General features: G+C 39.7%; 3 protein-coding genes across 4 annotated transcripts; all 3 read left to right on the top strand.

The window, feature by feature from the left end:
* Positions 1–5,494: 5,494 nt before the first annotated feature.
* LOC140725497 (cilia- and flagella-associated protein 337-like) lies at positions 5,495–60,227 on the top strand. 2 transcript variants are annotated; one of them, XM_073041024.1, is made up of 20 exons: positions 5,495–5,568; positions 7,791–7,985; positions 11,110–11,550; positions 15,931–16,107; positions 16,996–17,170; positions 19,258–19,425; positions 20,943–21,091; positions 27,140–27,373; positions 29,329–29,493; positions 34,446–34,561; positions 35,938–36,068; positions 36,999–37,097; positions 37,670–37,822; positions 38,890–39,077; positions 40,317–40,514; positions 42,560–42,723; positions 48,450–48,559; positions 51,984–52,130; positions 57,449–57,590; positions 59,043–60,227. In XM_073041024.1, the coding sequence occupies exons 2-20, from the start codon at positions 7,821–7,823 to the stop codon at positions 59,086–59,088; spliced, it is 3,168 nt and encodes a 1,055-aa protein (XP_072897125.1). In that variant the 5' UTR covers positions 5,495–5,568; positions 7,791–7,820; the 3' UTR covers positions 59,089–60,227. The 2 variants fall into 2 exon arrangements, with proteins under 2 accessions (XP_072897125.1, XP_072897126.1); XM_073041025.1 differs by lacking the exon at positions 5,495–5,568 and having other exon boundaries at positions 7,777–7,985.
* Positions 60,228–61,505: 1,278 nt separating this feature from the next.
* Positions 61,506–85,359, top strand: LOC140725498 (serpin I2-like). Its single transcript, XM_073041026.1, has 9 exons — positions 61,506–61,642; positions 61,988–62,248; positions 62,700–62,930; positions 67,647–67,841; positions 69,321–69,513; positions 72,981–73,078; positions 76,703–76,789; positions 82,366–82,452; positions 85,100–85,359. The coding sequence occupies exons 1-9, from the start codon at positions 61,630–61,632 to the stop codon at positions 85,174–85,176; spliced, it is 1,242 nt and encodes a 413-aa protein (XP_072897127.1). The 5' UTR covers positions 61,506–61,629; the 3' UTR covers positions 85,177–85,359.
* Positions 85,360–88,259: 2,900 nt separating this feature from the next.
* On the top strand, positions 88,260–228,554 carry zbbx (zinc finger, B-box domain containing). Its single transcript, XM_073041022.1, has 20 exons — positions 88,260–88,305; positions 96,400–96,544; positions 103,701–103,814; positions 108,146–108,242; positions 112,690–112,738; positions 112,816–112,919; positions 120,347–120,442; positions 130,346–130,504; positions 148,204–148,387; positions 158,762–158,882; positions 159,967–160,076; positions 162,684–162,793; positions 164,511–164,590; positions 166,636–166,823; positions 187,156–187,496; positions 200,069–200,231; positions 208,636–208,800; positions 219,831–220,100; positions 225,535–225,625; positions 226,589–228,554. The coding sequence occupies exons 2-20, from the start codon at positions 96,429–96,431 to the stop codon at positions 226,704–226,706; spliced, it is 2,676 nt and encodes an 891-aa protein (XP_072897123.1). The 5' UTR covers positions 88,260–88,305; positions 96,400–96,428; the 3' UTR covers positions 226,707–228,554.
* Positions 228,555–237,488: the final 8,934 nt, after the last annotated feature.

Genomic DNA, 237,488 nt, shown 5'->3' with positions numbered 1-237,488 from the left:
CTGTAGTCCGGAATCTACGGTAAGCCTCTGTTTTACCAGCTTCTTCACTTTTTTGGCTGTAAAAGGAGTACATTTTAATTAATGTCCTTTATCGGGGGGGGGGGGGGGGGGGGAATACAATTGACAATTATAGTCCATGGCAACACATGCAATCTGTGAAAACGAATAAGCTGTTGACATTTCAGACTGAGACCCTTCAGGACTGGAAAGGAGGGGGGAAGACACCAGAATAAAAAGGAGGGAGGGAAAGGTGGACAAGATAGAAAGTGATGGGTGAAGCTAGGCTGGTTGGAAAGGTAAAGGTCTGGGGGAGGAGGAATCTGATAGGAGAGTGGACCATGGGAGAAAAGGGAGGAGGAACATCAGGGGAGGTGATAAGCACCTGAGAAGAGTTAAGAGGCCAGAGTGAGGAGTGGAAGGGAAAAAGAAGAAAAAATCCAGAAGCATAAATCAGTATTAATGCCATCAGGGTGGAGGCTATCCAGATGGAATATCCACCCTTGAAAAAGCACTTTGAGCCTCCGCATCAGCACATCATTTCTGCTGCTTTGCCATCTTCAATGGGATCCTACCACCAACACATCGTTACATTTTCCTCCTGCACTTTCCTCTCTGCAGGGATTGCTCTTTTCATGATTCCCTTGTCCATTTTCCCTCCTCACTAATCGCTCTCTTGGCACGTATCCCTGCAAGCAACGGAAATGCTACATCTGCCTATTTACCACCTCCCTTCACCTCTATTCAAGAGCCCTAAACAGTCCTTCCAACTGAGACAACACTTCACTTGCAAATTTGTTAGGATCATCCATTATATCCTGTGCTCCTGATGCACTGGTGCCACCCAGTGTAAATCGAAGGAGCGCGTTGTTGAGTACCTTCACTCCATTAGCCAAAAGCGCAATTTCTAAGTGGCCAACTATTTTCATTCCTATCCCTGTTCCCATTTCAACAGGTGATCCATGGCCTCTTCCTCTGCCACAATGAGGACATTCTCAGGATGGAGGAGCAAAACGTCATATTCAGTCTGGGCAGCTTCCAACCTGTTGGCATGAACATCAATTTATTTTTCTGGTATTTTTTTCTCTTCCTTTTTCTTTTCCTTTCCCTCTTCTATTACCCACTCTGGCCTCTTTCCTCTTATTTGCCTATCACCTCCCCCTGGTGCCCCTCCCCTTCCCTTTCACCTGCGGTTGACTCCTGTTGGGTTCTTCCTTCTCCAGCCCTTTACCTTTTCCACCCACATAGCTTTGCCTATCACATTCTAGCTTGTCCTATTTAAAAATAAAAAATTCTGGTGTCTTCCCCCTTTCAGTCCTGAAGAAGGATCTCAGCCCGAAACATGCCTGTTTATTCATTTCCGTAGATGCTGCCTGACCTACTGAGTTCCTCCAGCATTTTGTGTGTGTTGCTCTAGATTTCCAGCAGCTGCAGAATCTCTTGTATTTAGTCTTTGGCAGGGTTTCTCAACTGGGGTTCCATGAGAGATCATGATTGAAATAGTAAACATTTATTGAACTCCATGTGATGCGTGGTCACAGTGGGAGCATGTTTATTCCTCAGTTTCTGACACAAAATAGAGGAAGCTGTTGATAATTAGTAAGCACTGTATTGCACAGAGAGGAGGACAGTAAACTGATGAGCATGAAGTGCATTTTTATAATGAATGCTACTTACCAATGGGTTTTATGTGGACTGGTAATCCAAGTTGTCCTGTTCCATTGTGCCTAGTCTGTGGCAAATAACATCCAAATACAGCAATGGCTCCAACAAAATTGAAGAGACGTTTAACTACAAATCACAGCAATATGATATGTAAAAGTGCTGATTATTTTAAACAGTTATTGGAATCTCAAAACACAGTAAAGCTTTTGTTAAAGTCACAGTCAATAAAAGGTCTAAGGAACCAAGTTATTTTGTAGAACTCAGTACCCAGAAAAGGAAAAGACACACAGTTGGTGAGACCCTAATAATGCCAGCATATAAAATTCTTGTGGGTAAAATGTTAGGACAGGATGTACGAGAATTTGAAAAGGTTTCACTCTCAAATCAGCATATTGATTATGTGTCACGTGACGCTGAAGAAGTTTCGTGTGATAAACTGGAGAAAAAAAACAGCTTCTCGCTGTTTGACGAGTCAGCAGATTTGACCAATAAATGTCATGTTTTAGCATTTGTAAGATTTGTAAATGATTGTAAAATTCAAGAAAACTTTCTGTTGTAAAGAGCCATCCAAAACAGGTGAAGGCCAAGATATATTTAATATTTTGTCTTCATATCTGGAAATAAAAGGTCTGTTTTGGAAGAAGTGAACTGATGGTGCTCCATCAATGGTTGTCTCCATGACAGGCTTTTGTTTCTCTGTCACAACACTTCACAGAGAGGTACTGATGTCAAAAACTCTTGGAGATACAATGAAAAAAAAACTTACAGATGATGCTACAGAAATGGTTAACTTTATTAAACAAGACCAGTTCACTTGGAGAATGTTTAAAGAACTGTGTGAAAACCTGGACAAAGCACACCAATCTCCTGCTACATACAGACAAGTTGAAAGGTGAATTCAAGAAAATGCAGGCCAGATTTTACAGAGTGTTTTGAAGATGAGCTGTAGATATAATAATTCTACGCAGGAGTTCGCTGAGACCTGAAAATTATTGCAAGGTTTTCTCCAGGTCAAAAAGGTTGAGAAAGGATGGTCTATGGCTTTCAGTGTTCATAATGCCATCATCTTAACACTGGGTAATTGCTTTTCAGAGCACTTGCATTCAATCCACAGGAGAGACTGAGCCATTTAATTGCTCAAAACATAATACGATTACTTGCCATTTAATTTTCCATCCTACTCCCCTGACCAGTCAAGGCCCAAGACAAGTGAAAGGAACAACTCACCACGGCAGGCATTGACGTCCTCAGACCGCGATTTCTGTTGCCGACCTCAACGGTTCTAACAATCCCGAGCAGATTCCGAACCCGGATTCCACCGCCATCAATGCGGATTCCATCAACCCGGACACTTTCGAAGTGCATATCGCGCTTCCGCCAACTCCGACTCCACCCTAGACCTTGACCGACAGCCCCTCCAGGCCGGGGCTTTTCTCGCCGTCGGTTTCCATTTTCTCCACCACCACTCTACAATCCCATGTCACTCTGGTCTCACCGTCAGCTCTTGGGTCCTCGGTCCCCCCCCCCCCCCCCCATTCCAGCTCTCATCCGCGCCGGGTTCCCTCCGGCCTTCCTCTCTGAGGCAGGACGTTCTGTTCTCAGTAAGGGTTCTCACCTCTGTACCCGTGTGCCCACACCTTAGCGAGTTACGCGCCCGCCACGATGCTGAGCTCTTCCTCCACCGCCTCCGTGCCGACTTCTTATTCAAGGACTCTCCCGCCTACACGAACAACCGTTCGCCCGTCTTCAACCCTCCTCTTCTTGTACACCCACTCTGGTCTTTACATTGCTAATTGTCGACAGCAACCACTTGGCTTTACCACTCCTCCAATTCTAACCTCACTCCTTCCGAACGCACTGCTCTCTCCTCTCTCCGCACTGATCCTAAACTCACCATCAAAACTGCAGATAGTGTGGTGCTGTAGTAGTCTGGCGGACTGTTCTGTGCCTTGATGAGGCCCAGCGCCAACTCTCAGACACCTCCTCTTACTTACCCCTCGAACAGGACCCCAGAAGGAGCACCCTTTGTCACCCGCACCATCACGGACCTTATTAACTCTGTAGATCTCCCATCCACTGCCTGCAACCTCATAGTTCCCTTACCCCTCACGTCCCGTTTCTACCTTCTACTCAAGATCCACAAGCCTACCTGTCCAGGTAGACCCATCGTTTCTGCTTGTTCCTGCTCGCCAAATTTATATCTACATACCTCGACTCTATTTTATTCGCCCCTCCCAACACCGTCAGTCCCTTCCTACATCCGTGACACTTCATATGCTCTGGATCTTTCCAATGACCTCAAGTTCCCCGGCCCCAGTCATCTCATTTACACAATTGTCATCATGCCTCTATCCCACAGCAGGAGGCCTTTAAAACTCTCCACTTCTCTCCAGATATCAGACTCAACCTACTCCCCTACTCTGTCTGGTGAAACTGGTCCTCACTCGCAAAAAATTATCTTTCAGCTCCTTCCATTTCCTCCAAACCAAAGGTGAAGCCATGGGCACCTGCATGGGCCCTAGCTTTGCCTGGCTTTTTTATTGGCTACATGGAAAAGTCTGTTCCAAGCCTACAGCGGTATCAGTTCTCAACCTTTCCTACGCTACATCGACGACTGCATTGGGGCTGCTTCCTGCACCTGTCTCAGCCTGTTATAAACTCTGGACTCCACACTCTGATGGAGAGAGCATGCTTTGTCTGCTCCAACTCATCATTCTGTTACTGCTGCCGGTTTTTCTCTCTCCATTAGTGCAGCCTGATCTGCTGGGCGTCTCAGTCCTCTGCTATTTGCAATAAAGTATAGACAAAAGAGCCTATTGCAAATATTCTCTTCCCCTTTCTCATCCCTCATTCCAATATGTAAATAACTTCTCTGTTCTTTCAAATTGCCATTGACCTGAAGAGTTAACTGGATTATCCTTCCACGGGCACTGCCTGACCTACTCAGACTTTCAGGATTTGTTTTTATTTCGGGTCTACAGTGTTTGCGTTTGATATCTCCTTAGCCAGCAATTAGAGAGTGGGTAACCTAATAACTGAAGTATCCCAGTTCTCGTGTAGGTCCTCCCACATGCGGTTAAACAAGGATCTCCAGGATTATGACCTGGTGATGAAGGACTAGCAAGCTCAGGAGTGTTGTTCGTGGAGGATCTTTCTTCAGGCACTTGCTGTGCTTGCCTTTCCAAGTATGAGATGCTGATGTGGTGCAGAAGCCTGACTTCCTGCAAATGTGTTCTCTGGAGATGTTAATCTTTGTACCAGTGATTGCAGTCCTAGATATGTGAAGCTTCTGAAGAGTAACAACTACTTAAACTACATTGTTTTCAGTATGTATACTAGAATGTAGGGTATACTGGAATGTAGGGTATACTGTAGGTGCCGCACAGATCAGCTGTCCACAGTCCTGATGTAGGCTTTCAATCCGTCCACAGTTCCTATTCTCCTGCAGACGCTGCTCAACCGCTGAGTTCTATTTTGCTGCTCCAGATTCCAGCCTCTCTTGTGTTTCCATCTGAAGTCATTTTCCATACTTAATTTCTCATTGCGCCATCATACTATGCATTCTATTGTGTGGTGGATCCGAACGTGCTAAATTGGCTACAGACCTTCTCGATTACTGTAACTAGTAATTACTGAAACACCTCCTCTGACTTCAGCAGGTGGGGAGGGGGGAGGTGGATAAACACTAGGATGGAGCTGGGAGCTATGTATGCACAGCTCTTATTTCAGACAAACGAATTTTTTCCGCCCCGCTCTGTGATTGACGGAGCCCGTGGCTGAAACGACGGTCTGTTGCTCGGTTACTGTGGACACAAAAGGTAAAGTTAATAAGAGCCGAACGCAGTGCGCGTCTGACTGGTTTCCAACTTCCTGATTGCGGTGTTTTAACTGGACGAAAAGGCTCTGGTAAGTATATTTTTAATGTTTATAGATTTGTTGCTAATCTATGATTGGGGCGTGATTCAACTCCTCTTTTCAAACAATATTCATAAATGTTTTTTTAAGCTTGGGTAAATGAGAGTTTTTTCCTGCGCATTTGCAGGTATTATGGGGTCGACCCAAAACTTGGCTTTTTGTTCGTAGTTTAGTGGTTCATTCTTCACATAGTGCTTCAAATGATTTATGTAAACCTTAGCCTTGCATTTGGGAATGAGGATCTATTGGAATTATTTGGTGGGTCGAATATGTCGGGTGGGCCTGCGACTAGAGATTAGAAACAGACTTAATTGTTACGTGATGAGTAGGAGGCTTGCTTAACTAGACTTTCTAAACTAGGGTGTATGAGGTGCCCAGGGAGGGGTAACACCGCTGCTGAGGGAGGGTTATCCTGTCCGTTATGAGCCAGCTTACTCACATTTGGTCCCCATCGGACGCTCAGCCCTCACCTGTGGCTCCAAGTAGCTGTTTGCATGCGATAGCAGCCACATCCCGGTACACCGCTTCGACAGGCGGGCTAAACCAGGCGAGATAAGGGAATTCCTGTCCTATCATGCGTAGCCTGCTCCGGTGGACCGTGCAGCTGAGATCTGCAGGGAGATCCGACCGCCAGGAAGGTGGTACTGCAGCGCTTCGTGGAGAGCGAAGAGCACGACAAGGCACAGAGGACGTACAACCAAGGGAGACCCCAGTTTGTTACGCTTGTTCGTGCCATAGGATCCGGACTTCTGAGCTTGAGAGAATTGAACTGCCCCACTGCAATGGCTTTAAAGACTCACCGCACAGGTTTTCTGTCATCGTCGGACACGATATTCAACCGCCAAACTAGACCATTTGTTTAAGTAATCCATGAAAGTAATGGTTTGTTGAGTTCTGAAAATCACATTTTATAGCTGTATTTCTGTTGTTCCTTAAAGTCATCATAGCGTTAAAATTATATAATTTCCTCAAAAGAAGGTCTTTGTTTTCTTCAGTAGGATGTAGTGTAGTATTAATGCATTTACTATATTTTTGTTTAATTTCTTTTTTTCTGAGGTCAGACAAGAGCGAGCATGAACATATGTGGGCGTAGTGAAGTATAAACTTACTTTGTTTCCTGCTTTTGGATATTAATGTAGGGGGTGACAGTAAAATAGATTTCCATGTGTAAACTGTAGTTGCAGACTGCTTCCAGTTGGATTATATTCAGCAGTATATTCCAACGTGCGACCATGCAGTAATGTGCACATTTGAAAGTAGGGAAAGGTGATGATTGATACAATCCTCAAGGAGGGTGGGGGCAGAGAGCCAAGTCCACCCCCCGAGCAGGAGCACAGTGTTTGTAACTGCCGGCAACATCGGTATGTATTCAAGTTTATTTCAAATGATTTCTGTGTGTTATGATCTTAATTCCAGTATAACAATAACAAAACTTTCATTTTGATAATCAGCAATAATCCCTAGCTGCTCATTTTAAGGAGACGGAACGTTCTGGATAGTTGCTCAGAATTGAAAGGCAGGAACAAAAATAGCTAAGTGAATCCCATTTTCTACCATCTCATTCAGAATGACTGTCAGTTAATATAGGTCATATTTCTGCCTTTGCCCCTGAGAAGCAAACTGTAAAATCTCAAGGAATGGACACAGGTGATAGTATATGGACTTGAAATACCATAATTTGGAACTCAGCAAGACCTCAGATAAACCAAATGGATGTTTGCAAGTAGAAATTGAAGTGCTTCTTCACCTTGCTAAAGGTAAGTCCATTGTTGATGTGTTTAAATCAGAAAGTGCAGGTTGTTCACTGGTGGCAGCAATGATCATCCGTGCATAGGTTCCAGTTATTCATATTCATTCTAGGCTTTAATCAAGAGGTCAGAGAGATTTTACTAGATCTCACATGCCCACTGATGGCTGGTCCTCTTACAACACAGCCTGAATAACTAATTGCTAGCTTCAAGAAATTATATTTGCACACTACTGTAAACATCACAATAAAAGCTTATGAATACATATCCAATTTGAACTGGGTGTTGTATGGAAACTGCCTACAGGCCACAAATTTAAATATTACATGTCAAAACTGAAACTCTACGCCAAAACTGTTTTTATGTACTCTTAAGTAAAATCTGGCAAAATTTTATAATGAATCTTCAGTCAATGTCACAAAATGTATTTCATGAGGGTAAACTGCTGGCTGCTTTATTTGTTAGATTGTTGACAGGCCTTAGAGCATTTGAAGAATGTCAATTCAGTCACTGGTAGAGCCTGAAAAAGAGGAAAATGTACATGAATTCAGAACACTTGAATCAAATCCCAGTGAAACGGAAATGTCAAAAAAAGCTCCAGATAAACTAGAAAACCAGCTCACCGTCGAAGATATAATGAAGTTGCAGGATGTATTCATGGTAAGTTTTTATGATTATGCAAGCTCTTTATCAACTGAGATAAACAATCATGTTGATAACAAGGCCGAATTGAATATTTTATGGTTATATTCTTGCAAAAAAAGTACGCTATACTCAGTCATTTATATTTGCACGTTGCAAACTGAATAAAAGAGGTGTTAGAGTGAGAAAGAGATTGGAGAGGGTGTTTCAATCAAACTTAATGGGAGGTATGTGGAATATCAGAGGTTCAGTCACTGATGTTTAGAGAGTAGAAGAAAATGATGCAGAAGACCAGAATCAGAGGATGAGGCATTTGAAGATTGAAGAGCTGTAAAGACAATGGGAGTTAGGTGAAAATAAACTTTAATCCTTCCTGAGTGAAGTATCACATTTGATCCACTGTAATGGAGAGCCAATCACAGAAACATAATCCTTTAAATATATTTCTCAAATCTGAGTTTTGTTTTAGGAGAATTCTACCTCCATCGGTGGTTCTGATGATGAATTCTTCACAAAGACTAAACCCTGAGCTGAAAAAATAGGTCGCTTTAAGTCTCCTCTAAATTTTCCAGCAATTGCCTACAATTTATTGACTTCCCTATTTAGGGGAATTGTTTCATTGCCACTATCTTTATATGCTTTCACGAGGAAGTTAGCTTATGCAGTACATCATTTTGAATATTGAATGGATGGAACGTAAATGACATGAAGCTAGTAAGAACATTGTTAGCATAATTAAGGCAGGAGGTAAAAGTTGCCCAATGAAGTACATAGTAGCAGTGGGATAAGAGTGACGTGAAAATCAGAAATGATAGAGAATGCATGTGATGTGTAACTCTTGACAGGTCAGATTGGACACCAAGGTGTGTTCAGCCTGAAACGATGGTTAGAGAACTTCATTAGGAGGACTACAGACATTAGCTGATGGAAGTAATAATTTATTCTGTGCAAATTCAAAGGAGCACTCTGACAGCTTGAAGGGAGTTAAGGTTTGGTAGACTGGTAAAGTCTAGTGGTAAAGTTACTATTATGCATTGAGTGGAAGATAAGGTTTCAAATGGGTCTGGTAATGGAAAACAGAACAGGAACGAGGATTGACCCTTGTGAGGGCAGACGTTTTTAAAAGAAGAGACTGGAAGAGGATGATTTCAATGCTGTAGAAAAGGCTGAGGATGGGTATTGCAACACAGTCACAGGGTTGTCATTCATAAATTTAACTTTGTGGGTTGGAAATTGATTGGATTTTAATTATAGCGTCTTTATTTTCACAATGTCTTTTACTATGTGGCCTTGATATATTTTTCTATTGTTCTTTGTCTCCAGGTAGTGCCCAAATGTAGAAGAAATTGTTAGTATGTTCATAGGTCAAAAACTTCAATTTGTTACTTCTATTCCAAAGAAAAGCTACTTTAAAACCAGTCTTAGAACCAAACTATTTTAGACTCATCTTAATATTGAATATCTATTACATATATGTGTTCTATTCTGTTACATTATATATTGAAATACCTGGATAGAGTGGACATGGAGAGGATGCTTCAAGTAGTGGGAGTGTCTAGGACCAGAGGGGACAGCCTCCGAATAGATGGATGTCCCTTCAGAACAGAAATGAGAGGAATCTCTTTAGCCTGAGGGTTGGTAAACCTTTGGAAATCATTCCCCAGATAGCAGTCATTTGGGAATTTCAAAGCAGAGGTTGAAAGGTTCCAGATTAGTAAGAGTGTCAAAAGTTACAGGGAGGAGATAGGAGAATAGTAAATTCACCACGATTGAATGGCAGAACACACTTATTGGTCTGAACGGCCTAATTCTGCTCCTATGTCTTATGGATTCAAGAGATTAAACTCCATTCAAGCCAGATTTTTACAATTTAAATATTAATTTGATTAATATACAGACTTTAGAAATTAATGCAAAAATCCCTGAAACATTTGTTGTATACTGTTAAATATTGCAACCAACCTGTAGCTGTAGTCAGTATGCACAATTGATAGGAAAGTCATTTTATTTGTGGTGAATGAGATAGAACCAGATCTTCCTATTTTCCTTGAAATCTATTGTTGGCCAGGTCTGGAGGACCTGAGTTATAAGGAGATATTAGATAGGTTGTGACTTTATTCCTAACAACATGGAAGACTGAGAGAAGGTTTGATAGATGTATACAAAATTATAAGAGGTAATTTTAAAAGCAGGCTTTTTCCACTGAGGTTGGGTTGGACTACAACCAGAGGACAGGGGTTAAGGGTGAAAGGTGAAAAGTTTAAGGGGAACATGAAGGGTAACTTCTTCTCTCAAACTGTTGTGAGAGTGTGGAATGAGCTGCCAGCACAAATGGTGCATGTGAGCTTGATTTTATTGTTTAGCAGAAGTTTGGATATGACCATAGATGGTAGGGGTACGGTGTGCTATGGTCCAGGTGCAGATCAATGGGAGAAGGCAGCTTAAATGGTTTTGGCATGGACCAGATTGGCTTCTGTGCTGTACTTCTCCATGACTCTATCTATGACTTTATAGATCACATTTTCAGGTAAATGGGAATTATGGTTATCATCTTACTGGATGAATGGGCATCCAATAATTAAGGCTTTGGTTATTAGCAGAGTTAGATCTTGAATAATTGGCATAAATAAAATCTGTCACTAATATCTACCAATCTCCAGGGAGACCAGGTTATATCAAGCTGGCACAGTTGCTCATAAAACCCCCAAACTGAAAGAAAGGATCAAGCACAGTGAGATAAAATGTTGTTTAAGATAAATTATTGGGAGCAAATCGATTTCTAGTGATGTGTTAAGTAAAATTGTTTCTGTCATTTTATTAAATTTAGTTCTTGTCATTTGAAACTAAATGTTGTACCTATTTATCAGCATGTTAATAAAATGATTTCTTACACAAATCTATTTTTCTACTTTGGTTGTGGTATTACAGAATATAAATTATTTGCTAAGGTCAAATAATGGAAATATTAAAATTGTAACACACCTTCAGCTCAGCCCGCATTACAGATCTAATTTATTAACAGCCCATTACTTTAAAATTGCTTTGTAATACTTAATGCAAAGTACATTTCAGGATTGATTGTAATTAATCATAATATAATTTTATTATAAAACCAGCATTTATATGCTCTTTCTGCTTATAGCCACCAAATTTTAAAGAACTTGTGCCAGTTAATAGAAAGACCTTTATCGACAATATGTTCACTGCCCTTGGATATGGTGTTGAAGAAGAATATGGAGATTTGTTTGACCGAATTGATGTTACAGGAGATGGTTTTGTTGATTGGGACAAAGTCACAACATTCATGCTTTTAGGTCATTATGAAAAAGAAGAGCGTGTGAAGTCTTCACTTGTTCCTCAGTGGAGAGAGATTATATTGCTTCCATCACATCAAAAGGAACCTATTCAAAGTATAGTCTACCTGGAGAATTCACACCATTACCTTAGTCTGAGTAAAGATGGTTGGATGAGCGTTTGGAGTGAGAACTTAAAGTTGGAGAAAACTTTACGAGTTGCCACTGATTCTGTGAGATTGCGAGACCTTTGGGTAACAAGTATGGTCTTCTTAGCAAATGTGAACAAGGTAGGATTACACTTCTAAAATACTGGCTACTTCTGAATTTGTGGGGAGAAAAGGCATTATAAAATATGTTCTAATCAGCTTGCATAATAAGATGTAATTGATTCCATTTTAGTCTGGGACTCCGGGATATAATCTGTATTAAAATAAAGCAATAGTTTCTTAATTATTTTCTAAAAAATTCATCAGAATGGAAATCAGATCTTTAGCTTATCTTCTCTGCAGCCTTTCATGCAATGAACAATGAACAGCCCATCTTTCTTCAATGTCCCTCCTCCTTTGAGCAGCTGAATGGGACCTGCCATTCCCAGTTTTATTCTACTTCATCTAGACATTGCCAAAACAGTTCTTACACTGACTTCTCTTCCCAACTCTCTACAGTTAAATTTTGGCATCTTATTCCTTGTTGTTGTTTTCATCTTTGTTCTCTCTGAAAGACTTGATCTAAAGACAGCCAAAGAGGGCTGAATATATGGAATGACTATTAGATTGGAAGGCCGTGACTTGTGATGACACTTAAAGCTCCAATAGATTTTGGAATACAAAGCTGCATTTCCGTAAGACCATATGACATAGGAACAGAATTAGGCCATTTGGCACATTGAGTCTACTCCACCATTCAATCATGGCTGATCCTTTTGTCCCCTCCTCAGCCCCACTCCCCGTCCTTCTCCCTGTAAGCTTTGATGCCATGTTCAATCAAGAACCTACCAAGCTCTGCCTTAAATACACCCAATGACCTGACCTCCACAGCTGCCTGAGGTAACAAATTTCACAAATTCACCACCCTCTGGCTAAAGAAATTTCTCTCCATATATGTTTTAAAACGATAGCTCTCAATCCTAAGGCTGCACCCTCTTGTCCTAGACTCCTCCACCATGGGAAAGATCCTTTCTTTGTCTAGGTCTTTTAACATTTGAAAGATTTCAGTGAGAACCCCCCCTCATCCTTCTAAATTCCAGCGGTACAGGCCAAGAGCCATCAAGTGTTACTCATATGAAAACTCTTTAATTTCTGGAATTATCCCTGTGAACCTCCTCTGAACCCTCTCCAATGCCAGGACATCTTTTCTCAGATAAAATCCCCAAAACTGTTCACAATACTCAAGGTGAGGTCTCACCAGTACCTTATAAAGCATCAGCATCACATCCCTGCTCTAATATTCTAGACATCTTGAAATTAATGCTAACATTGCATTTGCCTTCCTCAACAGTGACTTTACCTGCAAGTTAACCTTTAGGGTGTTCTGCACAAGGACTCCCAAATCCCTTTGCATCTCAGAATTTTGGATTTTCTCCCCATTTGGAAAATAGTCTGAACATTTATTTCTTCTACCAAAATACATGACCATGCATTTTCCCATGTTGTATTTCATTTGCCACTTTCTTGCCCATTCTCATAATCTGTCTAAGTCCTTATGAAGTCTTCCTGTTTCCTGAACACTACTTGCCCCTCCACCAATCTTCGTATCATATGCAAACTTGGCAACAACATCATCTATTCCATCATCTAAATTATTGATATACAACACAAAAGAAGCAGTCCCAACACCAACCCTTGTGGAACACCACCAGTCACTGACAACCAACCAGAAAAGCATCTGTTTATTCCCACTCATTGCCTCCTACCAATCAGCTAATGATTCAACCATGCTAGTAACTTCTCTGTAATACCATGGGCACTTAACTTGGTATGCAGCGTCATGTGTGGCACCTGGTCAATGGCCTTCAGAAAATCCAAATATACAACATCCACTGCATCCATCCTAGTTGTAATCTCCACAAAGGATTCCTGCAGGTTTGTGAGGCAAGCTTTTCTCTTAAGGACACCATGCTGACTTTGTCCTATCTTGTCCTGTGTCATCAAGTACTCCATACCTCATCCTTAACAATAACATCTTCCCATCTGGCATTGACCTGAGGTCAGACTAACTAGTCTATAATTTCCTTTCTGTTGCTTTCCTCCTTTCTTAAAGAGTGGAGTGAAATTTGCAATTTTCCAGTCCTCCAGAGAGATTCTGAGACTAATTATTCTTGAAAGATCATTACTAGTGCCTCCACAATCCCTGCTGCTACCTCTTTCAGAACCCTAGGGCACACTTCATCTAGTCTAGGTGACTTACATACCTTTAGGTGTTTCAACTTTTTGAGCACCTTCTCCTTTGTAATAGTAACTGAACTCACTTCTCTTTCCTTACACCCCTCAACACTTGGCACACTGCTAGTGTCCTCCATGGTGAAGACTGATGCAAAATACTCATTTAGTTCATCTACCATCTCCTTATCCGCTGTTATTATTTCTTTGGCCTCATTTTCTAGCGGTCCTATATCCACTCTCATATCGCTTTTATTTTTTATCCAGCCCAATACCGTTTGCTAGCTTGCTTTCATATGTCATCTTTTCCCTCCTAATGCCCCTTTAGTTGCTTTCTGTAAATTTTTAAAAGCTTCCCAATCCTCCATCTTCCCACTAATTTTTGTTTTGTTGTATGCCCTCTCTTTTGCTTTGACATTAGCTTTGACTTCCCTTGTCAGCTACAGTTGTACTATTTTGACATTTGAGTATTTCTTTGCTTTTAGAATAGATCTATCCTGCACCTTCCTTATTTTTCCCAGAAATTCAAGCCATTGCTGCTCTGCTGTCATCCCTGCCAGCAGCTCCTTCCAGTTTACTTTGGCCAACTCCTCTCTCATACCACTGTAATTTCCTCTACTCCACTGAAATGTCAGACTTTACTTTCTCCCTATCAAATTTAAAGTTGAACTCAATCATATTGTGATCCCTGCCTCTTAAGGGTTCCTTTACCTTAAGCTCCATAATCACCTCCAGTCCATCACATAACATCCAATGACTCAATGACAAACTGCTCTTAAAAGACAACTCGCAGACTTTCCACAATTTTACTCTCTTGAGGTCCATTACCAACCTGATTTTCGCAATTTACCTGCATGTTAAAATCTCCCATGGCTATCATAACATTGCCCTTTTAACATGCCTTTTCTATTTCCCTAGTAGTCCACATGTTTGGAGCCTGTATATATCTGTCATCAGAGTCCCTTTACCCCTGCAGTGTCTTAATGCAATCCACAAGGATACAGCATCTTTCAATCCTCTGTCACATCTTTCTAAAGATTTGATGCCATTCTTTACCAGCAGAGCCACACCACCCCCTCTGCATACCTTCTTATCCCTCTGGTACAATGGGTAACCTTGGCCATTCAACTCCCAACTACATCCATCCTTCAGCTACATTTACTAATGTTTCTAAGTTTACTAATGAAGCAATGATATTATATACATTTAAGCAGCACCATGAACAAAAATTGAGCTATCGGCTAAAATGTAGCAATTAATTTTAGTTTGCTGACTGTGTTACCCTTTTAGACCAGAAAGTAGTTGGATTATAGCAATAAGTTAGATATATCAGTGTAGACATTTGGGGTTCTTTGTACATAGTTCATTAAAATATCTGGGGGGTGGGGGTACAGTTGCAGATATGAACAATTCTAAAAGGTTAATGTAATTTCAGCCTTTGTATCTCAAGGACCAGAATACAAATGATCAACTTTAAATTACTGCTAAGCAAATCATTGTCTAGAGCACTAAAATGCATTGCAACTTATTTTTGACACATTGGCTTTGGAGGGAATGTAACTTTACCAGGCTGTTATCAATTAACTTTAATATTAGATTACAAAGAGAGAATATACAAACTAGGTTTGTCCTGAATGATAGCAATTTTTTTTTGTTAACCAAGGTAATAAGGAGTATCCTGGAAAAGATTTTAGGTTAAATGTCCTACTGTTCCAATGTCCCTTTGTATTTAGAATCAAAAGTTGTTGTGGTGAGGTAACTTGATTTTTCTGGTAACTAACAGACATAAAAAAAGACCAAGAAGCATAGTTCAGGGGTTGGGAATGAAGTTGAGGAATATTTCCTCAAGCACAGTAAATATTTGGATCTCTTTCACAAATGGCAAGATCTGGGAAGTTTGTTTCAAATTTTAAATATGGTACTGACAAGTAACCACTGGTTTTGAGGGAGTATGGGGGAAATGCAGGATTATGTTATTGGGTCAGGCATAATTTTATTAATAGTGCAACAGATCTGAATGGTTAAGTGTTTTTTAGTATGTCATATGAACACTGTTGATCCATTGTGTTTGCAGAAATGCTAATAGTAACTGTGTGTCAGAAGTTTAGTATCAATTAAGAAATATTTGGGTACTGTGCACGTTCTGTTCTTCAATTGACATCAAGTTTGGTTTAGTTTCAGCGGTGACCTAATTATTTATTGTTAACGAGGCACAATATTGATCTCTATGTTTTGTTTAAAAACAATTTCACAAGCTACAAATAGAATCATTTCACGTACTTTTTAAAGGTAGCTGTTGCCTTTACCAGTAAGGAGATTTGCTTGTATGATCTTAATTCCAAAGAAGAATTTTCTTGCCAATACAAACTTTATGGGTTATGGAACATTCTGATCTGCATGCATTATTGGTATAACCCAGAAGATGAAAATGAAGCAATTCTCACCTTTGGTGATGTTTGTGGAGAGGTAAGTTGCTGTAATCACTAATTACATTTGTTCTAATGCCATTAGTTTAAGATTTTTGCTGTCTATTCATATGATTGTTTGCCAAAGATCATTTATTTAACTATCCACCAATTTTATTTTTTGTAGCCAAGATGAGCCAAAAATACCATATCTCAGATTTCAACAGAAAAGTTGAAAGAAAAATATTTGGTAAAAAAATCTGATAACAGCTTAAGATATACCTTCGTTGAATCCAGGCTTAGTTTTGAGGCAATTTTCAGGAGAGTATTAAACACATGGTCAGAGGAAGTAGTGGAAGCAGAAATGATAGCAATGTTTAAAAGACATTTAGTTGGGGCTGTGAACAGGAAGGGAATGGAGGAATATAGCATGTGTGTTGGCAGATGGAATTAGTTTGGGCTGGCATCATGGTCAGCACAGGCAATGTGGGCCGGAAGTTCTATAGCAAATTTAACAAATCCATATAATTGCCTATGAATGATTACATTTCATTTAGTGTTACCTAACAGTCAGTTGCTTTCCTATTCTTATTAATGTTCTGTATAGATAGAGATCAGAGAGAAAAGTGTATTTCTGTTTATGTTCTGAAATCTACTTTACTCAACAATGACTGGATACAATGCCTGCACAATGATCTGGATGAACTGTGCTGCAATGTTTTGAACAGCTACCTTCTCAAATCCTGTGATATTACAATATTGCAGCAGTACATCAGCAACAGTTAAGTGCAAGGTTATGAATATTTTTGTGTTCAATAAAGTTCCTTTAGAGTTGGGCGAACTTACTGCAAAGCCATTGTGTTCTTTATGTATCATAAATTTGCCGTAGTCATCTCCTTTAGTAGTATTTTCTTCAATTTATTATTGACTTTTTGTTTTTCTCTTGCAGGTTAATGCTATCTGTTTTACTACAGCTTTAATTTCACTTTTTGAGAGACCAGCCAGTTCAACAAACGAGCAGGAGATGACCATTGCCATTAGCTGGCAGGAGCTGGTCAAAGGAAGTCACAAGTGCTGCTTCATCTTAAATCACAAGGGGCATAGTAAAGAATGGGTCAGGCAAGGTACATGGACTAGATTATCTGCTTTGATGTATTGGATATGTCGTATCAGTTTCCTGGAGTAAGGGTGTGGCTTTTGCTCATAATGTAAAACCTTCTGTGAAATGACAGAATAAGCAGCCTTTTAGAATATGGCAACACAAGTGAATCTGCAGATGCTGGAGATAAATAAAAAACACAAAATGCTGGCAGAACTCAGCAGGCCAGACAGCATCTATGGGAGGAGGTAGTGACGACGTTTCGAGCCGAAACCCTTCATCAGGACTCCTGCTGTCTGGCCTGCTGAGTTCTGCCAGCATTTTGTGTTTTTTTCTTTTTTCTTTTAGAATATGATTGTTTAGTATTTTCTGCAACCATTTAAAAATCCATACTCTGTGTAAAAGTGGTAGCATTTTCCATTTTTATTAGGACACCTGAAATGATTATTATTCTGAAGTAAATAATTTTGATGGAAGGGCCAGATCTACCCAACGTGTTCAGGAAACAATTCCCTTCCCTGAGCTACAATGAGGAACAATGTACAAGACATAAGTGTTTCAATAAGGAAGGCTTAAGTTAAAACTGATACCTGCAGCAGCCAAACCTCAACTTGTGTGTAGAATAAGGACTGTGCTGTTAAAATCTATCAAGGTAATGAAGACCATGTTTATGTGCATTCAGATTGGAGCTGAAATATTTGCAACATTTCATAAATTTCCACCTATTTCCAGATAAGTCAAAGTGAGAGGTTTACATTTTATTCCTTTTCTGGAGATGAGCGGGTAGTGAGAACCAAGGATTTGCCTGGATTGCAAGGTGCTGCAGGATGTCTTTAACTTCACGCATTATTTTGCATGTATTAGAATGCAGCTTTCTCAGCCTGCAGGAGGGGGTGGTGCTCCATGATGTCAAATTCTATTCCGTTTCAGCAAATGATTAAGCCCCTGCCTGCATGCAGCAAGACGAAACCAACATTCAGGCTCGGGTTCATAAGAGGGAAGTAATATTTGTGCCACAAAACTACTGGACAATGATCATTTCCAGCATGAGACAACCAAACTATCTTTTTTTAATGTTATGTGGTATAATAGTATTGTCTCTCCTACCATCAATACCCACTGAATTAAAATCCACCAGTACCAGCCACATAAACACACCATGGTTGCAAGGATAGGTCAAAGGGTGGGTACCTCTGCCAGTGGCCTACCTTCTCACATTCCAGTGTCTTTCTACCATTTATGTTGCACATATCAGGAGCTTGGTGGAATAATCTCCACTTAAGAGGATGAGTGCAGAGCTAACAGATCTCAAGAAGCCCAAAACTATCCAAGACAATGTCTTGTCTATCCAAATCCAAGTCCATTTGATTGACATCCCATAGTCTATGATAGGGGGCATTTATCCCGTCCACTACTGGTGTACAACGCTATAACGTGACAAGGTACAAAATGCATAGCAGTTCCTCACCTAGGCTACTGCGTCAGCAAATCTCAACCCATGGTGTTTGCACCAAAAAGGAACACCCCCATCTGCTAATTCCCTTTTTGATTTGTGCATCTTCTTAACTTCTAAATATATTAGGGGTCCTTGTATATCAATGAGCTTCAATCTGTAACTCCTGCCCTAACACCTCAGGGCGGGAGTACCTTCACCAGGACTGCAGCCATTCAAGAAGGTGGCTCATTAAATTAAAGATTGGCAATAACTGCTACACCACTTGAAAATAAATAGTAAGATTCTGAACGCCCTCTAACCCATCCTATCTCACTTCAACATCACCTTTGTATCCATTTTGGGCAGGCACAGGTTTAACTCTAAACAATCATCATCCAGTCCATCATTCCTGTTCTCCAGGTTTTTCCAATTCCATTGCAACCTTAAAGGAGAACCTCAAAGATCCCTGGAGATTGTAATTAATTCCTGCCTCCCCCCCCCCCCCCCCCCAATCTCCATATCTCGGGAGAAATGACAAAGTAACTTTCCCTTTGATTCTTCAAATTAAAGGAATCATTATGTGGTTGGCATCAGGCAGCACCTAATTCCAAGCAAAGGACATTCTCACTTGTATTGAGTGCATGCATTACTAATGTTTGACTGCTTTTGTTCTCCAGTGAGTTATTGCTCTCACTTGGAGATTTTCATTTCTTGTGCTACTACTGACTTGAACACAATAGTCCTGGGCTGGAGAGAAAAAGGAACAACCACACTTAAAGTCACTGCTTTCCATGTTACTGAAGGTGTAAATGCGTTTGATTACCACCCTGGACTCAACTTAATTGGTAAGTGAGTTTGTGTTTTTCTGTCTTCAAAACTGAACATGAAGCTCTGTAAGCTCATGATTCGTAATAAAATAGAAAAGAATTTTGGGAGTAATTTTAACTGTTCTTTTATGCCATCTTATAATATCATCAAATACATATTAAATTAATTTTAAATATCCTTAAAAGCATGAACAATTTCTTGAGTTCAGCTGTTTTTCAGAAGACCAATTTTACCTCAAATTTTCAGCAATTTTACAGCAAAATTAAGATTAGTTAGACTTGCACTGCGCCATCATAGGAGTCTGCTTAGAGAGGGATAGGATAGGATTGGCAGTTGTGTTTGCCAAATCTATGGAAGCATGGAACATGGAATAATTATATAGTTTTCCAATAAGGTTTGTATGGAAGTTTGCATCCAAGAGAGTTTATATCTCCAGCCTATGGAAGCTCAAATACAGATGACAATTTTTAGATTCAGATACACTTATTTATCATAGGTACATTGAAATATACAGTGAAATGTATCACTTACATTAACAGCCAAGATAACCTAACAATGTGCTGGAGGCAGCCTGCACATGTCTCCACACATTCCTGCACCAACATAGCACCTTCCATAATGCTCAGCAGTAAGAGCAAAATAAAACCAGCAAAGCAAGCCAAATTCCATACACTGACAGGCTTCCAAACCCAGGACAGGCTGCCTTTGGGTGTCCAACCTCAAATCCTTGGCCACAGACTCAGAGGTTCACTGACATCGGGCCTCTGGTTTCCAGATGGGCAAACCCAGGGGCTTTAACCTTCAGGCCTCGACCTCCAGACTCACCAGCTTTGGTAGTTAAACTTTAGGTTTGAACCTGCAGCATTTACTTCACGACGTGCTTATCGCTCCACCTTGCTCTGCGGGCCATGACCTCTGGACTCGGACGGATTTCTGTCCCTGGGGGTCAGCAGCCCTTGTCCTCAGGGCCCGCTGACCATATTCCTTGACCATGGGGATCATGGTCTTTATCCTCATCACTTGCCAACTCGGTTCACCTTCGACTGCCAACCTGGATTAGGCCCACTGACTCCTCCCTTTGACTCTTCATTTACTGTCCCTGATCTCTAGCTCCCCCCCATCCCTGTCCCTACATTCTGACTTGACCCCTAACTCTCCAGGCTGTCTCCAAAACCATCCCCACAAATCTAAAGTACAACTAACTCTGAGGCGCAACCTCAACACCATCTATTGCATCTCAGTGCCACGATGGATCATGGAACAATTATTGTTTTTTAAATGAATTATGGTATCTGGGGGATAAAATACCCAGGAATGTTATCACTTAACATGAAACTGCATCACATAATATGTAATATTGCAAAAGATTTAACATGATTAGGCTGGGTTTCTATATATTTGCATTTGTTTTATTGAATATATCCCTTTTAAAAACACTATTAGCTTTAAAAGTTTGTATTAATGTGTGCTGTCATTTTTATCAGCATTATAGATAATAGCTCATATGATAAAACTGCAATTCTTTTCCAACTAGCTTCAGCTGCTGTAGATCATCACGTTTACCTCTGGAACCCTTATGTAATGTCTAAACCTAATGGAGTTTTACAAGGTCACCTAGCTAGTGTAATAGCTGTACAATTTAATGTGTCACGAAAGCAACTCTTGAGTTTTTCAAAGGACAAGGTGAGAATAATTTTCTTTTGACATACTCACATATTAAATAACAAGGAACATACAGTTCAAAAGTAAAATGTTATGATGATAAAAACAGAAAATGTTGGATCTTCTCAAATGGTAGGCAGAATCTGTGAAGAGTGAACAAGTGTTAACATTTCACGTCAATGGCTTTTTGAGGATTAATTGCTTTAAAAGATTTTCTAACATTTTCTAAAGATTTTCTAAAATTTACATTGGAAAAAATTAAGTAAATATCTCTACAGTGATGAAACCAAAATCTAACCTTAAGTAGAATGGTATGAAAGCATCAGTATATTTACCAAGTTATACAGCACCTAAACAGGCCCTCAGGCTCATCAACTACAAGCTGATCTTCAACTGCTCACTTACGTTAATCCTCCATTTTCTCATTCTCCCTATAGCTCAGATTCAGGTTTATTATCAGTGATATGTCATACAATGTGTTGTTTAGCAGCAGCTGTACTGTGCCAGGCATAAAAATTACTATAAATTACAAAAATAAATAGTGCAAAAGATAAAGAACTTCCTACCCGATGTAGTAATGCGAAGAGGGCATGTCCTGGATGGAGACAGGACACTCTTTTGGAAATATCCTTAATTGTGAAGAGGCTTGTGCCCATGATGTAATGCAGAGTCTAGAACCCTTTGTGGACCCTTGTGATCCTGTGACTTGGAGACTCCATACTAGGCTGTGATACAACCAATCAAAATGCTGTCCACAGTGGAAATTTGCAAGACTCTTTGGTGCCATACCAAGTCTCCTCAAATTCCTAACGAAGCAGAGCATAGTGATATCTTCTTTGTGATTGCATCAATGTGTTGGGCCCAGTGTAGATCCTCTGAGATACTGATGCGCAGCAACTGGAAATTGTTTACTCTTTCTATAGTTGATGCCTCAATGAGGACTAGTGTATGTTCTCCTGACTTCCTCTTCCTGAAGCCCTCAATCAATTTCTTGGTCTTGCTGACATTGAATGCAAGGTTATTGTTGTGACACTACTCAACCAGCTGATCTCCCTCACTTCTCTCAGATATCATCTCTCACTGTATACACAAGCCAGTGGCCAATTATCTTACCAACCTGCACATGTCTAGGATGGAAACCAGAACACAAGAGACAATAGACAATAATAGTAGGTGCAGGAGTAGGCCATTTGGCCCTTCTAGCCAGCACCGCCATTCACTGTGATGATGGCTGATCATACACAATCAGTACCCCGTTCCTGCCCTTTCCCTATATCCCTTGACCCCGCTATCTATAAGAGCTCTATCTAACTCTCTCTTGAATGCATCCAGAGACTTGGCCTCCACTGCCTTCTGGGGCAGAGCATTCCACATATCCACCACTCTCTGGGTGAAAAAGTTTTTCCGCATCTCTGTTCTAAATGGCCTACCCCTTATTCTTAAACTGTGGCCTCTAGTTCTGGACTCACCCATCAGTGGGAACATGCTTCCTGCCTCCAGCGTGTCCAATCCCTTAATAATCTTATATGTTTCAATCAGATCCCCTCTCATCCTTCTAAATTCCAGTGTATACAAGCCCAGTTGCTCCAATCTTTCAACATATGACAGTCCCGCCATTCCAGGAATTAACCTTGTGAACCTATGCTGCACTCCCTCAATAGTAAGAATGTCCTTCCTCAAATTTGGAGACCAAATCTGCACACAATACTCCAGGTGGGGTCTCACCAGGGCCCTGTACAGCTGCAGAAGGACCTCTTTACTCCTATACTCAATTCCTCTTGTTATAAAGGCCAGCATGCCATTAGCTTTCTTCACTGCCTGCTGTACCTGCATGCTTACTTTCATTGACTGATGTACAAGAACACCTAGATCTCGTTGTACTTCCCCTTTTCCTAACTTGACTCCATTTGGATAGTAATCTGCCTTCCTGTTCTTGCCACCAAAGTGGATAACCTTACACTTATCCACATTAAACTGCATCTGCCATACATTTGCCCACTCACCCAACCTGTCCAAGTCACCCTGCATTCTCATAACATCCTCCTGACATTTCACACTGCCACCCAGCTTTGTGTCATCAGCAAATTTGCTAATGTTACTTTTAATCCCTTCATCTAAATCATTAATGTATATTGTGAACAGCTGCGGTCCCAGCACTGAACCTTGTGGTACCCCACTGGTCACAGCCTGCCATTCCGAAAGGGACCCGTTAATCGCTACTCTTTGTTTCCTGTCAGCCAGCCAATTTTCAATCCATGTCAGTATTCTGCCCCCAATACCATGTGCCCTAATTTTGCCCACTAATCTCCTATGTGGGACTTTATCAAAAGCTTTCTGGAAGTCCAGGTACACTACATCCACTGGCTCTCCCTTGTCCATTTTCATAGTTACATCCTCAAAAAACTCCAGAAGATTAGTCAAGCATTATTTTCCCTTCATAAATCCATGCTGACTCGGACTGATCCTTCTACTGCTATCCAAATGTGTCGTAATTTCCTCTTTTATAATTGACTCCAGCATCTTTCCCACCACTGACATCAGGCTAACCGGTCTATAATTCCCTGTTTTCTCTCTCCCTCCTTTCTTGAAAAGTGGGACAACATTAGCCACCCTCCAATCAGCAGGAACTGTTCCTGAATCTATAGAACATTGGAAAATGATTACCAATGCGTCCACGATTTCTAGAGCCACCTCTTTAAGTACCCTGGGATGCAGACCATCAGGTCCCGGGGACTTATCAGCCTTCAGACTCAACAGTCTATCCAACACCGTTTCTTGCCTAATATAAATTTCCTTCAGTTCATCCTCTACCCTAGTTCCTTTGGCCACTATTACATCTGGGAGATTGTTTGTGTCTTCCCTAGTGAAGACAGATCCAAAGTACCTGTTCAACTCGTCTGCCATTTCCTTGTTCCCCATAATAAATTCACCCATTTCTGTCTTCAATGGCCCAATTTTGGTCTTAACTATTTTTTTGCTATTCACGTACCTAAAGAAGCTTTTACTATACCTCCTTTATATTCTTGGCTAGTTTACCTTCGTACCTCATTTTTCCTTGGAGTATTTCCTTTTCTGTTATCTATGTTGCTCTTTAAAAGCTTCCCAGTCCTCTGGTTTCCCGCTCATCTTTGCTATGTTATACGTCTTCTCTTTTATTTTTATACTGCCCTTTACTTCCCTCATCAGCCACGGCTGCCCCTTACTGCCCTTAGGATCTTTCTTCCTCTTTGGAATGAACTGATCCTGCACCTTCTGCATTATTCCCAGAAATACTTGCCATTGTTGTTCCACTGTCTTCCCTGCTAGGGTATTGTTCCATTGAACTTTGGCCAGCTCCTCCCTCATAGCTCCATAGTTCCCTTTGTTCAACTGTAATATTGACACATCCGATTTTCCCTTCTCCTTCTCAAATTGTAGGTTAATACATATCATATTATGGTCACTACCTCCTAATGGTTCCTTTACCTCGAGGTCCCTGATCAAATCTGGTTCATTGCACAACACTAAATCTAGAATTGCCTTCTCCCTGGTAGGCTCCAGTACAAGCTGTTCTAAGAATCCATCTCGGAGGCACTCCACAAACTCCCTTTCTTGGGGTCCAGTACCATTCTGATTCTCCCAGTCTACCTGCATGTTGAAATGCCCCATGACAACTGTGTCATTACCTTTGTGACATGCCAATTTTAACTCTTCATTCAACTTACACCCTACATCCAGACTGCTGTTTGAGGGCCTGTAGATAACTCCCATTAGGGTCTTTCTGCACTGAGAATTTCTCAGTTCTATCCATACTGACTCTACATCCCCTGATTCTATGTCCCCCCTCGCAAGGGACTGAATATCATTCCTCACCAACAGAGCCACCCCACCCCCTCTGCCAGTCAGTCTGTCCTTTCGATAAGATGTATATCCTTGAATATTCATTTCCCAGGCCCTGTCCGCTTGAAGCCATGTCTCTGTTATTCCCACAACATCGTACTTGCCAATTTCCAACTGAGCCTCAAGCTCATCTACTTTATTCCTTATACTTCGTGCATTCATATATAATACTTTTAATTCGTTACTCCCCTCTCCTTTCATATCAATTCCTATTTCACTTGGCCATACTGTATGATCTCTTCTTGAGCTTTCTACTCTATTGATTCTGTTGTCCTTTTTGACTTTTCTTATTTTCACTTTCCCTTTAACTCCATCCTTATATTTCCAGTTCATCCCCTCCCCCCCACTACTTAGTTTAAATACATCCGTGTTGCAGTGGCAAACCTGTCTGCCAGAATGCTTGTCCCCCGCCTATTAAGGTGCAACCCGTCCCTTCTTCTGAGTTCTCTGAAGTCCCGCTGCAGAATGTCCTTCCTCTTCTTCCCGATGTCATGTGTGCCAACATGCACTACCACTTCCGGCTGTTCACCTTCACCCTTGAGGATTCCCAGCAATCGGTCCGTGATGTCCTGGATCCTAGCACCAGGGAGGCAACACACCATCCTTAAATCTCGCCTGTTGCCGCAGAAACCCCTTTCCGTACCTCTTACTATGGAGTCCCCTACTACCACGGCTCTTCCTGATGTCTGACTCCTTGGCTCTGCTTCTGCACCAATTTTCGGCTCGCAGACCTGTCCGCCTCTCAGACCGGCAGTATCTTCTGTCCTGACAGCTTCCAAGAAGGTGAACCTGTTTATGAGTGGTACATCCCCTGGGGTCTCCTGTACTTCAAGCATCCTTTCCTTCCTCATCATCGCCCCCTTTCTCTCTTCCGGTATCCTTGGTGTAATGACCTCACTGTAGGTCCTGTCCAGAAAACTCTCGTTTTTGCGGATAAACCTGAGGTCATCCAGTTCTTTCTTCAGTGCTGCAACATGCTCCTTCAGAAGCTGAATCTGGACACACTTTCCACAGCTGTAGCAGCCGGGGGCACCATTAGTGTCCCTGACCTCCCACATCATGCACGTAGCACACTGAATCAGCTTAGCGGTCATGTCTTCACCCTCTCCAATTGTGCCTGGCGTAGTCTCCTCCCTCAGCCTCCTCGCCGAAGATTCTCGAGCCAAAGACTGGCACTTTTCACACCAGGCACTTACCTCGACCGGGCCACTTCCCGACAGGCCAGAAGAACACCCAGAAGAACACATGCAGTTAAAGAGAAAATGTGCAATTTAAACATAGACAGCACCTAAGCTTGAGTCAAAGTTTCTGGTATTGTGAGGCAATGATTCTGCTAGATGTGCTACTGTGTTACCTATCTATGAAGTACTCTTAAAGCCAAAACCTTTAACTGTGTTGATGTGCAGTGGCATCTGAAGATTAAAGTCCACTGCTTCCTGGGACTGGCTACACAGGGAATGGGGTGGTAAAGAAGACATTTGTCATGCTTGCCTTTATTAGTCGAGAAACTGAATTCAGGAATTGAGAAGCTAAGTTTCAACTTTATAAAACTTAAGTTCGGCCATATCTGGAGTGCTGCATTCAGACCTGGTCGTGCCATTATAGGAAGAATGTCAAGGTTCTGGACAGGGTGCAGAAGAGGCTTACCAGGATGCGGCTAGATTAGAGGACATGTGCTATAAGAAGAAGTTGGGCAAACTTTGGTTACTTTTCTTTGGAGCAATAGTGGCTGAGGGGAGATCTGAGAGAGTTTGTAAGATTATAATGGACATATATAGAGTAGTCAATGGGTAACCTTTTCGCAGAATTGATAATGTCTAATACCGGGGGTATATATTTAAGGTGAGAATGGATAAGTTCAAAGGAGATGTGTGGTTAAAATTGTTTTACACAGGGAGTGCCGGGTACCTGCAATGTACTTCCTGAGGTGCTAATGGAGGCAAATATGATGGAGATGTTAAAGTGGCACGTAGAGAGACATATGAATGTGCAGGGAATGAAAGGTAGGTATTGACACTGTGTAGGCAGAGGGGTTCGTTTCGTCAGTCATTTGATTACTAGTTTAATTAATTAGATAAAACATTGTGGGCCAGAAGGCCTGCTACTATACTGTTCTAAGTTATATAAGAAACATTAAACACTGTTATGAATTTATCCCTCAGTCAGAATAATCATTTGAAACCGTTGCAGGTTTTGAGAATTTGGGACATGCACCATCAACTCTGTATCCAGCGGCTTGCCGGTATATTTCCAAAGTCTCTGGAATTTCAAACAATTATGTATTTTAATGAACCCTTTGGTCATCTGTTCACCACTTTCAACAATCAGCTGACATTGTTAGAAATGAAACAAGAAGCTGCCAATTCTATAACAAGTCATGAAAAACCAGTTACCTGTGTGCTTTATAATTCTCACTTCAAACAGGTGAGTGAAAGTAGGAATAGAGCAATACTCTTGATAACATTTAAGGTTGCTAATACTACAAGCTTTCTTAATAGTGATATGATTAAATATGTGAAATCAATATTGCCAACTGCTTAAGTTGTACATGCACTTACAAATATTAAACTTCTTTTGTTTAAAGAAAATTTGATCACTTAATATTTCAGAAATAGAAGGATGCAATGTGACTTTCAGCACCTTGTATCCTTCTATTTCTGAAATACTAAATTTAATTCAATTAGGGAGTTTAAGGCAAATGAACCCTTAGGAGAATAGAAGGACTTAGGAACCCTCAACTATCATGCTCTTAAACCAGAGGGGATAACTTCACTCCCCCCATCATGCGTCTGTTCCCAGAAACTATGGACTCACTTTCAGAACTCCTCATCCATCTCATGTTCCTGATATTTATTGCTTTTTAATTATTATTATTATTAATTATTTTTTCTCTTTGTATTTGCATTGATTGTTGTCTTTTGCACATTGGTTCTTTGGTCATCGTTGTTGTTTGTAGTTTTTCATTGATTCTATTGTGGTTCTTTGTATTTACAGTGAACGTCCACAAGAAAATGTAGTATATATGTACTTTGATAATAAATTTACTTTGAACTTCCTGCTTTCACTTAGGTCTAGATTAATTTTATTTTTTTGTATTGGATCTTAAAGGGTGATGACTACATCACTGACAGGAAGCAAATCATTAAAAATTAAAAACAAACCTCATAACTTTTCCATCCATTATTGATGGAAGTTGAATTACTACCAATGATTTTGAGGTAATTTTCACTTTCGGAGGACTTCTTTGAAATATCTCCCATAAGCAAAAAGGAACTATAATCTATTTTTTGTTGAGAGTTTTCACCCAAGAAATGAAGTAATATTTTTGCATTAATAATCTGAATATAATAGAGAAACACATTTTTGGTGCATTTTGATTTGTTGTTGTAAAGTTCCATTGATTTTTGTGATAAAGCATAGGAAATTGAGACTGGATTTTATTTCTCAAAATCATTGAAAGTTGTTATTTCCACCTTGCGACACGAAAATTCACTTTGCAGGCATTTGAATAATAGCTCAGTTTGTTGACTTTTGAAAACTGGTTGTCTGTCCATTCTGCTGGGAGTTGTCTTTCATTGATACCATTGTGTTTCTTGTAGTATTATGAATGACCACAAGAAAATGTACCTCAGGGTTGTATACGGTGACATATATGCACTTTGATAATAAACTTACTTTCAACTTTGAATAATATGATAGAATTTGTCCTATAGTTTGAGAGGGACAAACTAAAATTAGATATATCAGTATTACAGTTGATAAAGGTAACTACAGAAGCATGAGCTGGCAAAAGTTGATTGGAAGGGGACTCTTAACAGGAAAGACAGCAGAGCAAAAGCGGTAGGAGTTTCTGGGAGTAATTTGCAAGATGTAGGTTAATTTTTTCCTAAGGGAAAGCGGTATTCCGAAGTAACAAACATAAGATACTGGAGGAACTCAGCAAGTCAGACAGCATCTATGGAAAGGAATAAACAGTCGATATTTTTGAGACATATCATCAGAACTGGAAAGGAATAGGGCAGAAGCCAGAATGGAAAATGGAACTCTGCCCGAAGCACCAGGCAGAGTGGAACAAGTGTGGCTCAAATCTGGGCTCACATTATGCCATGAACGTTTTTGATAAGGTCAGAAAATGTATACAATACTTCAGCATTACTTTGTGAAAGCATCCATTGAATTTGTCAAAAATAAATATTGGATGTTTTAAAAATATTGAATTTCTAATTGAGTGAAGTATTTCTATTTGAGTAAAGTATTCGCTTTCTAAATTACCTTATTTCCTCTTTTATCATTTTTAACTGAAATGATATCCTGTTTTAGAACTTCATCTCTGATCGTCTATTTAAATAGGAAATGAGAATGATGTTCTTTCCTTGCAGGTAATCAGTTCAGATGTTGGGTCTACAGTCACCATTTGGATGATTGAAACTGGACAAAAAGTAAAACAGTTTACTGGGTGTCATGGCAATTCTGAGATTACAACAATGGCACTAAATGAGACTGGGACTAGGTTATTCACTGCAGGTGTTGATGGAACAGTGAAGGTAAGGTTATGATACAAATACAGCTAGAAATCACATGTATTACGCTTGAGATTATATTGTAAGGAATTTGCAATATTTACTTTTAATTTTGTGCAAATTGATTCCTGGTCCAATGATCAAAATTGAGGGTAGTAAAATCACGATATCTGCCACCTGTCAGATTTGCAGCATTTTTGGCTTTTTTACTTTCGCCGGTTGACAGGCTTGGAAAATATCTTTCAGCACCGCACTGCAAACAAGTGAAAACACACCATCATTTGTTCCACTGTAAATGGTGATTCTCTGCTCTTCTCAGCCCAGCCTCACCCAATCTATCATGATTTCTCTGTTGGTTTTGAATTATTAAATTACTCGCTCATCTGTATGTCACACATTGCTCCAGCCCCTTCCTCCATCCATTTAAGGTAAACTCTGTACTTACTTCAGCCCTATTTTCATACCTGCTTTCCTAGGTGCTTCCATCTTTCTGTGTCTATTCTCATTATATTCTACACATGATGTTCTCAAGTGATCTTCAATCACCTTTCTAAGCTCTCTTCAACCACTCATTGCTTTAATAAGTTTTATTCAGAATGTTTTGAGATGTACTTCCATGTGCCATTTGAATGCAAATGTTATCCTTGGGTTTCATTAGCTTTGTGTTTTCAATATGTAATTTTCATCAGAATGCTGCATATTGATAAAGAGTGCACAGGCAGTATCACCCATCATTTCTATTTGCCGTCCTTAACTGAAACCCTGGGATATTCACAGCACTTTCTGATCATAGTTCAGATCAGCGTGATCTGACTGGATTCAGGTTCCTGGTCATTTGACTTTAATTGCCCATGTCTTAATTCGCAAAAAATAACGTTCAGTTATCATTTCTGTGCTTGACAGAGCTACTGAAATTTATTTTAAAAATTTCTATTCCTGTTTTCAAATCATCTTGTGGTTTTATTTCTCCCCCTCTAGTAATCCCCCACACTTCTCTTCCTGATAGGCTGAATATCTTTTACACTCAGTTTGATGCACAGAACAATGTGCTGGTGAGGAAAGCCCCACCCCCAACTGCGGAGCAGGCACTCTGTGTAATTGCAGCTGATGTGAGGAAGACTCTCGCCAGGGTCAACTCACGTAAAGCTGCGGGGCCTGATAACGTACCTGCTCGGGTGCTGACCGACCGGGCAGCCCAGTTAACTGAGGTTCTAACAGACATCTTCAACATCTCTCTGCAACAGTCCCTGTCCCCTTGGGCTTCAAAGCGGCCACCATCATCTCGGTGCCCAAGAGTGCGACGGTAACCTGCCTCAACAACAAAGAAGTTCTTTGAGTGGCTGCTTATGGATCACATTAAATTCCTTTTTCCTGCTACATTGGACCCATTCCGCTTCGCTTATTGCTCAAGTCAGTCCACTGAGGATGCCATACCCTCTGAACTCCACTCTGTCCTGTCCCACTTGGAAAATGGTGCCTCATATGCCAGGATGCTGTTTATTAACTTCAGCTTGTTATAATCATCCCACAGAAGCTGGTAGGTGAACCGTCCTCATTAGGGCTCAACACGTCTCTCTGTAACTGGATTCTGGACTTCTTGACAGAAAGGCCACAGTCAGTCCATGTAGGCAGAAACATCTTTAGTTCCATCACGCTGAACACTGGTGCTCCCCAGGCCTGCGTGCTCAGCCTGCTGCTGACGCATGACTGTATTGCTAGATCCAGTTCAAACCAAATCATCAAATTCACTGATCACACAAGTAGTTGGCCTCATCAACAACGACTATTGAGACAGTATACAGATCGGATGTAGAGCAGCTGATGGAATGCTGTGAGCACAACAGCTTGTGTCTCAATGTTGGCAGGAACGAATAAATGATTTTGGATTTTAGGAAAGTGAGAACTGACTATTCCTCACAACATGTACAGGCCATTCCATGGAGAGAGTTAGGAGCACTAAGTTAATGGGAGTGCACATAATGCTGGATCTCACCTGGTCCCTCAACATCACCTCGTTGGTCAAGAAAGCACATTAGCATCTCCACTTCCTGAGGAGATTGATGAAAGTGAATGTCCCTACCAGTTGCATCACCATCTTTTACGAGAATTGCAAGGTACTGACCACAAGTCTCTACAAAGGACTGCGAGGACTACTGAGAGAGTCATTGGGGTCTTTCTTCCACCCATTAGAGATATTTATCAGGGGTGTTACATATGCAGGATTCTTAGCACTGTCAATGGTTCCTGTGTTCCATCTAACAATTTCTTTGATCCCGTACTACTAGGCAGGAGGTTCCATAGCATTAGGACAAGAATTAACAGGATGGGGAACAGTTTCTTCCCCCAAGCTATAAGACTACTGAGCTCCCAGTCACCACGCAGGTCTCATCACGTATGATGTGCCAGTAGCATTACACAGTTTACTTTTTAACTAGTATCATGTATGCACCTTAATATTTGTTAGTTTATTTGGGGTAATATTACTTTATGTGTATGAGTTACATGCACTGTGTCTGGTGAAACATTGTCTTGTTTGGTGGTATACATGTGTACAGTTGAATGACAATAGACTTACATTTGAACTAACTTACTGCTTTAGGTCAATAACCTTTTATAAGAACTAGGAAACCTTTCTATCATGTTTTACATGTACAGAGTAAAATAAGTGTCTCAGATCAGGTAGAGTGCAAAAAGAACTGAATGACAGAAATGTGATATTGACCGAGAGAGACAGACGACAATTTATTAATCACAAATAATCTGTCTGTGGAGGTGAATGGGGATAAGAGAGAAAAGTGTTGAAATTATGGGATGTTGAACAGTGCAGAACACATCTTCCTCTTTCCTTCAACATTCCAAAGGGACCATTCCCTCTGTGTCTTAATGGTGTGCTCTTTCATCTTCACCAACATCCAGCCCCTTTCTCATTTCACCTTTGCATGCAGCCACAGAAGATATGACATCTGCCCTTTAAATTCTCCCTTTGTGTCATCCAGGGATCTAAATGCTCTTTCAAATTGAAGGACTTGGCTGTGCTTTTGAATATGGACACCACAGCAGTGGTGCCTCCTCTATAGTGGATAAACCAAATGAAATTTGGCGATCACAGAACATCTCCATTCAATCTCTAAGGGAGACTTTGAGCTTCAGTTTTGCTGCCATCTTGATTCTTCATCATACCCTCAATCAGGTCTAAATTTTGCTTCTTACACTGTTCCAACAAAGTCATAATTAAGGTCAAAGAACAACTTCTCACTTAGAACCATAGAACATTACAGCACAGAAACAGGCCTTTTGGCCCTTGTTGGCTGTGCTGATCCATTTTTCTACCTAGTCCCACTGGCCTGCACCTGGACCATATCCCTCCATACACCTCTCATCATGTACCTGTTCAGTTTTTCTTAAGTGTTAAAAGTGAGCCCGATTTACCACTTCATCTGGCAGCTCATTCCACACTCTCACCACTCTCTGTGTGAAGAAGCCCCCCCCCCCCCCCCATGTTCCTTTTAAACTTTTTCCCCCTTCACCCTTAACACATGTCCTCTGGTTTTTTTCTCCCCTAGCCTCAGTGGAAAAAGCCTGCTTGCATTCACTCTATCTATACCCATCGTAATTTTATATACCTCTATCAAATCACCCCTCATTCTTCTATGCTCCAGGGAATGAAGTCCTAACCTATTCAACCTCTCTCTGTAACTCAGTTTCTCAAGTTCCGGCAACATCCTTGTAAACCTTCTCTGCACTTTTTCAACCTTATTAATATCCTTCCTGTAATTTGGTGACCAAAACTAAACAAAATACTCCAAATTCAGCCTCACCAATGCCTTATACAACCTCCCCATAACATTCCAACACTTATACTCAATACTTTGATTTATAAAGGCCAATGTACCAAAAGCTCTCTTTACGACCCTATCTACCTGTGACGCCACTTTTAGGGAATTATGTATCTGTACTCTCAGATCCCTCTGTTCTACTGCACTCCTCAGTGCCCTACCATTTACCTTGCATGTTCTACCTTGGTTAATCCTTCCAAAGTGCAATACCTCACACTTGTCTGATCATATTACCACACTTAGGACTTAACTTCAGAAATACCATCCTTTTCAGTTTGGTAGAACAGGCCAGTTTGATCAACTTGAGTTTTCTTTCTCCACAACTACTGCTTGCCATGCTTCACATTTCATGATTTGTAATGTTCTGCATGATTTTTTTCTCTCTCCCATTTTTTGATCTCATTCATCCCCTCTGTCTGCACCTCCTCCAGAAAGTTGTTATTAACCAATTTTTATCAGCCACTCTTAACTGGCACCAGCACAGGTTGTGTCATAAACCTCCCTCAGTCTCTACTGTTGTAAACTTCAAGCATGTTCAGTTTCTAACTTGACCTTGTTCTGATGAACAGTCATCAACCTGAAACATAAACAGTTTTTGGTCCATGTTTATTACGTAATCTAGCTTGTTTTGTGTTTAATATTTGCCAAAAGTCTTCCTCTTTTGACTTCTGAGATATACTCATATATGACCTTTTTACCAAGATGATGTTTCCTGTGAAATGCCTTTGGATGCTTTTGCTAAAGTGACTAAATAAATAAGTTGTTGTATTTAAGGCAGCTAAGCTGTTAATGAGCATAAAAAAACCCTCTACATGCATGGCATGACCTCTTCCATTCGGGGCGAGGTACAGGAGCCATCTGCTATCTGAATGGTCCAAGAATCCATGAATTTTACTTCACTCTTCCTCTTTTGCACCTGTTTTTATTGTCACATAGTAATTTGTTATGCCCTACAGTAATTTATTACTACCACAAAACAACTAATTTCATGACTATTGTCAGTAATAATAAACCTAATTCTGAATAGTATCAGTTCTCTCCTAGAAGCCAATGGAATAAGAAACAACTGTGTCATTATCTTTCAAAACTTCAGCTAATAATTTCATAGAATTTGAAATATTTTATTCTATATTGTATCAGATTTGGGACTTCAATGGGCATTGTCATCACAAACTGAATGCAGGACGGGACCAAGCAGTTGAGATCTCCCAAATCCTGGTACTGAAGAGGAGTATTTTGATTCTTGGTTGGGAAAGGTATGTTGTTATCAAATAATAAAGCCAATGATTATATAAAAAAATGATGTTCTGGAGATCAAAATGTGTTTACAGCTTTTCTTTGTTGCTTTTGAGTTTAAGATTACAAATATTTCTGTACCTCAGTCAGCTTTAATCAGTTGACATCAGTGAGTTGTTACAGTGCTGAACTGCCATGCGACTGTTGTTCTTGCAACTTCCAGCATAACTCAGGTTGCTGTCTTCCTTGAGTAACCTGGCTCCCAGTGCAGAGCCTCTCCCAGTGCAAATGGCTGGCTGAGCTGACAAGCTGCTTTGATAGTTCATGATGGTCCATCCCCAGGCTCACCCCTATCAGTAATATTACTATAATTCAATGTCTTTGACATTTACAAACTTTCAAAATCATCCAGGAACGGCTTTATGGAAAAAAGATACAACACACACACTAAATTGAAACCATCTAGCAGGACTGAAAGAAGCTGCTGAGGGTCGTAAATTTAGTCGGCTCCATCTAGGTACTAGCCTACAAAATACCCAGGACATCTTCAAGGAGCAGTGTCTCAGAAAGGCAGTGTCTATTATTAAGGCCCTCCAGAACCCAGGGCATGCTCTTTGATCACTGTTACCATCAGGTAAGAAGTACAGAAGCCTGAAGGCACACACTCAGCAATTCAGGAACAGCTTCTTCCCCTCTGTCATCCAATTCCTAAATGGACACTGAACCCTTGAATACCATCTCACATTTTTAATATATATAATTTCTGTTTTTTAACACTATTTTTAATCTATTCAATATACATATACAGTAATTGATTTATTATTATTATTATTTTCTTCTATATTATGTATTGCATTGAACTACTGTTGCTAACAAATTTCATGACACATGCCAGTGATAAACCTGATTCTGAAACATATAAGAAAGGCCTGCTTAACTTTGTCAGCGGTTGATTTCTCCTATTCATTTTAATATGACCATCGTACCTGCACCCATCATTCTAGCATGGCCTCTGCTGTCAGAATTGCTAACCGGACAGCATCTGTAGTTGAAGCTGTGCTAGTGAACTCATTTGGTGCTCGCAGGAACAAGGGGGAGATGTCTAAGAAATCCTGTTCAGGGGTGGGGAATGTTTAGAGAGGTGTGATCAGTAGTGTCCCGAACGGGATGAAGAGACCAGCCCTGCAGCACAGGCCTGACGCGTGCTTCAGTTTATGCCTAGAAATAGTAGTTACCGCCTTATCCACCGGCATATTCTGCCGGATTCAGGCAAACTTTGGGTAGCAATATACATTTATGGATATTCAAAAAATACAGGTGTCCATATTCTATAATTGTTAGAAGCAGAATCATAGAGTGTACAGGACTGCTCTATTTTAATATTTTTCTCTTCCAGCACAATTACTGTATTCAGAATGGACACCCTCACCGAGTTCCTTGTTCAGCCTTCAGAATGGAAGGGGAAAGCACAACACCACAATGACATACTTTGTGCAGCATTTTTACCACCTCAAACACTTGCCACAGGTTTACTCTTTCTTTCTATTTTACATATCAGAGTAATGATGATCATTCAGTTCCTCCAACTTACGGTATTAGTCAGATTGCAAATCAAATTAGTGCTGTCAATAATTATAGTGGCTATTTGTATCAAAGCTGCAAAGTTAATTTAAATTATTACTTTTTATCATAACTTCTAATACATGTATTATGTAAACGTTAATTTCTCTATAGATTCCCTGTGTTCAGTTTTCTGAATTTCTGTAAATGTGGATGGACAGATCACATCAGAATAAAAGTAATTTGAGATATATATTGTTTCTACTCAATACGATTCAAAATAAGGAGGTGTAACCAGTAAAAATAATGACAATCCACACACATACTGTATATATAAACTTAAATGTTATGGCGTACTCCCCATTGTTGGTAGTATTAGACCCTTTTAGATCTTGTGCTGCATTAAGAGTGAGACCTTAAGCAAAATCTTTGGTGGATTTGGGACTTCAAATGGCAATGCCATCATAATTTTTGAAGGAGATTGTAGTTGGTGGGTAGAGTAGTGGGTATTGGGATGGAAATATAGGAGTTTACTAAGTTGGGGGAACTATTCCTGCTCTTCTGGTATATCAGGAAAGCCAAGGAGGTGCTTACCTCATGGATTAAGCTCTCTTTACCTGCTTCTGTCTGCCGGTTACCTGAGTGCTGGTATAGCTGGGCACCTCAGATTGAAAACAGACTTGCGGTTAAAATGAAGGCAGGCAAATACCTTGCATTCACAGCTTTGTTAAAGTTAAAGGTGTGGTCAAGTCACATTCCTTTCCTGTTCTAGATTGTTATTTCTTCAAGATTTTCCTTCTGTCTAGATACAGGACAACAGTAATGTTGTTTTTATATTTCATGAATGGAAACAGAATTTAATTAATTAGGAATAATAATCAAATGTGATCTCTGCAGGTAGTTATGATGGGGAGATTGTAATATGGAATAATATTTCTGAAAATGCATCATGTAGATTTCATCCATGTTCCAATCAAGCATTACAGCACAAACCAGGTAAATTAAATTCACCTTTTGTGGTAAGTTATTTTTTTAATGGTAGATGTCACTTGGAAAGATATTCCTATTTTTTGACAGATTAAAATCTTTAAAAGAATCGTATGGTCTCAGTACTGGCTTTCCCACTAAGTGAGTGGTGATGCAGTGTAAATCTATCAGTCTAAATTACCTCAATTTTTTACTATCTTTGTTAATGATATAGGTCAGCTAATATTTTGAGCACACCCTTCATATTTGGAGCCATTATTATTTAATTTCTACCTTCACCTGGTAGAAAATCTCACAAAATAACAGTTGTCTAGCTGATATTTTCCACATTGATTATCATTAAACCTCACAGTAGAATTATTCACACTCTAAAACTAAAAAAAGCCTAAAAGTTGATGATTAGTGAACAGATAAAACAAGCAGACCGTCACAACATTCAAATTCTATGATTTTACATTACAGAAAAAAATATTTGTTTAATTTAACTTGAATAACTTTTCTCAAGCTTTAACTTCTATCCCATATTTAGTTTTTACTTGTTTGTGATGCTAATAAATGCATTTCTGATTTACCCATCACAGGTATTCAAGAGCAAGAAAGTCAAACACCAGGTAACTTTTCCACGACTTCAAATGGACATCCTTTGCATAGTCCCGACAGTGAAGATGATGAATATTGCTATGTCATTACAAGAATGTTCTTTTTAGAGAGCAGAAGAAATGGTTCAAATATGGGTAAGAAAGAACATTTAATTTTGTGTGCTAACTAATGTGATGCTTGTACTTTTGTTATTTCTTTTGATCAATCCTGTTTCAAGTCATACACAGGTTTGTAAATATTTATTTTAGTTTATTAAATTTTAAATTATTAAATTAATAATACCAGCACATTTAAGGGAAAATAATGTTACTACTAGTTATGTATGTGAGATAACATAGACACTAAATATTATATGAAGATCTTTAACTTCTAGACCCTACTGTATTATGATTTGTAGGATAATTTTTTAAATAATGCATGTTTGCAATTCTAATTTTCCCTTACTCCAAAAATAAAGAAAAACAGGATGGGTACAATCCTACAGCACATAATATCAACAGTAAGATAAGATGTGAAAATGTGCATGTTAATTAATTGGATCCAACCAATTTTAGCAATGAAAATACTGAAAAGTATTTTCAGATGATTTTGACTGATTTATGGACTACTTTGGTGTTTTGCCATCTGTATCTCATGATAGCTGTTAGTTATGTCTAGGGGACAAAGTTATTAGTTGAGAATTTGCTTTAATGTCTTCAGGATCCATTGAATTCGTGATGCAGCTATTACTTAGATGTATTTACCAGAGTAAATGGTACTCTATGTAATAAATACTGTCAGTGACAATAATATTACCAAACTGCAAAACTTAGATTTAATGATCTGCAATACTTTTATGGGCATAGTCAATATATGAAGTATCATATAAATAAGTATCTTTTAAATAAGATACTGATTATTACACAATCTGTTTCTCCATATAATTGTAATATTTTATCTGTATAAATCATTGAAAAAATACAGAAACATTAAATTTAAAATTATAATCTCTGTATTTCAACACAAATTGTGAAGATGACTCCATTAATGTCATTATTTTAGTTGTCCAGAATTTTCTAAAATGTAACTTCAAAATGCATCACACAAGTTTTAATTTCTAATAACAGCGTTCACTGAAAATGTATAAAGCACATAGCATGATACAGAGTGTTTTAAATTTTTCTTACAAAGTGATATTGTTCCAATGTGTTTTACATTTTAGATGGAGCAAACCTAGTGTCCTGTGGTGTTTCTGGAATTGTTCGCCTTTGGAACACCTTTAAGTGCCTGCTTGTAGCTGAGTTTGAGGCACATGCTGATGCATTGTCCATCATTATGACAGTTGATAAGAAAAATAACTACCTTATTACAGGGAATGTAAATGGCTGTCTTAAGATTTGGAATATACAGGTAAAGAATTATCGCTTGTTTGAGTTTATGTGCAATATAAGCAAGTATTCTGCAATTATCAGTTTCCAAATTAATGCAAATTCAGTTGGATCATGCTGACTTGCAGTTGGTGTTTCTGCAGAGAATACCCATCTATGGCCGATTCATTAAAAATCAGGGATAAAACACTGCACCTGTTGAAAATTCAAAATAGAAATAGAGAATGTTACAAAATGCAGGTCAATCAATGCGTGGAAAGAAAAGCAGTTACTTTCAGGTCTGGGTCTCCTCAACAGAGCAGCGAAAATGGAAAGCAAGTTTGTCTAGCTAGCAGAGAGTGGGGATGAGGTGGAGCTGTCACCTGCTACACTAGACCATCTAGTCTTACACTATCAACAATATTGCCTTTGTTGCACAACTCATATTCTCAATATTTATTGTTCATTTATTTATCATTGTTTTGCTTTTTTTCTTTGTTGTATTTTCACAATTTGTTATCTCTTACACATTGGTTGTTTGTTCATAAGCATGAGACAATCAGTAGATACTGGAAATCCAAAGCAACAGACACAAAATGCCTGAGGAACTCTGCTGGTCAGGCAGCATCTCTGGAAAAGAGTAAAAAGCTGACGTTTTGGGCTGAGACTCTTCTTCTGGGTCTGCCTTTTCCGTAGATGCTGCCTGACCTGCAGTGTTCCTCCAGCATTTTGTGTGGGTTATTTATCTGTGTTGTGTGTAGATTTTCATTGATTCTGCTGCATTTCTTTGTGTTTACTGTAAATGCCCATGGGAAAATGTATCTCAGGGTAACATATATGGTGACATACATGTATTGTGATAATAAATTAACTTTGAAACTCCTGCTTTCCCTTATGTCTAGATTAACTGTATTTTATTGTAGTGGATTTAAAAGGGTGATCCTCCATCACTGACAGGAAGCAAATGATTAAAAATTGAAAATAAACCTAACAATTTTCCATCCATTATTGATGGAAGATCAATTATTACCAATCATTTTCTAAGATCTTTTTCTCTTTATGAAGAATACTTCAAAACAACTAACAATCAATATTGATACTAACTCAAAGTCTGATTTCTTTCTAAACTACCTTATAAGGGTAAAAGAAACCTATTATTTAATGCATAACTTCATTTTCATAATCTGCTATTTCTTTATGATGTTCCTTTCTGCCAGAAGTAGTTGATAAAGTGTTGTTTTTCATTAAGCTGCATGTCATGCTTCTGTTTGTTTCCAATTAGGACTACTGCTTGAATTACAGTGACGTTATCATTACTCAACTTCCACCAATGGTAGCAGCAACAAAACTTCATTCAGACTGTATAAATCATCTTGAAACTTTTGTTCAAGACAGTCGCTTACTAATTCTCTCTGCTTCAGCTGACTGCACTATTGTTTTAAGTGACATTTCTGGATTAGTGATTGGTGTTTTTGGCCAGGTACAGATTTTGGTTTTCATTTCTTAATGAAATTCTCAGGTTAATTGTAGATTAAAAATAAATTTTATTGCAACCTTAATTGTAGTAGTTAAATAAGCAGAGAATACTGCAGGTATTTATGGTCACAGTCATCTCCAGACTGGTGGTCTTGTATTGTTTAGCTTTAACACAGTGCAAGTTTTCTCAGTTTATTTCCCCTTTATTTTAAAACATTCAAAGTGAAACAGTTCAGCAGTTTGCTTTTCCCAATTGTTGTGAACCTTCCTGAGTTTTGGCAGCAGTAGCCTCCGTCCACTGATCTGTATGTGCTTTCTCCTGACCTGCTTCACTGCCAAATCACCTCAGTAGGGAAGCAAAGTCTAAATTTCTTGGTTGACTGCAATTAAATTCCCATCAAAGTCCTAAACACTGGCACATTTCCATTATTTTTGCAGAAACCACTTCCTATATATTGCTTTAGTTAATTAATATTATGAATTAAAACAGTAAAATGTAGTTTAAGAATTGTGCTAGCTTACTTGTACTATGTAACATTCGCTTTGTTTTAAACATTAGCAAAGCTCTAAGGTTATAAAGGATTCAATTTTAAGTACGTCATGTTAGTAATAGAAACACTGTTAGTAATAGACTAAGACAATTGCGCTGTTCTGAAGAGAGCTATATGAGACCATTTTTACCCTCGGCCAGTAGGCTCTATAATGAATCAACCTATAGCCGGAGAGGTGATGACCCCCTTCTGTTAGATTGCTTGCAGTAACTTATTTTTTATTCTTCCTTACTTCTCTTCTAATATTTGTATATCTGTGCACTTGTAATCCTACTGTGACAATGTAATTTCCTTTGGGATCAATAAAGTTTCTATCTATCTTTTGTTCTATTGATTAGGTATTAGCCACTGTGTTTGTGAAATAAAGACAAGTGCATAAGAGGGCAGTGGTAACTTAGAGTTCTTGGTTGAATAGTTTGGTAAGAAATACACTTTGAGAGATTCAGAGACTGATAATAAGGCCATTCCTTTACCAGTCATATATACATTACCATAAGATGGCGTAGGGTAGTTGGATTTCATAGTCTGTGCTCAGCGCAGAAGTTGGCAATGTAATAGTGAGGAGGATAATAGCAGAACTGAGGATAATTTACTGTGAGTGCATGATGCACCATCAATAACTCTGAGATGTGGGTTAAAGTAGGCTTTTATTGGCTGGAAGAAAGCACAAGCAGCAAGTGACCATCACACGACATCCTGGAGACTGAGGAAGGGTCTGTGGCTCCAATCGCCTTTATACTGGGGTCTGTGGGAGGAGCCACAGGAGCAGTCAGCGGGGGGGCGTGTCCAGACAGGTATATGTAGTTCACCACAGTGCACTATTGCAATGGGCATACACCTGGCTGATATATTAATGTGGAAAAGGGAGTGGTTAGTGGATAGCATTGGATAGCACTTGTAAAGAACAGGAGCATTCAGAGAAACTGACCTCTCCTGTGCTTTTGGCTATTGAGGACTGCAGTCGGTTGTGTAGCGGTGACTCGGGTTCATTTCTACCACTGTCCGGAAGTAGTTTGTACGTCCTCCTCATAACCACATGGGTTTCTTCTGGGTGCTGTGGTTTCCTCCCACATTCCCAAAAAAAGTACAAGTTAGGTTAGTAAATGGTGGGCATGCTGTTTTGGTGCCTGAAGCACGGTGACTCTTGTGTGCTGCCGAAAGCACGTTCTCAGACTGTGTCAGTCATTGACAAAACAATGCGTTTCACTGTATGTTTTGATATTTTGATGGACATGACAAATAAAGCTAATCTTTTTTCATCGTTGATCAGTTATTTTACTTCTTTAAAACTGTTTCCATTATAGATGTTAACTCATATTATTAAATTGTACTTAAAATATTTTTACCGTGATGGGCGAAATTCTAATAGTTACTTAAGTACCAAGGAAATTTAAATGAATTATATCATATCTGAACATAGATTGGTTAAATCCTAAATCACTTAAACTTCCTTAAACAACATTTATGAAACATATCTAATTTGAAGCTTTGAATTTAGGATGAACATTGGCGAATTGGTAAGAGTTCAACTCCTTCCATGATAAAGATAACCCCCAAAGAAGAGAAGACTCCAAGTCAGAAATCTGTGAAAAATAAAGATTATCTGCCAATTCCTAAACACAGTGTCCCTATTATTGAAGCGAAAATTGATCCAAACAGCAGGTGAGTTACTAGCTGGAGAGAGAATTGATGCAGAAAAAGTAATTTGTCAGCTGTCTGCCAGTCTATGTTTGCTTGCTTCTATGGTTAGTAATGTTACTTTGGTTTGCACACTTTTATCTTAGCTAATATTGAAAATTCAGTACTATCTTTGAGCTGTCATGTTTTCATATCTTAAATAGTTCTGAAGTTTTTGTATTTAAATCTGTATATTTGATATTTAGATATCAAATGAAGCTGGAAATTAGATTGCATAGAATTGAAATGTACTGATTCCAGACAAAGTTATACACTATCAGTTACGTGAATAATCAGCATTTCATGATGGGGTGTATAACAGCATAGGAACAGAATGGGAGAGGGTTGTTCAGTTTCTGCTGTTTGTTTCACCAGTTAGTGGGGTGATTGGTGTTCTAACTTCATCCATCTGCCTTGGTCCCAGTGCCTCGCAAAACAAAAAAACAGGACTATTTCCATTTTGAAGAAGGCAGGAAAGGAGAGAAAAAGTGGGGAACTACAGATGTCTTAGCTTACTATCAGTGGTGGGAAAAATATACTGGAATCTATAATAAAAGATTTAAACAAAACACCTGGACAAAAAGAAAAAAAATCAATTAAGGTTGAGTAAATATAGATTTGTGAAGTAAAAATAATATTCTTTGAAGATTTGACCAGCAGAATAGTTAAGGAGAGAAGGAGCCAGTAATTGTATTTCTGGAAGATTTTCAATAATGTCCTGCAAAGGAAGTTGATTGGGAAGGTTAGTGCACGTGGAATTGGTGTTAATGTATGGACATGGATTGAGAATTAGTTATTGGCAGAAAGCAAAGAGTGGGAAGAGGTGGATAGTTGACAGGTTAGCAGGCTGGGATATGCGGGTACTGAAGGCATTGGTGCGTGGGTCTCAGCTTTCCAAAATCATGTGGGGGAGTCTAAGACCAGAGGACACGGTCTCAGAATAGAAGGATGTCCATTTAGAACCGATATGAGAAGGAATTTCTTTAGCCAGAGAGTGGCGAGTCTGTGAAATTCATTGCCACAGGTGGTGAGGAGTCCAAAGTCTTTATGTATATTTAAGGCGGAGGTTGATAGCTTCTTGATTAATCAGGACATGAAGGGATATGGGGAGAAGGCAAGAGATTGGGCTTCAGAGGAAATTGGATCAGCCAAGATGAAAACACGGACCAGACTTGATGGGCTGAATGGCATATTTCTGCTTCTATATCCTATGGTCTTATGATCTCTATCAACGGTTTGGCTGAGAGAGCAAAAAGTGATATTTACAAGTTTGCTCATAGAACAGTATTGCACAAGATCAGGCCTTTCAACCTACAATGTTGTGCCAAACCAATTAAATGGCTGGCTAAATTCATTTCTTCTGCCTGCACAATGTCCATATCTTTCCATTTTCTTCACATTCATGTGCCTATCTAAAGATCTCTTAAAAGTCTCAAATGTTTCTGCCTCTACCACCACCCAGGCAGCACTTTCCAGGCACCCACCCCTTATCCCTCACACCTCCTTTGAAATCACCCCCCTCACCTTTTAAATGCTTGCCCTTATGCAGCACATAATCTTATAAACCTCTATCAGATCTCCCTTCAGCCTCCATACTCCAGGGAAAATAGCCCAAATTTGTCCAACCTCTCATTATAGCACATGCCATCTAATCCAGGCAAAATCCATGAAAAACTCTTCTGCATCCTTTCCATAGCGTTCAGATAATGGACCAATCAGAACTGTGCAAAATACTCCAGGTGTGGCTGAATTAGAGCTTTATGAAGCTCCAACATTGCTTGTTGACTTTTGAACTTAATGCCTTGACATCAAATGCCTTCTTAACCATCCTATCAACCTGAGTAGCCACCTTCAGGAAGCTATGATCTTGGACCCTAAGATCCCTCTACTCATCAACTTTGTTAAGTATGCTTCCATTAACTGTGTACTGTCTCTTTACATTTGACCTACTGAAGAGCAACGCCTCGCATAAGGCTGGGTTAAACCCATCTGTCATTTCTCCGCCCATATCTGCAACTGATCTATATCCTGCTGTATTCTTTGCCAGTCTTCTGCACTATCCACAACACCACTGTGGTGAACTAGATATACCTGTCTGACTGCTCCTGTGGCTCCTCCCACAGACACTGCTGACTGCTCCTGTGGCTCCTCCCACAGACCCCTGTATAAAGGCGACTGTGGGCTGCTGCTCTCCCTCATTTTCCCCAGGATGTAGTGTTGTTTATTCTTCCAGTCAATAAAAGCCGATATCTCGCTTCCTAAGTCTCAGCGTGAGTTATTGATGGTGCATCAACCACCAATCTTTCTATCATCTGCACACTTACTAATCTACCCGTGTACATTTTCATCCAGGTCATTTATGCATGTCATAAACAGGAAAGGTCCCATTACAGATTCCTGTGGAACGCCTTGTCAAACCCTTTACAAAAATTGATGTAGACAAACATCTAAAGCTCCACCTTCATCAATTACCCTCATCACCTTGTGAAAAAACTCAATTCAGTTAGTAAGTTATGACTTGCCCTGCACAAAGCCATGCTGGTTCTCCCTCATTAGGCTGTGGTTTTCCAAATGCTCATGAATCCTTTCCCAAGAATTCTCTGTAGTAATATCCCTACCACTGATGTGAGACTCACTGGTCTATAGTTTCCAAGATTATCCCTGTTCACTTCCTGAATAGTAGAACAATATTAGCTACTCACCTGTTCTCCAGGACCTCACCTGAGGTCCTTGCCACTCTGAATAACCTGGAGTAGGTCCCATCTGGCCCTGGGGACTTATCTAGCTTAATATTTTTTTAAGAGATCTGACTCTACCTCCTCCTTTACTTAAAGCTGCCCCAGCATGTCAATACACTTGGCACTGATCTCCTTATCTATCATGTCCTTCTCCTTCATAAGTACTGATGTAAAGTATTCATTAAGGACTTGAGTGGCCTTACCCCTAGTTATTCATTTGCTCTTGATGTATGTATAAAATGCCTTGGGATTCTCTTTAATCCTACTTAGCAAGGAATTTTCATGGCTGCTCCTGGCTTTCCTAGATCTTTTCTGGAGCTCTTTTCTGGCTTCTTTATAATCTTCAAGGACTCTGTTTGATTCCAGCTTCCTAAGCTTTACATACTTTTCCTTTCTTCTTTGACTAGTTCAACATCTCTCCCAACATCCATGATTCCCTTGCCTTACACTCTGGTAAGAAGGAAGGAGAAGAATAGCATTTGTCCTGTACCCTGTGCAGTTGATCTTTAAACACCTTCCACATATTGGATGTCGATATGCACGATAACAGCTGCCCCAATTAACTCTCCCTAGTTCCTGCCTAATGCTAACATAACTTGCCCTGCTCCAGTTTAATTATTCCCCTGTAAAGTCCATTCTTATCCTTATCTGTTTGTATTTTAAAACTTAAGGAGTTGTGGTCACTTTACCCTAACTGTTCAGCCGCTGAGAGGTCAGCTACCTGGCCAAGCCCATTACCCGACACCAGGTCTAGTACAACCCCTTCTCTTTTTGGACTATTTCCAAATTGATTTTAGAAATTCTCCTGGTTGCACCTATCAAATTCTGCCCCATCTAAAGCTCTTGTAGTCAGTTTTCAGTTTATACTAGGAAAATTGAAGACCCCCATGACAACAACCGACTGAATTTACATTTTTCTTTAATCTGCCTATATAGCTGTTCCTCAATGACCTGGTGGCTGTTGGGCGGTCTGTAGGACGATCCCATCAGAATGATTGAACCCTTCCTATTTTTGAGCTCTACTATATGGGGTAGAGCTCAGTGGACGAGTCCTCCATAACGTCCTCTCTGAGTGTATATGTGATATTGTCCCTGGTTAGTAGTGCAACTCACCAATTTTTTTATCTTCCACTCTTTTCTGAAACATCAATACCCTTGGATATTAAGCACCATTCCTGCTCCTCTCTCAACCAACTCTCTTGGAACCCTTGCTCTAAGTTCATCACCTTTACCCATAATATTCATAGCATTAAAATGCATACACTTCAAACTGTCTGTCTCATTGTATCTATTATTTTGCTCCAGTATGTTTTTACTGGCCTTGACATCTATACTCATCTCCATTCCTCCACTTTCTGACATGCTGCTCTGGTTCCCATCCCCGTCAAACTAGTTTCAACCCTCCTAAGTAGCACTAGTGAACCTCCCGAACAGCATATTGGTTCCCCTCCAATTTAGGTGCAACCCAGCCCTTCTGTACGAGTCATTCCCACCGAGTTATGGTTCCAATGATCCAAGAACCTGAAACCCTGCCTTCTGTCTCAGTTCTTCAGCCACTAATTCATCTGAACGATCATCCTCTTCCTGTCCTGACTAGCATGTGGAACTGGGAGTAATCCAGAGGTTACTCCCTTGGAATCCTGCTCTTCATCCTCTTTCCTAACTCACTCCCTATGCTCACTCACTGTGCAGGACCTCTTCATGACCTCTAGCTGCTCACCCTCCCCCTTGAGAATGTTTTTAGCTGCTCTGAGACTCCTGGAGCCTAGCACCTAGGAGGTAACACACCATCCTGGTGACTCATTCATGACCGCATAGCATGAGTCTCCTATCACGGTCGCTCTGTCTAACTTAGCCCTTCCCTGCTGAGCATCAGAGCTAGTCACAGTGCCACTGGCCTGGCTGCTTTTGCTGTGCCCTGAGAGGCCAACTCCACCACCCCACCCGTCTCCAACGGGGTATTTTGTTGCTGAGGGGAATGGCCACAGGGGAACCCTGCACTGACTTCTTACTCCCATAACTTCTGACGGTCATCCACCTACTATTTGAAGCCTGAACTTTGGGTGTGACCACCTCAGTCAAAGTTTAATCTATAAGGTTTTCAGCCTCCTGGATGGTGCTGAGTACATCCAGCTCCATTTCCTTGATCTTGTCAGTCAGGAGCTGAAGTTAGGAGCACATCCTAGAGATATAGTCATAAAGGAGACCATTAAGTACACTGAAATCCCACAGCTTACAGGAGGAACATTCCATCAACTTAACTACCATCCTGCCTACACTCGTTATACCTTTGGCTTTAACTTCTCATGCTTAATTTCTACAATGAAATGAATGATTCCAAATGATCCAGCACCATTGTCTCTGCCTGTTCTCACTAAAGCCTGTTGAGCCAAAGCCTCCCACTCTAATCCTGGCCCACTCCCACAAGAGCTGCTCCGCTTAAACCTAATTTCTTTTTATTGGCTCTTGCTGAAGTTACTAATAACGGAGGCAATCTCCTGCTCTGTAGTAATGTCCCAACCTGCCCTGCTCTTTTTTTAAACTGGCATGTACAGTCCACAAGGAACTGTCTCCAACTTTCTCTGGATCTCCCGCTCCACAGACCATGCTCATGATGCTAAATTAGGTGGGATTGCACAAACGAGGATATAAAAGGCTTTAAGGTAAGGTCTCTATCAGAGAGAATTTAACGTGGAGGTCATCCAGTTTAGTTAAATGGTGGGAGATTGGTAATGCTGCTGCTCTGAGTGACCGAGGTGAACCTGTACACAATCACTGAAGGCCAGCATACAGCTACAAACAAGCAAGTAATTAGGAGGGTAAACACGTTGACAGTACAACTTTCTGCTACTTCTTTTTCTGTTGTTATCCTGTATAGATATTTATATGAATAGAATTTTGATGATTTATTAAACAAACTACTTGTTGTATTCTTAATTTGCTTCTTAGTATTTTTACAATTGTATTTTTCAGGGTGAACATATGGGAAACTACAGTATTAGGCAAAAAATTTAGAGAAAGCAGAATCCAAAGAAGACCAAGACCTCACCTCAGTACCTGTGTCAAAGTACAGAACCCTATTGGTACAGGCAATTTGCTGACAGTCTTTTGCTATCATACCTTGCATTCTACTTGTGCTGATCCATAAGGATATATTTAAACACTTTTTTTAAAGAAAAAATTCTCTTAATTCACCGTCAAAATAATTTTGAGCAAATAAACTCTTTTGATGTCATTTCCACAAATTCAAATTGTAATTTTGTGTTTGAACATGTGCCAAATGTGGCTCATTCACTACTGCAACATTAAATTTAGCAGTGTTAAAGGAAGTTAAGATAATATGTGTCTCAAACATTATTTGTGAGTAATTAGATCAAATTTTATGTTTTAAATCTCTGAGCAAGAAATGTTGAGATATCATACATTACTGCAAGAAAACACTCATCCAAGGGGTCATATGATCTGGAAAATGAATTTACCCATATTTAAGCTAATGCCTTTACCCAAAAGTGCTAATAAGTGTTCATTTATTTATTTATTTTTACCATGGTGTGTGTGTGGGGAGGGGGGGGGGTCTCTAGTTTGAATCTGCTTACCTGCAAGTTAGTTTCAAAATAGGAACAAAGTTTTTTCTTTTTCAATCTTTTTATTATTATTATTATTATTATTATTATTATTATTATTATTATTATTATTATTATTATTATTATTATTATTAATATCAACATGATAAGATTAGTACATAAATAGTGGGATTACAAACTTACAAAGTTAAACTGAACATAAAAGGATACACAAGCAATAGTTACAATATAGTTAAGTCTTCCCAAATCATGAATGATACAAATATCATATAAACAAAACAAAACTAGGTATATCATATATATATATATATATAAAAAATTTAACCATAAGAAAAAGTAATCTAACAACCTAACACTAACTATTAAAGAGAAAAAAAGAAAAAAGAAAAAAAATTGAATAATGGGCTGTTTATAGTGTATATAAAAAAAAGTACAAAATCATCAGTGTCGCCAATTCCGATCCTCTCAACATATATATAATCAAAATTGGAAAAACGAATAGGCTTGGAACAGGGTCAAATTACATCATATGAAAATATTGAATAAATGGTCTCCATGTCTTTTCAAATTTAATAGAAGGGTCAAATACAACACTTCTAATTTTCTCCAAATTTAGACATAACATAGTTTGAGAAAGCCAATGAAATACGGTAGGGGGATTAATTTCTTTCCAATTCAACAAAATAGAACTTCTAGACATTAATGTAAGAAATGCAATCATTCGACAAGCAGAAGAAGATAAATGGATTGAATCCATCATTGGTAAACCAAAAATTGCAGTAATAGGATGAGGTTGTAAATCAATGTTCAGTACCATGGAAATAATATCGAAAATGTCTTTCCAATATTTTTTCAAAAGTCGGCATGACCAAAACATATGAGTTAAAGACGCTATCTCAGAATGATATCTGTCACATATAGGATTTATAGGGGAATAAAAACGAGCCAATTTATCTTTGGACATATGAGCCCTGTGCACAATTTTAAACTGTATTAATGAATGTTTAGCACATATAGATGATAAGTTAACTAATTGAAGAACTTTTTCCCAATTCTCAATAGGGATAGTAAGGTTAAGTTCTCTTTCCCAATCATTTTTAATCTTATAAAAGGCCTCTGAACATTATTTTCCTAATTATATTATAAAGTTTTGATATTACACCTCTCTGAGAAGGATTTAGTTCTAACAAATTCTCCAAAATACCTGAAGACTCAAGACTGCCACAATCTTTTTATAGAGCTTCCATTTCTTTAATATTGAAAAAAGATAAAGACCCCACTGACTGTGCATCCTATAGACCAATATCCTTATTGAATGTAGATTCCAAGATCTTTTCCAAGTTACTGGCATCCAGGCTGGAGAAGGTATTACCTCAAATTATCTTGGAAGACCAAACTGGTTTTATTAAAAATCGCTATTCTTTTTTCAATATTAGATTATTGAATATTGTTTATACTCCTTCATCTAACACCTTGGAATGTGTCATTTCATTAGATGCGGAGAAAGCATTTGATAGAGTTGAATGGCCATACTTATTTACGGTGCTTAAGAAGTTTAATTTTAGTTCAACATTCATATCCTAGATTAAACTGATATATCATACTCCAGTAGCATTGGTTTTTACTAACAATCAAAGATCTCCCTTTTTTCGTTTATTTCGAGGTACCAGGCAAGGCTGTCCTCTTAGTCCATTATTATTTGATATTGCTTTAGAACCTTTGGCAATTGCTATTAGAGACTCACCAAACAGTTTTGGCATTACTCGTGGGATGGATACACATAAGTTATCATTATACGCAGATGACTTGTTATTATATATTTCTGATCCTGAGAAATCCATTCCTGTAGTTATATCATTGTTGGCTCAATTTAGTAATTTTTCTGGGTATAAATTAAATCTTAATAAGAGTGAATTGTTTCCCTTAAATAGACAGGTTCCAATTTATGGAAATTTACCTTTTAAATTAGTTAATGATTCTTTTATATACCTAGGGATTAAAATTACAAAAAATCATAAGGAGTTATTTAAGGTTAATTTTTTACCCTTAATTGATCAGATTAAATGTTTGTTCACTAAATGGTCACTATTATCTTTATCTCTGATAGGTTGGATTAATGCTATTAAGATGATTATTTTACCCAAGTTTTTATATATATTTCAAGCGGTACCAATTTTTATTCCGAAATCTTTTTTTGACAATGTTGATTCAAAAATTTCCTCATATATATGGCAGAATAAAAATCCTAGATTAGCTAAAAGATATTTACAGAAGGCAAGGAGCAAAGGTGGATTGGCATTGCCTAATTTTAGATTTTATTATTGGGCAATTAATATCCGATATTTGATATGTTGGTTAAAGGATTGGGATTGGGATTTATCTTTTAGCCCTCATTGGGTAAACCTGTAAAAGGATTTTCATTGGCTTCTATTTTAGGAACTTCTCTTCCCTTCGCTCTTTCTAAATTGCAGAAACAAATTGACAATCCGATAGTTAAACATACTTTATGTATATGGTTTCAATTTCGGAAATTTTTTGGGTTGAATCAATTTGTTTTAACTATTCCTATTGTATCCAATTTCTTTTTTCACACTTCTATTATAGACCAAGCTTATTCAGCTTGGAAGACTGAAGGATTACTACGATTTTCTGACTTATTTTTGGATAATTGTTTTATGGCTTTTGAACAATTATCTAATAAATATAATTTGCCTAGATTTCATTTTTTTTAGATATTTACAGATTAGGAACAAGGCTATCACTAATTTTAAATCTGAGTGGATTTCAATATATAGTATATGGATGAATTCCTACTTGTTTCTCAAACATACTTTCTTTTAATGCTGCAGTAACAGAATGATAGTGTTTAAAGAAAAATATTAAAATGATTTTGTAAAATGCTTACTTTTGCATTGCTTTACAGGAACATTTAGTTCTCTGCATATGGAAGATTTGGAGAAAATTATTGATGTGCCAAAGCCAGACTTTCTGCAAAACACCCATAAATACTTTAATGGAAAGACAGAGGAGGCTTGTAGTGACAAACTGACGAATCCTACATTGCCTGAAAGTAAGTTGTGGATTCCAATTTAGATCTTAATCATTTCAAACGCAATTGAAATGTCTGAGTTTTACCAAATCCAGAAGTTCATTACTGTATCTTAAGTGGCAATATTTTAAATTTCAGAAATAAGACCAACAAAGCAAGACAATAATCCAATTAGAACTTTTAATTTATTAAGCTTATGTTGATGTAAATCTTACTGAGTAATATATTAAAGTTGTGTGCAGGTGTGTAAATATGCATTGATTGCAAATGTGTTATAGAGTATATATTCCTTAATGAATATATATAATAAACCATGATTTATTTCTCATACCTAGTTTGAGTGATGATTAATCATTTTAGTAATCATTGCACAAGAGGCAAGTAAAAGAGCTACAAGAAAAGAAAAGATGAAATATAAGGGCAAAATATAAAGCAGGATACTAAAAGTTATAAAGAGTAAAAGAGGTGAAAGCTGATATTGGGCCATTGGAAAATGATGCTGGTGAGGTAGTAGTGTGGGACCAAAAAAAGGCAGATGAACTTAATAGGTACTTTGCATCAGTCTTCACTGTGGAAGACACTAACAGTGTGCCAGAAGTCCTTGAGTGTTAGGGAGCAGGAGTGAGCACCATTGCTATTGCAAAGGAAAAAGTGCCAGGCAAACTCAAAGGTCTGAAGGTGGATAAGTCACCTGGACCAGATGAACTACATCCCAGAGTCCTGAGAGAGGTTGCTGAAGAGATAATGGATACATTGGTCATGATCTTTCAAGAATCACTTGATTCTGGCATGGTCCCAGAGGACTGGAAATTTGCAAATGTCACTCCACTCTTTAAGAAGGGACGAAGGCAAAAGAAATGAAATTATAGGCCAGTTAGCCTAACCTCAGCAGTTAAGGAAGTGTTGGAGTCTATTATTAAGGATACGGTTTTAATTTAAGGATAAATTAAGTCAATTTATCATTGACTTAATGATAAATTAAGTCAAAGCCAGCATAGCTTCTGTAAAGGGAAATCTTGCCAGACAAACAGTGTGTCAAAGGAGAGGCAGTGGATGTCATTTATTTGGATTTTCAGAAGGCATTTGATAAGGTGCCACACATGAGACTGCTTAACAAGATAAAATCCTATGCATTACAGTAAAAATACTGGTGTGGATAGAGGAATGGCTGACAGACAGGAGGCAGAGAGCAGGAATGAAGGGGTCCTTTACTGGTTGGCTGCCAGTGACTAGTGGTGTTCCGCAGGGGTTAGTATTGGGATTGCTACTATTTACCTTGTTTGTCAATGATTTGGATAAAGGAATTGATGGCCCTATGGCAAAGTTTACGGATGTTACAAAGATTGGTGGAGGGGTAGGTAGTGCTGAGGAAGCAATGCGATTGCAGCAGGACTTAGACAAATTGGAAGAATGTGTTTAAAAAATGGCTGATGGAATACAGTGCTGGGAAATGTATGATAATGAATTTGTAAAAGGAACAACAGTGTGGACTATTCTCTAAATGGGGAGAAGGTTCAAACATCAGAGGTGCAGAGGGACTTAGGAATCATCGTGCAAGACTCCCAGAATGTTAATTTACAGGTTGAGTCTGTGGTAAGGAAGGCAAATATATGTTGGCATTTATTTCAAGGGGAATAGAATATCAAAGCAAGGAGATAATGCTGAGCCTTTATAAGACACTCGTCATCCCACACTTGGAATACTATAAACAGTTTTGGGTACCGTCTCCCAGAAAGGATGTGTTATCATTGGAGAGAGTCCAGAGAAGGTTCACGAGGATGATTTTGGGAATGAAAGGGTTGACGTATGAGGAGCATTTGGCAGCTTTTGGCCTGTACCCACTGGAATTTAGAAGAATGCAGGGGTATCTTATTGAAACCAACCAAATGTTGAAAGGACCAGATAGGATGGATGTGGAGAGGATGTTTCCTATGGTGGGGGTATCCAGAACTAGAGGGCGCAGCCTCAGAATTGAGGGATGACCATTTAGAACAGAGTTAAGGAGGAATTTTTTTAGCCAGAGATTAGTGAATCTGTGGAATGCTCTGGCACAGATTGCGGTGGAGGTGAAGTTTGTGAGTATATTTAAGGTGGAAGTTGATAGTTTTCTTATCAGTCAGGGCATCAACATATATGGCAAGAAGGCAGGGGTTGAATGGGATCTGGGATCAGCCATGATAAAATGGTGGAGCAGACTCGATGTGATGAATGGCCTAATTCTGCTTCTATGTCTTATGGTCTCAAAGTGGCTCTCTCCATTTTGTATTTCCTCTAGGAGTGCTGATAGAAGATTAAACTACTGAAACAAAATGGTTAACTTTACAGAAGCTGTATTTTAAAAGTCAATTGACAAGGTGCTGCACAGAATGCTGCTAAATAAGATAAGAGCCCATGGTATTATAGGAAAGATACTAGCATGGATAGAAGATTGGCTGACTGACAGGAGGCAAAGAGTGGGAATAAAGGCGTCCTTTCCTGGTTGGCTGTCGGTGACAGGTTGGTCACCGGGTTGGTGTTGGGACAGCTTCCTTTCATGCTTTATGTCAATGATTTGGATGATGGAATTTATGGTGTTGTGGCCAGCTTTGTGGCTGATACAAAGATAGGTGGAGGGGCAGGTAGTGTTGAAGAAGCAGGGAGTCTGCAGATTAACATATTCAGATTAGGAAATGGGCAAAGAAGTGGCAGAAGGTATAAGTGGAAGTGTATGGTCATGCACTTTGGTAGAAGGAATAAAGGCACAGACTATTTTCTAAACAGAGTAAAGTCAGGAATCAGAGTTGCAAAGGAACTTGGGAGTTCTTGTACAGGATTCCCTAAAGGTTAATTTGCAGGTTGAGTCAGTGGTAAGGAGGGCAAATGCAATGTTATCAATCATTTTGATGGGACTAGAATATAAAAGCAAGGACATAATGCTGAAGCTTTATAAGGTATTGGTCAGACTGCAGTTGGAGTATTGTAAGCAGTTTTGGGTCCCTTATCAAAGAAAAGATGTGCTGGCATTGGAAAGTGTCCAGAGGAAGTTCACAATAACGATCCCATGAATGAAGGGTTAATCTATGAGGAGCATTTGATGGCTCTGGAACTGTACTCGCTGGAGTTTAGAAGAATGGGGAGGGGAATCTCAGAGCAACCTATTGAAACTCATTGATCAGCCATACTGGAATGGTGGAACAGATTTGATGGGCTGAATGGTCTAATTCTCCTATGTCTTATGGAGAACTGACATCCTGAGATAGATGTTTAGATGCACAAAAGAAGCCATAGGTTTTCAATAAATCAGGACCTTAAAGCACACGTCTTTGAAGCTAGAATAAATTGGAACAGGACAGCATCTGTGGTCTCATGAGCTTGTGTGGCCATTCAAAATACTTCCTGGTTCTAGGTTCTCCCAAAATCCTCTCAGCATCTACCCTGGCAAGCTCCCTCAGGATAATATGTTTTTATTTTTTTATTTTATTTCAAGGTACGTCATGGTAACAGGCCATTCCTGCCCAACAAGACTGCACCACTCAATAACTCCCAAGTGACCAATTAACCTACTGACCCATACATCTTTGGGAGGTGGGAGGAAACCCACACAGTCACAGCGAAAACATATAAACTCCTTACAGACCGTGGCAGAATTGAACCTGGGTTGCTGGCACTGGAATAGCATTACTCTAATTGCTACGCTACTGTGTCACCCAGATGTCTTAATAGGTTTCAATATACTGTATGTTTCAATAAGATCACTTCAGGCTACGTCCACACTAGACCAGATAAATCCGTAACCGAAGCTTTTACTCTTCTTTTTGACCCTCTGTCCACACTGAAACAGCGTTTTCCTCCCCCAAAAACTGAGCTTTTCTAAAGCACCCTACAGAGTGTGTAAATTTGAAAACGCTGATTGAGCAGAGTAGTGTGGATGGGGTAACCGGAGAGTTTTAAAAACACTGTCATGACGTGCTGGAACAGATAGATGGTGGCGGCAGTGCGACATTTCATTATTTTCTTTAACGCAACCCCCCACACCACCTAACAATTTCAGGACAGATGAAAACGAGACCGAAGCCAGAAGAGTTAGAAATATACTCACTAAATACTTTGACCTATAACTTACTGAATAAAGAAGTATACTCACTTTGCCCTGTTTTCTGTCCTTGCTTGTATGAAGGTGGTTTACCTATTTATGCAAGTACTTCTCTGACAATAGATGTGTAACAGCCTAATGTAACATTGTATGGAAATACAAGATAACGCTGATGCAGTCATGTTTTATACATTTAACAAGGTGCTTTATTAATGCAACAGCCGGGTCATACTGTCCGTGAAATCCCTGTCAGCTGCCTCCATACGCTCCAGTATTTTTTCTTTTAGTTTTAAGTCCTCCTGCATGAGAGCCAACAGCTGTCCGTTGTTTGGCAATTCCTTTTTAAGATTTTCTAGTCTGTAACTGCACAAATGCACACTTTCACAGCAAGATTCAACACCAAACATGTCACTTGTTTTCTGTAGATGTGTCCTGCACTTGTCCAGTAGGAGAAGATTTTAATGTGGATGGAGGTATTTTCAAAAACGCTTGGTGTGGACACCTATCGTTTTTACGTGAAACTGGCGTTTTCAAAATTATCCAGTCTAGTGTGGATGTAGCCTCAGTCAATATATACCCAAACTGCCCAATTACAAACTCATGAACCTCTGAACTAACTTTGGTGCAGATATAACTTAAATAGTATGACCAGAACCTTGCACAGTACTGCAAGTGCAGCCTCACCTGAGATGATAATAAGATTTCTGTAGTTGATTTCCAATAAAATAGAAATGAACTTTCCATTTGACTCATTAATTACATGCTATACTTGCAGATGAAATCGTACAGTAGGTACCACAGGTAGTTGCTCTATTCTGGCAATGTATTTATATGTTTAGATGCATATGTTGATTTCCTTTAAGACATAAAAGGACGGGTTAGGCTAAAATTTTGGTTCTAATCTAAACCTAAAGTTGATGAACTGTTTTTTTCCAAAATCTAATTAAATATTTCTCATTAATCTTATTCTTGGCATGTCCCTGCTCTTCACTGTGGTTGCGTTCAACAGTGTTTGACAATGGAATATTAATGGACAATTTATATTCAAATAAAATATCACACAATTTAAGGTTATAAAGACAAACTGGCAATTGATCTTAATAAAAAAAGTTGCTAAACTGCTTACCGCACTAAAAGTATTATGTTAGTGATTTTTAAAATTTAGATCTAGTTTTGTGAATGGAAACTGAGAATTATATAATTTATTAATAATGGAACTTTGCATTATTTCATTGAGGATAATCTGCCATTTTCACTTCATTAATAGAATTAACAGTATGTTTTGATGAGAATAGCCTGTTTCCTAAAGAGATGCTGGATTGTGAACACAAAATAAAGCTCTCGCATGAGGAGGATTTAAATCTGAGAAAAGTAGCAGTAAATGGGAAAGCTTCCAGAGTGAAACCAAGGTTGGTAACCTTTGCACTGTAGTAGGAATTAATTCACCAAGGTCATATCAGTTGGGCTGAAAATTAATATTCAAATAGCTTGATATGCACTTGGACATCTGAGTGACAGTCAGTTACAGAATACAGGAACTGTAAAACTGTTGTGAACATAGTACTAATATGAACAGTTTATTAAGTCTTTCCAACTTAGACGTCTGTACATCCACATTGAAATCATTTCTGTGATAATTTGTATATTACAGATTTTTACAGAGAGCTTTGTCAATTATGAAACGTGAATTGCTTTTTTTTCAAACAAATAGAACTTGCAATTCTGTATCCCAAATACTAAACATTGGATAAATGTAATTTTAATCAGTCTGCCTTAGTATTCTACCTTCTATGGGGAGGAAGGTAGTTGGGATTCAGTATTAAATGTGGGTGGTGATGGATAATGGGCAAAATAGAATAAGTTGATCGCAATATGATTTTCCTCGCTGTTTAAGTTAATAGATGAAATATTTTCACAGGACACAATAAGCTAACTGGTTCAAATTGCTCATTTTGCTCTCATCTAAAACAAAATTACTTTCAGAGAGTTAAGATATACACCAAACTTCACGTAGAACATGATTGCCGTGTGGAGGAGTAATCCTTTTTAGGTGGTCGCATTGATTTTTAAAAGTATCTGAATGACGGGTAAATTCAAATACATTCAGAATCCTTGACAGCAATTTACCCAGATATGAGATTTATCCTTCTGTTTTCATAGTTACGGATTGTTTCTTCTGCTATCTCCAATATCATGCTGCAGAAGGGCCTACCATCGCACATTGTCTTGTCATTTCAGATCAGAACAGCTTCAGACATCATGTCAGCTCCAGCACACCATAAAAGGATAAATCTATGGTTAACATGTAGGTCAGTAATGAACGTAGCTGACTTGTCACTGTCAGCATGTTCATCCCTGTCATTTTAAATGCTTATTTATAGTAATTAACCAATTTCAGCAGTAATAATGAATATTAGCAAATTGGTAATCTAAATCCTGACAGGAGTTATATTTTAAAGATTCTTTCTTCTAAAAAATCTATTTTCATTGCTGAGACAATTTGCAAAGGAATTTCTGCAGAACCTCAGGTTAGAAAGCTGCCTTCTACAATGAGCAACAACACAAAATGCTGGAGAAACTCAGCAGGCCAGGCAGCACCTATGGATAAAAGTACAGCTGACGTTTCTGGTTGAAACCCTTCTACAATGAGCACTACTTTGAACACAATTTGCATTAGAAACACTACTTGCCCACAAAATAGAAATATTGTTCTAATGCTCTGCATTGTCATTAATGTATCAAAAAAGTTAATAATTTGTAGAATATAAACTTTAAATATGTGAATAATAGTAAAATAGATAAATTCATACCACTCATGCGGCCCCTATCAAATTAAACTGTAACTTTATTTTTCCTAACAGGTGTCCACATGAAACCACTTTGAGGAACAAACTTGGAAAACTGTGAAATTTATCTCCAGAAAAATATAATGCAAAAGAATTTAAAGATGTCAGTTTCTTAAATTACACAACATTGAACAAAACTACTGAAAAATAAATTAATTCAAATATGCTGCATTGAGCGATACATAGAAAATCAAATATTGTTATTTTCTCTTTTGCTTTCATGCAAAACCAGCAATAAATGGTGATAATCCAATTATCAGGAACATCAAGATAAAAATTAACTGTGAAAGGAAAATGAAATTTAGAATATTGTACTGCTTTCCATTTGCATGTATATAATGTTAAGATAAAATCTGGGCTATGATTAATCTATAAAACAAATGGTTTTTCATTTGAAGAATATCTGCTCTGAAATACCGAATGCCTTATTTGTTTAATTTTATTATACCTTTCTCAATGAAAAATTAAATCAGCTTTTTGTAGGCCATGCAGAAATTAAAATTCAATCTTGATGATTTTCAAATGTTATTTCAATAAAAATGTTCATTAATACAGAACCCTGGCAAATATCTTATGCAAAACCTGGGAATTAATGCCACTGATTTGCAGGCTGGGCTTCTGTAAGGAAAGAATTTAATATGATTCCTCCTTGCTGTGTACTAAAAGAAAATGGAAGTCTATAACAAAACGTTGTCAGCGTGGATTGGGATTGTTTTGAGAAAGTACAGGAGAACCAGTCCACAGCAACGTTTCGAGAAACTGAACCAAGTACAAGGCTGCAGCTGTAATAGTGGAAAATGATGAAAAATGTTAACCTGGCTGAAGGTCCCAGGAGATAAGTGGATGTTGCTGGTATCAGCAAGGGATGGAAAAGTACTAGTGTAAGGAGTTTTGAAGGGTATAAAAAGGGGCACTTTCTTTCAGCAACTGGGAGAGTTTTGTCTTAGGCTTGGTCAAGATTGGCGCTAGTGCTAGGAAGATTGGGGGGGGGGGGGAGAGAGAGATCTTAAGAGAAAGAGAAACCAGGTAGTGTGTAGGATTATTGGATTTCTAGCTCCCCTCTGACATTGCAGAGATTGGCTTGGTTAGTGGATGATAAATATTATTTCGATTTCTGTACTGCAACTATTGTAGACTTTTGTTTTCCTTTCTGTATGCATTTGGCCTAGTTCTAATAAAGTGCTTTCTTGTGTCCTTGAATACATGTGCATTGTCTCCTTTGTTTGTAAATGTACATCTGAATCCCTTCAGCTGATTGAGAAGAGCACACAACGAATTTTAAAACAATTTTTGTTAGAGTTCCACGTTGGATTCCTCCCCCCACCACTGTGAAGGAGAGAACCTGAGCTCAATGCCTTACACTTTCAGAAACACAAAGGATGCAACAAAGAACGTGTCCATTCAGTTTTTCAGGTCTGTGTTAGCCGGTATAAGAATAAATCACCGAGCTCCATTATTTTATTCTCTCCCAGTGATTTGTACAACATGACCCTCTGTGCAAGATTGTGGGCCAAAAGATCAAACTGAGAATGGGCCCAAAAATTAACTGGGGTCATTTACATAAAGTGTTGCTCGAAGTGATCACACATCCAGCATTCAGTGTCTTAAGTGACGAGGAGAGCGCATCCTGAACAGCAAAATAGTGTGGTAAATTGTAAGAGAAATATGCCAGTTACTACATGGGGATAAAGAACTGGTTCCATGGACCATATTCTTTCCCATAGATGCTGCCTAGGCCTGCTGAGCTCCCCCAGCATTTTGTGTGTGTTGGCTGGTTCCCTGTAGGTAAGAGGTTAAGTAATGCAGTTGCAGACAGTGGCAGCTAATGACATTGAAACACAGCCTCACCGACTGTCAACAGCGCTCTGTGAATACAGGCAGATGTCTGCAGCGAGATAGCCCCCATGGTGTACTAATGACTTACAGCGTCACAACGCATTGCACACCAAGTTGCCAGCTGATGCCTGCAACACTAGGTTATACTGAAAGGAAAAAGCTGTTTAGGGGTAGAAGGACAGCTCAGATTCAGATTAAGACTTCATTATCACATGTACAATAAAGCATATAGTAAAATGTGTCAACCAGCACCCCCAAGGATGTGCTGAGAGCAACAAGTAAGTGTTGCCATACATTCCGGTGTTAACTTAGCATGCTCACAATGTTCCACAGAACAGCACAAACAGCGGGAGCAACAACAGCAAAACAAGCTCCTTTCACATCCCATCTTCCCACCCACCCACTCACTCACTGACAGCCGATCCCAGTGATAACAGATTAATGTTCATGGATTTGCTGAAAAAGGGCGAAGATTATCCCTGAAACATACATTCTGAGGCATAAAAGCCAAAGGTAATGATTCCGACTGGGTACTATTCAACACCAGTTAGTTCTTCATAATTAAATCTACAATAAAATGTTCCTGTTTTCCAACCATTTATTTGTAAGCCACCTGTTATTGACGTAATAAAGTCAGCTGCTGTGTCTATGTCCTTGGTGACCTCTGCATCAGTTACTCGGGATTTAATACATTACTAGCATTAGGCATTGCTGACAACATTGTCAAAATCCGCACGGTGGATCATATTATCGAAACAAGTACAGTATGCTAGTGAAAGGTAGAGTAAAAGTATTTGTATGTGTATTCATCCTCTTTGGGTAATTTTTGTTGTGCTTACTATACACATTATAAAATTAATGACCACTTAATCTTGGCTGCAAAACTATTCTTCTTCAAAAGATAGTGCTGTTAAAATCCATCTGGTTCATATGTACTTTTATCTTGATCAGGATATATAAATGTGAAATATACTACCGTTAATAGCAACTAGTATTTTTGTAGAGTAGTTTTATGAAAATACTGGTTTTTATAATACTCTTCTGTTAGATGAAGCTCTTCGTTGTAGCAATAAACAATTTTTAGAAGTACACCTTTAAATATTCTTTTTGTATTTCTCCCACAGTAATGAGAGTATTGTTGTTTGGCAGTCTCCTCTTCCTCCATGCAGAGATGACAAATTGTGCCTCTGATGCATCTCATAATGATATTACAACTGAACTTACAGTTGATCTGTACCATGCTATACGCTCTGTACAGCAGGACAAGAATCTTATTTGTTCACCCATGTCTATCAGTCTTAGCCTTGGGATGATCGCACTGGGCGCCAGAGGGACGACTTTGCAGCAGCTAAAGAAAGGTTTACATTTCAATGAAGCACAAGAAGGTAAGGAAAATAAGCAACAAAGAACTGTCAATTAGAAGTGAAAAAGAAAATGCTGGACATAAGAGAAAATCATGTTTCAAATCACTGATAGTCAGTATCCAATCTGCAGATCAAAATGTAATCTATATTAAAATTGATTTGCAAATGCATGATATATTTGTTTTTCCTTTTTGCCTATAGTGTGTGTGTGTGTGTGTGAGAGTGTGTGAGTGTGTGTGAGTGTGTGTGCGTGTGTGTGTGTGTGTGAGAGAGTGTGTGTGTGAGTGTGTGTGCGAGTATGCGTGTGTGTGTGTGTGAGTGTGTGTGTGTGAGTGTGAGTGTGTGAGTGTGTGTGTGTGTGTGAGTGTGTGTGTGTGTGTGTGTGTGTGTGTGTGTGTGTGTGTGTGTGTGTGTGTGTGTGTGTGTATGTATAAAGAATTTGTATTCTAAAAGATTATGATTCCAATTTTAGGTGAAGAATTTTCTATGTTGAAAAAGCAATCCAAAATCATCTCCACTAGTAGTGAGAAATACAAGCTAAAACTTGCCAATGCAATTTACATTCAGAATGGATACCCTATTTCTCAACAATATCTCCATGACATCCAGGAATTCTTTGATACTACTGTAAGGACAGTAAATTTTCAAGATTTCACATCTGCTGCTAACATTATTAATACATGGGTAGCTAATGAAACCAATGGTAAGTACAATCATTTCCTGATATTATATTATTTTTCTTAACATAATTAAGCTGTAATGGAAGCATTCCTGCTTAGGATAGAGAAGATGCTTTAATATACACTCTGGAAAGTGTGTCCTGTTCTCATTCAAACACGTGAAAATAAACTTTCAGACCTATATGCAAACATTACATGTCTCCACAATTGTTTAGGGAGTGTCCACCAATACAGTGAAGAACGTGGACAACATTACAAGCCCCAATTAACTCCTTGAGGCTTCAAAACACAGGGCTCCGCACACAGTTGCAAAAATAGAGTTATTAAGTCTCTAACCACGAGAAGCTGAAATACAGCTCGAACCATATTGATCTGCAAGGAGTCGGCATTGATACAGCTGATACACTGGAGGATGGTAGAACCCCTGCTTTTGTGAATCCTCTCCAGTAACTTCCCCTTGACAGAGCCTCAAACATTGGCTTAGACTCCTTTAGCATTGGAAACAAGGCAATGGTCAGACCACTTTCGGCATATTGTGAGCAGTTTGGGGCCCCTTATCTACGAAAGGATGTACTGGCAATGGAGAAGGTCTAGAGGTCGTTCATGAAAATGATCCTAGGGATGGAATGGTTAATGGCTCTGGGCCTTTACTCACAGGAGCTTTTAGAAGAATGGGAGTGGAAGGGAACAAATTGAAACCTATTGAATATTGAAAGGTTAGATAGAGTAGATATGGAGAGAATATTTCCAATAGTGGGGGAGTCTAGGAGTAAAGGGCTCAGCTTCAGAATATAAGGACTCTCAATCATTTTGAACCTCTCTAGTTTCAGCACATCCTTTCTAAGATAAGGGGCCCAAACCTGCTCACAATACTCCAAGTGAGGCTTCACTAGCGATTTATAAAATCTCAATGTTAGTTTTGCTTTTATATTGTAGTCCTCTTGAAATTAATGCTACTTTGCATTTGACTTCCACTCCACAGGCTAAACCTGAAAATTAACTTTTCAGGAATCCTGCACAAGGACTCCTAAGACCCTTTGCATCTCAGTTTTTTTTGTATTTTCTCTCCATTTAGAAAATAGTCTACCCTTTCATTTCTTCTACCAAAGTGCATGACCATGTACTTTCTGACACTGTATTCCATCTGCCATTTCTTTACCCATTCTCCTAATCTAAGTCTTTCTGTAGCCTCTCTACTTCCTCAAAACTACCTGCCCCTCCAGCTCTCTCCATATCAGCTCCAATCTTAGTAACATAGCCATTAATTCCATCATCCAAATCACTGATATATACGTAAAAAGAATTGGTCCCAACACAGACCCTTGTGGAACACTATTAGTCATCGGCAGCCAGTCAGAAAAAGCTCCCTTTATTCCCACTCTTTGCCTCCTGCCAATCAGCCACTGCTTTGTCCATGCCAGAACTTTCCCTGTAATCTTCCTGCAGCCTCACATGTGGCACCTTGTCAAAGGCCTTCTGAAAATCCAGTTACACAATATCAACCAATTCCTCTTTGTCTATCCTGCTTGTTACCTCTTCAAAGAATTCCAGCAGATTTGTCAGGCAGGATTTTCCCTTGAGGAAACCATGCTGACTATGGCCTATTTTATCATGTACCTCCCAAGTACCATGAGACCTCCTTCTTATTAATTGACTCCAACATCTTCCCAACCACTGACATCAAACTAACTGGCCTATTGTTTCCTTTCTTCTGCCTCTCTCCCTTCTTGAAGAATGGAGTGACATTTGCACTCTGCAATAAGCATAGAAAATTGGTGCAACTCCTCATCAAGTAAGCAGTTGGAGCTAGAACTATATTGTACATTGCCTTAACCCTTATCCACAGGGTCCTGTGTTGTGAGTGCTTAGCACTGGCTGAAGCTGACTAGCACTGAGTGAACATTTGTTTCTCAAGCAGTCATGTCACTTGACTGCAGTCCTGGTGGAAGTCATTGTAAAACTTTAGGAAGCTTTTTGGAAGTCCTTACTGAGCTCTGGCAAGACTGTACAAGTTATATGATCAGTGACTAGAAGATCTTTGAAGGTGAAAATGTCAGTTATATCTGATTCAACTTCTCACACTTCACCTTCCCCTTGTTCAAAATCCTCTTTAGATTTACAAATTGACAACTGTGTAAAAGCATGCCTCTTTCTTGCCACCTCCCCCTCATCACACATGGCTTCCTGGTTTCAGACTCTACACGGCAAAAACAAAGAGAGAATTCTGGAAACGCTCAGTGGATCAGGCAGCCTCTGCAGAGTGATAACCAGAGTTAATGATTCAAGTGATGAGCTTGCTAATGTGGACTAACTTGTTGAGTATTTCCAGTATCTTACTGCACATGAGTATAGAAGGCCACAGTGTCTGAGTCTAGGTGGGTTTTAGCCTGATTCCTGACTGGAATTTCTGTCCTTTATAGCACTGCTTCTGTCCTTGTTCTTTCTCTGTTTCCTCCTTCTGACTCCACAACTGAAGCTCAGCCACACCACACAACTAATGATCTTTCCAGCAGCTCCAGCAGCCATCGATGAAATGACTTAACTTATACACGGGGAGACATGGCTTTCTGGAGGATCTGAAAAAGTTCCAGAAAAGGGCTTGCAGGAAAATGTCAGCATATCTTTTGTGAAGGACTTGACACTGTAAGAACATACCTTGTTCAGTTAGTTATCCCAAATCAAGTAATTCAAACTGATTTATATGAAGTACATTTGGTTGTTTTTTAAAATCCAGGATTAGCTGTAACTTAACTATGTTTTTGTTTTTTATTTAAGCACTTCTGTTTTTATTTCTGTATGTTTGATATTGATTTTTAGTCCATCAGCTGAAAAGCTCAACCAGTTTAAGATTATGTTAACCCATGTAGTCTCAAAGAGATGCATTTGTCGTGACACAGAAAAATAATTTGGAAAAAATAAATAAGAGTAACTTTTAAGGACCTAGTAGCATCTGCGTATTTCCCACAGGCAGAATAAATGAGTAATAGTGAGTTGTATAAATACTGTTATCTTATGGCAATAAGAACACTTACTTGGTTCACATGGAACGTCAGAGACTTTGCCAAACATTCAAACTGATGGCCTGTTAAGTCTAAGCTCATGATTTAGCCGGTTGTTAAAGACATTCTATGGCTAAGCCTTTGCTGGACTTACGACTGGATGCCATTTATATCCAGAGGTCTGATGCAGCACAAAGCCTCATCGATGGTAATTGATCAGGCGGTTACAGTTTGAGGAGCCTCTCAAGGTAACAGCAGACCTAAGTAGGTGAGGTGGCAATGAACTCAGCCAGCTCAATACTGCTAGGAACTCTCAGACTATAATTCATTTAACATTGCTCCTGTGATGTGATTACTACATTAAAGAGAGTATTAAAAACAATTGCTTTTTGCTGCATTTTAAATGCAGGAGGTTCTGTAAGGTCTCCACCTTTTTCCATCTAACTTCTTCTGACCACCTTAATATGTTGTACTGTTTGGGACAAAACCACTGAGTAGGTGGTTTGTACTTACATTAGTGCATTTCTCTCTCTGGTTCATGATTTCAGTGTTTTCAGTCCAAAGGTGAATTTTCTACAAGCATCATATTTTAGACATTAAGAATTTTAGGCAGAAGTGCACATTGAACCACATTGAATAAATTATGAATTTACGGTGTGAGGTGTATAAGATGATGAGAGACATTGATCGTACGGATAGTCAGAGGCTTTTTCCCAGGGCTGAAATGGCTAACACAAGTGGGCACAGTTTGAAGGTGCTTGGAAGCAGGTACAGAGGAGATCTCCGTCAGGGGACAGCAGATATGGTTCATCAGGAGTTTGAGGAGAATTGGTATGTCACCAAAGACACTTGCAAATTTCTACAGATGAACCATGGAGAGCATTCTAACTGGTTGCATTACTGTCTCGTATGGAGGGGCCACTGCACAGGATTTTAAAAAATCTGCAGAAAGTTGTAAACTCAGTGAGCTCCATCATGGGCCCAAACCTCCCCAGTACTGAGGGCACCTTCAAAGGCAATGCCTCAAAAAGGTGGCATCCAACATTAAGGACTCCTGTCACCCAGGCCATTGTTATCATCGTGGAGGAGGTACAGGAGCTTGAAGACATACACTCAACATTTCAGGAACAACTTCTTCCCCTCCACTATCAGATACCTGAATGGACAATGAACCCATGAACGCTGCCTTAGTATTTATCCCCTTTCTTTTGCACTAATTATTGAAATATAAATATATACTTATTGTAATTTATAGTTTTTCATTATGCACTGCCACCATAAAACATCAAATTTTACAACATATGCCCATGATATAACTTGATTTTGATTCAGATGGCTTGCTACTGTGGTTGAGACAATGCTGGGTGTATGAAAAGAAACTGTAGATGTGGTTAGGAATAAAGTTATTGAAAAAATAATATGATATTGGAGGGAATGGTGGAGAACTGTGCAGGGAACACTGGTAATAACAGTGCAGATGGAGGCAGAAAAGCCATCATGGGTTGCTTGTAAATAGATATACAGGAAGGGCACCAGCCAGATGTGTTTGCATCAACTTGGGCAAAGTGATTTACCATACAAGCATCTACCAATTGGGCTAAATATCCAAGAAGGAAGATACAGAGGAGGTTGAAGATGATGGGTTGATCTTCATGTTTACTGGCTATTACCTTTTAAAACATGTCATAATTGGAGTTAAGATCTTAAATTATTTTTAAACAAACATATCTTTTTTTTCAGGCAAAATCAAAAACTTGTTCTCAAGTCATTCTTTCAGCTCACTTACAAAACTAGTTTTAGTGAATGCCATTTACTTCAAGGGGACATGGAAACATAAATTTCATTCAGAGAACACAAGCCTAATGGATTTTATCAAGGAAGATGGCTCTGTTGTTGAGGTACCAATGATGCATCAACAGGTGACATGCAAATTTGGTAAATATTAACAAAAGGAATCATTTTAATGTAATTTTTATACTGAACTAAAGAGATGACTTCTGGTGAGAATTATTTTTGGTGTATTGAGGGTGTTTTATGCATTATTATTGCCACATACAAATATAGCATAACAAAGAGCTATACAGCTAATTCTCCATTTTGTGCACTCCTCTCCCATCATTAGCCATACTAGAACATATTTACCCAAATTGAACCTCACTTGCTGGGACAATTTCAGCATCATACACCCAGACTGAATTAATTTATTTTGTCATGAAGGGCACAAAGCTTCGAGTCATCTGTGCAACTGCAGATAGTTCCAATTGATTTATTCTAGGAATACAAAATATTAGTGGCCACATATTCTGTTCAGCATCAAAAATCAGTTCCAGGTTCTGAAGCAGTCAAGTCTGGGTCAGACTAGAACTTGCCAGTGCTACTATACAGTGATGTTAGTGTCCTTGAAGGGGTGAATTTGTGGCCAATTCTGGTACCCTGAGATTTTGAAGCAGTCAAACACCAAAAACACCTTGAACACACATCTTTTGTATATCTGTGCTTCAGTATTTTAACAACAAATAAAATGGAAACAAATATTATATACACAATGGATTATGATTAATTGGGGAAGCTGCTTATTTGGGACAACTCTTTAAAAAAAAAGACAAATCAGGAAAATAGCTGGGATTCCCTTTGTTTATCTGGGGCACTAAGCTGCTTAATTGGGACAGAATGGTTACAGCACAGATTCTCACGAGCGTCAGTCGTGTTTGCTTTTGTGGCCATTACATATTGTTAATATGAGTGTTAATGGATCCCTGAGTAATCAATGTCAGCTCAGTTTATGTTTTCTTATTTTCATTTACATCTGAACTCTTTAAAATCCTGCTGTAGCCACTGCCAATAAAATTGAAATATTTATGGTGATGCACATTATCTTCTTTGTTGAGTTACTTGTAAAGAATGCAATAATGTAAACACGGGGAGGATTTGACCATGCCTTGTGGAGGTAACAATGGCTGGTCAATACCAGTGAGGCTGTTACATGGATGACTGGATACACATATCTACAATACACTGTTTTTGTAGCAATGTATACTCGATGAAGCATCTCATTATGTCTTCAATGATAAAATTTTATGTATTCATTAAGCATTAAAGAGACCATTTACCTGCAGCAAACAGACCCATCATGACCATACATTCCTATTTGTTTACAGCTCAAGTAAAACTTCTTTTAAGGATAATTTAGCGGTGATATTGATGTTCTAAAATATATGACAGAATTCTTCATCTTGTTGCATACATTTTACCACTTTTATTTATGTTCTTCATTGATTTTGGGTATTAGTTCAACATAATGATGTTGAAATTTATCCATACTGTAATTCCAGTTGGGCTTTTGAATATCAAATTAAGGCAAAATTCTTGCAATTGTCAATTATATTAAATGCTTCATACTTTATCCAATTGCAGGCTATTTTACGGCTGGTGAGATGAGATACCAGGTTTTAGAATTACCTTACAGTGGAGATGAAGCCAGCATAATCATTGCACTTCCACCAAAAGGAACTGATTTAGCAGCGTTTGAAGAACTTATTACACCACAAGCTATACAAGAGTGGCACTCCACAATGGTAGAGGACGAGATTGAGGTTAATCTTCCAAGGTTGGTTGTCAATATTTACCATTCTAGAAAGACTTTTGTGTTATTACAGCAGTGGATGACTATCCAAAGGGTCAAAGGTTCATTTATGATCAAAGTATACAACTCTGAAAGTCTTCTTCTCCAGTCAGCCATGAAACCAAGAAAAAAAAGGCAGCACGATCATCAACCCTCTAATTCCACCCCCACACACACACACACACACACACACACACACACACACACACACACACACACACACACACACACACACACACACACACACACACACACACACACACACACACACACACACACACACAAAATGGAACAGGCATATTGACCCTCCAAATCCCTCTCCCCTGCACAAAAAAAACTAAGAAAGATCAGGCAAAAAACTCTGAATATAAAAGCCTATAAGACTGATAAATGTCTATGGTCCAAGCCCATATCCAAAATGCAGAACACGTGGGTAACATTCTCCGGGCACAAGTGGCAGGCTCTCCCCTCTCTGGTAGTGACTGATGCCACCAGTGATGAAAAGGAAGGCAGCTAACCCTCAGCTTCTGCATTCGCCTCAATGTTTCAATCTCCCTCGCCACTCTAATCGGTGTACAATGGGAGCTTCAATCGGTGAAATAGAGTCAAACATCGGCTTGTGCCCCATCCTGCAACCTTCTCGCAATCACTCTGCCTCTCCCTCCCAGAATCCTCTTGGAGATTGCAGAGTGTTAGAACACCCAAATGATTTATCCAGAAGATGTCAACTGAAGGAGCGTGGTATATGGGCACCATCTTGACTGGACTATTAACTCTGGTGGAATTTTCCTAGTTTTATAAGGAAGCGGATACAGTGGATTTTGGATAATTCGAACACATCAAGACTAGTATATTTTGGCCCAATAAAACGGCTGCCCCAATTAGCCAAAATTTCATGGAAAGAGTAAAAAGATATAAAGAAGACAAACTATCTCTTCAACTGTGACAAATTATCCATTTAAAAGAAATACAGAACAAATTAGAACTCTATCAGTATTACTACAGTACTATAAAACTGTGTGATGCACCATCAATAACTCACTCTGAGACATAAGAAGTGAGATATCGGCTTTTATTGACTGGAAGAATGAACAACACTACATCCTGGAGAATGAGGCCGGGCTCAGGCCTGAATCGCCTTTATACAGGGGTCTGTGGGAGGAGCCACAGGAGCAGTCCAGACAGGTATATGTAGTTCACCACACTGTGTATTAGTTCTTAGGAGTTATTAATGGAGAAATTCATCCAGTGTACACTGCTGTGTTCTGTTGATTGACCGTAAATGAACAAAATCAGTGCAGACACCTAGTGCATATAATGGACTGCCTTCATACAAAGCTTTTGATGATTGCATCCTCCAGATCTTCACTTTCATTGTGGCATTCAAGATGATTGTTGATAACTTAAAATTCTTTGTAGTTCCTAACCTGTTGAAGTTGTGAAATCATTTCATTTTCTCTCCTAACTATTTCTGGCATTTCAAAGACTGAATGCTTGAAAATGCAGTGAGCAAAACAGTTCTGAAATGTCTTACTGCTTATTTCTCGCCAACTGTCAGTGATAAAAATCACTACTTATTGAACACAAACACACATTATTTAAAAACTGTTCACTCTAATCAATGGTGTAGTGTCTAATAGCCACGCAAGTGTACACGACTGACTCTAATTAGAAACTGTTCGACAACAGTCTCCTGTCCCAGTTAAGCAGCACGGGGTCCCAAATAAACGACAGGATTCCCAGCTATTTTCTTGATTATTTATTTACTGTTCTTGAAGAGTTGTCCCAAATAAGCGGCTGTTCTGATTAACCAATGGCTCAATTATCTAGGCCTTTAAATCCACAGTATTTTTTAAAAAACTACAAAATGCAGAAAAGGATTCATAAAGTATATAATGTATATATTTCTATGTCTCCCATCATAAACAACCAGAATATATTTGGAGAATTAAAAAAGACTGCAGGCTCTATTTTAGTGAGCCTAACAATGCTGGCAGCCATTTTGCTTTACAGGACAGCAGAGGTGGGGCTGGACAGGCTGGTGGCTGCACTGGATACAGAGGATCAGACTGGCTGGTTTTCTATACAAATGGGACAGTGCGAGTTGACATCACAGTCACTGATCTGAATTGCTTGAGCTTGATTATATTCCAAAATTGTCAGAATGCTCAATGAGTGGAAGGAAAGAGAAAATAAAACCATAAACATGAGAAAATCTGCAGATGCTGGAAATCCAAAGCAACATGCACAAAATGCTGGAGGAACTCAGCAGGTCAGGCAGCATCTATGGAAATAAATGGACAGTCGACATTTCGGGCTGAGACCCTTCTTCAGGACCGGGAAGGATGGGGAAGTTGGCAGAATTAAAAGGTTGGGGAGGGAGGGGAAGGAGGATAGATAGAGTGATGTGTGAAGATAAGTGAGTAGGAAAAGTAAAGGGCTGGATAGAAAGAAATCTGATAGAAGAGAATGGACCATGGGAGAAAGGGAAGGAGAAGGGGACACGGGGGAGGTGATAGCCAAGTGAGAAGAAGGGAGGGGGCAGGGAAATTTGTTTACTGGAAGGAGAAATTGATATTCATGCCATAAGGTTGAAAGCTACTCAGATGGAATGTAAGGTGTTCCTCCTCCACCCTGAGGACGGCCTCATTGTGGCACGTGGCGGCCACGGACCAACATATCAGAACAGGAGTGGGAATTGGAATTGAAATGCTTGGCCACCGGGAAGTTTTGCTTTTGGGGGATGGAGCGGAGATGCTCTACAAAGCAGTTTCCCAGTATATGATGGGTCTCACCAGTATAGATGAGGCTACATCGGAAGCATTGGAAACAATAGATGAGCCCAGCAGATTCGCAGGTAAAGTGTTGCTTCACCTGGAAGGACTGTTTGTGGCCCTGAATGGAGATGAAGGAGGAGGTGAATGTGTAGGTGTAGGACTTCGGCTAGCCTTGATATAATTTATGATGATACCTGTATAATTTTAAAGCTATTTAACAACATTTGCTATAAAACTTCCCGATACATGTGGAAGTTAACTAGGAAATGATTTTGCACTGAATCCCATGGTTTGAATAGGGAACCTGGTTTCAAATGTTTGGAGATAAAAATACAATATCATAGTCCTACATCTGAGTATGAAAGGGCATGATAATGGAATAAGATTCAATATAAACTGATTTTCACCAATGCTCAGCTCTTCAGGAGCAGTGATAATGGAATACAGACGAATTGAAAGCTAGAGTTGGCCATTTGGCTCACTGTGCTTGCTCTGCCATTCATTAAAATCATGACAGATCTTTTGCCTTTTTCCATGTTCTAGCACTAACCAATATTATTATTTTTAAATATATGAAATAATTAATATTCATCTTGAATATAGTTAGCAATATTGTGAATGTTTGGCTTAAGACCAAGATGTTTACTATCTACTTTCTCACGGTAATATTTATAGATTTACAATCCAACAGAAGCTTGATCTGAAGAAGCCATTTGAAGCTCTCAATATTACAGAAATACTTGGAAATGATAGTAATCTTTCTGGGATTACAGGTATGATTTTTATGGTTGTTCTTCTATTCATTACTGAAAGGTCTTCAAGACTGGATTTACAGTTTAATGAGCATATCAGCCCAGCATGGAGCTTGGCTCACCATACTTGGCAACCCCTATTTCTGAAGTATCATTTGGAAAAGCTCTGTGTTATTTGTGTGGTTCTATGCAAAAAGTAAATAAGTGTACAGGCATTTAAGGAAACCTTTGTGGTGAAATGGTTAGGAGGCTCTTGATGGATCAAACCTATTAGAGATGGATATCTGAAAGATGTCCTTACTTTTTTCCCCAAGACCCAGTGACCCCATCACTGATAATGTGTCCTAGCACATCATAGGATGCATCTCAGTATCATAATTTCAATCACCTCAACTCTGAACAGATTCCACAAATTATAGACTCATTTTCAAGCACTCTACGACTCATGTTCTCAGCATTATTTATCGAGTTATTTATTATTTACCTTTATTTGCCGAGTTTGTCTTCTTTTAGACCATAAGACAGAGGAGCAGCATTAGGCCATTCAACCCATTGAGAATGCTCTGCCATTCAATCGTGGCTGATTTATTATCCCTCTCAACACCATTCTTCTGCCTTCTCCCCATAACTTCTGACATCCTTCCTATTCAAGAACCGATCAACCTTCGCTTTAAATATACCTAATGACTTGTCCTCAACTGTGGTAATCAATTCTGCCGATTCACTACTCTCTGGCTAAAGAAATTCATCCTCATCTCTGTTCCAAAGAGAAGATCTTCTATTTTTGAGGCTGTGTCTACTGTTCCTAGATTACCCTACTATTAGAGACATCCTCTCAATATCGATTTTAATGAGATTCCCCCCTCATTTGTACATTGTTTTTGTCAATCTTTGTTTGTGTAGTTTTTCATTGATTCTGTTGTATTTCTCTGTTCTACAGTAAGTGCCTGTAGGAAAATGTATCTTAAGGTTCTATATGGTGACATATATATATACTTTGATAATAAATTTATTTAAAATCTTTAAACTTTGAATGAATGGAAAATTGAATGGAAATTTCTAGGGAACATGTATGAGGTTTCCTTCTGTATATACCTCATGGTGAGGTGTTACACTGGGAACATGATGCATACGTGCTAATTTAGCAACAACTTGGTTATCTGGTCCTTCAATAGCCCTGTACGCTTAAAGTGATCAGCCTGGCTGACAGAGGGACAGCATCGAGAGAACACCCAGGGTGCACCCAGAATAACATCAGGTTAACCTCCAGAATGGCTCAACCACCTCCTGTCAAGTCTATAACGTGCTAGATTATTGAGCTTTTAGTGTATTGTCTAATTGTATGTATTGTTGTTACACTGGAAAACTGACAGCACATTTGGTATCTGGATATACATAGATAATTGCAGAAATCCAGAGGATGCAAGCAGAAAATCTGCCTACTGCCACAATAGGTCCATAGCAGACACAATCTCAATTGCTCCATGTGACTTTGGCTCACCTGGACAATGGAAATACCTATGCCAGGATGCTGTTTATTGACTATAGCTCAGCATTTAACACCATCATTCCTACAGTCCTGACTGAAAAGCTACAAAACTTAGGCCTCTGTACTGTACCTCCCTCTGCAACTGGATCCTTGATTTCTGAATCAGAAGACCACAATCTGTACGGATAGAAAACAACAACTCCACCTTGCTGACAATCAACACTGGCACACCACAGGGGTGTGTGCTTTGCCCACTGCTCTGCTCTCTATACACCCACGACTGTGTGGCTACGCACAGCAGAAATGCTGTCTAGAAATTTGCTGATGATACAATCATTGTTGGCAGAATTTCCGATGGTGCTGACAGGGAGTAGTGGAGCGAGATATACCAGTTAGTTGAGTGGTGTAGCAGAAACAGCCTTGCACTCAATGTCAGCAAGACCACAGAGCTGATTGTGAAACTTCAGAAAGGATAAGATGAGAGAACACACACCAATCCTCATAGAGGGAGCAGAAGTGGAGAGAGAGAGAGCAATTTTAAGTTCCTAGGTGAGGATCTAACCTGGTTGCAACATACTGATGTATCTATAAAGAAGGAATGACAGCGGCAGTATTTCATCAGGAGTTTGAGGTGATTTGGTTTGTCAACTAAAACACTCAAAAACGTCTATAAATGTACCGTAGAAAGCATTCTCACTGTCTGGTATGGAGGGGGGGGGGGGGGGGGGGAGGGGCTACCACACAGGACCGAAATAAGTTGCAGGAAGGTATAAAATCAGTCAGCTCCATCATGGGTGCCATCTGTAGTGTCTAAGACATCTTCAAGGAGTGGTGCCTTAGGAAAGCGGTGTCCATCATTAAGGATTTCCATCACCCAAGACATGCCCTCTTCTCATTGTTACTATCAGGAAGGAGGTACAGAAGCCTGAAGGCACACGTTCAGTGATTCAGGAACAGCTTCTTCCCCTCTGCCAACCGATTTCTGAATGGACATTGAACCCAAGACCACTGCCTCAGTACTTTGTTAAAATATTTGTTTTTATTGCACTAATTTTAACTCAACTATTTTATTGACATATATACCTACTGTAATTCAGTTTTTTTGTATGTTCATTTATCACGTATCTCATTGTACTGCTGCCGTAAAGTTAACAAATTTCACAACGTGCTGGTGATATTAAATCTAATTCTGATTCAAAAATTATGCACCTCCACAATGTACGAGGGGTGATTGATAAGTTTGTAGCCTAAGGTAGAAGGAGTCAGTTTTAGAAAACCTAGCACATTTACTTTTCAACATGGTCCCCTCCTACATTTACACTCTTAGTCCAGCAGTCATGGAACATACGGATCTTGGACCTCCAGAAAGTGTCCACAGCAAGGGTGATTGATAAGACTGTGGCCTAAGATAGACGGAGTTGAGTTATTAACTTCAAACTTTCTGCATAATCACTCGAAGAGTTGACCTGCTGTATGAGAGCTGTATAACTCATCTCCTTCTACCTTAGGCCACGAACTTATCAATCACCCATCTGTGGACACTGTCTGGAGGTCCAAGATCCGTATGCTCCACGACCACTGGACTAAGTGTGTAAATGTAGGAGTGGACTATGTTGAAAAATAAATGTGGTAGGTTTTCTAAAATTGACTCTTTCTACCTTAGGCCACTAACTTATCAATCACCCCTCGTATAGTATTCTAGCCTTCATACAGTCAACAACTAGTCAATAATTTCACATGAATTTAAACTTATTGAATATCTTTATAAAACTAATTGCAAAGATAATTTTTATCAAATGAGATTAGCTACATTTGTAACAATGTACTGAGGTATAATTAAAGTTGAATAACCTCTCTAATCCAGAAAATGTGGTATGGACATCATATATGTGACCAGAGATAATACTCTTCAAATGATGCTGTCATGAGGCACTTAAATGAGAAATGTGGTGAGCCCCAAATAGATTCTTGGAATACCAGAGGTAGTGGTTTGCGGGGTGGAGGGAATGAGTAATACCAATTGTAAATGATTGAGAAACCTATAAATGATAAGTAACATAAACATAGCCAGCAACAAGAGAATTATTAGCTAAAATACAAGAACTGGAATATTTTTGTCAAATGCAATCACATTTTATATTTGTTTATTTCTACAGGTTCATTTGACCTGCACATTTCCCAAGCAATTCATCAAGTGTTTATTGAGATCAATGAAGAAGGGAGTGAAGCAGCAGGTTCAACAGGTAATCCACAGGATTGCTTCCATCAATTTCATCGCCTGTGCATGCTTCAGTTGGTTTCTAAGCTGTGCTTTTTAACAACATAAAAACTACTCTTTTGGCAGTGATGTAACATGTAGACCTGTGAAATTGTCTGTATAGATGGCATGCGAAACAAAGTTTGGGATCTTTAGAACCAGATCTGTCAGGCACTACAACACGAGCCTGCTCTGGCCAACACACCTGACAATCCCAAGTACTTGCTGGTGGCCGTGCACTCTGAAGCACTCCAGTGGGCTCACTCCTCACTCCCCCCTCTGGCCACCCAGAAACATGGATCCACCCACCCTGGATTTTCTGCAACAGGGGTTCTGGTGGCCCCCATGATTGCAGATGTACCTCTGTTCATCACTACCTGCCCTCAATGTGCCCAGTTGAATTCCTTCAATCAACCGCCCTCTGGGCTCCTGTAGTGCCTACCGGGTTCATCGATGCCTATGGACTTCATCATAGGTTTGCCACTTTCCGATGGTGATCGTGACAGTAGTAGACTGATTCTCCTAGGTGGCTACTTCATTGCCCTCCCCAAACCTCTGTCAGCCACTGAGATGGTAGGCCTGGTTCTCCAACAAGTACTTTGCCTCCAGTTTCCCTCAGGACATTGTGTCGGACCAGGGCCCACAATTTGTCTCCCACTTCTGGTGAGCCTTCTGCTCCTTCTTCTGAACCTCAGTGAGTTTGTCTTCTGGCTATCATCCGCAGATCAATGGTCACCGGAAAGAGCAATCAGCAAGTGGAGAAGTTTCTACAATGCTTTGCCACCTCTAACCTTCCACGTGGAAGTATTTGCTTTGGGCCAAACTGTCCTACAATCCACACACCCCTTTGACATGTGTCAATCATGTTTTAAAGCGCTTCATGGCTATCAACCATGTAGAGGAACTAATGGTGGAGGTCCCATCTGCCAGGGCACTGATTCACTGTTGCTGGAACGGTTGAGACGGCCATCCTAGCTACCAGGCCAACCACCGGTGGCACTCAGCTTGACTACTCCAGCCTAGGGATCATGCCTGGCTATCCACCCAAGATCTGCTCTGCGCACGGACTCCTGCGAGCTCTTGCCTTGGTTCCTTGATCCCTTCAAGATCACCCATCAAATCAATCAGACCACTTACTGTCCCTAGCTTCCACCATCCCTCAGGATCACACCTTGCTTCCACTTGTCCTGCCTCAAGCTCATCGTCCATGGACCAGCCAACCCACGTGAGCCTGCACCCCTTGGATGGTGGAAGGTGGTCCAGTGTACATGGTTTGCTGAGTAATGGATTCACATTATTGTGGATGGCGTCTGCAGTACCTGGTTGTCTGGAAAGTGTATGGCCCAGAGGAGAGGTCTTGGTTGCTATCGAGTTTCATCTTGGATTCATCGTTCATTGAGAGCTTCCACCAGGCCCATCTGGATAGTCTGGGGCCACAGGGTACCAGCCATAGGAGGGGACGGGGTCCTATCAGGCCTGCACTGGCAGACATCTCCCACTCTCCACCCAGCTACCAGGAATCACCTTCTACTCAATCCCAACTCATCACTTGCAGACTATTTAAACCCAGTTCTCATCCACATTCCTTATTCACCCACTGAACCAGCTAGCTTCAAACAGTTCAAAGTTTAAGGTAAAATTTATTATCAGAGTACATGCATGGCACCATATACAACCCTGAGATTCTTTTTCTGTGGGTGTACTTAGCAAATCTATAGAACAGTAACTGTAAACAGGATCTGTGAATTGGAAACATCAGGAACTGTAAACTGTTAAACAAACTGCAAATGCAGATAATAAATAGCAATACATAATGAGCATGAAATAACAAAAGAACCCTTAAATGTGTGTAGTTCTCTCCTTTTGTTCAAGAGCCGATGGTTGAGCGGTAGTAACTGTTCTTGAACCTGGTGAAGTGAGTCCTGACACACCTGTATATTCTACCTCTTTTCCCCTCTCTGCTTTTCGCAGGGATCGTTCCCTCCATGACTACCTGGTCCACACGTCCCTCCTCACAGATCTCCCACCCGGCACTTATCTCTGCAAGCATAAATGCTATACCTGTCCCTACATCTCATCTCTTACCACCACTCAGGGTCCCAAACAGTCTTTCCAGGTGAGGCAACACTTAACTCGTGAGTCTGTTGGGGAAATCTATTGCATCCGGTGCTCCCGGTGTGGCCTCCTCTACATCGGCGAGACCCGACGCAGATTGGGGAACTATTTCGTTGAGTACCTATGCCCCGTCTGCCACAACAGACAGGATCTCCCTGTTGCCACTCACTTCAACTCTCCTTCACATTCCCATTCGGATATGTCTGTACATAGCCTCCTCTACTGCCATGATGAGGCCAAACTTTGGTTGGAGGAACAACGTCTCATATACCGTCTGGGTAGTCTCCAGCCCCTTGGTATGAACATCGAATTCTCCAGCTTGCGGTAATTCCCTCCCTCTTTCTTCCCTCATCCAACCTTCACTCTGTCTCCTCTTCTAGCTGCCTATCACCTCTCATGACTCTGCCTTCTTCTACTACCCATAGTGCTTTCCCCTTAGATTCCTTCTTCACCTCTCCTGCCTATCCCCTCCCTGCTTCCCCTCCCCCACCCTTGATCTTTCCTCTAATTGGTTTTCCACCCTTCCCCCACCTTCTTTATAGGGCCCCTGCCCCCTCCTTCTTTAGTCCTGATAAAGGGTCTCGACCTGAAACATTGACTGCTTCTTTCAATGGATGCTGCCCGACCTGCTGAGTTCATCCAGCATTTTTGTACGTCTTAAATACTGACACCCAGGAATTTAAAGTTACTGAGCCTCTCCACCTTGCACGATTACTGGCTCATGGACCTTGGGGTTCCCTCTCCTGATGTCTACTATCAATTCCTTGGTCTTATTAACATTGCTCCTACCCTTCAGTTACCTTTTGCCTTATTATGTTAAGTATCTGTTCTCTCTTGTTTCCCGGCCCCTTGTGGCTTGTTATTTTGGAGTTTATTATTAAAGTGATCACTCACCGCTGAGAAGATTCCACTGCTGTGCGTTTGGGTCAAACCTCCTCCACACTTCATGACAGATATCTCCTTGAAGCCTCTCTGCAGCTCTTCATAACTACCGCCCGACTTAATATCACCTGTCAATGAAGATAAATTGTACAGGTTGTCCTCATCCAGTTAATTTTGTTAGTTGTGAACCAGCACCAATCCCACTAGTGATGACCTCCTAGCTTTTTTATGTAAATGACTCCTTTACTTCTACATTCATTATTTGTTTTTTTTCTGTTAAACAATCCTCAGACCATGTTAGTATATTGTGATACGCTCTAATTTTCTTTAAAAACCTCTTCTGTGGCAATTTAATCAAGGCTGCCTGTCGGAATACAGCTCCTCCACAGGTTGCTTCTGCAAGTTAGAACAGCAAAAACCTCTAACTGATTTATCAACGATCACCTTTCTTCCATAAATCAATATTGACCCTGCCTATTGCAGTAATTCTTTTCACCATGCTCCACCCTCACTTAATTAATAATAAATTCAAGTATTTTTACTAGTAGTCATGTATGGGTTAGATGTCTCAGTTCCTGTTTCTCTTTGCCTTTTTTCTTAAAATGTGCTCTGTTTCTCTTTGCCTTTTTTCTTAAAATGTGCTCTGTTTCTCTTTGCCTTTTTTCTTAAAATGTGCTCTGTAGGAATTGTTTTAGAATCTATGGAATTTTGGAAGATTACAACAAGAACATCCAGCGTATCATGAGTTAAGGTGACAATGACACCAGTTTTGATTGAGAATAGATTTGTTTAGGCCCATTGTTTAATAATGGCACAACCTGCAGGCCATCATGAGATGAATCTCTGTGGCAGCTGAATTTGAGGAGGTAATTCCACAGTCACTTTTAACTAAGGCTACCTCCACACTCGACCGGATAATTTTGAAAACGCCAGTTTTGCGTAAGAACAATAGGCGTCCACACTGAACGTTTTTGAAAATACCTCCATCCACATTAAAACGGGTACTTGGGTGAATCTCCTCCAACTGATGTGTAAGACACATTTACAGAAAACAAGTGACATGTTTGGTGTCGAATCTCACTGTGAAAGTCTGCGTTTGTGCAGTTATAGACTAGAAAATCTTAAAAGAAAATTGCCAAACAATGGACAGCTGTTGGCTCTCGCACAAGAGGACTTAAAACTGAAAAAAAAAAAACAAATACTGGGGCATATGGAGGCAACCAACAGGGAGTTCACGGACAGCATGACCCGGCTGACGACGAACATTGAAAAACTGACTAACTCTGTTGCATTAATAAAGCACCTTGTTAAATATATAAAACATGTCTGCATCAGTGTTGTCTTGTATTCCATACAACGTTACATTCTATTGTCAGGGAAGTACTTGCATAAATAGGTAAACCACCTTCATACAAGCAAGGGCAGAAAACAGGGCAAAGTGAGTATACTGTACTTATTTATTCAGTAAGTTATGGGTCAAAGTATTTGGTGAGTACATTTCTAACTTCCTGGCTTCAGTCTCATTGCTGTCTATTCTGAAATTGTTAGGTTGTGTGGTGGGTTGCGTTCAGGAAAACAATGAAATGCCGCCATCTGTTCTGGTACATCATGACAGCATTTCTAGAAATCTCCGGTTACCCCGTCCACACTACTCTTGCCCAATTGGCGTTTTCAAATGTACACACTCTGGAGGGCGTTTTAGAAAAGCTCTGTTTTCGGGGGAGGAAAACGCCATTTCAGTGTGGACAGAAGGTCAAAACGAAGAGAAAAAGCTTTGGTTACGGATTTATCCGGTCCAGTGTGGATGTAGCCCAAGTGGTAAAAGCTTTAGTGGAGCCAAAAAAAATGTATACTGGTTGGTTCTGATCCCTGTTTTTCCTTGGGCGTTGTGGCATGGTGAAGATCATGTGCATTTAGGAGGTCAGAATCCACACTGTGTTTCAAGGAGAAGGTGGTTCAGGACCCTGGTGATGCCTTTCTTTTTGGAAGAGAGCAAGGAGATCCATCTGCAGTTATTACAGAAAGAGTTATCACTACATAACTCTGTAGTTATCCATCTGTGGAGAGTATCTTCCTTATGTCCACAGGGAAGATAGCAATGAGATCCTCTTCCCATGACACTGAGACTGAATTGCTTCATTTCTGAGTGGGCAGCACAATGACATGGCTGACTGAGCTGCTGCCTCAAAGAGCTAGTGGAAAGAGTTCAGTCTTGATCTCCAGTGCAGTTTGCACATTGTTCCTCTGACCACGTGGACTTTTTTTGAGTCTGCTAATTTTTTTCCCTATATTTCAAAGACGTGTGGGCTGATGGGCTAATTAGTCACTGCAAATTGCCCCTCATATGTAGGTATATGGTGGAATCTAGGGGAGTTGATGAGTATGTAGGGCGAATAGGTTACAAGTAACATTTACTAGGGATTGGGATCGTCCTGTGATACAACATAAACCAATAAATTCTTGTTGAATAAAATTAATTTTAAGTTTTTCTTGCTCGAATACCAAACTGAATGCAAAATATGACACTATAAAATAACTATTTTGGTATTGAATCTTTGCATGCAGGCATGACAGCAGTAATCATGAGCCTTCCTCGGAATCAATTTATCGCTAATCGTCCTTTTGTGTTTCTTATACAGAGCAAGTTAACAGGTAATATTGCTCAGATTTAAATTGTTTATTCATAAAATTTGATGGATTGCTTTTAAGTACTTAATTTCCTTTTATTGAACAATGGAATACATTTTCACCTTACTTTAACATTGTAAGCATAGACAGAACCAGTTTCTAGTAGGCATGAAGAATTAATATTGAATAACATAATCCTGAGTAAACATAATTTTTCATGATCAAAGTTAATGTACAATTATTATATACTATATACAACCTGAGATTCATGTCCTTGTAGGCAACCACAAAACGAAGAAACCCAATAGAACCAATTAAAAATACTATCAAACTCCCAATGTGCACAAAAAGTATGTGCTAACAATAAAAGTAAGCAAATAACATTCAGAACTGAATTTCACAACAGTGAGTTCACAGCCACGAAGCCAGTTACAGCTGACCCAGGAGCCTTTTCAGTTGCAGGCCACATCCTCAGTTCAGTGAAGAGACCAGCAACCCTCGTTAGCAGCAAGCTGAACACTGGTCTGTCTCTGACTTAGCCCCAAAACCCTGACCTTTTCAATCTGCTCTGGTACTTAAATCAGTCAAATATTGGCTTGTTCCTTGCTCTCAAGCCTGGGCCCCGTCACTTCGATTCTGCCTCACCTTAGATCTGTTGCATCAAAACCTGCTCCAGCAGCCAAACATTGGCTCGTTCACCATTCTCGGACCCAGGCCCCTTCGCCTCAATTCAGCCCGGACACACCACGCCGCAACCTCAGTTCACACCACAAAAATGCCAGGTCATACCGGCAGTTCAAAAGCTCAACTCTGAAAGGAAAATTACAAACTGGTGATGGCAGTGATTCTTTACCAAAAAAAGTGTGTGGAATGAAGTAGTTGTGTTTGCTGCCAGCAAGTCGTCACTGTGCCCCACCAGCACCATCTTATCCAGATCACGTTTTTGTGTATATAAACTTTCATGTAAATACCCTTGGTTTCATCAAATAGATATCTGTTTTAAAAATGATCATGCTAACAAAGGCTTGCAGTTGCTTTTTCAGGCAGTTCAGAATGTAGAATGGCAGAGCTAGTAGAGCTACTGTCTCACTGTTTTGGAAACCTGGGTTCAATCCTAATGTCTAATGTTTCTGTGGAGTTTGCAAGGTTTCCTCCAGATGCTCTGATTTCCTTTCACATTCCGCAAACGGATCAGTAGGTTATCTGGCCACTGTAATGTAGCAGGAATGTGGGGAGTATAAAATTGGATTAGTATAGGATTTAGGTAAATGGGTTGTTTATGATTGCAGAGGATTAAATGGGCTGAAGACACTGTTCCTGTATCTGAAAAAAACCTAGCCTTCATGAATATGAAATAGTAGAACTTATCTATCATTGCCAGTTTTTAATTTAAACTTAAAACCCCTTTTTACTGACGGCTTTGGAAATGCAGCTCACTAGCCCCTTGTTAACAGCCACTGGACTCCATGGTGGGGAAACCACCTTTCTCAGGCTCTGTATGTCTAGGGTGTGTGTGACTTTGGCCTGGCCAAACCCGTGAGGTTGTGATGTCTCACCCACCCAAACCACAGTTTGTGTGAATGCTGTGAGATTTACTACTCCCCTGCAATCGCCTTTTGGCAAGAAATAACAAATCCTACACTGCATACAATTATAAAGAAAGTATATCTATGAACATTAACTTAACCAAAGAGTTGTTAAAGAAAGAAAAAAAGAAACAAAAAGGGCCCAATATAATTAAACAGTCAAATGTGCACACAAGTTGGAGCTCACCTTGAAGTTATCTGTAACTCACGCACTGGACCCTCGGTCTGTGTGAAAGCACATACCACCTTCCGAATGTCGCTTGAAATCTATCTCGAACCAACGGGTTCTCCATGGGAGCATTAGTCCTTCCTCCTTGAAGCCATTCATCTGCACAAAGCATCTTGTGCAACAGGGATGGAATCCTCAGCCATCTTCCTCCCTGTCTTCTCCCAGCTCCCACCAAAAACACCTTGACCCACAACTGTGTCCCTCACAAAAACCTCCCTGCCCCACTCTCTAGAACCTTCTCCCAATTCCACCATTCTGATTGGCTGATATCACATTCCTAAGTTGAACAACAAGATCCCTTATCTCAGCTCAAACCAAAACAGGCTGAAGGCAAAACAGACTGCTCTTACAGAACTGCTAAAATGAAATACTGACAGCCCAACAGTAAAAATCTAACCAGGGCATTACAAACTTTTAGGTATAAATTATGAAAAGCTTATCCATGTTTTTCCTTTATTCATAATTTTTTTGGGTTGAGGACATCCCCAGAAAGGTTAAAATTTATTGCATATCCATAATTGTCTTTAATTAGATGGTGAAGAGCCACCTTCTTCACACACATACTCCAACAATACTGTTGGGCAGTAAGTTCCAGGATTTGGACCAAGAGACAGTGATGCATTTGCAAGTCAGAATGGTATTCGCCTTGGAAGGAACCTGCAGATGGTCATGTCCCCCATTTTCTGGCAACCCTTGTGGGAGAAGTCAAATGTTTGTGTGATGTTGTCAGGCTAACTTTGCTGAGTGACTGCAGTGCACTTTGTAGATAATAAAGCCAAGTGTGCTTTGGTGCCAGTGGTGTCCATCTATCACACTGCACTAACGTTTTACATATATATAATTGTTTTATTCTTAGGTGCAGTTTTATTTGTGGGAAGACTGATGGAACCTGAGACGATGACTTCTTCAGGAAGAGATAAAGAAGCACTATGAAATAAAATTCAACATATTCTTTATATAGACACATAAACATAACTTGTACTACATAGTCAGTACTTTAACCAGGGTATTCTACTTAAGATTAATGGTAAGTTTTAATTTTTGTTTGGGGAACAATGAGCTGGACATAATCAATTTTATAATAATCCAAATAAAAATAAAAATGCAATAAATTGATTTTGGATTTTCAGGTGTTGTTTTAACCACCTACACAAATTTTATAAAGAACAATGTACAGGGACAAAAAATATCAGGAAACTTTTGTTTTCACAATCTCAATGCAATAATTTTAAAACTAAAGATTCACCAAATTGGATGGAGATGACCTTTTATGCAAATGAAACATGTGTTTTAGTCCCTGTAGATCTCCAGTGGCATCACTCATATTATTTTGGAGGAATTTCCAAATTCAAATCAAATTCTCCACTCCACATAGCTTACCCTTTCTTTCTTCTCTGTATTAGAACTGGCTATTTCCGCCTGTCATTTTTTTGGCTCAGTTTTTCTTTGTTCGTTTCATCCAATCTGGCCTGTTGGGCACATCCTACAATATGCAAACAAAGAAATATAACATACTGTTAACTGTACATATTAACAAGTTCAGTCTCATCTACTAGAGACAACCCATCTCTCCCCCATTTTGATGGCTACTGAAAATTAACTAGTGTTTTTTTCCTCTTTTCCAGTTCTGGTGAATGGCCCAGATAAGAAAACGTTAATTGTTTCCCTTTCCATTGATGCTGAGTGTTTCAACCATTTTCTGTTTTATTGCAGATTTCCAGCTTTTGAAGTTTTTTAAAAAAAAATTCATTTTGGTTTATGTCCCAATGGCTTTAATGAATTTGTGTTCATGTTCATCATCATTCCCCTTTTTTCATTCAAAGGTTACAAAGGTACATTTAATGTCAGAGAAACGTATACAATATACATCCTGAAATGCTTTTACTTCAGTGCTGTTCTGTTTGTTTGCTTTCTTTCATGATTAGGTCTTCTTATCTTATATCTTTGTACTGTGTCTATTATGATGTGTCTTTCTTTACATTTTTTGGCTGAATGTACAAGTTAATTGAAACTTGAATGAATCAAGAGAAGAAAACAATGAAGATTGTTCCCAATAAATTAACCTTTATTTAGCATTATTCAATGTGCAATTAACCTGCAAATGACAGTGTTTTCCATTTCCAAAAGTCAGTTTGTGTGATGGCAGCAGAAGTTCTCTATGTCAGCTGTACTGATAATGTTTTTGTTCATGATCCAATATGGTTTAATTATTCTGCAAGCAACAAAAAAGTCAGATCAAATAATCCTGCAGGCTATTACATTAAACGATAAGGCAGTGACAGGGCAAAAGTAATCCAAAGGAATATTACTCCAAGCCTCTTGGCTTGCCACTCTTTTCTTCTCTCTGGAGGTGGATATGCAAGTTATAATGATAGTGAAATTCAGTGCACTTCATCAGTCCAGACACCTTGGAAGTTGCTGAGTTTTACAAAACTGAGAATAATTCAGAATGAAGTATAACAATATAAATTCAAATTGATAACTTATCAACCTGCAACTTTATTTCATTGCTTTCAGATGCTACCTGACATACAGCCAGCAATTTTGATTTTAATCATAAACAATAGAAAATCTGCAGATGCTGGAAATCTGAGACACACACACAAAATGCTGGAGGAACTCAGCAGGCCAGGCAGCATCTATGGAAAAAAAAGTACAGTCAACATTTCTGGCCAAAACCCTTTGGCAGCACTGGAGAAAAAAAGCTGAGGAGTAGATTTGAAAGGTGGGGAGAAGGGATAGAGAACCACCAGGCCATAGGTGAAACTTGGAGGGGGAGGGATAAAGAGCTAGGAAGTTGATTGGTGAAAGAGACAGAAGGCCATGGAAGAAAGAAGAAAGGGGGGTGGAGCACCAGAGGGAGGTGATGGATGGGCAAGGTGGTAACATAAGAGAAGGACAAGGGGATGGAAAATTGTTAAGGAGGGGAGGCATTACTGTGTTTGAGAAATTGATGTTCATGCCCTCGAGTCTGAGGTTACCCAAACGGGAGATAAGGTGCTGTTCCTCCAGCCTAAGTGTGGCCTCATCACAACAGTGGAGGAGGCCATGGATGGACATATTGGAATGAGAATGAGAAGCGGAATTAAAATGGGTGGCCGCTGGGAGATCCCGTATGTTCTGGTGGATGGAGCGTAGATGTTTGGCGAACTGGTCTCCCAATCTACGTCAGGTCTCACCAATATAGAAGAGGCCACGTCGGGAGCACCTAACATAATATATAACCCCAACAGACTCACAGGTGAAGTGTCACCTCACCTGGAAGGACTGTTCGGTGCTTTGATTTTAATACCAACTCTCTGGCATCTGAAGAATTTTGTTTATCAAAAAGAAAGTTATTGTTAGGATTATATTAAACGTTTGTGCTAGCCACTTACAGACGATTCAACTGCTACCTCAACTGATCGCTGAGCATTTTGCATCAATTAATAAATATTCTGGCTTTCCCAAATTTTAATGGCTGAACTGAATATGTCAAACATCACTAAAGCCAAGGTATTAACGATGAATAGACTGCATGCCGCTTTAAAAAAAATGATAATCAGTTCTCTGATGGTTCAGAAATTCCAAAGGCGTGGCCAATGTCTCCCCCATTTATAAAGCCATCAAGTTCCTGTTATCCCAGGACCTACTGTTGCAGATCAGTGTATTCACGAGGTTGGGTGTGTGTGGATGCTGCCAGGGTAAGGGACGGATACGGGTAGGTGTGTGGTCGCAACTATGGTCCAACTAGTCTGATGAACCGAAAGTTACAAAGTTAAACTCAACAAATTCGACTTCCCTTGTTTCCCGTGCTGATGAGGAAATATATTATCTACTGTTGATACATATAGAACTGTGAAATTTAAAAAAAAGTTTTGAGGTACATCCAAATATACAGCTCATCCGATGCCAGATTATCAGCACTGTACTGTTGCTCGCGAAATTGATTGACAGGAGAGTCCCAGGCTCAGTCATTGGCGAGATTTCATTCGGCGCCCAGTATCGCGAGAACACGGTCTCCATGGTAACGACAGGCGCTACAAAGCTGCTGCGCCCGGTGCGGATGGTCGCTGAAGTCAGGTAGGGAGATGGGCTATGAAGCAACGCAGTCCTGGTGAAGGCCACCACATTCGTTTGTGTTTCCCCATTTCTCTCCTCAACTTCTTCAGGAATCGGGAAATAGCTTTTTCATTTGAGTTTGGGTCGGGGGAGAAGTAGAGTTTTACTTCTAGAACTATTTTTGTCTAGAACTAGCTCATGGCTATATATAGACTTCAGGTAGTCAACTGCGATCTGAAACGCTGCCTCAGGATTTCTTGCCACAGTTGCCGTCTGATCTGCTTAAGATATGCTGTAATTTTTCTTTTAGTTTAAGATTCTCTTTTGCAGCGACGTTTTAAGTGGGATAGAGCAGGGTCGAGTAACAGTAAAGCGAAATTTATGCACTTTGCTAAATGGATGGGGAGATGTTCCCCGGAGCAACTAAAGTTAGGAAGGAAGGTTAGGTAAGGAAGGCGGGCTCTGTCGTGGGCAAAGTACTGGAGAGTTTAACATCGGTAGCTAAGCGAAGGGCGCTGAGTAGGCTACGGTCAATTATGGAAAACTCTGAACATCCTCTACATAGCACCATCCAGAGACAGAGAAGCAGTTTCAGCGACAGGTTACTATCGATGCAATGCTCCTCAGACAGGATGAAGAGGTCAATACTCCCCAATGCCATTAGGCTTTACAATTCTACCGCCAGGACTTAAGAACTTTTTAAAAGCTATTATTAATGCTTTTTGAGATAGTGAGTTAGATGCATATCATATTTTTTACTGAGTTAAGTACTGTATGTAATTAGTTTTGCTACAACAAGTGTATGGGACATTGGAAAAAAGTTGAATTTCCCCATGGGGATGAATAAAGTATCTATCTATCTATCTAAACTACGCTCTTACAAGATACGTGACAAAGTTGAATGATGTTGGGCTTGGATTGAGCCGCGAGAAGAAATAGGAATTTGTTATTGGTGGAGATTTTTATTTGCTTGTTTTGGAACTATTTAGCAATGTACAATGTAGTATATTTGATAAAGACGAACTACTGGGGTCTTTAATATCCATTACCAAATGTGACAGAATGGAGCCCCAAACGATTGGCTGGCTCAGTGTGAATGAAACATAAATTATAATCGTAGAATCTGAAGAACAGAAACACAAGAGATACTGGGATTCATCTGCAACACACAAAGTCAGGAGGATATCAGCAGGTCAGGCAGCAACCATGGAATGAAGTGAACAGTCAATATCACAAGAACAGAAATGGGCCCACGGACCACCTTGACAATAGTACTGTAGTACTGTGAAGTTCATCTATGCTAATCCCATTTGCCCACATTCAGCCCTTTTTCTTCAATGCCTGTCTTGTCCAAGGACCTGTCCAAAAGTCTGTAAAACATTATAATGTAATTTTACCTGTCTCTCCTATCTCCTCTGGAAGCTCATTCCATACATTCCAAATATAGTAAAACCAAAGTTATTCACAACTGCAATAAGATGCCCTCAACTTCTATACTGATTGTCTCAGCCTAAGAAGGCAAGCATGCCAAATACCACTTACACTGTCCTATTGATGTTGATTCCACTTTTAGGAAGCAATGGACTTGCATTCCAAGGTCTTTCTGTAGAAAGCATCTTGGTTTCCTTGGCTGCGTAAGTCTATGGAAAACACTGTCTGGTCCTGCCAAACTTGAGAGACTGAGATGGCTCTCCTGCCCCAAACCCTGGTTTGTGTGGATACAATGTTACAAATTAGTGCCATGAAATAACAGACAATACACTGCATATGATTAAAGGAATTTATGAATCTTATCTTAACTAAAGTGTTAGTAAAGAAAAACAAAAAAGAAAAGGACCTATTTTAATTAAACAGTCAAATGTGCATAATTTGGAGCTCATCTTGAACTTCTCTGCCACTCGCACACTGGACTCTCGATCAGCATGAAAGCACACAGCACCTTCTGAATGTTGCTCGCTATCCATCTTGAACAAATGGGTCTCCCACTATTTTGCTACGACTGGTTCTCCCCAGCGTCTTCCCTCTTCACCTCCTGCCAAACCAAATAAAAACCCCAAGACCAACCTTAGTGTCCCTCATTAAGAACACTTCCCCCTAATTCTACCATCCTAATTGGATGGCACATATTCTTCATCATCCCTTATCTTCAACAATAACCGACACAGGCTGACAGCAGAACAGACTACTCTTACACAGCATTACAGTAAAAATATGAACCAGGGCATTACATGTACATTAAGGTTCTAGTCATTTATTCTACAGTAAGTGCCCAAACAGAAATTAGGCTTCCTGAAGTGCATTACTTCTCACTTGCCTGGATTAAATTCCACCTGCCTCCACTCTACATGACCTGAGTATGAGGAAAACAGTATGAGGTTAGTTGAGCTTCACCTCATGAACCTACCTATCTTAAATAAATCTGTCAGTGATAGTTTAGATGCTAAAGATTACTTAAGAATCTTTAGAAGGTTGACATTTTTCATACAAAGGCAATTTGATGCTATTGTCACACTGAAAGGTAAATATAAAATACATATCTAACAGCTGACATCAGTAAATCTTTTAGATGCTCTAAGATATTATTAGCAAAATCATATACCAACACAGAGTCTATATCTGCCATCTGGAGGCTTCAACTTCAGAGTTCCTCTGCTCCATGTTCCCTGTTTCTGCCTCCTATCCAAGATCTACAAACGTAGCTGCCCTGGAAAGCTCATTGTTTCTCCCTGCTTCTGCTTCACTGAACTAGTGTCCGCATATCTCGACTCCCTTTCGTTCAGTCCCTACCCACCTACATCTGTGACACTTAACCATGACTTTAACCACGTTCAGATCCTGGTTCTGACTGACTTATTTTTACCATGGATGTCCAGTCCCCGTATGCTTTTATCTTCTATCAGGCAGGACTTAAGATCTTGCTTCTTTCTTGACACCATCCCCTCCATTGCCACCCTCCTCAGTCTGGCAGAACCAGTACTTACACTCACCAATTTCTCTTTGGGCTCCTCCCACTTCCTTCAAATCACGGATGTAGCTATGGGCACTCGCATGGGTACCAGCTATGCCTGGCTTTCTGTCGGCTGCATGGATCAGACCACGTTTCAAGCCTAAACTGGTAATGCTCCTTAACTCTTTCTCTGCTACATTGAAGATTGCATTGGTGCTGCTTCTAGTACCCATGCTGAGTACGTCAATTTTTATCAACTTTACTTCCATCATTCACCCTGCCCTTTAATTCACTTGGTTGATATCTGATACCACACTCCTCTTTTATGATCTCTCTGCCTCCGTCTCCAGAGTCTAATTATTGACTGACATCTTTTACAAACCTACTGACACCCACAGTTAGCTTGACTATACCTCTTCACACTGTGTCATTTGTAAGAACTCCATTCCCTTTACTCAGTTTTCCAGCAGCTGTTCTTAGGATGAGGCACTTTTGTTTCAGAAAACGGGTTACCCTTCCACTATAATCATTGCTGTCCTCACAGACATCTCCTCAATTTTCCACACTTCTGACCTCACCCATCTCCCCCGCAAAGACATAATAACAAGGATAAGATCTCCTTACTGACCACCTCACAAGGCTCCACATCCAATACATCATCTTCTGCAATTTCCTTTTTTTTAATATATTTTTTATTATATTTTTAAGATAATTACATAGAGTGAATAGTATAATAGAATAGTAGAGTATAATATCAGCCCTCCCCCCTCCCCTTAACCCTTCCCCCCTTAATATCCCCATTTGAAAAAAAGAAAAAGAAAGAAGAAAGAAAGAAAGATTGCCTGGATATCGGAAGATCTCCACATGCTCCATGGAGTTGAAAATAACTTTAATATATATATTTATTTCTTTCCCCAAATGGCTAATAACTTTATCTTCAAAGAGCTTATATATTTAATCCTATCTTTTGTAAATAAGGATGCCAAATTTTCAGAAATATATCATATTCATTTCTTAAATTATAAGTAATTTTTTCAAGTGGAATGCAGCTAAAAATTTCATTATTCCAACGGTCCATAGTTAAGTATGAATCTGATTTCCAAGTAACTGCAATAGCCTTTTTGGCTACTGCCAATGCAATTTTTATAAATTTTTTCTGGTATTTGTTCAATTTAAGTTTTGGTTTTATCCCTTCAATATCACCTAGTAAAAATAATGTTGGATTATGTGGAAGTTGTATTCCAATGATTTGTTCCAATAATACTCTTAAATTTATCCAACTTTTATATAACTGGTTTCAAAAAGGAATTAATATATAGGTGACTGTTTTGAAGGAGGTAAATTGATGTTGTTTGATCAACTAAAAGATAAATATCAAATGTCAAATAACTCTCTTTTCTGTTATTTCCAATTAAGGGCCTACTTAAGAGATAAACTGGGTCATACAATGTTAATGCCGAAGCCTAATGAAATAGAAATTTTAATTCAAAAAGGAAAAATTTAAAAATTTACTTTTTGTATGTACAACTTGATTCAAAAACAGACAATTAAACAAGAAATTCATAAGTCAAGACAAAAATGGGAAACTGATTTGAATACTAAAATTGATTAAATAAGTTGGTCAAGACTATGCCTTGATAGTATGACAAATACAATAAATGTCCGACTTAGATTAGTACAATATAATTTTATACATCAATTATATATTACACCACAAAAAATAAATAGATTAAACCCAAATTTATCCGATCAATGTTTTCGATGTAATCAAGAAATTGGTACTTTTTTACATTCTACTTGGTCTTGTTTTAAAATTCAGCCATTCTGGATAAATTTAAGAGTTTTATCTTCTGCAATTTCCAACAGGATTCCACCACTAGACACAACTTTCCCTAAACCCCTTCGCTTTCCATAGGTATTGTTCTCTATGTGACTCTCTTGCCATTCGTCACTCCCCACCAATCTCCCTCCTGGCCCTTAACCCTGCAATTGAACTAATTGCCACACCTGCCCCTATGCCACTTCACTCGCCAAAACTCAAGGTCCTAAACAATGCTTCCAGGTAATGTAGGGCTTCATCTGCAAGTCTGTTGGCAGCACTTTTTTTGCACCTGCTGTTCCCAGTGCAGCTTCTACATCAGTGAGACCCATACAGATTAGAGAACCGCTTTGTAAAGCACATTCGCTCTGTCTGCTGCAAAAGCCAAGATCTCCTTGTGGCTAACCGTGTCCATGCTGACATGTCTGTCCACAGATCCCTTCACTGCTACAACGAGGTCAAACTCAGGTTGGAATGGCAACACCTCATATTCTGCCTTAAGACCATAAGATACAGGAGTAATAGGTCATTCAGCCCTTTAAGTCTGCTCTGCTATTCTGTCATGGCTGATTTATTATTCCTCTTAAGCACATTCTCCTGTTTTCCCTCTGTAAGCTTTGACATCCTCCTGACTAATCAGGAACCTATCAACCTTCACTTTAAATATAATTAATAACTTAGCCTCCACAGCCAGCTGTGGTAAAGAAGTCCATGGATTCACTTCCCTCCAGCTAAAGGAATTCTTCTTCATATCTGTTCTACATGGACGGTCTTCTATTCTGAGGTTAAACTCTCTGATCCTAGATTTTGTCTGCTATAGGAAACATTTTCTCCACATCCACTCTGTCTAGGTCTTTCACTATTCGATAGGTTTCAATGAGATCCCCCCTCATTCTTCTAAACTCCAGCAAGTCCAGTCCAAGATCTATCAATGCTCCTTACATGTTAATCCTTCCCTTCATGGAATCATTCTGGTTAACCATCTCTGGACTCTCTCTACTGCCAGCACATCTTTTCTTAGATAAGGGGCCCAAAACTGCTCACAATATTCCAAGTGCTCTCTGAATGATGCCTTATAAAATCTCAGCATAACATCCCTGTTCTTATATTCTAGTCCTCTTGAAATGAATGCTAACATTGCATTTACCTTCCTTAACAACGATTCAACCTGCAAATTTTTGAGCCATATCAAAAGTGGCGATGAATCAGTATATGGGAGGCAGATTGAAAATTTGGCTGGGTGGTGTCATAACAACAACCTCTCACTCAGTGTTAGGAAGACTAAGGAACTGATTGTAGCCTTCAGGAAAGGGGAACAAGTGGTCCTCATCAGAGGTGGAGAGGGTCATATAAATGTAATTGCAAGGGAAGCATGACAGCACCTTTACTTTCTAAGAAGTATGGAGATTTGGCATTTTGGAAAATGCATGGTCATGCACTTTGGTAGTAGAAATAAATTTTCTAAACGGGGAGAAAATCCAGGAATCTGAGATGCAGAGGTACTTGGGAGTCCTTGTGTAGAAAACCCTGAGGGTTAACTTGCAGGTTGAGTTGGTGGTGAGGAAGGCAATCGCCATGTTAGCATTCATTTCAAGAGGTCTAGAACACAAGATCAAGGATGTGATGCTGAGGCTTTATAAGGCACGGGTGAGGCCTCACCTTGAGTATTTTGAACAGTTTTGGGCCCTTCATCTTAGAAAAGATGTGCTGGCATTGGAGAGGGTCCAGAGGATGATTCCAGGAATGAAAAGGTTATCATACGAGGAACATTTGATGACTCTGGGTGTGTACTCGCTGGAGTTCAGAAGGATGAGGGGGGATCTCATTGAAACCTTTGGAATGTTGAAAGGCCTAGACAGGGTAGATGTGGAAAGGATGTTTCCCATGGTGGGAGAGTCTAGAACAAGAGGGCATAGCCTCAGGATAGAGGGGTGCCCTTTCAAAACAGATGTGGAGAAGAGTGGTGAAATTTGTGGCATTTGTTGCCACATGCAGCTGTGAAAACAAAAGTGCCCCAAAGAATGAGTGACAATAAAAACATGAGAACTCCAAAGCCCCCCTACTTACCCTCCTGCACACAAGCAGCAGCAAAGCAATGATCTTCCTCCCCACTTGCGTCAGCACTCTCCACCCACCATGCAAGCAAGAGTGAAGCCCCCAAGAAAGACCATGATCTGCAGTACAACAAAAACTAATTGTTCACCTGACAATTTGACATACCACATTTTCCCTCTCCCTAATAAAGGGACAGAGAGGTGTCACCCTTTCACTGTGAGAGGGGAGCCATAAACAAAATAATTCATTGATCTATGCTGTTGAAGTCTGTAGCATCACTTTTTTCTGAGTTCTCTAACTTGAGAATTGGCAACAAATTCTTCCTCCACCGAGAGAAAGAGAGCGCACGATTCACTGAGTACAGACTAACAACAGTTGATCTGGTGTTCCTGGTGTTTTCTCCTGCGATGCTTCATTCGGCAGCATCAGCATTGAACTGGCTTGTCCATGGGGCCATGAAGCTTCGGAACCCTGAAGGTGCGCTTGTCTTCTCGGCTGCGTTCTTGGGATTTTGAAAAACGGCTGGTGGAGAGCCCCTGGGGGCTTCCTTCTTTTCCAGTCCTGCAGAAAAGCCTTACTCCAAAAATGTTGACTGATCACTTCCCTCCTAGATGCTTTCTTTCTTTTTAAATCTTTTTATTAATTTTCAAACAGAACATAGAAAAAAACCGAATACAGAGAGCTTGAGAGTACATAATTAATAAGGCTGGAATACAAATGCAAACAGCTGATAACATAGATATAATAAGCCCCCAAACTCATACTGTATTTACATAATAAAACCCCCCAAAAACCTAACAGCAACTAACCTAACCAACCTGGGCTATTATATTATATCAGGTATACACAGTAGTGTCAACAACTCCGCACCTCTATCCAAATAACTGAGGGTAATAAAAAAAAGGTTCGGGAAAGGTCAATTTAGCTCATATGAAAATGTTGAATAAATGGTCTCCAGGTTTTTTAAAATTTGACCAAAGGGTCAAAAATGATACTTATGATTTTTTCTAAACTCAGAGAAGATATAGTTTGGGATCCTAGATGCTGTCTGCCATGCTGTGTTCCTCCAGCAGTTTTTGTGTGTTGCTGAAGACCTCCAGCATCTGTAGAATCTCTTGTGTATTTATCTGCTTAGTCTAGTGTATCCATTATTGCTTCAGTGTGTAAGATTAACCTGGTCCATTGGGGAACATATAAGCATAGCCAGTATAAAAAGGAAATGCCAATCCTCTAAAGGATTGCTGGCATGTTTTTTTCCATTATGTAATAACATGGCTTTTTATTTCTTTTACAGACAGCTGCATTCTAGCATATTGCTCTTGGATGGTTCAGCATTATTCTTTAACTTTGAATTATTTTAGTCGCTTAATCATGAATCCAAATGACTTCATTGTGGTACCAGCAAACAAACCTCTCACTTCTGTCAAGTTAAAAGCAAGGTAAATGAATTTAGAAAAAAACAAAACACTTAAGGGAAAACCTTTCTCAAATGTAAAGGTCTAATGGATGTGTAAATGTGAAGTGAAATTTTTATGGCATAACATCTTTAGGATAGTAATTTTTATATCTTTTGTATTTTTTAACTACAGTCAGAATGTATGGTGTCTTTATTTTAGATCATGTTCTGAACTAAATATATAGTGTCATTTAATTCATGATCCTTGTGTGAAGACAAGGATGTACCATCAATCTGTGATGGTAATTAAATCAAGTGCAAGTTCTTAGATTGGAAATGAGTTTTGGGTTTTTTAGTGGTAGTCATGTGTGGTGGTGTAAAACCCAACAGTAGTAAATAGGTAGCCCTTTATATTTAAGTTTTAAGGTGTAATTTTACAGTGTTGGATTTTGCAATATGAGATCCTGTGAGTTCATCCCTGCTTGAAAGTTTTCTGTGATTTTACTTTAATAGTATACATTTTCAAATTATTAAACTATAGCTCCCTCTGGGGAAAGAGGCTGTTGCTAGCAATGCACAGAGAATTTTTTTTTTGGCCTGTTTCCTTGCTGTAATTGTATATGGTTATATAAGATTGAAACATGTATTAATCTGTTGCTTATATGAGCTTTGTAACAAATCAACACATATTTTAAATTATATTCTTTGTCTGCTCTGACTTAAATGTAATGTGAGTTTTTTATGTTTCAATTATTGTGTAAGAGAGTTAAGAATCATTCCATTTTATGATCTATTGTCCCCAAAGAAAACCGCAAATAGAAACACCATATTAAGGAAGATAGCTACACAATTTATTTTGCCTCTTATCATCCCAATGGCTACTATTGAAATGAAAGTTCAATTTAATTACAAGAATTAATTATGCTTCATAACAATTAATTACAAATGTACAGAGTTTAGAATTTATTTGTTTACACGATGTAGGAATTGCCAGCATTTTATTGTGCCTCCCTAATTTCCCTTGAATTAAAAGGCAGTTAAATTGGTGGGTCTTGTCACACAATCAGATCTGACTGAATGAGAAAAGCAGATTTCCTTCCCTGAAGGACGTTAGTGTACCACGAGATTTTTACACCTTTCCAGTAGTTTAATGATTGTATATCGTGACTAGCTTTTTATTACCAGATTCATTTAAGTACTTTAATTTACATACTGACCAGTTGGAATTCAAACTCGTGTCTGTGGATCTTTTGTCAGGACTCTTGATGTTAGTCCAATAACTTCACTATAATGCTACTTTAATAAGTTTCAATAGGTACATTTAATGTCAGGGAAATGTGTACAATATACATCTTGAAATTCTTCTACTTTGCAAACATCCACGTAAACAGGGGAGTGCCCCAAAGAAGGAATGACTGTTAAGTGTTAGAACCCCAACCCCCCCCCCCCAGTTCCCCCCCATACATAAGCAGCAGCAAAACAATGACGCCCCCTCCCCCACCAGCAATATGGCATTGGCGTCCCCCACCGAGTGTGCAGCAAAGCACCAGTAAAAACACAGACTTGCAGTACCCCAAAGACTACTCGCTCACCTGGTAATTTGACATACCACATTACATTTACCATGTAATGACAAAGGAAAACAAGCTATAGTTTTATAAAATTGCAAAAATTGTGTAATATTGAAGTAGATTTGGAAACCATAACTCCAACATTGTGGCATGGCGGTGTAAGGAGGCCTGGTAGTATAGGGGTTAGCGTATCACTTTATAGTGCATATTGGGACTCGATTCCCACCACTGCCTATAAGGATTTTAATGTTCTCCCTGTGACCATGTGGGTTTCGTCTGGGTGCTTGAGTTTTCTCCCACATACCAAAGATGTATGGTTAGGGTTAGTGAGTTGTGGGATTCAGTGTTGACGGTAGAAGCATGGCGGCATTTGCAGGCTGCTCAGTATATTCCGCACTGATTTGATTTGATGCAAATGACACAATTCAAAGTAGATATGACAAATAAAGCTAATCATATCTAGTTCCAAAGCAAACTGGACTTAATCCCATTTCATGCCTTGAAATACTCGTATGCCATATCTCAAAATGTTATTTACAGGAAGTAGTTGAAGGAAATACAAAGCCTTTTGTATTCATCCAATAGTTCACTGTTATGATCTGGTCCAGCACATGGTTGAGGAACATCACTTCATTTTCTATGTAGGCATGTTGAACGAATCTGGGCTCAATTTTTCTGACTTTATCTGAACTGACCATTCCTACTGTTAGTTATCCATCTGTGATATTGGCTCAGTTATTTTTCTCTTGTCCATTGACCTGCAATTTCCTACATATCATATTTGTTTGCAATTCTGAACTGCCCATCTCCAAGGCAACACTGGCTTCAATCTGTCACAGATTTTCCTTTTGTCCTATCCTTTTTCCTATCTTCAATGCAACTAAAAACCTAAGTGTTGCTGTCTTCCCTAATTCTGATGAAGGGTTTATGACCTGACAAATTAACTCTGTTTCCCTTTCTACAGATGTTGCCTGAAATGCTGAGTGCTTAGTGTTTTCTATTTCACATTGTGCGTAATGAATAGTCCTGTGCAGGCCCCTAAGAAAGACTGATTTTTTTAATAACCGAACATCTATGTCTTAAGTTGAGAAACAAATTTATTAATTTAAGGTTAATGTGGGTTTTCTGCATTGCTATAATACCCATGAGTATTGAAATTTGGCAATTGAGCTTTTTATTAATCTGTAAAAAATTGTATTTGCTGCATCATACTGAAAACATAGAAAATAATGAATATTCTTTTTCCACAAACAAATGATTAATACTATACAAAATGGTAAGTACTATATTTTACATAAGGCTGGCTACCTGTATAAAATACTCAACAAAATATTAGACTACCTGACTTGCGAGAATTAAATAGTACATTTTAGGATGGATGATGATATTAAGGTTGTTAATTTTCCAATTTAAAAGTGAGACAAAAGAAGAGTAGTTTAATGCTACAGAAAAGATTTAAAAAAATAGATTGTTTACTTGAATTACCCTCTCATTGGGATAAGGCAGGATAATGACAGTAGCATAAACGTACAGTATGTGTACAGACAAAAGTGAAATTAATTCACATATATGTTACGTAGAAATTTCTAGGAAGCAAGCATGCCAGAATTTCATCACTAATCAGTACCTTTAAATGAACTATTTAGTGACAACTTCCAAAATACAGTGTTTACAGTTATAAAGTGGCAAGGGATTTCAATCCAATAATGCTATTCGTGACCCTGAGTCTGAAGTGCTTTAATCAAAGAAGGGCCTATTTGTAATTTAGAAAATACAGTTTCCACAACAACATAGAAATCTGTTTTAAACACAAGAGATTCTGCAGATGCTGAAAATCCAGAGCAACACACACAAAATGCTGGAGGAACTCAACCGGTCAGGCAGCATATATGGAAATGAATAAACTGTCAATGTTTTGGGCCGATACCCTTCTTCAGGACTGGAAAGGAAGGAGGAAGCTGCCAGAATAAAAAGGTTAGGGGGAAAGGAAGGAGAACTAGCTAGAGTAGGGTTTCTCAACCGGGGTACTGTTGGAGGATGCTAGGGGTTCTGTGAGAGGGCGTGATTAAAAAAGAACATAGTTTTTTGAACTTCACACAACACAAGATGCTTGTGATCAGAGTGGTGGGCAGTGACTGAGCAGCCTTGTTAGCAATCTCATTAGAGATCTCTCAGCGCAGTATGGCAATGTGCAGTAGGACCGTGTTTATTTGGTTGAGTTCATTCTCAAATTTTGATGCAAGGTAAGGCCATTGATAATTGGTGAGTGCTGTATTGCACGGAGGGGAAGATAGTAGGCTGATGAATGTGAAGTTTGTTTTCTGCGCATTGAATGGACTTACCCAAACTAAGCTGTTAGGCCTTTTAACCCCTGTGCTTTACAGACATATCTGAAGGTCCATTGTGATTATTTTTGAAGAGGAGGTGTGAGATAGACAGAAGAGGAGGATTTTAGGCCTAAGGCTCGGACAATTCTGATCAGGTTAATTACAATCTTCTGAGTCATTTCAATGCACCAGTACAACAATGGACACAAAAAGTCTGTCTTTATAATGAAAGCTACTTATAATGGGTTTTACATGGACTGGTGATCCAAGTTATCCTATTCCGTTGTGCCTAGTCTGTGACAAACAACATACAGACACAGCAATGGCTCCAGCAAAATTGAAAAGCCACTTAACTGCAAATCACAGCCAGATGACACGTAAAAGTGCTGATTATTTTAAATGGCTATTAGAATCTCAAAACAAACAGAGTGAAGCATTTGTTAATAAAGTCAGAATCAGTAAAAGGGTTCAGGAAGCAAGTTTAAGTAGAACTTAGTACCCAGAAAAAGAAAAACCACACAGTTGGTGAGAATCTAATAATGCCAGCATGTAAAATTATAGTGGGTAAAGTGTTAGGACACGCTGCAGTATGGGAAATTGAAAAGGTTTCACTCTTAAATAGTACAATAAGTCGACATGTTGATGACATGTCACATGATGCTGAAGAAGCTTTGTGTGATAAACTGGAAAAAAAACAGCTTCTCTGTCCAGGTTGATGAGTCAACAGATTTCACCAATAAATGTCATGTTGTAGCATTTGTAAGATTTGTAAAAGATGGTGAAATTCAAGAAAACTTTTTCTGTTGCAAAGAGCTCCCCGAAACAGGCAAAGGCCAAGATATATTTAATGTTTTGTTTTCATATCTGGAAACAAAGGGTCTGTCTTGGAGGAACTGTGTTGGCATCTGTACTGGTTGGCTCCATGAGAGGTTTCATTTTTCAAATAAAATACTCCTATTTGAATCAGAACTAGGCAGGTCCGAGTCTACATTTCGAAAAATTAAAGCTCATTCTGGCTTAAGCCAGTTATTTAACAGAAATGTATTTTGTTAGCTGTATGAGATTTAAAAATTTATGAAAGGGAAAGTAAAAGGTTAATTTTAAGAAAGGTAAGCTAAACTTAATTTCCTGTTTTTTCAAACAATGTTGGCTCAAACTGCATTCTCTACTCAAAAGAGTGTTGACATTCATTTTTGGATTATTATATGTCCAACTTAGTGATCATGCTAATGTACTGTGAGATATAGATGTAAAAAATTTTTATGCGGGGTTCCATGAAACCTGAAAATTATTTAGAGTTCCTTAAGTGCAAAAAAGTTGAGAAAGGCTGAGCTAGAGGGTGATAAGTGAAGCCAGGTAGGTGGAAAAGGCAAAGAGCTGGAGAAGAAGGAATCTGATAGGAGAGGAGAGTGAACCATGGGAGAAAGGGAAGAAGGAGGGTCACCAGGGGGAGGTGATAGAAATAATCTTGTTTTTTGATATAGTGAGAACTTCTAATTAATCTGCTTTCAGCATCCTTTCAGATGGGTTTTTTATTAATTTGCTGAGTAAAGATAAATAAATTTTACTCTTGATGTACACAGGGTTTTTATGGTATTTACTTTATCCTTTACATTAAGTGTTAGCTTTTACTTCTGCTCATTTCTGTTCATTTCTCTAGTACTCTAATGTCCTTGTAAAATTGATTCACTATTCACCACATTTCCACGTTGTGTGCCATCTGCAAGTTATGACTGATTATTTATCTATGGGCAGGAATGACTTTTATCCTGTTCTGACTACTTATAATTCTCTGATACAATTATGCCGAGATCAGGAGAACTAATATTGTGATTGATGTCAAGAGAGAATATGATATTTCTTTTGTTGTGCTTGACTCCATATGTTACTAATTTCAGTGTATTTTGTTGGAAATTTGAAGGTATCAACAGCTAAGTGTTGCAATTACAACAGCAAATATCCATTAATAGAACAGTTTTAATTTATTATGCTTGATTTATGGAAAATAATTCTTTTAAGTGTGAGACTTTCTTCATATTTAATTTTCTTTACCTCTGCTTTCTTTTTGCACATTATTCTATGTCCCAAAAACTTGTATGATATTTCAGGAAAAATAGGCAAGAACTGAATAAAACTACAAATGGATCCTTGTTTTAAAAACGGTCTTTTCTGACTGGGAATACAATTTAGTTATAGGACTCAGCTGGTGGATCCCTTGGCTAAACATGAGAGTCCAGGATGCACTGGTGGTCAGATGACATTGCATCTAACCACCTTCTGCTCCTTTGCTGGTCTCATAATTTAATTTTAACAGAGGAATATCAAAATACTGAAGAGAGATGCATTTTACATCTGGCCTATTCGCTGTATGTCAGTGATGACTGGGGAATAAATGACCCAATTCATTAACTTTATTGTTTCTAATTATTTAAACCTTTTATGGTTATATTTCTACAATATCTATTAAATTAATTAAATCTGAATAGTTTTTAGATGTTTCTGGCCTAATGAAATAATTAAAAACCCCTGACAGTAATGTGTGTCAGAGCATTCCAAGTGTGGGCCCTTTGTGATACATTAAGTCTTGCACAATGCTGGAGCCTGCTTCTCTCGGCAAGATTTCATCCAGCTCATTTAGACATCTCCATCCATAAAACGTAATTCCAGAATGGAGTCCTATCTTATCTGGCCCTCTGAAAAATTTCATAATATTTATAGACATTACCAGTTCTGCATGGACACTATTATCTTAAAAATAATACCAGCCTCATCTGTAGAATCGCGCAGGGTACTCAGAAATATGTAATTAACTTTGTTGGTAAGAAATTGGAATATATTTAAAAACTTAAAGAATCCAGTCATGCATTCACAACATTTTTCAAATCTACTGTAGTTAGTGGAGCTGCTGCCTTACAGCTCCAGCTGTCTGGGTTTGATCCTGACCATTGGTACTATCTGTATGAAGTCTGCACATTCTCTGTGTGACCGTGGGGTTTCTCAAAATATGTGCAGTCTTGTTAGTTGAATGTCCAGTGTAAATTGCCATAAGTGTATAGATGGGTGGAAATATCTGGGTTGGGGTTGGGGCATGGGGGTAGTATTAGGAAGTATTACGCTAAATGGACAGAGCGGTTTGTACTGTTTTCTTTCGATTGTTATAAGACGTGTATTGTAGAAATTAAGTAAGAATCCAGACTAGGAGGATGTCCATATTAGTAATTTTTGTCACGTTACTTCAGATTTAGTTACTTTGTACCTTATATGTATAATTAGTATGTAATATTGAATGCTTTTTCTCCAGAAATCTTCGGGAGTTACGGTTAGAAACTGCTCAACTGGAACTAGATCGCGATGTAATGGAACAAAGATTGCAGCAACTTCGACAAGCCATGAGTAAGGAAAAGGAAGAAAGGGAGTAAGTTCTCTGTAACTACTTTGCACATATCTTTCTTCAGATCTGTGACCAGGTCAGGGTTTACACAAAAACAGGAGCCTGTATTTATATCATAGTTACTGCATATCATTTATGAAAGAAGGCTCCGAGGCAAGGGTGTACAGTGCAAGCCCACGATCAAGCATACTTTCTTCAGCCAATGATTGGTGTGTCAAGGCCAACCTGGATGGGAAAGGCAGTTTCCTGGAGCAAATAGCTTTCACCACATTCCGTCATGGTCTGACACCAGTAGAGAAGTGGTTATTGGTGAACTCACAGTCCCCTGGGAAGACAACATCAATGAAGTCCATGAGTGCAAGTTAACCAAGTATGCAGAATTAAGATCAGAGTGCAGAGACAGAGGGTGGAAGGTCTCATGCTGTCCATTCGAAGTAGGTTGCTGTGGCTTTATTGCGTTCACTTTCCAGAAGTGGCTGAGTGACATTGACTTCACCAGAAGAGAGATGAAGTCAACCAGCAGGGCTGTAGCTGAGGCAGCAGAGACAGGATGATCATGGGTATGGACCAAGTACATCCAGAGGGGCAGATAGTCGGACAGTGTATCCATCTTTTGCAAACCCTTCAGTAGTTGCATAGACCCCTGAAGATTAGACTATCTGTTGGATGGAAGTGACCAACAACTCTGATAGAGGCAGATGCCAAGTTTTTAAGCTCACCAGTGGGAGGTGGTGCTTTAGTACTGCTGGCCCACCACCTTGAGGGAGTCTTGATGATAAGCAGGCCGAAACTTCTGAAGACAGGTGGCAGATCAGCTGATGATCCCACTGGTGATGGCACAGGACAGTTAACATCTTAGTCCAAGTGTATTTTCAATTCAGTTCTTAGTTTCTATTGTAATAAAACAAGTCTCAAAGCATTTCAAATGAAGTTACATATTACTATTGGGGCACGTAACTAAAAACTTGATCATTAAAAAATAGAGAGTTGGAAAGGCTTAGGTAGTAAATTTAGAGTTTGGCTTTAAGAAGCTGAGCATGTGTCCACTAATTGTAGAACAGTGGAAATTGGAGGCCACAGAAATCTTGCTTCAAAATGTCAAAAAAAATCATCTTGGTTCAGGAGTTCAAGTTTAAATTTAATTGCTATTTGACCATACATGAATACCCATGAATATAGCCAAATGAAACAGTATTTTGCCAAGGTGTAAACCACAGTACATGTTGAATATCCTTTATCCAAAATTCCAAAATCTGAAAACCTCCGAAATCCTAAATTTTTCTGAGTGCTAACCTGACGTTACAAATGGAAAATTCCACAAGGTGCTGGGTAGGTTCCCAGGCAATGTGCAGGTCTCTGCACATCAAAGACATTTCTGAGAAGTGACCTCATATAGGTCATGAACAGAAGTTCAACAGAAATAGAAAAACACTGCATAAAACAAAAAATGAAGATCATGATGGTGTATTAAAAGTGTGGATTCATCAGCATTGGAGTAAACATATGTCACTTAATGGTATGCTGATCGTGAAACAAGCAAAGATCTATCACAATAAACTGAAAATCGAAGGTAATTGTGAATGTACAGCAGGCTGGTTGCAGAAATTTAAGAAAAGGCACTGCATTAAATTTTCAAAGATTTAAAAAAAAATTAAAGATAAGGTATCTGCTAATCATGAAGCCACAGAGAGATTCTTTGGTGAGTTTGCAAAGATCGTCGCTGATGAAAATCTAACACCAGAATTTATACTGTACATAAAACCTAAAAAAAAGTTAAATACAAATATAGTGTACTGTAACCTTTTAATCAAAACAGAGCATCGTAGGTGGAGTCTGCAAGCCTGACGCTGTTCAACAACTGATTCAGGTTTACTCCCATTGCTGCTGTGCTTCTTTTGTTATTCTGCACACATTATATTTTCATTATGTTAATGTTATTTAATAATTTTTACTGTTAGGTATATTTGTGTAATCAACAAGTGTAAGAGAAAGACTGCTTACCGATAACATAAATTCAGAGTCAGACATGATGGTGATCCCAAGCTATCTCATTATATATTCCAAAATCTTCCAGCCCCAAGCATTTTGGATAAGAGGTACTCAGCCTGTACCAACAGTCATACACAGCCCAAGGCATGTATAGCACATATAAGATATCAGTAAACATACAGTAACACAAAATATATATAGGCCAAGTCCCTGACTCCATGGATGTTGTCAGCAAGAAGAAACCCGTAGTAGTCTGCAGGTGAGTGCAATCTAGCTTGTCTTTCACCAAGCAAACACTGGGAACAGCACCGATGCCAGCATGGAGGCCACACCATACTGCCTCTGGCATCATCTCTCCTGGGCAGCTGCAACGGGTGACACCATGGATTGAGGCCTAGTCCACACTGCAATCGAGGTCCCCCCAATAAACCAGTGAACAGGACTTGCAGCATTCCACAGTACCAATATCCAACAGGGTCTTACGATCACAAGGAAATCAACTAAAATAATCACTCACTGTTGGACTGCACATCCTCTTCCCACACTGATTCCAACGCCTCTCTGTAGCAGGCTGCAACACGGTCCACACTAAGTCCAGCTCCTCTGCCAATGAGGAACTCTCTATTGGTTAGACCTGCAGTACTTGAAATTCTTAATGTCCAACAGTGTCTTGCAATCATAAAATAACAATAGCACAATTAATCATTTCTATGAGGTAAAATTAAATAGAAACTAAGTTACTAAATGCCAAAGCCTGAGACAATGACATCCTAGAGCAATAAGCAAATATACAGAAATTTAATAATGAAGATCTAGACTGCACCAGATTGAGGGTCTCCACCCGAAATGTCAACTGTCCATTTCCTTCCATCAGTGCAACCCAGCCTGTTAGTTTCTCTAGCATTTTGTGTTGCTCAGGAATCTAATTATACTTATCACCTTTACATATCACTCTGGGCAAAAACATGTAAGTGAAGAGGGTATTTCATAAATATATTAAAAAAGGATTAAATTAAAGGATGTGTCACAACAGGATTTTCAAATTTTACCTGATCAGCTATTGCAATATGTAAATACAATGTTTGCCAGTTACCTACAGTTCTTGTGGCAGTTAAAATTACTCCAAATAACAGAGAGATCATCACCAATGAACAAAGTAAATGTTTTTAAACTGAGCTCATTCAGATAAATTCCACAATCACCTTGAATGTCAGGAATGCAAAATTACCATGAAGACAGAAGTCTGGAAAGCTTTAGTCAACATCTCAGAGACATAGTCTTCTGCAAAAACTTTGAGTAAGATAGTAGTCAGTGAGTGAAAACCTCTTCGGTAATAACATTCATCTGTTGTGATTTATCTAAGCACAACTTTAGCATCCATGCCCCCAATTTACCCCCATTCGCCTAGGGCAAATCGCCGTCGCCCCGCCAATAGTGCAATACTTCGGTGTAAATACAGTTTAATGCCCCCCCAGTACACGCTCACAACACAAATACCAGACAATACACCAAAGGTGAGTAAATAATTGCAACTTTGTAGTTATTTCTTAGTGATGGGTTAGTAGAAAGAGATAACCTAAAGGTGCCAAATCAGTAAGTTTATTAGTTTGTGCATATAATATTTTAATATGTTGGAGCTCACACCTCCGGTTCCATCCACAACGACCTACTGAGCCTTCGGTCACCATCCGAACCGCCGATGTCCAGTATCTGCCCGCCCTGGAACCGCTGTCTGCTCCTCACACATCCGTCCTCCTCGCTCACCTCCCGAGAAAGACCGTGAACTCGCGAACTCCCGCTCAGCTCACACATACAAGAAAGCATAACAATTCTCCATTGGTTAGCTCCCCCCTTATCTGTAGTCATAACCCAAACATTCCAGACACAGAAACCCATTATAGCATTAAATAACGTTATAGAGGAGCCATTTCATTATAACAATACAGAGAAGCCATTTTGTTAGCCTGAGCAGTTAACACCACACTTACTGGTACTGAGAGCCCTACACAACATTTCATCCCATCTTATCTGAATTCTGGTAAGAGGGCGGTGCACTCAGATGCAACAGCCTCTACAAGGACCAAAGACATACCGGTTTGGTCTTGTTGTCTTTGCTCTTTGTCACTTTTCACCTTCGCCTGCCCTGTTTTTCCTAGTCTTATTCCCTAATCCGTTTGTTTTTAGAGCACTTAATAACCATTTGCAAGCACCAATTTTTATGCTTCATTTTTTACTTCTGAAGAACTTCAGATGGAAAACATCAATATCCAACAATCTAAGTTAAGAATTTAAGAATAGACATTGAAATATTATTGGTTTTGGTGGATATATTTATTTTATTTTGTTTTCTCTTTTGACTATTGAAGACGAGCAGGAGCATATCACTGGAAATCTGGACATGTGGGGAACCTGACAAATCATGCCCAAATAGTGCTGAGGAATAAAGATAATTTTAATCAAAAGGTAAGAGAAAACTTTAAAATAGACAGAAATGAAATTATTTTAGAAAAATCCCTGTCACTTGAGGCTGCTTCTCAATTTCACTTGGGTTTGTGATGTCAGAGACAATATAAAACTAAATGAAAAATTATAACAGTTACTGTTAAAGTCTTGCTAAGATAAATGTTACTGTAAACTGAAAAACTCAGGTCAAAAGGTTCATTTTGCTAGTGCTTGCTCATTTAATTTTTGTCTTCTTAGCACCTCAGTATCTGACCTTTAATTATCAAGATAGTAGCTGTGAGGAGGGGACAGCAAAGCACTTACATTACAGTATTTTTAATGTTGAACTATTTTCATGCATGGTGGGATCTGGGTGGTGGAATGGAGTTCAGTCGTCTCTTGACCTGGGGGAAGAAAGCTGTTTGCCATCCTAACAGACTTTGCCCTAATGCCTCCTGCCTGATGGTAGGGAGTTAAAGAGATTGTTAGTTGTATGGGAGGGAACATTGACAATGCTAAGGGACAATGCTCAAACTGGCTCACTGATGATGCCATTGTCTGGGCCCTCCACTCCATCTTGTCCCACCAGGAAATTGATGCTTCATACGTCAGGATGTTGTTCATCGAATTTACCTGAGCATTTCACATGATCATATCTCAGAGGCTGTTAGGTAAACTGTCCTCATTGGGATTCAACACCTTTCTCTTTGTAACTGGATCTTGGACTTCTTGATGGAAAGGCCCCAGTCGCTTTGAGTTGGCAGCAACATCTCAAGCTCCATCACCGGTGCTCACCCCCCAAGACTGTGTTCTCGGTTTGCTGCTAATTACGCTGCTGACTCACAACTACACAGTGCCAGATTCAGCTCAAACCACATCGTCAAGTTGACTGATGATACTACAGTGGTTGGTCTTATCAGCAACAATGATGAGTTGGCATACAGAGGAGGTGGGGAGGCTTGTCAAATAGTGTGAGAACAACAACCTGAGTCTCATTGTGGACAAGATAAAAGAGATGATTATGGACTTCAAGAAGTCATAGATCGACGGCTCTTCTTTGGACATAAAAGGCTCTGTTGTAGAGGGAATGAAGAGCACAAGGTTCCTTGGCATGCACATAATAGATAGATACTTTATTCATCCCCATGGGGAAATTCAACATCTTTTCCAATGTCCCATACACTTATTGTAGCAAAACTAATTACATACAATACTTAACTCAGTAAAAATATGATATGCATCTAAAATCACCCTCTCAAAAAGCATTAATAATAGCTTTTAAAAAGTTCTTAAGTAGTTTACTTAAATACATTGAGTCCTAACCCCGGCACTTTAACGTATCTTACTCCTGGCGGTTGAATTGTAAAGCCGAATCGCATTGGGGAGTATTGATCTCTTCATCCTGTCTGAGGAGCATTGCATCGATAGCAACCTGTCGCTGAAACTGCTTCTCTGTCTCTGGATGGTGCTATGTAGAGGATGTTCAGGGTTTTCCATAATTGTCCGTAGCCTACTCAGCGCCCTTCGCTCTGCTACCGATGTTATACTCTCCAGTACTTTGCCCACGACAGAGCCCGCCTTCCTTACCAGCTTATTAAGACGTGAGGCATCCCTCTTCTTAATGCTGCCTCCCCAACACGCCACCACAAAGAAGAGGGCGCTCTCCACAACTGACCTATAGAACATCTTCAGCATCTCACTACAAACATTGAATGACGCCAACCTTCTAAGGAAGTACAGTCAACTCTGTGCCTTCCTGCACAAGGCATCTGTGTTGGCAGTCCAGTCTAGCTTCTCGTCTAACTGTACTCCCAGATACTTGTAGGTCTTAACCTGCTCCACACATTCTCCATTAATGATCACTGGCTCCATATGAGGCCTATATCTCCTAAAGTCCACCACCATCTCCTTGGTCTTGGTGATATTGAGACGCAGGTAGTTTGAGTTGCACCATATCACAAAGTCCTGTATCAGTTTCCTATACTCTTCCTCCTGTCCATTGGAGGACAATCCAATGGACAATCTAATCTGGACCCACAACACCTCACTAATTAAGAAGGCACAGAGATCTGCACTTATTGAGGAGATTGAAGCATCCAAGGCTCCGTTCCCCCATTCTAAAAACTTTCTGCAGGAGCATTGAGAGTGCCCTGTCCAGCTGCACTGTCTGCAAGGCATTGAAGTTGCAAAGCATTGAACCTCAAGACATACTGAAGACAATAAGAAATGCTAAGAAGATTATCAGGTTCTCCCTCCCCCCCATATTTGCAATATTTACCCAAGGACCCAATGCATTGTAGAGGATCCCTGCCACCCATTCCCCAATCTCTTGAAGCAAATACAAGGAAATCTGCAGATGCTGGAAATTCAAGCAACACACACAAAATGCTGGTGGAACACAGCAGGCCAGGCAGCATCTGTAGGAAGAAGCACTGTCGACGTTTCGGGCTGAGACCCTTCGTCAGGACTAACTGAAAGGAAAGACAGTAAGAGATTTGAAAGTAGGAGGGGGAGGGGGAAATGCAAAATGATAGAAGACGACCGGAGGGGGTAGGGTGAAGCTGAGAGCTGGAAAGCTGATTGGCAAAAGGGATACAGAGCTGGAGAAGGGAAAGGATCATGGGATGGGAGGCTGAGGGAGAAAGAAAGGGGGCGGGGAGCACCAGACGGAGATGGAGAACAGGCAGAGTGATGGGCAGGGAAAAAGAAAAAAAGAGGAGGGGGGATAAAAACTAAACATATCAGGGATGGGGTAAGAAGGGGAGGAGGGGCATTAACGGAAGTTAGAGAAGTCAATGTTCATGCCATCAGGTTGGAGGCTACCCAGCCGGTATATAAGGTGTTGTTCCTCCAACCTGAGTGTGGCTTCATCTTGACAGTAGAGGAGGCCATGGATAGACATATCAGAATGGGAATGGGACGTGGAATTAAAATGTATGGCCACTGGGAGATCCTTCTTTCTCTGGTGGACAGAGTGTAGGTGTTCAGTGAAACGGTCTCCCAGTCTGCATTGGGTCTCATCGATATATAAAAGGCCACACTGGGAGCACCAGATGCAGTATATCACACCAGCCGACTCACAAGTGAAGTGTCACCTCACCTGGAAGGACTGCCTGGGGCCCTGAATGGTGGTGAGAGAGGAAGTGTAAGGGCAGGTGTAGCACTTGTTCCACTTACAAGGATAAATGACAGAAGGGAGATCGGTGGGAAGGGATGGGGGGGTCGAATAGACAAGGGAGTCGCGTAGGGAGCGATCCCTGCGGAAAGCAGAAAGATGGGGGGAGGGAAAGATGTGCTTGGTAGTGGGATTCCGTTGGAGGTGGCGGAAGTTACGAAGAATTATACATTGGACCTGGAGGCTGGTGGGGTGGTAGGTGAGGACAAGGGGAACTCTATCCCGAGTGGGGTGGCGGGCGGATGAAGTGCGGGCAGATGTGCGGGAAATGGGAGAGATGCGCTTGAGAGCAGAGTTAATGGTGGAAGAAGGGAAGCCCCTTTGTTTAAAATAGGAAGACATCTCCCTCTTTTATTTAAAAAAGGAAGACATCCCCAAACTCTTTGACCCACTACCATCAGGAAGGATGTACAGAAGTATCAAGACTAGACTGACAGACTGGGTAACAGCTTCTTCCCTCAGATTGTGAGACTAATGAATAATGTCCTGCCACCAAGATCTAGTCACTAGGACAGTGAGCTATTTACTGTTTATCTGTGCTGTACTTTACTACATGCTTGTTTAATTATATTTTATTAACTCATTTATAGTATAATATTTTGATTTATGTGCTCTGTGAGTCAGGGTGGTGAGACATCTGGAGTGGGAATTATTGCTCTTGAAATTTGAGATATTTGCAAGAAAAGATAGCGGGAATAGTTTATGTGACTTGGTGTGGCAGGGGCATATTTGGAGGGAAAAATAGACAAATGATGTTTTTAAATATCATTGAGAGGAAAAGGAGGGTCAGCAGGGGAGGGAGAAGTTCAAAAAATTTATTTGGTTTTAGCCATTTGACATCTGTATTTCTTGGAAATATCTGAGGAGAAGATTGTAACGAAGAATATCAGAATACCTGAGGCTTGGGACACAATGTACTTAATTGTGCTAACTGCTGTTGAACAATGCAACAGAAAGTAGCTGTAAAACGTTACTTTGCAAAAAAAAGGGACAGTTTATGTTATTACTCTTATGGATGGACTCAAATGTTTGGCCCATCCCATTCATTGATATCGTTAATGACTTGTAAATTTGAATAGATATTTTGAGCAATTTCTATATTGTTTATTTGACATGCATGGAAGTAAACTTTAATTATGTGGTACTTTCCAAACAAATGATTGTCTCTCTCTCTAACTATAATATGTTTTCATTTTTGAATTTCAATATGTAAACAGTTTCACGCAAATGCTATTTCTGTTGTTTTCTGAAGTAAAATATAAAATTATTTAAAGTGCTATTCTTCTGTCACAGAAAACTTCTGGAAAGGCAAAAATCAAAATACTGAAGGATCAATGTATAGGTATGACTACTTTTCATCAATTTGAGTTTCTATAGGTTATAAGTATATAAAAATGAATCCGTATTGTGTTATTTCAGAGCCTCCAAAACGTGAATCCTCCAGTATACCAGTTCGTGAAACTGAAAGGCCAAAAGTCAATGGGAAGCTATGTGGACAGTGTGAGACCAGAAGTCCTGTGTTGGTAAGTAAGTAATCGATCTATTATGTCCAAAAGAATTTGAGCTTTAATGTTTTTTGGCATATCTAACTTAATCAGTGGAAGTCTGTTTAAATTAATGGTTACAAAAACAGGAAGAAGTGATAGAACGCAGAAATTACTTGTAAAAAAATGCATTTTTGAAACAATAGTCAAGCTTTTTGGCAAATACCAATCTGAGATTGAAGTAAACTTGGACCCATTTTAAGTTAGCAATATTTGTTATAATTCTACTGAAAGCGTGATTCAGCATTGAACAAGTTATCTGCAAAGTTTTTGAAAACCATTCAAACTCTTTAAATGTGGTGTTTAACCTGAGAATACTAGGAAACTGAAATTATAATGTTTCCCTTTACTTATACTTAAAATGTATAGAAACATAGAAAACCTACAGCATAATACAGGCCCTTCGGCCCACAAAGTTGTGCTGAACATGTCTCAACCTTAGAAATTACTAGGCTTACCCATAGTTCTCTATTTTTCTAAGCTCCACGTACCTGTCCAAAAGTCTCTTAAAAGGTCCTATCGTATCTGCCTCCACCACCGTTGCCGGCAGTCCATTCCATGCACTCACCACTCTCTGAGTAAAAAACTTCCCCCTGACATCTCCTCTGTACCTATTTCCTAGCATCTTAAACATGAGTTCTCTTGTGGCAACCATTTCAGCCCTAGGATAAAGCCTCTGACTATCCACACGATCAATGCCTCTCATCATCTTGTAAACCTCTATCAGGTCATCCTCTGTTGTTCCAAGGAAAAAAGGCCAAGTTCACTCAACCTATTCTCATAAGGCATGCTCCCCAATTCAGGCAACATCCTTGTAAATCTGCTCTGCACCCTTTCTATGACTTCCACATCCTTTCTGTAGTGAGGCGACCAGAACTAAGCAGAGTACTCCAAGTGGGGTCTGACCAGGGTCCTATATAGCTTCAACATTACCTCTCGGCTCCTAAATTCAATTCCACGATCGATGAAGGCCAATACACCGTACACTTTCTTAACCACAGAGTCAACCTGCGCTACCAAAGTTATACCAACATGTCTCCTGCTCCACTAGAGGCCTGAATATACTTGACCACTGCTACACAGCAGTCAAGGATGCCTACCGTTCCGTCCAATGACCTCACTTCAGAAAATCGGATCATCAGGCCGTACTCCTCCTCCCAGCTTACAAACAGAAACTGAAGCGGGAGGACACAGTGTCAAAAGTGGTGTCACATTGGACAGAGGAAATGGATGAGGTCCTCCGTGACTGCTTTGAATCGGTGGATTGGTTAGTATTCAAGGACTCGGCAGCTAACCTCGATGAGTATGCCTCAGCTGTCGTGGACTTTATCTGGAAATGTACAGAGGACTGTCTGTCCGGAAACCTTGGATGAATTATGAGGTCCAGTCCCTTTTGAAGGCTAGAGCTGCGTCTTTTAGGTCCGGGGATACCAGTCGCTACATGGAATCCAAGCGTGGACTCCGGAAAGCCATTAAGGGCGCCAAGAGGCAATATCGAGCCATGTTGGAAGCCCAGGCTAAACAGACGGATGCCAGTAGACTATGGCAAGGTTTAAATGAGATCAATGGGCGCAAAGAAAAGGCTGGGAGTCTCTTCCTGGCAAACTTAACGTATTCTACGCAAGATTCAAACAGAAGAGAGCGTCACACCCCCTCTGGATGAACCGGACCTGGTGGCATCAAGATTCATCGTCTCTGAGGAAGATCTTAAGAAGAGCCTTCCTGAAGATAAATCCAAGGAAGGCGACGGGCCCAGATGGCGTCCGGGGATGGGTTCTCCGGGCCTGTGCAAGCGAACTAGCTGGAGTGTTTGCTGACATCTTCAACTGCTCCCTGCTTCAGTCTAAGATCCCCTCGTGTTTTAAGAAGGCAACGATAATCCCGGTGCAGAAGAAAAGCAAGGTGGCATGCCTGAATGACTACCAACCTGTGGCTCTAACATCAATTGCTATGAAGTGCTTCGAGCAATTGGTTATGGCACACATCAACCATAACCTACCGGTCAACCTTGACGCTTTGTAATTTGCCTACTGGAGCAACAGGTCAATGGCAGATGCCATCTCTCTGGCACTATATTCCACCTTAGAACACCTGGAGAATAAAGGTGCATATGTAAGGCTCCTTTTCAATGACTACAGCTCTGCCTTTAATACCATCATTCCAAATAAACTGATTCCTAAGCTCCTGGAACCTAGGTCTTAGCACTCAGATCTGCAGCTGGATCTTCAACTTCCTCACAGACAGGACCCAGGCTCTAAAAGTAGGGGACAAGCTCTCCTCTACAATCACACTGAGCACCGGTGCCCCACAAGGCTGTGTACTCAGCCTCCTGCTGTACTCACTGTACACCCATGATTGTGTAGCCAAGTTTCTGTCGAACTCAATATATTAGTTTGCTGATGACACCAGAATTGTAGGCCGTATCTTGGGTAATGATGAGTCTGAGTACAGGGAGGAAATTAAGAACCTGGTGGCATGGTGCGAAGACAATAACCTGTCCCTCAATGTCAGCAAGACGAAGGAATTGGTTGTTGATTTCAGAAGGAGTAGCGGACCACACGACCCCATCTACATCGGTGATGCGCAGGTGGAACAGGTCAAAAGCTTTAAGTTCCTCGGGATGAATATCACAAATGACCTGACTTGGTCTACCCAAGCAGAGTCCACTGCCAAGAAGGCCCACCAGCACCTTTACTTCCTGAGAAAGCTGAAGAAATTTGACCTGTCCCCTAAAACCCTCACTAATTTTTATAGGTGCACTGTAGAAAGCATTCTTCTAGGGTGCATCACAATCTAGTATGGAAGTTGTCCTGTCCAAGACCGGAAGAAGCTGTAGAAGATTGTGAATATAGCCCAGCACATCACACAAACCAATCTTCCATCCTTGGACTCACTTTACACCGCACGCTGTTGGAGCAGTGCTGCCAGGATAATCAAGGACACGGCCCACCCAGCAAACACACTTTTTGTCCCTCTTCCCTCTGGGAGAACGTTCAGGAGCATGAAGATTCGTACGGCCAAATTTGGGAACCGCTTCTTTCCAATTGAATTCTTTCCAATTCTTTCCAATTGCTGAATGGATCCTGACCCAGATCTGGGCCGTACCTTCCAATATCCGGACCTGACTTGTACTACCTTACTTACCCTTTTCTATTTTCTAATTATGATTTATAATTTAAATTTTTATTATATTTAATTAGATTTGTACTTCAGGGAGCGCGAAGTGCAGAATCAAATATCGCTGTGATGATTGTATGCTCTGGTATCAATTGTTTGGTGACAATAAAGTAAAGTAAAGTAATCCTGCGCAGCTGCTTTGAGCATCCTATGGACTCGGACCCCAAGATCCCTCTGATCCTCCACACTGCCAGGAGTCTTACCATTAATACTATATTCTGTTATCATATTTGACCTACCACAATGAACCACTTCACACTTAACTGGGTTGAACTCCATCTGCCACTTCTCAGCCCAGTTTTGTATCCTATCAGTGTCCCGCTGTAACCTCTGACAGCCCTCCACACTATCCACTATCTCCAACCTTTGTGTCATCAGCAAACTTGCTAACTCATCCCTCCACTTCCTCATCCAGGTCATTTATAAAAATCATGAAGAGTAAGGGTCCCAGAACAGATCCCTGAGGCACACCACTGGTCACCCACCTCGATGCAGAATATGACCTGTCTACAACCACTCTTTGCCTTCTGTGGGCAAGCCAGTTCTGGATGTACAAAGCAATGTCCCCTTGGATCCCATGCCTCCTTACTTTATCAATAGGCCTTTCATGGGGTACCTTATCAAATGCCTTGCTGAAATCCATATATACTACATCTACTGCTCTTCCTTCATCAATGTGTTTAGTCACATACTCAAAAAATTCAATCAGGCACGTAAGGCACGACCTGCCCTTTACAAAGCCATGCTGACTACTCCTAATCATATTATACTTCTCCAAATGTTCATAAGTCCTGTCTCTCAGGATCTTCTCCATCAACTTACCAACCACTGAAGTAATACTCACTGGTCTATAATTTCCTGGGCTATCTCTCCTCCCTTCCTTGAATAATGGAACAACATCTGCAACCTTCCAATCCTCTGGAACCTCTCCCATCCCCATTGATGATGTAAAGATCATTGACAGAGGCTCAGCAATCTCCTCCCTCACCTCCCACAGTAGCCTGGGGTACATCTTATCCGGTTCCAGCGACTTATGCAACTTGATGCTTTCCAAAAGCTCCAGCACATCCTCTTTCTTAATATCTACATTCTCAAGCTTTTCAGTCTGCTGCAAGTCATCACTACAATCACCAAGATCCTTTTCCATGGTGAATACTGAAGTAAAGTATTCATTAAGCACCTCTGCTATTTCCTCCGGTTCCATACACACTTTCCCACTGTCACACTTGATAGGTCCTATTCTTCACGTCTTATCCACTTGCTCTTCACATACTTTTAGAACACCTTGGAGTTTTCCTTAATCCTGCCTGCCAAGACCTTCTCATGGCCCATTTCTGGCTGTCCTAATTTCCTTCTTAAGCTTCTTCCTGTTAGCCTTATAATCTTCTAGATCTCTAACATTACCTAGCTCTCTAAACCTTTTGTAAGTTTTTCTTTTCTTCTTGACTAGATTGATTACAGCCTTTGTACACCACGGTTCCTGTACCATACCATAATTTTCCTGTCTCATTGGAATGTACCTGTGCAGAACTCCACACAAATATCCCCTGAACATTTACCACATTTCTTCTGTAATTTTCCTTGAGAACATCTGATAGCCTCATTAATTCCCCTTACTCCAATTAAATGTTTTTCTAACTTGTCTGTTCCTATCTCTCTCCAATGGTATGGTAAAGGAGATAGAATTATGATCACTATCTCCAAAGTGCTCTCCCACTGTGCGATCTGACACCCGACCATGTTCATTTCCCAATACCAAATCAAGTTCAGCCTCTCTCCTTGTGGCTTATCTTCATATTGTGTCAAGAAACCTTCCTGAACACTCCTAACAAACTCCAACCCATGTAAACCCCTTGCTCTAGGGAGATGCCAATCGATATTTGGGAAATTAAAATCTCCCATCATGAGAACTCTGTTATTATTACACCTTTCCAGGATCTGTTGCCCTATCTGCTCCTTGATATCCCTGTTACTATTGGGCAGCTTATAAAAAACAGCTATTCCTGTTCCTAACCTCCACCCACAGAGACTCCGTAGATAATCCCTCCATGGCGTCCACCTTTTCTGCAGCCGTGACACTATCTCTGATCAACAGTGCCACGCTCCCAACTCTTTTGCTTCCCTCCCTGTCCTTTCTGAAACATCTAAAACCCAGCACTTGAAGTAACCATTCCTGTCCGTGAGCCATCCAAGTCTTTGTAATGGCCACCACATCATAATTCCAAGTACTGATCCATGCTCTAAGTTCATCCGCTTTGTTCACAATATTCCGTGCATTAAAATAGACTCATCTCAAACCTTTGGTCTGAGCGCGTCCCTTCTCTATCTCCTGCCTATCCTCCCTCTCGCACTGTCTACAAGTTTTCTCTATTTGTGAGCCAATCTCCTCTTCCATAGTCTCTACAGTTCTGTTCCCACCCCCTAACAGTTCTAGTTTAAACTCTCCCCAGTAGCCTTAGCAAACCTCCCCGCCAGGATATTGGTCCCCCTGGGATTCAAGTGCATCCCGTCCTTTTTGTACAGGTCACATCTGCCCCAAAAGAGGTCCCGATGATCCAGAGATCTGAATCCCTTCCCCCGCTCCAATCCCTCAGCCACGCATTTATCCTCCACCTCATTCTATTCCTATACTCACTGTTGCATGGCACAGGCAGTAATCCCAAGATTACTACCTTTGCGGTCCTGCTTCTCAACTTCCTTCCTAACTCCCTGTAGTCTTTTTTCAGGACCTCTTCCCTTTTCCTACCTATGTCATTGGTACCAATATGTACCATGACCTTGGGAAGGAAAATTTGAGCTAGGTGATTTTGCATCTGTTTGAAATGGCACAATAAGTGTTTCTTCAAAAAGGAAGAATTTTTTTAAAATAGAAAACCTTCAAGAATGGCTTAGAGACATAGATGGCAGATTTTAAATAGTTAAATTCATAATGTCTTTCTAATTGTTCGTTACCTTAGGAATTTCCTTATATGTTTTCTCAAGGCTTGTGCATTTAAAAAGATATTAATGACTCTCCAATCCATTTTAAATCTCTCCAAGGCTTGTTAAACATTTTTTTTTTACAAATTTCTAGAAGTTTCTGAAAATGTTTAAACTGCTCAGCATTGTGAGGTTCTGTTAAAGCTAAGTGTGGAGCTTATTTTTATCTTTGTGCCATTTTTGTTCTGATGTTAATGTGAATCTATATTTCATTGCCTCACAAGATATCATCGTAGAAAAATTTTGTACTGAAAAGATGTTACACGTCATAAATATTGGTTTGAATCCATATAGTTGCACCTTGAGTAGAACTGCTACTGAATTGACTACTACATTAAGTTGCATTCCTTTTAGTAATCTGCTTTAGGCCATTAAATCAGATCATTTCTGTCTTCTTTTTGTTGTACTTTCTTTTTCAACATATTACAATGTTTGAGTAAGAATCAATTTCCGATTGGCAAACTCTTAACTACTTTCTTAACGGTATTGGGACTAGTGCACACAGATAGTTGTTTGGTTGCTTCAGATTTTAAGTTTCTTGCTCAAAGAATTTAAAAGATCAATACAAATATCTGGCACATTTTATTTGTCTTATGCAGTTTTGCAAGCAGTGCAATGGTCCTGCCAACAAGCATGTTGTTGGACAGATATTTCAGTATGACTTGATGGTTATGCCATTCAAGAAAATTTTGTGCTGAATTTAGGTACCAGACTAACTTTAAATTTTAAACATTTTATGTAGAAATTCCTGATCATCACAGTTATCTCTTTCTATAATTCAGTTAAGACATTTAACAGATCTATATTTGCTTGAAGCAAAATATCTTTTTTTTGGAACATTATAAATACTCTAATAACATGTTTTCTCATAGTGTTGTTGTATATTTTTGAGTCTTGTTGCTTTAACCTGACACTTTTCAAAAATGATCTTATTTCTTGTAGCACTCTCAGAGAAGATTTTCCTGCTGGGAACACACTTCATGAAATAACTAATGCATATATCCAAAGTTTTGCATTTATTAATTGTGATACATCAAAAATCAAGACCAATGTCAAGATTCATACTATTTGCATGCCTTGAGTGTGAATTTCTGTTTATCTCACCATGTAGAATTTAAAGTCAGTTTTTCTTTTGCCGCTTATATGCCGGAAAGGTGATTGCATAAATATTTAGTGCATAAATATCTTCCTTTTATATCAGTGATAGTTTCAGCTAATGTCACTTTAGCATGTTTCCTGAATTTCCCAAGGTTTGTATGGAGTGTGGAGAAGATTACTGTTCCAGTTGCTTTGCTAAATTCCATCAAAAGGGGGCGCTGAAGCTTCACAGGTTTTCCCCTTTCCAGGTACAGGCAACTCACTATTATACATTTTCATTAAAGATAATATTTAATATTTAAATACATTGTAACACAGAGATCTAGAAATTAATATTTTAATGTTTGAAGTTTGCCTGATATTAAGTTTAATTTGATGAGTTTTTGGTTTTTGATTCACAGCCTTCAAAAGATAGGAGTCTGCAAACTGATTACTGTATCATGTTTGTAAACCTAGCATATTGTGAGTAACTGATCAACAGTTACACATTTTTCCAACTAGATTTGAAGGAATTCTTGTCTTTATCCCTGAAAGTGTGTGAATACATTGGTAAAATAGATTAGTTGTAACTGAGATCTAGCCAGTTATCAATTTATTGCAAAGACTTGCTGAATTCCTGTGAAATTTATTTCAAAATCAATTTGAAAGAAAATCAGCCTGGTCAATAATCTTGTGGTAAAGCTGAAAATTAAAATTACCTGTGATATGTCAAGGTCAAAAGTTGTCTTGTCTTCATATTAACTGGCATTAAAGGATGGGAATATTTGGTTTAGGATACGCAATGTATAGGAAATAAGTATATGCTATCTTACTTACATATATTGTTATGTATGGTGGAGGTAACATCATGCAATGGGGATACTTTTTAGCAGTAGGGACTGGAAATTGGTCAGGATTGATGGGAAGATGAATGCTGCTAAAAACAGAGAAATCTTGGTTTAAAAACCTGCTAGCCTTTGTCAGAAAGCTTAAACTGGAGAGGAAGTTCATCTTTCAGCAGGACAACTACCTAGAGTGCTAAGTTAGAACAACCATGGAGTGGCTCCAAATGAAGAAAATCGATGTCCTTGAGTAGCCTTGTTAGAGTTGTTACGAACCCCGTAACTGGGTCACTTACCAGCAAAGATAGAGAGGTCCGTTGAAGTCTGATGGTACTATTTTTCACAGTATTTATTGGTAAAAATACACAAAAATAATATCAGTGCAAACCTACAGATAATATACGTTGTCAATACTAACTCTAAAAGTGCGGGTATAATAATAATCAATAAGAAATAAGCTCTATCGTTGTCTAGGGGATAATGTATTGTCCGATGGAAATATAAAAGTCACTCAAGTTCATTCAGGCTGCAGCCTTTGGTTGGAGTCAAGAGACAGATTTTTAGAACTTGCCAGCTTTTCCTTTTTATAATGTCGATCCTTCCAGAGTTCCATTGGTGTTGGTTTCTGCTTTTAGCTAAAGCCGTTCTTCTGTGGTAAGGCCCGCCAATTCCTTGGCAAATGGAAAAGGACGCACGCGGGCCCCCACCGGCTGTCGCTATTAAACGCTGTCACGGGATTTCTAGCGTTTCTCCTGGTGCGTCTAAAGGGGTTGTTCCCCCAGACCCTCGTTTATCCTTACTCACGGGGTCTCAGATGTCAATCAGGTTGGGATGATGCAATCCCTCAACCAGCTCACTCTGGTCATTCCCTGAGGGCTTCAATGAATAGTACAGTACTCAATACACAATTCCGTCTCCAAGAGATAATAGTCGTTATCAATGGTTCCACCTCTCTGGGGGCCAGGACACATTCCAAACCCTTGTGGATTCTGTCTCATTTCCTGGGTTCCAGACCCGAATTAATAGCGATCTTGCGATTCTCAAAAAGGAGGGGGCTAATTTGCACCGAGTTGTGGCACATTCGTAACAGAGTCCTGACCTTAAACTGATTAAACATATCTGGCAACACCTCATGATTGCTGTCTACTGCCACATTCCAACTAACCTGACACAACTTAAGCAATTTTGCAAGGAAAAATAGGCAAATCTTGCTCCATTATGTTGTGCAAAGCTAATAGAGATTTATCCAAAAAGACTACTGGCTGTAATAGCTACAAGAGGTGTTTCAACTAAATAATAAGCAAAGGGGGGTGAATACTTTTGAACTCAGATTCTGGTTAATTGGCCATTGGTTAATTGCGGCAGCTGCTTATTTGGGATGACTCTTAAAGAACAAAAACTAATTGGGAAAATAGCTGGGATTCCCTTTGATTATTTGAAACACTATGCTACTTAATTGGGACAGGAGACTTTTGCTGAACAGGTTCTAAATAGGGTCAGTCATATGCACTTGTGTGGCTGTTAGATACTACACAATGCTTCGACAGAAGTTTTTAAATAGTGTCACTTGCACTTTCTTGTGTTATGTTATCTATTTGGGCTGACGCAGTGATTTTTTAATAATTTTTAAAAAATTTTGACTAAAATAATTCAGACACTTATCAAGATGCTGCAAAAAGATTTGACACTAGCAAAAAATTATCCACGATGTCTACTGATTTTTAAAATTTAATTAATCAAAAGAACACAGCAATGTATGCTGCATGAATTTCTCTGTCGATGACTATTAGGAACTAATACAAAATTTTGTAGTACTGTAGTAGCATTAGTAGTATTCCAATTGTTGTGTATTTCATTAAAAAGTAGTGCCTATAAAAAGTATTCACCCCTCTTCTCCTCCCCTGGATGTTTTCATGTTTCATTGTTTTACAACATTGAATGAGTGGATTTCATTTGGCTTTTTTGACACTGATCAGCAGAAAAAGACTCTTACGTGTCAAAGTGATCTAAATTAATTACAAATATAAAACACAAAATAATTGATTGCTTAAATATTCACCCCCTTTTAATATCACCAAATCATTGCTGGTGCAACCAATTGGTCTTAGAGGTCACATAATTAGTTAAATTGAGATCTGTTTTGGAGACCTGTGTGCAGACTGGTAGGGAATGGGGAGCAAGTTGTTCAGCATTGAAGAGAATGTATGTGGCTTTAGTAAGATTTGTGTTGGATTATGGAAGTGTAGCATATGGATCAGCAGCTAGGTCTCTTATAAGGAAACTGGATGTGATTCAGGCTCAGGTTTTGAGAGTGTGCAGTGGGGCTTTTAAAACATCACCAGTATCAGCCCTGCAGGTAGAAATGGGAGTAATGCCTTTGGAATTAAGAAGGATGCAATTGATGGCAAACTGCTGGGCTAATTTGCAGGGACACAATGATTCTTACCCTGCTAAAGGAGTGTTGCAGGAGTCCTGGGAAAATGGGAGGTTTCAGAGGGAAAACTTTAGTCGGGTAGGGAATGATATTGCTAGATCATGTGGAGTGTTTGATCTAAGGATATGTCCTTTAGTAGTTTATCCGGTTGTAGCTCCATGGAAGCTTGTATGGCCTGACGTAGACTGGCATTTGTTAGAGGTAAAAAGGAAAGGAAAATATAAAACTGATTTGGTAAGTGCATTTAACTGTCATGTGATGGAAAAGTATAGTGATTATACTCAGGTCTATACAGATGGTGCTAAGGAACCTGAAACAGGAGTGACAGGGTTTGGGGTGGCTATACCAGCAAAAGCAATTGCAATCAGCAGAAGAACATCTGATAAGTTAGCGGTGTATACAGTGGAGATGATGGCAGTGTTGGTTGCGTTGCGTTGGGTGGAGAAAGCTAGACTAGACAAAGTGCTGATATGCTCAGATTCATCTTCAGTTCTAGCAAGTTTAAGGTCTTCTCACTCAAACAGCCGGCAAGATGTACTTCATGAAATCCTTCAGTCAGTCACAAGAGTTGCAAATCAGGGAGGTCAGGTTAAATTTCTATGGGTTCCAGCTCATGTCGGGGTGAAGGGGAATGAAAGGGTGGATGAGTTGGCAAAGAGGGCATTAAAGAAAGAAAATATAGAAATGCATATTAGTATCAGTAAAGCAGAGGTTAAGTGTGTAATCTGGGAAAAAATCAACCAAATGTGGCAAGAAAGATGGGACAGGGAGGGGAAAGGGAGGCATTTATATCAAATACAAAAAAGTATTGCAGGTACTAGGGTAGGTAGTAGATACAGAAGAGAGGAAATTGTGTGGACTAGGTTAAGGCTGGGGCACTGTGCACTAAACCAAACATTGAAATTGATAGGGAAACACCAGACAGGACTGTGTGAGGAATGTCAGGAAGAGGAGTCAGTAGAACATGTAGTTCTGAATTGCAATAAGTATGGGATACAGAGACAGATGATGAGAATTAATCTAAGGGAATTGGGGGTGCAGGAATTCACATTAAAAGGGTTGCTGGGCATGGGTAAGAGAACACAGGTTAGGGTATTTTTAGCTTTCTTAAGGGGTACAGGGTTTTTTTTAATAGGATATGATGGATAAACAGGAATAGGTAACTAGGATGGCCAAAGATGGGAGGATAAAGTGTAGGTTAGGGTTATGTGTGTGTGTGCGATTGGGTGAAGGGATTTAGAATGTGAGTCTATTGCACACTCTGGAGCAGAACGTGGTGGTAACGCACCATTAAGCTGGGTGCCAACCGTCGTAAAACAAGACGGAGGGAGGGAGGGAGAGAGAGAGAGAGACACACACACACACACACACACACACACACACACACACACACACACACACACACACACACACACACACACACACACACACACACACACACACACACACCTGTGTGCAGTCAAGGTATTTCAATTGATTGTAGTAAAAATATGCCTGTTTCTGGAAGCTCTAACTGCTGGTGAGTCAGTATACTGGCCAAAACCACACTCCAAGCATCTCCACAAAAAGGTTATTGATAAGCACAAGTCAGGAGATGGATACAAGTAAATTTCCAAGTCACTGAATATCCCTTGGAGTACAGTTAAGTCAATCATCAAGAGATGGAAAGAATATGGCAGAGCTGTAAATCTGCCTAGAGTAGGCCATCCTCAAAAACTGAGTGACTGTGCAGGGAACTGTTGAGGGAGGCCACTAAGAGACCTATACCAGCTCTGGAGCTTCAGTGGCTGAGATGGGAGAAACTGTGCATGCAACTGTTGCCCAGATGCTTCAGCATTTGCAGCTTTATGGGGGAGTGGCAAAGAGAAAGCCACTGTTGGGGAAAAAAAATCACATGAAATCTCAGCTAGAGTTAGCCAGAAGGCATGTGTGAAACTGAAGTCATCTGGAAGAAGGATTTATGGTTTGATGAAACCAAAATTGAGCTTTTTAGTGAAGCATAGTGGTGGCTGAATCATGATGTGGAGATGCTTCACTGCAACAGGCCCTGGAAGGCTTGTGAAAGTAGTGGGTAAAATGAATGCAGCAAAATACAGGGGAATCCTGGAGGAAAACCTGATGCAGTCTCCAGGAGAACTGCAACCTGGGAGAAGATTTGTTTTCCAGCAAGACAATGAGCCCATGCATAAAGCCAAAGCTACACAGCAATGGCTTAAATACAAACAAGTGTATGTATTGGAGTGGTCAAATCAGAGTCCAGACCTCAATCCAATTGAGAATTTGTGGCTGGACTTGAAAAGATCTGTTCACTCATGATTCCCATGCAATCTGACAGAGATTGAGCTGTTTTATAAAGAAGAATGGGGAAAAATTGTAGTGTCCAGATGTGCAAAACTGTTAGAGACCTATCCACACAGACTCAAGGCTGTAATTGCTGCCAAAGGTGCATCTACTAAATACCTGAAGAGGGTGAATACTTAGGCAATCAATTATTTAGTGTTTTATATTTGTAATTCATTTAGATCACTTTGTAGAGATTTGTTTTCACTTTGACACAAAAGAGTCTTTTCTGTTGATCGGTATCAAAAATGCCAAGTTAAATCCACTGTGATTCAATGTTGTAAAACAATAAAACATGAAAACTTCCAAGGGGGGGAGGTGCATGTTTTTATAGACACTGTATATGTTTATATTTGTATAGATACAGTTATAATTAAAAAGAAAGCAGGATTTGAGGGCATTACAACAACTGTTAGAACACAGAATTTCTTTCTTGATCTTCATCCTCTTTATACAAAAGTTCTTGTAGAATTAAGATGGTTCCATTTCAGCTGATTAGACCAGAACACCGTGCACCATCACTTGTCTGTTTGTGATTCTGGGACAAACCACAGTTGCTGTGAACACGCATGGTTGAGGCTCACCACATAGTTCATCCTTTCACATTGTGTTAAGCATGATGGTAGGCTTAGATCAGTATATCCTTATAGTGTTTCCTACGCTCCATTTAGGGAGATGAAGTGAGTAATATGATTCATTTAATTATTATAGTTCCTTTTTAAAGCAAATGTAATACAATTAATGGTCAAAAACATCAATTTTTGAGAAGCAGTTTCTGTTGGGTCGCCATCTAAAATATTAACTGATTGGTATTCTCACAACAGATACTATCTCACTACTTTCTGTGCTTTTTTACCTTTTTCCTCATTCTTTGTGGAAAAAATGCTTTTGTTACTTTCTCTGCAGTTGGTAGCTTGCTGTCAATATTTTTGTTGTTAGTGGAAGCTCAACTAAATTCATAGCGATGCTTCTTAATGTGGCTTGGATGAACTGGTAGGGGCATCTGACAGATCATGACTCAAAGCTAACAGGAAGAGTCTGGAAGAAGGTTGTGGATTTTTATATAACTGGTGCCAATACTGCTGATTAACTGCCCTGACCTTGAAACATTCATTTCACTCATGTGGATTTCCATTGATGATAACATAAAATACCATAATTTAAAAACTGTTAAAAATTATGATACTTCTACTGTTTGATCCCATCTGTTTTTCTGTGCAATGCATGAGAGGTTTATTATAACTCAAGCGGTTTATGCCCTGCTTTACTACCTATGAAAATGTTCAACCTGATTAGCTGCCCAGCCTGCTTGATGACTTTCATATTGTTGAGTGTTGCAAGCCGAGGGACGTGCTGTATGACACCTCTCATATCCCTTCTAGAATAGCCAGATTCCTTCTTACCTGATATAGATCCAATGCAACTGGTGCCAGACTTGAATTGGAACACATGATTTTTTTTTGTTATGCATTGTCTGTAAATTGTTTATAAGGTAACACCATTGGTGATATGGCCTTGAGGCCAGCAACTGTTACCTTTTACACTTGGCCCAAAAATGATGATTTAAAAGATAGTCATCCAAGATTATTTTTTGTGGCTTCCTTTCTTGAAAATACTTCCAAAGAACTATGGCAGTTTTGGTACAGAATTTAACAGAACAGAGGTAAAGATTAAAGGATGTTCTTAAAGGTTCCTCAAAATACAATAACAACCCTCCGCCCCTGACATCTTGGAATCTCTGGCACATTAGTGGCAAAAGAGCATTGAGGAAAATATTAAAAACATTGTCCATCATCATGTATTCACCAAAATCCTGCATAGGCAGAAGTACACCTCCTCACAAACTACTTACATGGCCACCCTTTGAGCCCCTCTGGCCCCCTGTGAGGAAGAGTCTGCGGGTCCCATATTGATCTCATCAGCCAACTCAATACCCACAAAACTTGGACTGGAAGCAAGTCATCCTAGATTCCCTGGGACTGCTAAACAACAGAAGAAGACAGTTCATAAGTTGAAGGACTTTTGATATGAGGAGGATTTAAAATTTTGCTGAGTGATTTAGCAGTTTTATGCCTAAAGTCTGTCTTTCATTTGCATCGGAGAAACTAAAAGAAGGGTCTTCGGTTACTACAACTTTTGGAGAAGACAGCAGTATACACAATCTACTCCTTTCAATTTGGAAAAGAATATGTTTTCATTCTGTTTCATTTTATGCCATGCATTTGAATGCATTTATTAACAGGATGCAATATTGTGTCATTTCAAATAGAATAATGAGGACCCTTTGGCAATGACATTTAACTGTGTATTTTAACAAAATACTTTAGTTTTTCAAGTCTATTTCATTTATGCTGAAAAGATGTAGTCTATTCATTATAATGTAGAGTGAACCTAAGGTTTCCTTCTCTTGGTAATGAATCTAACCTGTCTAGAAAGTGCAGTAAGTTCTAAAAAGATGTGGTTGTTGTCCCACTGCATTAAAATTCACTTGCTACTGACTTAGTTGCTGGTTATTTTCAAACTTGATCCTCCTCAGTGTCAGTGTGGAGGTGTGCTTTGAAGGTGAATGGGCGCTTAATGATAATACTGATACTGTGATGCTGGTGCCTTCTTTTTGTGGGGAGCCATGTGGTGTGGTGAAAGCCCTAGAAACATCCTTTGTGTCTTGGCTGTGAAGGTTGATTTCTCAGGGATGGGATAGGGATTACTTCTTGCATTTGTGCTTTGTTCATAGGGAGGGAATGAGAATAGTGACCAAAAGTAACGCTACTTGTAGAAAAGAGGGAAAGAATTGGAGGCACTACTAGTCAACAGTTGAAGGTGATCAGGGCAAAATTTGGAAAAGTTTGGACGATAAGAGTGAATTGACCTTTGGAGAATAAATGGGATCAATTGAAATAACTTGTTCAAACGTAGATCAGAGTTGGAGGTTGATGGTGAATACCTATCAGAGATCTTGGGTTGTATTGTGAGTTTATTTAAAGTGGTGGTGGTATCAGCACAAGGATTTATGTAATTTTATTCTTAACTTCAGGCCTCTCAGTCTAACACTGTGTTTTTAAGGCATGTTGTCTTGGAGGACACTATCAGTCTCAGGACAGTAATTTTCCCAGCAGTGTTTGGAAAGGAAATTACATAAAGATTGGTGTCATTATGTGAATGCCTGATGTGGAAATTTACTGTTGTAACTGTAAGGTTTTGCATTGGGATTGTATTGTAAGGAAGGGTGTGCTCAAATTTTTCGATTGTAATGTTTTGACTTGAAAATGTTTGTAAATACTATTTATTACAGTTCAAATAAATTCTCAAACATGAGAAAATCTGCAAATGCTGGAAATCCAAGTGTTACGTATCCCGTAACTGGATCACTTACCAGCAAAGATAGAGAGGTCCGCTGAAGTCTGATGGTACCATTTTCAAACGTTTTTATTTATAAAGGGGCACAAAAGTAAGGTTAATACAAACATTCAGATAACATAAGTCGTCAATACTCAATCTAAAGCGCAGGTATAGTAATAATCAATAAGAAATAAACTCTATCGTTGTCTAGGGGTAATGTATATATTGTCCGCTGTATATCTGAAAGTCTCTTGCGGTCACTGCAGTTCCACCAGCTGCCATCTTTTGTGGTGTTGCGTTGGTGCACTTTGTTAAAGAGAGAGAGATAGAGATTAAATGAAACAGTTACCCGGCGGGTTTTACAACCCCTCTTTTATCTGAACTCACGGGGTCTCAGATGTCAATCAGGTTGGGATGATGCAATCTCTCTCCATCTCTCCACCCACGTTGCCCTGAGGGTATACACGTAGTACAGTTCCCAATTCACAAAGGTGTCTCCACGAGACAATGACCACAGTCGCCAGCTTTGCCTCGCCGTGAAACGAGGGACACCGCACGTATCTCTCTCTTCTCTTGGGTCATTGACCCCCCCTTCATTAGGGCTCTGGCGATTCTCACAAAGGAGGGGGCTGGGATCATAACACAAGCAACACACACAAAACACTGGAGGAACTCAGCAGACCAGGCACCATCTATAGAAAAGAGTTAACAGTTGACGCTTCAGGCCAAAATCCTTCATCAGGACTGATATGTCGACTGTTTACTCTTTTCCATAGATGCTGCCTGCCCTTCTGAGTTCCTCCAGCATTTTGTGAGTGTTAAATAAATTCTCATTTAGGTAATGGCTGAAAAAAAAGTGCTGTTGCATCAGATATCTAGTGAATTTTGTCCGTGCATGGAGAATGATGTTTTGTTCATTGTGCTGAAGGCACCTGGAATAAAGCAAGCAATCATGCATTGTGGTTATTTATCATGTACTGCTTCGATTTGTGACATGCAGATACTTTGTTGTAAGAACCATGGTGTTCTTTCAATCATTTTCTTCTATTGCAATTTTAAATGACCTTTGGAGGACTATTGGACGATTCATGATGATGGACTAAATAATAAATGTCTTAAAACCATGAAGAGATGAAAATCTAGCATAGTTATTATTAAACTAGATTTTTAAAAAATATCATCCCATCTAATGATATCTATTTTTATGTAATTGACAGACGGAGAAACCTGCATCAAGCAATTCATTGCATTTAGTCAGCCAGTTTAAAAAACAAATTGAATCTGATGATTCTCCTGTGAATATGAAACAGTTTCTAAAGGAACCAATTTCAGGCAGAACACTTTCACCTAAGATAAATACACAACAAAATGCTGAGGTGAGTTATTGTTTAAATTAAGATTTTTATGGAGAAATTGTCACAAATTTAAACTATGCATATTTGCATGCTTAGTAACAGATTCTGGTTTTATCCAAAAAAAAATTAAAACTGCTAATTGTTTTCTAATTAAATGTTGTCAACCAATGAAAATATCCATGTTTCAAAATCATTACCTTTCAAAAGCAAAACTGAATGTGTCAGTGAAACTTCTGGGAATTGGTAGGGAAGTATTTTAAGGGCAGTGCTGTGGTATATTAGCTTGTGAAATTTCTTAAATACATGTTTTTTAAAAGTGAAAGTGTTGTAGATGTGCATATACTTTAAGTTATAAACACAAGCAGATAAAGCCTAAGTTGACCCTTATAAGTTTATTATGAATGTGGATTACAAACTACAATGGGCGATAGAAAAGCTGTGTCAAAAGGGCAATGTCATGATAATCGTTGGGGATTTTAACATGAAAGTGTATTGGAAAAACCAGGCCAGTACTGGACCTCAAGAGAGAGAATTTGTAGAATGTCTAAAGGAGGGCTTTTTAGAACAGCTTGTTGTTGAGCCCACTAGAGGATTGGCTGTGCTGGATTGGGTGTTGTGCAATGATCCAGAGGTGATAAGCGAGTTTAAGGTTAAAGAACCCTTAGGGAACAGTGATCACAATATGATTCAGTTCACTTTGAAATTTGAGAAGAAGAAACTAAATTCCAGTGTGTTGGTACATCAGTGGAATAAAGGCAATTACATTGGCATGGGAGGGGAACTGGTCAAGGTTGACTAGAAAGGGACACTAGCAGGAAGGACAGCAGAACAGCAATGGTGGCAGTTTCTGCGAAAAATGAGGAAAGTGCAAGACAGATATATTCCAAATAAGAAGAATTTTTTGAATGGAAGAAAGACACTACCGTGGCTGACAAGTGAAGTCAGAGCCCAAGTAAAAGCAAAAGGGAGAGTATACAAGTAAATCAAAGCTACTGGGAAGATAGAGGATTGGGAAGCTGTTAAACATTTGTAGAAGGAAACTAAGAAGGTAACTAGGAAGGAAAAGATAAGTTATGAAAGGAAGCTGGTGACTAATATCAAAGTGATACCAAAAGCTTTTTCAAGTATATAAAGGGTAAAAGAAAGTTGAGGGTAGATATAAGACCAATAGAAAATGGTGCTAGAGATATTGTAACGAGAGATGCAGAGATGGCAGAGGAACTGAATGCGTATTTTGCATTAGTCTTCACAGTGGAAGACATCTGCAGTATACCGGACATTCAAGAGTATCTGGGAAGTGAAGTATATGCAGTGAAAATTACGACTGAGAAAGAACTCAGGAAGGTTAGTGGTCTGAGGATGGATAAATCTCCTAGACCTGATGGAATGCACCCTCGGGTTCTGAAGGAAGTAGCTGGAGAGTTTGCGGAGGCATTAACAATGATCTTTCAAGAATCGATAGATTCTGGCATTGTACCGGTTGACTGGAAAATTGCAAATGTTACTCTGCTATTTAAGAAAGGTGGGAGGCAGCAGAAAGGAAACTATAGACCTGTTAGCCTGACGTCAGTGGTTGGGAAGTTGTTGGAATCGACTGTTAGGGATGAGATTCTGGAGTGCCTGGAGGCACATGACAAGATAGGCCAAAGCCAGCATGCTTTCCTGAAAGGAAAATCCTGCTTGACTAGCCTACTGCAATTTTTTGAGGAAATCATAAGCAGGGTAGACAAAGGAGATGCAGTGGATGTGGTGTGCTTGGATTTTCAGAAGGCCTTTGACAAGGTGTCTCACATGAGGCTGCTTAGTAAGATAAGAGTCCATGGAATTACAGGGAAGTTACTAGCATGGGTGGAGCACTGGCTGATCGGCAGAAGGCAGAGAGTGGGATGCCAATGATACAAAGATAGGTGGAGGAGCGAGTAGTGTTGAGGAAACAGAGAGCTTGCAGAGAAACTCGGATCGGTTAGGGGAATGGGCAAAGAAGTGGCAAATGAAATACAATGTTGGAAAGTGTATGATCATGTGCTTTGGTGGAAGAAATAAATGGGCAGACTATTATGTAGATGGCGAGAGAATTCAAAATGCAGAGATGCGAAGGGACTTGGGAGTCCTTGTGCAGGATACCCTAAAGGTTAACCTGCAGGTTGAGTTGGTGGTGAAAAAGGCAAATGCAATGTTGGCATTCATTTCTAGAGGTATAGAATATAAGAGCAGGGATGTGATGTTGAGGGTCTATAAGGCACTCATGAGATCACACTTGGAATATTGTGTGCAGTTTTGGGTTCCTTATTTTAGAAAGGATATACTGACATTGGAGAGGGTTCAGAGACGATTCACGAGAATAATTCCAGGAATGAATGCATTACGTCTGAGGAATGTCTGGCAGCTCTTGGGCTGTATCCTTGGAGTTCAGGAGAATGAGGGAGGATTTCATAGAAACATTCCGAATGTTAAAAGGCCTGAACAGATTAGATATGGCAAAGTTATTTCCCATGGTCGGGGAGTCTAGGACAAGTGGGCATGACTTCAGGATCAAGAGATGTCCATTTAGAACAGAGATGCAGAGAAATTACTTTAGTCAGAGGGTGGTAAATCTGTGGTATTTGTTGCCACGAGCGGCTGTGGAGGTCAAGTCATTGGGTGCATTTAAGGGAGAGTTAGATAGATTCTTGATTAACCAGGGCATCAAAGGGCATGGGGAGAAGGCAGTGGAGTGGGGATAACTGGAAGAATTGGATTAGCCCATGATTGAATGGCGGAGCAGACTCAATGGGTCGAATGGCTTACTTCTGCTCCTATATCTTATGGCCCTATTATCCAACCATTTATTTGATTATTTTCATTTGGCATATTGTAATGTGTATAAGCATAGTTGAAGTTTTCTAAAAAGATAATTTTAATTATGGAGTCAGAAAATTATACAGGATGGAAAAAACTGCTTTTTGCTCAACATGTCCATGTCAATCATCAAGTACCATTTATACTAGTATGATTCACCAGCACTTGTATCTGCAGCCTCCAATGCCTTTGACAATTCAAGTGCTTACCTCAGGACTTCTTAAATATTGTGAGTGTCTTTGCCTCCACCACTTTTCAATCTGTTTATTCCAGATTCCAAATATCTTTTGGAGCAAAATAAAATTCCTGGATATTTTCTAAGCCTCTTGTCTTTATTTTAAATCTATGCCCTCTGCTCTGGTGAAAAGTTTCTCACCATCTACCCCTATCTATGCCTCTTGTAGTTTCGTATGTCTCAATCAGTCTCTGTCTTAAACCCAGCTGATGCAATTGTCTCTCATAATTGAAATGTTCTATCTCAGGGAACAACTTTATGGATGTTCATGTTTATTGAAAAAAAACTGATATGCAAGAATTAACTTATTCTTTTTTCTATTTTAAGTGGTGAATTTAGTGGCAGCAGTGTGTTGGAAAATAAAAGTTTTCATTGAAAAATCCTGGTTCAGCGTTTGATTTGAGACCTATTAAGCATAACTACCCTGGCTTTGTAGCTGGCCTTTGGTGTAGTTGCATCAGCACCGAACTTGAGGTAGATAGTCCTGGGTTCAAATCCATCCGGCTCCTTGCATGCTTTTCCCCTGTGCTGGGCTGAGTGTCGAGCTGAGCCTACTGGGCCTGAACACCTCCCTCTGCAACTGGATACTAGACTCCCTGACTGGGAGACCTCAGTCAGTCCGGATCGGGAACAGCATCTCCAACATTATCACACTGAGCACGAGGACCCCCCAGGGCTGTGTGCTCAGTCCACTGCTGTTCACTCTGCTGACCCATGACTGCTGCAACACACAGCTCGAACCATATCATCAAGTTTGCCAATGACACGACTGTGGTGTGTCTTATCAGCAAGAATGACGAGTCAGCTTACAGAGAGGAGGTGCAGTGGCTAACGGACTGATGCAGAGTCAACAACCTGTCTCTGAATGTGAACAAAACGAAAGAGATGGTTGTTGACTTTAGGAGGGCACAGAGCGACCGCTCCCTGCTGAACATTGACGGCTCCTCGGTAGAGATCGTTAAGAGCACCTAATTTCTTGGTGTTCACCTGGCAGAGAATCTCACCTGGTCACTCAACACCAGCTCCATAGCAAAGAAAGCCCAGCAGCGTCTCTACTTTCTGCGAAGGCTGAGGAAAGTCCATCTCCCACCACCCCCATCCTCATCACATTCTACAGGGGTTGTATTGAGAGCATCCTGAGCAGCTATATCACTGCCTGGTTCGGAAATTGCACCATCTCGGATCGCAAGGGCCTGTTTCTGTGCTGTAGACTTTATGATTCTTTTTGACCTTTTTGTTTCAACTTTTTTGTCCCACTCCCAACAAGATTTCCCAGAATATTATTACTTCTGCATTTTGGTGGCATTCACTTGACGTAAAATGAAAAGCAAAAGCACTAGAGATGTTAGAAATTTTAAAGCCAAAGATACTGAAAATGCTTAGCAGTTTAGATGATATCTATGGGGAGAGCAACAGGGTTAACATTTAAGCTCAATGATCTTTATCAGAGTTAGGAAAAACTCCCTAAGTTACAAAGAAGTGGAGAAAACAAAAGGAGTCTTTGTGATTCGGTGAAGACCAATGGACTGCATGTCATAAGTGGTGGTGGAAGTAGCTGAGTGAGGGAGGTTAAAGCTTGTTAACTGTAGCTGTCTGGAAGTAAATAGAATGAAATGAATCAAGACTGAGAAGATAGGAAAAGAAAGGCAATGCTGGAAATGTGAGATATAAATCACTGTAATGTTGGAAATGTAAACTAACTGGGAATGTTGGAATTACCCAGCAGTCAAGGAAGGAAAAACAGATTTAACGTGACAGTCTAAAGACATTTCTTTAGAACTGGACTAATAAAGACTAGAAAGGCTCATGATCTTTAATTGTGGATTTTGCTGCTGTGTCCTAGGAGCTGTTACATTGTGAGCTGGAAGATGCTTAGGTTGAGCTTCTTTGAAATAGTTGGATGACCAAGACAGGAATCTTGGTGAATGTGGGTGCGATGGAAAATTGAAGCTTGATCGGATCGTATAGTTCCAGTGTTTCTTTTCTGTCTTGGCAATCATGTACATAAGAAATAGGAAATAGGAGCAGGAGTAGGCCATCTGGCCCATCGAGCCTGCTCCGCCATTCACTAAGATCATGGCTGATCTGGCCATGGACTCATCTTCACCTACCTGCCTTTTCCCCATTACCGTTAATTCCCCTTCTGTGCAAAAATCTATTCAACCTTGTCTTAAATATATTTACTGAGGTAGCCTCCACTGCTTCATTAGGCAGAGAATTCCACAGATACACCACTCTCTGGGAAAAGCAGTTCATCCTCATCTCCATCCTAAATTTACTCCCCCGAATCTTGAAGCTGTTATAGTCTCACCTACCAGTGGAAACCATTTTCCTGCCTCTATCTTATCTACCCCTTTCATAATTTTATATGTTTCTATAAGATCTCTCATTCTTCTGAATTCCAGCAAGTACAGTCCCAGGCGACTCAATCTCTTCACCAAAGCCAGTATATCCTTCCTCAAGTAAGGAGACCAGAACTGCACACAATGCTTCAGGTGCAGCCTCCCCAGTACCCTGCACAGTTGCAGCATAACCTTCCTGCTCTTAAATTCTGTCCCTCTAGCAATTAAGACCAACATTACATTTGCCTTCTTGATAGCCTGCTGCACCTGTAAACCAACCTTTTGTGATTCATACACAAGCATATCCAAGTCCCTCTGCACAGCAGCATGCTGCATTTTTTTTACCATTTAAATATTAATCTTCTCTTTCATTTTTCCTTCCAAAGTGGATGACATTGCATGTACCAACATCATACTCCATCTGCAAGACTCTTGCCTACTCACTTAACCTATCCATATCTCTCTGCAGACTCTCTGTATCTTCTGAACAATTTGCTTTTCCACTCTATTTAGTATCATCAGCAAACTAAGATACATACGCTCGGTCCCTTCAGTTTTCATCTCCTCCTGACTCATCCTCTGTGATTAAACCAGCCAACAATGCTGCCTCTTAATTAATTTAGCTGCTCTTGATTTGCACCTCATCAAAGGCGTACAGAACCCGTTATTTTCTTTAAACCCCATCTTGTTAAATATTAAATTAGATTTTTAAGAATGTTTCTTATGTCCTGATGAAATGCTGTCAACCTGAAATGTTGTCCTTGGTTCTCTTTCTGAAAAACTAGCTGACCTGCTAAATATTTCCGTATTTCTTGTTTCTGGTTTTGTATAAAATAAAAAAAATGGTGCAGGCAGGTACTCTTGCAACATTTAAGAATCTTCTAGATGAACATAAGAATTGTTATTGCATGGTACACTCTGGTACTAATCCCATAGGTACACATGGTGGGTTGAGGGACCTCCTTCTCTACCTAAGTTACAGCCCTTTCTGTATTAAAGCAGGTGGCACATACAATAAGCCTAACACTGTAACATATGTTAAAGTATTTCACAAGACCATTATCAGCCAAAGTTCAGTTTGACCCATAAGAATGTTTGGACAAGTGACTAAAAGCTCCTTGACCAAGCAAGTAGGTAGGCTTTAAGTTTTAGAGGGAGAGAAAGGAGGAAGAAAGTGAGAAGTAGTTAAGGAATTTCATTGCATCGATTCTAGCTACTGACAAGTTATAGTGTAATTCAGCACTACACATCAGTAAATGAGATTAAATTACTGACTGTATGAGCTATATATCAATAAAGTCTCAGGAATTTTATTCCAACAGCATTTTCCTGTTTCCTACTCTTCTCTCCTTTCCGCAAGTACACTTCAAGCTACAGGGGTTTAAGGAAGAATATTCTACAACGTCATTCATAATTTCTGACTCCTCCAATTATTCTCACTTCTTCCTTCAGCCACACTTTAAAACTATTCCATTCTTGCATTCTCGTGTATTTCTATTCAGTTTGCATTGGCATCAGTAGCCCAGTAGGAGGAGGTAAAGGCTTAGGGAATGCATTTTCAATATTAGTTTTCCAAATGGTTGCACAGTTTCATCAATATATTTACTACAACATGCACACAATTGGTAAGAATTTGTTTAATTGAGGTCAAAAGCAGTACAGGAGGTTCTTAGCCCACCTAAGTGTACGCTGTCCATCAAGCACCTATTTAAACCAATCCCATGATCTCAGCAACTTTCCCCAGAATATATCACTTACTTTTGCACATGGGGCATTTATAATAACCAACCTTGCATTCCTTTGGGATGTAGGAGGAAACAGGAGCACCTAGAAAAAATCCTGTGCAGTCACAGGGAGAGTGTGCAAACTGTACACTTACATGCCACCAGAGGTCAGGATTGAACTACAGTAGGGTTGTTAGAGCTGTGACATAATAGCTTCAGCAGCTGCAACATTGTGTTAGGTTTTGGAATAATCTTGGAAAATTTAACATAGAAGGATACATTTTTACCTTTCCATCCATCACCTTCTAATGCTTTGCTACTAATGCTGTAACACCTATGAATGGGAAAATCAGACCATCAACTTCTTGCACGACCTTTATACGGGTATGCCTGATATTTTATTATAGGACAATGTCAGCTCCTCTTTTAATTTTAAAAATTATATTAAATATGTCTCTGGTAGATCCAGTTGGCCTGCTTTTGGGTTTTCTCAACTATGGGTATTTGAACTATTCTCAGCATTTTAGGACAAATTATTTAAGCTGGGTGTTTTTGTAAGGTTATTTAGAATCAAGTATATTGTATGAAGCTTGCATTTTCACAGAAGGAGGGAACTTTAAGCTTTATTACAAGCTGTAGGAGCTCCTCAGGCAGACTCTGGAAATGCTACAGAACTGTTTGCAGCTGTGAAGCTAATGAAGTCCTTAATTTTTTATGGCACATTCCTTCCAGGCAGTAGCAGGAGACACCAGTCCAATAGCTTTACACAGATGTTTAAAAATTAAGTTGCAGATACCATATTTGCCAGCAGCAATATCTTCATGTCTTTCATATGGAAAGGACCCAGCAGTTTAAGCAAGGAGAGAACTTCTGCTGTAATGTGACTCTGGTTGCTCCATTTGAGGACTGGTTTGATTTAGTTAACTGACAGAGGCTCCAGACCAGTGTTTCCCAATCTGTTTTAGCCCAATGCATCCGCCCCCAAGCATATTCATACTTCCCAAACCCCTTTAGGCACAACATACTTCTCAGTGCCCTCATAGTGTAAAACCATGACTACCATATGCTAACATAAGAAAAATGATTCTGCTTTAAATTTTTATTAGTCTTTAAATGTAGCTTACACAGTACTGTGCGCTGTACAGCAGCTTCGATATCAATGTGATCCTTGAGCTTGCTGGTTTTTAGCAAGAGTTGAGATATCTGGTTCAAGTTGTGACAGCAAAAGCCTTGTCCCCAGGTGTACCAATGTTCAAGCTGTTTCTGTTTTTTGTGGGTATGTGGGTCACTGCACTGAAGCCTCTTTCAACAAGGTATAAGGATGGAAATGCAATGAAGAGCAGTTTGGCTCGTCTTCAAAGACCAGAAAACTTTGTACGACAGTGTAGCCACATACCACAAAAGCTGAGGAGTGAAAGCATTTTTGCTTTTTCTACATTCTGAATTCAGTAATTTCTTCTTGCACTCTCTTCCTGTTCTTCCACCTTGCAAAGTAACGGTTTAATTATCCAGTCCAGATTTTCCAGATCGTTCAAATCTATGAATTGATTCTGAAAATCCTTCTTCAGTATCTGCAACTGTAAGCAGTACTCTTGAAAATCACTTTCTGTGAAAGAGATTGCCATACTTTCCAAGCAGGGAAACTGTGAGAATATTCTTAACCCATTGTTTTGCTTATATGTTTCCAATTTACCGATAAAAGTAGATTGCACTTCTCACCCTGCAGTTTCATATTTTGAATGTCAATTTTTGTCAGCTAGGAATGCCATATTTCCATATAGAAGTTCAATATTGTTTCCCAAGCTCTTGTTGACTTTGAGCAAAAATTCAACCCCCAGTGTCAAAAATATCAAAGAAACATTTTAAGCAGCAGCATTTTGACAGGCAACGCATTTCAGTGTGAAGAAGCAAGCTTTCAAACTCTTCAGCGTTATCTTGGCATAGCTGGTGAAATATTCTGCTATATAATGGATGAGTGTTAATTTTGTTGATAGCAGATACTGTATTACAAGAGTCATCCTTGAAAAAAGTCGCTGGCTGAGGATTTTGGCCGTGAAATATTGATGATGACATACACAATGGATTGCAAACAAATGTGGAATTTCTTTTTTCACGAATACCACTAAACTAGCATGGTGACCTGTGGTGTTCTATCAGTTGCACAAGAAATCTTGTTCCTAATTGGAATACTTTTATCCTCAATATACATTTTGAATTAATCATAGATTGACTCTATTGATATCTGTTTTTAACTTTTTACAAAAGAGAATCTCTTCATAAACTTTTCCACTTTTGATAAGCCATACATATGCCTCATTGTTTTGCACAGTTGACTCATCCAGTTGTATTCCAAATTCTGATTTTTGTAGCTCTGTGCATAGATGATACTAAATGTCTTTGCTCATTTCATCAATACGACAAGCTACAGAGTTATTACTCAGAGGAATTGATTTTAAGATACTGGTACCATTTTGAGAACAGTGGTGAGCATTTCTGGTACAGCAGACATTATTAATCTTTCACCAATTGAATGAGATTTTCCACACTTTGCTATCATTTAAAGCAAAAATTTAAAGCAGGAAAGGTGGGCGTGCTTTAAAAAAAGCACGCGCAGCGGGTACTCGGGACTGTGTGATCGAGAAACCGTTGCAGCAGGAAGAGGAGGAGCGAAGGGCTCATGAGAGCGCTGAAGGCTGGGAAGCAGCTGAGGTGAGTGTGCTTTAAAAAGGCACGCGCAGTGGGTACTCGGGACAGACAGTGTGATCAAGAAACCGTTGTAGCAGGAAGAGGAGGAGTGAAAGGCTTGTGAGATAATTGACAGGGACATATAAAAGGACGGGTAACTGAAGAGGAGTGGCCAGTGTTGTGAGTGGCTCAGGGTAAGAGTGGAGCTTTGAGGCTTTGGCTCGAGAGGCTTCAGTGAGCAGAGGCTGAGGACAAGCTTGCTCCAAGTGAGGTAAGGCCGAGTAAGTCCTTTAATTAATTTAATTAACTTAGGAGTAGGTAATGGAGGCAGCAGTTAGGGCAGTCGAGTGCTCCATATGCAGTACGTGGGAAGTCAGGGACAGCACAATTGTCCCTGATGACTACACCTATAAAAGGTGCATCCAGCTGCAGCTCCTGACAAACCGAGTTAGGGAACTGGAGCTCGAGCTAGATGATCTTTGGATCATTCATGAGAGAGAGGCAGAAATAGACAGGAGTTTCAGAGAGACAGTCACCCCCTAAAAGTCAGGAGGCAGGTAACTGGATGACTGTCAGGAGAGGGAAGGGGAATAGACAGGAAGAGCAGAGCACCCCGTGGCCATTCCCATCAACAGTAAGTATACCGTTTTGGATACTGTTGGTGGGGATGACCTACCAGGGACAAATTATAGTGGTCACGTCTCTGGCACCGAGACTGGACCCTCAGCTCAGAAAGGAAGAAGGGAAAAGAGGAGAGCAGTAGTGATAGGGGATTTGATAGTTAGGGGGACAGATAAGAGGATCTGTAGGAGAGATCGAGAATCTCGGAAGGTCTGTTGCCTCCCTGGTGCCAGGGTCCACGATATCTCGGATCGAGTTCTTGGTATTCTCAGGATGGAGGGTGAGCAGCCAGATGTCGTGGGCCATGTAGGGACCCATGATGTGGATAAGAAGAAGGAGGAGGTCCTCCAAAGAGAGTTTAGGGAGTTAGGTGCAAAATTGAAGGACAGGACCTCCAGGGTTGCAATCTCAGGATTGCTCCCCGTTCCACATGCTAGTGAGGCTAGAAACAAGGAGATAATGCAGCTAAATACATGACTAAGGAGATGGTGCAGGAGGGCGGGCTTCATGTTTCTGGACAATTGGGCTTTGTTCCAGGGAAGGTGGGACCTGTTCTGACGGAACGGTTTGCACCTGAACTGGAAGGGGACTAACATCTTTGTGGGTAGGTTAGCTAGTGCTGATCTGGGGGGTTTAAACTAGATTTGCAGGAGGAGAGTAACCAGAGTGTTAGAGCAGATGGTGAGGTGGTTCAGGATAAAGGTCATGTGAGGACTGCATGTGTGGACAGAAATCAAAGGTTTATATGTGATAGAAATGTTCTCAGGTGCCAAACTGAAGAGACTGGGGAAGAGGTGTCTGGCTGTCAAATAGAGAAAGATAGGAGTCAGCGTGTGAGGGAGGATAGGCAGGTGATAGAGAAGGGACACGCTCAGACCTAAGGTTTGAGATGTATCTATTTTAACGCAAGGAGTGTTGTGAACAAAGTGGACAAGCTTACAGCGTGGATCAGTACTTGGAGATATGATATGGTGGCCATTACAGAGACTTGGATGGTTCAGGGACAGGAATGGTTATTTCAAGTGCTGGGTTTTAGATGTTTCAGAAAGGACAGGGAGGGAGGCAAAAGAGGTGGGGGCGTGGCACTGTTGATCAGAGATAGAGTCACGGCTTTAGAAACTGTAGACGTCATGGAGGGATTGTCTACGGAGTCTCTGTGGTTGGAGATTAGGAACAGGAAGGGGTCAATAACTTCACTGGGTGTTTTTTTATAGACTGCCCTATAGTAACAGGGATATCGAGGAACAGATAGGGACTCAGATCCTGGAAAAGTGTAATAATAACAGAGTTGTCGTGATGGGAGATTTCAATTTCCCAAATATAGATTGGCATCTCCCTAGAGCAAGGGGTCTAGATGGGGTGGAGTTCATTAGGTGTGTTCAGGATGGTTTCTTGACACAATATGTAGATAAGCCTACAAAAGGAGAGGCTATACTTGATTTGCTGTTGGGAAATGAACCTGGTCAGGTGTCAGATCTCTCAGTGGGAGAGCATTTTGAAGACAGTGATCATAATTCTATCTCCTTTACCATAGCATTGAAGAGAGATGGGAACAGACAAGTTAGAAAAGTGCTTAATTGGAGTAAGGGGAATTAAGGGGCTATCAGGCAGGAAATTGGAAGCTTAAATTGGAAACAGATGTTCTCAAGGAAAAGAACAGAAGAAATGTGGCAAATGTTCACGGAATATTTGTGTGAAGTTCTGTTTATGTATGTTCCAATGAGATAGGGAAGTTATGGTAGGGTGCAGAAACTGTGGTGTACAAAGGCTGTAATAAATCTGGTCAAGAAGAAAAGAAAAGCTTACAAAAGGTTCAGAGAGCTAGGAGATTATAAGGCTTAAGGAAAGCAGGATTAAGGAAAACCCCAAGCCATTCTACAAGTATGTGAAGAACAAGAGGATAAGATGTGAAAGAATAGGACCTATCAAATGTGACAGTGGGAAAGTGTGTATGGAACCGAAGGAAATAGCAGAGGTACTTAATGAATACTTTACTTCAGTATTTACTATAGAAAAGGATCTTGGTTATTATAGTGATGACTTTCAGCAGACTGAAAAGCTTGAGCATGTAGATATTAAGAAAGAGGATGTGCTGGAGCCTTTGGAAAGCATCAAGTTGGATAAGTCGCTGGGCCTGGATGAGATGTACCTCAGGCTACTGTGGGAGGTGAGGGAGGAGATTGCTGAGCTTCTGGCAATGATCTTTGCATCATCAGTAGGGATGGAAGAGGTTCCAGAGGATTAGAGGGTTGTGAATGTTGTTCTTTTATTCAAGAAAGAAAGTAGAGATAAACTAGGAAATTATAGACCAGTGAGTCTTACTTCTGTGATTGGTAAGTTGATGGAGAAGATCCTGAGAGACAGGATTTATGAACATTTGGAGAAGTATAATATGATTAGGAATAGTCAGCACGGGTTTGTCAAAGGCAGGTCGTGCCTTACGAGCCTGATTGAATTTTTTGAGTATGTGACTAAACATATTGATGAAGGAAGAACAGTAGATGTAGTATACATGGATTTCAGCAAAGCATTTGATAAGGTACTCCATACAAGGCTTATTGAGAAAGTAAAGAGGCATTGGATCCAAGGGGACATTGCTTTGTGGATCGAGAACTGGTTTGCCCACAGAAGGCAAAGAGTGGTTGTAGACGGGTCATATTCTGCATGGAGGTCGGTCACCAGTGGAGTGCCTCGGGGATCTGTTCTGGGACCCCTACTACTCTTTGTGATTTTTATAAATGACCTGGATGAGGAAGTGGAGGGATGGGTTAGTAAATTTGTTAATGACACTAAGGTTGGAGGTGTTGTGGATAGTGTGGAGGGCTGTCAGAGGTTATAGCGGGACATTGATAGGGTGCAAAACTGGACTGAGAAATGGCAGACGGAGTTCAACCCAGATAAGTGTGAAGTGGTTCATTTTGGTAGGTCAAATATGATGGCAGAATATAGTATTAATGGTAAGACTCTTGGCAGTGTGGAGGATCAGAGGGATCTTGGGGTCCGAGTCCAATAGGACACTCAAAGCAGCTGCGCAGGTTGACTCAGTGGTTAAGGCGGTGTTTGGTGTATTGGTCTTCATCAATCGTGGAATTGAATTTAGGAGCTGAGAGGTAATGTTACCCCACTTGGAGTACTGTGCTCAGTTCTGGTTGTGTCACTACAGGAAGGATGTGGAAACCATAGAAAGGGTGCAGAGGAGATTTACAAGGATGTTGCCTGGATTGGGAAGCACATCTTATGAGAATAGGTTGAGTGAACGCGGCCTTTTCTTCTTGGAGCGACGGAGGACGAAAGGTGACCTGATAGAGGTGTATAAGATGTTGAAAGGCGTTGATCATGTGGATAGTCATAGGCTTTTTTCCAGAACTGAAATGGTTGCCACAAGAGGACATAGGTTTAAGGTGCTCTGGAGTAGATACAGAGGAGATGTCAGGGGTAAGTTTTTTTACTCAGAGTGGTGAGTGCATGGAATGGGCTGCCGGCAAAGGCGGTGGAGGCGGATATGATAGGGTCTTTTAAGAGACTTTTGGATAGGTACATGGAACTTAAAAAATAGAGGGCTATGGGTAAACCAAGTAATTTCTAGGGTAGGGACATGTTCGGCACAACCTTTTGGGCCGAAGGGCCTGTGTTGTGCTGTAGGTTTTCTATGTTTCTATTTTGGAAATGTTATAAGAAGTAGTGAGACCACTACCAAGGTTAGTTTTAGCTTTCTTGGCAAATGACTTGAGTGTGCAACACTTTTCAAATGCTTCTTTCATCTTCTGGAACTGAGTAATACCATAAGTAGACTTTTCAGGGTGTCTTTTATGGAAATGTTGCTGCAATTTTGACGGTTCCTTGGCTTTTTAGAGAGTATGGTATTACACGCAAGACATATGGGGCATTGCTGATCTTACGGGAACTGAACTAAACTATACTCCAAGTTTGTAAGATTGTTTTGACACACTTTCTGTAGTTTCTGTTTCTGATTAGAATTCAAGTCTTCACCACTTTCAGATTCACAGAGACTACAATGTACATATTTATCCATCATTAATAGGGCTAAATTAAAATAAAAAATGAACACAAACTGGGAATGCCTATCGGATGTTGACGATGGCAGCGAGTTGACACGGATGGAACGATTGTAGCGGCATGCAAAGGAATGGCAAGGTGAAGATGAAGACGATCACAGCAAACATTATGTTGACAAGGATTCAGATTGGAATCTGAATGTTAGTCAGGATAGAGCTGGTGTTTGACAAGCTACCTTTATACTGTTCCAGTTAGTGTGATTGACTAATCATGTAAGGTCTCATAATCCCCAAAGATGGTTCTTGACTGCAGATATGAAGTCGAGGTCGCTTTGAACACCTCAAGAGGGATCCTTGGGGTCAGCAGGTTCACTGATTACCTGTATTTCATCGTTTGATTCTGGCCAGCATGTTTTCCATAGATCTGTAAAGAAAGTTAAGAGGGTGTACTTGACTTACCAACTGTTAAATTGCATGAACTTGTTCCGTGCTGTGAGTCAAGGGGAACTTTTAGGCACTCTGGTTGTTAATTTATGCATCCCCAATAATGTCTGTTTGGTTGGTAATGTTGTATGAGATTGCTGAATTTCAGATGCATTGTGACGAGTGCTTGCAGAGCTATAGTTCTTCCTGTTTTCCAGTGCCTCATCATTTTCTTGGAAGTTCCACTGTACTAACGATGGATCAGGCCATGTGCCTCAAGTTAGGGTGTCCTCCCAAGAATGTGGAATGCCCCCCCGACAACTTCCCATTCCCTAATACCCCCTTAGGACATGTAACACCCCTGTTGGGAGTCCATTAATTGTGTGGCTTATTCCAGAATAGTGTTTCTGAATAAAGTTCTGTGATAAAGAAGCTTTTGAATAACTTTGAACATCATTGATGTCTGGGGCATAATTCTTCAGTAGTCCTTTGTGGATTTTTTTTGTAGATTTGGTTTAGAGCTAATTTAGAACACACTGTTACAGCCATAGATTGACAGATGTTGCAGCATTACCATGGTGCATGTTGCTGTTGAGCAGAGTGCAGACATGCTGAAATGTTGCCTCCTGAGTAGTTGAACCAGCAGCTGAAATGCTATGGTGTAGACATGCTGGAGGAGTAAAATGATTGCATGTACTTCTTTCTTCATACTTCGGTGTATGAAGAAAGAACAATCAACAGAAAAGTCCCCCGAAGCACAAAGTCACCAAAAAGGATTTATTTGGAGGGAAATTTGTGCATGTAAGACTGTGAAAAGATAGTTGATTTTGATTGTGAACTACTTGCAGTAAAGAATACTTTTTTTTTTACTTACCTAATTTGAAATAATTGTACTTAATAGAATAGACCCAGAATGCATCCAGCTATATAAAATTAGGCATCCTTGAGATACTGTGTATCTTCATCAGGAGAAGAAGTGGTATCTTGTATCTTGTGGCTTAGCATATTTCTCACTCTACCAAGCTGATGAATAACCCGAGATATGAAGTTTACAGGGGTGCAACACAGAGTTAGTTACCAGTAATGAACTGAGCTTGGCATTCTCACAATCAATGAATCAGATCAAAGCTCTGTAGTTCTACTCTTTCAGCTTAAATGATCATAATTAAGTAGGACATAACAAGAGACTGAATACATTGTTACACAGTAGCAAGGATGGGAGTGTGTGAATGCTGAGCCAAAGCTGAAGCATTCACAACAATGTCCTGTCAAAAGTTTTAAATGAATATTTCATTTTTTCTGTTGAAGCTTTGCTTGCTAACTAAACTGTAAGCAACACCTACTCACCTTTAACTTGCTTACTGATGTCCAGTTTGGTGTCATCTCCTGCCCTCATCACTGTCATTGTTCAAACATGGATGATAGAGGAGAATTCCAAAGGTGAGGTGAAAGTGACTGCCTTCAGCATTGAGGTGGCATTTAAATATGTATGGCATTAAAAGAAAACACTCTAAAAGTTTAGTATCCAAAGGTTGTTGTTCAGTCATCCTCCATGTCAACCTCCAATATGCCCCCTCTGCTGACTGCAGGAATTCCTCAATAGTATTTTGTAGCCTGTCATATTCAGCTACACCATCAGTGGTCTTCCTCTAGTACAAAGTTAGAAGTGAGGGTGGTCACAAATGGTTCATTTCTTTTTACAACTCTTTGGCAAAAGAGTATGTCCAGACTGCCTGCAGAAAGACCTAGCAAACATTTGGACGTAGACTGATACATGGCAAGTGAACATTCACACCACAAACAAGAGAAAATCTGCAGATGCTGAAAAACCAAGCAACACATACAAAATACTGGAGGAACAGCAGGCTGGGCGGCAGTTATGGAAAAGAGTACAGTCGATGTTTCGGGTGAGACCCTTCATCAGGACTCTGCTGAAATGTTGATTGTACTCTTTGCCATTCACACCACAATTCATCTTCTCCAGAAACAGGGAGTCTAACCAATAGTGTTGCTAAGTTCTCCATCATTAACTCACAGGGTATCACCATTGAATCAATACTCAGCTGAGCCAACAACATAAATATTGTGTTTACAAGAGGAATCAGAGGCTAGGTGTACTGTGGTGACTGATTTTCTTCTTGCAACTCACAAAGCCTTTGCATCACCTAGAAAGTACAGGTTAGGAGCATGATGGACTACTCTGCACTTGCTTGAATGAGTGCAGTTCTGGCAATCAAGAAGCTTGACAGAAAGCAGGTCACTTGATTGGTACACTATGGTCTACCCTAAATGTACATTTTACATGAATCCTGTATATAATGCATTGTCATTTCTTGGTCAGGCTATAGCAGCAGAACCTCCGGCACTCATAATCTCTAAGAAGGAGAAAGGCAACAGGCTCTTGGGAATACCAACTCCCTCCTGATGCTCTCCAAGTTGAATCCTACCCTGAATTCAAAATAAATCACCATTCCTTCATTGTCACTGGATCTAAATTGCTGTCCAACAGCAATCTGGGGTTACCTTTATCAGAAGGACTGTATCAACTCAAAGTGGCAACACATTACTGGCTTCGCATTTACAAGAAATGCTCAGGTTCTGAAAAATAAATGAATTAAAAAAATTATTTTGTGGACTCATGGCTGTGTTTTTCTTTGATTATATTTGAAAAAGTATTCTGAAATTGTGAATGTTTACCATTTCTGTGTTTGGTCTATGGAAGAATTAAAAACTGATCAGAACTCTTGTATTGAATGATATGGAATAGCATGTTTCAAAATAAAAGAAGGCAATTTCTATTAACTTCTCTGATTTTATAATTTACTCCCTGCTGTAGGTTCTTACTCTACATCAAGAGGATGGTAAATGTGTGCAAAGCAGTGCAGAAGACCTCCATAGTGGCTCATTACTAAATGGCAGTTTTGATGAGGATCAGTCAGCAAAGGCATTCCAAGATGCATTGAAAGAGTGGAGGGAAAGAAAACCTATAGAAGCTCAGCTGCCACCCAAGACATTTTCAGGTACAAATCATCTTAATAATTATTTTTTCAAAGCTTGAAAATAGCTTAATTGAAATAGAACCTGGTAGTGTGATTTCTGTAACTCATATAAAATAACTTGTTTTATTAAAAAGTCTGAAAAAATAAATAAATTTTATCAATATCTCAAACTTGGAAATGAAAACAATATTTAAATAAATACAGAACTGGAACAAAGAACCAGGAAAAGGTATAGATTAAGTCATACTGTATAATTTGCAGGTGGATCTCTTAGCTACAACTGTCTTTCCACAATCGGTTTTTCAGTGACTTTTCTTTTCAAATAATTATATTTTTCTGTCGCAGAAAGTTTGTTGTGTTGCTTTGCTGCTACTCATTATCCCTGTCACAGCAGTTTTGATGTAGACCTCAAGTGAAAAGTGTTGAAAATGTGATTATATTACATCTCTTGTCCAACACCTTCAAATACTGGTGCATCTGCAAATTGTATTTTCAATTATTTACCTGTTTCAAAGGTCCAGTGTCATAGACGTAATGCAGCAGAGAAACAGGTCGTTCAGCTGACAATGCTGTACTGAACTAATTAAATTAGTAATCAAATATCCAACCAAACCAATCCCAGCTACCAACACAATGTCTATATTCTTTCATTCCCTGCATATTCATGTGCCTTTTCAAGTGCCTCTTAAATGCCTCTATCATCTTTGCCTCCATCACCACCCTAGTCAGTGCATACAAGCCACCCGCTACTCTAGTGAATATTAAAAAAATCGCCCTGCACATCTCCTTTGAAATTACACCCCTCTTCTTAAATGCATACTCTCTAGTATTAGACATTTCATTCACAGAAAGAAAATGCTGGCTGTCTATTCTATCTGTGCCTCTCTTAATCTTTTGTAAACCTCTATGAGATCTCTCTTCAGACTCTGCTGCTCTAGAGAAAGCAACACAGGTTTGTCTAACCTCTCCTTGTAGTGTATATCATCTAGTCCAGTTTTCTTTTATACCTCCTCCAAAGTCAAAATGTCACTGGACCCTGTACCTGCATATTCATGTGCCTTTTCAAGTGCCTCTTTAATACCTGTATCGCATTTGCCTCCATCATCACCCTGGTCAGTGTATACAAGCCACCCGCCACTCTTGTGAATATAAAAAATTAAACAATTAAACAATAGGCAGAGAAGCCTTGCAGTTTAAATTAAACAAGTCTGTGGATATAGTCCAGCAGCAATGAGGCAAATTTTGCAAAGGAGAATATTAGCCCAGCCCAGTTCAAAGAAAGCCGGGTACCATGATCTCGTGATATCTGCAGAACTGATTTTATCAATGCATGTTGCGTTGCAGTTAGGTGATAATTTTGTTTTTTCTTACCTGATCACAGCAAAATCAAATAGAACAACCAAACAGTAATGAAGAAGTCAAAATATCAGGAAATAAAAAACACAATTTTTACCAAAATGTTGCTGAGTGCAATATAAAGATTGGAAGGTAGCAGATAAAATGGACCTTAAAAAATCTTTTTAATGAACAGAAAATGTTGAAATAATGTTGAGGGAATGGCAATGCTGTAAAATTAATTTAATTTGTTAGAGCTGGAGAGGTTGTTTATAAAGTAATAACATCTTATTATATGATTCTAAAACTTACTCACAACTCTTAGACCAAAATGTAATATTTTCAGGACTTGTTTCTCCCAGTTGAGTGTTTCACACATAACCCAGCTTACGGGTACTGAGTGTAACTGATCACATCACAAGGGTTATCCCATTGCAGGTAGTCAGGTGAATACACAGGACCTCTTTGACCATTGAATCTCTGCTCCCATAACTTTAGCAACGGAGTTTTCATAGGTATAGTATTACTGGTTTGACATTTTTTAATAAATGTTAAAAAAAATAATTTGTATTTAAAATGCTGTGTAACACAAGCATATGTTGGAAATAATTTTAAAGCATTAAAAATAAATTAACAATTTTCAAAAATACTTACCTTTCTCATGGCATCTCATTTATTTTCTCCTGAAAGTGGATTAGACTTTTGTATCTGTGCCAAGTTTGATCTATCCTATGTTCAGTCAGCAGGCTCCAAAGCCTGAAGGCTGAAATGCCTATAGATAATTAAGCTGCCCTGTTGGACTCTGTAAGGAGACATAGGATCATACTGTATTGAAACAGACCCTTTGATCCTTCTCAAGTATTTGGCCCATATCCCTCTGTTCTTTTCCTATCCACGTTACCTATCCAAATACTTTGATTGTACCCATCACCATTGTTTCATGTGGCAGCTTGTTCCATATACCCGCTATCCTCTGTGTGGAAAAACCTGCCCTCAAATCTCCTTTAAATATTTTTCCTCTCACTTTAAACCTGTGTCTTCTATTTTTAGACTCCCCTACCCCTGTAAATCTATCTACCCTATCTAACATCCTTCAGTAGTGCAATGGAATAAAAGGAATTACAGAGTCATGAGAGAGGAGCTTGCCCAGGTGGATTGGAGAAGGGTACTGGCAGGGATGATGGCAGAGCAGAGGTGGCTGAAGTTTTTGGGAATAATTCACAAGGTACAGGATAGGTATGTCCCACAGAAGAAGTTCTCAAATGGCGGGGTAGGCAACTGTGGCTGACAAGGGAAGTTAAGGACTGCATAAAAGCCAAAGACAGGGCATATAAGGTAGCAAAAGTGAGTGGAAAATTGGATGATTGGGAAGTTTTTAAAATCCAACAAAAGGCAACTAAAAGAGCTATAAGAAGAAAAAAGATGAAATATGAGGGCAAACTAGCCAATAATATAAAGCTGGATACTAAAAGTTTTTCCAGTTATATAAAGAATATAACTGGAGTTGAAATTGGGCTACTGGAAAATGATGCTACTGTAGTAAAGGGGATAAAGAAATTACAATGAACTTAATGATTACCTTTATCAGTCTTCACTGTGGAAGACAGCAGCAGTGTGCCAGAGGTCCGGGAGTGTCAGGGAGCAGGAGTGAGTGCTAATGCTATTACAAAGGGAAAAGTGCTAGGCAAATTGAAAGGTCTTAAGGTGGAGAAAGTCACCTGGACCAGATGGACATTCCAATGTCCTGAGAGAGGTTGCTGAAGAGATAACAGATGCATTGGTGATGATCTTACAAGAATCACTTGACCCTAAATGTCACTCCACTCTTTAAGAAGGGAGGAAGGCAAAAGCAAAGAAATGATAGGCCAGTTAGCCTAACCTCAGTGGTTGGGCAAACACGAGGAAATCTGCAGATGCTGGAAATTCAAACAACAACACACACAAAATGCTGGTGGAACACCTCAGGCCAGGCAGCATCTATAGGGAGAAGTGCTGTCGACGTTTCGGGCCGAGACCCTTTGTCAGGACTCTGTGGTTGGGAAAGTGTTGGAGTCTTGGCAGCTATGTATTCCTCAAGATGTGGATGACTATGTGCAAATTTGGGGATTAAGATCTCATCCCTATTGTTGGGAAGGTGGTCACAGTCAATGAGATTTGGTAAAGGTAAGCTCTTGTTTTTGACTCTGCAACAAATCCACTGGCTCTGCTTCCGGTAACTTCTGATGTTCCAGCACATGACTTTAGAATGTTTAGGGAAGTAGCTACATCTAATGGATTTTCAGCTGGCTATGCTCCATGCTCTGCTGCAGGTGTGCTAGAACCAGTAGCCCAAGGTACTGCCCCTGCATTTACAACTGTATCTGGATATAATTCTTCTGAAGTGTCAAGACATTCTTGGCTCAGTTCTCTGGAGTCCACTGATGCTTGCTGCACCATGTGTCCATCTTTGCTCTGCAATATATTGTTACTGCCTCTCCAGTTCACCTTGCAACTCTCTTGGATTCTCCAGCACTCTGGATGACTGCCTTGTCATGTTTGGATTGACCCTGTCTCAGACTTCTCTGATCAGTCTCAGCATCTCACTCAAAGAATTGTCCAATGGTGATTTGTCACCACAGCCTGGTGTAGCAAATGAGGGCAGTGTAGTTGGTTCTGTGGTAGCTTCTGTTGAAAGGAGAGCCTGTGATGCACTTGGTGCACTGTGAAGCCCTTGCCTGCTCTTATTAAATGCTGAACACCCATGTGTTTCCAAGATGGGTTATCTTGGGCACTTCTCACATTCTACTTTAAATGAGGATTCATCTTTCTTTGGGTTTGAATCTGAATCAAAGGATGCAAGTTCAGGAGGAGGACTGGATAAAAAATTGGTGTGAAGCATGACAGGAATCTGGTTCCTGTGTTTGCTGCTTTGATTTCATCCTCTGTTAAGCAACCATGTTGTATTAGAGAGCTTGCACCAATGGGTATTTCATCAGTCACCTTTGCAGAGAGATGCCCACTACTCTAAGTCAGCTGCTGCTTTATACATCTTTGTCTCTGCCAAGGTAGCCTCAGCTTTGCGCTCCTCCTTGAGTGCACTCAATGTAGCTTTCTCCATGTCAATGCAAATTTATCCATTGGCATTTCAACTTTACCCTTAGCATTCGCATCTCTCATTCTCGCTGCTTCAGCTCTGGCGTGGGCTTCATGCTACAGCAATCTAATTGTGGTGTTGCTTGAGCATCACGAAAATGTGATCAATGTTGCACATTGTGACCTGACTTTCAAGGCTTAGTGAACGACATTGCTCGGTTTGGAAGCTAACATGGTAGCATATGCCATTTGGATGCGTCTACACTCCGTGGGTGAAACCTGTGAAGACTTTTACTGCCCTCGTGTTACGGACAAAGCTCGGCAATATTCATGTGAATCTTATCTGCGCTCTTCCTAGTGGTAGTGTAGTTACTCTGCCTGCCTGTGAAGGCAAGAAAGCTAAATGCCTTCTTTACAATCCTATCCATTTTCAGGAGACACTCAAGGTGCCTCTATTGCCCTCGTGGTGCATTGAGCACAAAGCTAACCAGGGAGTTAAAACACCTTCTCAAAAATCACCTGAGCCAAAAGCTTTCTTAATGGTTTTTAATGAGTAAACTTTGTGAAACTGCAGAGTGTTAAGTAAAACATGTATTGGATTCAATACAGAATCACCACGAGCTGAATATACTAATATCATTGATTATCTCATGATCAGCATTGAACACGGTAATACATACATGCAGCATTCTATAGCAATGCCATGCACAAAAGGGAACTTGTAGTGCAATGATAGCTTAATAGTGATGAATGATAAACATAATACTTCCTTCAATGTACAGCTACTAAATGTTTACCAATATTAAGAAGCTTGAGACTCATAGATATTGCTGTTTTGAGGGTAAATAAAGACTGGATAGAGATGGTCTTTCTACTGTGTCTGCTTCAAGTCATAATTCGAATCAACCCACACAGAAAATGATGTAAACAAAAGCTTATAAGCAGGAAGTGATGTTTGTATCAAACAAACTGCATACAAAACAGGCAGTGCCTCGAGGCAGAATAATCCCTCTGTATATCAATACTTCTAAAGCCCCTGCCATTTACTGTATATGTCTGCCCAGTATTAGATGGCCCAAAATGTATTACCTCACACTTGTTTGGAGTGACTTTCTTCTACCCAGCTGTTCTATGTTCCTCTGTATCCTAGGCAATCATCCTCATGATCTACAATGCCAGCAATCAATGGATCATCAAAAAAACTTCATTATTAGGCCACAGATATTCTCATTCTAGTCATTTACATCTATAACAAACAACAAAGATCCCAGTACTGATTCCTGCAGACCACTAGTTACAGACTTCCAGTGACAAAAATTAACTCTCCATCACTACCCTCTGCCTCCTAGATCCAGTTTATCAATTGCCTTGGCCCCATGTGCTCAAACTTTCTGGACCAGCCTACGTACAGGACCTGGCCTTCATCAATTTTCTTAGTCACCTTCTCAAAAGACTCAATTGGATTTGTAAGGCAGGATTTTCCAAACACGACACCATTCAGACTCCACCTCATCTGTGATAAATCCTATCCAGTGATAAATCTTAAGAAATATTTCCAATGGTTTCTCAACTACTGACATAGGGATTCACCAATGCAGCAGCAGTAGCCACTTTGGAGAGGGAGAAGATGTTACAAGATAGCTTTTGTAAACTCTAATGTGGGAAATCTGAATTTCTGCAGGTAAAAAACTATAGCCTGGTATGGTAGTGATTTGATGCTATGAAAATAATAAAAGGACTGGACAGGGTCAGTGCGAATTTATGAGAGGAAGTTTGATAAATTTGTTGACAATTTTTCAGGATGCAATTTGCAAAGTTGACAAAGGTTAAATCAGCAGATATGATGGATTTGGATATCGTCCTGCTGAAGGGTCTCAGCCCAAAATGTAGACTGTCCTGTTTTCCATAGATACTGCTTGGTCTGCCAAATTCCTCCAAGATTTTGAGTGTGTGGCTTGGATTACCAGCATCTGCAGAATTTCTCTTGTTTACGCCACAATATCGCACTGAATTGTGAATAATATGCTAGTATTGATTGAGGATTGCTTAACTGATATAAATCACAGATTAGGAATAAACAAGTTTTTTCAAGTTAGGAAGCTGTGGTCAGTGGTGTTCTGCAGGGTTAATGCTAGAGTCACAGCATACAGTTCACCATCTGTATCAATGATTTGGATGAGGGTACCAAGTGTAATATATCTAGGATTCCTGATGATACAAAACTAGGTAGCACTGTAGGATCTTGAGAGGCTTCAGTGGGATGTCACCAGGCTAACTGAATAGATGAGGACATAGTAGATGGAATATTGATCAGAAAAGTGCAAGGTCTATCATAGAAAAGATATGAAAGAGGAGATTTTTTTAAAATGGAGAGAAATTGAATTGTGTTGGTTTGTGAAATTCATAGATCTTGAAGCCTTATTCATGAATCATTGAAACTCAAGCTGCAAATCCAGCAAGCAGTAAGGTAGGAAAATTGACACACTGGGCTTCATTGCAAGAGGATTTAGGTGAAAGAGTGAAAATGCCTTGCTCCAATCATATCAAGTCCTGGTGAGACAGCATTGGAATATTATGGACATGTCTGATCTCCCAACCTTGAAAGGATATACTTGTGATAGGGTGAATGCAATGGAAGTACAAATTCCTGGGATGGCAGGTTTGTCTGAATAAGGGAGTTAAGTATTCTCCATTTTTTTTCTACCGGCTGTATATTATCGGTACAGAATTGTGCTTATAAGGTGCATCTTCATGCTCAGAACAGCCACAGGATCTACGTAGATGGACAAAAATGTTGGACCTTCCAAAGAAGGCAGAAACTGTGAAACTTTTTAGTTAGGGTAAAGAGGAAATATCTAGATGAGATCATTCATACTTCAGGCAGTTGTTCACACACATCTTTAGTACTATGTTTTCACATAATATTATAGCTTTGGTTTTCATAATCTGATGTAAACTGTTATTGTAAAATGAGCGGCTAACCTGTTTGCAAGTTGAACAAAATATGGTTTTAATGACATTTCATTGATGACCACTGCAATCCAGTGATTTTTTGGTATTTTTATTGCTCTGTAAATTTGGCTCATCCAAAATGTACACATTCTACAGTATTTTTGCTGTGCTTGCTGACCTACATTGCTTCCCAGTGAAGGATTGCTTCAATTTAAAAATTCTGACCCTATGTTTTAAATCGCTAAAATGCCTTGCCCCTCCATCACTCAGCAATTTGCTCCAGTCTCAAAATCATTCAAGACCATTTATTTTCTTCAATTTTAACTGATTATTGTCAAATTTAATTACACTGAAGTTGCCATCAATCTTTCAGCATTACAATCCTAAGCTCTGGATTCTCCTCTCTAAAAACTTTGTGCTTCTCCACCTCAATTTTTTAAATTGAAGATCCTTTGAATCTTAATGCATTTCCCTTGGACATCTATCTTAATATTTTTCAGGAATAAAATTCTATATCAATCAAATTTTTTGTGTTCAATTGCAAGATAGGCTGTCCCTTGTTGAAGGAGATTGTTATTGATATGACAAAAGAAATACCATTCAGTAGATCAGTGCCTTCTAACTAATAATATTAAAAACACATTTTTATATTCATCTAATTTGGCTCATACATTTTTAGTCAAAACTAAGCTGTAAAGAATCAAATTGTGATAAATATAGGAATAATTTTTAAGTAACAATGTCAAAATAATAAGAATTACATAACATTTAACCTTGGTGTATATTGTAATAATTAACATTTTTTATGAATTCCCCATGGAAGTTCTTGGAAATTAGAGTATGTTAGCAACTTTTGAGAAGTTTAGTAGTGGAACATATTTGAACATGAGTGATTAGCTGTCTGGAAGTTCTACATTTGCACCAAGAACTGGAAATCTCAATAAAACCTAGGCCATTGTTTTAATACATTGATAACAGAATTTGTTGTAAGTTAGAAGTCTTGTTTCTTTTGCATTGGTATATCTGTCAGAAGTTTGTTGTTATTGTAAAATACCTGATAGAGAACCTACCATTAATCATCCTTCCAATAATTTGAAATAATCCATATTGCAGAAGTAAGCTTTTTGTCCTTGAAATGACAGATGTTATCGGGAAATGCCCAGGAGCTGGGATTATGAAAATGTTACATGATTAAAGCCACAGTAATTCTCTGAGCTGCAGGTGGTATTTGAAAACTGTCAGTTGTCATATATATTGATTTGGTTGTCTTTGCTATATAAAAATAAGAAACATGCTGTTCTCCTTGCCTCTTAATTAGATTTATTGCATTCACCACTAGAAAATAAAATGGTGCAATTGTGTATGACTTTCTTAATTTTATGCTTACAGTAGTCCTTGAACTTTACAGAATAATCTAGTAATGCAGTACAGAACTTGACCATTTTGTCCTTCATGTCAATCGTGTGGTTATTCAACTGATCTCATGCTTTAGGTATAACAATTAAGCTGAAAATCACAAGTATTGTGTTTAGTGTCTGCTTAAAACTTTAGCAGAACTTATTGGACAAGAATTTGCTTTTGTCATTTTCCTAACCAATGTGATTAGGAACTGGTGAATAGGTAAGGGCTGAGAAGGATTTTGAGTTAGTGTCAAATCAGGCTACCTTTGCAATGTGCTGAATAAGAAATTGATAAAACACCGTGGAAGTCATAGGAAGACACATGAGAGATGCTGTTTATTTGGAATATTAGCTGTAAAATAACTTACAATTTGTGTCAATTCACAATTCCCTGAGTATGAGTTACTTCAGCGCCACTTAAGATTAAATATCTTATTACCATTTAAATCAAAATCAAGATAAAAATCAAAATTTAAGTCAAAATTGTCACCATTTAAATCAAAATCAAATTTACAATTCAGTTAACATTATAAACTCAACCTGCTCTGAAGTTTAGTTTGCTAGAATACACTTTAACAGTACCCTTCTATAAAAGTTCAGGTAATGTTGATTGTTTGAAATTTCATCTTGAGCTATATTTGGATGGAACAAACATGACGTGCTAGTTAAATGTCCTTATTTAGCCTGCTAGTCAGGTTTCAATTCCTGGTCGTCCTGATCCCATATCACACCCAAGAGATATTTATGTATATTTAAATCTTAAAATTAACTACAAAACTTAATGTTGTGCTAGCAGACTACCGCTAAAATGCTGTCTGGATTGGGAGTTCTATTTAATTTTGGCTTTGGGTCAACTCATAAACCTCTGATGCTACTTTTAGCACCTTTTCCTCTTGTTCTATAATTGTACCCCACCTCTCTATAAACAAGAATTCAAAACTCATCATCATAGCTTGTCACACCAAACAGCCATCCATCCTAGTGTTGTTTGGTTGACGTTGAGCAGGTCAGCGTCAGCTAAATCAGGTGAGAGTGGGCAGTTGTGCAGAACGTGTTCAATGGTCTGCACCCTTTTGCCACACTCAAAGGATTCACTGGTCTTTAAACCCCACTTCACTATATTGTCTCCCGTCCCACAACCTCCTGCTCTCGCTCTGCTGAGAGTGCACCACTTCCGCCTGTCAAGCAATGCCCCGTCTGACAACATTTCTGTGGGGTCTTGCACTGCATTGTTTGGTGGGGTTCTGGATTCTGTGTATTGCCAGAGGTCAATTCTGTATGTTTGGGGGTGATGTTCCATGTGGTAATTCCTCCACTGTAGCAAAGCCTTTCCTCGATTTTAGGCAGTTGGAAACTGGCACATGATGATGTAGTGGGTGCCGTGTTTACCTTTTTCAATTTTTGTTGTAGTGTGTCTTCGCATGTCTGGGGGAGCAATGCCTGCAAGTGTGTAAATGATGTTAGTGGGTGTGGGGCGCAGTGTGGAGAAAAGGATTCAAAACTGAAACCAAAAGAAATGTCTGTATGGATTAGATAATTTCACAAATTCACTGAGCTATTGCACAGATCACACTTCTCATTTGTAAGTAAATTTTTCCAAAAATCTAACAACTTCTTCGTGGATAATCTTTGTCAGTTTCCATAGGCGAATCACAAACAGAAGACAACCTTCAACATTCAAAAATAGTAAAAGAAGTTACGTTTAAAGATCACAATATAACCTATTTGGAGAGGTTGCTGCTCAAGAAGCATAAAAGGTATCTTCATTTTGTCCATCCTGAATTTTCAAATGCTTTTATTTTTTGTTTACTGTTGGAAGCAACTTTAGGAAAATGGGTGGGAACTGTTCTGGTAAAGTTACAAGGTAGAACTCTAATTAGAAGTAAAAAGTAGGAAGTCCCAGTTTGCTGGTGCCAAGTGATCTAGAGCTGCTTATGTTCCTCATTGACTACTGTACTGGTGGGTTGACTTTAACTAAAAATGAAGCCATTAAACTGAACAAAAATCATCTGATTATTTTAAGTGATTCTACTATGTAAATTTTGTACTCACATCGGTATTTTCTGCTTTAAACAAACCCAGGAAAAGAACAAAATAGGAATAGGAGTAGGGCACTCAGTCCCTCAAGTCTGCCTCTTCATTCAGTATGATTATGGCTAATCTATTCCAAACCTCAGCTCCTATCCTCTGTGGCAGAACCCCATGGCCCTCAGTCCCCCAATCTTACAAAAACATATCTAATTTATAGAGAGCATGAGTTTATAAGGGGTGTGGAAAATGAGTCCAGTGAATTTAGTGTGCAGGAGATAGTACCCATTATGTTAATGTGAGGGGGGTGGTGGTGGGGGCACTGGAGAGAAGCTAGGACGCTAGTATATTAAAGGGAGTTTGGGAATCAGGGTCTAGTCGGTGACAGGAGCCTGGGAACCCACACCCAGCGAGTCAGAGGCCAAACCACTGAGACATCTCAACAATTGGGAAGCAGTTTATCAGAGTTTACAGAAGATAATTGGGACTTTAAAAAATTTGAAATTTGAATCTGGAGGGTGGAAACTTGCTTTATTTGGTGTTCATGCTGTGGAATGGGCTGATCAATTCCTGATTAATTGGGTGGGTGGCCTATTACTAATATTGAATTGAGAGTTTTGTGATAATGCTATCAGATGTTAGAGTGAAATCAAATTAATTTTGTAATGAGCTTAATTGGCAAATGCTGAAACTTCTCTGATCGTTAGGCTGATTTCAAGAAAGCTCTCTATCTCTGGAGCAAGATTTTAATATGTATATTTATATAATATATCTATATATGCTCAATTAAAACAATTGTTTGTTGCCTTTTAGAACTCCAGAACAATCACTTCCAGTTGAAGTAATGGGTGACCTGAATACTTTTATGTGCTCACCCAATGAAGAGAAGAATGAGCAAAAGGATGAAGAACTTTTACTGACAGGCTAGTATTGTCACCAGGCTTCGTAGATAAAGACCCTAGGTTTTTCACAGTTTGTTCCAAGTTTGATCTGCCTGGATCTTTGGCAGCACAGACAGAAAGCTCAGATTTATCAGTAGAGATCAAATGCTATTCAAGACAGTGGTCAAGTATAAAAGATAGGTAACACCTATCTTAACAGAAGTGGACAATTTTCCATTTGTATTGAGTATATTAGATCAATTTTCTTTATAGTCTACAGAATGCATCTGTGGTAGAAGCACTGGAACAGCATAGTTCTGAAGCGCAAGTCTACAGGCGCATACTGTTATGGCTTTTGTTCAGAATACAGAAAGCTTAACTGTACTTTGATATTCCTTGTAGTGAATCAAATTGGCTGAATAATGACTCCTGTGATGTTGGGAATCTTGAGGGGGACTTAACACTTTTGTATGAGGATGGTGGTGCATTTCACCCATGTGCTGGGCTCCACCAATGTTCATGTTGGGGATGTGTTTGCGTTTTCTGATTTAGTTAGTTTAATTTTTTACTGCAATTCATGCCTTGTTGTGGCAGGATTACAGCACTTTGAAAAGGTCTGTTGATTGAAGGATTACTTCAATCCTGTAATCCTTGTTAGTAAGTGAACATGTAGAATCATAAAGTCATAAGCACATAAACAAGCCATTTAGTCCACTGTGTCATTACCAACTATCAAACATCCACTAACATTAATCCTATAGTCCTGATGAAGGGTCTCGGCCCGAAACGTCAACAGCGCTTCTCCCTGTAGATGCTGCCTGGCCTGCTGTGTTCTACAGCATTTTGTGTGTGTTGTTTGAATTTCCAGCATCTGCAGATTTTGTTGTGTTTGCTCCTATTTTATTCTTTTCACTTTCCCATTAATTCTCCTTGGGTTCTGTCATTCATATACATACTAGGATAATTCACAGTTAACCTATAAATCCATATGTAATTGGGAAGTAGGACGAAATCAAGGTACCTGGCGGAAACCCACACGGTCACAAAGAGAACATGCAAACTCCACCTGTACATCACCAGAGTTCAAGATCACACATAGGTTGCAGTAGTAACTCAACTATGTAGTCACCAGCTGCATCTTAGTTATTGGTTCCTGGAATACTTTATTCTAAAATTTGCTGTACAAATCCTTTACATTTATTAATATTAATTGGAAGTTCAATGGATATTCGTTATCTCAAAAGAAAAGAGTTTTTATTCAGTGGAGTAATCCACCATCTTCTAAAATATGGTCTTCATTATTTTGAATTATACCAGTCAATTTCTTGTTAAATGAAACAAAATAAAAACAAATTTTAAGAACATTTAGAAGCTAAGATTTTATGTCCCCAAAAGTATTAGCTTTTGAATACTTATGCCCAAAAATAAGATCAATTAACAGAATGTAATGGTTATGATCGGTACACCATGAGAATATGGTGGCCTCCAATTTAGAACTTGTACAGTGGTACACAATTTTTCTGCAGTATGGATTTGATTCACTCTAGAGCATATCTGAGTACTACTTATGCAAATATCATAACTGATTAACTGGACAACTCACACTCATTCCTAAATCACACTTCATTCATTTGTGCACAAGAGAACAACCTGCTCTGAAGTTCAAACAAAGAAATGCCATTTTTATACAGAAATTGACCAGTTAGATACAGATATTGATCCAATGGAAAACTTGTGCACTCCTGAATCCCTTCATTTGTATATTTAAATCCCAATCATAATACATGTTCCAGGTTTTAATAACTAATCTACATGTTAAGGGCTAATAATACTTGAGAATTAATAAGATAACAAATAAGATATCCAGAAATGCCGTACAAACATGAGCTAGATTTTCAAGGGTCATGGATGACGAGACTATCTCTGACAAAGATATTGTTGTCAGTTTGTCATCATGACTCTTGCCATGTTGAACTTCCACACTTAGAAAAAACTGTACAAGAGGAAGTCCAGCACTCAAGCTGTACAGTGCCTACACTTTGTACTGTCAGTACACCATTTTAACCCTTCCTTTGCTGCAACTTCCATATAAACAGGCAAATCCTGATCTGCTTGCTGTTGTGAGTGTAGCTCTGACATGGAACTCCTATGGTGTCCAACAGGGCCACGCCAACCTCTTTCATTTAATTGTAAATTTATATGTATTGAATTGTTTGAAGTGTTTTCAAGAGTTCTGATTTAGTATTTACAATTCTTTTAACAACTTAATTATTAAAATATTTGATTTATATATTTATATTTAAATTACATATTTATATATTTATAATATTGTGAATTTAAATTACATTAAACATGTTTTGTGAGGCATTAAGCCCATGAATGTGGCTTAGGCTGTAAAAACATTTAGGAAAGTAGGCCTGTCATTCACATTAAAAGACATTCACATTTTGTGTGCACCTAATTTAATATAAAAGGTTGCAGGCACACAAGTTACACAGAGGGCAAACTCTATTCAAAATTCCACAAAGCTTTCTATAGTTTTTGGCCGATTTGCAGTGGGGAGAAAAAATAACATCAAGTGAAAACTCTTGAGTGAAATTTTGAGTAAGCTTAACAGGTATGAATAAGTTGGTTCTCTTTTTTTTTCAGCTGAAGAGATTGAGGAACATGAAAACTATGTTGCCCTTTTTAAAGTTGATGAACTATCTGAAGATGTAGGGCAAGTACATCCAGTTTTGAGCTTTTCTGAAGTGGATGATGTGAGTATGTTCATTCCAAATAAGTTAAGTAGTTAAATGCCTAGAAATGCAAGTACAGAAGCAAATAAATAAAGATCCTTTCTTTGTAAAACCTCAAAGTGAAGATTAGATTTGTATTTTTAAACTGTGAGGAATTTGATTGAAATTATTCAATGGCTTTGAATTCCATTGTGCAGTAATTCTCTGTGCAGTAAAGTTTGTAGAAGTAGAATTCTTACATCAAATTGAATAACAATGATAAATATTACAGACATTATAAGGTCCTTGCTTGATGTGTTGGATAATAATTTCCATCTCTCAATGGATCTCTCAACAGTTACTGTGAGGATTTCAGCAGTGTGGCCATTTTATTTACAAATTGAAATATGAACATATAGTAATTTAAATAATACTGAGTGCTTTAAATACTAGGTGCACCATGTATATTTGTTCATTTGCAATGAAGGGAGATAACACAGTTGATAAATTAGCTGCGTAAAATTACGAGATAATAGAGGTTCTTGTGTAAAGAGGTGGGAGAGGGATAACCAGTTCAGGAGGAGAAATTTGATAGATAGATTATTCTTAAAGTAAATTTATTTAAAAAAAAACAGTAATCCAATTGCATATATTACATTACAAAGCATAGGTACCTTGCATTCTTGTCCCTAATCAAAAGATGCCTCTTCCCACATGTATTTCTGAACCACTTTCTTCCTTGAAGTATGTGCTAAACCTTGATTGACTTGGTACTTGAAGCTATTCTGGAAGGGAATACCTTCCAACAATGAGGTGATGGGTGGTGGGATGAGTAATATCTAGTATGCTATGAAGATAAGAGGGATTATTAAGAAATGAAACCATTGCAAGTCTTCTAAGATAACAGAAGGAATAGAAGCTGACATAGACCATACAGCCCTTCAAGGCTTTTCTGTCATTCAATTAAATCATGGTTGACTCTGTGTCTTGTCTGCTTTATTGCTCAATCATTATATCTTCTGATTACTGTTGCATTCAAAAATCTATCACATCTAGCTTTGAATAGATGTTGTGACTGAGCATGCAGGGCCTTCTGAGGTAAGGTTTCCAAAGACTGATGACCACCTATGTAAAGACATTTCTCCTTATGCCATTTCCAAGTGTCCAACATCATCATACCTTAGCTCTAGCCTCTCCAAGTAGAGGAATAGAGAAAGCAGTGCATTGACTCCTAAGCTCTCAATCTCTTTAATATGGTGTTTTAAAGACCAGAAACATTTACTAATTAGTCTATTGGCACTCATTTCTGTTATTATTTTCTTATGAAATTACTTAACATTAAAATGTCACAACTTTGATATCAGTTTTAGGACCACAATCCCTTATAGCTACACTATATCCCACATTCCTAGATTTTGTTTCTACTTGATGTATTGCTACACTGTAATACTTTGCACCATCATTCCATCAGTAAAGCAATATTCCTTGTCTTCATTCAATTACTTTTTCTCCTTCACTTTTCCTCTCTCTAAACTTTAAAACCTGTTTATTTTTAGTATCATTGGTTTCCAGTCTAAGGTAATTGATTTGAAATGTTTTATTTCCTTCCTCTTCCTATAGATGTCATTTGACTGCAAAATACTTGCAGCATTTTCTACTTCTAAATGCATTCCTGATTCAGTACAGCCATGTTAAAACAGTGATGGAAGCAACAGAAGTTTAGGTGACTGAACAAATCATGTTTTTTTAAAAAAATTAGGCCACAGATGAAATAATCGAAGAATCTTTCAATTATTTGGTTGAAGAAGCAGAGTACAGCAGAGAAGAAAATAGTCCAAGGTAATACAGTATTGTTTGTGAATTACCTTGGTATAAGTCTACAGAAACCTTCAGATATATGGCGCCTTGCACAAGAAAATACTTGGAGTAAGCCTTGAAAATTAAAGAAAGGAGAAAATGACTTTAAGATGTAATAAGCTTTCATGATTTCCATCAACCATAGAGTTGCAATTTTCCAAAAATTATAAATCTCTTTTACACATAATCTATGTTTCGTTTCTGTATCAGTCATTCTCAAAGTATATTTATTTTTTATTATGCCACTGATGCAGTTCCCATTTAATGATTAATGTAAATTTTGTTTGTCAACTGAATGGATTTGGTTTTAACATGAAATTTAAAATAGTGGAGAGCAATTCAGATGTTGCTACTTCCTCATGCTTTAGATTCCACTGTACAGTTCGGTAGCCTGTGGTCCTTTCTTTTCCCTTCCTGTCTCACTATCACAAAATCTTTGTGATTCCATCTTTACAAATTTTTAATCCATTCTAAATAGCAATTATTTTCAATCCATTCTAAATAGCAAATATTTTCATTGCCAGCTTTCTCTTCCAATATTATCCAACTTTCTGGACTTGTTTCCAGTTGCAAAGAGTAGGTGCTGACTATACTTTGCAACTAGATGGCAGATTGTGATGCCTGCTTTTTAAATTGTGAAAATCAATGTGAAGCTATCAAGGAAATAATCCAATGCATAATTTAAATGGTAAAATAATAATGTATTGTTTTTATTTAATTGATTTTTCTTCAGAAGCGATGTGAAAGTTCAAATTTCTTATTTCCCATCAGGATTCAAACTAAATCCAACTTGAAATATTCTTTCAGAATGCAAAGTTTATGACTGTAGATATTTCATTTGTATGTAACATTAAAATTAAGTTTTAACTACGTGTATTTGATGAAATAATAATTATTGGATTCATTTCACTGTGGCAAGTATTTAACAGAATGCCATCTTTGTGCTAATAGAACAGTTGTATAACCTTGCATAGACACAGAAATATTCAAAGGGGAAAATAAAATGAATGTTATATATAAAAATTCAAGTATTTTTTTATTTAAATTGTGTACTTTAATGATAAGTGAACTGATATTGTTGACAAGTAAGCATTCTGTTGAGAAACTGGACCACATCTTCAAAAGCAACCTTCACACCAGAACCTCACATGCTTATCTGACTGGTACTATTGGGAATAGCCTTCTCAGATTCTGTATTAGGTGAGAGGTGCGGTACGCTGCCATTTTCAGGTAAAACTAGAGCATGTAATAAAATTAGTGGTCAACTGTGCTCTGTAAGTATTCCTTATACTGTTGACCTATCTTTAGATGCTCTGAAGAAAGCTGAGTTCATCTGCCAGTTGCCTGGATGCTTGTGATCCTATATTTTATCTAGTTTTTTTTTTAATCTTCTCTGACTTCCTGCACATTTGCACAATTGGTCTTGGCAAAGCTCCAGTTCATCGGTCCTTACTCCATTAGATTTGACTAGTATACAATTTCACCCTCATGCTAGTTGAAACTTGAACCTGACTTTATGTTTACAGGATAACCATAAAAGTTCAGTTCAAACTATGCACTGCATTTCAGTTTCTTAATGTCTCTCAACAGCCACGTTGTACTAATAGCAGAACTGTGAAAAATCTGTACTTTCTTTTAAAACTTTGGTTATGTTCAAATTTTTTGTGCATGGTTATTGAAAACTTTTGGGAAAAAATTCTTCTGTTTAACTAGCTTGATTGGAAAGGATCCATTGGCTTTGGATATTGAGAATCATAAACAATTGAAAACGGAGGGTGGTGAATATATGGAGTAGACAACATCTAGATAATCAATTAAACATTTTAATATTTTTGCTGTGTATTTATAGATAAAATTGTAGTGCCTGTTTAAAAATATTTATGATTGAAGCTGCTAGTATAAGCTTCATAAATGTGTTTACAATGTCCTGCTAAAATCAATGGAAAATATTCCTAATACTAAAAAATAAAACTTAATATTGTTTATATATGTAAATCATTGTAACTGGTTTTGTGATTTTTTTCCAGAACTAACAGAAGCTTATCTAACCTGGTAAGCTCATCAGTGCAACAAGGTATCACTATATCAAGAAATACTGATACTTCACCAGCTCACGACTCAAATCAAAATGATTCATCGGATCTTAGTTGTATTTATAATGTAGAAAGGGAAGATAAACTGTTATTTCCTGACCCAAGTATGGAGAATCATGAAGGTACAGCATTTCTACTTTTTCTTATACTTATGAAACAGAAAACTGGACAGTCACCCTTCAGTAAACAGGATTTTGAATATTTATAATTATCTTTATCTAACCTACTGCTCAGTTTCAGATAGGAGTAGCCATTACTTGTTGCAAGATGTGGGAGGTTTAAAAAGTGGTACCTGTTGGGACTTTTGTTCAATTTCAGGTAGCAGCAGCCTAAAGGAGGCTCAACTGCAAATTGTTAGTTAAAAATTGATTGGGCAATCAGGCAATTGTCAAGGGCTAAGTTTAAGTGGAGTGTGCATTGTGGGAGTGGTCAGAATGTGACTGGACAGTGTTAGAGTGAGGAACTGAGGCTTTGATTAGAAGAGGTGAAGATGGTTAAGGTCCCTTTCTTTCTACTATTGCACAGGTAGAGCAGAGGGGATAGAAGCCAGGGCAGCAGAGTGCTGCTCTTGCAGGATGTGGGAAGTCAGGGAGATCTCCAGTGTGTCTAAGACTACACCTGCAAGAAGTGCATCTGGCTGACACTCCTTACAGACTATGCTAGAGAGCTGGAGCTAAATGATTGACAGAAGTTTCAGGGAGGCAGTTACTCCTTACATTTCAGGACACAGGTAACTATCAGGAAAGGTAGAGGAGGCTTGACCCAAAAGCAGAGCAGTAGAAATGATTCAGTGAAGAATGATAACTTCAATAACAGACAATGAAAATTACAAGCCACGAGGGGCCAAAAAACCGAGACAGAACAGGTACTAAACACCACAGGCAACAAGGTAACTGATGTCTAGGTGAAACTTGTTGAGGCTAGCTAGTTCAGTGGGTGAACAAGGACTGTGGATGAGAGCTGGGTTTAAGTAGGTTGCAGGTGATAAGTTGGAATCAAGTGGCAGGTGACTCCTATTAGCTGGGTGGAGTCTGGGTCCAGGCCCCCTTCCTATGGCTGACATCCAACAGCTCAGGATGATCTGGATGGGTCTGGAAGAACTCCTTGATGAGTGATGAATCCAAGCTGAATCTGGACCCTTTCCTGTCGACCAGATGCTGCACACACTTCCATCAACTGGTGAACCATGTACACTGGACCACCTTTCAGCTTTCTGAGTTTCAGATGTGCAGGCTCAGGTGGATTGAGTGGTCTATGGACAACGGGCTTGAGGCAGGACATGTGGAAGATAGGTGTGATCCTGAGGTACCTTGGCAGCTGTAGACAGTAAGTGACCTGATGGATGTGATGGGTAATCATGAAGGGACCAATGAACTGAGGTGAGAGCTTGCAGGAGTCTGTGTGCAGGGCAAATCTTGGGTTGACAGCCAGACACGGACCCCCTTTCAAGCATTCCGTGCCCGTTTCTAAGCATTCTGGCAGCGGTGAATCAGGGCCCTGGCGTATTGGACATCCACTGTTGCCTTCTCCATGGGGAATAAGGGGGTTTGATAGATATAAACATACCTGTTGCAGAGGAGGTGTGTAGATTGAGGGACAGTTCAGCCCAGAACAGATACTTCTTCCGTGTGGAAAGGTTAGAGGTGATGAAGCATCAGAAACTTCTCCACTTGCTAATTGGTTCTTTCCGACTGACCATTGGACTGCAGATGATAGCCAGAGAACAAACTCACTGAGGTATGGACGAGGGAGCGAAAGGCTCGCCATATGCAGCACACGAATTGTGGGCTCTGGTCTGACACAATGTCCTGAGGGAAAGCACAGAGGTAAACTGCATGTTGGAGAACAAGGCCCGCAGTCTCAGTGGTTGACAGAAGTTTGGGGAGGGCAATGAAGTGGGTTGCCTTGGAGAATCTGTCTACCCTCGAATTGATCACCATGGTCCCACTGAAAGTGGAAAACCCATGATAAGATCCATGGGTATGTGGGTATCCAGGGATCAGTAAGGGCCACAGAAGGCCAGAGGGTCATTGGTTGGTGGAATTGGACTGGGCACATTGAGGGCAGGCAGCAATGAAGTGTTGTAATTTGCAATCCTGGTGGGCCACCAGAACCAGTGTCGCAAAATGTATGTCATGCACCCTCCCACTCCCTCCCAGATGGCCAGATAGGGGTGAGGAGTGGGCCCACTGGTGTGCCTCAGAGAGCATAGCTACCGGCACTTACATGTGGTTGTCAGTTGTGTGGGCTGGAGCAGGTTCGTGCTGTTGGGCCTGGCAGATCTGGTTCCCAAGATCCCAGATGACTGAAGTGAGGATCTGTGAGGATGGAATGATGAGCTGAGGGTCAATCTCCATTTCAGCTAGGGGTTGAACTGTTATTTCAGAGCATTGCCTTACTGTTCTCGGAGTCGGGTCAATAGGAGATGGTTAAGTTGAATTGCTTAAAGAAGAGGGCCCAATGAGTCCGACATGGGTTGAGTTGGTGGGTCTGTTGTATCGATATGAGTTGCTGGTGATCAGTCCAGATCAGGAAGGGCTTGGTGTTTCCCATCAGCTAATGTCTCTTTTCCTCCAAGGCCCATTTAATAGCAAGTAGCGTCCTGTCTCCTATTCCATAATGGTGCTATGTAGAGTTAAGCTTGGTGAGTAGGCATGATGGTGTGTCTGCCTATCTGGTTCTTGCTGGGAGAGGATGGCCTTAATGTCCCCCTCTACCACAAGAAGTCCAGAAGTGTTCGGATGGTGGAGAATGGGAGTGGTGGTGAAGTGTCTCTTGAGCTCCTCAAAAGTGTGGTCCCTGGCAGCAGACCAGGTTATCCGTTAAGTAGGTGATTTGGTGAGGGAGGTTCCTGATGAAATGGCGGTAGAAGTTGGAGAAGTCTAAGAAGCGCTGTAGATGTTTGAGGGAGTGCAGTTGGGGCCATTCAACAATGGTGCACTATTTCATTGGGTCCATGGTTATGCCTTGGGTGAACAGACATAATCCAGGAAAGACATTACTCTTTCTCTAATTTGCAGTACAATTGGGTTTTGAAGACATGCTGAATGACTGAATGGACATGACAGACGTGGTGTTGGGGTTCTTGGCAAGAAGATGCCATTGAGGTAGACAAACACATAAGTACCCATGTAGCTTGTCTCATAGGATCTTGTTAATGAAGGCCTGGAAAACGGCCAGACTGTTGGAAAGTCCAAGTACTAGTAGTGGCCAGTGGTTGGGTGTCCACAGTAGTTAATGCAGGGGTGGAGACCCTCACATTTCTTTTTGACAAAGGCAATTCCTGCACCGCTGGGGACTGGCATGGTTGCAGGAAGCCAGCTGTAGCGCTTTGGTAATGTTGTCATTTATGGCTTGGGTGTCAGTAGGAGGGAGAACAGATGCCGTCGAGGAGGGGTGGTACCTGGGAGGAGGTTGATTGCGCAGTCGTGTGGTCTGTGATGCGGCAGTGTGTTGGCTTCCCTTTGGAACTGAAGGTGATGGCTATGTTGTGGTATTCCTGTTAGATTTTGATGAGACCAAGGGTTTCCTCCATCTCCATGGATTTACAGGATGAAGTCATCTGAGGCTGCTGGCAGGTGGGTCCCCAACTCAGCAGTGAACCAGGCAAAGTGAGGGTCATGAGTGAAGTAACAGAAGATGAGAGGAATATTGGATGTGTTGATAAGGAGAAATTGGATAGACTTGGTGTTCTCTGATGCTCACGTGCATAGGCTATGTGCGTGCTCTGACCATTCCAGACCCCAAGGATGTCTGTTGAAGGCAGAGAGGCAGAAGGGGTGAGAAATACAGTAGGCTCAGTAGGGAGTCTAAGCTGAAAACAGAATCCGGTCCAGAAAGTTGCATTCTGCACAGGAATCCCCCAGAGCTTACAGCAGTCAGAGTGTGGAGGAAGACTGAGAGAGTGAGTTGGGCTATGGAACAAGGGACCATGGGGAGCCTACCAGATAGATGGCCCCTTGTCTCTACTTGGAGGTGCAGTTTCCTGGACACAGTGGGCATTTGATGAGTGGGTGATTGGCTGCTCTGCAGTAAATGCACAAGTTGTTGATGCAAATGCTCTTGGGGGATTATGGAAGTTCTCCCTAACTGCATGGGTTCTGGAAGCATTGCTGATGAGAGTCCTGCAGGTTGAAATGGTCTGGTGATCTGGAGAGTTGTTCCATAAGACACTTGTCAATATGGAAGGCTAGACAGATGAGGCTTTTGAGGTCTAGGGGTGAGTATCCCCGGGTAGACAGTTCATCTTCCAAGCACTTTGCGTGGCTGTGATGGTAATAGGCCAGCAATGCTTCCACATTCCAGCCACTGTCTGTTGCGAGGATCCAGAATTTCACGGGGTATTCCTGCACCAAGTGTGAGACTTGATGCAGGTGAAGTATCCGATTCACTGCCTCCCTTACGTTTCCCGGATGGACAACCAAGATGGCTCCACCTACGGCAGCCGTATTATGAGCTTTGTTCCAAATCAACAGTATACTACTGATTTCTACAATTTTCTTAGCACTTTCTGTTCAAGTAACTGATAGTCATCTCAGATACGAGAGACTGACCCTTCTGAACATCGAAAAGATGGCATTTACCCATTTTGTGCTGCCTTTCCTACACTGGGAACCCCTGCTTGTGCGATATATGGAAGACTCATCTCTTACATTGCCACTACCTCAGAAGAAGCCCGGGAGGCAAGGGAGAAGGGCCTTTTTAGCACCTTTGAATTCCCAGGTTTCCAGCACCTGGAATACCTGGTGCTGCTGTGCAGACCTTACTGGCTGCCTAGGAAGTTCACAGCTCTTATCATCACAGTGGTGTACATTCTGCCACGGGCTGATACTGGCTCTCAAGGAACTGTATGAGACCAATAATATGCTGGACACTGTACACCTGGAGACTGCCTTCATCGTTGCCGGTGACTTTAATTGAGCATCGCTGACAGAAGTCTCTCCTGCTACACTCCCTTCCGCAAAGCTTACAAAGCTCTCATTTGCCCAGCTTTTGGAAAATCAGATTACTCTTCGATACTTCTTTTGCTGACGTACAGGCAGAAGCTGAAAAAAAGAGGCAGACATAGTTAAAACCGTCTACAGTTGGACTGACCAATTGGTCTCCATGCTGCAGGACTGCTTTGAAGGTGTCAACTGGAATGTCATCCATGATGAGGATGTCTCAGAGTTCACGGTTGGAGTCACATGCTTCATCCAGAAGTGCATCGACAATGTTGTCTCCCAAAAATTGGTCGGGTTCTTCCCAAACCAGAAACCCTGGATCAATAATTCTGTGCCAGCAGCACTTACCGCGCAACACAGAGCATACACTGCCAGCAATTAGCAGGAACTCAAGAAAAGCAGCTATGATCTGTGCAAAGCTATCAAGACTGTGAACAACAATATAGGGACAAAATTGAGTCAAGATTCACAACAGTTAGCACACGTGACTTGTGGCATGGGTTGCATACCATCGCTGACTTCAAAGCCAAACGTGGTGCCGCCAACATCGCAGCCTCTCTCCCAGATGAGCTCAATCACTTTTACACTCAGTTCGATGTCACTAACTCTGAGCCTCCAAGGAAAGCCACTGCTACAACCTGCAACCCGGTCATCTCTGAGGCTGAGGTGTGCAGATGTTTCCAATGGGTGGACTATTGCAAGGCCACAGGACCAGACGGCATCCCAGGGTGGGTACTCAGGATGTGTGCAGCACAACTGGCAGGTGTGTTTACAGACATTCTTAATCTCTCCCTCTCCCAGTGTAGAGTCCCCTCCTGCTTCAAATTATCCAAAAAAAATCCCTGTATCAAAAAAAGACCAAGGTAACATGTCTGAATGACTGGCGTCCTGTCGCATTCACCTCAATAATAAGCAAATGCTTTGAGAGGCTGGTCAAGGACTACATCTGCAGCATGCTACCGCCCAAACTGGACCCTCTACAATTTGCCTACTGACACAACTGATTGACAGATGATGCAATAGCCACTGCTCTACATACCGTCCCTTACACATCTGGAGAAGAATGATGCTTCTGTGAGAATGCTGTCCTTGGACAACAGTTCAGCATTCAACACTATCATTCCATCCAGGCTCAACAAGAAGCTCAGAGACCTCGGCCTTGACCCTGCCTTGTGCAGCTGGATCCTGGACTTACTATCTCTCAACACAGGAGCCCCTCAGGGCTGTGTACTAAGTCCCCTCCTTTACTCCCTGTATACCCATGCCTGTATTGCCACACACAACTGTAATTTGCTAATTAAATTTGTTGACGACACTTCATTGATTGGCCTAACCTCAAACAATTAACAAGGTGACCTACAGGGAAGAAGTCATCTTTCTGACGCGGTAATGTCAAGGAAACAACCTCTCCCTCAACTTCACAAAAACAAAGGAGCCTGTTGTGGATCACAGGAGGAATAGAGATGAGCTAACCTCTATTGACATCAATGGATCTGGGGTTGAGAGGGTAAACAGCTTTAAGTTCCTTGATATCTACATCACCGAGGACCTCGCATGGTCTGTACACACCAGCTGTGTGATGAAAAAGGCACAATAGTGCCTCTTTCACCTCAGATGTTTGAGGAAGTCTAATCCTAAGAACTTTCTACAGGGACACAATTGAGAGCATCTTGACTGGCTGCATCACTGCCTGGTATGGGAACTGTACTTCCCTTAAACACAGGATTCTACAGAGAGTGGTGCAGACAGCCCAGCACATCTGAAGTTGTGGACTTCCCATGATTCAGGACATTTGCAAAGACAGGTGTGAGAAAGGGCCCGAAGGATCATTGAAGACCCGAGTCACCCCAACCACAATCTATTCCAGCTCCTACCATCCGGGAAACAATACTGCAGCATAAAAGTCAGAATCAACAGGCTCCGGGGACAGCTTCTTTCTCCAGGCTATCAGACTGATTAACTCACGCTGATTTGAGTATATTTCTTTGTTACATTGATTGTTCTATTTGTTATAAATTACTATGGTTGCACGTTGCACATTTAGATGGAGACATAACATAAAAATTTGTACTCCTCATGTATGTGAAGGATGTGAATAATGTCAATCCAAAAAAACTTGGCACATCTCAGTGGTGAATTCTTCACATTTAGTGCAAATGGTTGTCTTAGAGTTTGCCCAGTCAAGAGAGAGATGACAAAGGCAATCTTGGGTCAGTCCATAGAATACAGAGGTGGCTGGAGCTCAAAGTGTAAGATGCACTAGGACAGGAGGTAGCAGCATCGACTTGGAGATACATCAAAGCGCTTGAATCTGGGACTCTGAGGGAAGGGGTTGACAGGCATGGGGTTGCTGTAATGAGATGAAGAGTTGGTTGAAAGTGACGAGCAGATGTTCAATGGTTTTCTGTTGCTTCTGGTTTATGTACTCATGTCAGCCAATGACTTTCTTTGGCTGGGTCATCGTGGGTTTACTAATCCTGTTGGGAAATGTAGAAGAGGCTTGACCCAATAGCAGAGCAGTAAAGAAAATTCAGTGATGAACGATAATCTAAACAATAGACTGTGAAAGTAACAGCCATGAGGGACCTCAAAATGAGAGGGAACAGATAATAAACACCACATGATCCAAGGTAACTGATGCCTAGGAAAAGCTGCTGGTTCAAAGGGTGAACAAGGACTATGGCTGAGAGTTAGATTTAAATAGGCTGCAGGTGATGCATTGGAAACGAGTTACATGTGACTCTTGCAGGCTGGATGGAGATTGGGAGGTGCCTGACAGTAACTAGTTGATGTTTAGGAGAGGGAACAGGAATAAGTAGTCAGTGTAGGGTGCCCCTTTGATTGGTTCCCTCAATAACAAGTACAGTGGATTCATGTTAATTGGGGTATACTGGGCCCAGTTAAGTGGCAAGCCTAATTAACTAGTTTCATGGAAATAGTTAAAAAGATATAAAAAAGACAAACTGCTGTTTAACTGAGTAACACATTATGTATTTAAATGAAATATAGAACAAATTAGAACATTACCAATTCTACTATAGTACTATAAAACTGTGTATTTGTTCCTCATAGTTACCGACAGAGGAATTCTTCCAGTGTGTGCTACCCTGTTCTTTCGATTGACTGCAGATGTAACTTTCCTCTAAGCAATGTATTTTTATATCAGCTTAATGGTCTACAGATTTTACAATTGAAGTTTTTGGCAGAACAGGCAGGTACAAGATGAAGTAGATGAAGGTTCATCACCAAGGCGGGAAGTGAGGAAGGACGGGGAGGACTCCAAGCCAGGCTGAACTGCAGAGGGATGAGGACCCCTCTACCCAACTTATTGTTAGCAAATGTGCAGTCACTGGAGAACAAAACTGAGGAGCTGAGGGCAAGATTGCTGTATTGGAAGGAAATGAGGAACTGTTGTATTCTATGTCTGGGCGAGACTTGGCTTTCACCCAGTATACCAGATATAGCGATCAGACTGGAAGGCTTCTCATCTTTCTGTATGGACCTAACTGCTGATTCAGAAAAGACAAAAGGTGGAAGTGTGTGTTTCATGGTAAACTCTTGGTGGAGCTCCCATGTGGCGGTTTTGTTGAACTCATGTTCTCCTGAACTTAAACACCTAATGATCAAATGCGATCTGTTCTATATACCTGGAGAGTTCTCCTCCATAATCCTGACTGCAGTTTACATACTATCAGTGACCAACTATAATCAAACGCTTGAGTTGCTGTATGATGCTGTCTCCAAACAAGAAATGATCCATTCCAACACATTTTAAATCATATTTGGGGACTTCACCCAAGCTTGTTTGAAGAAAACCCTAGGAAATCTGCAGATGCTGGAAATTCAAACAACACACACAAAATGCTGGTGGAACACAGCAGGTCAGGCAGCATCTATAGGGAGAAGCACTGTCGATGTTTCGGGCCGAGACCCTTCGTCAGGACTAACTGAAAGGAAAAATCTCATAGTATCTTTCCTTTCAGTTAGTCCTGACGAAGGGTCTTGGCCTGAAACGTTGACTGTGCTTCTCCTTATAGATGCTGCCTGGCCTGCTGTGTTCCACCAGCATTTTGTGTGTGTTGTTTGAAGAAAACCCTGCCCAGTTACCATCGGCATATAACCAGGGGTCCCAACACGTGACACCACTATTATACTAAGATAAGGAATGCCTACCGTTCTGTGCCCAGACCGCATTTTGGTAAATCTGATCACTTGGCTGGCCTTCTACCAGGCACAGGCTAAAGAGCAAACCTCCAGAGATTAGGACATCAAAGAAGTGATCATGGGAGGCAGAGGAGTGGCTACAGGATTGCTTCAAGTCAGTGGACTGGGCTGTGTTCAAGGACTCATCTATGGATCTGAATGAATAAATCATGGTTGTTACAGACTTTACTAAACTGTTGTAGGTTAGTGTGTCCCCACAAAATAATTCAGAGACTTTCCCATTCAGAAGCCCTCGATGATGCATGAGATCTGCAATCTGCTGGGAGCCAGATCAGAGGCATTCAAGTCTAGTGACCAAGAAAGTTACACGAGGTCCAGATACGATCTTTAGAAAGTCATCTCATGGGCAAAATGGCATTTCTGGACTAAACGTGAATCTATGAAGTATGCTCGACAGCTATGTCAAGGCTTGAATAATATCACCTCTTATAAAGTTAAATCAAGCGACATGGGTGATAGCAGGTCTTCATTTCCAGATGAGCTCAATGCCTTTTATGCTTGATTTGACTGTCAAAACATGCAGAAACCATCACAAACTCCTGCAGCCCCCAATAACCCTATGATTTCAGTCTTTGAGGCAGACTTGCAAGTAGCCTTCTGGAGGGTGAACCCCCAAAAATCGTCTGGCCTAGTTGGGGTACCTGGCCAAGTACTAAAGACCTATGCTGATCAACTGGCAGGAATGTTCGCTGAGATCTTCAACCTCTCACTCTGGCAGTCTAAGGTACCCGGCTGCTTCAGGCGGGCTTCAATTGTACCGGTGCCTAAGAAGAATGTGATGACCGGCCTCAATGTCTATCATCTAATAACGCTTACGTCCACAGTGATGAAGTGTTTTAGGAGGTTGGCAATGAAACATATCAACTCCTGCCTGAGAAGCAACTTAGATCTGCTCCAATTTGCCTACTAGGGCAACAGGTCCACAGCAGATGCTAGCTTATTGGCTCTTCACTCAACCCTGGACAGCAAAGACTACAGCTCAGCATTCATACCATCATCCCCTCAAAACTAATCAATAAGCTCCTAGACCTTGGCCGCAATACATCCTTGTGAAATTGGATCCTCAATTTCCTCACTTGCAGGCCACTCACTGTCAGTTTGGATTGGCAACAACATCTCTTACACGATCTTCATTAGCACAAGTGCACGACAAGGCTATGTGCCTAGCCCCTGCTCTACAGAGTTTACGCTTATGACTATGTAGCCAAGCACACCTCCAATGCCATATTCAAGTTTGCTGATGACACCACTGTCCTATGCCAAATCAAAGGTGGTCACGAATCAGCATGTAGAAGGGAGATTCAAAATTTGGCTGAGTGGTGCATAATAAACTTTTACTCAATGTCAGCAAGACCAAGGAGCTGATTATTAACATCAGGAGAAGGAAATCAGGTCCATGAGCCAGTCCTCATCAGAGTATCAGAGGTGGAGAGTGTCAGCAACTTTAAATTCCTTGGTGTTATTATTTCGAAGGACCTGTCCTGGGCCCAGCACGTAAGTGCAATTACGAAGAAAGCCTGGCAGCACCTCTACGTCCTTAGGAGTTTTCAAGGATTCGGCATGACATCTAAAACTTCTATAGGTGTGTAGTAGAGAGTTTATTGACCTGCTGCATCACAGCCTAGTATCACACCAATGCCCTTGAATGGAAAATCCTACAAAAAGTAGTGAATATGGCCCAGTCCATAAGGGTTAAAATCCTCTGCACCATTGAGCACATCCACATAAAATGCTGTCATAGGAAAAGCAGCATCCGTCATTAGGGATCCCTACCACCTAGGACATGCTCTCTTCTTGCTCCTCCCATCAGGAAAAAGGTACAGGAGTCTCAGGACTCACACCACCAGGTTTAGGAACAATAACTACCTCTCAATCATCTGACTCTTGAAACAAACTTCATTTGCTCCATCATTTTAAATGTTCCCACAACCAATGGACTCACTTTCAAGGACTCCTCATCTCATGTTCTTGATATGTATTGCTTCCTTCCTTGCTTATTTATTTATTTATTTATTTATTTATTAATTATTAGTTCATTCTTTTTCTATTTGCAGATTGTTGTCTTTTGCACACTTGTTGAACACCCAAGTGATGTAATCTACCATTGATTTTGTTATGGTTATTATTCTATAGATTTATTGAGTATGTCTACAAGAAAATGAATCTTGGCGACATATTTCACCCTGCCCTCAAATTTACCTGGTCCATTTCTGACACCTCCCTCCCCTTTTTTGATCTTTCTGTCTCCATCTCTGGAGACGGCTTATCTACTGATATCTACTACAAACCTACATATTCTCATAGCTACCTGGACTATTCCTCTTCCCACCCTGTGTCTTGCAAAAATGCTATCCCCTTCTCGCAATTCCTCCATCTCCGCCGCATCTGCTCTCAGGATGAGGATTTTCATTCCAGGATGAAGGAGATGTCTTCCTTTTTTAAACAAAGGGGCTTCCCTTCTTCCACCATCAGCTCTGCTCTCAAATGTATCTCTCCCATTTCCCACACATCTGCCCTCACCCCATCCACCCACCACCCCACTCGGGATAGGGTTCCCCTTGTCCTTACCTACCACCCCACCAGCCTCCAGGTCCAACGTATAATTCTCCGTAACTTCCGCCACCTCCAACGGTATCCCACTACCAAGCACATCTTTCCCTCCCCCCCCCCGCCTTCTGCTTTCTGCGGGGATCACTCCCTACGCGACTCCCTTGTCCAACTCACTTCACCTGTGAGTCGGCTTGTGTGGTATATTGCGTCCGGTGCTCCCGGTGTGGCCTTTTATATATTGGTGAGACCCAGCGCAGACTGGGAGACCATTTCGCTGAATACCTACGCTCTGTCCGCCAGAGAAAGCAGGATCTCCCTGTGGCCACACATTTTAATTCCACGTCCCATTTCCATTCTGATATGTCTATCTATGGCTTCCTCTACAGTCAAGATGAAGTCATACTCAGGTTGGAGGACAACACCTTATATACCAGCTGGATAGCCTCCAACCTAATGGCATGAACATTGACTTCTCTAACTTCCGTTAATGCCCCTCCTCCCCTTCTTACCCCATCCCTGATATATGATGTTTAACATGATATTTAACTTTTTTCCCCTCCCCTTTTTTTCTCTCTCTCTGCCCATCACTCTGCCTGTTCTCCATCTCCCTCTGGTGCTCCCCTCCCCCTTTCTTTCTCCCTAGGCCTCCTGTCCCATGATCCTTTCCCATCTCCAGTTCTGTATCCCTTTTGCCAATCACCTTTCCAGCTCTCAGCTTCACCCCACCCCCTCTGGACTTCTATCATTTTACATTTTCCCCTCCTTTCAAATCTCTTACTATCTTTCCTTTCAGTTAGTCCTGACAAAGGGTCTCGGCCCAAAACGTCGACAGTGCTTCTCCCTATAGATGCTGCCTGGCCTGCTGCGTTCCACCAGCATTTTGTATGTGTTGCTTGAATTTCCAGCATCTGCAGAATTCCTCGTCTTAGCAACATATATGTACTTTGATAATAATTTACTTTCAACTTTGAAATGAACAAAATCAGCTCAAACACCTAGTGCAGATAACAGACTATGTTCATAGAATACTTCGATGATTGCATCTTCTAAATCTTCATTTTCATTGCAACATTCAAAGTGATTGTTAATAACTTCAAATTCTTTGTAGTTCCTTACTTGTTGACTTGTTGAAGAGTGAAATTGTTTCATTTTTACTCCCAGCCATTGCTGCCATCCCCAAGCCCAAATGCTTGAAAGTGCAGTCAGCAAAACAGTTCTTAATTGTCTTACTGCTTCTTTTGTGCTAACTGTCAGTGACAAATATCACTGCTTTTTGAATACACATGCAACTGACGTTATTTAAAACTGTTCTCTCTAAGTACAGTGTAGTGTCTATTGGCCACTTGAGTGCATGCAACTGATGCGAGTTACAAACTGATCAGCAACAGTGTCCCATCCTAATTAAGTAGCTTTGTGTCCCAAATAAACAAAGGGAAACCCAGCTATTTAGTATTTTTTATTTTATTTTAAGAGTTGTCCCAAATAAACTTGTACCCCATACAAGGCTCATTGAGAAAGTAAGGAGGCACGGGATCCAAGGGGACATTGCTTTGTGGATCCAGAACTGGCTTGTCCATAGAAGGCAAAGAGTGGTTGTAGACAGGTCGGTGACCAGTGGTGTGCTTCAGGGATCTGTTCTAAGACCCTTACTCTTTGTGATTTTTATAAATGACCTGGATGAGGAAGTGGAGGAATAGGTTAGTAAGTTTGCTGATGACCCAAAGGTTGGAGGTGTTGTGGATAGTGTGGAGGGCTGTCAAAGGTTACAGTGGGACATTGATAGAATGCAAATCTGGGCTGAGAAGTGGCAGATGGAGTTCAACCCAGATAAGTGTGAAGTGGTTCATTTTGGTAAGTCAAATATGATGGCAGAATAAGAAGGCATATGGTGTATTGGCCTTCATCAATTGTGGAACTGAATTTAGGAGCCAAGAGGTAATGTTGCAGCTATATAGGACCCTGGTCAGACCCCACTTGGAGTACTGTGCTCGGTTCTGGTTGCCTCACTACAGGAAGGATGTGGAAACCATAGAAAGGGTGCAGAGGAGATTTACAAGGATGTTGCCTGGATTGGGAAGCACATCTTATGAGAATAGGTTGAGTGAACGCGGCCTTTTCTTCTTGGAGTGATGGAGGATAAGAGGTGACCTGATAGAGGTGTATAAGATGATGAGAGGCATTGATCATGTGGATAGTCAGAGGCTTTTTCACAGTGCTGAGATGGCTAGCATGAGAGAGTACAGGTTTAAGGTGCTAGGGAGTAGGTACAGAGGAGATGTCAGGGCTAAGTTTTTTACGCAGAGAGTGGTGAGTGCATGGAATGAGCTGCCGGCCACGGTGGTGGAGGCGGATACGATAGGGTCTTTTAAGAGACTTTTGGATAGGTACATGGAGCTTAGAAAAATAGAGGGCTATGGGTATGCCTAGCAATTTCTAAGGTAGAGACATGTTCGGCATAACTTTGTGGGCCGAAGGGCCTGTATTGTGCTGTAGGTTTTCTATGTTTCTATATTTTAAACAGTTGTCCAATCAACTGATGGTCCAATGAACCAGAATCCACTGTGTATCATTTTGGATACAATGGGGGGGGGGGGGGGGGATAGAGAATGACTGAGCAGAGGAAAGTCAAAGCAGCTAGGTCTCTGGCACTGACTCTATTTCTGTGACTCAGAAGGAAAGGGAGAAAAAGTGGCAAGTAGTAGTGATGGGAGATTCATTGGTTATGGAAACAAAGGAGGTTCCGTGGATTAGAGTGAAATTCCTAGTCGGTATGTTGCTTCCTGGGTGCCAAGGTCAGGGATATCTCGGATCAAGTCCAATGCATTGGTCTGTGTCGGTAACAGTGACATAGGCAGGAAGGGTGATAAGGTACTGTAATGTGAGTTCAGGGAGTTAGATGCTAAGTTAAAGGACAGGATCTCCAGGTGGTAATCTTGAGATGCTACCCATGCCACATTCTAGAAATTGGAAGATCTTGCAGTTTAATATGTGGCTAAAGAAATGATGCAGGAGAGAGAACTTCAGAGTTCTGTATCATTGGGCTTATTCCAAGGGAAGTACAAATGGGATGGGTTTGCACCTAATCTGGAGGGTGACCAATGTCCTTTTGGGGAGGTTTCCTAGTGCTACTCTGGGGTTTAAAACTAGAATTGGGGGATAAAAACCAGAAGAGGCAGGTCAGCAAGTAGAGTGGCTGTGGGGAAGTAGATGTTAAGCCTACATGCAAAAGCAGAAACAGAAAGACTAGGCATGGCGGGACTAATGTTTTGAATTGTGTATACTTTTAATAAAGGATCTTGTCCTTTCCCAACATATATGATGAATAAACTCTTCTTGGGCTTCCAGCTGGGTACAGATATTGATTATAAATAATGTTTTGATGACAAACTCTGCCATCTTCATCAGGGATGTGGCCCAAGAAGGGCTTATTCATGTATATTTTAATTGCAAGGGGTATCATAGGTAAGGCAGACGAACAGAGTATGGATAAGTATATGTAATTATGATGTTGTAGCCATTAAGGAGATTTGGTTGTGGGAGGGGCAGGACTGGCAGCTCAGTGTTCCAGGGTTCCGTTATTTCATACATGATTGAGGGAAAGGTCTTACTCAGACAGGACAGACTGGACAGCTCATCTTCTGAGGCAATGAGTGGAACTGAGGAATAAGAAAGGAATAACCACATTAATGGGATTTTATTATAGACCACCCAATACTCTGTAGGATTTAGAGAAACAGATTTGTGGAGAGATTGCAGATAGTTGCAAAGAAACATAAAGTTGTAAGAATAGGTGATTTTTAACTTTTGACTGGGATTGACCAATTGATTGGGACTCTCGTGCTGTAAAAAGGGTCTGGATGGAACATAGTTTGTCAAATATTGTTAGGAAAGTTTCCTTAATCAATGTGTAGAGGTCCATACTTGAGATGGTGTGATACTGGATATTCTTTTAGGGAAGACAGGTGACAGAAGTGTGTGTAGGGGAATACTGTGGGTCAAGTGATCATAATTGCATTAGTTTCAAGATATTTATGGGGAAGGATAGGACTAGTCTTTGGGTTGAGATTCTCAATTTCAGGAAGGCCAGTTTTGATTGCATCAGAAGAGATCTGGTGTGTGTGGATCAGATGAAGTTGTTTTCCAGTATTGATAACCTTTGTAAATGGAAGACCTTCAAAAGTGAAGTATTGAGAGTACAGAAACTGTATGTTTCTGTTAGAATAAACGGCAAGGGTAACAGGTTTAGGGATCCTTGGTTTTCGAGAGGTATTGAGGCCATGGTTAAGGAAAGGATGTAGGCAGGTGGGAACAAATGAGGTACATGAGTAAAAGAAATGCATGATAACACTTAAGAAGTAGTGTTCTGTTCTTCTGCTGAGAAAAACAGGCCCCCAGTCTTCGGGGTTGTGTTGCCGGTGGCCGTTGGCAGGGACATCTTAATGTACTCGGCAGAGGATGATGCTCGGAGAAGCTGTGCTGGAGGGGATGGTCGGAGGCTCGGAGGTTCAACAGACTCGGAGTCCGCTGCAGTCGGGGTGCTGGGGAGCTGTCTGCGAGGCTGGGTCTGACAGAGCTTTCATTGTATGCTGCGTCTGCGAGGCTGTGTCCGGCGGCGCCTTGGAAGTCCATAGTGGGGTTATTCCGTTCTGCCGCCTGCATGGGATGATGAGTCTATCGGGACCCTGAGGACTTGTGGAAACTGTGTGATGGTTTCTTTGGAACTTATAGTCTTTTAACATCTTTGGACTATTTTTACTGTGCCCATAGTCTGTTTTTTTATCAATTATGCTATTGTTTGCACTGTTGTAACTATATGTGGTAACTATGTGGGTTTGTGCAGGTCTTGTAGCTTTAGTTTTTGGTTTGTTGGGTGCTAGAGTTGGTCTCCTGACTTGGTATGTCTGGGTAGTCTTGTTTTGTCTGGTGGATTTGGAGCTCCTTTCTGGGGATGCACTAAGATGGTAGCACAATATTAATATGCAGCAGCCTCTCCGGACTGTGGATTGGGGACTGCCAAATGTTATGTGGATTTTCTGGTGTAGTCTGTTTTGTCATGTGCTTTTGTGATATCATTCTGGAGGAACGTTGTTTCATTTTTTAACTGCATTGCATTTGTGGTTTCTAAATGACAATAAACTGAAACTGAACTAATCTGAGAAGGAAATCAGGAGGCTGAAAGAAAACATGATGTTGTTCTAGCAGACAATGTGAAGGAGAATCCTAAGTGCTTCTACAGATATATTAAGAACAAAAGAATAAAAAGGGACAAAACTGGTCCTTTGGAAGATCAGAGTGGTCATCTATTCATGGAACCGAAACATCCTCTCCACATCCACTCTATCTAGCCCTTTCAATATTCAATAGATTTCATTAAGATCTCCCTCATTCTTCTAAACTCTTTTTTTAGATAGGGGCCCAAACCTGCTCACAGTAGTCCAAGTGCAATTGGATCAATACCTTATAAAGCCTCAGCATTACATCCTTGCTTTTATATTCAGGTCCCCTTGAAGGGAATGCTAATATTGCATTTGCTTTTCTTACCACTGACTTGACCTGCAAATTATCCTTTACGGAATCCAGCACTAGGATTTCCAAGTCTCTCTGCACCTGTGGATTTCTGAATTTTTTCTATGTTTAGAAAATAGTCTATGCCTTTATTCCTTCTACCAAAGTGCATGACTACACATTTCCCAACACTATATTCTATTTACAAGGATGCTGTGTGGACTTGAGGCCATGAACATATCTCGCTTTAGGTTGCATCTGGAAAATTCCAGTTGGCGGAGAATTACCCTCTATGCTGCTCTGACATATTTGGAAATCATGTACTTGGCAGGTTACAGCAGTGGTTTGCCTTTGCCTTCTGCTGGGTGAGTTTAAAGAGATCACCATCCCTTGCAGTGGATGACCAGGACGTCTAAGTGCCTTGTCGTGCTCTTAGCCTGTTGGCCTGCCTTCTTGACCATTGGACCATTAATCGGTCTCTGCTCCATCTGCCAGGGCCAGACTTCACACACTGGGATACACAAATCCCTTACCTCACCGAGGGTCAAAGACCCATTGGCTACCCTCACCTGGTTTGGCCCGTCTGCCAAGACAGTTTACCAGTGTGCTACAGCTACTTGGAGCCACATGTGAGAGCTGAGTGCCAAGTGCTGCCCTGAAAAAGGGCATGGCAGGCCCCCCACCAGAGGTGCTACCCCTCCCTAGACACCCCATACATACCATACATGAACTATAGGGAAAGCTTGAATAGATTATGACTTTACTCTCTGGAGCGTAGGAGAATATGGGGAGATCTTATAGATTTGTACAAAGTTATGAGGAGTATAGATAATGGTAAATCCATTTTATCTTGAGGTTGGGTGAGCTTGGAACTTGATGGCATCAGACAGGAACTTGCCAAAATATAAACATCAATTAACAAATTGAAATACTTTAGATACCTTGTTTCAGTAACCTTGAGGATGATCATAGTTCATCAATATTATTAGAAATATATCTGTAATTGGTTACCGGTGTCTTGTACAGGTGTCCCCCACTTTACAAAGGTAGAATGTTCCTATGAAACCTTTCTTAAACTGAAATGGCGTAAAGCAAAGAACCATTCATTTATATGGGAAAAATTTTTGTAAAAGTGAAAATCCTCTTTGTAATGTGAAAACAGGTTACTAATGTAGGTCTTTTGTAAAAGCGAAGTGACGTAAAGCGAATATTCGTAAAGTGGGGGACACCTGTATTTACATTACACATGTCTGAAGTTGATTGGAGGAAGCTATTAGCTGAAAGAATGCCAAGCAGGTGGGAGGCTTTTAAAAGTGAGATAGTAAAAGTTCAAGAGCTATACAATCCTGTTAGAGTGAAGGGCAAGGCTAGCTAATCCTGATTTGACAAGGGGTATTAATAAAGGCTTTGGCCAGGAGAATGAAGGAGGCTGATATTGGGTATAGGCAGCTGGGGTCAAGAGAGTCCTTTAAGCATTATAAGGGATGTTGGAGTACACTTAAGAAAGATAACAAAACATAAATGAGCCATGAGATATCCTTGACAAATAAGATGGAGAATCCTAAAAAGTTCTGTAGAAGTGTGTAGTGAATCACTAGATGCTAAATTGCTGAAAATATTGAAAAGCAAAGATAGTCAAAGATAGTTTTGTTTTAAGAACAAAACACTGACTAGGAAGAGAGTATGTATGCAAATCAATTATAATGCAGTATTCCAGTTGCCAGTGGTTGTGATGTGATAGTAAGTGTTGACTACAGAGGTGACTTGTACTTTATCTGGGTCAACCAGCTGGAAGCCTGAAGCTGCGTATTCCTTCCAGACTTTATTGGCACTTACAATGCATTGGTCAAGAAAATAATACTCCTTTTCACACACCTTAACAAATGTAGCAGCAACCCTAAAAAGATTAATGACATCAGCATAAAACAACCTGCTCCATTGGCATCTCATCCTTGTCTAAAACTTGCATTTGGCCTATTGTGTTTGTTACATTATTCTGAGTTCATATAGTACCTGACTTTCTTACACTAACGCCATATTCCTTGATTTTCTTAATATCTAAATATCTTTCAATCTTTGCTTTTCAATATTTTCAGCAATTTAGCATCCAGTGATTCACTACACACTAAAAGCAGTGCCTCATCTCTGATCTGAATAGCCAATCTTTTTTACAGAGTTTTATATCTGCCTTCAGTTCAGGGCAGGTGTCTATTCTGCATCCATCTTGTTAAGTTGCTTCAGAACTTTGTGCACTCCGTAGACATCAGTTCTCTTTGTTCTGAGCTCAAGAGAGTATAAACATGCTTAATCTCTCCTAATAAGACAGGAATAAATAAGGTAAACCTTCACTGTATTCACTGTGATAAATATACTTGGGAAGGAAGGCAAGACCTGTGCACAATTTAAGGAGTTGGTCAGACCACATTTGGAGTATTGTGAGCAGTTTTGGGCCCCACATCTAAGGAAAGATGTGCTGGTAGTGAAGTGGTTCCAGAGGAGGTTTACATGGATGATCCTTGGAATGAAAGGGTTAATGTATGAGGAGTGTTTGATGGCTCTGGATCTGTACTTACAGGATTTCATTGACATGTACCGAATGTTGAAAGGTCTAGGTATAGTAGTCATGAGAGGATGTTTTCTTTAGTGCAAGAGTCTAGGAACCGAGAGCGTAGCCTCAGAATAGAAGGACATCCTTTTAGAACAGACATGAGGAGAAATTTCAGCTAAGGGTGGTGACTCTGTGCAATTCATTGCCACAGATGGCTGTTAGAATCATTTGCTGTATTTAAAGCAGAGGTTGATAGGTTCTTGATTAGTAAGGGTGTCAAAGGTAAAAGGGAGAAGACAGGAGGATGGGGTTGAGAAGGAAAATAAATCAGCCAGGATCAAATGGCACAGCAGTCTCAATGGGTTGAATGGCCTAATTTTGCTCCTATAACTTATGTTATTGTTATATTGTCAATGTGGTCTCACCAAGGCTTTATATAATTGGAGAAAGATGCCTACTCTCTAGTATTTAAATTCTCATGTAGCAAAGGCTAACATGTGATTAGCCTTTCTAATTCTGTCATTGATTCTATTCTAAAGCATAGCAGCCCATGAATAATATAATTTTAAATATTTGGTGTTTTGAGTTCATATGATAGTAATTCAATGTTGTTTGCTTGGCTTCTTGACTCCTATTGCTGTTCTATATTTTTGTGATTTTAATTTTTTTCCCCTCACTCTGTAGATTTCGCAGCAGCTGACCAGAATGGTTCATTTTCACGCTACAAGCTACCTTGTCCTCAGAATGGAACAACCACTGACACCTACTGTGCTGAAAGGCCAAGTACTGTTTCTTCTGACAATGACAGAAACTCATCCAGTAGACCCAAGTTAGCAACCCAAATGCTTGAAAAAGCATACATTGTTAATTCTATATTGCCATCTCAGTGGACTTCTGACTTTTCAAATACTCCTCATGAAGATCCTCTTTCTGCATTGAAAATCTATAAAGAATTTGACCAAATGTTACAAGTGGACAATTTAGAGGACAGCATGAACAATGGTCTCACTGTCCAACCAACTAATGTAAGAGTTTGACACTTTTATTTTTGATAGTGGCCTCATTATAGCACATAATCCCTTAATGCCTAAAATAACTTCCCCATGGTTAATTCTTAGAATAGTTAAACTCATACAGTTTTGTCATCTCTAAAGAATCCGGCACACTCGGGCTTTCCCCTCATTTCTTCAACACTTATGAATTGATTAACATTTCAGCAGTAGTATTATATAGGGAATATACCTGTAGCTCCATTAGTACCAACTCAAATGATAAATCAAAGCATTTGACAAGTGCCATATAAGTTGTGTAAAGTAAGTCATACTGAGTTAAAAGAAAGACTTGCATATATAGAAGACAAAAGGAAAAAGATGGTATGAAAATACATTATTCAGATTTACAGAATATTAGTGCTGTGCCCTGGGAAACTATGTTGAAGCAATTTTTTAAAAATTCTTTTTATATCATTGAAACCCCCTTTTACAGGGTGGCTCTGGAAATGCAGCTCGTTAGCCCCTCACTAACAGCCACTTAATTCCGTGGCGAGAAACCCACCTTTCTTAGGCTTCATATGTCTAAAGTGTACATGACTTTGGTTGAGCCAAATCCATGATATTGGGATAGCTAGCCCATTCAAACCCTGGTTTCTGTGAATGCTGTGTGATTTACTGGCCTCGCCAATCGCCTGTGGGCAAGAAATAACAGATCATACACTGCATAAAATTAATATGAAATATACTTAAGAATGTTAACTTAAGCAAACAGTTAATAAAGGAAAGAAAAGAAAAATAAAGCCCATTGTACTTAAACAGTCACATGTGCAAGGTGGAACTCAAATCTTGAACTTGTCTGTAATTCATGAGCTGGACCCTTGCTCTGTGTGAAAACACACACCACCTTCTGAGCGTCGCTCAAAATCCATCTTGAACAAACAGGCTCTCCCACAGAAGTATTGGTCCTTCCTCCTCAAAGCCATTCATCTGCACAAAGCATCTTGTGCAACAGGGATGGAATCCTCCACCATCTTCCCTCCTGTCTTCTCCCAGCTCCCGCCAACAAAGACTTCTCTGCCCAGCCTTCTCTAGAAACTGTTCTACCATCTTGATGGGCTGACACTACATTCCTAAGTTGAACAATAACGCCTCCTATCTCAGCTCAAACCCAAGCAAGCTGAAAGCAGAACAGACTGCTCTTACAGAACTGCTAAAAGGAAATGCCTACAGCTTAGCAGTAAAACTCTTAACCAGGGTGTTAAAATATTTAACTGAGCAAATGCAAAATGAAATAATATCACTTTGCTCATCAAATAAAATTAGGGAACATGACCAATTTTTGTGGAGGATGTAGTTACTTTAATGCAAATAGTGTGATTCAAGGAAAATGTAGATTTAACAAGCTGTAGAACACTGAGAATGTTAAGATCCTCAACTGAAAGGAATTCTGTAACAGAAAATGAGCAGGTTTTTGAGGATTTGGATCAATGAGAGAAAAAGAGCACTTTAAAGTTGCAACAGGGCATTTTACTAAAGTGTAATAAGTGATATGAAAGTTTAAGACCATTAGAGCATAAGATAAAGGAGCAGAAATAGGCCATTTGGCCTGTCGAGTCTGCTCTGCCATTTCATCTTGGCTGATCCATTTTCCCTCTCAGCCCTAATATCCTGCTTTCTCCCCAGATCCCTTCATGCCCTGACTAATCAAGAATCAATAATGCTCTGCCTTCAATTTCTCTATTGACTTGGCTTCCACACCTGCCTGTGGCAACAAATTCCACAGATTCTTCACTCTCTGGCTAAAGAAATTCTCCTTTTCTCTGTTATAAAAGGATACCTATCTATTTTGAGGCTGTGTACTCTGGTCTTAGATTCCCCCACCATAGGAAACATCCTCTCTGCATCTATCCTATCGAGGCCTTTCAACATGCAATAGGTTTCAATGAGGTTGCCCCCATTCTTCTGAATTCCAGTGAGTGGAGACCCAGAGCCATTAAATGTGCCTCATATGACAAGCCTTTCAATCCTGGAATAATTTTTGTAAAATATTTTAGAATCCTCTCCAATGTCAGTACATCCTTTCCTAGATAAGGGGCCCAAAACTGCTCTCAATACACCAAGTGGGGCATAACCAATGCTTTATAAAGCCTCAACATTACATCCTTGCTTTTATATTCTAGTTCCCTCGAAATTAATGCTAACATTGCATTTGTCTTCCTCACCACAGACTCAGCCTGCAAATTACCCTTCAGGGATTCCTGCATTAGGACTCCCAAATCCCTTGGCACCCCAGATTTTTGAATGTTCTCTCCATTTAAAAAATAGACTACACTTTTATTTATTCTACCTAAATGCATGACTATACAGATTTGACATTGTTTTTCATCTGCCCTTATCTGTCTAAATCCTTCTGTAGCCTCTGTACTTCTTCAAGACTACCAGCCCCCTCCACCTATCTTTGTATCGTCCGCAAACTTGGCTATAAAGCCAGAAATTACATCATCCAAATCAGTGACATATAACGTTAAAAGAAGTGATCCCAATAAAGACCCCTGTGGAACACTACTAGTCACTGGCAGCCAATCAGAAAAGGATCCCTTTATTCCCACTCTTTGTATCCTGCTAATTGGCCAATGCTCTATCCATGCTAGTATCTTTCCTGTAATACCATGGGCCCTTTAACTTGTTAAGCAACCTCATGAGTGGCACCTTGTCAAAGGCCTTCTAGAAATCCAAGTATGTAACATCCACTAACTCTCGTTTGTCCTGCTGGTTATTTTTTCAAAGAATTCCAACGGATTTGCCAGCCAAGATTTTCCCTTAAGGAAACCATGCCATCTATAGCCTTTTTCATCATGTGTCTCCAAGTAACCTGACACCGTATTTTTTACAATAAACTCCAACATCTTCCCAACCACTGAGGTCAGACTAAATGGTCTATAATTTCCTTTCTTCTGCCTTTCTCCCTTCATGGAGTGACATTTGCAATTTTCCAGTCATTCAGAACCATGCCAGAATCAAGTGATTCTTGAAAGATTATTATGCCTCCACAATCTCCACAACCACCTCCTTCAGATCCCTGCAATGTATACCATCTGGTCCAGGTGACTTAACTACCTTCAGACTTTTCTGTTTCCCAAGAGCCTTTTCCATAGTAATGGTAACTTTACACTCTTCTATCCCCTGACACTCACAAGCTCTGGTATACTGCTAATGTCTTCCACAGTGAAGACTGATGCAAAATACTTTTTCATTTTATGTCCCTTTTCCTTGTCCCCCATTACTACCTCTCCAGCATCATGTTCCTGCAGTCTGATCTCCATTCTCGCCTTTCATTTACATTTTATATATCTGAAGAATCTTTTGCTATCCTCTTTAATATTATTGTCTAGCTTATCTTCGTATTCAATCTTTTCCTTCTTTATGACTTTTTTTTAGTTGCCTTGTATTGGTTTTTAACAACTTCCCAATCCTCTAACTTCCCACTAATTTTTGCTCTATTCTATGCCTTCTTTGGCTTTTATGTTGGCTTTGATTTCTCTTGTTAGCCATCCTGGCTTTACTTCTGCCTCTTTGGGATATATGTGTCCTGCACCTTACGAATTGCTCCCAGAAGTTCCTGCTGGTGTTCCTTTCCAATCAATTTTGGCCAGCTCCTTTCTCATGCCTCTGTAATTCCCTTTACTCCAGTGTAATACTGATACATCTGACTTTAGCCTTCTCCTTCCCAAATTGCAGGGTGAATTCTATTAACTAATTAATGTATAAAATGTAGTATAAAACTTGATAAAGTAACAAGTCTCATGCCCTTCTGCTCATTGAGGACTCCAGCTTCGTGACATCTTGCTAAAGAATCTTAGAATCCTTGGCACTGATCACGATTCTGGCCCAAGGAGGTCCAATGTACTTGTTCATTGCTTGTACTTATATAATCAAAGAGCTTCTTTCCTACTCTGCACATATCAGCAAGCTATAACTGTAAAACTACCGTAATCATTTTCCTTAATGATGGGCAAGTGTCAACTGAACCAATCTCATTTGTCTCTAAAAACAAACTTACCTTGTACCACATTCTTTATGTCTTACATTTGCAGCCTTCAAGGCCTCAGGGACCCTATGAATCAAGACCTTATATTTTAGTTGTCTTCCTAATTAGCATGCCTGCTCACTATGAGGACTCTTGAGTGGACAGCTCCATTTTAATCTTTTTATTACATTCCAATCTCTGGAGTTAACAGTTCGCCATACTCACATGAACATGTGTCATTGAGCAGTATGGTAGCATTTTTTCAAGGGAGAGGAGATTGTTCAAGAATTCTAATTACACATTTTTCTAGAGAGATAACGTGCATAAGACGTACTGAATAAGTTAATTGGTCCTTGTAAATTGGTTAGGGTTAATTGGAGTTGTCGAGGTCTGCTGGGGCGGCATGGTTCGAAGGGCTGGAAGGGTCTACTCCGCACTATACTTCAAAATAAAATTAAAACTAAAGGAGTATTGTTTAAGATGCTGGCAGAACATATAGAGGACAGCACATTGTAATATTAGTGCCATGTAGGATGTGATACATATCCATGGGTAAACCTCAGTATTCATTCCCCAGTTCCAAATTTGATCGGATCGATTTGGGTTTTTCAATTCTTCAAGTACCTCCTACTTGTGTGGAATACCCTACTTCTTATGACTGGCCACTGATGTACATTTTGTTTGGGCTGTTGTGTAATTCTTTTTCAACCAGCAGTCAAAGAGGGGGAGGAGGTTGTTCATTGGCTACAAAATGGTACAGCTCTTGGTCAGAGTCAGTCTATTCTATCTCAAGAGTCTCAGTCTCTTGTTCTTAGTTGGCTTGGGTTGGCATTAGCGATAACTATCTCCCTGAATTGATTAATTTGAGCAACTTGGGGGAAAATAAAATTACATTGGACTTACATTTGGAATTATGTTTTTTTCTGAGGTAACTACATAATGGACTGCCACTGTGACCATAGCACAAAGTGTTTGTTGTTAATAGGGATGATCATTAGGGAACAATTCTCATAAATCCGTACTGAGGTGAGGTTTTAGTAAGGATTTCTTCAAGGTACATCCATTAGTTGCCTCCCTTATGATCTATATCCCTTTACCTATATAACTCTTTCATAGTCTATGACTTAAGGGGAGTCTCACATTTTATCATAAAGAAAGTAATATTGTTTGGATACAGGGCACTAATAAATGAAGAATCACAACCACAGGGGAGAATAGATAGTCCAGAGCTATTTTACCTTGTGCTTCCTTCACATTGGATCTGTCACTCATTTTTATAGTTTCCCTCGTGTTAGGTGGTATTAATATTCAAGTCTATTTCACATATTAGTCGAGCTGCCGTAAGTTACTTCAATTACCCCCCTTTAGAGTTCCATTAGCCCCAAAAAGGTACAAGTCCAAGTACATTCTAAAGGGTGGGAGTCCTTTCTGCTGTGATGTCTTCTGCACACTTACAATAGAATCTTGCCTTGTTTCACTCATTCGGTTACCAAAATAGAATTGCCAGAAACATGTTGATCATGAACATATGCCATGGTCTGACTCTCAAAATTTTTTCTGCAAAGCAAGGTGACAACTGCCTTTAATTTCAGCAAAATATCTTATTCATGCAGAATAAGTTTTATTGAGTCTAGACAAATTGGGATGATCATTCCTGTATTAAGACCAAAAATGTCTTACCTTGCCCATCTGCAAGGATTTCAGCCATTTGTGATGTGTTGTTTGGGTAATGTATACATAAATTCCCACCCTACACATTTTGGAAGGTGGAGAAATGGTAGCGGGTGTGAGACTGGTTTTGTTGCAATTAGTTATCTTTTGTATTGGTGATCCATGAGGTGATTGTGCAGGGCCTTGGGCAAAACAATCAACCACTTGAAGATGTGAGTGTGTCTTAATCTTTTGTTAATCCTCTCAATTGGGCCTGATGCTTGAGGATAATAGGGAATAACTGTTGTCAGATCCCTATTTATGTCCTGAAGAGTGAGACCTTTTATTAGTAGGCTTGCTGTAATAAGCTGTTGAAGACCATGGAGAGTGTTGTCCTAGTCCATCTTTGATCTGAATAGGTGTCAACTATGGTTAGAAGGTACTTCTGTCTCTGTAGCAGAGTAAGTGGACTAATGTAGTCCATCTGCCATATCCTTGTGGTACTACTCCAATACTTAATATGTGCCATAGGCCTTTTTATCAATAGAAACAAGTTTTTTACTTGTTGGCAGATCTCACACTGGGACACACATTCCCAAACTTTGTCAAAAGGGAATGACAGGTCTCTTTGTTTCGCCCACTCCACAGTACCCTAGATCCCCAAGTGACCTGAGGTGTTATGTTTCCATACATACAGGGGGCACCATTCTTCCTTGATGTGTCTATCTATGAATTTGATCTACAGTATTGTTGTATTCTGTCACCTTTCATGTGTGCAACCACATGATAAGTGGTAATGTCCATACTGTGGGCTTTTTCTTATGTCTTATCAAATGTATTTGGCCTAGAGTGGTTTCCCTGCAATATTGAAATTGTTAGCTTTCCACTTCAGTAACCAGATATCCATGTCATTGGCAACAGCCTGAATGTCAGTGTAGATGTCTTCTTCCATGTCTTTTTCTTCCAGTATCAGTTGTACTGCAACTAATTCTGTATATTGGCTGGGGCCTTCAGAGCCTTGTTTCTGTAAAAAAAAAAGTCTGTCAGGGTTAAAAGAAGCTGCTTTCCAGCATCACTGCCCATTCTTCCAAACAGCATAACATCAGTAAATCAGACCATAGACTAAGATATAGGAGCAGAGGTTGGCCATTTGGCCCATTGACTGTGCTCCGCCATTTCATCATGACTGATAAAATTTTCCTCTCAGCCCCAATCTCCTGCTTCTCTCCATATCTCTTCATGCCCTGACATTAAACAATCTATCAACCTCTGCCTTAAATATACATATAGACTTGGCCTCCATAACTGTCTGTGGCAAAGAATTCCACAGATTCATCACCCTCTGGCTAAAGAAATTCCTCGTCATCTTCATTCTAAAAGGATGCTCGTCTATTCTGAAGCTGTGTCCTCTGGTCTTAGACTCTCCCACTATATGAAACATCCTCTCCACATCTACTCTATCAAGGCCTTGTACCATTCAACAGGTTTTAATTAGGCCACCCCCGTCCTTCTGAATTCTAGTGAATACAGGCCCAAGGTCATCAGACGCTCTTCATATGACAAACTATTCAATCCTGGAATTGTTTTCGGGAAACTCCTTTGAAGCCTCTCCAGTTTCAGCACTTCCTTTCTAAGACAAGGAGCCCAAAACTGCTCACAGTACTCCATGTGAGGCCTCACCAGCGCTTTATAAAGTTTCAACATTATATCCTTGTTTTTATTTTTAGTCCTTTTGAAATGAATGCTAATGTTGCATTTACTTTCCTCACCACAGACTCAAATTAAAAATTAACCTTTAGTGAATCCAACACAAGGACTCCTCTTTGCAAAGTCTCTTTGCACCTCAGTATTTTGTATTTTCTCTCCATTTAGAAAATAGGCAACCCTTTTATTTCTTCTACTGAAGTGCATGATGATACACTTCCTGCCACTGTATTCCATCTGCCACTACTTTGCCCATTCTCCTAATCTGTCTGACTCCTTCTGTAGCCTTTCTACTTCCTCTAGACTACCTGCCCCAAATCTGCCATTTCTGGGAAGCTGGTAATTCATTTAAAAGCATCTCCCATTTAATAGGAAAGTTTAGTAATGAGGGGTCTGTAACTAGATAAGAATCTGTAGACTGAGGAGTCTGAGTCAGTTTTTCGTGTAACTTTTTGACCCTATCAGAATCTTTAGCAGCTCTCTCAGCAATGTACCACTTTCACTTGACCAGTAGAATTCTGCTGTTCCCTTCCTACTTGACAGGTGGGCGTGTCTGAAAGAATCCAGGTCACAATGGGAATGTTGGGCTGTAGTAGCACCTTATCGTTCCCCATCTCTCATTCTATTTCTACTAGTACTTAGTAACAAGACTACAGCTGTTTTTCAAAGCTGGTATAGAGTGTAGCAGTGTCAGGTAATTTGCGAGACTAGAAGCCCAAGGGTACAATATGGCCATTTTGCTATTGCTTAGGCAGCATCTGCTAGGCTTGCAGTTCAAAACAGTGCACTGGGAATGTATGGAGCAAGTGGCAAAGCCTGAGTGACAGCTTCCTTGGCAGTCTCAAAAGCTTGTTGTCTTGGACCCCATTCAAATTGAACTTTCCTCCAACTGATAGCATAAAGGGTTCCAATAATATTAAATAATGTGTGTGATGCCTCCAAATGCTGAGCAACCCAAGAAAGTTCTGGATATCTTGCTTGTTTGTTTGAGTTGCTACATCCAGGATCTTGTTTTAAGCTTTATCTTGTATTACATAATCTCCTTTGGCCCACTGAATACCCAAAATTTGAACAGCTTTCAATACAGGGATCTTGTATCTTAGCTGGATCAATCTCCCATCCCCAGGATTGCATATGCTCTACTAAGGTGGTTAGGGCTTCTACAGCATCTTTCTCAGTTAGCCCACATAATATGGTCAATGTAATGAAACGACCTTAATGTCAGGAGATAGAGAGCATTTATCCCGATCCCTGGCCACTCTACCATCTTAAAAATGTAAAGACAAACTGATCATCAATAGGAATGAAGAAAAATTAATTTGCCAGGCCAATTATGGTGTACCAGGCGTCAGTTCCCAACGAGAGGTCCCTAGGTAAGGTCATCACATCAGCACTGCAGCAGTGAAAGGGGCATGTTTATTTAACAAGTGATAGTTGGTCAATCATTAACTAGCAATAATTTTTTTAACTGGCCAGACTGGGCTGTTGTAACTCAAAACAGAAGGCTGTCTATAGTTTTGCCTGTTTCATTATGGCCACCTAGTTTACAGTGTTGCCTTATGCACACCACATGAGAGCATTACAGAATAGGACAAATTCCCACTTATTGCTTCCCACCACCAACATCGCCTTTTGTATCACAGAAGAAAATATACCCAGAGGGATCTGTATGGTTGATCCCTTTACCAGATCCATGCCCAAGATGTCCTCAGGTACTTTTTTGAGTTTCAGGCAGGGACAGTCTGTGGCAAACTGTTATGAGCAGACAATCAAACATCACTTCACACCGCTGGATCAGCACCCATGAAGTGTTAAGTATTGCCATGGATTAGAGCAACTTCAGCACCAGTGTCTGTCAATGATATTCCCCCCTATTTATTTCCCCTTTTCCACCATAAGGTTATTTGCATGGAAGTCTCCACCTGATACTCCAGACATGCTTGCACTGAACCCTGCAGCCTTGGCCCTAGCCATATTCTAAAAGGTGGCTGAGATGACACAACTGATTGAGTTCCTTTAGGTCCGGATAGAGCCATGAAGTCATGATTGACAAAGGAGATGCCGAGGATTCAACTGCTCCTTCCACTGATCTCTCAGTTGGGTCTGCCCTGCTCCACAATGCTTCCTCCATGGGATATACAAGACCCCAGCTGGAAACACCATCAATATTATCCTTGTTTATATCTGCTTTTGACAGGTCAAGAACATTTCTTTCCTAGTGAGTTTCTATTTATTTTGATTAGTACCTTTCTTTGCTTTATAATTCTTCCTGTTTTGGTCCAGCTTAATTTTAACTGTTTTAACTTAAATCCACACTCCTCCCACTTCCACTTGTGCAATTATATTTATCAGGACAGATCAACCAGAAATACATAGAGCATGAATCACAGTGTCCTCCAAAACTGGGTCCAAAGTCGTGGAGAGAGTTCAGCACTGAATACATTAAACATCAAACTGCAGAGTCCCCTGAAAGGAGTCCCACAGCTATGAGCCGCGATTAAACCTTGCAGCATGGGGCTCAAGACTCCTGCACCATCCTCCAGCAGCAGCAAGAAGGGTCCTGATGTATGGTCTTGACCTGAAGTGTTGATTGTTTACTGTTTTCCATAGATGCTGCCTGGCATGCTGAGTCCCACCAGCATTCTGTGTGTGTTGCATAGTCATAGATGAATTGGCAAATTGGTTTAGTATTGTCACATGCAATAAAGTACAGTGGTAATCTTGTCTTGCACACCATTCATACAGAAAAATTCATTACAACAGTACATTGAAGGAGTACAAAGTAAAACAATAACATAATGTGAATAAAATGTTCCAGATGAATCCCTGAGATTCATCCTCCCAGAGGCAGCCATGGCCCAAAGAAACACCATGGAACACGTTTAAAGAAAACACCAAAAAGCGAGCAAATGACACACAAAATATTAAACATCAAACTTCAGAGACCACATAATGGTCCAGGAGTGACAGCCATCAAGTCAGTTCAGCTTAGTGCTGCAGCCTCAGCCATGGAGAAAGTTCTATGCTGAAGCGCCTTGATCAAATTTTGCAAATAGCAAAAAAGAGTAACCAGAAACAAATGGAACATGAGCTGCAATGTCCTCCAAAAGTGAGTCCAAAGCTGTAGAGCCTGTTCAATTCTGAGTACATTAAACATCAAACTGCAGAATCCCCTGAAAAGGGTTCCACAGCCATGAGCTGCGATCGAACCTTGCAGCATGGGACCCAAGATTCCTGCACCTTCCTTCAGTAACAGCGAGAGGAAGACCTGTCAAACTCAAAGACAGACAGCGCTGAGCACCTGTTCACCTTGTGCTCTCATCCTAGTTAATTTCAGTCTTGCTGAGTGCTTGAATGGACGAGGAGTACTGGAACTGACCATGGGTGCATGTTCCACCATTAGGAAACGATGGCAGCACACTCTGCTTTCAAACTCGCTGAATTCCACAGGAAAGAGCATAAACACTAGATCATTTAGTCAGTCCAAAAATACATAATCAGAATAGAAAGTACAGGCTGAAATCGATCACAGTTCAGGAGAAGAAGCATGTTTAAAAGAAGAAGAAATAGTAGTAGTTTCATGAGCTGTCTGTAGGATGCTGCCATTGGTCACTGGTGCCTTTATTTAAACAAATAAAAATTTGAGAGGTATGAGTTGAATTAAGATTATATTGAATTGCTGGAAGTTAATGTAAGTATTAAGTTAAGTAAAATAAAGAAAATTAAGTCTAGCAGTTGACCTATAGTTATCAGCTGAAATTCAAAAACACATTTCACTACCTAAGCAATGAAGGTCATATACCTTAGTGGTCTAATTTCCAGTTTGACTTTTATTTCTGTGTTCCAGTGTGAACTAGAGGTAAGGTAAAATTTGAATTATCACAATGAAATGTTGATGGAGCCTTGAAGTTGAATCTGAAAGGTAGTCCCATTTATTTGTTAATTTGAATTATTCACCTAGAAGCACAGGTGTTCGGAATGGGGCTGGAAAGAAAGGGTTTTGAGTCAGAAGCAAGGCTGTTAAAAACTTGAGCCAGATCTGATGCTTCCACAGCTGTTCTGTTAGATTAGATAAATGTTCCGTAATCTTCATCCTCTACTTACATTAGAGGAAGTATTAATTTCATTATCTTGTTATTACATAAGAAACCTTAGTACTGAAAAACTTTTCACTTTGACTCTTCTTGTGAAAGCAGATAATTGTACTTTGCGAAATGACTATGTTTTTACAAAAGTATATGCAGATCAGAATCTGTCTTCCATGACTTTCCTACATTCTTCCTCTTTTACACCTACTTTTTCCAATCACATAATGTTTCCTAACGAGATCATGATGAGGCAATTGCAGTTAATGTGGTTAGTGTGGATTTACAAAATACCTTTGATAGAATGCCACATAATAGAATGTTCATCAGAATTGAAGGCTGTAGAACAAAAGGGATAACAACAGTGTAGACAGAAAAATAACTAAACCACAGGCAGCAAAATAAGAGTGGAAAGATTTGTTTAGAATGGAAGTGTACTGGATTGGAATTCTATAGTGCTCATGCTAGGACCAGTACTTAATATAGAGTATATGAATGGTCGTGGTGCATATTTCAAAATGGCATAAAAGTTGGAAGTACAGTGATCTATGAGAAGAAGAAATTTAATCTATGCACCCTTCCCTAACTGGCTCATGGAAGGGGTTTGAAATTTGAAGTTTGAAATTCATTGCTCAGAATTTCAATGTGTTATTGTTTGGTAGGACAAATGAAAAAATATATAAACTAGTGTGTACAGTTCTAAAAGGACTACCTTAGATTGGGATTCGTGTGCATGGTTTGTTGAAAATAGCCTTTTTAAGAACGTGTTTAAAATGTATACAAGATCCTGAGCCATTTATACATGCATGAGAGGACGAAGAAGTAGAAGTAGCTCAATTGCTCCTTTTTTAAGTTGGCATGGACTCAATAGGTCAAGTTGCTGCCTTTCATGCTGTAATCATTCTATGATCCTGTTGAATTCATTTGATTTTGTTCCCTCTAATTATTGAGTATGTGCTGACACAGATGTAATCAGCCAAGTTGACCCTGATAAACAAAAATAATAAAATATATTACTTATAATTGCAATAATTTGTTTTCCAGCAGAGATATACCAGCCCAAATCATTTTCTGTGTCTAAATGGAGCATTTTTATAAACTAATGCTTATATCTTGTAATTCTGTTTCAATCATGTTAGGAATTACAAAAGATTGCTCAAGCTCAAGATATTGATGTTGGCAAATATTTGGGCATGGAAGGTTTCTTCTCCTTGCAACTGGATCCGAAACTGATTGTTCCAGCACCCTCTGTGAAACGAGTGATCAATGACAAAAAGGAAGTGGTGGTAACACTGGTCAAAGGTATGTCTTAGATTTACAGTAGTCATCAGATTTGCTATGTGCTTGTTTCAATGAATATAGTTACATACCAGATATAATCAGAAAACGTTTAATAATGCCCCACACATTTGTATATTAAATATTCTCATTTTCATGAAAAAGCAAGAGCAAAAATATCATGAAGCAATTGCCCATAATATAATTCTTTCAAGCTGGTTTTGAACTGATCCAAGACTAACTGAAGGGAAGGCTTTGAGTAGATTATTAGACTCCATACCAAACAAATCTTAATTTTTAAACATACTTTCAAAGAATTCAGTAACAATTAACAACCTTTTTCAGGGATTTATGGTGTAGATTTTCACCTTTAGCACTTTAGTGTATTTACAGAGGAAAATCCAGCAATAAAGATTGTATTTTGCAGTAAAATCCACTAGAATTACATTCTGTTGATACTATCAGGAAGGAAATCTGACAGATTCTGTGAAGACTCTACTGTCCTCTCCAACAAATTTTGCTCTGTGTTCATATTCAGACAACTTTTAAAATCACAATTTGTAAAAGTGAAAATTAGCCCCAGGTGGAATTCATTAAAGCAATTCCCTAATGAATCTATCTGAGATTATCAATAAAGTGTTGTTTGGAGGATATGAAGACAGTTTTCCACTATATTTAAATAGTGATATGCATAAAAGGCAAAGAAGGAAAAACTTGTATGTCTTGTACTTGTATGCTTTGTTACAACAGAGGAGATCTGCCATTCCCTGGGTATACATCAGGGAGAATCAATAATACAGAGTGAATTGCCTACAGATTTTCTCCTCACTTTCCATTGTGTTCCCTTTTTTATGGCCTTCCTGCTAAAGTAACAGAGGAGTAGTAGAAGAATGTCTGAGCCAATAGGTATAATGTAAGAGGAGGTGAATCTTAGAGTGACTAAATATTTGAATCAAAAGGTCTGCATCTGACTATAATAGATTCTTTTCTACTATGACCCGTCGAAGCAGATATATCCACAGGCTTTCTGTGTTCACTGCATTTTAAGTAATTGGTTGTGAAGACAGTAAAGTCTAAGAGGCAATCATTAACCTGAGAAATTTAGTTTGGCTCAGACACTAATGAAATAAAACAATGAGTAGTTACAGATTTCTTATTTTAATGAGGAGCAACTTAATAACAGAAATAGATGTGAAACTATTGAATGCGTAAGTAATGCTGAAGAGCTTCTAATCATATCATTGATTTTAAGTATCTTTTGTAGGACTCTCTCTTGTAGTGGGTTCAAGTGCGACTCCAGATATGTGAGGCATAAATTTTACTGGAATTTAGTTCTGTACTGAAAATGTGTAGAACAGTTTGGAAATGCTGTCTCTCAGATTGGACAGGAAATTGAAACCCTGGCTGCTTTCATGTTCAATACTGCAATTTGAAGTACTTTGGGGTTATTCTGAGAATTTAGCTACTGTATGTCCTTAACCCAAAACTTAAATTAATTATCTGGTTTTAAAACAGATATAGAAACACATAGTAGTTTGGACAATATTTGTGAAAGGTGAGACAGAATTAATGTTTTAGGTCAATACTTCTTTGTCAAAAGTTTTAAGGCCTTTGTAACTCCCTTATCTCCACTTGTCCCATCTTGCTTTCCTTTCTACTCTTCCATTACTTTTCCAAGTGATTACGTTATCACCATCGTTAAATAACTGATATACTGTAAATCTTATGCCCCATTGTCACTTGTTCTTCAAATCTGTTCCATCTCCTGTTCCATCTTTTCAGTTCCCTCTTTTTACATCTCCAGGTCCCTGATTCCTATCTTTTTTTTGAATCTATGCTTTCCATGCTTCACCCCATTGAGCCCACAGCCACCTTATCTCCCATTTAGACATTGTTTTCAGCTTCCATTGCTTCTTCCTTCCTTTACCCTTCCCCTGCACCTCCCCCCCCACATTCTCTGATACACTCTAAGAATTTATTTAGAGTTAGTGCAGAACTGGCACATGCAATATGAAGGCACAAAATCACCACATTGTATTAAGAGAATGGAAGATTAGTGCAACTGTAGTACTTTGCTTTTTAGGGTATTGTTCAGTTGTAATACAAAGTGTGGTACGTTTCAATTTACATAATTATTAATGGACTTCTTATCTGTCAATCACAATACATATTTTCTGTCTATGTCTGCTAATCACCCATGTACTAAATTTCACATTTATATCTCAAATTCTACTCTATCAGTTATACAGCATTAAGGGCATAACATTCAAACATAATATGCAATACCCACTAATATTCTTCACTTTTCTCTCAGGTAGTAAGGCACATAATCACTGGCAACATTTTAACTTTCTCCTCATTGAGTAGAACTTGCTTGAAATGATGGTGTCTATGGTCAGCAATTAGACTTCACCCATTATCCCCTCATGTCGGTTTTGTGTTCCTTTATATAATTTTAATCTTTTTTCTCAATTTCCTCTGATTTTCAGTTTGAAGATACAGATACCACATAATCCTAGCCTCTGAAACTCACTACAACCCAGCCCTATAACTTCCTCTTTTCAGATATCCAAAAACTGCTAAGTGAAAAGGCAGTGGAGAAGCGTAAGAATAAACTGAAGATTTTACTAAATTTTACATAATACTTCACCAGCTCAGATACTGTGCTGATTTTATATGTTAGCCTAGAAATGGAGCCTGCACAAACTGAGTCATGGGCATGCATGACCTTCAGTCATTGCAGGGAGACCGAGATGTGATCACTTTGGAGGGCAAGGTCCCTCATATTATCTGCTGCAGAGGATTCAGACAAAGAGTTTTATGTGGCTGCCTTCACATAACGAATAATAGGCAGAGGCACTGAAATACTTGGTTCATTGAAGAAGAAGACCTATATGCTATGCTCAGAGCTTGCTGGAGTACAGACTTAACGTTGCATGGGGCATTATGCAATATTTGGGGATGTGCTTCCCAGCAGAGGACTTAGGCGGTATTATTGCTCTTGCAGCATAAAAGATAAGAATACCGCAAGGAGTGGCTCTATGAAGCATAAATCTGCTGTACTCACAGGACGTTAATGTTTAAAAACCTACCAGTGCCTTTACTGTTTCTTGTCTCCCAAGTTGCCATTGTTTGTAGCAAGATGATGTATGCAAAGCCTTGGCAAATTAGACCCAAAGCTTAAGATCATTCTTGAAAAGAACCTGCAATATCCTTTATTGTAAAAAAAAAACGCAGCTATCCACAGTTTGCCCATAGACTGTGAAGGAGCTTGCATGAACATTGTACTACAGGGTAAAACAAAAAAGAACAACTTGAAAGTAATGATTTTAAGGTTTTACCATTGACTGGATATATAAAATTACTTATCATATTAATTTAGTTCTTTAAGTAATAATTTATTTACAAGTGAAATAAGATAATCAGCAACAGAATTTTCATAACTAAATAAATAAATAAATACTCAAGAGCTCACCTTCTCCTTGTGCAACTGGATCCTCGATTTTCTCATTTGCAGACCCAGGACAATTCTTGAATTTGTTGGTCTTTAATGATGTATTTTTGATATTTTTTTGTGTTAACCACCTGGTCCTGTATTGCCACAAGGAACACCTCTGTTTCTGGGAAGATGCCTCCAACTCTGAGCTAGCTTATCAACATCTAACCTGATCAGATTGTGAGAATGTCTTCGATAGCAGGTCATGGTCTTCCATTCTTCGATAGTGATAATGTCTTCATTTTTCTGGGTTGTGTTTTCATTTAAGTTCACTTGTGTGTACTTCTTATCAGAATTGTATATGCTCATGTGGAGTGCTGAATCCTGATTTCTTTGATGAAAGTATATCCTTAAAAGTTTTATCTGACTTTTAAGTGACTTTTTTATGTCTGATAATCATCTTCCTTTTTCTGTTCTAGGTAGTGTTAATCTAAGTGTGTTCGAGTGTATAGTACATGGTGTTTTCTAAAATTTGTCATTTTAGTCCTTATTTTTCTTTATAAATTTTCCAGATCTGTTTCAGACCAAGATATTACACGAAATAAATATGTTAATATGGGTATAGCGATAGTTTTGCTACTGAGCTCTGTTTGGCAGATTTTCTTAAGCCTTGAAGTAAATTCTGTTGAAAGTTTTCTCTTTATTGCACTATGATCTATTTTCTATGCTTGTTGATATCCCAAGTACAACTGAGTTTCATATTCATCCATTCTGTATCCTGTATTATATCCTGCTGCTCTGTTTTATATTTACTACTAACTCTATTGCACCTTTCTTTATGTTTAACATTCTGCACTTACCTGGTCTTAAGTTCTTGTTTATATCTTACATAAATAGTTATAATATTTGAATTAATTGCTTTAGCTTTACTGATGAAGGAGTGTATAATTTCAAATTGTCCATGTATCGTCGAAGGTGTATCAAGATATAATTCATTTGGTTGTTTCTGATTCGATAACCTATTTTCAACTGATTCAGTGAAATAGGGAGTGGTTTTAATAAATACCCCAAGGCATTCTACAAGTATGTGAAAAGCAAGAGGGTAAGATGTGAAAGAATAGGACCTATCAAGTGTGACAGTGGGAAAGTGTGAATGGAATCAGAGGAAATAGCAGATGTACTTAATGAGTACTTTATTTAAGTATTCACTATGGAAAAGAATCTTGGTGATTGTAGTGATGACTTGCAGCAGACTGAAGAGCTTGAGCATGTAGATATTAAGAAAGAGGATGTGCTGGAGCTTTTGGAAAGCTTCAAGTTGGGTAAGTCACTGGGACCGGATGAGGTGTACCTCAGGCTATTGTGGGAGGTGAGGGAGGAGATTGCTGAGCCTCTGGCAATGATCTTTGAATCATCAGTGGGGATAGGAGAGGTTCCGGAGGATTGGAGGGTTGCGAATGTTGTTCCTTTATTCAAGAAAGGGAGTAGAGATAACCCAGGAAATTATAGACCAGTGAGTCTTATTTCAGTGGTTGGTAAGTTGATGGAGAAGATCCTGAGAGGCAGGATTTTTTGAACATTTGGAGAGGTATAATATGATTAGGTGTAGTCAGCATGGCTTTGTCAAGGGCAGGTCGTGCCGTATGAGCCTGATTGAATTTTTTTGAGGATGTCACTAAATACATTGATGAAGGAAGAGCAGTAGATATAGTGTATATGGATTTCATCAAGGCATTTGATAAGGTACACCATGCAAGGCTTATTGAGAAAGTAAGGTGGCATGGGATCCAAGGGGACATTGCTTTGTGGATCGAGAACTGGCTTGCCCACAGAAGGCAAAGAGTGGTTGTAAACAGGGTGCATGGAGGTGGGTGACCAGTGGTGTGCCTCAGTGATCTGTTCTGGGACCCTTGCTCTTTGTGATTTTTATAAATGACCTGGATGAGGAAGTGGAGGAATGGGGTAGTAAGTTTGCTGATGACACAGAGGTTGGGTGTGTTGGATGGTTTGCAGGGTTATCAGAGGTTACAGTGGGACATTGATAGAATGCAAAACTGGACTAAGAAATGGTAGATGAGTTCAACCTAGGTAAGTGTGAAGTGGTTCATTTTGGTAGGTCAAATATGATGGCAGAATATAGTATTAATGGTAAGACTTTTGGCAGTGTGGAGGATCAGAGGGATCTTGGGGTCCGAGTCCATAGGACGCTCAAAGCAGCTGTGCAGGTTGATTCTGTGGTTAAGAAGACATACAATGTATTGGCCTTCATCAATCGTGGAATTGAATTTAGGAGCCGAGAGGTAATGTTGCAGCTATATAGGACCCTGGTCAGACCCCACTTGGAGTACAGTGCTCAGTTCTGGTCGCCTCACTACCGGAAGGATGTGGAAGCCATAGAAAGGGTGCAGAGGAAATTTACAAGGATGTTGCCTGGATTGAGAAGAATGTCTTATGAAAACAGGTAGAGTGAACTCGGCCTTTTCTCCTTGGAGTGATGGAGGATGAGAGGTGACCTGATAGAGGTGTACAAGATGATGAGAGGCATTGATCAGGTGGATAGTCAGAGGCTTTTTCCCAGGGCTTGAATGGTTGCCACAAGAGGACACCAGTTCAAATTGCTGGGGAGTAGGTACAGAGGAGATGTCAGGGGTAAGTTTTTTATGCAGAGAGTGGTGAGTGCGTGAAATAAGCAACGGTGGTGGAGGCTGATACAATAGGATCTTTTAAGAGACTTTTGGATAGGTACATGGAGCTTAGCAAAATAGAGGGCTATGGGTAACCCTAGGTAATTTCTAAGGTAGGGGCATGATTGGCACAACTTTGTGGGCCAAAGGGCCTGTATTGTGCTGTAGGTTTTCTATGTTTCTATGTGTCTAAAGCTGGACAAAGCCATAGTGGGCTCAGGGAGTCACCCTGAAAAATGTCTCAGTTTATTTTGATAATGATGGATGTTTTCTTTTGGTTGTTAAATGATAGGGTGATTATAGTATGCCAATGCTTCATCAGATGTTACAGGAATTTCACAAGTATTGGATGTAGTCCATATACATGAAGAACTGCTATTAACCATAAGTGTGGGACAGAATCAAATGCTTTTTCATGGTCGATATAACAACATGAAAGATTTCTGCTTTTTCACTGGGCTTGATTTAGAATTACAAAATCTATTATTTATTCTTTACGTGCTTTCATACTCTGATTATTATTATTTATTCTTTCTTCTTTTTATTTGCATAGTTTGTTGTCTGTTGCATGTTGGTTGTTTGCCCATCCTGTTGCGTGCGGCCTTCTATTGATTCTATTGTGTTTCTTGTATTTGCTGTGAATGCACGCAAGAAATGAATCGTATATGGTGACATATGTATACAATTTAATAATAATAAACTTGAACTTTTAATTTGGAACCTACTTTATAATAAGGTTTTGAGATTCTCTACTTACAGTCACTGGTTACATGTGATATATTTTGAGAGGTTAATGGCTGCATTTGTTGAAAGTGGTGAAGAACTGTGTTGCTAAACCACAATAATGTTTCTGCTGAAGAAATACCTTAAGGTATTAGGTGAGTTTTCGCTGCTTGTGTTGTAAATAAGGAACTATATTGAGTCAGCAAGAATTATCCAAGTCAAAATGATATATGATTTGGAACCCACTTTGTAGCTGTTTAGAATATACAATTGACTTGAGGCTTTTCTGTGTGCTGTTATAAAAATGTTGATGAATTGCTGACATACCATTGGTACATTGCATATACTGCAGCCTTTGCTTCAATGGGGGACAGCTGTGAATGCTAATGGTGGTGGACTTGGCTAGCACACAGATGTGTTCCTTTGTCCTCGGTGAATTTAACCTTTTAATTATCTTTGGAGCAGCAGAACTCATTGATGCATGTTCTGAGCATTTTAACCGAGGTATGTGCTGACCATAGAGCAAGCACACTGTTTTGCTGAATGAAATCAAGTGTCTTAAAATGTTCTTTGAGATGTAGTCATAAAAACTGGTAACTATTTAACTTGGAACTTTAACAAGTGCTTTATATGCAATGGAAGGGACTTGCAAAGAAAAGAGTGAAACTTTTCAGTGAAAAATTTTCAGGCCCCAAAATACATTTGTAAGCATGGTAATTAACTCTTTACTTCAGTTCAGCATGTGGTCAAGGTGTGTAAGCATGTGTAAGATATATAATTTGTTTTATGTAGTTGACATCAGGAGAGAATGAGTTTTATGCAAGTTTTGTGCAACATTTGTAGCAGAGAAATAGCTACATTTTAACTTACCATATTTAATACTCCAGTCTTGTGGTTGCAGAATTCAGAGTGTTAAACATATGTTAGATGAAATCCATATTCAAGGGACACATGTTTGATCATGCATGTGCCTGTTAAGAAATGGTGAGACTATGTTACTGCTTTAAATAAAGCTTAGCCAATGGCTACTTTTGTGGAATAATATTCGTGTAATGTTTGTGATTAATCACAAATTAAAGTACAAGGTTTTTAACATGTAATTTACACTTATCAACAAGAAAAAAATTGCAATGTAATTATTAAAGATCTACATCATTAGCCAGGATCTCCTTGATCACCTTGGAGTCTTTTCCATCCCCTGGAAGAGTCACTGCACCAGAAGCTGAACTTTGTTCTTCACACTACAGTTGCTACCTGACTGCAGGGTCTTCACACTTTTACTATTCTGATTTCAAGATTTTTTGTACATTTGGGTTAGAGTCATAATTCTTCATCATTTTTAGCAGGCTATTTTAAATGGAATTTCACTTCATTTTGATCTCCTAATGAATATTTTAGGTACCATGTGGCTGATTCTAATATTCCGTTTGGTTGTGAAAAAGCCAATTATTATGCATATTGATGTTAATGAAAAAAGCAGAGTCCAATGGGAGCTAATTCATATCACTAATCTTCTGCCTAAAGTTAATATCAGTTGTTGCAGCTGCCAAAATGAAGAGCTATTCATCTTTGTCTCCTTCCCTAGAAGATGGAAACTGGAGACCGGACAGTAGCCTTTGTGAATATGCTGATGACTCCATTGTTCATGATGTAATTGATGATATTCAGTGTAGACCTCCAAGCAGTTTTGGAAGATCTGGTTCTTCAAAAAATAACACAGCATGGATGACGTTATCAAAATCAACTTCACGTAAGTTGTTTGTGCTCCAACAGTAAGATTTTCTTACATATTATTATTTTATGATTGAGTAATTTATTTGGCCAAGTATCTATTTACTTATTGGGATATAGTAGAGAGTAGTCCTTTCCGGCCCTTCACGTGACACCACCCAGCAACCCCGATTTAATCGTGGTCTCATAATGGGACAATTTATAAAGACCAATTAACTTACCACCAGTAGTTCTTTGGACAGCGGGAGGATACTGGAGCACCCGGAGGATGCCCATGCAGTCACGGGGAGAATGTACTCCCTACAGGCAGTGGCAGGAATTGAACCTGGGTCGCCTGTACTGCAAAGCATTATGCTAACCACTACGCTACCATACTACCCCATGTACTAGTCCTGAAATAGTGCAGTATATTCCTGGGGCTAAAAGAACACAAGCTGCTAAAGGAACTCAACAGGTCAGGTAGAATCATGCTCCACATTCCAGCATCTGCTATCTTCTTTGGTCTCCAGTGTATTCCTGGGTTTGATCCTATTACAAGATCTCCATCCTAGGGTGTTCAGGAATTTTATACTTAACCTTCTCCATGAAAGTCTTACCAAACTCAATTTTACCACAAGCAGTCCTCTCGCATTCATTTCCCCCAACATTTAACATTTTTCAGTTAGTTCTTGCTGATGTTGTCTCTTTGAGCACTGAACCTTTCAATATTAGTTTTATTAGACCATTAGATATAGGAGCAGATTTAGGTCATTTGAACCATCGAGTCTGTCATTTCATCATGGCTGATCCAGTTTCCCTCTGAGTCCCAATCCCCTGTCTTATCCCCGTATTCCTTCATGTTCTGACTAATCAAGAATCTATCAACCTTTGCCTTAAATGTACATAAAGAGTTGACCTCCACAGCTGCCTGTCGCAACAAATTCCACAGATTCACTTCTCTCTGGCTAAAGAAACTCTCGTTCTCAAAGGGCATCCCTCTATTCTGAGGCTGCATCCTCTCCCAACATAGGAAACATCCTCTCCACATCCACTATATTGTGGCTTTGCACCATTTGATAGGTTTCAATGAGGTAACCCCTCATTCTAATAAATTCTAATGAATACAGGCCCAGAGTCATCAAATGCTCTTTATATGACAAGCCTTTCAATCCTGGAAAATAGTCAATGCTTTTATTTTTTCTACCAAAGTGCATGACCATACTCTTCTGAATACTGTATTCCATCTGTCATTTGTTTGCCCATCCTTCTAGTCAGTCTAAGTGCTTCTGTAGCTTTTCTACATCCTCAAAACTACCTGCTCCTCCACCTATTTTCATATTGTCTGAAAACTTTCAACAAAGCCATCAATTCCATTATCCAAATCATTGACATATGAAGTAAAAAAAATCTGTCCCAACACAAGCCCCTGTGGAACATCATTAGTCACCAGTAGCCAGTCAGAAAAGGCGCCTTTTGTTCCCAATCTTTGCCTCCTACCAATCACCCACAGCTTTATCCATGCTAGAATTGTTTCCTATAATACTTGTACCTTGTTAAGCAGCCTCATGTGTGGCACCTTGTCAAAGGCCTTCTGAAATTTCAAGGACACAACATTAACTGGTTCTCCTTTGTCTATCCTGCTTGTTTCTTCTCTAAAGAATTCCAATAGATTTGTCATGCAAGATTTTCCCTTGAAGAAACCATGCTGACTATGGCCTATTTTATCATGTGCGTTCAAGTGCCCTGAGACCTCATCCTCAGTAATCGATTCCAATGCCTTCCTAACCACTGATGTCAGTCTAACAGGCCTATTGTTTCATTTCTTCAGGCTCTCTCCTTCCTTGAAGAGTGGAGTGACAACTTTGCAGTCTTCCAGAACCATTTCAAAATCTAGTGATACTTAAAAGATTATGCCTCCACTATCTCTTCAGCCACCTCTTTCAGAACTCTAGGTCTACGTATCTACCTTCAGACCTTTCAGCTTCCCAAGAACCTTCTCCCTAGTTATGGTAACTTCACACTCTTCATTACCCCTGACATTTGGAACTTCCACCACACTGCTAGTGTCTTCCACTGTGAAGATTAATGTAAAATACTTATTCAGTTCATCCGTCATTTCATTGTCCCCATTACTACTTCTCCAGCATCATTTCCAGTAGTCCGATATCCGCTCTCGCCTCTCTTTCACACTTTATGTATCTGAAGAAACTTTTGGTGTCCTCTTTCATATTATTGGCTAGCCTACTTTCATATTTCATCATTACCTTTTTAATGACTTTTTTAGTTGCCTTCTGTTAGTTTTTTTTTAAAAGCTTCCCAAACCTCTAACTTCCCACTAATTTTTGCTCTATTGTATGTCTTCTCTTTGGCTTTTATGTTGTCTTTTACTTGTTAGCCACAGTGGTGTCATCTTTCTTTCAGAATACTTCTTCCTCTTTGGGATGTATATACAGGTATCTTTTGCCTTCTGAATTTCTTCCAGAAATTCCAGTCATTGCTGCTCTGCCGTCATCCCTGCCAGTGTTCTTTTCCAATCAATTCTAGCCTGCTCCTCTCTCAAGTCTCTATAATTTCCTTTACTCCTCTATAATACTGTTACATCTGACTTTAGCTTCTCCTTCTCAAATTTCAAGGTGAATTCAATCATGATCACTGCCCCTAAGGGTTCTTTTACCTTAAGCTCTCTAATCAATTCCGGTTCATTGTACAACACCCAATCCAAAACAATCTCCTAGTGGGTTCATCCGTGAGCTGCTCTAAAAAGCCATCACAAAGGCACTCTAGAAATTCCCCCTCCTGGAATCCAGCACCAACCTGATTTTCCCAATTTACCTGCATATTGAAGTCCCCCATGACTATTGTAACATTGCCTTTTTAGAATACATTTTCTATCTCATGCTGTAAATTGTGGGCCACATAGTCCCTAAGCTTTGGGGTCTATAACACAACTCCTATCAGGGTCTTTTTACTCTTAAAGTTCCTTTGCTCTATCCAGAATGATTTATTACCTTCCAACTCTTTGTCACCTCTTTCTAACGACTTGACTTTATTTTTTTACCAACAGAGCAACATGAGCCCCTCTGTCTTCCTGCCTGTCCTTTCGATACAATGTGTATTCTTGGACATTAATTTCCCAACTATAAACTTTCAGTCATGACTCAGTGATGCCTGCAACATCATACCTGCCAATTTGCAACTATATTGCAAATTCATTTACATTGTTCCGTATAGTGGGTGCATTCAAATACAATACCTCCAGTCCTGTATTCACCCTTTTTGATTTTGTCCTCTTTTTGCATTACAACTCATCCTGGTGACTACAATTTTGCCCAATCAACAGCCTCTCCTCACTACACATTGCCTTTGTTAGTAAACCAACTACCTCATCTTCAGCACTATTATCTGCCTTTCCTATGATACTTCTTGCATTAAAAAATATGCAGATCAGGACTCTAGTCGCACCATGCTCAACCTTTTGCTTCCTAACTTTGTCTGAGGTCTTTCCAACATTTGCCTCCACAACCTCTCCACTAACTGTTCTGGTACTCTGGTTCTATCCCCCTGCAACTCTTGTTTAAAGCCCACCATGCAGCATTAACAAACTTTCCCAGTAGGATATTAGTCCCCCTACAGTTTAGGTGCAAACTGTCCCTTCTGTACAGTTCCCACTTTCCCTGGAAGAGAGCCCAATGATCCAAAATTCTGAAGCCCTCCCTCCTGCACTCACTCCTCAGCCATGTATTAAACTATATAATCTTCCTAATTCTAGTCCCACTAACACGTGGCATGGGTAGCAATCCTGAGATCACAACCCTGGAGGTCCTGCCCTTTAAGTTAGCACCTAACTCCAAGCACTCCCTATGCAGAACCTCATCATCCTTCCTACCCGCATTATTGGTACCTACATGGACCACGACTTCTGGCTGTTCACCCTTCCACTTAAGAATGCTGTGGATGTGATCCAAGATTTTCCAGACACTGGTATCCTTGAGGCAACATACCATCTGGGAATCTCGTTCTTGTGCACAGAACCTCTTGACCATTCCCCTAACTAACAAATCCCCTATCACCACAGCATGCCTCTTCTCCCCTCTTCCCTCTGAGTCACAGCGGCAGACTCAGTGCCAGAGACCCAACCATGGTGACTTTCTGTTAGGTCATCCTCCCCAACAGTATCCACAGGGATATACCTGTCATTGAGGAGGATGGCCACCAGGCTACTCTGCAATGGCTCCTTCGCCCCTTTGCCCTTCCTAACTGTCACCCAGTTTCCATGTCTTGCATCTTGGGTGTTACTACTTCTCTGTATGTCCAATCTATCATCCCCACAGCCTCCTGAATGATTTGGAGTTCATCCAGTTCCACCTTCAACTTCTTAGCACAGTTTATTAGAAGCTGCAGCTGGATACACTTCTTGCAGTTGTAGTCATCAGAGACACTAGAGGTCCCAGATCCCGCATGAGGAGCATTTCGCAATTCTGCCTGGCATCTCTACTGCCCTAGCTAAGCAGATATAAAGAAACATAGAAACATAGAAAATAGGTGCAGGAGTAGGCCATTCGGCCCTTTGAGCCTGCACCACCATTCTGTATGATCATGGCTGATCATCCAACTCAGAACCCTGTACTTCCTTTCTCTCCATACCCCCTGATCCCTTTAGCCACAAGGGCCATATCTAACTCCCTCTTAAATATAGCCAATGAACTGGCCTCAACTGTTTTCTGTGGCAGAGAATTCCACAGATTCACCACTCTCTATGTGAAGTAGTTTTTCCTCATCTCGGTCCTAAAAGGCTTCCCCTTTATCCTTAAACTGTGACCCCTCGTTCTGGACTTCCCCAACATCGGAAACAATCTTCCTGCATCTAGCCTGTCCAATCCCTTTAGAATTTTATACATTTCAGTAAGATCCCTCCTCAATCTTCTAAATACCAGCGAGTATAAGCCTAGTCAATCCAATCTTTCTTCATATGAAAGTCCTGTCATCCCAGGAATCAATCTGGTGAACCTTCTTTGTACTCCCTCTATGACAAGAATGTCTTTCCTCAGATTAGGGGACCAAAACTGCACACAATACTCCAACTGTGTCTCACCAAGGCCTTGCACAACAGCAGTAGATCCTCCCTGCTCCTGTACTCGAATCCTCTTGCTACGATTGCCAATGTACCATTTGCCTTTTTCACCACCTGCTGTACCTGCATGCCCACTTTCAAAGACTGGTGTACATTGACACCCAGGTCTCGCTGTACCTCCCCTTTTCCTAATCGGCCACCATTCAGATAATAATCTGTTTTCCTGTTCTTGCAACCAAAGTGGATAAACTCACATTTATCCACATTAAATTGCATCTGCCATGAATTTGCCCACTCACCTAACCTATCCAAGTCACCCTGCATCCTCTTAGCATCCTCCTCACAGCTAACACCGCCGCCCAGCTTCGTGTCATCCGCAAACTTGGAGATGCTGCATTTAATTCCCTCGTCTAAATCATTAATATATATTGTAAACAACTGGGGTCCCAGCACTGAGCCTTGCGGTACCCCACTAGTCACTGCCTGCCAATCTGGAAAAGGTCCCATTTATTCCCACTCTTTGCTTCCTGTTTGTCAACCAATTCTCTATCCACATCAATACCATACCCCCAATACCATGTGCTTTAAGTTTGCACACTAATCTCCTGTGTGGGACCTTGTCAAAAGCCTTTTGAAAATCCAAATGTACCACATCTACTGGTTCTCCCCTATCCACTCTACTAGTTACATCCTCAAAAAATTCTATAAGATTTGTCAGACATGATTTTCCTTTCACAAATCCATGCTGACTTTGTCCGATGATTTCACCTTTTTCCAAATGTGCTGTTATCTCATCTTTGATAATCAACTCTAGCATTTTTTCCACCATCGATGTCAGGCTAACCGGTCTATAATTCCCCTGTTTCTCTCTCCCTCCTTTTTTAAAAAGTGGGGTTACATTAGCCACCCTCCAATCCTCAGGAACTAATCCAGAATCTAAGGAGTTTTGAAAAATTATCACTAATGCATCCACTATTTCTTGGGCTACTTCCTTAAGCACTCTGGGATGCAGACCATCTGGCCCTGAGGATTTATCTGCCTTTAATCCCTTCAATTTACCTAACACCACTTCCCTGCTAACATGTATTTCCCTCAGTTCCTCCATCTCACTAGACCCTCGGTCCCCTACTATTTCCAGAAGATTATTTATGTCCTCCTTAGTGAAGACAGAACCAAAGTAGTTATTCAATTGGTCTGCCATGTCCTTGTTCCCCATGATCAATTCACCTGTTTCTGACTATAAGGGACCTACACTTGTCTTAACCAATCTTTTTCTTTTCACATATCTATAAAAGCTTTTACAGTCAGTTTTTATGTTTCCTTCCAGCTTCCTCTCATAATCTTTTTTCCCTTTCCTAATTAAGCCCGTTGTCCTCCTCTGCTGGACTCTGAATTTCTCCCGGTCCTCAGTTGTGCCGCTTTTTCTGGCTAATTTGTATGTTTCTTCCTTGGAATCGATACTATCCCTATAATTTCCCTCATCAGTCATGGGTGCACTACCTTCCCTGGTTTATTCTTTTGCCAAACTGGGATGAACACTCATTGTAGTTCATCCATGTGATCTTTAAATGCTTGCCATTGCATATCCACCGTTAATCCTTTGTATCATTTGCCAGTCTATCTTAGCTAATTCACATCTCATACCTTCAAAGTTACCCTTCTTTAAGTTCAGAACCTTTGTTTCTGAATTAACTATGTCGCTCTCCATCTTAATGAAGAATTCCACCATATTGTAGTCACTCTTACCCAAGGGGACTCGCACGACAAGATTGCTAACTAACCCTTCCTCATTGCTCAATACCCAATCTAGAATGGTCTGCTCTCCAGTTGGTTCCTTGACATGTTGGTTCAGAAAACCATCCCGTATACATTCCAAGAAATCCTCTTCCTCAGCACCCTTACCAATTTGGTTCACCCAATCTATATGTAGATTGAAGTCACCCATTATAACTACTGTTCCTTTATTGCACGCATTTCTAATTTCCTGTTTAATGCCATCCCCAACTTCACTACTACTGTTAGGTGGCCTGTACACAACTCCCACCAGTGTTTTCTGCCCCTTAGTGTTATGCAGCTTTTTTCCTTCTTAAGAGAAGGAAAAAACTTGAGCTTTTCTCTCCTATGCTTTTTCTGAGTGAAGATTCTCTTTGCTGAAACCTTGAAGAGCTAAAGCCTCAAGATCACCACTCTGACTATGTCCACTCAGACGATGATGGCTGCTGCTCTTGCCATTACCTTCCTTCAATTTGCTCTTACTAATGAATCCCAAATGCCAGTTGGTCTCTGGTCAAAGCTCTTTTTCGCTGTAGCAACCCGCTACTCAGGCAGTGGACCTCATTAAAGATCGCTCCTGTCAAAACTGTTGATGTTTGGATTGGCTGATGTCCAGATTGGCCGATGTCCGGGTTGGCCGCTAGTCAAAGCTCTTTTTCACTGTAGTGATCCACTGCTGCCTTTTATCCTTGAGTAGTGGACCTAATTGAAGACCACTCCTGTCAAAACTGTTGATGTCTGGATTGGCCACTGGTCAAAGCTCTTTTCTCTTTTTTATTGACTCCTTTTTTTTCCCAAATTTCACCATTTTATATTTTAAGACACAAATCTGAAGTTACTCATTACTCAGTTCTGAGCCACTGTTAGAAACAAATCAGAGATTCAATCTCATTGATATCACCAAGCCTGCACTATCACCAATATCAGGAGAAATTTCTAATATTCTATTACTTTCAACCTACTGTGTGTCTTCTCCCATCAGGTTCATCTCTATGCCACAAGTGTAATGAGATTGTCCTCTTGCTTGTTCTGAAACAGAAAACCCCCAGCAATGTACCCTCTCCATTCTGCATTTAACCACCTCTTATGAAATTTACCTTGAGCATGCCCAAGGCTCCATGCTTGACTTTTTGATATTCCTCATTTACCTTTTGTCCTAGGTTGACACTACCTTAAACTACTCTCATGCCTCTACCATCTCACCTTACTCCTGCACTATTAGTCCCATCAGAGCATTACAAAGCTTAACTATTTGCATGAGATGCTTTTCCTTATAGTAACTTCGCTTCACCTACCACTGTTTATTCTGTCTACATTCATCATTATTTTCAATATTTCTATCAATTCCCTTACACTTCCTCTATTTAAATCAGAACAATCCTAGCTCTTGCAGTCTGCCCATAAAACTAAAGTTCCTTGTCCCTTGAGTAATCTCTTCATCACCTTCTCTGAAATCTTTATATCTTTCCTAAGATGTTGCATCCAGATATGTGTGCAGATGAGTTTGATGCAGTGTTGCACAAAAGATCACCATGACTTCCTTGTTCTTATACTTTGTGCCTCTGTTTATAAGGCCCAGAATTTCATTTGTATTTTAACAATTTTTCTATCTGCCTGCAACTTTCAATGAAATATGTACATATATGCTGCTTTCATCATTATTACCTCTTCTTCAATTAAATTTGTTTCTTTATGTCTCTTTTTGCTTGGCATTATCTTTCATTTCATCACAAGCTCTCCTCTCCCTTCCACCCTTCTTTCCTTTTCCTGACACTCTTAAAAAATGTGGCATCTCCTAACATTTCATCATATTTGGATAATGTTAACAATTTCATTTTCCAAGTATGCCATTTAACTATGCTGACTATTTTCAGATCTACAGATGCATATTTTGCTTTCATAAAACATCTAACGGAAAAAATACTGTGAGGTGGAGAATAGTTAAGAGATGGGAAATTACCCGATGAAGGCTTCAGGCAAAAGGCCAGCCAGCACTTGATTCCTTGGATGTAGGGGTGGTTGCCTTTCATAGGATATATGTAATGATGTATGAGCCTGCTTTATAAAGAATGAGAAGCTTGGAGGAACAGGATCAGTAATTGTGGCAATTCAGCAGTGAATTCCACTTGTTCCTTTTAAGCACTCTGATTCCATTACATAATAAGTCATAGTAGGTTTAAGTAAGCATGGAACAAAGACAGCAGGTTGCTCATGATTTATAGAGTATTTTAAAGTGTATTGTACACTATGACAACAGGTGAAAATGTGATCCTAGGGCACATTTCCTTGAGATTCATTATCAAAGTATGTAAAATAATTGAGTAGATTCAGTGTTATTTATGCTTTGCAGTTCTCCAAATGACCTAGGAATAGAACGATGTCCATTGCTATTTCTAAGCAATTTCAAAAAAGATGGCAAATTCATGACCAGTTTAATAATCAATTAAATGTAATGTTGTGGCTGGAAGGTTAGCTTTTTAGCATTACTTATATGGTCAACTGAATTTAATAGAATAGAATTCATTATGTCAGAAGAGCTTTACAGGATAGCGAAAGAGCAGGCACCATCTTAAAAACACAATTGTAAACTCTACTTTCAAATATAACAATTTATACATGAAACCTTTGAACTCAACAGATTAAAAATAGCTAAGGAAAGTAGGGAATTTGAATTATTTAGCTTGTGATTAAATCCTTTGATATTCCAAGTTTTTATTTAGTAACCACAAGATTATGGCTGAAGTGCTGCTAATGTTCTTAAGAAGGCAAACTTGACAGCCAGTTTGTGTGGAAAGGTTGGGGACAACCACTCAGCATTATTAATTAAGAGAAGAGTATTGACTGCCATGCTGAGAAAATGCCTGCTTTTCAACATGCAAGGAGAACCTCAGTTCAATATCTCAGTTTAGAGAAGACACATCTGACTACCTGCATTTCCCCTGCAATGTGTTGCCTAACTATATTAAGATTAGTTTATTGATCTTTCAACAATCTACTGACACCAAATGACACTTGAAGTAAGTTATATTTTGTATGAATTATCATCACTTTTTGTCACAGGGGTTAGGATTTTGACTTTCTTAGAGTTGGCGATCAGCTGCAACTTATTCTAAAAGCAGTTTGTTCTTTGGTGTCCTTCTATGTGAATATTTGTAATACTCATGACCTAGTGATTGTTGCTTCGGTGTTGGATAGAGGAAACTAGCATGTTTACAGCCTTCTTCATCAAGATATGAAGACTCCACTAAGATATTTATTACTGTATAGTTGTGTCACATTGGGGAGGAACTAAATAATATCCCAATATTATATATAAATAATATCCCAATATATCCCAATGAAGTATCATGTCAAAGAAGTGTTAGAAAAGTACCATGTCAAGGCTGCCCATGTGCAAATAGCAAATGATTTTAGAATTTTGAAATATAAAAGAGTTGCTGGTGTACTCAACAGGTCAGGTAGCAAGATGGAGAGAGAAACAGTGAACATTTCAGGCTTATTTGTAGCCTGTTTCTCTATCCACAGATGCCTCTTGACCTGCAGAGTATTCCCAGCATTTTTTGTTTTTATTTCAGATTTCACACTTTTGTTTTGTTTTTCCTCTTCAAAATTTTGTTGACTCAAGCTCAGGGAAATGTTGTTATAATTCACGAGATTAGGAGATTCTCGACAAAATGGGATAACCATCCGTGACAAAGAAATTCCCACTCTTAGAGAAAAAAGAAGTTTGGTCTCACAAGATATATGTGAATAATTTTAATGGTTATTCTTAAAGATTTTAGACTTGTTTAAATTGCAAACAAAGAAACACGTTGAATCTAATTCACTCACTGTGTTGGATATCAGGGTTTGGATTGTTCTAATTTTTGTAGGTTAAGAGCAGGATAGGCAAATTAGAAGAGACAGTAAGAGCTTTATCCTAGGAGAAAATAGTGACAAGAAGTATAGACAGAAAGAGGACAAAGCATAATAACAACATCAATCTCAGTGACAAGTGCATGCTGCAACATATTCTGGACAAATAGTTTCTGTTCTTTTAGGATGTTGTATAAAACTGTGTGCTATTTGATGCAGGGTTTTGGTCTGAAATGTTGACAGTTCCTTTTCTCCCCATAGATATTGCTTGACCCACTGAGTTCCTCCAGCAAATTGTCTGTTTCTCCAGATTCTAGCATCTTCATTCTCTTGTATTTCTATGATTTACCTGATATTCTTCTTGCTTTTAGGAACTCTGGGATGCCCTGAGAGAGTTATGTCATCCTCTGCAGCAGTTTCATTGTGTGAGACACCACAAATTGAAAGAAGATACCTTGTTAAGCATAAGCAGCATGAAATTTCCCAGCTGACCACTGCTACTCACCCACTATCTAGAGCTGCAAATGAAATTTCTGCAGTGTCGAGTATTGATGTTGATGAAGATGAATCCAGTTTTGAAAAAGAAGCAGATGAACAAGCTTTAATTGAATTGGAGAGGGAACTGTTGAAGACAAATAAAGGTATCATCATAATGAAAGATTATTGTGAGACATTTTAAATATCAGTTTCTCCTCTACTTTATTCATTTCTCATGAGTAGCTTTCAATGATTCGAAAGCAATATTTTCAGGTAACTATAGTAAAAAAAACTGTTTCAAAGAGAGACCCTAGGTTGATACCTTTGTAAATTCCATTACAATCTGGAAATTAGCTGTTTGCCTCAATCCTGATTTCCAGACCTTAACCTAGCCTATTAATATTCTGACACTGACCGTTTTAATCTCATAAATTTAATTTAACTTAGAAGTTAATTGTGCAGTTTTTTTGGAAGTTCATGTTCACAGCTTCACTCCATTTACAGTCACTAATGTTCCACAGTCAAGGCAGATGCAAATAATTATTGTTTGTCTACCATTTCTTTGTCCCCCATTACTACCTTTCCAGCATCATTTTCCAGAGTTACGATATCCACTCTCATCTATCTTTTACTCTTTATAGATCTGAAAACTTATTGTATCCTCTTTTATATTTTCAGCTAGCTTAACTTCATATTTCATCATTTCTCTTTTATGACTTTTTTAGTTACCTTCTGTTGGTTTTTAAAAGCTTCCCAATCCTCTACCTTCCCACTATTTTTGCTATATTATATGCCCTCTCTTTTGTTTTTATCCTGCTTTTTACTTCCCTTGTCAGAAATGGCTGTCTCATCCTCCCTTTAAAATACTTCTTCATCCTTGGGATGTATCTTTGCTGTGTCTTCCAAATTGATTTTAGAAACTCCAGCCATCTGTTCTGCCATCATCCCTACTAGTGTCCCCTTCCAATCAACTTTAGCCAGCTCATCTCTCATGCCTCTATAATTCCATTTAGTCCACTGTAATACTGATTTATCCTCCCTAGCTTTTCCTTTTCAAACTTAAGTGTGAATTCTATCATATTACAATCACTATCTTCTAAGGGGTTTTATCCTTAAGCTCCCTAATCAAATCTATACCCAATCCAGAATTGTCTTTCTCTTGGTGAGCTCAACCACAAGCTGCTCTAAAAAGTCATTTCATAGGTATTCTACAAATTCCCACACTTGGGATACAGTGCTAACCTGATTTTCCCAATCTACTTGCGTACTGAAATCCCCATGACTTTCGCAACATTGCACTTTTTACATGTCTTTTTGATCTCCCATTGTAACTTATATCGCACATCCTGGCTATTGTTCCAAAGCCTGTAGGTAACTCCGATCAGGGTCTTTTTACCCTTGCAGTTTCTTAACTTTACCCACAGGGATTTTACATCTTCTGACCCTATGTCACATCTTTCTAAGGATTTGATTTCATATTTTACCAACAGAGCCACCCACCCCCTTTTTCTACCTGCCTATCTTGTCAATACAATGTGTATCCTTGGATGTTCAACTTCCAACTATGATCTTCTTTCAGCCACAACATCATTCCTGCCAATTTAACTGTGCTACAATATCATGTACCTTATTTCATATACTATATATGTACAAATATTACATTTTCAGTGCTGCATTCATCACCTCTTTCAATTTTAGCCCCCGTTACACTTTAACTCATCCATCTGACTCCAATTTTGCCCTATCATCCATCTGTCCTTCCTCACAGTCTCACTACATATTACATCTAGTTGTATATCAACTGCCCCATCCACAGCCCCATTGCTCTGTTTCTATACCCCTGCCAAATTAGTTCAAACCCTCCCCAAAAGCTTCAGCAAACCTGTCCACAAGGATATTGCCCTCTCAGGTTCAGGTGTAACCTGCCCTTTTTGTACATGTCATATCTTCCCCAGAAGAGATCTCAGTGATTCAGCAATCTGAAAGCCTGCCCCCTGCACCAATTCTTCAACCACACATTCATTTGCCAAATCATCCTATTCATACTCTCACTGCTATTTGTACAGGCAGCAATCTAGAGATTACCCTCTTGGAGGTCCTGCTTTTCAGCTTTCTACCTAACTCCCTATATTCTCACCAGGACCTCCTCCCTTTTCCTACCTGTCATTGATACCAATATGTACCACGACTTCAGGCTGTTCATCCTTGCTCTTCAGAATGCTATGGACCCGATTCGAGACATCCCTGACCCTGGCATTTGTGAGGCAGCATACCATCCAGGTGTCTCTTTCACGTCCACAGAATCTGCTGTCCGCTCATCTAATTAGAGAATCCCTTATCACTTCTGCAGTCGTCTTCTCCACCATTCCCTTCTGAGTCACAGAAACAGACTTAAAGCCAGAGATTAGGTCACTGCGTCTTCACCCTGGTAGGTCATCCTCCTCATAACTGTATCCTTATTATTGAGGGGAATGGCCATAGGGATACTATACACTGCCTGTCTACTCCCTTTTTTCCCAGGTACCTGCCTCCTGCAACATAAGGATGACTACCTCATAATTCCCATGAATTCTTAAAAATAGTGACCTTCATTACCATAACAGCCAGTGGCAGCCTTGTTGCAGGCTGTTGACTCGAAACACCAACCATCACTTTTCCTCAAGAGATGTGGCTGGCTCTTCTGAGTTCCTCCAACACTTTGCTTTTGTTGGTACTCTCTTTTCTTTTTAAATCTTTTTATTAATTTTCAAATAAGCATAATAAGAAAAACATCAAGTACAAAGAGCTTGAGAATACATAATTAATAGGTTAAACTACAAATACAAACAGTTAATAATCCACATATAATAGTTTCCCAAACTCATAGTAGGTTACAAAAAATGGAAAAATAAGAACCCCCCCCAAAAAAAAACAACTAGCCTAACCGACATGGGCTATTGTATTATATCAAGTATACACAGTAGTGTCAATAACTCCGCACCTCTATCCAAATAATTAAAGATGATAAGAATAAGGTATGGGAAAGGTCAGTTTAACTCATATGAAAATGTTGGATAAATGGTATCCAAGTTTCTTCAAATTTAACTGAAGGATCAAAAATGACACTTCTGATTTTTTCTAAACTCAAACAGGAAATAGTTTGGGAAAACCACTGAAATGTAGTTGGAGGATTAATTTCTTTCCAGTTCAATAAGATAGATCTTCTAGCCATTAATGTGACAAATTCAATCATCCCTTGGGCTGAGGGGGATAAAAAACTATTATCCACCATTGGTAAACCGAAAATTGCAGTAATTGGATGAGGTTGCAATTTGATATTCAAAACTGTTGAAATAATACCAAAGATATCTTTCCAGTAATTTTGCAAACAGGGGCAAGACCAAAACATGTGAGTCAATGAGGCAACTTCAGAGTGACATCTGTCGCAGATTGGATTAACATGTGAATAAAATTGAGCAAGTTTGTCCTTGGACATATGAGCCCTATGGACAACCTTGAATTGTATTAGGGCATGTTTGGCGCAAATGGAAGAGGAGTTAACTAATTGTAAAATTTTCTCCCACTGCTCTGTGGGTAAAAGACACAAGTTCTTTTTCCCATTCCTTCTTAATTTTTGCTGATACCCCTGGTTGTATTTTCATAATCATAAATGATGGCTACTAAACCCTTCTGACATGGGTTCAGAGCTAGAGTTTTTTTCTGTAATATCCATTGGACATAAATTTGGAAAGGACTGTAACATATTATTCAAAAAATTTCTAACTTGTATGTATCTAAAAAATGGGTTTTAGGCAAGTTATATTTATTGGACAATTGTTCAAAGGACATAAAGCTATTATCTAAAAATAAATCACAAAAACATGTTATACCTTTTATTTTCCATAACACAAAGGCTTGGTCCATAAGAGAGGGCTGAAAAAAAAGTTAGATATAATAGGGCTTGATAAGATAAACTTATTCAAGCCAAGAAATTTACGAAATTGAAACCATATTCGTAATGTATATTTAACTATAGGATTATTTGTTTATTCAATTTAGATAAAACAAAAGGAAGCAAAGATCCTAAAATAGAAAACAATGAAAAGTCTTGTACAGATTTGCATTCCAAATTTACCCATTGTGGGCTTGGTAATGTGACCGATTCTTGTGTCCAAAATATTAAATATCGAATGTTAACTGCACAATAGTAAAATCTTAGGTTTGGCAAAGCCAAACCACCTTCCTACTTAGGCTTCTGTAAATATTTTTTACTTAATCTAGGATTTTTATTCTGCCACACATACGAGGATATTTTGGAGTCAATAATGTCAAAAAAAAGATTTAGGAATAAAAATTGGTAATGCTTGAAATAGTTGTAAAAATTTGGGTAAAACTATCATCTTGATAGCATTAATTCGACCAACCAATGACAAAGATAATGGGGACCATCTAGTAGTTAGTTGCTTGATTTGGTCAATTAAAGGTAAAAAGTTAATTTTAAATAAATCCTTATGTTTCTTAGTGATTTTAATACCTAAATAAGTAAAGTTATCTGTGACAACTTTAAATGGTAAATGCTTATAGACTGGAACTTGCATATTTAATGGGAATAATTCACTCTTATTAAAATTCAATTTGTAGCCAGAAAAGCTACTAAACTAAACAAGGAAGGATAAAATAGCAGGAATAGATCTCTCAGGGTCAGAGATGTATAGTAACAAATCATCAGCATATAGTGATAGCTTATAAATCCCTTCCCTGCGGGTAATACCAAAAATATTAGGTGAGTCATGAATAGCAATGGCTAAAGGTTCCAAAGCAATATCAAATAATAGGGGACTTAAAGGACAGCCTTGCCTCGTACCAGCCTTGCCATGTACTCTCTACGTGGCTTACATTAGATTTGTACCTGGAGCATGTGGTATATCTCATTGAGGACATTTTTATATGTGGATTGCTAAACAGTACCTTACATATTAGATTGATGATGGTTTTAATTCAAATATGTAAAGAGAAGCAGAAAATTAAGAATTAATATTGTTTGGAAGCCTATTGCACTACATGATAGGAAATTCTGGTTGTAAGTAACCTTAATGGGAAGTTTAAAAAGCTTGGAAGTATTTCTTTATATTGCCTTACATATATTGTCTGAGGGTGGAAATGCTCCTTGCATTCTTTTCCCATTGCTCCAGCCCAGCTACATGCCCCCTACTATACATATATCTCCACCAAACCTCTGTGGCAGAGCAATTGTGGAAAGAGAAACAGTAAATTTTTCAGATTAGTGACTCTTTGTTAGGACTTATTTTATTTCACATGGCAGTAACACTTTTCAAATAATCATGTCCCATTGTTAACCATGCAAGTACAGAAGACATTCTGGAGCACAAAGTCTGCAGTCCTCTTTATAATTAGCAGTCCGTATGACACAGCCAATTGCTTGCTCACTTTACAAAATCTTCTGGAAATAGTCTTCTGGATATTTGACCCAGGTCCTCCATCCATATGATAACTTCAGTGATATTAAGTGGCATGTGCCAGAAATTTGGCAGCACTAATATTTACGATATTTGAAAGAACATTTACAATAATTAAAACTATCTTATTTTGCTACTGTAGGAGGCGAACATAGTTTGGACGTGGTTTCTGCTTGTGATTTGGCAATGTCTTCTGGGCAATCATTTGAAAAGGGCACTCCAGTTTTGCAAAGGTCAGAAAGAACCAGATGTATTCTATCACTCTTTCCTCTAAGTTTTGATTAGTATCTTCAAATAAATTGAACTAGGAGAAATATATTATTCCTTGTGGCTTTATGGTGTTGCTAAATTCAGATATAAGGAAAATAGTCTAAATCTAGGATTCATGTAGGTTGTATTCCAGTTATGAAAACAAATCACAGTTACATATGGTTTATAAAGTAAAAATTTAAAAATTAGTACACAACTTCCATTCAGTAATCAATACAGAATACTACAGTATATCCTATTAATCTTTTTTCTCTAGAAAAATCCTTTATTGCTGTTATCATTGGAACTCATTGCATCAGCAGCCACTTATTTAATACTGAAGCACATATTTAATACAAAAAGAACAAATTCATACCTGTTCTTTTAAATCAGGAAGCAGAATGCATTACATGTGTAAATATTTGCATGCTATATACATAAACTGTGCGTCAATTCTACTGTTGTTCTTTTTGAATTTGATAATATTTTATTTTTCCCGTATCATATCAGCCAATAGAGAAGTATTTAGGAACAATCACCATGTGTTAAGTTGACAGTTTTGATAATAAATATATAAAATCTGCTTCAAGAGGACTACCATTCAGCTCATGGTAAAGGCAGTTCATAATAATGCTGAAACAGATATCCATCTGATTTTGTTCATTTTCTGCTTATAGTGAAATCTATCAACATCATGTTAAATCTGATTAATCTACATGTCCACACGCATGTTCGCTTTAATACAGAATCAGTGCTTTTCTGTGCATTGAATCTAAATGATCATATCTAATGCAGTGCACATTATATTGTGGTTTGAGGCTTCATACTTTGATTTCAGTTGAGCTTCTTGGCTATTGTGCCTGCTGGTGAAGTGAATGGGAATGATTCATGCTTGTTTCACTAGAACAATTATGTTTTACACTTCCTTTTCATTCAATTTCTCCAAGGGAGGCTGTTCAGTCCCAGTTTATGCTTGATTCTCTGGCAACAGAAGCTGGTGAAGTTGAAACAGATGATGAGGCCGAAGAAGCCCAAGACAAACAAAATGTTCTGCTATTATTCTGATAGTTTGTCATTAAGAAATACCAAAAAAAATTAACTACTCCTCACCAAGCGATAAATTCTGAAAATCTGTATCAAATAGAATTTTCATTTAAAATATTAAAGATAATTTGAAAAGAATGTGATTTGATAATGATTTTGGCAGAACAGTTATTATATTGTCAAATGTAAATAAAAATACAAACTTATTTGATGCATTTATTTTATAATGTTCCACCATTTATAAATTTCTACTGAACCACGATAAATTGATTTAATTGTTTTGTTATACATTTGGAACTTTGATTTAGATTATAAATCAAAGATTATAATCATGTATTACACAGGAATCTTCTCAAAAGATTGTTTTGATGATTTTCAAAAAATAGTATATTTTAAAATAAACTGAATAGGTGTGAAAGTCTGGTTTTAGAGAATAAAACATTGCTTCAGCATTAGTTTAGGTAGTTTGGGAATATATCACTTGAGAATGAAAATCAAATGTTTTCAAAGATTTCAAGTAAAATCTGTCACATTTTCTTACTCATGACTTCAATAATGACAAATATGAATCAATGTTGACTAATTCAAATGTTTACAAGTTTTAGTCAAAAGGAGTTATCCTTTAAGGGAGAACTTTAGTTCTTTCAACCAACAGAATTAATGCAAGTGTCTCAAACATAAGCAACTTGGTATATTTCTATTCAGATATGATTCTTGATATAATATTAAGTTTTGTAAAAATGCCCAGGGAAGGCCATTTGTAGGAGGTGGGGAATTAAATTTTGTTCATGGTTTGGAGAATGCTTAGGCCACTGTTGACTTGGTCCAATTGGCTTCCTGCCTGAGATATAAAACCTTATTTGGATACTTTATTTATTTATGAATAAGGTGCTGTTCCTTATAGTTAAATTGGCCTTCATTGGAACTTAAGGGTCAAAGACATAGAAGTCAGAGTCAGAATAGGATAAAGAATTAAGATGACTGGCAACTGGAAGTTTAGGGTCTTTCTTGTGGATTGATCATTGGAGTTCTACAGAGTGGTCACCTTAACTGCTTTTGTTTACTTTCACACTGAAGGGACCAAACTGGAATTAACAACTTAGCATAATAAATTGGAAGTACAGCAAGTGAATCGCTGCTATACTTGGAAAGAATTTAAGCACTCAAATGATTGGAAGAGGAAGGCTGCTCACAAGGAGGGAATGGAAGTGTGAATTGATAAAATTGGTTTATCATTTTCACATATAGCAAGGTGCAGCAAAAGAACTTTTACTTGCTGTCCACACAGATCATTTCATCACATTATTAATTGCATAGAAAATGTATAGAACATTCATGGAGGAGTCTTGTGCAAATCTTCTCATTTTTGTAAAAGTGATATTTGTATTGTTGTGTTGGAAAATCTTATATTATGTAATAACAATGTTTCTTTAATGTATATGTTTAATTATACCCATCCAGCATTTGACTTTTGGCGCTGGCTGTTCACCTCTGAGACTAGCAGTGAAAACCTAATATAGTGATCATTGAGCCCCATAAACTTACCCAAGCATCTCCTGCAAATTAATCATCCCTATGAAGCCACAAACAGTGTGATCATTGGAAGTGGGTATGGAATTGGCAAACCTGAATGAGTAAAACCCAAACCCTTACATTTACCTTAAATCTATAAAAAAAACTTTTCAGAAATGTACAGATATATTCAAGCAATTAACACAATGATTTTTATTTTTCACCTATCTATTTAAGCCACTATTGTAATAATAATAATTAAATTTACCTGAAAATGATTTTTCCTATTATCATGTATGTCACTGATGAAATTTAGTATACGTACAGAGGTTTCTGCATGGAAGAATAAATTTTGTATTTACTCCATTAATTTCCACAGCTGTCTTCAATTTATACATTGTTCTTAGATTTACCACAATATAACCAGCCAATGTTTAAAGGCTGGAATATTAGATTTACTGCTTAAATTAATTTCTAAATTAGGTAATTTTTAAAGTATCAAAGTTTAATAAGTGTTGAATGTAGTTACTGGCTTGGATGATCATATTACTTACTTACTGCCGGCTATGCCTGCTGGTGTTTAAAGCAGCAATGAATTTCCTCTGATGTGTTCTGGGCTTCCTACATTGTGCCAGTATTCTTGGCTTTCATTGCTGTCATCCATGCAAGTCCCAGATAGAGACTCAGGAATACTGTTGCCCTCAGATGTGGTAGAAAGATTCTTCATTGCTATTTTCATTGCAACTTTGTTTTACTGGTGGAGGTTGCTAGCCCTGAGCTGAACCCCTGAATCTGGAGGACCGGTGGACCACTCTTAATCTGGCCTCTACCCTTTGACCTATGAAGAGCCAAAGCTTAAAGCCCAGGCTCCAGCCAACATAGCTGTCTAGATTATTGTGGCATGCAAGCCTCCAAAACATGACAAGGCTGTGGTTGTTTTGGCAGATGGATGATCATATACAGTTACTTAAAGGCAACATTTGGTTAATATGAAGTAGTTTATTTGGTTAATATGAAGAGATAAATCAATTGTTTCTGTTGAAGTGTCATAAACTATTGATTATCACTGACATTAGAGGGCTCTTTAAATTTCAATTTTGTGTTTTGAAGCAATAGCCTTGTGATTACAAAATTAATGTTGACAAACAAGAATTCATATGAATGATAGTTGTAGTACTGAATACATTATCATTTATGTGTTAGATCTCCCAAGTACTATACTTTGCATAGTTTAGTTTTAATAGGTTTCCCTCTTGACTAACCATAGGATCATAGAAATTTATAGTATAGCAAAAGGCCAGCAGTGGAACAAACAAGCTGCTAGGATTCAGCCCAATTCTTGGTTTGTGATTCTTGTCTTAGCATTCTGGCTCTCTGATGCTGTTCTAGAATATTTATGGGTTTTTTTGCCCCTTTTTCAGGAAGTAAGTTCAGATGTCATAATCTTTAGGTTAAAAACTATGCTCGACTTCCGTTTAAGCCTTTCATCTAGTCTTTAAAAATATCCTCCCTGGTTATTGACCTCTCTGCATTTAGTCCCAAGTTTCAATTTTTGCAGATGTCATAATTTTATACTGTTTCATTAACTCTGCCATTTATACCCTCACCTGAAGGAAACATGTCCATCCTAACCAGTTTCTCTTCATGAGCAAATATATTACAGTCTGGTAAAGTTCTAACAAATCTCTTCCCTACTATCTCAAGGACTACTTTGTCCACAAGGAAAGAAAGTTTCAGAAGCAAAGGTGCATTATGCACTCTCTGTTCTTTCATGCAATCTGTACAAGCAATGAAGGGCATATTTCTGCTATGGTATTAAGATTTCTGGGCAGTGATGTAGTGGCATCAACACTGGGCTTCGAGGCAAGTGGCCCTGGGTTTGAATTGGGCCAGCTCCTTGCACGCTTGCCATCTGTGCTGGGCTAAGCATGGAGCTAGCAACTTGCCCTCGTTAAAAAAAATGCTGAAGAAACAGCAAGGTTGCCATCTGATGCACTGCAAGCTGTGGAAAGGAACAACAATAATTAAGATTTCTCTCTATTGAAAGATCTATGTGATTATTTTTTCTTAATTGATGAAGCATGCTTCGGCATTAAGAAAGGAGAAAGGCAGTAGAAAGGAAATTATAGACCAGTTAGCCTGACCACAGTGATTGGGAAGATGTAAGAGTCAATTGTTAAGAATGAGATGATGGAGTACTTGGTGACACAGGGCAAGATAGGACAAAGTCAGCATGGTTTCCTTAAGGGAACACCCTGCCTGACAAATCTGTTGGAATTCTTTGAGGAGATTACAAGTAGGATAGATAACGGGGGTGCTGTGGATGTTGTATATTTGGACTTTCAGAAGGCCTTTGACAAGGTGCCACACATATGAGGCTGCTTACCAAGTTCAGAGCCCGTGGTATTACAGGAAAGTTACTAACCTGGTTAGAGAATTGGCTGATTGGAAGGAGGCAGTGAGTGGGAATAAAAGGATCCTTGTCTGGTTGGCTGCCAGGGCCCAGTGGTGTTCCACAGGGGTCGGTGTTTTATGCTGTATATTAATGATTTAAATGATGAAATAAATAGCTTTGTTGCCAAGTTTGCAGATCATATGAAGATTAGTGGAGGGGCAAGTAGTGTTGAGGAAACAGGTAGGATGCAGAAGGACTTAGGCTATTAGGAGAATGGGCAAGAAAGTGGCAAATGAAATACAATGTTGGAAAATGTATGGTCATGTACTTTGGTAGAAGAAATAAACGTGTGGACTATTTTCTAAATGGGAAGAAAATCCAAAAATCTGAGATGCAAAGAGAATTGCAAGTCTTTGTGCAGAACACTGTAAAGGTTAACTTGCAAATAGAGTTGGTGGTGAGAAGGCAAATGCAATGTTAGCATTAATTTCAAGAGATCCAGAAAACAAGAGCAGGAATGTGATGCAGAGGCATTATAAGGCACTGGTGAGGCCTCACCTTGAGTATTGTGAACCGTTTTGGTTTCCTCATCTTAGAAAAGATGTGTTGGCATTGGAGAGGGTCCAGAGGATATTCACAAGGATGATGCTTTTTACGCATGGAATGGATGGAAATAGATTTTAATTAAAAATATTTAGAAATAATTAAACGTATTAAATATAGTTAGATGCATAAAACTACTGTGAGTTACAGTGGTGCTAGAAAGTTTGTGAACCCTGTAGAATTTTCTCTGTTTCTGCATAAATATGACCAAAAATGTGATCAGATCTTCACATGTCCTAAAACTAGATAAAAAGAACACAATTACATAAGTAACACAAAAACATTAATGCAATCTGGAACAAGTGCTCACAACCCATTGGCATGAGGGATATTAAAGTCTTATCCTGTGTTTTTTTTTTAAATTTTTTACTTGTTCATTTATTTATTGAGAAAAATCGTCCAATATTACATGTATTTGTGGGGAAAAAGTATGTGAACCTCTGTGGTAATGCCTTCTACAAAAGTTATTTTCAGTCAGGTGTTCCAATCAATGAGATAAGATTGGAGGTGTGTGTTGTACATGTGCACTTTCTTATTAAAAAAAGGCACACAAAGTAAAGGTTACATAAATAGGCCTTTCTTGAGAATCTGCTCTTCTCAGGAAAGCCCTATTTATGTGCACCATGCCTCGATCAAATCAACTTTCAGAGGACCTTAGAGGAATAGTTGTAGAGTTGCATGAAGCTAGAAAAGGATACAAAAACATTTCTAAAGACCTAAGTTTTTATCAGTCCACTGTAAGAGAAATTTTCTTCAAGTGGAGCAACTCAGTACTATTGCTACTCTCCCTATGAGTGGGTATCCTGCAGAGATCACACCAACAGCACAATGTGCAATGCTGAAGGAGTTGAAAGAGAACCCATGGGTAACAGCAAAAGACCTGCAGAAATCTCTAGAGCTTGCTAAAGTCTCTGTTCATATGTCCTCTATAAGAAAAATACTGAACAAGAATGGTGTTCATGGAAGGAAACCACTGCTGTCCAAAAAAGAAAAACATCGCTGCAGGTCTCAAGTCTGCAATGTTTTTGGGACAATGTTCTGTGGACAGATGAGACAAAAGTTTAACTTTTCTGCAGAAATGTACATTGCTATGTTTGGAGGATAAAGGGCACTGGACAGCAAGACCAAAACCTCATCCCAACTGTGAAGCATGATGAAAGGAGCATCATGGTTTGGGGCTGCTTTGCTGCCTCAGACCCTGGATAGCTTGCAATTGTGGAGGGAACAATTCATTCAAAATTGTATCAAGAAGTTGGACAAGGAAACGACAATAATCCGAAAGACGAGTAAATGAAGAACAGAATAATTTACAAAGAAGAAAATTTGTGTTTTGGAATGGCTGTGTCAACGTCCTGACCTTAATCCTATAAAAGTGTTGTGTAAGGACTTGAAGCAAGCAGTTCATGCAAGGAAGCCCACCAATATTCCAGGGTTGAAGCAGGATTCAGGTCCCTAAGAATGAGCTGATTCTAAGCCGGTGCCATTGACTGAAGCATCGGAGGCTGTGTACTCAGCGAGTTGTTCTCTCTCTCTCACTCTCACACACTCTCTCTCTCTTTCTCCCCCTCTCCCCTCTCTCTCCCTCTCTCATTCTCTCTCTCACCCTCCCTCTCTATCTCTATCTATCTTTCTCCATCCCTCTCCCTCTCCCTATCTCTATCCCTCTGTCTCTCCCTCGCTATCTCTATCTTTCTTCAGTTGGTGAGATATTTCTGCCAATTCTTGAATCACATAACTCAGGAAAAAAGTGGCGCAAAAAACTATTAACACTGTAAATTAGCAGATTGTTTTGTTACGTCTCCGCTCTTGCTGTGAAAGGGGACACCTCTTTTTCATTTTATCAGGAAGTGAGTGAGCCTGTGATATGTCGACTTGCCGAGTGAATGATTCATGGTCTTTACTGGGAGCCTTGCTAATGATGCTTTTTTGCGGGTGGGTAAAGGTGGGTGAGGGTCGTTGCTTTCCTGCTGCTTGTGCATGGGACGGGGCTTTGGGTTTTAACGTTCTTACTGTCGTTCATTCTTTGGGGCACTCTTCTCTTTTTGTGGTTCTCTGGGAAGAAAGGAAATACATACATTTCTCTAATATTAAATGGAAGAATTGAACTACCCTCTGAAGTGATAGCTGAAAAATTTAAAGTTGTTGACCCTCTCCACCTCTGATCCCCTGATGAGGACTGGCTCATGGCCCTTTGGTTTCCTCCTCCTGAAGTCAATAATCAGTCCTTTGGTCTTGCTGACATTGAGTGAGGAATTGTTGTTGTGGCACCACTCAGCCAGATTTTCATTCTCCCTTCTATGTGCTGATTCATCACCATCTTCAATTCGGCCAGCGACAGTAGTGTCATCATCAAACTTGAATATGGCATTGGAGCTGTGCTTAGCCTCACAGTCATAAGTGTAAAGTAAGTAGAGCAGGGAGCTAAGCACACAGTCTTATGGTGCACCCATGCTGTGGAGGAGATGTTGTTGCCAAACTGAACTGACTGGGGTTGCTAGTGAGGAAATCCAGGATCCAATCACACAAGGAGGTATTGAAGCCAAGTTGTTGAAGCTTATTGATAAGATCTGAGGGAATGATGGTATTGAAAGCTGAGCTGTAGTGGATAAAGAGCATCCTGATGTATGCATCTTCGCTCTCCAGGGCTGAGTGAAGAACAAATGAAATGGCATCTTCTATGGACCTGTTGTGCTGGTAGACAAATTGGAGTGGATTCAAATAATTTCTCAGGAAGGAGTTGGTTCATCACAAGCCTGTTGAAGTTCTTCATCACAGTGGATATAGGTTCTACCGGCCAACAGTCATTGAAGGTAGCTACCATGTTTTTCTTAGGCACTGCTATAACTGAAGCCTGCTTGAAGCAAATGGGTATCTGAGATTGCCAAGGTGAACACCCCAGTCAGTTGATCAGTATAGGTCTTTAGTACTTGGTTAGCTACCCTATCTGGCCAAATTCTTTCTGTGGGTTCACCCTCGTGAAGGATGCTGTCAAGTCAGCCTCAGAGACTGAAATCACAGTGTCATTGTGGGTTGTGGGAGTTTGTGAGGATACCTCCATGTCTTTGACTGTCAAAGCAAGCATAGAAGGCTTTGTTCTCTTCTGGAAGCAAAGCCTTGTCTGCTATGTCACTTGGTTTCACTTTAAAAGAGGTATAGCCTTCAAGCCCTGCCACAACAGTTGAGCACCTTTCAGTGATTCAAGTTTAGTCCAGTAATGCCACTTTGCCTGTGAAATGGCTTTCCGAAGATTATACCTAGATATCCTATTTCTTACTTGGTCATATATAAAGGTTAGTTCTGGAACCCTAGGATGGATTTCTAGGCAACTCTTTTGTTGCAGCTGTTTCAAACACTTGGAGTGTTGTGTTCAGTTCTGGTCACCTCATTATAGGAAGGATGTGGAAGCTGTAGAGAGGGGGCAGAGGAGACTTACCAGATTGCTGCCTGAACTGGAGATATCTGCACATCTTGTGAGGACAGGTTGAGCAAGCTTAGGCTTTTGTCTTAAAAGTGAAGGAGGAAGAGAGGTGACTTGATAGAAATGTACAAGATAATAAGTGGCATAGATAAAGTGGACAGCAGGGTGGAAATGGCCAACACAAGGGGGCATGATTTTAAGGTGATTGGAGAGATGTCTGAGGTAAGTACTTTACAAAGGGGTGGTGGGTGTATGGAACTCCCTGCCTGAGGTGATGGTAGAGGCAGACACATTAGGACATGTGCAGAACTCTTAGATAAACACAGAGATGATAGAAAAATGGAGTCCAATATAGGAGGGAAGGGTTATATTGATCTAGGAGTAGGTGGAAAGGTTAGCACAACATCGTGGGCCAGTGGGCCTGGACTGTGCAGTAATGTTATATTTTCTTTTATTAAAGGCCTCTAGACATGCATTTCTCTGCAAGTGGTAATATTTTCTTTCCCTTCGCAATTTCAAAACCCTTCATAGTTTTGATGGCCTCTGTTAGGTCACCCCGCAGTTGTCTTTTTGTTTAAGGAAAATCACAAATCACATGAATGAAATTATAAGGTTTGTGCAGCTAGTGTTTCAGATAGCGACATGAGAGATGATTTGAGATTTTGACTATCTTGTGATCAATCAAATTACAAGTATATATAACAAGAATATATGTAGGGCTGGGTTCTGCTGGTACTGGCCCACAACCAGGAATTGATGCCCACGATGCCTGCCCTCGTAGGCCTTGTTTCTCCAGATATGGGGTGCTGTTCCAGCTGGGTCTCCACATTTGAGAGCCATTACACAAAGAGATGAATAGGCCTGAGTCCAACCCTGATCACCTTGCCTCTGTTAAAAGGTTTTAAACAGACACTTAAAAATTACTTGAAAAAAATTCATTAGGCAACTTGATTAAACGTGTCTTAAGTTTATTCACTTTTTAGAGTCAGGGCAGTTCTGGAAATGAGAGTAGTATTATTAATTCCTGTGTGATGGACCTCTGTCTTGAACAGCTGAAATCCTTCTTCTGGAGCAGTTGATACCACATGGGCAGATTGACAATAGGATCATAAGACAAAGGAGCAGAATTTGGCCATTTGCCCCAAATAAGTGTGCTCTTTCATTCAGTCAGGGCTGATCCTTTTTATCTCCTTGTCAGCCCACTCCGCAGCCTTCTCTCTGTAACCTTTGATGCCGTGACTGATCAGGAACCTATCAATCTCTGCCTAAGTACACCCAATGACCTGGCCTCCACAGCTGCCTGCAGTAACAAATTCCACAAATCCACCACCCTCTGGCTAAATAAGTTCCTCTTCAGCTCTGTTCTAAATGGGCGTCCCACTATCATGAGGATGTGTCCTCTGGCCCTAGACTTCGCCACCATAGCAAACATCTCCACATCCGAACTATTGAGGCTTTTTAACCTTTGATAGGTTTCAGTGAGATACTCCACCCCCATGCAGTGTTGGTCATTGACATAAGTGATGCATTTCAGTGTACATGTGACAAATAAAGCCAACCTTCACTGTACATGTGGGTAAGATGTTCCAGGACCTAAAACCAGAGAGAAAGAAGGATTGTGACTTATTTTCAAACCAGCATGACAGAACCTGGAGGTGCTGGTTTTCTTATAGATCTGGTTCCCCGACCTTGGTGGTGGTGGTGATAGATGTTTATTGAAGTAGTTTCTCTAACTACCTGCATTTTGGAGATTATACACACAGCAGTCAGTTTGGGCTGGTTGGTTGGGAGGGAATGAATGTCAAGAGTGGTTGATGTTGTGTCGATTAAATGGATTTGCTTGGTCCTGACTAGTGTCAAAGTACCAACCAATAAATAAATAAATATTAGATAAAGTAAACTCGAGAGTTTCTGCAACTGCTGGAAGCCTAGAGCAACCACACACATACAAAATGCCTGAGGAGCTCAGCAGGTCAGGGAACATCTATGGAAGGAATAAATAGTCAAAGTTTCGGGCTGAGACCCTTGATCAAGAATTGATGAAGTCTTGGCCTGAAGCATTGACTGTTTGTTCCCCTCCATAGAATAAAATAACTTAAGCACTTAATCTTTGCTAGGGTTATTGCACTGGGTTAGTGAGCTGATCCAATTGCACATGTGCTACATAGCACATGAGAGCTCAAAGTTCAAAGTAAATTGATTATTAAAGTACATATATGTCATCATTTTGGGTAGATGGAGCTCATCAGCCTGGGAAGGCAGTCCATCTAAGAGAGGGAAAACTCTGACTTCAAACCTCTGCTGCCTTTCGGCCATACCCACTCATGGTAAAGGCTTTGGGAGTAAACCCTGAGGACAAATCCAGAGCTGGAGTCCCTAAGGCAGTCTGACGTTGCCTTCAACCTCACTCTGGAAACTCCTGCGACGTCACTGGTGCCAAGCTGTATTGGCCCTTGCCCTTCCCTTGGACAACATCAGTGGCGTGGAGAGGGGAGACTAGTAGCATGGGCAACTGCCGGTCTTCCATACAACCTTGCCCAGGCCTGCGCCCTGGAGAGGACACTCCAAGGCTTTCAAGGTGCAGATCCATGGCTTGCGAGACTAACGGATGCCATACATATAAAATACTTAACAAATTACATGAATATAGTAAACATAATTATAAGAATACAGTAGTAAATCATATAGCATCAATGATTAATGGCAATTATTTTGTTAGCTTAGATTGGGAAAGAACCATTAATATTATTTAGACAAATTTTAATTATACATATTGTCTAAAAGCTGATGTTTTCCTTATAATTCATGGCTTTGGTAAATTATGCAAAAACTTTTTAATTAGTTGAGGATAGTAAACTTACATATCCTCCTCTTT

Source organism: Hemitrygon akajei, chromosome 3 (genome assembly GCF_048418815.1).
Source record: "Hemitrygon akajei chromosome 3, sHemAka1.3, whole genome shotgun sequence".
In the NCBI taxonomy this organism is placed as follows: Eukaryota; Metazoa; Chordata; class Chondrichthyes; order Myliobatiformes; family Dasyatidae; genus Hemitrygon; species Hemitrygon akajei.
This window is presented reverse-complemented; position numbering and strand designations above follow the sequence as displayed.

Excerpts from the sequence above, each read along its gene's own strand:
- zbbx (XM_073041022.1), top strand. The coding sequence starts at position 96,429 with ATGGTTCAGCATTATTCTTTAACTTTGAATTATTTTAGTCGCTTAATC. Across the intron at positions 130,505-148,203 it reads ATACACAACAAAATGCTGAG|GTTCTTACTCTACATCAAGA; the intron begins GTGAGTTATTGT and ends TCCCTGCTGTAG. Across the intron at positions 225,626-226,588 it reads GGCACTCCAGTTTTGCAAAG|GGAGGCTGTTCAGTCCCAGT; the intron begins GTCAGAAAGAAC and ends AATTTCTCCAAG.
- LOC140725498 (XM_073041026.1), top strand. Across the intron at positions 67,842-69,320 it reads ACAGGTGACATGCAAATTTG|GCTATTTTACGGCTGGTGAG; the intron begins GTAAATATTAAC and ends ATCCAATTGCAG. Across the intron at positions 82,453-85,099 it reads TATACAGAGCAAGTTAACAG|GTGCAGTTTTATTTGTGGGA; the intron begins GTAATATTGCTC and ends TTTTATTCTTAG.
- LOC140725497 (XM_073041024.1), top strand. The coding sequence starts at position 7,821 with ATGTCAATTCAGTCACTGGTAGAGCCTGAAAAAGAGGAAAATGTACAT. Across the intron at positions 16,108-16,995 it reads TTGGTGATGTTTGTGGAGAG|GTTAATGCTATCTGTTTTAC; the intron begins GTAAGTTGCTGT and ends TTTCTCTTGCAG. Across the intron at positions 42,724-48,449 it reads AAAATTGATCCAAACAGCAG|GGTGAACATATGGGAAACTA; the intron begins GTGAGTTACTAG and ends TGTATTTTTCAG.